This window comes from Canis aureus, chromosome 1 (assembly GCF_053574225.1).
Source record: "Canis aureus isolate CA01 chromosome 1, VMU_Caureus_v.1.0, whole genome shotgun sequence".
Taxonomy (NCBI): Eukaryota; Metazoa; Chordata; class Mammalia; order Carnivora; family Canidae; genus Canis; species Canis aureus.
This window is the reverse complement of record NC_135611.1, coordinates 5711179-5962744: the sequence shown is the minus strand read 5'-3', so window position 1 is coordinate 5962744 and position 251566 is coordinate 5711179. Positions and strand designations below refer to the sequence as shown.

Sequence of the window (251566 nt, the reverse complement as noted above, 5' to 3'; positions counted from 1 at the left end):
GAAGATGTACATATCGTGTCTGGAAAGGGAAAATACTCATTTTTTATTTCAAATAAAGAATATTTTGACTCTTTTGGGTTGTTTCAGATTGAAGGCTTCCTTACGATTACTGCATCCTAAATTCTATGTTCGTGGTGGATTAAAAATGGCAACAAATTCTTTTCATCTCCTCCTGTGAAGAAGGGAAGTCTGTTCCTCTATCCACTGAACGTGGGCTGGCTCTGTGACATGTTTTGACAAAAAGGATGTGGCACAGCTGACGTTGTGTGACTTCAAGCGTTGGCCTCAGCTTATGTTCTCACCGTCTTATAACACTGCTTGTATCTTTGTAGCAAGTCTGGGCTCGTCTCAGTGAGGATGAGACACAAAGTGGAGAGAAAGATCTCTCAGGGGAGAGGCCCAGCAGCCCCAGCTACCCTGCACATCATTAGGTGCCAGTGACATCCTCTGAGACCAGCGCTCCTTCATCTACATCCTAACTCACGGAAATGCATCAGTGAGCCTGGCCAATGCCACATGGAGCAGGAAAAGCCCCCAGCTGGACCCACTGGCTGCTCAGAATCAGGGGCAAAAAAATGATAGTGCTTTAAAGTCAGGTTTTGGAGTAGTTTGTCCCACTGATACAGGTAACTAATTACTATGATATTGTTGCAGGATTGCAAGGCTCTTGTCTCATGGAGTTGAAGAATGAATTGCATGGACAAAAGGGTGAGGTTAAGTGAAAGTTTATTAAATGAAGGCGAGAACAGAAGGAAAGCTCTCTAGAGTGAGAGGAGCCTGCCTACAAGGGGTTCCACTGAGAGCTCTTAGGATGGGTCTTTTATAGAAAACTGACTGGTGAACTTGGCAAATATCTTGTCTATAACATTTAAGACAAACAAGGTGGATTTGTTATGTTCCCTTCTCTCAGGTTAATATCTTGTCTATAACATTTTTCCACATTTGGGATTTCTGTGAGGCTGGTTACCTGTATGAGCCAACTCACTGAGCCCCCTGCCTGTTTCTCCCTACCTGGCCTCACCTGGCCTGTACTCAATATGTTTCACAATATCAATGTAAATATGCTTGTAAAATGCTTTAGACAACCAGAAAAATGTTTGTGACCTTAAATGAAACTTGACCCAAACAGGAATTACACACACACACCACCAGCACCACCAACATCACCAGCAACAGCAAAAACCTTGAATTTACCAGTGATGCATCCTTATAATGTGTAGTCAGTATCTTTTAGTTCAGATTCAAAACTCAGGAACTCAGGTATCAGAAGTGTATAGCTACAAGTAACAAGCTTATATAAAAAAAGACAGGATGCAGTAAAATTATCTTTAAAATGAACTAAATAGGGTGCCTGGGTGGTTCGGTCGTTGAGCATCAGTCTTTGGCTCAGGTCATGATCCTGGAGTCCTGGGATCAAGTCCCATATCAGGCTTCCTGCAGGGAACCTGCTTCTCCCTCTGCCTATGTCTCTGCCTCTCTCTGTGTGTCTCTCATGAATCAATAAATAAAATCTTTTAAAAAAATAAAGCTAAATAAAATGAACCAAATACTTTCTAAGGAGATATGTTAAGGGGAATGAGCTTGTATCATGAAAAGTCTCAGCACTGAAGTTAATCTACCTTAAACTCCAGCATTACCACTTGCTAGCTTTGAAAGCTTGCTTCTACTAGGTTTGCTACTTAGTATCTCTGCCCCCCTCATTTGCAAAAATGAAGATAAATGTACCTACTTTAGAGTTAGAGTGAGCTCTGAAGACACAGTATACAGAATGTGTTAACACCGTATCACCCACACCACAAACAGTGGTTGCCTTCCCTGGTCCTCCAATTTATCAGTAGTGCTGATAAATATTGGAAGCCTCCTCTATGTAGTCATTATAAGTATGCCCTTCAAAGATTAAGAAAGAAGCTGAAAAAATATATGAAATTCATAAAATGAATTACTAACATAACATAAAAATATATAAAAATAAGGAGTGAAAGTCCCACTTTGGGTGTAGATATATATATAGTACATAAATTAAAAAATAAAATTTATAAACATAAAAATTCACTGCATAATAGATTGGAAGTTTTTAGCAGTGCTGTAAGAGTAATGCATATATTATAATAATAAAAGTTTTTTTTCCTGAGTTACTTTTTTAAATTTAAATTTTAGTTAACATACAGTGTAATATTGGTTTCAGTAGAATTCAGTGATTCATCACTTATGCACAACAAAAATCCAGTGCTCATCACATTAATAATACAAGTTTTTAAGGTCGGCAGTAGCTCAGGGCACCTAGGTGGCTCATTCAGTTAAGTGCCTGACTCTTGGTTTCAGCTTGGGTCGTGGTCTCAGGGTTGTGAGATTGAGCCCCGTGTAGGGCTTTGTGTTCAGTGGAGAGTATGCTTGAGATTCTCTCTCCCTCTACCTTCGCTGTTCCCCCTGCTGCCACTCTCTTTAAAAAATTTTAAATTAAATAAAAAGGTTGACAGTAGCTCAGGAACATCAGCTGGGATAGCTACACTTTGGATCGTATTCCAGAACATCTCAAGCCACTGTGGTTATCGGGCAAATTGGTCACATCTTTCCTTAAGACACACAAGACAAAAGAGAGAGAGTACCAAAGTCCCGCAGAACTTCTAGACCAGCTGATAGATCTATCTATGCTTCTAATCTATGTTCTTACAGTTATCCTCTGCCAAATCTCAATGATTCCTTAGTTATCTCCTTACAAAAAGTACAGTAATCCTTATGATGTAGATGGGCTCTTCAGAGTAAACATGGAACACGCAGGAAGCATGTACCACTCAAGTCTGAAGAATGCAAAGATGCCTTCTTGACAGCGCACGCTGTTTGCTGAAACAGTGTCAACCAGGGTCTCAAATGTCTTTCACTCATTTTAAAACCTACACATGTCTTTTTTATAAAATTAAGCAAACGTGAAGGACTAGATTTGTTATAGTGTTTTATATGGGACTAGAATTATCGAGGAATGCACAGCCTATTATTTTACAGAAGGGCCAAAATTGTGGAGATTTTTCCAGTTTTGTATTGTAATGAGTTTCTCAGCATTGTTAATAAACACCATTAATAACTTGCAAATAACTGCAGTCCAAAGTTTATTGAACAGACATTAGTCACATAACAAAATTTTATTACAGAAATGATATATTTACAAATATTAAACAATCCTTCTTACCTCACACTAAACTCTGTAAGTTATTCTTAGCTTTTAAAACGTTTTCATATCCAGCCTAGACATATAGCTGGATATTCATGCTAATTTATGCCTATTGTGGGAATGCAAAAACACTAATTAGCATGAAAATTGCCATGAATGGGAGATGGGAAATATATTTTATAATAGAAATTTAGATGTATCACAAGTCGATAAATGTGTTACCTATTTAAACATCCCATTTGAGTACAGAAAGGCACACATCTATATTGCACAATTTTAAAACAGTTTATCTATCCAAAAGATTGGTTTGTACGTTATAAATTATCCTTTACAAAGGCACCATATCTCTTTTGTGTTATCAACATATGCACACTAAATACTATAAGGCCATCAGATGGTTATTTATTCCATCTTAACCATTAAGACACTCCTTCTTACTATTTTTTATTGTCTCTGACATCAGAGAGAAAATTAAATAGAATTCTCTCTGATAAATTCTACACTATTCGTGTGGGGATATTACACTTTAGGATCTGTTCATTGGTTAAGAAACTAGATGATAGCAATTAGAGCAGGAATCAAACAGTTTATATACAGTCGTGGGGCTTTCTGCAGCTCTAATAAAACATCTATCTTGTTCTTTTTAAGGTAGTAACTCCCTACTTAATACAAAGTACTTACAACATTTGAGACACACCTAAATTAAAACAATAACAACAATGCAACATGACCCTCATTGAAGATGCTTGGTGCTTCGTGCTTGATGAGCACATTGTGGATTCTTAATTTAAATGCATGTCGTTTTATTGCTCCAGGCTATCCAAAGAAATGATGTGACTTTCTTATGGATGAAAATTGCAAGAAAGAAATCTTCCACCATTCCTTTGCCCTCCTTGGATGTGGTTTCAATGATTGTCTAACTTTCAAAGATACTTCCATGAAACCCTTATTTTCTTTCTATGCTTCCAACACCCCTCTTTCCTTGGTTTCAAAAAAGTGAAATAGATTTGGGTGATCCAGGTGTTCTATCTCCAAAGTATGGTGGTCTCCACAGTGTGGAGGTTATTTATACAGTTCAAGGAGAACCCAGAGTGATCCATGGAGGGACAGAAAGAAAATATGAAGCCCTTACTGATGTTGTATCATCTGAAATAGGAGACACATATTGGGCTTTGCTATTGCATGATGCACAGGTTGGCTGGGCTCACACTCTCAGGGTGCAGGATATCCCGAGGGAAGAACGTGAACCTGGAGCAGGGGGCTGACCATTGGCTCCCTTACCACATTTGCCTCTTTTCTTAAAGTTTACAGTTTTAGGGACCATCACTTAAGAAGGCTGAAGATATTGTGTGACTTAATTTTAACTAAATTGGTCCCTATGGAGCAAGTTTTAGTTATAGATGATTCTTGAAAAGAAGTCACAGAAGAGAAGGGTAAAAGTAGAAACCAAGGCAAAGCTGATCCTTTATAGAATCTCACACAAACTTTGGGTAAGTCTGGCATCCACTCCAACAGGTTGGGCATCATGTGGCTGGTTATTGAAAATGATGCCGCTCCAAAAAGGCAAACTCTGACACACTATGCTTAATGGGATCCTTCATCGTGCTCTGTGGCACAATGAAAACTAAATGACAATCTTTGGAATGTAATACAGAACCATCAAAAAATTACTACCATTACTAGAGACATGGGTTGACATCCAAGACGATTAGCAATGATAGGGCCCCGTGTGCAGATTATGCCCTGAGATATCTTTACTTCATGATTGTGGGAGCCATGCAATCAGCACACAGATCATGAAGACAAACCTCCACAATTTTTTCAGCAATGTTAACAAAATTGTGTGAATCTTCATGTTAAATATTCACAAGGGCCTTTTTTTGTCTTTTAGATGTATTTTTATGGTCCTATATGCAAATTATTTGTAAATACCAAAAAGATGGTATCACGAGTAGGGGAGGAGGGCGGGGGGTGGGAGTGAATGGGTGACGGGCACTGGGTATTATTCTGTATGTTAGTAAATTGAACACCAATAAAAAAAATAAAAAAAATAAAAAAAATAAAAAATAAAGTAAAGTGAAGAAGGGTATCTTGACCAGGTGTAACCAGAGTGAAATGGGAGAAACAACCCAAACAAGGTTCTTCATTAACAGAAGCAGCTTCTTAAACAAACAGAAGCAGCTTGATCTTTCCCAAGACTACAACTGATCTGTAGTCTGTTTACAAATATTGGTTAAAGATATCCCATGGGGACATAAGGGACCATTTCCAAATGATAAAGAGCCATCATACACATGAGCATATAAAATAATCCAAGGTCATGTTTGGCTTTCTCTGGTTTCCATTAGAAGAGGTTCTGAAAATGATTGCTTCCTTTCTGTTTTAAAGACAATACTTATTTTTTTTAAAGTTCATTGAGAGCCATTACTGGGATATATAAGAGTTCTAGTCCATTTGCCTCCTGCTTCTGCCAAAGCAGAAACAGCTTCAGGCAGTTATGTGAAATCATAGGGTTTCAAGTTGATATTGGAACGTAACTTACAGATTTGAAAAACATATTTATGGCCATCAGTCTAATTAGAAAAACTAAATTTACGATCAGTTGCACAGCCAATAAAAACAATACAGAATTACAAAAACATGGCTGTTACGATAGGTTAATGGCTGTACTTCTCATAAAGGTTAATGTCTGTGCCTCTCATTTGTAATGTATAATTATTTTTCTGAACCTGGGCCTCTAAAAGGTTGCATGAGTTTGGCAAGTCACTAGTTTGCTTATTTTTATGGTGAGAATAGCAGTGCCCCCCAAGTCACAAAATTATTGTGAAGATAAAATGAGGTTTTGTCTATAAGAATATTCTCAAATACACATATATACAAAGCCCTACAGAAATAGCACATGCACATTAAATTTTACATATAGGTAAAATGAGAAAAGTGGGATAAATTATTTGTAAAATTTTGAAATGATTTTGGATACTGTAGATCGATTATGGATCTATCATAGAACTTATTTGACTTGAAGTCAAAAGCTTGAATATTAATGCCCAGCATACCTTTTGCTAATTATGGAACACTACATGATGGATATCCCTTTACTTTTCATGTGTAACTATACCTTTCTAAGTTATAAATGTATAATAGATAGTAAGCCCCATATATTCTCAACATTTCTTGAGATTCTCTAATACTTCCCTACTTTTAAAATTATTCTTTGTATATTACTATGTGGCTTTCATTATTGTATTAAGAAGCTTTGCCCTGAAAATTTGCATAGATTAATGGATGATGAAAATATATGGTCTCACCAGAAATATTACTGTTCCAGTGATAACTATTTTCTTAGAAGGAAAATTTCTGCCATGTTTCAATGCCCAGAAAAATGAAGTTTTAAGAACATTGTCAGCACTGGGTGTTATACTATATGTTGGCAAACTGAATTTAAATAAATAAAAAAGAAAGAATATTGTGCCGTGGCCAAAACGGTAAATTTTTTGATGGAGTGAGTTTGGCATCTGCCAATATTCTAGTATAAATTTTCTATCTAAGTGACATCTAGGTCTAAATCACCACAAGTCTTGTGTACAGGCTTCTGGGTTCACCTGTTCTCTGGCAGGAAGTACATATGCACTGTCCCCAGGTGACTGTGACATACTCAGGGCAAAGTCTAGTGCTGATTTTCCCACAATAACTGTAGCACACAATAGGCAGGCACCAGCACGAATGGGGAGAGAGTAACTATGTATTCTTTATCAACCCTGTTGCCAAAATGTTTTGTCACTATTTATTAAAAAAGAAAAAAGAATCTCTGATATCAAGTTTTTTGTCTTGAGTCTAAACAGGAGGCCACTCCAGGGAGTGTTAAGAGTTTAAACATCCTACTTGTCACATTGCTCTCTCTTCATTTAAAAAGAAATCACGTTCGAATTTGTGCATTTTTAGACAGTTTAGTTTATTTAATATATAGCTAAATGATGCATACATGCCAGATCTGTGTTTTTAGTAATAGAATTTGTCTGGCTTTTAGTAATAGAATTTGTCTGGTAAACTAGTCTCTTGTTTAGCATATTTTATTTATGTTTAAGAGAAGACTTTTGATGAGTTGTAGCAGCATCCAATTCATAAATTGCATTAACATTAGTTCAAAAAGATAACTGCTATTTCAGAGGCCGATAGTTGGTGATGATGTTAAAATTAGTTTGTATCATTCTGGGTAAAAAAAAAGAAATGTTGTGAACATATCATAAATAATGCACATTACAATCAGCTCACTACACACAAGCCAGTGGAGATGAAAGTGGTGCCAAAAGGGGCCCCACAGGAATTAGGAGTAAAGAAATCTTTAATTCTTTAATTAAAGAAGCATTAGGGTTAGTAACTTCTCTGTGGACCAATAACTAGAGAATGAAGACAATCACACACACAAAAAAATTGAGCAGGACCTACTGGGCCATTGAGCCAGCAGCCGAGGTGGCCTCCCTACCAGACCTTTGTCTCCCATGAACCTCTGCTGCTAGAGGTTGCTTACCTGCGGACCAAAGTGCGTGGATTGCCAAGTGATTAGCAACAACTCCCATTAATTAACTAAAAATACATGTAAAGCTCAGTGAAATCACTGCACTAAAGGAAATCATCGTTCTGGGCCTGACAGTATTTAGAATTCTTTTATTTACTCAAATTACTGTGCGTTTGTTTTCTCTAAACACATTTCTTAAAATACACTGCTCTGTGTGTTTTAGACCTTGCTAAATCAGTGGCCCAGCTCTTCCTCTGTCAGGAACACTGAAATGTGACGCCTGTTGGTGTCTCCTTCGGTGTCCCCACTGCGCTAAACCAGATGTGTGTGTGTGGGGGGGGGGGGAGCTGCAGGAAGCTGGGGGATCTGGAGCACTCTTCCCTATAAATCTCCCCGATGATGCTCTTTCTCCTTGCACTTTGGTATCCCGACGATCCACACCTAAACCTATCAGCTGGAAAGCAGGCCATAAAGCACCCCCAAGGCCTCTGCGGGGTCCCATTTGTAGCAGGTGCACAACATTAACCTCTCCCGGCTGCTAACGTGAAAGCCTCTGCTCCCAGACGCCCCCCCCGTCACGCCGGCATCCCACACCTCTGTTCACCCACAGGTGCCCACGCTAGCGGCGCTGCTCCGGCGGTAACACGTTGCAAAGGAACAGGTGCTCGCGGTTCCGCCCCCCGTTTCCCTCCCGGTTTGGCAGGGCTTCGCGGGCGGGCCCCTGGCCTGCACACCTCCGACTGCCCCTGGTCTCTTCCTCCATGAGGCGTATTCCGAAGTCCATGTAAAGTCCTCCAGCTCTTCCTGAATAATCCGACCCCTCGGATTGTTTTCTGGCGCTCTGCCTGTCTCACCTCCCGGGGTTCAGACCCAGGGGGAAGCAAGCGGGCGCCCGACGCGAGGATCACGCTGACCTACCGCAGGGGGAGGCGGGCAGGGCGCGACCCCAGGCTTCCGGACCCCCCCCCCCCCCGCCCCCTTGCAGGATGTGCCCTGTGAGCGTCCACAAAGCGCTCACGGCTACTTCATAAATAACATATATGTAAAAGTTGTGGTTCTTTGCTAAGAACAGCCTCGCCTGGGGGCTCTGTTCGGGTCATTTCTGAGCCTCAGCACACGCTTTGGTGCAATAAGCAAGTCAGCCCGGAGGGTCGCAAGAGTCCTTCCCGCAAACAGTTTACCGATGTGTCGGTGGTTTTGACAAGACGTGGGCCTCGGCAGCTGGAGGGTCAGGGGCGGCCACGGCCAAGGCCCGCGGGGCAAGGGGAGCGCAGGGGTCGGGGGAAGCGAAGCCGGTGGCCCGCAGCTCGCAGCTCGCACCAAGCCCAGAGCAGCCCCTGGAAAACCCAAAGCGAGGTGCGCTCCGCCGCGCTTGCCCTACATAACCTCAGCTTTGCTTTTCTTTTTTCTTTTTTTCTTTTTTCTTTTTTCTTTTCTTTTCTTTTCTTTTCTTTTCTTTTCTTTTTTCTTTTCTTTTCTTTTCTTTTCTTCTTTTCTTTTCTTTTCTTTTCTTCTTTTTTCTTTTCTTTTCTTTTTCTTTCTTTCTTCCTTTCTTTCTATCTTTCTTTCTTTCTTCTTTCTTTCTTTTTTCCTTTCTTTCTTTTGAAAGATTTTATTTATGTGTTCATGAGAGACACACAGAGAGAGGCAGAGACACAAGCAGAGGGAGAAGCAGGCTCCATGCAGGGAGCCAGATTCAGGACTTGATCCCGGGACTCCAGGATCACCCTCTGGGCGGAAAGCAGGCGCTCAAACCCTGAGCCACCCAGGCGTTCCCAACTTTTCTTTTTTTAAACTGTTATCTTATTGTGGAAAGGACATAACAGGAGATCTGCCCTCTTACTGAATGTGTGAGTGTGCAACACAGTATGGTGGACTCTGGGCACAGTGCGGCCCAGCGTCTCTCCAGAGCTTCCTCACCTTTAGGCCCCTTGCTTAGCATCTCTTGACTAAAGGAAGATGACTTAGATGGTATTATTTAGCTGATGTCCTTATTGTAAAGAAAATGAGACTCCAAAAGAAGAAGTAATTTGCCAAAAACCTTTTAGGGGCAGAAATGCTAGGAATACACAAATAGGAATCCTGGGCCCAGCCCAGTACTCTCCTCATGAGGCAGAATGAGGTGACCTTAGCCCACACCCATCAGGAGCCCTTTTCAATGAGTGGGGAGAGTTATGTTTTACTAGGTTCCAAATAATGTATTAAGCTCTGGTGGGTGTGCCTTCTAAGTTCTCTTAGAAGATGAGGGGGGCCTGGGTGGTTCAGTGGTTAAGCATCTGCCCAGGATCCAGGGATCAAACCCCATACCCGGCTCTCTGCTTAGTGGGGAGCCTTCTTCTCCCTCTCCCTCTCTTTCTCAAATATATAAATAAAATATTTTTTAAAATTGTTCTTATTTTTAGGAAAAAAATAAATATGATGTTTTAACTCTAAGGACAAACCCAGTGTAACTCATATGGTACTTTTAAAAGTCTCTGTTTTGATGTAGGAGAAAGAAATACAATTTGAGTACATTTTGTTCACATATGTATACAAGATATGTATGTGTTCAAATATGTGTTTGGTATTTTCTTTAGATATATCTATGGAATAAATCAATATAACTTCTGATAATCAAGTAATATAAAATATTTTTCTTTTCATTTCACTTTCTGTAACTTCCATTTTGAGACTGGATCCCTGTTTTTTTAAAATCTGATTTTAAACCAGTGAAAATGGTTTTGGGTGCATAACATATCAATCTGTTTCCACCTCAAGGAGTTACAAAATAGCTGACTCTATTACAAACATAAACCCAGTAACGTCTTTCCAGTAGAAATGCAGCAACCAGATTGATTACTCTTATTTCTATTGTGCTCTGCTAAATCTCATACTTAGCACTCAGCCCAGGGGCACCAGGGAAGAGCACATTTATGGCCAGGTTGTTGTCCCTCCACAAAAGTCTTCCTTTTAAATAATCCACAGGATGTAACCTGTGACTCTAAATGGTCTTCCTTTCCTGCAGAATTCTGTTGCTCTTCTGAACAAGCAAGCAAGCAGGGGACAACACTGAGTGTGCCTAAATCTTTAGATTTAAGATGAAAGGGGAGCCATCAGAAATACGGTGTGCAAGACAGATGTGACATGAGATTTGAAAAATAAACACCCGATGGGCATTCATGCATGAAGAATTATGTAAATACAAGAACTTCGAATATTCTCAGCCTCATTTAAACAGTCATTGTGACCGCTCGTTTTTAAAACATCTCAGTGGATGAGACAGGCGACTCCTCTCCCTGCTGGGCAAAAACTGAGTTTGCAACAGTTCTTTACTGACAAAGGCTAGAATGTTAACAGTGTATGTATTGGTAGGTCAGCTCTCACTGTGGGGACAGCAAAAGATTTCTGGTATTTTGAATACATTGGCTTAATGTGGAAGCAAGGGTATGTATGCATTTTTGGTGAGGCATTTTGCAGGTGTAGCACGTAGAGTCTACAATCAATTATGTCCACCAGTGGAAAAGGGGTTATAGTGGATGAGTATAATCTTCAGGATTTATTTTTATTCATGAGAGACAGAGAGAGAGAGAGAGAGAGAGAGAGAGAGAGGCAGAGGGAGAAGCAGGTTCCCTGTGGGAAGCCGGATGTGGGACTTGATCCCAACCTGAGCCAAAGGCAGACGCTCAACCACTGAGCCACCCAGATGTCCCATTCAGGATGTTAATAAAGTCAATATTTTGTATCAAGAATAATGTTTTCCAAGTTCTAATAATGTCCCAAAGCATCATTTATTCATTAATCACATAGTTATTGGGCAACTTCCTGTGTCATGTGTGGTCTGGTGAATGGCATGCAGAGATTAATAAGACGTGGCCATTTGCCCTCAAGAAACACAGCATTTAGTGGCAAAAACAGACATGGAATGAATAATACCCCTGCTATCGTGGAGTTCAAGGGTTACAGAACTCAGAGAAAAGAGCTGTTTATATGGAAAATTTAAGGATTGAGTAATATATCTTGTATATTCCCTTCGAATTTCATCAGTCTGTGGAAGGAAGGCGAAGGTGGCATCCTGAGAAGAGGAAGATTCAAGAAGAAATATTTGGGTGATGGAGTGGCTCAGCAGAGTTCCAGGCAGAGAAGTATATAAAAGATGGGAAACTTCATGCATAAAAGAAAGGGCAGTGATTGTGGAAGTGGTGTCCTGGAGAAGAAGGGGCAAGGTGAGAGCAAGGGAGCACACGAGGAATGCATTCATCGTGCAGATATCCAGAAGCTTGCAGATAGAGACAAGGGGAGGGAGGCACGTTATGCTGTTCCTTTCTATGTCTTCTGAGAAGAGAGCATGGAGAACTCTGTCATGGAGGGAGTGAAATGGCTGAAGCAAAAGACTGGTAGAAGGGATGAAAGTACAGTGACTCTGGGAGTAGCTGACAAAAGCAGCTCCATTTGATGTAACGTAGCTGTGAAGCCCTGGGTGGTCACCTCATTGTAGCCAATAAAATAGAAAGCAAACTGCTCATGGTTAAGGTCTCAGCCATGTCCATTTTGCTCTACCCAATGGACATATCTCAATCCCCTTCCTACCAGTAGCATTCAACCTTGTTGATTGCTCCTTCTTTTTTGAAATACTTCTTTCTTCCACAAAACTGAGCTCTCTTACTTTATTGTCCACTCTTTCTCAACCTGCTGCTACTTCATGCACAATATCTAAAATGTTCAAGTTCCTTAGAGTTTGGTACTGGAAATGTTTAGTAGCTATTCTTGTCCCATAAGATTCCATGCACCGCAACAGCTTCATCATGTTCACTACCCATCCATTTCGTCCGTTTTCACAGCTACCACCCCACTCCACCTGCAATTCTCTGGAAGCTACAATTTTTCACAGTAGCTTTTGGAATGGCCTTCCTGACTCATTTCACTCTAATCAAAACATGTCACTCTTCTGCTAGGTGGGAAAATGAACCTCCTTTCTTTCCAAAAAATATAAAATCCCAAATCCTTTACTTGCCTGGCATCATCCTGCACCTCTCCCAAGACCACCTTCCCAGGCTCATCTTACAGAAATACCAGTGACCCCCTTATTGTTTGCTCACATGATTCTTTGGGTTCTTCAAAGATACCCTTATATTTGCTGCCACCAGAGCCTTTATACACCTGCTCTTTCTTCCAGGGAGTCTCTTCTTTCTCCTTGCATGGTTCACTCCTATGTGAGCTGTACCTCTCACCTCAAGTTTTCCTCCTTAACCATTGTCCTTTCTTTTTTTTAACCATTGTCCTTTCTAATATGAATTAGTTCAATGAAATCCTTCCTTTATTCTTTCTTTTATTTTCTCTCATTTGTGTGATTATGTGTTTTTCTCTCCCATCGGACTGTCAGGAACACATGTGTTTCTGCAGCCCCCTCCCAGTACACAATTCCTGGCACACCGTGCCCAGGAATATTTTAAAGATAGAAGAAAAGAAGGAAAATAGGGAGAGAAAGAGAGGACGGAGAAGGAGAGACAAGGAGCAAGAATCAAACAAGTATTTTAGGTCAGGTACTGAGTTTGGCTCCAATCAAATAAGATGAGAGAAGGTAACCCTAATGAATCAAATCTGGAAGGAGGCTAGTGTATGTAGAAACAAGGATGAGAGGGTTTACAGGAGCAAGAACTAATGTCCCTCACAGATTAGAGGTCTTTCACTATTCATTGGACTGGATTATTCCATGATCTTCCAGAATACCAGGGGAACCAGCACTAAGAATTGACCACGAGTGAGGATGTTGGAGTAAAATAAAATAACATGCATACTTTATTTCTTCTTGCTTTTAGGAAGCTAGATTATTTTTTTTTTATGTTCCGCTGGGAAGATATCACTACGCCAACATCAGTTGACATGGTGTGAGTGCAGAAACGGCATGGATGCTCATGACCGGTGAGGTATATAACCCAGAAAAGGGTAGGACAGTTTGACTAGGATTCTTCTGATGTCCTAAGTTGTAGAGGCAAGTTGGTAGTTACATCCTACAATCCATGATGAACACAGGCAGCATCACCTCTTGGAATGATGCTCTAAGCTTATCTTCCTTCTGATCTGACAGGTTATTAATGGTGGAATTCGAAAGACTTCAACTGGTCTGAAGACAGGAGGAAGGAGGAAGAAACAAGAGGGAGAGAGAAGGGACAATTAAAAGCTTTAACTATGTCTAATTTCTGCTTCACCACAAAACCAGCTAAAAAACAAGAGTTGACACACTGTGAATATGGACAATTGGTAGTAGTTTGCCTCAAGTTTTTGATGTAAGATAAAATACACAATTTCTCACTTTGCCTTTCTTTTCCTTCCATCATGGACTGGGTTCTCTGACATATTTTTTCCCCTTCCTGACACACCTATAGGAGAGCTGTCGTTCAGAGCGATGGCAGTATGTCATGTGCTGTTGCACCCCAATCGCAGTGACGTATTAATTATCACTGAGTATTGTTAATACAGTCACTTCTATTGTCTCCCTCCCACTTAAAGGAAGTCTGAGAATCAGGTAAAGGCTGATGTGTTGCCCAAAATAGAGCCTAATTCTCTGACAGTCAAATTATGAGATCAGGCTTGTTAGCCCATTCTGTTACCATGAGTGGGGAGGTTATGAAGGGAAATCTGGAAACATTTCATGGAATTTCTTCTCAGATTGGATATTTTGGAGCAGGAGGCTCTTGTCATTGTAAAAAGGAAATACCTTCATGTTAAAAAAAATACAAATAAAAAAGAGAAAATAAAAACTGAACTTTGGAATTAAACTTATCTTCACATTTCTCATAAGCCTTTAAACTCTCTGGCACACCACAGTTTACACCCACTGACATGTCACTGCCCACATTTCTCTGCATTTTTATCCTTAAAAACATATTTAAAAACCCACATCTTACAAAAGTAGCAATAAAGGATCTTTTATTTCTTTAATTCCATACCAAATATAAATAAAATAACATTTTATTTTAAGACAAATAAGTAATTTAAATAAACTATTTTAAAAATAGAAACTTAGAATCAGCACGTATAAGTATGAAATCATTTCATCATGGTTTTACCTGAGTTTGTCTGTGTGTATATGGGGTGTGTGTCTGTGTGTGTGTGTGTGTGTGTGTGTGTGTGTGTGTGAGAGAGAGAGAGAGAGAGAGAGAGAGAGATTACATGAACTTTCAAAACTGATCCCAAAACCATGCTTAGAGATTAGTTCTTGAAGCAGGTAGTGCTGACACAGTAAGATTTTCCAGAATATTATTTTCTTATGTTAAAAAATTTATTTTGTGTTTTCTGAAAGAAGAGATTATTCTTTAGTAATCTAGGAAATGCTCTTTTCTTGAAGAGGTTTTCCTTGTTTGTGTATTTATTTATTTATTCATTGAGTCCAATATTTGAGTTCTTATCAATTATATATGCTTCACTAAGTTCTGGGGATGAAGAGATACACAAACTTATTCTGATCCTTCAGTTCCAATTGGGGAACAGAGAGATGAGCCCCATTGAGGACAACTGGGGGTCATGGAACTGCCCAAGGAGCAGCAGTGCAGGACATCAGAAGAACTGAAGGGTTCACAGAAAAAGGACTTTGAGTTGGTTCTTGGACAATGAATAGTTTTCAAGGAGGCAAGAAGAGAGGCACGTTCTATTCAGGAACTCGACATCTGGAAAAGCCAGGAGTGGAGAAAAGCATGGCACACTCTGAGAAGCAGGATTCCAGCCCAAGAAGCAATGGAGAGAATGGCCAACCAGGAGTCTGATGAACCTTAATCCCATGCTAAAGATCTCTGTGAGACAGGGAATGGCTTGGTTGAATTTCTTATTAAGAAAACAAGTTCAAAACAAGCAAATGAAAAGCAGAGTCAGACTTATAAATACAGAGAACAAACCAATGATAGCCATAGGGAAAGGGGGTAGGTAAATGAGCAAATGGGAGATGGGGAGTGGGGGGTACAGGATTCCAGCTTTGGAATGGACAAATCATGGGAATAAAGGGTATGGCCTAGGGGTTCAGTCAATAATATTTTAATAGCATCATATGGTGACACAGGGTAGTTGCCTTCGTGGTGAGCACAGCATAAGGTATAACGATGCTGAATCACTATGCTATGCACTTGAAACTAATGTAACACTATATGTCAACTACACTTAAATTTTAAAAAATGAATAAATAAATAGAACTGAGTTTATCTGAAATTCAAAAAAGAAAGAAAATAAATTCAAGAGCAATTAAAAATGAAACCAGAGTGGAAAAAAGATGGAAGGTAAGAAATTTTAAAAAGGCACAGCATAGGATTTAATTTCTGAAGATACACAGTGTGATGTATATGGCTACATACATACCTCAGATCCACTGCACCATTTTTCTCTAACAATATATCCCTGATATATTTTATAAATATAATAAATATTATATTTATTTGTGAATCTATAGGACTACCCTTCGGCAGAATACTTGGGGTTTCCATTCTCTCACGGCTGCTGATGGTAGGCATAGATTTGTAAGCAAATGTATCTTTCAAGGTACTTCTGAAAAAATGTGAATGCATCACCCATGCAGTTGGTCCTTTCTTCCTGCCTGGAAAGAGAACATGGTGGTGAACATGCAGCAGTCACCTCCTTGTAAGCATAAGGAGAGGCCAAGACCATCCTAGAGATGTTCAATCTGACATCATTGAGCTATTCTTTACTACCGGAAGACACAAACTTTAGAAAAAAAATTAACTCATGTTTGATTAAAACCCTCAAGTTAGGTTTTCTGTTACTTGAAGATAAAAGTACCCCTAACTTATATATAGAGTGAATGGGAACAGAGTGAAGGCTACACAAATATGAAAAATGTCATCCCATAAATAAACTAGAGAGTATTTCCATAATGAGCTAATTACAATCGCCATGAGAAACAAAAAAACTTCATGCCCACAATTTTAGCTAACAGCCAAACTGTTGCTCGAGCATGTAGGTGTCTAATTAAGCTTTATGTTAAAGCTAAGGGGAGGGAAGCTACTGGTTGGTAACCAGGAAACAAAAGAAGAAACCCAACATGAGGGAAGTTTTAATAAAGTTAGAAGGGGGTGGAGAGAAAGGAGAAAGAAATATATAGCAATAGAACATATAAAACACAGTGTAAAAATAAAATCCTATGTTACTTATAATAATTATATTGATTATGCCTAACGTTTGAATAATATTTGGATAACATGATTAATTTAAACAAAATAAGAAAAGTATCGAATTGGTAAATACACGCATGTCCACCCACCCACCGACAAAAACATATTGTGGCAGACACTGCTAATATTCATTTTTCTCCTTCCTCAGACATACCGATTTGATTCTGTTTGGAGTGGCAATGTCCTCACCCCAAAAGGTAGATTTTTACTGGGCTTCTTATGTATAATAAATAATGATGTTTTTAGTGAAGGGCGTTGTATTTGGATCTAATCAGGAAACTGTAACACAAAATGTTAGAAATAATTATATTCATTCTTATGATGAAAAATTATAACAAACGCTTCTCAAAAATCAACATTGCAACTAGAAAAAAATAGGGAAAAACATAAAGTCCTGAATAACCTACTTAACTTTGCTTTAATGAAAACATTCACAAAACTATCCACACCAAACTGAAGATACCGGCAGTTTTCAAATATTCATGAGATTTCAAATATTCATGACATGAAAATATTAAGTTCCAAACAGTGGAAATTAAGTCATAGTTCATAGTTCATATTTTGTGATTGCTGTGTGGAATACAGAGGAAGTTTTAAAATACCTTTGAAACAATTCTTGGATGAAAATCAAGATGGAAATCTCTGTCTATTTAGAGTTAAATGAAAATGATGACAGAATTTATGTTCTGCATTCAGAGCAGAATTCGGAACATTTATAACCTTGAGTGCACTTTTCTCTGAAAACTAGAAATATTGAAAGTAAAATCATCAGGCATTTATTCCTGAATTTCTTTCATTAAAAGAACCAAACATAATACTATAAAGAAGGGTGCATTTGGGAAAGATTATGATAGAAAGTAACAGTAATTTTGAAAACATTACTTTATCGAAAACTGGTTTTTGAAACCAACAATAAAATAAACACTCTTTAATTCTAATTAGAGGAAGTGAGAGAAGGTTAGAATAAACATGAAAGTGGTAAAAAGAAGCCAGAACTAAACATTCAGAGTTCTTCTTAAAGGAAAAAAAAAAAAGAAAAAAAAAAGAAAACTTTTATTAAAAAAAAAAACAAAAAAAAAACGATGTTTTCTAGAAGAGTATACATTCAAAAATTGCCTCAGGGTAAAAACTTGATTAGACCAATTCTCATAAAATAAATTGAAAACATAATTTTAAGTTTTTACAAATTTTCCTTGAAAACTTGACAAATTTCTTTTGTTTTCCCTAGCAAGTCTACCAAAACATTAAGGAAAAAAAGATTTCCTGTATGAACTGAAATATTCAATACCATATGATTTCACTCTGCTCAGGTTGCCGTAACAAATACCATGGACTGGTTGGTTGGAACTACAGAAGTTTATTTTCTCAGAATCATGGAGTCTGGGAAGTCGGAGATCTAGGTGCCAGCTGGTTTGGTTTCAGGTAAAGACTCTCTTCCTGGCTTCTGTCTCACCGACCTTTCCCAAGAGCTGGAACACATAGAGATAGAAGGAGAGAAGGGGAAAGAGAGAAACAGAGATAGGTATTGGGCATCTCTTCTTTTAGGACCCTAATCCTATTGGATCAAGGCACCACCCTTATGGCCTCTGTTAACCTCCATTAATTCTTTCAGGGGCCCATCTCCTGATGCAAATGGGGGAGTAACATGTTTCAAGACAGAGCAAATTTTCCCAATTCATTCAAGAGATATCTAACTTAGAAATTCAGAAGCAAAGAAACGCTCAACTATTGGCCAATTAACTACAGAATTACAATGAAAGATTGATGCAAGTAGGATTCATTTCACAATTGTTCGCCACTAAGACATATATTATACCTTCTATTTCCCCAAAATAGAAAACTTCTCAATCTTCAGGCAATCACAGAGCTAACAGTTTGTAGATAAAAGAGGGAAGTAAAGGCTTCCCATCACTTGAGTAGCACACAGCACATTTTTCCTTTGAGTTTGCGGAGCTGTTTAAGGCAAGTGTCTCAAGTAATTCTTGCTTCACTGAAGACGTTTGTCCCCTCAGTCAAGACATTTCATTTCTGCTGACATTACTTATGGGTAGATGCTTTAATCTGTTATCAGCAGTTGGCAGATATCGCTGCCCTTAAGTGCTTAAATTGCACTTATTCTGTATAAGTGATGAATTTAGAATGTTGGCATATTAGCAAGTAAGCAAGAATCTGTAATTTCTAACACGAGGAGGTAAAGGCCAGTTAATTGCAGACTACATAACCTAGCAACAACTTCCTAAAAGTGAGGTTGAGATTTCAGAGTTAAAATGGCAAATTCCATTATAATGCTAAATTGCATTATAAGGAAGTGTCATTCTCAAGGTGATTGGAATTTCCTCTATACATACTATTATAGAAGATCCCAATAGATCCGTTATCCCTGAGGGCAGATCCCTGGCCCAGACATTAGTTATCCTAACTAACCCCGGATCATGTCAGCACCTTCTGTCCTGCAAAACCACCACTCACTTCCATGGTTTTTTATCACTGCTAAATCTTGCCTGTTTCGTTTTGCCGTTGAACATGTCACTCAGCTTTGAAACCAATGACCATTTCCGTGACTATTCTTACCTAAAGCGACTTTAGGTTTTGTTCACACCAATGCTATTTTTGTTTAAAAAGAAAAAAGATTGATAACTTTAATAATCCACTAATAAAAAATAATTTTTATTCTTTTACATCCTTTTCACCCCAAATAGAATAACCTTGAAAAAAAAGGAGAGAGAAATAGAATGGAAGAAAAAAATCAATTAGCTTTTTTTTTTCCAAAAATAACAAAAGAATTTTGTATTTTATTTTACAAAATTGAAAAATAAAATCAAACTTGTAGGAAGTTAAACTGACCTGTGAACAAAGAGGAGGATAAAGCCTGGAAATGTGAATGTGCCAGTCATCATGTACAAGGTTTTCAAAGCACCTGTAACATGTACCTTGTGCAGCTCAAAGAGGCAGCTCAAATGTTCAGCATTCCTGGTGCTTATAGAACATGGAACTTTTTTGCTGTGAAACATGTACCAGGTTGAGCTGTTTAGAAAATATGCTTTTCAAAGTACTGAACCCTACCAAGCTGTGTCTAAAAGAGATGATAGGTTTTGATGGTTTGAGGAAGAAAACAAAACAAAACAAAACACGATGGGAGCCTATAATGAAGAGTGAAGTTTTCATTATGTGAGATGACAGACATTTGCTAGGGATGATTTAAAAAGAAATGTTGTAGGATATGTCTAGGGTAGCATTTTAAATATGACAACTTATGTAGAAAGTCTAATGATCAGAGCAGAGAATGGGGGGCATTGTACTACAACGGTGTATCAGCTACATGTGGTTCGCTTGTTAGAACAAAGATAGAGCATGTGTTCACTGACAACCACACAGACTTGGGTTGGGGTTCAACAGACTCATTCATCTGTCAATTTGCTCACTCAATCCATCTTTATCAAGAGCCCACAATGCTTTTGGCATTGTGCTCTAGGAAATGAGGGTGGAACATTGAACAAGGCAGACACTAACTTGTTCTCATGATACGCGCAGTCTACCGGGGAAGAACAACACTTCACAAATCATTGCAGGTGTAGAGAGTGTGTAATTGAAACTGTTACGGGTGCTATGGGAGAGTATGACTGTCAGACTTAACCTCATTAAGGACTCAAGGAATCTCAGCTTTGTGATCTAACTTGTATGATTTGGGGTCAATTATTTACATTTTTCTGATGTTTTATTTTCTCATCAGTAAGTGAGCTTAACATCTTACAGTTTCCTTATGAGACATGAATCAAGTATCATGTGAAATCACCTAACACTACCTGACAGATGATAATATTAATAACTGACATTTATGGAAGGAGCACTATACACCTGGCATAAGTTTACCTACATTGAGTCATTTAATCCTCAAAACAACCTATGAGTTTGGGTTAGATGTTATCCTTTTTCCTCTCTCTGAATCTATTAATTCATAGATGAGTAAGCTGAGGCATGGGGAACTAAGAGGTTTGTCCAAGTTCTCGGATTTAGAAAGTGAAGGATCTGGGCATCACCACAGACTCCTAATCTAAGCCCATGACCTACTCTACATCACCACCAGCCATTCAACCCTGGGGCAAAGCTGAGGAGTGTCACCCGAGGAGCTGGAGAAACTCAGTGTCGGTCAAGGTCAACATGAAATCCTCAGGGGGTCCAGGTGTCTGCTAGCAAACAGTGCAGTGATTTGGTTGCCTGTCTTTGCAAAAGATACTCTGATAGTGAACTTTGAGTCTTGATCCCTGAATTACTGGAAGCTGAGAAAATAAGTTTATGAGTTTATCTGTCTTACTGTTTGTTATTTGTTGTCACTGCGGCTCTAACTGTGGAAATAAGAATCTGCTCGTGTTGTACACATCTTTTTAGTTTGGGGAGTGATACTCAAGACGGTGTTGAAATAATACAAAGGCAAATATTGCAGCCTGAGGTGTTGTTTGTACCATATGGAGAGGGGGTTCATTGCCAGTCTTCCATTTGTGAGCAGGGGGAGGGAACCTGGCAACTTCCATGCTTAGGGATGCATGTCTTGGCTAGTGGGTGTGAAAATTGAATAGGAAGAGTAGGAGCTTATATGATATCTTCTTCCGGTGGAATGATTGGACCCACAGGACTTACCAGTTTGTGGGCACAGACAAAAGGGTCTGAGGAGTGAGTCTGACCTGTCTCTACAATGGGACTACCCAAGGGGATGAAAGAGGTCTCTATCTATGCCAACTAATGGTGTAGCCACTCATCAGATGTGGCTCCTGAGCACTCTAAGTATGGCCAGTGTGATTAAAGAATGGATTATTTAAATTTTATTTAAGCTTACACATTTAACTTGAAATAGATGTGGTGGTGAGTGGCTACTGTATTTGCACCACAGATCTGGACCAGCAGTTCTCACAGTTTCCAACTTTTACCACTGAGAGCTGAGTAAAGAGAAAGGGATGAGAAGAACATCCCAGCCCCAAGAGCTGGAACCCAGTATCAAGTAATAGCAAACCAGAAGTTCCCAGACTTACTCAGTTCTTACTGTCCTTACTATCCCAGTTGGTTTTTTTCCATAGTACCCCAAAGCCCAGAGAAGTACCTAACCGTTGCATGCATTACATTGTTAGGTCCAAACAATATGGTAGTGCATATGGGATACTCAGTTGATGTCATTGTGCTTTCCTCAAAAGCTTAAACTACGCCAGAGTGCCCTTGAAAGTGTGCCATGGTACTTCAGGGCACCTCTGCACACTGTCTGGGAACCATGAAGCTAAGTCATGGGGCTCCCCACCGAACTCTAACAGTTTCACGGAATGCCAACATCAGATGCCACCACTCCATGACCATGTTGGAACAAAACTAAAATGAGGACATTATGCTTCCACAAAAGTGACTGAATGTCTTTTATCCTGGCCAGTAGCAGTAGTGCTCACACCTCAAGCCCCACTAAGCAGTGCTCGGCTTCCATAGTAACAGGTGTTAAGATATTCAGTCATCAAATCACCTCTGCTTCCTGGCAGCATCCAATCTAAAATTAAATTTATTTCTTTATATTCTCTCCCCAAGTCAAAAGCCCAAACTGTATGACAAGCCCACTAAACACTCTTACTGAGAACCCTCTTGACTGCCCACGGAGTGCATCTTCCCGGCTATAGCAAGGTAACGCACCTCATTTTCTTTGGTTTTCTTTTTATTTCTTTGGTTTGTGTTCCTGGTGCTCTGGGGATGCTGAGATTCATCAGCATGGATTCTAAAACTTCACGTGGCAGTTTATAAAGAAGAACCTTATGTTATACTCAGGGGAGACATCTCCCTTTGTTACTTCCCTTTAGAGAGATATGTATCTTTGTGTGAATCAAAAACCATTGCTTCAGCCTTTTGCCACAGTCTAGAATAATGCTCAGTTGGAAACAATAATTCTCACTGGCCATTCCATGAACTAACAAATACTTTTCTTTAATAATGTTGTAGTTTGATTACCTCCTTCTTCCTACAAGAGCCCAAATCTACAGACAATGGCCCGACCATGTGCAAAGATAGAATCTGCCCCACAGTTGGCAGCAGCCATGCCAGGGGAGCAGCCCATCGTCCACAACAACTAGCCCAGGAAGCCCGCCTACAGGCCAGAAAGGAGTAAGACCACTTTGGCAATTGGTCTAGGAAGCCAGACAATCATCACCGTAACAGTCTGCCTGAACAGCCAGGAATTTATTAATAACTGACAGCTTCTCTAATTTTTGTACTTGCTTCCAACTGAGGGGCAACCAGAGAAAGCTCTAGGCAGTCAGTTAGGATGCCCCACGTCTAGCAGGGCCACCAGGTGCTTCTCACACCCACAGCCTCAACTCAGGGCACACACCCTTTCCTCCACTACAGCTTCCTTTCTCTTCCGAGTCTGTGTGACTACACAAATGATGGTGCCTGACACCTCTGCAATGCTAAGTAGTTTTGTCTGCCCTCATTTCATTGGTCTTCCCTTATTTCCACACTGATATTTGAAATCCTACTGTATTTTCAGAACTGCCCTCCAGCAAGTTTGCACCAGATTACACAGTCATTGATGTGCTTGAGATTTCTGTTTCCCTTCAACCTCACTAAATACGAGGATTTATCAATCTTTTTAATCTTGCCAATCTATTAACAGGCACTGGCTTATTATGCTTTCTTGTGAATTTATTTGATTTCATAGAAGTTGAGCATCTTTTCCATATTTATGGGCCATTTGTATTCCCTTCTTTTAAATCACCTATTCTTGTTTTGGTCAATTTTATGGGAAGACAAAAACTTTCTAACTAAGTTCCAAATCAATAATCACTACCTAAAACATCTACTAGATTCTTATAATTTTCTACCAATAGTCCTGTAGAAATCCAGCTGAGTGTTATTTTTGAAGAGCTATGTTTAGAGCAGAGAATTCTCATCAAGAGATTCAGGAATACTAGATCTAGGAAGTGAAAACCATGTCCATAAGAGAGACCTGAACTCCATTTCCAGGGAGAATGTGAATGTTGGGTCCCAACAGGCCCAGTGAATATGTTGGAGCTATAAGCAAAGAATTGGGCCAAAATGTTTTGCATTTATAGAAATAGAAAAGTTGCAACTTTAAAAGGAAAAAACAAAACCACCATGAAAACCTGTTTCCAAACCTTGACACGAACCTATTTTGAGCTTACAAAGAGGAGGCAACGAGTCCCATCAACCAAAGGTCACTGATCTACTTAGACCAAACAGACACCAAGGCAGAGTGGACAGAGGGGCCAAGGGCTATAGGCAGAGCCTGTTCTTTCCTTTCTGTGTGATCTGTTGAGATTACCTTTCTGTTCCTTGTAGTTCCCCTCACGTTCTGTGCTTGGTAGAGCACTGGTGTCTCCAATGAACTTGTTTCCTGGTTTTGCATCTTGTGAAACGCTTTTTTTGTATTTTTGTTGAAGGTTAAACTTTTGTATAAATTGTAAATATATTTGGTTTGTTACAGTAAAAGCTTTAGTACCAATTAAAAAAAAAAAAAAAGGCAAAGAAGTGTGCACCTCTGTGCATGGCACTAGGTAGATACCAGAGCCAGGTGTAGCTCTTCTGAGTGTCAGGCTCAAATCAATGGAGCTCAGAATTGTCTCCTTGCCTTGCAGCAATGTCCTGCAGTCCCTAAAGATAAGAAGAAAGCCTCGGACATTGTTTGAGGGACTGTTACCCATCTGCCCTACCCTGATTAGTCATCCAAGAAGACAGGGTGGAGCAAATACAAGGAATTAATCCGAAGGTGATTTAACTAAGGAAATGTGTGGAAAATATAAAGGGATTTGACTTGAAGTCAAACCTTATAGATTGAGATGCATTTCGGTGCTTTGTAAAATTATGGCATCGTGAAGCAGATTGATTACAATTTCACTTTATGGTTTCAAACAATTAAACAAAAGTTCTCTTATTCCAGATTCTGCTGGTCTTCTGTGATCTGCATCATTTTTACCTATGTGCATTAGGTGTGTTTCAGGACCACTGATGGGATTCTAGATACCAGTAAAAAGTGTAAACCATAAACACAAAATGCCAGATCTTATGTGTGTTTTTTATAAAAATCTTATTTAAAGGGATAACTCCCTTTCCCTCTGCTTTGCTTCTCTTTCTTCCCCTTCAAGAAGACTCTCAGGCCTCTTCAAAGCCACATTTTTATCTATGTGATGAAGATATTCTGGGTCTTCTTTTAGAAGGTCAGACCCCTTTTCACTAAGTCACAGTGAAACTGTTGCCTGAAGCAAACAAATGGAACAGTAAACCTGGCTTATTAAAATGTATAAAACCCCTCCTAAAGGGGCCTCAGGGAAGGAAATTCATGCCTTATGTACAGATAAACCATGATTATAAAGAAAAGGAAAGTGATGTTTGTGTGCCACAAATTCAAACTAATTGGCCATATCCTGTCATGGAAGTGAATTGAGCAAATCCATAAATTATGAGAAGAACTGATGTAATTGGTGTTATAATTATGGCACAATATCTTACAGAAGCCTATAAGCACTTGGGATTCACAACAGATCTGTCAGCAGGTTCCTGGTTCATGTCTTTGCTCATTGTTCTTTCTGGATGCAAGAGTCTTGCTGAATCACATCAAAAAGGCAGACAATCCAGCTAAGGCTATGGAGAAGTTTACTGCTGTTTCCATTAAGACATAACTAGATTAAATAGCAAATAAATCATTTTCCATACTATAATAACAATGAAACAAAAGAAAATATGTGCTTAGTTAAAAATACACATATGTCTTCATTCAGTGTTTAATGACTGAATCCTCCAGAGATTCATCCACTGTCCTTGAGGCATAAAGTTTACATTTAGGACTCTCCTTTAGCTGAAAGATGATGAGAAACTCAAACAGTTCCTTGGGGACCTGGTGGCCACATTTCTGAACAGATTTGGAGGAGGGTAAGTTTTTCTAGTTAAGGTCAATAGGGATTCATGGGCAGCTAGAGAACTCTGAATCTACAGATTTAAAGCTGCACTGTGCGGAAGAAAGCTTGATTTAGGGGGAGGGGGACCACAAGCTGATTTCCTCCAGGGGCACATCCACGGACTGCTTTTCCCTCCACTCAGAGCTGCATTTGATGTGACTCTAATGAAGAGCAAATGAAATCTCATTGAAAGTGATCTTTGCAGCAGTACTTTGACATTTTGAAATGCAATGCGCTGAAGAAGACATACTTATTTTACTATCTTTTGCAACAACAATAGCTACACTTTCTATTTTTAATTTACTTGCGCAAATGTTTCCTAAATTTAGAAAATTCAACTTTGTTGAAATGTTCTGAAAAGGCTTAAAGAATCTCACGGCCATCATTGGAAACTAATTCAAAGGACATAATGGATAATTAAGAATCCCGTTCTCTCAACATTCTGGAAATGCCCCATGGATCCAAGCAGGGCAATAGGCTTTGTCTGGCCTCAGAAGAAAAAATGGGTCAAAATAAATGTTATTTGTACTAAAGTTATTTATTTAGGAGGAAAGAACCTAAAGTACAAAGTAAACTATTTAAAAGAATTCTTCTAACAATGTCACTAAAGCAAGCTGGTAGAAGAAAAATCCCACACACTGCCCAAAATAAGCCAAAAAATGATTCAGCAACTTTGATGCCAAGACTGTAAATGACTTCACATAATTTAATGAAATTTAAATACAATGAAAGGGTAAGGCTTTGTTACTCAAATGCCTATTTCAACATTTTGAGCTACCAGAGTAAGAAAAAAAATCCACAATGACCTTGTTTAGTTAAGAAGAATTCGCTATTAAATTAATTGGTGACTTACTTATTTGTATTGTTAACACAAATTTAACTTCAGAAAGTATCTGGCATTTGAATACTTTCCTCAATGAATGTAAAGAACAACTTTACATATTCAACAAATTACTGATTCTCTCTATTCGGAATATCATCTTCTATTTTCATCTCCCCTTTCCCTTTCTCATAAGTTAAGAGTGAGGTAATCAATGAGTTGTGTTCATTTAACATAGTAGTGATAGACGAACCACAGCGACATGAATTTCTTCCATTAATCGCCACTGCGGGTGGCTGTCATGATGAGAGGAATTGAAAGGGAAGAGATGGATGAGGTTCTCCATGTAAAGGTGTTATTTGAAAACATTTATTTAACTAACAGTTTACTTAAAAACTACCATGTGTTTATTGTTTACAAAATAAAATACATATATGCAAAGGGAATAAAAGCAGAAGGAAGAGAAAGTCACCCATCACCCACTCACCCACCCACAGAAAACCACTTCTATATGTGAAAGTGATAATCTTAAAAAATCTCTGCATTCTCTTTAATGACTTACCTTTCTATTGAAAAGCATGTTGTGAATACCTTTCCAAGTCAGAAAATTTATTTCTATTGCTACTTTTTAATAGGCACGTTGTCCAGCTGTGCCATGATCTCTTTGACTATCCATCTACTACTGAGCATTTAGATCATTCCCATTTTTGCCTATTCTAAGAAGACTGTAATGCTTTCTTTGTAGTTGCTTCCTTGTACGAACATGTTCAGTTACTTTCTTGGGATTCTTTCCTAAAAGTAGAACTGCTGAGCCAAAGGGTAGAGGCTTTAGGTAAATATTAACAAATTGTTTTCAGAAAACTTGTTCAGATTTAAATGCCTATCAGGAGTATGGAAGTTCCCTTGTAGACATTATTAATTTATTAATTAAAATACTGTAGACAGTATTTTTATTAATCTTCCCCATTTTGTGGGTAAAATATACCCCTTACATTTAATTTTTATTTTTCCAAGGTAATCTAGAACAAGTATTCATGCTTATCAGCCATGGTGTATAAAAGAACCTATAGCATATATTTGGGTGACTGTCCTCTGTACTAGCCAAAAATCTGTAACATACTGAGGATCTATTTCCCACCAAAGACTGAGAGAATGAAGAGGCTGCACTTATATTAGGCAACAAAATGATACAAATAAATATTTCATTTTGGTAACAAAATCACAGATGTTCCTACCCATGCTGAGCAGTTTAAAGAATATATGAGCAGATAAGCAAAATATGATTATTTTTCCTATTAAATGGATTGACAAATTGAAAGCTAGTGAAATACTGAGCAATGAACAGAAACCCACCAATGAGTACTCCTGAAAGATTGGATCATTAAAGCCTAGTAGTATTTCGAGGGGTATCTCCTGGGCATTTGGGGAAGCTTAATTATTCTCAGCACCTGCTTTCAGAGTTTTTAACCAATTTCTTAACCAACTGATGGAGAGTAGCAGATTGAGATCAAAGTCTCTCATCAAGGGTGCCTGGTGGCTCAGTCAGTTAAACATCTGACTTGAGCTCAGGTTATGATCTCAGGGTCCTGGGATTGAACCTGGAGTCAGGCTTCCTGCTCAGTGGGGAGTCTGCTTCTTCCTCTCCCTTGGCTCCTCCTTGCCATTGGTGCACACACTCTCTGTCTCAAATAAACAAGTAAAATCTTAAAAAAAAAAAAAAAAAAGTCTCCTATCAGCTATGCTATGGAAAGTGCAGTAAGGGTGCAGCACACAGGACCTAATACCTGGCATTCCTCACCACAGGGAAATCACCTGGAGAGCAGAGGGCTAGCTAAGGAAGGTCTCACACCATGGGCTACTGAGAAGTGACCCCTCATGAGAGAGGGGACCAGGGCTTCCCCAACTGGGATGAAATCAGATAAATACAAAGAATAGAACAGACTACATACATTGTCTTGATGAAAACAGGGATGAGATAAAGTTGTAGTCGTTTCTTTAAAGTTGATTTAATTAGCAATAACTTTGTCCTGTAGAATTTTTTATGCAACTAGAAAATATTCAACTGGGGAAAAATAAACGCATTCTCTTCTAAGCACATCACAGCAGATGTTTGTATTTGGTATCCTTGTATTAAACTAAATTTTAAGAACCAAAATGTGAAAGTAAGATGACAAATGAAAATAAATATGTGCCTTGGAATAAAATTCTGGTATATAGTCCCACAGGACGATTATAAAAGGCCCAGGTCTGCTTTGTTTTCAAGTTGGTTGGTTTGCCTTGGTTGACACTGTCAGCAGCGCAGGAATTCAGGAGGGCTTTTGATCATTCTCTGGATTCCCCGGGGATATCCAGATGGAAAGTTTCTCATATCAAGAAGCTTTAAAAATGTTAAGCTTGAGTGAAGCTCAATCTGATTATTTGATGGCCTAGTAATCTATGGACTTTTAAAAAGAAGAATAACTTATAATTTTATAGCTCTGTAATTACAGACTGCATCTACAGACATTAACTGTCCGTGGGTGTTTGTTTGATCATTTCGGAGTTGGAGAAACTGAGGTAGGGCATTGCTATGTGATTCAGCAGAGCTTTGGTTTTCTGACAGACGTGGGATTCAAATTTAGATATTTTGATTCCCTCAGTGCAATTTTATTTTCATTACATCTTAGCCAATTCACACTCGAGTTGAAATGAGTTGTGTAATAAATTCCCATTTTTTTTCTTACCCTTTCCTTCTACCCTCAGCATTTTAGAAACCTATCAGTGTAAGTGTTTGCTGAATATCCCAATTTTCCGACTGCTTAAAAGGCAAGAGTTTGCCTTTATCTCACCCCAGTTTTTGGAGACAAAGGAATGAATTTGACCTTCAGGAATGTTCTAAGATGCCAAGCAGAAAAACCTCAAACTGCTACCTTTCCCTCTCCACTTTTTTGGCATCCTCCTCAGAGGTAGAGGTGAAATTAATGTAACTGTTGGCTATATTAGGTGGCTAATGGAAGAAATCAATTCCAAAAATAAGGTTTACCTTATTGATTAATTCCAAAGATAAGAACATGGTCTTTTATGATTGATGTTAGCTAGGTGCAACGTGTCACTTTGTGAACAACACAAATCACATTTGATAGGACTAAAATGAAATTCCCATCTTCTAGCACTCTGGTAAAACATAAAGATAGACTGATTTGAAGAAGGAGAGATTTTTGTTCTGTTTTAATAGAAAAAGAATTCCATTTCCACTTTAATAGCTATCTCCTGGGACTTTCACAAGAAAGCAATAATTACTCTATGTGAATGAATCTGAGGCAAACTATTTTTTAACTAATTAAGACAATCTGATGGATGACAAATAGAGGGAAATCTTTGGAGTGTCTTAAGCATGTGGGGAAAGATCATGAGTTCAATTTTAGGGTTACGCAGGTGGGGATGCTTCTAAAACATTCGTGGAGAATACCAAACATGTATTGAAGATACAGACCTGGCACTTAGAATAAGAATGTCAGCAGGAGACTAAAGTAGGGAACATTCTGGGTATCGGTAATTACGGCTACAAGTATATATGAGATTGCCTGGGAAGAGAGTAAAATAAGAAGAAAAGGTAGCCTAGAACTGAACCTGGAGAAAGCACAGCACTTAAATTACAGGCAGAAGACTACTGGGTAGTGGAGGGTCAGAAGACTGGTTATAAGAAGAGAGAATGGGTCAGAAAAGCCCAGGAGGAGAGCGCCCAAGGAGGCAGATGTGTCAGCTGTGTTGAGTGTTACTAGAAAGTTGAGTCAGCAGTGACCGAAAGTCGCCCCTGGCCTAACCGAGCCTGGTATTCTGGGTCCCGTGAGAGTGTCAGACTCACTGTGTAGCGGAGCAGAGCCAGAAGGGATGGCATTGAGGAGTGAGGGGAGTGAGGGGGGTGGCCAACACACACATCTCTCTCCTTCAGGGTCTGGCCACAACCAGATGGGGATAATGGGACCTCCCAATGTCAATCAGAGTTATTTTCACTTCATTTTCTTTTTTTTTTTTTTTACATTTTTTTAATTTATTTTTTATTGGTGTTCAATTTACTAACATACAGAATAACCCCCAGTGCCCGTCACCCATTCACTCCCACCCCCCGCCCTCCTCCCCTTCTACCACCCCTAGTTCGTTTCCCAGAGTTAGGAGTCTTTACGTTCTGTCTCCCTTTCTGATATTTCCCACACATTTCTTCTCCCTTCCCTTATATTCCCTTTCACTATTATTTATATTCCCCAAATGAATGAGAACATATAATGTTTGTCCATCTCCAACTGACTTACTTCACTCAGCATAATACCCTCCAGTTCCATCCACGTTGAAGCAAATGGTGGGTATTTGTCATTTCTAATAGCTGAGTAATATTCCATTGTATACATAAACCACATCTTCTTTATCCATTCATCTTTCGATGGACACCGAGGCTCCTTCCACAGTTTGGCTATCGTGGCCATTGCTGCTATAAACATCGGGGTGCAGGTGTCCCGGCGTTTCATTGCATTTGTATCTTTGGGGTAAATCCCCAACAGTGCAATTGCTGGGTCATAGGGCAGGTCTATTTTTAACTCTTTGAGGAACCTCCACACAGTTTTCCAGAGTGGCTGCACCAGTTCACATTCCCACCAACAGTGTAAGAGGGTTCCCTTTTCTCCGCATCCTCTCCAACATTTGTGGTTTCCTGCCTTGTTAATTTGCCCCATTCTTACTGGTGTGAGGTGGTATCTCATTGTGGTTTTGATTTGTATTTCCCTGATGGCAAGTGATGCACAGCATTTTCTCATGTGCTTGTTGGCCATGTCTATGTCTTCCTCTGTGAGATTTCTCTTCATGTCTTTTGCCCATTTCATGATTGGATTGTTTGTTTCTTTGGTGTTGAGTTTAATAAGTTCTTTATAGATCTTGGAAACTAGCCCTTTATCTGATATGTCATTTGCAAAGATCTTCTCCCATTCTGTAGGTTGTCTTTGAGTTTTGTTGACTGTATCCTTTGCTGTGCAAAAGCTTCTTATCTTGATGAAGTCCCAATAGTTCACTTTTGCTTTTGTTTCTTTTGCCTTCGTGGATGTATCTTGCAAGAAGTTACTGTGGCTCAGTTCAAAAAGGGTGTTGCCTGTGTTCTTCTAAAGGATTTTGATGGAATCTTGTCTCACATTTAGATCTTTCATCCATTTTGAGTTTATCTTTGTGTATGGTGCAAGAGAGTGGTCTAGTTTCATTCTTCTGCATGTGGATGTCCAATTTTCCCGGCACCATTTATTGAAGAGACTGTCTTTCTTCCAATGGATAGTCTTTCCTCCTTTATCGAATATTAAAACCAGGAGAAACTGAATCATATTTCAGGACTCATGGGCAGACCCATGAGGTAAAGAGAGAAAAGCTAAACATGTTGGAAAGATAATCAATGAATTTATTTAAAAGCATGAACGGAGTAGTTCCCAGAGGAGGTACTGGCTTCTGTTATTTACCAACAGAAAGGGAAGAGATGGGGTGGAAAGTGGATACCAAATATTTATATTTATTTATGGATTCAGGAATGTGGAGGGAGCTCCTCTCTAATCACCTCTACTTTCAGGTAAATTCACATGAGCAATCCACTGCCAAGATTCAGGGAGGAGAGGGGGTTGGAATAGGACTCCTTGTATTTAAAATAACTATTTCAGAGAGCTAGAGAGGAAGCCAACCAGAGGGTGAAAAGCCAGGCAGTTTTGAGGGAATTAGTTGAGTTTAGTGACTGTGAATTGTAGGGGTGTCAGTTTGCCAGCCCATGAGAATGTAAACACAATGTTCCCTATGTGAAGGATTTTGATTACTAAGGAATATAGAAGTTAACAAAAGTTCATGACCTGGTATCTAAGAAGGAATTACGGAATCTGACAAAGTTGGCCGATAAAAGCCCAGAACATCTGACAAATTAAAATAGGTTCAAAGTGGAAAAAAAAAAAAAAAAAAAAAGAAAGAAAGGTTCAAAGTGAAATCATTTTTACATTACTGACAAAATAACATGAATAAATGACAGTACTCAGGTTGCAAGAAAGTACAGGAACAAAAGAAAGTTCCTAATACCACATGGGACCAAACCCAAATTATAGCATGAAAGAAGGACTCTTATTAATAGATAGGAATAGAAAGGAAGATTTGTATATCCAAATGAAAGTGTGGACAGAGTTTTCCTCCCACTCACATTAACCTGGTCCCCTCCAAACACATGGTTACTCTAAGTGTGACCTTTAGAAGCTTTGGTGAGTCAGAGTGGGTAAATAAAGAATTCTTCTAACAAAATATAAGCTCCACCTACTTGACCTGTCCCCCCAGATTTCTTTGAATGTAATTTCAGACATCATATCATTTCATCCTTAAATATTAGTTTTGTCTCCAAAAGGTAAGAATGTAAAAATAGCTGCAATAGTATTATCCTCCTAAAATTAACCAACTCCATATTATGCCTACAAATTTACGCAGTGTTTGAATTTTCCCAAGTGCAAAGAATTACTTTTATATAATTTGCTTGAGTTAAGGTCCATTGTTTGAAATACCTACTTGTGATCTGTAGTGTCTCCTTTTTATGTTGCTTATTTTGTTTTGCTTGGCTTGTGCTCACAATTTATTTGTTGAAGGGGCCAATTTATTTGTTCTACAGAATTACCCCTCCATATTCAGCTGCTTATTGTATCATCATAATTTTATTTAACCAGAAAACTGGTAGATTAAAATAGGTTTGAGGAGACAGATTAGATCAGGTTGGAGTCTTGGGCAATAATACTCTCACTGGTAGCACGATGTATATTCACCAGGGAAACAAAGTGTCTGGCTTTTTTCTTTTTCCTGAGGCTTGCAGCCATTGACAATCTCTATGTGGACTCATTATTTCATAAAGGATTGGAAAAAAAAAAAAAAACAACCCTGTGATATTCCACTTCTCTCATGCCTTCTTCATTTGCTATGTGGAATCATTCCATCAAGAGAAACTCTTGCTCACCCACCAACTAGTTACTTGCCCTGATATGCAATTCATAGAAAAAAAAACCCCAAAACCATATTTGATGTTCTTCAATCCACTGCAGTCATACTTCTTACTGATGGTCAAGTCCAAATGACCCCACCTTGGTAGTCTTGACCCCAAGAGCCATTCCTAACTACTTTGATTTCTGGTAGAACAAGCTATTCTGGGCTCATTTTGTACACCAGTCCTGGAATAAGTCATTTCTCTGAGAACTTCTTCTGTTTGTAAATGGAAAATGCTACAGACTATAATCTGAGTTAGGAGTTAGTAAATCTTTGGCCAACCTGCCAGTTTAGTTGATACCATTATAAACATTTGAGCCAATGTGATTCCTTTCCCTTGATAGTGACAGTATGAGAGCACTTCTAAAAATACACAGACATTTTCTTGCCATTGAGAACTGGGAACACAGTCAGCCAGAGCCCACTGAGAAGGTTCAGGGAAAATATTACATGGCACCAGAGCAGTAGGATCGCTTCTAGAATAAACTTTCCTGGCTGGGCTCTCAGGTGGGGCTACCCCTTTCTGCCCTCCTGTGCCTCTGGGATAAAGTGTAGCAGGTATGTCATGCTATCTAGTTACTATTATTCTACATGCCTCTCATTCACCTGTTCATAAAGAATAGGCCACTGTACAAGCTATCTAATAAATACCAGAAAGTCTTCCGAGAAGCCCCACTCTGGGAATCTGCTTCCATAGCTCCTGCAGGTGCCTTTGGCCTAGTCACTTCATGGAATGGTAAAGATTCAGATCAATCACGAATTGTAAAACCACCTAAAGTTTGACTTGCTGCTGTTCCTTTAGCTAGATTTTGTCAGTACTATTGAAACCCTTGGGATTAGAGTGAGATCCTGGCCCTTCCAGGGAAATTAGTCTTTATGGTCCCCAGGACAGGAAATGCCTTCTAAAGCTTTACACATATGCAGAAGAAAGACAATATATAGGTTCAAAATAATAATTACAATTTGAGAAAAGAGCAATGATTATGTTTCCCCTTCAGACAAATAAGAACAAGGCTTCCTTATTTGAGTTATTTCTTTGAGAGTCTCTCATGCTTCTGAGGCATATTTGATATACTTGCTGAAAACAGGTTAATACAAGAAGTGCATTCAAGAGATATTTGTATGAAAGAGTGACTGAATCATATTGGTTATTTATCTTAATATAAAGTTAAAAGTTTAAATTAAAAGTCATAGCTTACATTTATCTGCCTTTACCAGAGCTTGTTTCTCAACCACTAAGCCTCACAGAGATCCTATATCTCCAGTGAACTCCAGTGAGCTCTGTGCCTAGTTACCTCTGACACAAATTCCCAATCCACTGGATATTCCTTAGTCTTAATTCTACTTGGCTATGACTTTTGACTTTTATAACTTCACCCTTTGCTGAAACTCTCCTGGAGGTAGTGACACCACGGTTTCTGAATTTCCTTCTACATCATCTATGTAACAATCTCTCTCATTTTTGGTTTTCTGCATCTGCCCTTCCAATATCAGTCTTCACCCATGTGTTCATCTTGGTCTTTCTTCTCTTCTTTACCTCAAAGATAATGGGTCACCTTTGTCTCATGCCTGCCCTCCTCCCTCTGTCCCTGAATGATGCTGCAGTGGACCTGGCTGCTCACCCAGAAAGAAGTGGTCATCTAGATCTCTTCCTGTCCCTTAAAAATCTCATTACCACACCCTCTTATATTCATTTCCACTGCCATTGACTAAAACCATGTCTTCATTGTCTGTGGCTGGTTCACTACATTAGCTCCTTTGGTAGTTTCTTAGCGTCTTGGCCTGACAACCTTCAACCCAATACTGTTCCATATGGTGGCCATAGTCACACATGGCTCTCTAAATTCTAATTACATGAAATTAAAAATGCAGATTTGGGGAAGCATGGTCATCCAATTGACTATAATCTTCAGGAAAGGAAAGTCTATTTAAACTCTTTTGTTTAAAAACTTATCCTACACCAGCAAAGTGCCAAAAATATACATTTCTCAAAAAACATATGTTGAGTTAATGTTAAATGGATGCAGGCATTGGCTAATTTCCTGAGTTCTTTAATCATAAATCAAAAATATGTCTCCTAACACAAACTAAATATCTTAAAAGCTCTGCTTTTGAAATTAAAATCATTTTTAAAATATGTAATAAACACAACAAACTTTTGGAAAAAGTTAAAAGTTGTAACATAATGAGGTAAAAATAAAATGCACCTTTGTTAAATATCTTAGAAACACTACATTGGAAAATGTGCCAATTATATTATCCATTTCATTAACTTGGTAGTTTTCACCATAAGATTCTTCTTTTCTATGTCTCCCTAGAGAGGAAAACAAACTATAATAGTATAGATACTTCAACAGTGACGGCGAAGATGCATAAAGCAGGTGGAGTTGTATAATGCTTCCCCTTTAGAATAATTTGAGCAACATACATAGAGCATCATCAGTTGAAAAGATTTCCAAGGATGAAAATCTGATAGAAGATTATGGATCAAGTGTCTCATATCATTGCTTTAAGCAGTAATTCTCATAAAACAGCCGAAAGCATATGCTTTACACTGAAAAGCTTCATTGACCACAACCGACAATATAAAACTGAATATATCATTTGAATGATGGGTCTAGTTCACTGAGACATTCAAAACTCAGTCTTTCCTATGGAACTTACAAACTTCAAAATCTTGTTTAACTAATTTAAAATAATCTGAAAATGAATATTTTTCCATTTAATAGAAAAAGCAAATCAGTCTTCTACATATCCCATGGCATGCTCTTCATTAACAATCGGCAAAGACAGCAGTTGTCAGCTGGTCGCTGATAGGACGAGCTTTAATTGTTAGTGAAATATGATAGACTCAAGTTATTTAAAGTCTTTTACGGTATCTATAAAGGCCTCAACTCTTCTTATTTTCCTATACTTGATTAGTTTCAAATTATCTAACTCTTATTTACTTTCTATTACGTGTTCAATATTTAGACCAAACATGATTTCCTTGGCAACTTTCACAATGTTTTGAAACCCGCAAACGAGGTGAGTCAACAGGAATGTGAGAAATGTATTGCTAGTTGGCCTTTATCCAAACCCCTGTTCTCCATTTCATTAAAGTATGGCAGACTCTGTTAGCAAATAATGAACTCGGAAAAAAACTTCACAGACCATATGGCTTCAATTGATTTGGCTCCAAAACAGTGCCTTAAGATTTTTATTAAAATATAAAAGATATTACAGAATAAAACCACGGTAAATTTTTCTTTTTTAATTAAGGAAAATTGAGCCAAAACAATAGAATCTGTTAAAATATTTGGTTCTACATATGGTTGCCAAAATCCCAAATCAAGTTTCCAGTCAAATATACACACAGATGTGGATATAAACACAGATAAATGTGAGTGCACACATGCACACACACATTCTAATTGATGTGTAAGGGATTAGGAACATCAAAATATATCTGTCTCTGCTTCTCATACTCGGCCTCCTGTAATCTTGGGATATAAAGTGCCTCATCCTTCCACGTTATATAAATTAGTGCACGATTTATATTAATACCAAGATGTTACGGAGTAGCATGCAAAATTTGCTCACACTTCCTAGCACTCAGAAATTATCCAATAAATATTGGGGAGTTGACACCTCAGTGAATTAGATTTTAAGGTAAAGCATGTCAAGTTTGCCATAAGCCAGGTAATACTTTAGACACACAGCCATTAACTCTCAACTACCTTTAAAAATGTTTCGAGAGATATCACGGGATTTGGCCCATTCTGCGTGGCCATTTTACCACTGTTCCCTGACATTCATTCCCAAAAATTACTCTTCACAAATCACATCTTCTCGTCTCAGTTTCGAAGGTTTATTACACCATCGATGATAGGCGAACAACTAAAATCACACATATCGAAATAAGGAGTTCATGGACGTCATTAAAATTACAAATGGATTTATTAGTAGTCACAGAGAGAGGGACACCTCCTTATTATTCACAGACTACTCTTAAAATCCCCCCTCCCCAAATGACTAAAAGTTTAATTTAAGTAAATTTATTATGTAAAAGAAAAATATGACAAGGCAAAGTAAAGTGAAGTCTCAGTGTTTGGTAAAAGTGAGTAAGTTATTCATGGAAATCCAAGGTAGGTCTATTGATACTAAAATGTCTCCCAGAATTTAGTAAGAACTAACTTTCATATTGGGATTACCATGTGTCAACCCTCTTCTAATTACCTTACATCTCTCAACTCATTTCATCTGCAAGATAAGCCTCCTCATTTATGCACCATCATTACCCCATTTTACAGAGAAGGGGAATTAGGAATTAGGCCTGAAAATGCAGAGTAACTTTTGTAAAGGTTCACAGCTGAGCTGAGATTTAAATCCAGTTAAGTATGAGTCCAGAATCTGTTCATCTTTTTTATACACTGGCCAGAAAGTTCTACTGTTATAAGAAAATATATTGTTAACCCGGTTGTACGTCACAGATATTTGTTCAAATTATGTTATGATTACAAATTGAATCAGATTTTTGAAATGTGCAAGTTGTGTTATATGTATTCGTATGCTAACTCTTTATTAAATAGAATGTCACACAAGATCAATAGTGATTTACGACTGAACTTCTATGCATGAGGAAGCAAAGACACAAACACAATTTTTTGGCCTAAGGTCATCATGAAATGGCATTAGAAACAGGACTCAAATCTCCTTGTGGCCAATTCATATCCCCACATGATTTTTCTCCATGAGCAGCTAACAAAGAGGCCTTTCTTTAGGTTTCCTTCTGATAACTCACTGGCTTAGAATCCTCTTATCTGTCTCACGAGGCTTGACATAAATAAGAAAGTATATGTGTAAGTATAGGGTCACAAAGCAAATGTGAGGCAGCATCATTACTTTCATCATTGTTGCTTGTTGCTAAATTCCTTACAACAAGGAGAGTCACTTCCTTGTCTTGTTAACCTGCACTGATGTGGTTAAGCAAAGAACAGGGAGTTTTCCTGAACATTTATAAATCAATATGTTAAATATTTGAACATAACATTGCTGGTATACAAAGGTGCTTTGGCTTTGCACCTGACATGAGCACGTCTCCCCAACACAACAGCATTTCACGTCCAGATCACCAGTACACTCTGATGTCCTTCTCTCCACAGACTTCATTGTCTTAAAAATAATTGCTTTGTGTCTTTGTGAATATCCTTTATTAATATTAACCTGTCTGATCTGAGTGAAACTTAGTGAAGTAGCAACTATGTCAGTTCATGTTGACGTGACCAATCATATTGGCTAGAAGACAACCACAAAACCACACATGATGAGATGTCTCTTCTTCATCCAGTGGCATCTTCCTATAAAATAGATAAAGAAATCTGAATACTTTCCCCATCACTGGGCCCTTCCACAGATAGCTCATACATCATCTCTCAGCAGCAACATTTTATCATTCATGCCTGTTAGGATCACTGCTGACTAAATTTTGAATAATTCTACATCTGGTCTCAATGAGGCATTTACTAGGGAAACATTCAATAAAATTATATACATATTTGCTGAAGTCTTGCACCATTAATCAAATCCAAAAGTGAAGAAATACAACTAAAACTTCATATTTCCATTAGATAATTACCTCTGATTTGTAATAGCCTTGTTCATTTTTCTTATGACTTATTTTCCATCTTTCTCCCCCATGGGCCAGATGTCAAGTTACTGAGTTCCCAAATAAGCCAGATTTCCTTGGCTGATTTGTGCTTGATGGAGATTTTCTTTGCTCACATCATGCTCGTTTTACACGAGGAAGGATGTGAGCACACAGAAGCGAGGAACTTCCAGGGCCTCTAAAGCACGGACGGAGCTGGTGCAGTGGACCCCAGAAGGTCTGCATAAATCTGATAAATTAATAGTGTGATACCCTCTTGGGATCCTGAAACATGGTGGAAACAAATCACATCACAGTAATACAGAAAGTAGCAAAGCTTTAACTCATTTATCATAAATCACTAATTGTCATTATGATTCAATGAATAAAAATGTTCAGCATTCATGAAAAGTGCCAGTGTCATTCACACTTTGGTCAGCTTCGCTTCTCATACATCCAGTGTCTAGAAATTAACAGACCTTCTGCCATCAAACAGGGGCTCAGCGTCAACTTCACACCATAAGCTGACTGGTACAGTAAGTGTTGCTCTCTCTCTTTTCCAAATGGATTCTTGTCTTACCTGAAGGACCCTGTTTAATTGCTGGTTGGGGGGTAGATTAAAAAGTTAAGTTATTGGGACACCTGGGTGGCTCAGCCATTGAGCGTCGGTCTTTGGCTCAGGGCATGATCCTGGGGTCTTGGGATCAAGTCATGCATCGGGCTCCCTGCAGGGAGCCTGCTTCTCCCTCTGCCTATGTCTCTGCCTCTCTCTGTGTCTCTCATGAATAAATAAATAAAATATTTAAAATAAAATAAAATTTTAAGGTATTCTAGTATCTTCCAGTTTCAATGTCTTTCATACATTATAGTCATTTCTGAAGTGATAGCCAAGGTCAAGCCTCAAAATTCATCACCAAGGCTGTTTCTCTTCTCCATATATGCTCCCATTCCTCTCAGCCTCCCAGCCCCCAACATGGCACCTCAATGTGGAGAAGGGGGGTAGAGGACCTAGTCTGCTGGAGGGTCTCCTATTGCACTCTGAGTCTTCCTCACCTGCACACCTTTGTCCCTTACTCTGGTTATCTGTTTGTGTAACACACTCTACCTGAAACTTAGTATTATAAAACAATGGTTGTATTATGCCCACGGTTTCTGTGGGCCAGAAACTTACAGAAGTTTGTCTCCACTCTATGGTGTTTGAGGCCTCATGGGGCTCTGATTTGAGGATTACTCAGGAACAAGGAATGACTGCTGGCTGTACTCACCAAGGAAATTTCTCTCTTCTGTCTGCTTCCCGGCTGGACGAGGAGAAGGCAGGGCTCAGCTGGACTCTTCACCAGGTTGTGGCAAGTAGTGTCTCATGGCAGCCACGCCCTGAATGGGGGATGGTGGGGGAAGGGGGGAGGGGGAGGGCCTTCTGGGTCAGGTGTCCCAGAACAACCAGGTGGAGGCTGCAGACCCAGCTGGGGAAGTCGCAGAGTGTCACTTCTGCTGTGTTCCACCAGTAGGAGCATCCCTTTGGCAGGCTGAGGTTCAAGGGCAGAGGAATCAGACCCCACCTGGAGACGTGGAGCAGTAAGGTCCCACGCGTGAGAACAGGAGGAGTGGAAGGATTACTGTAGCTGTGCTTGTACACCAGCCCCTTGTGTCCCTCGTGGACGTGTTATCCATCTCTGGAGTCCTTGGCTGGCCACAGTCTTGATCTGGTTTCTTGGCTGAGCCAAAGCCAGAGGTCGGCCTGACTGTAGCCACATGATCTTTATTTATTAGATTAGAAATTGGAAGTCAATATTTGTATTTTTAATGTTGATTTTAGATATTTAGCTTTCTTAGGTGATTTTCTGTGTGTGTAGATCTGATTCATCATCTCTACTGTTTATGCTAGGTATGCCTCCCCTTGGGGTGATCTTGCTCTGGGAGGCACACACCTCAAATGTGAGAACAAGAAAACACGGCAGGAGGATTATGAAGGAGATGTGTCTACTAGAGCAAATGATGGGGCCAGACATGGCCTCTCTGGTTGTTTGCAGAGATGTCATGGCAGCCTCTGCTGCAAGGCTAGCCCAACCCTCACTGTGAGCCCTGCAGCCTCAATCCAGCTCATGTTCCCAGGCCCTCCTGGGAGTATGTGGAAAGCTTCAGATCACTGCTTGCCCCTGGTAGCACCCCAGGGCTGAGACTTCTGACTCCACCCTCCCTCAATTCACTCTTCCCAGACCTTTCCAAACTACTAGCTAAAAGTTAAATATTTTCAAGCACATTTGAAGTGTTGTTCTAAATGTTGCATGTACATATAGAACATAAATCACTGAGTCATAGCCAGCATATAGATCATTTTTGTATGATGTATTCCAGAAGCTTCCCTTTACAAATCCTTTGGCACACAGCAGGTAAGATGCTTGGCATGTGCTCCTCAGACTCTATGTGGCTCCACTGCCCCCTAAATGCATCCTTGTTTCTAGGTGCAGCCCCCATCTTCTCAGGACATATCACAAATTGACTTGGTTTTCACCAATCTCCCCATCTCCTGATCGAGTCCATGGGAGAAGAAGGACACTTGTATCTGTTAAAGGAACTCAAAACAGATTTCACTAAATCTATCATGAATATGCAGGAACATCTGGAAAATCGAATGTTTCCCTCTACATCTTAATGACTTATCATTACACACAAGCACAGTGCTTTCTGAAAGATTTAATATCAAACCCTCTCATTTTAATTCAAGAGTGATGGTACCCAGGCTAGAAAAATCTAAGCTATCCTTCCCCTTCTTGTAACTATAGTTAATAGACTTGTAGAAGAAGAGGATTAGTTTTGCAGTATTTAATTAGGGCTCACACTAATTGCTTGTACGGAGCATTTTGAGTTTTGTGAGCTAAGACTCTAGAGTAGTTTTTAGAGATTCCCTCCATCTACTTGCAGTAAAATGGAGTTTCTCAAGGGTATTTATTTAACAATAACAAATTGCACATAGGTAAGAATGAGGTTGCAAGTAAATTTATGGAATCAATGACATGACGAAATTAGTAGGATGTATTATATTCCACAGAAACATTTTGAACATATTAATGATTCATCTGTAGTCAGATTGATTTTTAGCATGTGGCTTACAAACTATGTGACACGAAAGAGCGTGCAGAAATGGTGCTGACTCTTTTTTTTAATTTATTTTTTATTGGTGTTCAATTTACCAACATACAGAATAACCCCCAGTGCCCGTCACCCATTCACTCCCACCCCCCGCCCTCCTCCCCTTCTACCACCCCTAGTTCGTTTCCCAGAGTTAGCAGTCTTTACGTTCTGTCTCCCTTTCTGATATTTCCCACACATTTCTTCTCCCTTCCCTTATATTCCCTTTCACTATTATTTATATTCCCCAAATGAATGAGAACATACAATGTTTGTCCTTCTCCGACTGACTTACTTCACTCAGCATAATACCCTCCAGTTCCATCCACGTTGAAGCAAATGGTGGGTATTTGTCATTTCTAATAGCTGAGTAATATTCCATTGTATACATAGACCACATATTCTTTATCCATTCATCTTTCGATGGACACCGAGGCTCCTTCCACAGCTTGGCTATTGTGGCCATTGCTGCTATAAACATTGGGGTGCAGGTGTCCCGGCGTTTCATTGCATCTGAATCATTGGGGTAAATCCCCAACAGTGCAATTGCTGGGGCATAGGGCAGGTCTATTTTTAACTCTTTGAGGAACCTCCACACAGTTTTCCAGAGTGGCTGCACCAGTTCACATTCCCATCAAAAGTGTAAGAGGATTCCCTTTTCTCCGCATCCTCTCCAACATTTGTGGTTTCCTGCCTTGTTAATTTTCCCCATTCTCACTGGGGTGAGGTGGTATCTCATTGTGGTTTTGATTTGTATTTCCCTGATGGCAAGTGATGCAGAGCATTTTCTCATATGCATGTTGGCCATGTCTATGTCTTCCTCTGTGAGATTTCTGTTCATGTCTTTTGCCCATTTCATGATTGGATTGTTTGTTTCTTTAGTGTTGAGTTTAATAAGTTCTTTATAGATCTTGGAAACTAGCCCTTTATCTGATACGTCATTTGCAAATATCTTCTCCCATTCTGTAGGTTGTCTTTGAGTTTTGTTGACTGTATCCTTTGCTGTGCAAAAGCTTCTTATCTTGATGAAGAAGTCCCAATATCATTTTCACTTTTGTTTCTTTTGCCTTCGTGGATGTATCTTGCAAGAAGTTACTGTGGCTCAGTTCAAAAAGGGTGTTGCCTGTGTTCTTCTCTAGGATTTTGATGGAATCTTGTCTCACATTTAGATCTTTCATCCATTTTGAGTTTATCTTTGTGTATGGTGCAAGAGAGTGGTCTAGTTTCATTCTTCTGCATGTGGATGTCCAATTTTCCCAGCACCATTTATTGAAGAGACTGTCTTTTTTCCAATGGATAGTCTTTCCTCCTTTATCGAATATTAGTTGACCATAAAGTTCAGGGTCCACCTCTGGGGTCTCTATTCTGTTCCATTGATCTATGTGTCTGTTTTTGTGCCAGTACCACACAGTCTTGATGACCACAGCTTTGTAGTACAACCTGAAATCTGGCATTGTGATGCCCCCAGATATGGTTTTCTTTTGTAAAATTCCCCTGGCTATTCGGGGTCTTTTCTGATTCCACACAAATCTTAAAATAATTTGTTCTAACTCTCTGAAGAAAGTCCATGGTATTTTGATAGGGATTGCATTAAACGTGTATATTGCCCTGGGTAACATTGACATTTTCACAATATTAATTCTGCCAATCCATGAGCATGGAATATTTTTCCATCTCTTTGTGTCTTCCTCAATTTCTTTCAGAAGTGTTCTATAGTTTTGAGGGTATAGATCCTTTACATCTTTGGTTAGGTTATTCCTAGGTATCTTATGCTTTTGGGTGTAATTGTAAATGGGATTGACTCCTTAATTTCTCTTTCTTCAGTCTCATTGTTAGTGTATAGAAATTCCACTGATTTCTGGGCATTGATTTTGTATCCTGCCACGCTACCAAATTGCTGTATGAGTTCTAGCAATCTTGGGGTGGAGGCTTTTGGGTTTTCTATGTAGAGTATCATGTCATCGGCGAAGAGGGAGAGTTTGACTTCTTCTTTGCCAATTTGAATGCCTTTAATGTCTTTTTGTTGTCTGATTGCTGAGGCTAGGACTTCCAGTACTATGTTGAATAGCAGTGGTGAGAGTGGACATCCCTGTCTTGTTCCTGATCTTAGGGGAAAGGCTCCCAGTGTTTCCCCATTGAGAATGATATTTGCTGTGGGCTTTTCGTAGATGGCTTTTAAGATGTCTAGGAATGTTCCCTCTATGCCTACACTCTGAAGAGTTTTGATCAGGAATGGGTGCTGACTCTTTCATGAGTTGACTATGCAGGTGAATAAGTGTGTGGCTCACCTTGGAAATCTTGTAAAAGATTTCCATTGTTCTCTCTTAAATATCTTAGTTGACTTGCAGTTCATTTTTAAAAAGCATGTAAAAACTCCTGAATTATCTACTTCCTACCAGGTACCGTTGGAAACACAAGCCAGTTCACTGCAAATGCCCAGCGAAATTTGAAATTGCTGGTTAGGAGGAAAAGGAGATTGGAGAATGATTCTTGGAATTGGGACATTTTTACAAAAATGATCTCTCCCTTCTTCCCTAAAGAGAGAAGGACGTTGCTTTTTGTGAATACTTATTATGCTATATCGTTCTTAAGAGTTAGTGTTTATACCTGGGCACCCAGGTGTCTCATCGGTGTAGTATCTACCTTTCGCTCAGGTCATGATCCCAGCATCCCAGGATTGATCCCCAGGTTGGGCTCCCTATTCAGCGGGGAGTCTACTTGTCTCCCTACCCTTTCCCCCATCCTCGTGCTCTTTCTGTCTCTCAAGTAAGTAAATAAAACCTTTAAAAAGAAGTATTTATGGGACACCTGCGTGTTCAGTGGTTGAGCGTCTGCCTTCAATTCCCCGCATTCTGGGATGGAGGGGAGCCCCTTCTCCCGCTGCCTGTGTCTCTGCCTCTCTCTGTGTGTCTCTCATGAATAAACAAATAAAATATTTTAAAAATAAGTAAATAAAAAAACTTAAAAAGTATTCATATGAAAAGAAAAGGCAAATAAACAGCCAATTAGTGCCTGCAATGCACTCCCTCTCTGTTACAAGGCTTGCCGTCCCTTTCCCGCAGCACCCTGCAGTCAGTCGGTGTGAACGCTCTGTTGTGAGCGGCGCTGCCTCGTTATTGACATCATCATTACTTCTTTTTATTAGACAGCAAATCGATATTACGACATAGAATGTAAAACCCTGAAACTCTGAAAATGTGCCTCGTTGGGTTCCTCGTATTGAATTCGTTCCCCAAAGGAGATAGATGGAGCGCATTCTTTTTTTTTTTTTTTTAAGATTTTATCTATTTATTCATGACACAGAGAGAGAGAGAGAGAGAGAGAGAGAGAGAGAGAGAGGCAGGACACAGGCAGAGGGAGAAGCGGCTCCACGCAGGGAGCCCGACGCGGGACTCGATTCCGGGTCTCCAGGATCGCGCCCTGGGCGGGAGGCAGGCGGGCAATCGCTGGGCCACCCGGGGGCCCCTCATGGGGCACATCCTTGCAGCAGCGATCGTGAAGGGCCGCACCCACCCGCGCCGGAGGACGAGCGTGCGGCGCCCCGCGGTCACAGCCCGGGGAGGGCACCCAGCAGAGGCCGGCCCGCGGGGGCACCGAGTGGGCGGGAAGGAGCACCCACCCGCGCGTGACGACAGGCGAGAGCGCTGCACGAGGCACCCGAGCATCCGTGGTCAGGAGGGAGCCGAGCATTAGGCGCCGCGGAACGACGCCGGGCGGGGAGGGCGGGCTCGGAGGCCGCCAGGAGGCGAGGTGGCGGAGCCTGCCGGCCGCTAGAGAGTGGCTGCTTTAGGAGGCTGCTGAACAATTGAAACAGTCCGAGATCCTCGTCCACGGGGCGGGCACCGATCCCTGCGCTGGAAGGAGCACGAAACGCTGGCGAGTCCGGTGTCTGCGTTTCAGCTGAGCGAACCGACAGCGCCGACTGTTTACCCGACGCGAGGCACCCGCGAGGGCTCCGCACCCGGACCCCTGGGCCTTCTCGGCTCCTCTCGTCCACACCGCGTGCGTGTGCCTCGTGCCCGTTTCCCACGAGCAGTGACCTTCTGGAAGCGAGGCCGCACCCGTAGAGCCCCCCCCCCCCCCCCCCCGTGCCCGCCAGGACAGGTGTTCGCGAAGGTTTATTGTGTAGAGGCCTGGAAAGGCGGCTGCGCCCAAGTCCCCTCCCTCGTGGTTAGGCGCCGCGCGGGCATTTGGGGCTCGGGAGAGGGGGCAGCCGCGAGCCGCCCCCCGATGCCGCTGCCGGGGTCGCAGCCCGCTGACACGTGAGGGGACAAGGGGTTGGGAGAGCAGGTCCAGACCCTGCCCTCAGGGGCCCCACGTGGACTCTGGGTGCTCCTGACCCCCTCCAGCCGGAGGGCCCGAGCCCCAGTTCATCGTGGCCGGGGCCCGTGATGCGTGGATGCTTTCCCCAGTGAAACCTCTTATCCCTCTTTGTTCACTTGGCCAAGAACAAGCTCTCCTTGGGTTCACACTTAGAGGTTACCTTCCTGGGAAAGCCACCTGCGCATGGTGTGTGCCCAGAACTGGGCCAGGTGCACTTCTGGAATGTTTTCGTAGCTCCCCTGGTCTCTACTCTTGGTGTCGTTTATCATCCTGAGCGCAGTTTCCTGTTGGCTGATGTGCCGCTTCCCCTTAGCCCATATGCTCTTCGGCTGCATAGTACATTTCGTTCTTAAGTATACTTCCAGAAAGAAACCCAGGGCCTGGCAATCATGGGACACACTTTCTTTGCTGCTTCTGCCCCTCCTTCCTCCAGCAGTGCCTCTCTCTGACCCCAGAGACCAAGTATGCCAGCTACTCCTCTGTCTAGCCCCTCTTCCAGCAGTGGAGGGTATGTAGCCCGGTCCTCCTGGAAAAGGCTTTTAGGTGGCTAGAAGGGAAATTCTTCCTTATTCATTTTATCAAATTGAAAAAAAAAAAAAGGCACTGTTCTTCATGGGGGTCTTCCTGTCTGCACATGACACCTGGAATTCTGCATCCCTCCTGTAACCAGCAGAGACAGACATGTTAATGTAGCAGAGACATAAGCCTCACCCTAACCACCCCCCCCAAAATTTGAGGCCTTAATAGCACTGCTCAACTGCTGCCCCAATTCTGAGATCACTTTATTTCAGTGACAACATGAGATAATAGAGTTGTTATCGGTTCGTGGTCCCTAACTGACCCTCTACAGCCCCTTTGACACTGACCACAGAATCCAGAGCACAGCCTGGTGCATGCCCAGAGTTGTGAGAACAGAGTTGATGTAAGCTACACCATTCCCAAGCCAATAGGTTGAGGCCAATATTTCTGTGCTTGACCCTGCTGTGAAGTCCTTCCACCATGAAAGGTTCCATAAGACATAAGAGCTTCTCCAGAAGCCCCAGACACCTGTCAAACACCCATGTGTCATTAAAGCCTGCTGAAAACTCCAATGATTTACTACACCCAGAATGTGGTGGCCTTTCTGTGAGCTGTGGTGAATGTAAGGCCTAAGGAAAGGTTGAAAATGAAATTCAGGAATATATAACTTAATGTATACACTACACTTTGTTTCTAAAATCCCACAGTGTAAGTTATGGTGATTGATATTTTGGGGCTTTTTAAGTTTGATGTCAATATACTAAATCCTATGGGGCTCTAGAGAGGAGCATGATGAACAGTAATAGGTGACACTTATTTCTATATGCAGACAATGTTCTCAGCTCATCATGCTTATTAATACCTCTGGGGCATATATTATTATTGTGATTTTATCCCCATTTACAGATGCAAAAACTGAGTTACAGAGAGGTTAAGTAACTTGCCCAAGGTCATGCTGCTAGTCATAGGCCAACCAGTGGTTCAAATACAGGTTATCTCGGATCTAGACTACATATGATCAACTACTACATCATTTCTCCCCAAGATCCTAAAGATATAAGATACAAGGCAGATATAAGGATATATAATTGAATAGTATAAAGAATATTCTTGAAAATGAATGACATAAACTATCTATTTCTGGGCATCTTCATGCAGAGACTAGAAAATCAAACTGACAGAAACCAGAGATGGTTTCCACCTTGTAAGAAAAGCTAAGTGAAGGAGATCTAACATACCCTTCAAACACAATGTTCTTTAGGTTCATAACAAACCCAGAGGAGGATGTCACCTGAAAATGGAATATTGCAGATGATGACAGTACAGCAGGACTGGGCTTCCACGGGCTTCTGTCTAAGGATTTAAGTGCAACCTGGTTGATATGCCCATCATGCTGTAAGCGCCCGAGTAGATTTGACTGATCCACCCATATATGTGGATCAGTCCTACCAGCCCATGTGTTTCCTCCTCTAAATAAATGTGCAGTTCCAAAAGACAACCTTCCCAGGTTAAAGGAGGTCAATTTGTGATCAGGAGTCAAGAGTCTTAAAAGAGGCCCTCAAGGTATATGTTAGAGAAAAACCCAAAACCAAAACCAGGGTTTGCACTGACCATGTGTATTAGCATGTACAAGCAGCTGTAATGGAGCGATAATAAACATGTTAGCAACACATCAGTGTTTAACACAGGGTTTTTGTTGGGACAAGCAGAGCCAGGGTTCCAAGGCACTTTGATGAGCTGAGTAGTAGACAACAGTGAGATGGATCGTGCTCCTTGATGTGGCTGAAAAGAGCATCTAAACAGATCAGGCCTTTTTGTGCTGCTTGTATCACCCTGTGGCCTGGTACCTCTGGGAAGCAGTTACTTTTTTTCATTTATTTACTTTATGTTTTTACTTGACCATTGCTGCAAGAACCAAAAGAGGCAATATATTTGAGCCATCTGTGAATGGCCAAGTGCCATATGCTTGTGTGGTGATACGATGCTCATGGTATAAGTCAGAAATCTGCTGGAATGTAATTATGACTTGAGATACAATGGGCAGTCCTAAAGGGAATTCTTAACATCCATGGAAAGCATCTTGTAACTATAATGTATTATCAAACCATCTCCTACTGATATTATTACACACAGAAGAGGTTTACCTCCCACCCCCACCCCCACCCCCTGCCCCAGGAAATAGTCCTTGGCCATTGCTGGGCCCATGGCCTGACGGGGTTGGGATCTCATGCACTTGCACAGACATGGCCTCAGTATCAATCCGTAAAATGCACTTTTGAATTTGGAATTCCAACAGAACACTGAGGCCACTGATGGGTAAGCTGTCCTGATTTATGAAAATGTGCTGAAAATGGCAGCTGGAAACCCTCAGGTGTCAAAGCTGAGGGCTGGCCCCGGGCAGTGCGGTGAGCAGCCGCCCAGGTTGTGGCCGGAGCTTGGAACATCACACCCTGAATCTGAATGACAATGTAATCTGACTTTTCTGATCATGTTAGGTGAGGTAAAAAAAAAAAAAAAAAACACTACAAAAAATATGATCAAAATGCTATGCATTTTGAATAATACTTTAGTTCTAAATCTACATTCCAGCCACTGCTAGTTCATTATTAGAGATACATGTATTAGACGCCTTCCAGCTGCTGTGGACTCTTGGGAACTCAGCTGCAGTGGCCAAAAGGGAGGAATCTTTGCCTGCAAGGGGCTTACATCCTGGAGGGTCAGCCAGGAGACAGCTACCTGAGGAATAAATATGTGACCTGTGGCCAAAAGGCTGAGTCAGGGCCCCCTACTGCCCCCCAGGGAGGGGAGACCCCTTCAGAGCAGTGTCTGCTCTGAGTCCTGAAGGATGAAAAGCTGGGAGCAAAGCACGCAGGCAGAAGGAAGAGCAGGTGCAAAGCCTGATCCCAGTGACAGGTCTCTGTAAGGGTGAATGGGTGGAGGAGGGGAGGTGTCCAGGAATGACAGGGGAGCGGCAGGAAGGGTGCCAGGCTATGCAGGACGCTAGTAAAGGCGCCAGATTTTATTCCAGGTAAAATGACAAGATGTTGAAGAATGAAGCATTCAAAACTCGAAAGCATCATTTTGGCATCATGCTTTCATGATCCGTGGTTCAAGTCATGACCGCAGAGGGGAGTCATCATTGCCTCTATTCAATATGCAAGGACACTGAGGCTCAGAGAGGTCGTGTGTTGCTCTTGGAAGTTCAGCAGGTTCGAGAGAGAGCCTGTGAGCTGCGATCTTCCCAGCCAGAGCTCCTGGCCCATTTCTGTCCACCGTGCTGGCTTCCTTCATGTCTGCCAGTAACTGAGTGATGTGCAGCAAAATCAAATGTCAACAGGAACATTTTCTTTAAATATCCACATATCTAAAGTTGTTTCGGATTCTACTTACAGCATCAGGTTGAGCTGATGAGAAATGAGAGCGTGGCTGAAAAGGCACTTAAAGATTGACTCTAAAATAAGAATAATGAAACAGTTTGAAATAAAAAGATTTAATCTGATTGACTAGATTGCATGTGACCAGGCTAATAAGGCTATATTTAAACATCCCACGTTAAATCAGTCCTTTCTGTAGGCAGGAAATAACCTGCCTGGAGCATCCCCACCCCAGCTGGCAGCACCCTCAGTGGGCTCACTTGTGTTCAAGGTCCCCACCCCTCCTTCCAAGGTCACTTCTGGCTTTCTGCCCCTCTTGTTCGTTATCACCCCCAGCATCTACCACAACACCTGCCACAAAGAAAAATAACGCAATAAATATTTTTAGAATTAATGACCTTGCTCTAAATGCCTCAAGAACACAAGGATATAATAAGCACTCAACATGTTGAGACACAGTTAGAAATTGTTAAGGTATTATCTAGAAAAAAAGAAATGATTGAGGAAATAAAAATTAGAAAAATATGTCCTAAAGCATCTTAAGTATTTAATAAATCTTAAAGAAACAAGCCTTTATTTCTGGTGGAATGGATGTCTAGATACTTTGTCCATCCCCTGGCTAAAGACAATTAAAACTGTTGGGATCAAATAGAAAAATCAATTAGGGGCAGCTGCGTGGCTCACTCAGTTAAGTGTCTGACTCTTGATTTCAGCTTGGGTCACGATCTCAAGGTCATGAGATGAAGCCCCGCATTGGGTTACTCACTCAATGCAGAGTCTGCTTGAGATTCTCTCCCTCTGCCTCTATACCTGCTTGTGCTTTCTCTCTCTCTAAAATAAATAAATTCTTAAAAAAAAAAAAGAAAAATCAATTAAAAACTCTTACCTTTCTGTCAAGGAAAAAAAGGAATAGTAGGAACCCCAAAATAAAGGGAATTTATGACTTCATTGAGGTAGGCACAGCACGGAAGCCATGTGTGGCTTTAGGGTAATTCTCAATGAGAGCCACCTTGTCCACCCTATGGACAATTCAGCATAACCCTAGCTCCCCGATGCTGGTGTCCTTGACACCCCTTACCTCTCACTGTGGTTTTTCTATTTTTTCCCAGTGCCACTTTCATCTTCTAACATATAATTGTGAGCAAAAAACTCAAGTGATAGGACACATGAAATATAATTCCATTTATGTAAAATTTGGTATAAAATAGAACTAAAAACATAAAGTCTGACTGCACATATAGTGACATGTCAACAAAAGTGAGGTCTTGATAAAAACTATGTTCAGGAAAATAGTTCACTCTCAGGAAAAGGGAAGGAGATGGACTCCATATACTAAGATTAAGGGCAAAGGTAGTCATTTTTCTTACTCAGGGAGTAGATATATGGATGCTAGTTATATAATTATTTCTTATTGTTTTATACATAATCTTATTTTTTTAATTGTAAGTGGATGCTAGAAGAAGCCACAGCTTTAAGTGGTTTCTATAAAGCAAATTCTGGGCTACAAGCACTTATAGCTCCTATTTTATTTAAGCCAGGTGACAAAGTCCTGTGGACCACTGTGACTGTTCCCATTTTCACAGATTCCCCTGCTCACTGGTCCCCAGTGACCACGGCCGGGACAGGGAGCCTCATTTCCATACTCCAGCGTCCAGGCTGGTGCTCAGGGGGAGCCCTGTCTGAGGCACACCTTAGCGTGCAAATGGACCGAGCACACAGTCCACCTTGCATCCCAAACACAGCAGTGAAAACACACAGGGCTGTGCTTCTCCAGATGCCTCATGATGTTCTCTCTAAGACCCTGGTAACCAGGGAGCATCAGTAGCCTAATTTTTTAAAAACGTGCCGAGATGGCTGATTTTGTTCACCACAGAGGGAATACAACTGGCTTTCCTTCTTTAGAATGATGTCATCAACACAGTGGCGTCACCAACCCGGGAAAGAACATAAACGTTCCCTGCAACAAAGACATAACACATTGATAGATAAAACAATTGAGGAAAACTCAGCATTTGAACTCAGTGTTCAAAGCCATTAGCATAATTTATTTTTCTCAATTTTCCCTTCCAGTGACTTGGCTTTCAAACTACTCCCTGCCATGTTCTCCATCACAGACAGACAGCCCCCATGTGCTCATTCACGTGTTCATCGCTTCAGCGGAGATGGATTTGGTCATCCTTTGGTTGGCTTTGCAAGGCATTCTTGTCTCACCACAGAGCAAGCATTTTCAGAGCTAATTAACCAATTTGTCCATAGCTCCAGAAGTATGACCTTAAGATATTATTTTTAGTATACATTTTTGAAAATCCATATGCCAAAAATGGAAGTAAAGCTCAAGGAAAGCTTGTGCTTTGTCGGCATGGTATTTTACCTGTCCTGTAGTGTGCTATTTTTAATGAAGATCTTGAGTAGGATGGAACGGAGGCCACTGTGGGAGGCTCGAAGCACTGGCTTCCACCTGCTGGAAAAGGTGACACGCGTCAGCGGGCCAGGTAGTGTTTGTTACACTCTGTCAATCGCGGTTGTCACGGAAAGGACACTCGATTTTGAACCAGAACACCCGGGATTCAAGTCATATCTCTTGTCTACTAGCTCATACAATGACCCGGAATTTGTTTCTATACCTAGAAGTGAGGAATCTAAGTATCTACCTGACAGGGCTTACTAGGGACTCAAGTGATGCATTTTACCCTAGTGCCTCCTGAAATTTAAAAAGATGTGCAGGGAATATAATACAACGTATTACCAAAGCAAGGTGGCAACCAAAGTAGGTGGAAGAGAAAAATTGGAAACCATTACCTCTGACTTATACAATGGTCAAGAAACTGTAAACACAATGAAAACAAGAGCTGGAGTTTAAAACATAGGCATAACAAGACATTGTAGCCGTGCTAAATTACAGGCACGTAGGATTTGCAAGGGCATTACGAAAGGTAATAAAATCCAGGTGCCAATTGCCAACTTCACACAAGAGAGATAGCAGGCATACTCAGCATTATCCTGAGAAAAATAACGGTTTGCCAAGCCAAATTCAGCTGTTTTGCACAATGACTGCTGTAGTGATTTAAGTTGGAGATTATTTTAAACACAATCTCCGGGGAGAATAGTAATACTGTGTTGGTTTGGGTCCAGAAACAAAACATGCACTTTTTACAATTGTAAATACTTTTTAAATCTCTGGATTTCATAACAGCAGAGAGAATCAGCCCAACGCGTAGCTACTTATTTATAAGCGGAAGGACCCTTTTCTGTGCTTGGAGGGACCCAAAGAAGGCAGGGAGTTGCACTGTGAGCACTGTGGTTTGAGGGAAAACCAACAAGCTGACCTCTTTATATGTCCCGGTGATTAGAAGGAAATTACTTTTTTTTAATAGAAAATTTTATGGAGATAATTGTAGATTTCCATGCAATTCTAAACACCACCCAAAAGAGATTCTTTGTACATTTTATCCAGTTTTCCCCAATGTAAACATCTGTAAAGAAAAGTATATTATCATAACAAAAATACTTACATTGAGAAAAATTCTTGTTTCCTTTCTTCAGCTTTCTCGTTTTTCTCGTACTCATATGTGTGTATCTATGTGCGCGTTTAATTCTATTCAATTTTGGCAACGATGTAGGTTTCAAGATATTTTCTCCAGAAACATTTAGAAATACCAATTTCTAACAGATAAAACTATTTTTTCTTCAAAAATGATCTCTTTCTATGTCCTTTTTCTGAAACTAATAACTTCTGGTCTCTATAATCATGTCATGATTCCTTTATGCAAGATCACTATTATTTAGAAGCTTTTTTGACCTATACAAGTGGAGATTGAACGTTAAGAGAGTTAACTGTAAATAATTGCTTTAGAAAATGTTTTTTTGACAGAGGTGTGAAAACCGAGGGCCTACAGTAAGCAAAATTCTAAGAACCCCACCCCAAGATTCTGGCTCCCAGTATATGCATGCCTCTGAGTATTGAATCAATTACCCACAGGGGTGCTCCTATGAAGAGATTTTCCAGCTGTAATTAAGGTCCCAAATCAATTTATCTTAAGGTGTAGGGAGAAAATCCAAGTGGTCCTGAAAGAATTACCAATCATTTGTTTTATGAACAGAAGTTCTTCACTTTATTGGCTATTTGGAAGTATATAGAATAAGAAAAAATAAAAAGTTTTATACAGTTGAGGAAAGCCAAATGAGATAAGAATAAAATCAACAGTTCTGAGGATAGCCATTTTGTGAAGTTCTAGAAACTTGATCTGCCCAAAATAAACCACAGAGAGAGAAAGAAAAGAGAATTGAAGATGTTTATGACCTTTGATATAGTATATATCTAAATGATGTAGAGAAAACCCAGAGTCTAATTCTTGCTATACATTGTTATTGATGGTAACAATTCTAATAATTTCCAGTTATTTAGCACCAAGTATATGCTGAGACCATAAACACAACTGAAGCAATTTTCATGAAAGATCAGACCACATTAGTTGTCTCTGATCTTCCCTTTTCCCTTATTGGAATCTAGCTTTTACCCTTGACACACCACTGTGATAAGACGGGCAGCAGATGGTACTCATATCCACACCACACAATTCAAGGCATATTGTTATCTTGCAATGCCCCTCTGCTGTATTTTATTTGATGTCTGAAATGTTATCCACTTCCTTGGGTCCTGCTCTCCTCCTACCGAGTGTTTTCTTGGCCTCCTTTGTAGGTTCTTTGAAGCTTCTTGCTCCTATGTTGGCAGTGCTTCCGAGCGCCCTGCCCTTTGCCCCACTGCCCCTGTCTACCCACCAGACTCCAAGGATGCCCTGATGTTAATCTCAGGATTTTAGCCTGTTTGCTGATGTAAGCCTGTGATGTGACCAGTTCAGTCTCCCCCAGCTACTGTTAGTTCAACATGCAATCCCTCCCTGCTTCTCATCATTCACTCACTTCTATGCTTAACCCTGAAAGTCATTTAATATCAGCACAGGATTAGTTGTAGAGGCTCTGTGACGATCACTTATCAGAAATCCTTTATTTTTCTTACCTCTAAGCTCTTGACCATGTTCTCACTGTGTCTGGGCCTGCCAAGAAGCCTGACTTCATGGAGAATGGGATTGCAGGAATGAAAAATGAGCTGTTGAGAATCAGAAATACCTTGAATAGAAAATTACTTTGTTTCCCTATGTGGACAAAATAAGCTTAATGGTCTCTGAAAACACCAAATAAAGAGGGAAATAATTGCTTCATCTTGTTGAGGGTACTGATCTCTGAAATTGGATAAAATAAAACAGAGGAATCAGCTTGTTTCACCATCATCATCATGTTGAAAATTAGCGGAAGAATACTGACAAAGGAATGGAACACTCATAATCTACAGAAGTCAACCTATTTATTTCAGACACAAATATTCTTCTACTTATGTTAATATCAATAATAATTCTTTGAGTGAAATTAACTCCAATATATCTGTGAACTACCTATCATAGCCCATCAAACTATTGATTATAGCATGACTAGGAGAACATAAAGATTTGTAATCATATGAAAAGTGAAAATGAGAAAAAAAATTTTTGGTAAATATTGCTTTAATGACTGCAATTATATCCTACTGAAATGAATAGATTTAATTACAATGAACTTGAGATAAATCATTTGCAATATTACAATTGAATTGCCGGTCTGCTTGAAAGTAAATCAACTTAGCATTGGCACTGAAAAAGAAAAAATGTTTTATTTATACCACTTGAGATAATACCTTTGAAACTTTAATATTGGTAGTTAATATATTTAGAAAGTATTGATAATAAAAACTGGAAGAAATGACCTGCACTTTTAAAAAAAGAAAAATAATTTCAAAACCTCTATAGGTTAATAAGAAAATGTGGTTAAATCATTATTTGGCTTTAATATTTCATTGACTAAACATAATATTCTTTTACTAAGCAATGCAAGGTCAGATTGCATTATCTGCATTCGCTTTATATCCTAGTCTTCCTAACAAGCTTAAAAGCACTTTCTGGGAGGGAAGTATGTCTTCTCTTTATTATTATAGCCTAACCATATTCACTACAATAATATTTAGTACAATGCTTCAGGCATTGATAGTTCACTCACTACTAAAAACCAAAATTAGACTTTGCTTTGTATTTTCTGAGTTTTATACCCAGAAAGGCCTCCTGAGTTTAGCTCAAATAAACCCTTAAAAATTTTAATGAGAACAAATTAGTTTTACAAATGCACATACAGATTGAACATAAAATCAACTGTCTTTGGGGACATCATTTCGACAGACACATAATTAATTATACCCATGAAATACAATATAAATAATGCACATTCACATTTTTCACATTTTGACATGAACGTGCAGACACATTTGATTCATTCTACCTGACAACCCAGAACCGTCCAATCAAATATAAGCTTTTTATTACAGAGAAATCAAGTCTCTAATTAGGACTGGCATTCCACCCATCATCTTCCTATCATCACCATTGCAGCTTGTGGGTCTGACAGCCTAAAAAAAAAAAGAAAAGAAAAAGAAAAAGAAAAAAGAAAGAGAGCAACTGGATAGGAAAAATAACAAGGATAAAAATGACTATTTTTTGAAAAAGAAGAATGTGGTAAAAGTGAGATTAAAATAATAAATTCTATAAATTTCAATAAACATATATGATTAGCCATGAACAACTTGAATGGTTTAAATAGGAAAATTTGTAGGATGCCTGGGTGGCTCAGTGGTTGAGTGTCTGCCTTTGGCTCAGGTTGTGATCCCAGGGTCCCAGGATTGAGTCAGGCATTAGGCTCCCCACAGGGAGCTTGGTTCTCCCTCTACCTGTGTCTTTGCTTATCTCTGTGTGTCTCTCATGAATAAATCAATAAAATATTTTCAAAAAATAAAAAGGAAAACTTGCACTTTTCTGAACCAAACACAACAGGTGTAGCCAGTAATCTGCTTTAATTATCATTTTATGAAACAACTTCCTAGCCTCTGTTTTCCCCAGTTAAACCTCCTTTTGAAACTTCTAGTTGCTGCCAGTGCTCTTCCAAACACCGCCAATTCTCTTAATTCATTTAGTTTTGACACCTAAAATTAATCATGCCAAAACTGAAATCATCGTGGACTCTCCTCAATCAAGAAATGGCACCACATTTTTCCCACACAACTACTCTTAAGACTTTAAAGTCCTCTGTAATCCACTCTGCTGCCAACCTGAGGATATTCCACTTCTGCCATATTGGTTTTTTGTTTGTCCTCCTCTACCTGTGTCCACTGAAAAACACTGCTCCATTCTGTGTCCTTATTATCTATTTTCTGGACTAGCCATGCATGGCTTCTTAACTGCTGAAGACGAGCCCTGCCCGGCTCCTCTATAATCTCAGTGAAAACACCGATGAAGTTATACCTTCACTTATGATTCTTCCCTGTGCCCTGAAAAAGTACTTCCAAAACTGTCTTGTGTGTGCAAAAACATGCTAAGAGATATTTAATGAAAATTGAGGGAGAGATGGGCCCGTTTTAGAAGACCATCACCAAACTAGTCCACTTTGTTACAGACCTTCAGAGCTTTAATGTGACGATAAGCACTGGCAGTCTCCTAGAAGGAAGAGACAAGGCTCGGTGGTTCCTAAACTTTATTTTACCATCAAATCCATTTTTTTTTCCCAAATAGACTTACTAGTGTTTAATGGAACACATTTTGGAATCGGTTGGCTCGCAAGATTTACTCTAAGCTCTTTAATGTAAAAATTTTCTCTTAAGTCATAGATCAGTAGGATTCTAGATCCCCTCCAGATGAGTATAGAAGAAAGACGGGAAGATTGCAACAGATAAATTCAGGGAAGAAAAATTACAGAGAGAAAAGTAAGGATTTAGATGTAGAGAAGTATGTCTGTCTTAAGGAAATAGTAATCATCAGGAAGAGGGTTCATTACCTTTGTGCCTGATTTTTAGATTGTGGATTTCTTTTGTTTTAAATTACAGAACATGCTCATGGAACTTTGGAGGAAAAGAAGGACCTGGGTCAATTCTTCTAAACTGAATGGAGTATCTGCCCCTTTGAGGTTGTTTTCCATCACTCATTCAAAGTACAAACTTTGATATAATAGGAATAGGAATATATTGACATGGTGCTTTGGCACATCAAAATGTAGAATAAAATTGTAATACCAAGCAACATGCACAACTGGCATCCCTCATCCTCCACTGGTGATCTTTATCCATTTTGTCCTATCCCAATCCCAACCCTAGGAGTATGCTTGGTATTTAGAGTCAGGCATGACTCAGCATGTTCCCACATTCCTTGGTACATGAGGTAACTAAGATAGTCAAAGTCATAGAAACATAAAGTGGAATGGTGACTACCAGGGTCTTAGGGAGGAGGAAACAGTTGTTGCTCCGTTCTGCAAGGTAAGTTCTAGACATCTGCTCTACAACATAGTGCCTATAGTTAATGCCATATTGTGTACTTAAAATTTTGTGAAGAGGGTAGATCTCATATTCTGTGTTCTTGCCAGAATAAACTTACAGAAAATTAAAAAGTTGAAATAATTTTTTTGCATTTAAATTCAAAATGGCTCTTTATCTAAATGACAAAGTCACTTGCATCAAATAAACTATAATAGTAGTAGCTCCATAATGTCAGCTACTCTTTGTTCTTCAATCTCCCATTTCGTCCTACAGACAATCGTGACAGTAATTCCAATGGAAAGCCTACCTTGTGTTGGTCACTATGGGTAACTCGGTACACAGCTTATCTCATTAAATCCTCCCACTGACATTATTTTACAAAGGAGGACTGATGCACTGAGTGTTGCATGGTTTGCTTGGGGTCTTGTACATGGTGAGTGGTATAGTTAAGACTGAACCAAGCTGACTCTGGTGCTCATGCCCTCCACCTCGAGGAGATAATATTTTCTTTCTGTAGCTTAGTGATCATTCCACATATCTGAGCCCAATCTTTCAATGATAAAATAGGGCTTATTTTGTCTGCACAGGACATCATTTACAAATGCTGTCAGGGTGATACAAAGGCAGAGACTGGTAATAATGAAAGATACGACCAGTCATAGTAGCCCTGGTGACATGGCTTCACTTCAGATCGCCTAGCCCGATTCATGCCCATGTACATTTGCAACAAGCTGAGGACAAGGTCTGCGGTGAATGTCTGCACACTAATCCCACTTACTAATTTTTCTGCAATTTCGTAAGAGGTAGAAATGTCAAACCTGATTCCCATAGCAGTTGATTAGTTTTCCTTCTAGAAAAACAGAAATAGAGTCAATATTTTTTCTCTAAGTTTGAGATTCATTTAATGTAACCATTCTGAGTGTGCTTTATCTCTGTTTCAGGCTGAAGAGCTGCTGCAAGTCATGGTCTCAAACTTGTTAACTTTGATTTAATCTGAGAGGTAGAAAAGATGGAAGCAAAAAGGAATCAGGGAGGACTTCAGGGGGAAATTCCCCACGATGTAGGACATTTAAATTCTACGCAATTTTTTTTTTAAAGATTTTATTTATGTATGAGAGAGAGAGAGAGAGAGGCAAAGACACAGGCAGAGGGAGAAGCAGGTTCTGTGCAGGGAGCCTGGGGACTTGATCCCGGGACTCCAGGATCACGCCCTGGGCAGAAGGCAGGTGCTAAACCGCTGAGCCACCCAGGGATCCCCAAATTCTATGCAATTCTTAAGGTCAAGTGCAGCCTTCAAGTGGCAGCAGACCTCTAATTTCAATGAGGTGACATGCAATAGTGTTTTGACTGTGCTGGGGGCAAGTTCCATGAGCTTTCAGCTCACCTAACTGTCTGGCTTTGGGATATTCCAGAAGACTACTCTCGGGGTACACTTAGTAAAGTTTTTATTCTGGTTTTTATTTGTTTTCCTTCCAATCCAAGATAGGTGAAACTGAAACTCTGAGAGAGGCAAATAACGGGTTTGCATACATAGCAGATAAGTATCTGCACATTTAGAATGTTCTTAATAAACATAAATGTTTGGAACAATAAAGAACAAACATTTAGGAAAAGTAGCTTGAAACCAGATAAACATTCGAGCAAGGTCACCATGTTAGTGTCTCCATAAAGCCATTTGTTTAATAGACGAGAGATGGTTGATACAGTTTTGTGGTCATTCTGGAACCCTCCACTTCTCTTTCTTATCTGCCAGTGGGGACAGGTCTGCTTCAGTACATTGCTGCCACTTCCAGATGCCTGGTGGTGTCTGCATAATGGCTACGAGTCTTCTGTGAGGAAAACATTGTGATGCCAAGGAGAGGGATATGAGAGCACCCTGAGGTGCACCGAGGGGCTATTATTCAGTCAGGGCCCCCATAAAGACGTGGCAATTCAAGCAAGGCCGGCACTTCTGGTTGTGGAGTATAATAATGCCTGAGTTTTTAACCTTGCTTATCCAAATGCCCAGATTTCTTTTTGATGAGGTGGTAAGGGAGTATCCTTGATTTCATTTAGCCGTGATTAAGGCCTTTGGCAAAATGCTAGATGTTAACACATCGAGCACTTATGAGGAAGACGGAATTACGATTTCCTCATGGCTGGCTGTGGCTTCAAATTCCCAATGGCGTCTATTTTTCTCCATAAGCCTTTATAGGCTTCATTACTTTAGACCTTTTATTATTGCCTGAAATATAAGGCTAAATCTAGTTCCTCAGGCCACATTAAGACTTATTTTAAACGCCTGCTGTTAGAAGACATGCATCACTATTATACTGGCCCATTCACACCACTCTGGTTAAGGTGGAGCTGCAGTTTCTATTTAAAAACAAAAACAAAGCGCCACAGCAAACTACCACAGACTGGGTGGCTTGCACACCACAGACATTCATTTCCTGCAGTTCTGGAGTTCCGAGATCAAGGTGCTGCGTGGTTCTGTTCTGCCAAGAACTCTTCCAGGTTGCAGACCGCCATGTTCTCCTTGAGTCCACCTGGCCTGGAAGGTGGGAGTGCGGCGGGAAGGAGGAAGCAAGCTCTCTGGTGACCAATCCGAATTCCCTATACCTTTCTGCTTGTTATTATCACCATGAACTGACAATTCTGAACGTCAGTGATGACATGTACCTCCCTGGGGGGGGGGGGGGGAGGAGAATACTCTGTTGGTCTAGTTCTGAGCGGTTGCTGTGGTTACTAGAGAACTTTAATAATATATGTAAGCTACAAATAACCCATTTTTGTTACTCGTCTTTAACAAACATCATGGTCTACATGGAAACCATGTTTGGGGAATTCCCAATAATACGGTAGTTCCATGACACAGGGGGAACCGGAGTAGCAACTCTGAACCATATAACTTATTTTGGACTCAGCTTGTATATTCTCTGTTCTGCATATGCTGCATTTAAACAATACATATGAAAGAACAAATAACACAGTGATGGTAAAGACTAAGAAAATGAATTGAGTCACTTCCAGTTTTGTCATTCTATGTGACCATTTGGAGGTTTTTTAATTTGTGTGTAAATTTTAATACTGTGAAATAGTTTCCAGTGTGAGGTGTAATATTTTTGTTTTACTAGTAAGGGCAAATTTTAGTACAAGCAGAAAACATTCGGAGAAGATGTTACTGGATTTAAATATTGTCTTTAAAATCGAAAGTGAATCTTCCTTTATAATTGTTGATCATTGTTTTAAAACTAAAAAATGAACCAAGAAAATGAAATGTTTCATCAGTGGTATGATTTGGTAGTCATCTAAACTGTTGAGTAGAGAAGCACCTGTTAGAAACTGATCTGCTCAGGGTGTCAGATCCAAATGCACTAGGGATGCCACTGTCTTCAGTGTTTTTCAAATTACTGAGTTTGACAAGGTGAATTTCTTTCACTGCAGGGAAAACCTTAAGCTCCATTCTAGCTAATACTGATTGTGATAAATTACCCTAAAAGTATGGGGAGAGTTTGTGCTAATGAAATTTGACACTGCGTTTCCAAAATGATTTCGGCAAATATGACATGTCTCCCTGGCAGGAAGACCTCTTGGCAATGAAGCCATTTTGTGATCTGGGGAGTGGTATGTTGTCTCTTATCTTCGATCTAAAACACTGTCGGGATCTGACACAAGCTAGAATCAATTAAGCACCATAGCAGCTCAAAAGGGGTGACTTCCTAGGCAATGTGCAAATTCTTTCATTCCCCAGGCATCCAGGTCTCCATCTGTAAAACGGGGACGGTGATACTTGTCATTGCCAGGTCTCAACTGCAGTAAGGGGCTTGTGAACAAATCTCTCTCAACTGACTTGGGGTCCTTAAAACTAGACACTTGTTTGCATAGGTATCAAGCTGCACAGCTTATGAAAAATAGTTTCTTAGAAAAGTGTGAATGTGAAAGAATTATGATTCCTCACTCCTTTCATTATTCAAATGATTGTGATGACTCAAAATTAGTAGAGTAAGATTTTATTTCTGGAGAGTTCAAGAGTTGGAAATGAACCTTTATTTTTATTTTTTTGAAGATTTTATTTATTTATTTATTTATTTGACAGAGAAAGGGTGTAAGCAGGGGAGTAGGGTAGAGGGAGAAGGAGAAGCTGACTCCACACTGAGTAGGGAGCCCAACATGGGGCTCGATCCCAGGACCCTGAGATCATGACCTGAGCTGAAGGCAGACACTTAACTGACTGAGCCACCCAGGCACCCCTGAAATGAATTTTTAATCCTACACAGATTAAAACACATTTCACCCTTGTTCTTCTTCTGTTCATCTGATACCACACACTCTTTCTGGGAAATACTCTCTTAGTTTCAGTCATCAACTATATGCTGGTGACTCTTAAACCTTTATTTTCAATCTTGACCTGTCCACTGAATTTTAGACACACGCACACATACACACACACACACACACACACACACACACACACACACACCTGCAGGGCATCTCCTCCTGGCTATCTACAGGTACTTAAAGTCAGCCAGAACTGTTTTCATTATCTTTCTTCTGTATTTATTCTTTGGGCGTTTTCTCAGTTTCCAAGACCAGCCGACCCATCTCTCAGGAGAGAATTCAGTCTCGAGCTGGAGAACTCCCTCCCCATCCACTTAGCCTGTGGCAGCTTTTTACAACTTTACCTCACCAAGATCAAGTGTCTACAGATCCCTTTCTACTTCCCATCCTGCTATCTCGATCCTCTTTCTATGTCCACATAATACCTCGCTTGGAACATTGTGGTCACCCAGTTACAGGCTCTCTTGTCTGCCATCTTGTACTCCTCAAACTCAAGTCAAAAACACTCTAGAGGTATCTGTCTACACCTAGATATAATCATGATATTCTCCTAACACTCTTACTTCTCATTGTCCAAAGCAACATTTCTCAATAGAAGTAGCACCCGCTTGTCTGGAAATGTGCCTGTGAATTTCTGGCTGTCACAATGATGGAGATGAAAGGATATCATAGTTAGTCTTGGGGCCCAAGGTTCCAGATGTTTTGCAATGTGTGAGATATTTTGCCCATAAACACAAAGTACATGTACAGTTTTAGTATATGCTGATATTTCCGAGTAATGCATCTACTTTGCACTTTGCTTTATTCTGAAAGATAGCAAATGTTATTTAACATTTTAGGAAATTATGTCACCACGATGTTCTCGTGGCATCTGAGTCATCAGTATGATACACCTGCACCAGTCTGCATATGGAGCTGTCACATGTCCCACTAGCCTATGTTTCATTTACACAGCCCAGTGTCATTATGTTTCTTAAAGATGTTAAATCAAACATTTAAATCCTTTAATATATGTTAATTTTTCTTGTATATTTTCTTCATATTATGGTAAAAGTATATTGATTTTGTATTTTTATTTATTTTTATTTTTTTTATTGATTTTTTAAATTAAGGTTATAGATAGATTATAGGATCTGCATATTTCAACACAGTAAATGGAATATTAGTAAACATCTCTTGTAAGTAGCCTGGTAGGGACAAGAACTGTTGTCTTACTGGATGTAGTCCAAGCCACTAATGAAGGCAAAGAGTGCCCTTCATGGCCAGCCACCTATTTCTCCAGATCCATCTCTCATTAACAGCCAGCCCATCTTCCTATTTCGTAATTAAGCTCCAATAATACTAACCTCTAATAATTCTCTAATATGTAATATTATCTCTCACTATGTGCCTTTACTTATGCTTTTTGTTGCCTAGAAAACCTTTTCTCATTTTACTTGGCTAACTTCCATACCACCATTGAGACACGATCTCATTAGGGTGCCAGTGTATGCTGGACTGATCGCTCATCATCCCATATAGCAGGCAGGATGCTTCTCTCTTAGTATACTGCGAGCCCATTGCGAGTGCTCTCTATTCCTCATCTTGGGATCACTGGTGCCCATGCAGTGCCTCACGGGTGAAAGATGTGCAAGTGCTGAACACATATACAGATGTGCATGAGGATGAATGAGTAAATATGTGAACAAATGTGAACTTCCATTAGGGAAAACAAAATAACGATAAGGAACCTCTTATGTAATAGAGCAATCAACGTAGCTATGTCCTCAGTATATTTAAATTGACAAATCCCATCCTACCAGATCCAGCCATGTCCTTCAGAAGCTTGGCAAAAATACGCAATATCAATGTGGCAAAGATTCAGAGCAAGCTGAAGACACATACAGTGTTCCTTATATCAAACTTTTTTTATTCTGCAGCCTGAACATTCTAAAATAAAACCATTATGTTTGCAAATGATGCCATCACCACTGTCTAATCCATACTTGACATTAATTGTCCAGACAAAGTCAGGTTGGGTTTGTGAAATGCCTGAATTGCATTAACATGGAAGTGGTTCTACTCAACCTTTATGTCATCATGACTCCAAACTGCTGTGTGCAAAACAAAGAGCTAGTGAAAGAACCAAGAAGGAGACAGAACCAAGACATTGAAAGTGAGAAGAAAAACTTCACATTATGTTCCCATAGAGAAACCGTGGAAGCAGCCACCCAAAGGACAGTGATAAAGAACCTCTCTCACACAGACAAGGCCTTGTGTAAATTAGGACCAAAAGCTGTGCACACATTACACTCAATCAGTTCAAACATTTAATAAAAATCAACCTGTATATCTTGTTTCCAGCTTTTAATATTACTTAACTTATTTAGAACACCATTGCTATAAAGACAAAATTTAACTTTACTATGGTCAGTTACCCAAGAACTCATCCACAGATAAACAAACAAACAAACAAAAAATCAACTCCCAACTCAAGAAGCCATGTGTAAATCTTAAGATGGATTACAAAAAATAGAAGGAAGATACCTCAGAATAGATTTCCCCTCCAACAGCAGATAAATAATACTGGTTTCACAATGAGAAAATTTAGTTGAGCGGTTTTTTTTTAAGATTTTATTTATTTATTCATGATAGACACAGAGAGAGAGAGAGAGAGAGGCAGAGAAACAGGCAGAGGGAGAAGCAGTCTCCATGCAGGGAGCCCGATGTGGGACTCGATCCTGGGTCTCTAGGATCAGGCCCTGGGCTGAAGGTGGTGCTAAACCACTGAGCCACCAGGGCTGCCCTAATTGAGCGTTTTATTTGACCATACCACTTATCAGCAAAATTCTCTTATTTCAACCATTTTGACGTTATACAGAGACTGAAGAACAGGAACTGTGCATAATTACTGCTAATCAGTTTCCTTGCTACTTGTAAGGATTATACATCATGCATTGAATCTCCTTTCACATAGTGTAAATACACACAGAGTCAGAGAAATAAATACATTTTGTGTATAAGGTCAAGTCTATAATATTGACCTTAATTTCCTATAATGCACAAGAGCAAAACAGAGGACAAGGGATTTGACCCAGGACATAAAGAAGACCATGACAACTGCAGGGATGAGACATCAAATATTATTAACTCTTCACTCTTTTAATCAACTATATTGATTTGAGAACACAAGCAACATTTAAGAATATTATTTAAATTAGTAAAAAGTCACTTGGTCTAAACTTAATTTGAGTACATGGTCACAGAAAAACATCTTCCTTACCTGAAGCAAGTTAGAGAATTAAAAGCAGAGTCTAAATGGTTTGTGAGATACTCAGTCTTAAAATTAATGCAAAAAAATCAAACAAAACCAAATATCTTTTCAGTCTTATGAGATTAAATGCAGAAAGTGTCATACATTTTAAAACATTGCAAATAAAAGAGATTTATGATTAATTTAGAGAATTTCTTCACTGAACTGTAGTCAGATTGGTAGGGAAAATGTGTCTGTAAGGTAGGCATTAATCAAAGAGAGAGGGGTCTGGGGAAAGAGCCAGAACAAATCCCTCAGAATTCTCAAGGTGGTCAATAGAATGGGATAGGTGACTCACGTCAATGATTTCAAAGCCAACTGGCTAATGAAAGGGAATGGGTAATGACAGCTGGATACTCTCTCTTAGACTATGCATGAGCTAAACTGCATGCCCCCAAATTCATATGTTGAAGTCCTAATCCCTAATTCTTCTAACTATGACTATATTTAGAGACAGGGCCATTATTTTTTTGTTTTTAATTTTTTTAAAGATTTTATTTATTCATTCATGAGACAGACAGACATAGGCAGATGGAGAAGCAGGCTCCCCGCAGGGAGCCTGATACGGCACTCGATCTGAGGACCCCGGGATCACGACTTGAGCCAAAGGTAGATCTTCAACTATTGAGCTACCCAGGTGCCCCTGGAGACAAGACCTTTAAAGGAGTAAAGAAGTTTAAACAAGATCATTAGAGCGGCTAATGATTGGTGTCCTTGTAAGAAGAGGAAATTTAGATGTAGATATACATGTGCACAGAAGGGACAGCACATAAGGACACAGCAGGAGGTCAGAAATATGTAATTTGGGGGGCGAGGCCTCCAAAGAAACCAACCTTGCTTGGGTCTTCAACCCCCAGAGCTTCAAGAAAATAAATTTCTTCTGTTTGAGCCACCACATCTGTGTGATTTGTCATAGCGGCACTAACCTAATACCTCTGGTTTGACACCAGCTCAGTCAGATCAGATATTAATGAAACTCATGATACAATGCTTTAGACTCCTCACACTCAGAAATGGCAATTGGCCAAGGTAAAAGTATTACTTGAATCAGTATAATAGAGTGTCTACAAATGATCATTTTTTATTTAATATTGTCAAAATTGTATTGTTTTATTTTAAACCAATGTGTCTAAATTGGCTAATGTGCAATATTATCTGTAATCCAAAATATTAATAGTATGACTTTTATTTTAAAATGTTTAGAAATTTCAGAGCCTCAAGAAGGCATGGATATTTTAGATACACATCTTTCTATTCATACATACTCAATCCCAGATTCTTTCCACTCACTTTCTACTCTATAATGGCAAAATTCTGGCAGGCCATTCCCAGCTTAGGGATAAAATGTTCAAGGATAAGAGGCCTGGAACCTTTCTCAAAGGAAATATAGACAATAGTTTTCATCACTTATCAGTAGTAAAGTCACTTAATATATTGTTAATATTAACTGTTGAATATTTATAACCACCCTCAAAAGAAAGTATAAACCCCAACAAACAATTGTTGAAATGATTTTATTTTTTATAAATTTAGTTAAGTAAAGTATTTTTCTAAAATTTATTATCCTTGTTTCTTTTAAATTTATTTACTGTGTTCATCAGAATATTTTCAATTATATATATATGTGGTTTGTGCTGTATTTCTATAGGATAGTGCTGATCTAGAAAATTGGGTTTCAGGTTCAGGTTTATGAGAGATGAGAGTTGACAGGAAGGGAGATGAAAGAAATAACTTTGGAAGAGTGAAGTTTTTCCTTGAACCTAAATAAGAAACTGAAGTTTAAAATGAAAGAAGGAGAGAACTTATTAGAAGAGTATGGAAATCGAATCTGGGAAGGTTGCCCAGGAACAGAGAGGGCCAGCTGTCCTGGACTTGAGTGAGTGGACCTGCAAAGCCCTACAAAGGGCACTGTTTGTGAACCCAAGGACTGTGAGGGTGCTCAGAGGTCACCCAACACTCAATTGATCAAAGACCTTCTGTAACTGCCCTCTGATACAATGCCACCCATATTTTCCATTGGCATTTAGTGGGGACTTCATTGTCAGCATCAAGCATATCAGCTATGTACTTTCCTGCAGTAGGGACACTTACTTGTGTTGTAAAATTTGGCTCAGTCTTTGTGCACACCAGATTTCGTGATCTTATGAGTAAGGTGATGGCACCTAGATGACTGGTTGATGGCAGGAAGTTATCTTCACATGTACCAGGAGCAGATAAGAACTAAGAAGATCAACAGTCCTTGATTGGTGAAAGACCTAATGACACCCCATCTATATAATCTCTCAGAGCTACCCTCATTCACACCATACATATGTCAACATGACTTCCAGCTTACTGAACGTGAGAGAGGTTCCTATGTCTCTAACCAGTACCCTCCAAAGCCCAGAGATTTGTCTCTACTATTGTCACTTCTCCATTGGACAATTGCTGAAATGGGAATGAACATAACTTCCCAAAGTCAGGGTTGCTTGGAAGGTGAATATATCTCCCCTATGCGCTTCTCCTAGTCTCCTATAGGGCCGGCCATTGCCCTTTTAGATGGTAAGGATAATACCTGATATTTATATTCCTTGAAATGATTAACGCCCATTGCCTATGTGATACCCATAAATGTTTGCAGAATTTAATTGTCATGTAGACAAACCCAATTTCAAACTACTGGTCCTGCTCAACAAATTCCCAACCTCTACTTCAACAAGCAATGCCAGAATATTAACACAAACTAGGACCCAGAGAAAGCATCACTCTTTAGATCAAACTAGCCAAGGTTTGCCTTGCAGAAAACAACTCTGGTGCCTATAACTGTATTTTACAGGGAACACTCCTTACCTTAAAAGAGTAACTGTCAGTCTGATATTTGCCTTGTCAGCAATTATACAGCTGTGCTACATGCCAGCATTCCCATTTTCACCTTATTTAGGACAGCAGAAAGTTAATCTGGCAGGTAGATTCGAGGCTACAGAACAGGGATTCTCAACATGGGCACTATTAAAATTGAGGGCCAGAGAGTTCTTTGTTAGGGAAGCTTTCCAGTGCACTGGAAGATGCTGAGCAGCAAGTTTGGCCTCTATCCACTAAAACCAGTAGCATCCCCAATTCCTGACAATCAGAAATGCCTCCAGACATTGCCAAATACTCTCTGGGTAATGAAATCACCCTCTAATTTAAAACCACTGCAGTAGAGAAAGGCAAAGCACCATGATCTGCAAAATGACATGAATCACATAAAAGGCAGACAGTCACATAAGCAATGGGAGGTTATCACATAGATACTCTGCTTTTTAAAATAACTATGTCAGAGCAAATTATAAGATTAGAAAAAATAATGACACCATATGGGAGGATCAGTCAAAAATGGGTTTCATTGACCCACGTTGGAGCTAAGTAAAAAAAAGTAAAAAAAATAAAAAAAGTTAAATGCACGGTAACTTGATGATGCCTTTGCCTTACCAAGTGTCCATGGGCTTCAAGAAAAAAGAACTAAAACTCATGCACTTTGGATTCATAATAAAATTGGATCAGCTCAGTTCAGACAGCCCTGCCCATACTTCATGATTTAAATGCACGTAAAGTTGCAAAGACCTAAATGCACAGCCAATTTATTTATAGTACTTTATAGTACAGAAACCCAAACATTGCAAATTCTGGTTCATGATTTTAAATGAATTCCAAAGTTTCAAACTTTGGGCAAAAATCACAGGGTACTACTGCCAGAGCTTAGAAAGCCTTCACATACATTACAGCAACTTTTTATGGTATACATCATCTCCTTCTTTTTAAGGAACTATTTGAACAAATTCACCCACCTTCTTACAAGTCCCTGGAGCCACTGCTTTCAGGGCTTGACCTCCCAACTAGAAAATGTTAACTCATTTTTTTTCTCCCATTCTACTAGATTCTTAATAATATTTAGCTGTAAGGCATAATTTGTAATTCTAGGTTATGAGGTCCAAATGACAAGTGTAAAATACTCAACACTTATAATCAGGACCAGCTACTAAATTTGTGTGGCGTAGTGCAAAGTGAAAGCATGTGGCCCTTTGTTCAAAAACTATTAAACACTTCAAGAAGGTAGCAGTAGAACATTAGGCCCAGCCTGGGCCCCCAGCACAGGAGGACACTGTACCTGCATAGGTCTCAGATCCTGTGGATGACATTGAGGCCACTCACCACCGATTTTCTGTGCAGCCTCAGGGAGGTCCCTGAACACACATTATCCCCTATCAAAATGAAAACAGGGAAAATGGCATCTTCATAATCCAAGTATGATGACTATTAGTAAAATCTGTTTCTTTCATTCTCTCATATTTGGCATGCCATACTCCAAGGGCTGAGCTAGAATATTCATGAACCTATATTCAAACCATTATCATTTCTGCCCGAATTCACTTCTACTTGGTTTACATTAACTGAATAAAGGAAGACTTACATGGGGTGTCTACACTATCAAGGTGTTAGACCTATAAAGTAATGAGAGTGGACTGCATAGGCCACTGAGAAAAATCCAGTCTCATTGTTGTGCAGCAAGGCATAGGCAGATATCATTATTTTTTGGAGTCAAGGAGGTCTTTTCTAGTGAGGTTTTTTATCAGACAGAAAACTATGAGAATTGAGAGGGGCCCCTATCAAGTGGTTTTCCTGTAAAAAGCTTACTTTGAAAAAGTATAGTTGCAGCCATTGGTTAAAGAGAATAATATTATGGGAGCCTGTGGAGCTGATAAGGAAGGTATCAGAATTTAGAATGCGTGCATTCCTGAAAAGAAGAAGGAAATGCTACTCAAGGCTCTCTTTGGTGTTTTATATATACTCCTTTATGGGGACCTAAGAACTAGAATTTAGGTCTTCTGTAAAGTCTCTGCCATCCCCAAGCATGGATATGGTTTAACCAGCTTGGGCTGCTCTAACAAAACACTGTACACTAGGTGTTTACACAACAGACATTTATTTCTTATGGCTCTGGAGGCTCTAAGTCTGACATCAGGCTTCTGGCAGTGGTGGGTTGGTGAGTGCCCACTCCTGGCATAGAGAGGATTGTTCTGCTCTCTTTCCTTCTCCTAAGGACACTAACCCCATCATGGGGACTCCACCTTCATGACCTCATCTAACCAGAATCACCTCCCAAAGGCCCTATCTTCTAAATCACACCAGAGGAGAAGATTTCAAAATGTGAATTTTAGAACACAAACATTCAGTCCATCACAGGGATTATCCAAAGGGAATTAGGCTTCTCCCTATAATACTTTGGGAGGCGTCTCTCAGGAAGAGCAGGGATGTCGGTGCCATTTTTAAATGGAAGTCTTTTGATTTGTATTTCCTTGATGGCCAGTGATGTGGAGCATTTTCTCATGTGCTTGTTGGCCATGTCTATGTCTTCCTCTGTGAAACCACAATGAGATGCCACCTCACACCAGTGAGAATGGGGAGCATTAACAAGGCAGGAAACCACAAATGTTGGAGAGGATGCGGAGAAAGGGGAACCCTCTTGCACTGTTGGTGGGAGTGTGAACTGGTGCAGCCACTCTGGAAAACTGTGTGGAGGTTCCTCAAAGAGTTAAAAATAGACCTGCCCTACGACCCAGCAATTGCACTGCTGGGGATTTACCCCAAAGATACAGATGCAATGAAACACCAGGACACCTGCACCCCGATGTTTCTAGCAGCAATGTCCACAATAGCCAAACTGGAAGGAGCCTCGGTGTCCCTCGAAAGATGAATGGATAAAGAAGATGTGGTCTATGTATACAATGGAATACTATTCAGCCATTAGAAACGACAAATACCCACCATTTGCTTCAATGTGGATGGAACTCGAGGGTATTATGCTGAGTGAAATAAGTCAATCAGAGAAGGACAAACATTATATTGTCTCATTCATTTGGGGAGTATAAAAAATAGTGAAAGGGAATAAAGGGAAAAGGAGAGAAAATGAGTGGGAAATATCAGAGAGGGAGATAGAACATGAGAGATTCCTAACTCTGGGAAACGAAGGGGTGGTGGAAGGGGAGGTGGGTGGGGGGTGAGGGTGATTGGGTGACGGGCACTGATGGGGGTACTTGATGGGATCAGCATTGCGTGTTATGCTATATGTTGGCAAGTTGAACCTAAATAAATAAATAAATAAATAAATAAATAAATAAATGGAAGTCTTAGCAAGTGGATATAATCTGACAAAGGGAAGAGGCATAAGTGTGTGCTGAACTTTGGTGGGAAGGATGGCAGGAAGCTGCTATGATTGTGTCCGTCAGTGCATGATACCCAGTGCAACTCAGACAGTTGTTGGAAGCCACTCTTTGGCAAGCCAGCTTTGAACAGAACACTCAACATCATCTGTCCCTTTCATTTGGTTGTGAGGAGTATGTGTGGCTAGCTGTCCTCCAAGAGATGCAGCTACTATTCAAAGTGGAGTATTTCAGGCAAAGTCCCTGGGAGGCACACACAGGAGCCATCATTAAACACCAGCCCAGGGCAACTTGTAATCAAGAATCACTCTTGAGAAGGAATTTAGGTCTATCTATTCACCATATTGAAGAGGATAAAATTGTTTTTTGCTATCCCCCTGTAACTATGTCCTACCTGGAAACTTGTGGGGCTGCAGACATAGCTAACCAGAAGAATAAATTGGAAATCTGAGGATAATTGGAATTCATGAAGGCAGGGAAATGGATATTTTTGCATTTATTATTCCAACCATTTCATTTTGTGCTCATTTTTCTATACTATTTGGCCAGAAAAAGATCTCCTCCACTTACTGTCAAATGATGAAAGAGCATCGTGATATTAAAAGTGTGATTTGACTAGACATGTGTCATAGAGGCTGGTCCCACTTCTCAAAGTATCAATCTATCCCACATAGAGGTTGAATAGAGGTCAATGGAGAGGCCCATCCCTCAGTTCACATGGAGGCTGCTGATGACTGCATGGACTGCTGCTTTGTGTTAATGCTCTGGATTCTATTCATTCCCGAGACACTTCCTAGACTAAACTCCCTCAGCAAACAGTGCATTTGTCCCTTATTCTGCAAATAAAACACATATGAGGTTAAAAACATGAACACAAAGTTGGAAAATATTAAAACTGACAAGTGCTCTCAAAAAAAAAAGGATGGAGACCCGATGGCCAATAGGTTTTAAAGGATCACACAAACATTAAGTGGCAGATCAGAGACCAGAACCCAAATATTCCTTCAGCCCAATATACTTCCCAGATCCTAGAACTTAGAGCCCTAAATACTGTAAGTAATCTTGATGCAGAAGTATTGTTTTATGTTTCAAAATAAGTACTTTCCTGAATTTCTTCATTTCAATATTCCGTTAAAAATCTCTGATAGTGGGGCAGCCCCGGTAGCTTAGCGGTTTAGTGCCGCCTTCAGCCCAGGGCATGATACTGGAGACCTGGGATCGAGTCCCACGACCGCTCCCTGCACGGAGCCTGCTTCTCCCTCTGCCTGTATCTCTGCCTCTCTCTCTCTCTCTCTCTCTCTGTGTGTCTCTAATAAATAAATAAAATCTTAAAAAAAATCTCTGATAGATAAATAGGTAGGAAACAATGGTTTTGAGGCCCATTCCCTCGGTCATAGGATCATGCCAATTGACCTTTTCTGCATTTTCCTAATCTTGCTCTCATTCCAAACACCACCATCTTTGTACAGCTACTTCTCATCATCTTACCACTTTGCCCCTCTCCATGGCCTACAGAGCAAACAATATCCTCTGTGTAAGACACATCGTTTCCAAGTTACATGGTGTCTGAAGTATGATTGTCAAATAAAATAGTATATATTCAAGTTATACAACATGATGTTTGTGTTTTGCTTTCTTAAAGCACACACACACACATATATATATATACATATATATACATTGGGAAATGATTTTTGCAATCAAGCTAGTTAATATATCCATCACTTCACATAATTACCATTTTTGTGGTGAGACAATTTATGATTTACTCTTTGGCAAATTTAAAGCGTACAATACAGTATTGTTAACTATAGTTACTATCTTGTACATAAGATCCCCAGATCTTATTCATCTTATAACTGAAAGTTGGTACCCTTTGACCAATATCTCCCCATTTCCCCCACCACCCAGTCCTCAGCAAACACCACTCTACTCTCTGGTTCTATGAGTTCAGTTTTTACAGATTCCACACATAAGTGAGATCATGCAGTATTTGCCTTTCTGTGTCTGGCTAATTTCACTCAATATAATGTCCTCCAGGTTCATTCATGTTGTCACAAACAGCAGGATTTCCTTCACTTTTTATTGTTGAATTATATTCCATTATATAAATGTGTATATATCTATATCTATATATCACATTTTATTTACATTCATCCATCAACAGATCCTTAGACTGTTTCCCTATCTTGGCTGTTGTGAATACTGAGCGTAAACATGGGAGTGCAGATTATCTCTTGAGACCCTGATTTCATTTCCTTTGGCTATATATACCATGCATCACATGATAGTTCTATTTTAATTTTTTAAGGAACTTCCATACTGTTTTCCACAGTAGCGGTGCCAATTTACATTCTCACAAATAGCATACAGGGTTCCCTTTTCTCCACATCCCCAAGACACCTGTTACTGCTTGTCTTTTTCATAATATCCATTCTAGCAGCTGTGAAGTGATAACTAACTACAGTTAGGAAATAGTATTTTTAATTGAAATTAAAGTTTTCTATACATATTAATAAGCACATTCTGGATTCCTTATTTGTTTCAATTCAATTTTGTTTCAATGGAAAAAAATAAGATTATGTTTGGACAGTCACAAATACAGTACTAAACTTTCTACCAGACACTCTCAAAAAACTGCAAAAGGAATTACACTAGGAGAGCAATTTTATGGAATCAAAGAGTTCACAGTCCATGATATCTGCTCATTCTTCCAATTCAAGTGAGCAGGAAAGCTACTTTACCAAAGGATAATTATAAAATGAATTTCCTATCATTGTCCTGTACTCCACCACTTTTGATAATCACACACAAAAACATCTTCTGGTAATAAGAGAAAGATAAAAGTAACAAAAGGTTTCTTGTAAAGGACATTTACTTTTCTAAGTTTTTCCTGGAAAAAAAATGCAGTCCTTCGATTTCTTCATCTTTTCTATTCAGGTGTTAGAATAAAAAGCGGTACAATGATCAAATAACTTCCCACTGCCTTACTGACTCCTTTTACATTTCTTCTGGTGCTCTTCATATAATGGCCGGATACACTCTGGAGATTATGGGTGATGACAAAGCAAGGAAAGTAGTTTAGAATAAAAGTAAAGCTGGTACTACCCTCTGAAGCAGTAACATGAAAGCAAATGCAATTTAGATGGCAAAATTGTTCAGAATCTAAAAATACTATTCTGAAAATTAAAGAAATTGTAAGGACTATGCACTCATAAATGTTGGTTGAACAAATCCACATTTGAAAACCATTCTCAAAACCTTTATAAGTTCTACTTAAAAGGATTGTGTTATATTCTGGGTACAGAGAACCATTTATAAGTTCAGCTTCAAGGACCAACTTCTAGAAAATTAAAAATGGGTTTAAGGAATAAATTTAAGCATCTGTTAGAAATTTAGAGACTCAAGCTTCAGAACACGTGAAAACCAATACAATTGACATAAATTTCCATAGGGAAAACTCTAAGAAATAAAGGTCTTAAGAGCCAGCCATGTCCTATACTTTTAGTTTCTGTAGGAGGTCCAAAGCAGGTGTGTAGCAAATTTGACCTAAAGCTTATCTGAGAAATAGCAGAAAACAATTCTAAGAAAACAGTATTTTAGTGGCTAAAGTTTTAACATTATAAAGAAGGAACAGATTATGGAAGGAAGACATCGGCAAAAAACAACAAACAAACAAACCAGTTAAATCTTCTCTAACCCTATACAAAAATAAGCTTTAGTTTGGGAATATATGAATTAAAAACATCAAGGTAGGTTAGTACTAAACCTATTTATTTGTCTTATTCTTCCAAAGCTCATTCCAAATATCACTGTATTTTTACAGATGACAACACCAAGCAATTGTATGTTTTGGTATCTACAAGATTTTATTTTTGTCCCTTTCTTTGGTTAAAGATTTTTGTTATTGTTAATTATTATGCTATATAGTAGGAATTGCCTTGTTTATTTGACACGGATTTCTTCTTTTGCTACTGAAGGAAATCCTCATGAAGGGAAGGTTTATCCCTCAAACTTACAGCAGATAGACATCTAGGGTAAGATGGAGAGTCAGTGACCCGTGCCTAGGGTGGTGTGTGTGTGTGTGTGTGTGTGTGTGTGTCTGTATGTGTGTGTGAACACTTTGTTTACACACAGAGCCTTTACTTTCCCATTCTAGGGTGAGCTCATCTTTTCTGGTTATTTTCTTACTCACAAGCAGCTCAGGCTCCTCTGGTTTGCAACTAGCTGGCAACAGTAAACAAGCCTGCAATGAGACACGTCTATTTAAGATGACTCCACATGTTTCCTGGGGCAAGCAAGTGATTAACAGGATAGAGCCACATGGAAGGGAGGGATCATGGCAAAGTCTTCAGTAGGGTTCAGCCAGCTGGAGGTCCACAGAGGGCAGGTCGCTTGGGGGCAAGTGTGTCTCCAGCTGGGAGGATCCAGCCTGGCCCATAAAACCAAAGATCTGGTTGGAACAGGGATGGCCATTAAACTCAGCTAAAAGTTAGGCTTATTGTGCTGATACTGTCAATTAAGACTTCTCTCCCAAAATAATTTGGCAAACAGAATGAATGCAAATCAGTCTTCTAGCAGCTAACTATTAGACAGTTTTACCACCCACTCCCGTGTGCTGCTATTTCAGATCTCAGAGGCAGAGGGAGGCCGTTGGAGGATTACATAACGCTAATTGTGTAGACAGGCTATAATTCCGGAGGTTTCTACCTTCATCCTTAGAGAACCATTTCTATAGTCAGCCCATGAGAAAGCAATAAAGTGGCCCACAAATAGTGGGATAATAAGATTATTTCATAAGAAAGAAATAGAGGGAAGCTTTCATTTACTTTTATGCATTTTACTTTCTTCATATTTACATCTATAGTTTTAAAAAAATCCATATTGAATCTGCCATTAGATGACCCTAGTATCAATCAGATTGTGGCCTGCATGTTCTGTGTAGGTCCACCCACACCCAACCTCTGATTTCCGTCCCATACTTATTGTTGTAAGCCATCACCTTCATGGCTGAAGAACATGCTTATCCTTCCATAGACCCAAAAGCAGGTTGCTGGAATCCCTAGCTACCTTCCAATGCATATATATGACCCCAAGTTCCTTGCTGGAGGGACCGTATCTTTGTATCTCACTTTGAGGATTTAATATACCAGATTATAATAGTGAACAACAACTGCTATGAAACAGTGATAGGACAAATTCAATTAGGAGTAAAAACCAGCTTGTCCACAAGACATTCAAGATGTTGATGAACATATTGACACCAACCAGGTAATCAAATTTATACAAGATAAAGCTTATTTCCTTCCAAAATGGCCAAAAATTTAACATCTACTTCAAAGTCAAAAGTTGGGTTGGAAATCCAGCCATATAGTTTTGAATCCATGTATTTGCCTTTTTAAAGTATGGGACTCTTTAGTGAACAATATAGATAAGACCTTTTTCATGTATTATATGTTCAAATGTTGCTAGCAGGAGCAGAAAGAACAGAAAAATAATTTGTTATGGAATAGAATGACAGTGATAGCTATGATGAAGGCAACAAGAACCAGAGTGAGAAACAGATGGACCAGGAATCAGGTGGATGCCTGGCAAAGGCCATTTGGAGAAGTTTGCCTCTAAGCTGAGATCTGAATGTGGGGAGGCAGCAAGACATATGAGCATCTGCAGGGAGCACCAACAGCGGAGGAGCCACAGAACAAAGATCCTGACAAAGAACACAGGCCAGGCAATGTGCTCCAGGAGAGCACCTGGAGGGCCAGTGGGGCAGATGAAGCAGGTGATGGCTACAGTGGTACAAGATGGAATCAGAGGGCTGGGCCTGCATGCCCTTATAGGGCCTTGCAGCTCTAGTAAGGAAATGAAATTTTTTTTTTTCCTAGTGTAATGGAAAGACAATGGAGGCTGCTGAGCAAAAGAATCAGATCCAACATGGGTTTCAAACAGATCAGTCCTTACTGAGTGTCTGTGCCCCAATCTACTCTTCTTATAAGACAACCAATTACAATGACTTAGAGCTCACCCTAATAACCTCATTTTACATTAATTACTCTCTTAAAGGCTTTTTCTTCCAATACAATCACATTCTGAGGTTCTGGGGGTTAGGATTTCCACATAGACATTCCAAGGGGACCCAAGTCAGCCCATAATAGGGGATCAGCAGAGTACTAATGAGAGATGATCATGCCTGGAACTAAGGTGTTGCCATGGAGGTGGTAAGAGGAAGCCTCATTTAGAATATGTTTAGAGGTCATTCCAACAGGCTTTGCTGGCACTTGGATACATCGTGTGAACAGAGGACTTCAATATTGGGGCTGTGGAAACTGTTAATGGCAATACAACTTTCTGAGGCAGAGAAATGTGGAGAAGGATCAGGTTGTAAAGCAGGGATTGATGGAGAATAAATCCCACATTCTGATCTGGACATGCCTACTTCACATGCTAAGGCAGCTGTGTAAAGTCTGGAGGTGGGTGAAGGGGTGGAAGTGGATGGGCCAGAGATACACGTTTGTGATTAATGGGGTGATAGATCACGACTCAAACCATGGGACCACATGAGGCCCACTCAGGCACCTGATGTCACTGGAGAAGAGGGCTGAGCACTGAGGATTCAGCTATTTGGAGAGTGGGAAGAGGAGGCAATATCATTAAAGAAAACTGAGAGGTGAGGAATACCCAGCAAGGAGGAAAAAAAGAAATCAAGGGAGTTGTGATGCCCTGGAAGCTGTGTGGAGAAAATGTCCCAAGAATGAAAGTAAGGTGAGCTGTGTCCAAGGTTGCTGAGATTGAGTAAATAAATGAAAGTGTGGTTTGTCAACATGGGCTCTGTGGTTTGAGTAGGGAAAGATGAAAGCTATCTAAGTATGTTTACAGGTTGTGTGCATTGAAAAACTTTCAGACCCATGGGGCCTTTATACATCTCTATCACCTCACCTCTTTTTTTTTTTTAAAGCTTTTATTTATTTTTTCATGAGAGACACAGAGAGAGGCAGAGACACAGGCAGAGGGAGAAGCAGGCTCCCTCTGCAGAACCCAATTTAGGACTCAATCCCGGGACCCCAGGATCTCGACCTGAGCCAAAGGCAGATGCTTAACCACTGAGCCACCCAGGCATCCTTATCACTTCACCTCTTAGATCAACCCTGAGAAGAGAATTCTGGGAGAGAATGCCCACCAACAGTCCAAGTACTAGGTGGGATCACCATGTGCAGGAGTCTCTACTCTACATAAGCAGGAGTCAACAGAGTCCCATATAGAACCCCAGAGCTCAACCGTGGTAGTGGTTACACAGAGTGATCCTAGAGGACACTGGGGCTCTGAAAATGGAGGAGGTAAATGAAGAAAGAGGAGTTATTATCTACCTGTACATTTCAAAGATTCAGACTAAAGGGAAGTAGAGCTGAGCTTGATTATCAGACAGTCACGCACTGGAGTGTGCAAGAGGCCCCCAGGTTTTGTCTGCTGACAACACCCACTGTACTTAATAAAGATCCGTGATGATCAAGTCCTGATGATAAAGCAGTTGAAGATGCTGAAAGCTTTTCTGTACTCATGTAAAAAGTACTGCATCTTTCTTCCAGACCTCCCTTAAAGCGAACAATGGCAACATCAGAAACCATGTTTTTAGCTTCTAATTCAGATTTGTTTTTTATGGATATGCAAGGGATTGCAAAAAAGAAAAAGATGTACATGGAGGTCCTGAGCACCCCTTCCCAGCCTCTCCAAATGAGAACATCTTCTATAACTACCGTGCAATACTCAGTCAGGAAATTGGCATTGGTACAATCCATAGGGTGTATTCGGATTTCACCATTTATGTATGCACTCCTCTGTGTGTGTGTGTAAGTCCACGCAGTTTTATCACATGTGTAGTCCTGTGTAAGCACTACCACTACCCTGTGTAAACACAATCAAGGTACTTTCTCTTGTCACCCACAAGATCATTACCTATCGTTACCCCTTTAGAGCCACACCCTTCCCCTTCTCCTACCATCCCTAACTCGGCAACCACTAATTTGTTCTCTACTTTTTTGTTGTTGTTGTTCTCTACCTTTAATGTTATGTTATTTCATGAGTGTTACATCAGTGAAATCATGCTGAGACTGACTTTCTCCATTCAGCAAAATTTCCTTGCATTTTATCAGAGCAGCAATCAATGGCTAATTCCTTCTTACTACTGAGTAGTATTTCAGTTTGTATAACCATTTACCCATTGGGCATTTGAGTTGTTGGTCATTATGAAAAAAGCTGATACAAACATTTGTGTATTTTCTGCATGAAAATAGTCTCCATTTCCCCATGATAAATGTCCCCAGAGTGCCACTGCTAGGTCACATGCTAGCTCATTGATTCATTTTACAGGGAACTACTGATGCAGAATCCACTATCAATATCTCACTAAATAGAAGCTGATTTTGTGGTGCTACCATTTTCTTTTTTCTGCCTCCTGTATATTTCTTTCTAGCCTCTGCAATTCTAAATTAGTTACCCTGCCTCAACTTGTGCCTTGACTATTGCAAGAGCTTACTAATTATCTCCCTGCCTCTAGTCTTTCTTTGCTTCAACAATGTTGAAAAATATCTGGAAATGGACTTCAAGAGAAAGGAGTGATATAAATCTGCCAGTCCCTAATATGGTATTAAGAGCCACAGCTCATCTCTCCAACTTTGACCTCACCACCTTACCCCAATATCCTGCCCTTGCTCTCTAAATTGGATCATTCAGACTCTCTTTTGATTCTTTACAGGGGATGTTTTCCCTCACCACTGTGTAATTGTGTACTATGCCTTCTTCCCAGGACATCTTTCATCTCCCACTTACTGCACTACCTACCAACTCATTTGATATCTTATTGATCTCCCAATTGACAGCTTCCTCTGGGAAGCCTTCTCTGACCCCTGAACCTAGGTCAAATGACTCTTCCATGTCCCACAGAATCTAAGACTATAGTCCTTATTAGAATTTATTTGTTAGTATCTTCTATATCTGCATTCCCTGGAGTGGCAGCCACTACTCACTGTAACCACTGGATACTTGATACATGGTTAATCCAAATCAAGATGCACTGGCAGTGTAAAATATATACCAGGTGACATCAGCAAGATGGCTGAATAAGATGCCCCTCATCATATTCCCCTCTCAACAACAGCAATCTGGCATCCACCCACAGACAAAAATGCCTTTGTGAAAACTATGGGAGCCATCACCATAGGGCAAGAGACCCAGTAAGAGTCTTGCAAACCATGTGTCTGGTCCCAGCTGTGGATTTTGCAGAGGCCTGTGAACTGGCCCCAGACCCTTTGGAGAGCAAAGCCCCTGGAGATTTAGACAATCACCCACAGATAAGAGAACTTTTGTGGAAATCCAGTCCAGTGAAAATGTTCCAGCATAAAGTTATAGCAAAGAATTCTGAGTCTGGATGCACTGGGGAGAGGAAAATGAACAGTCTAACTTTACTCATGCCACCCCTCCCCCAAGAAGGTGGAGTTCAGTACCAAGAGAGCCCTTCTTAGTCCATGATTTCTTCCCTGTGGGAAAATGAGAGCATGTGAGTGAGTGACTAGCCTCCTGAGCTGTGCAGAATACTGCCAACAAGGCGCATTTCTCTTTCTGCCCCATCTAGAGTACTGAGTCATATGCTGTACAACTAGAGGAGGGTGGAAGTGAGTAGCTGGGAGAATAGCCAAAAAACAATTAATAAGATGTTATTAGTATATCTGTATCTATCAATAATTACTCTAAACATAATAGATTATATTCTTCAATAAAATAGAGCGGCTGAACGGACAAAAAAATAAGGCCCAACTGTATTTTTGCCTACAAGAAATTCACTTCAGCTTTAAAGATACATATACACTCAAAATGAAGAGACAGAAAAAGATGTACCATGCAAATAGAAGCCAAAAAGGTAGCTGTATTTATATCAGACAAAATAGACTAATTCAAAAATAACCAGGGACCAAAATGGTCATTATATGATGATAAAAGGGTCAATTCATTAAGAGCATATAAAAATCATAAATGCATATGTAACCAATATCAGTATACCTAAATATATTAAGCAAATACTAGCAGATCTAGTATTTGATCTAGTATCTAGATCTGAAGGGAAAATAGGTAACAATACAATAATCATTGGGGACTTCAATACTCGCTTTCAATGACAAATAGATCATCCAAACAGAAAATCAATGAGGAAGTGTTGGACTTGAACTATACATTAGACCAAATGGACCTAACAGATATCTACAGAACACTCCATCCAACAGCAGCAGAATACACATTCTTCTCAAGTGCACAAGGCATATTCTCCAGGATAGATCATCTATAGTAGGTCATAAAACAAGCCTTAGCAAATTAAAGAAGATTGAAATCATACCAAGTATTTTTTTCAAACCACAATAGTATGAAAATAAAATAAGTAACAGGAGGAAAACTGGAAAAGTAACAAATATGTGGAAATTAAACAATATAATAATGATCAAGTAATAATTAATGGACCAAAGAAGAAATCAAAATAAAAATTAAAAAAATATTTTGAAACAAATGAAAATGAAAACATACCAAAACTAATGGAATGCAGCAAATGCAGTTCTAAGAAGGATGTTTATAGCAGTAAGCACTCTACATTAAGAAATAGATAAAGATCTCAAACAAACAACCTAACATTACCAGTCAAGGAATTAGTAAAGGAAAAACAAACTCAGACTAAAGTTACCAAAAGGAAGTAAATAACAATGATGAGAACAAAAATAAATAAAACAGAGATCGCAAAAACAATAGAAAAATCAACAAAACTAAGAGCTTCTCTTTTAAAAGATAAAACTTACAAACCTTTAGCTAGACTAAGAAGAGTTAAGACTTAAATAAAATCGGAAATGAAAGAAGAGACATTATACCTGAAACCACAGAAATATGAAGGATCATAAGGGACTACTCTTGATAATTATAAGATAACGAATGGACAATGTGGAAAAAATGAATAAAAGCCAAGAAACATACAATCTACAAAACTAAATCATGAAAAAATAGAAAATCTGAACAAACTAATAAGAAGTAAGGAGATTTAAAGAGTAATCAAAAATCTCCTAAAAAAGGAGCCCAGGACAAGACAGATTCATGGGTAACTTCTATAAAACATTTAAAGAAGAATTAACACCAATTATTCTCAGAAAAAAAAAAAAAAAGTTGAACAGGAGGGAGAACTCTCAAAATCATTTTATGAGGTAAACATTACCCTGTTAGCAAAGCCTGATAAGGACACTACATAAAAAGAAAAGAACAGGCTAATATTCCTGATGACTATAGATATATAAATTTTCAATAATATTACTAGCAAACTAAATTAAACAATACATTAAAGGGATCATACACCTGGATCAGCTGGGATTATCTCTGGGATACAAGGATGTTGCAACATATGCAAATCAATAAATGTGATATACCACATTAATAGAAAGATAAAATCATATAATCATCTAAATAGATGAATAAAAAGTACTTGATAAATTCAATATTCTTTCATGATAAACACTCTCAATAAAATAGATATAGAACATACCTCAACATAATAAAGACCATATATGAAAATCCCACAGCTAACTTCATACTCAATAGTGAAGGTTTGAAAATTTTTCTTCTAAAATCAGGAACAAAACATGGATGCTCATCTTTCCATTTTTTATTCAACACAGAACTGGAAGTCCTAGCCAGAATAATTAGGCAAGAGGAAGAAATATAAGGCATCCAAATTAGAAAGAAAGAAGTAAAAATGTCTCTGTATATGATAGGATTTTACATTTAGAATATACTAAGGACTCCACAAAAAAGACTGTTAGAACCTATCAATGAATTCAGTAAAACTACATGATAGAAAATCAACATACGGAAATTAGTTATGTTTCTATAGACTAACAATGAAATATCTGAAAAAGAAATAAAGAAAACCATCCCACTTATAATAGCATCAAAAACAATATAATATTTAGGAATGTATTTAACCAAGGATGTGAAAGATCTGTGCACTGAAAACTATAAGGCTCTGATAGAAGAAATTGAACAAGTGCAAATAAATGGAAAGGTATCCCATGTTCATGGACCAGAAGAATTAATATCTTTGAAACTTCAATACTACTTAAAGCCATCTATAGACTCAAAACACTCTCTACCAAAATTCCAATAGCATTTTTCACAGAAATAGAAAAAAATCTTAAAATTGGTGTAGAATTACAAAGACCCCAAATAGCCAAAGCAATTGAGAAAGAACAGAGTTGGAGACATCTTACTCCTGGTTTCAAATTATATTAGGAAGTTATAGTAATCAAAATGGTATGGTACAGGCATAGACCATTGAAATAGAATAGAAAGCCCAGAAGTAAATTCTTATATACAAGCAATGAATATTTGATGAGGGAGCCAATAACAATAGAGAAAGAAACAAGTCTCCTCATTAACTGGAGAAAACTGCCAAATAAATGGGAAAACTGAAATCACACACAGAACAATAAACCCCTATCTTAAACACAAAAATCAACTCAAAATGGGTTAGAGACAAACATAAGACCTAAAACCACATAACTACTAGAAGAAAACCTATGGGAAATGCTCCTTGATTTTTTTTTTTTTTGATATGATGCAAAAGCACAACCAACAAGAGAAAAATAAATGCTATGCTAAGTGGAACTACAGCAAACTAAAAAGCTTATGCACAGCACAAGAAACAATCAAAAATGGAAAAGTGATCTATGGGATGGACCAAAATATTGGCAGACCGTCTACATGATAAAAGGTCAATACCCAGAATATATAAGGAACTCATTCCACTCAGTAGCAGAATAAAACAAATGATCTGACTTAAAAATGGCAGAGGACCTGAACAGACATTTTTCCAAAGAAGATATGCAAATGGCTAACAGGTATGAAAACATCCTCAGCATCACTAATCATCAGGGAAATGAAAACCAAATCCACGGTGAAACATCACTTCATACCTGTTAGGATAGCTATTATCAAAAAGAACAAGTTTTGGCGAGGATATGAAAGGAAAGAAACCTTTGTGTACTATCGGTAGGGATGTGCATTGGAATAGCCATTATGGAAAACAATATGGAGTTTCCTCAAAAAATTAAAAATAGGACTACCATATGATCCAGCAATCCTACTTCTGGTTGTAGAAGTGAAATAAGCTCAAAAAGATATTTGATATCTACACTCTCATTTTGTCACAGCATTATTCATGATAGTGAAGATATGGAAACAACCTAAGTATCTGTCTATGGATGAATGGATAAAGAAAATGTATACATATAAGATGGAATTTATTATATATTATTCAGTCATGAGAAAGAAGAAAATCCTGTCATTTTTGAGAAATGGGTGGCATTATTCTAAGTGGAATAAGTCAGACAAAGACAAATACCATATGATCTCACTTACAATGTGAAATCTGAAAAAGTCAAGCTCATAGAAACAGAGAGTAGAGTGATGGTTGCCAGGGGTTGGAAGGTGGCAGAAGTGGGGCCATGGCAGCAAACTTTCAGTTAGAAGATGAAAAATCTCAGTGGATCGGATGTACAGCATGGTGACTGTAGTTAAAAATACGGTATTATATACTTGAAATATGCTGAGAGAGTTTATCTTAAATTGTCACACAAACACACACACACAATTATGTGAGGTGATAGAAGATAGCCAACCCTATTATGGTAATCATTTTGCAATATAGAAGTGTATTGAATCACTATGTTGTACACCTTAAACTTTCACAATATGATCTGTCCCTTATAGCTCAATTAAGCTGGGATGGGGTGCAAAATTCTCCACCCAAAGTGGTCTGCAGGGGATCCCTGGGTGGCTCAGTGGCTTAGCGCCTGCCTTTGGCCCAGGGTGCGATCCTGGAGTCCTGGGATTGAGTCCCATGTCGGGCTCCCGGCATGGAGCCTGCTTCTCCCTCTGCCTGTGTCTCTGCCTCTCTCACTCTCTCTCTTTCTCTCTCTCTCTCTGTCTATCATGAATAAATAAATTTTAAAAATCTTAAAAAAAAAACCCAAAGTGGTCTGCAATAGGGATAAAGATTGAAAGAAAAACTTAAGATGGAAATAAATTGGTAGGATTTGGAAAAAATAAATACATACCATACTTTGAAGATATAGTACAAAGGGGGGGGGCGGATTTCAGTGATAAAATTTTGAGATATATAGGGTTTAATGAAACATATTATTGAATTAATTTTACTTGTTTCTTTTTAGTCTTTTTTAATGCGGGTACTGTGGGTACTGGAGAATTTAAATGTACTTATGTGGCTCATAATATACTTCTATTGCAAACTCCACACTAGACTATTACCTCTTTAGGAATATATATGTTTTTCTTCACCAATTTATGCTCTGCACTCAGAATAGTCCCTGAATATTTAATAAATGGAAGGAAGGAAGGAAGAAAGGAAGGAAGGAAGGAAGGAAGGAAGGAAGGAAGGAAGGAAGGAAGGAAGGAAGGAGGGAGGGAGAAGAGAAAGAAAGGAACGATAAGGAGACGGGAGGAAGATAAAGAATCAATTCCACATTGATGAAATTTATGACTAGGAATGATCCCACATATATAAATTAATTTGCCAAGTATGGAATAAAGGATTCTTCCTCTTCCTTTACCCTTCTGCCAGAAATAAATTAACAAGTAGATGATTTATTCAGGAAATTGGACATAAAGATGCTGATAATTTTGCCTTGTATCTCCAGGAAAATTAAAAGACTATTCCTTACTGGAAAGGATTCGGCAAAGGGCATCATGGAGCTGGATTGTGAAAATCTACCAGAAGGCTTTGGTCAACGTGGGCAGAAGCTTCCCTCACATGCAGCTGGATCTCTATTTGGAGGTGGCACACCTGCTCCTGGAGTGCCAGGGTCCACGCCTCACCCTGTGGGAGCCGGACGCCAATGGATTTCTTAAATGCCAGAGGTGGCTTTATTCCAATTGCTCCACCTCTCTTGGGTTATTTTTAAATAATAACGAACCAAAATGACTCATCCACAGCCCTGCAGGAAAGGAACAATCCTAAGTGGCATTAATGTATGGTTTTCAGAACCAACTTTTGAGAGAAAGCAGCCCTCCCTGCTTCTCTGTCCCTTTAGCAGACCTCCTCCTACCTCTGTTTTCAAGGCTAGTGAGGGACTCAGCCCTGTCTAGCCATCAATAGGAAGAGTAAAGATGAAAGAGGGACACAAAACTTTTTCTTCTTTTTTTGTGTTTAAGAAAATCTTTGAGCAAGTTCCCAGTGACTGCCATTCCTGTTTCTTTATCCCCTACCTGTGAGTACCACTTTTCATTCCTAGCTTAGTTTATAAATATTCTTTTAACTGGCTAAGCTGAGCATATATTGCCATTCATCCACTTCCTTGTTACCTATGGCCAGGATTGCTCTGTGTTCACAAAAATCTGATTTCTCTGCATCTTAGCATACAGCTAGATAAGACTTCTCTCAAACTTCCTCATAGTTAGATGGAGCCAGTGGTCTTTACTGAAGACCTCACATCATCTTTCCACCTCCATACTTCCAAGAATCAGAGGCTCCAGCAGGGAACTCTGAGGCCTCTAGGGATGGTGAGCCACAAGCTAAAGGAGTCTCATTTTCTGAAATACTGCAACAAAGGCCACTGAACAGTTAGGTGGAGCTAGCCCTACAATAAGTAGAGAAAAAGCTCTTCCTGAATCTCTACTATGGAGGAAGTGGATGGAGGAGTGTTGATTTGTTGATTATTATTAGCCAATATCATTAGGGATCAAGAAAGATCAAGCTCCCACAAGGGTTCCCTAGCTTTCCTGCAGAGATCAAAGGAAAGAAAGACCCTACCTACAGTGGGAGCTGGGCATAGTTGGAAAGGCCACCTGGTAAGAGGAGCTAAGGTGTGTACTGGTCTTAGCCACAAATGGCCAATGAAACTTTCCTGTGAAATAAAAAATCTCAGCTTTGTAGCAAAGGTCAGGTCAAGGACATCAACAAAGTCTATTATTTCAAATAAACCCAAACTGTTATTACTCTGTGGGTCAAGGGGTGAAAGATGCCATGAAATCAATCAGACCTGATGATTATGAAACAAACCCTAGGTGTGGTTAGTAAGGCATATGGAACTAACTAGAAGTAAATCCACGAGAAACCTTCTGAATTTTGAGGGAATGTTACTGACAAAGAAACTAAGCTCAGTTTTTTACTCTTTGATGCATAAAACAAGCTCTGGCCCCCAAACTCACTTGAGCAGAGAAACAGACATCAAATCCTGTGCAATGTAAAGGGAGAACATAGTCACCCTCACTTCATGAGCAGCCATGGGGAAGAAGGGGCAAAGGGCATGAGCTAATAGATAAGGACATTCTTCCCAGAGAGCATCATAAGGGTTTTATCAAGGAATGGTGTGCATACGCCAGACAGGGCTGTGCAGTGCCTGTTTAAAGGGTCTCAAAACAGTTATGCACTAGGGACTACTCTATGTATCTCATTTGCCCTTTGCTAAATTAGAGTCTTATCATGATTACAACATTTTTTATGGGCCACAGGATGCTGGGTGTCGGAGAGGCCTGCATACCATCAGAAGATGCTGGATTTAGCTGTGGATGCTATGACTGCTTGTAGGTGGGCTGAGTATGTTGGGAAGGTGCGTGTTCCTTGCTGGTCAGAAGACTAAGTGGAACATGGCAAATACTCGGTTGTGTTCATAGAGTGTTCACAGATGTGTTCACAGAGTGGAACATGGAAGATACTTGGGTGTGTTCATGAAACCATTTTCCTTCTGCTGAGCACATAACTGGTCAGCATGTACAAATCTGTCTTGCAGATAGGGGTAGCCATGTGACAGCTCTGGTCAGGGAATGTGGGCAGAAGTTATGGTTCCTCCTTTTAAGACTGACCCATGAGATCCTCCCATAACAGTCCTCCACTCACTTTCTCACCTGTCAGCCAATGCAGAGATTCAGCAGAAGTCACCAGGGCTCTAAAAGTCACAAAGTGGAAGTGACTGGGTCCCTGATTTACTACTATGTGGAAGGTAGCTTGCTGAATGGCCACCTTGTCCTGTTATGTGAATGAGAAATAAACTATTTTAATCCACTGAGATGTGAGGATAGTTTATTATAATGGTAAGACCACCCTATCTGATAAAAACCTCTTTACCAAATTTAACAAAGGTAGTAGGAAAAGATATGTCGTTAGATCCTACCATCCTTCCTAGTGTTCTCAGGCATCTGGAAACCAACAGAAGTATAATTTGGTCCTTTGGAACTTTTCCAAAGAATTATAATTTGTGAAAAATTGACTAAACACCCATTCCATAAAAGAGGTTTTCTGCTGGTTACAAAATACAAGGGCAAGAGATGGTCCCTGGCCCCAAAACGCTGATAACCAATAAGAACCACCTTACGTCCACTAATAGAAGTACATTTATTACCTGGGTGTGCTCATTTCCAAATTATTACCTGGGTGTGTTCATTTCCAAAGTCCCCATCATATGACAGACAAGAACAAACAGAGATGCAAAGTGCTTTCCAAAAGCATGAGCAGGTTACAAACCAAATTCACTTAGACTTCCAGCCTATTTCCTGCCCTCTTAATGCCATCTTGCAAGTGAACAATGAATGAGAAAGAACAGACACCAGGAAGAAGAGAGGAAGAGCCAACATGAGAAAATCCTCAGTTTAGTAAGTGGTTTTGATGCCTCTTCCAGCTAACCCTTCCCAGAACATTATTAATTGCATGCTTACGTGATGCTGGAACTCTAGAACTTGATTGGATTTTTAAGAATGATACAAATGGGTTAAATGACTAGCTCATGGATGCCCAGTCCAAAATGACAGAGATTAATCCAAGCTAATTTCAAAGTTTGCATTCCACTCCAAAGAGGCTGTGATGTCTCCTTACACTCAACTTCAGCCCCTATCATCTAGGAAACCTACCATTCTTGCTACTCTCCCATAAGGGAAGTGTGGGTCCAGCCCCCTCCTCATGCATTCAGAAGAGCCCAGTTTTCATTGCTGTTCCTCACACTGGAGTAAATAAAGCCTCTTAGGTGATGCTGTTTAACCCTACATTTTAGTCAACCCAAAGGCTTTCCCATTCCCTGATTACAAATACTATGCTTGAGCTCACTACATATTTGAACTTCCTATTACATTTTATATCCTATTATAGGTTTTGTGCCATGACTTTAAAATCTTTTTCTGGGATCCCTGGGTGGCGCTGCGGTTTAGCGCCTGCCTTTGGCCCAGGGCGTGATCCTGGAGACCTGGGATCGAATCCCACGTCGGGCTCCCGGTGCATGGAGCCTGCTTCTCCCTCTGCCTATGTCTCTGCCTCTCTCTCTCTCTCTCTCTGTGACTATCATAAATAAATAAAAATAAAAAAAAGATAAAAAGCTTTTAAAAAAATAAAATAAAATCTTTTTCTAAGTATCTTCAAATAGCAAATGACAAAGAAATATTTTGGGCAGCAGGGATAATTCATGAGCACTAATAACTACTAGCAAAACTGCAGGAATGTGGGCATATTATTTCATTCTCACAGAGGAAAACAAATAGTTAGAGACAGAGGAGGGGCAAGCCAAGCAGGGATTGGAGAGAAGTAGTTTGCATGTAGGTTTTTCACTTGAAGGTGAAATGCTTCCACTTGTTATCCATCAAAAGAACCAGAATTACTTTATACTGGGAAGGAAGTGTGGGACAAAGGCAGAGGTTGCTATGTATCTAAAACCACGTTAAGCATGGCTATCTGAATTTATGGGGTATAAATGCACAGAGAAATACATAGAATTAATTGTTGGTGTCTTTGATTCACTTGAAAAGTTATTATTATAAATGAGTAAGACAAGACCAGCCCACAGACTGTTTTATCCTTTTCAAGCCACAAGAAGGGCCTGAGCAGGGTCCAGGGCTGGCAGGACTTCCAGGCTGAGCATGCTGTTAGGGCAAACACACAACGAGGGCAGTTACACCTGCATTTAACCCTGGGTCGTCATTACAACGCGAGAGACCTACAGCTGATGTTGTTGTTAGGGTTCAGTTCATTTCCAACATCCGTGACTCACTACTAATTCATTTATTTCCAAATCTAGTAAGACTCTTGCTGATGCTCATGAATTAAACGTTTTAGTTACCTCTTATGGGTTTTCTGGAACACGCCTTCAATGGCTATGCTAAATTATTTTCCTTTTCCTTGGTTTAACAGCACATTTCTTTTCCCTAGGATCTAAACCTGTGTTGCTTGCTAATTAATTAAGCTTCTAGTTAATTATAAAGGAGAAACCTGCTTTGATTGAGTCCTTAGAATGTGGGGTCTACCTACGTCTGCAGAGTCAGCACTTTTGCATGTCTTGTCTCTACTCTGAACCCTGCCTCTCACCACTCACATGTGTCTAAAGTTGTCTCTCTATTGTGTCCTTCATCCTTGCCTTGGCTAATTCTCACCCTGTGCTCAAACTCTCCAACTTCCAGTGTCACATTCCAGCCCCGCACTCATGTTCATCCAGGCTCAGCCTCTCCCTCTGTCCACCACTAGTGTATTGTTAGCATACACATAAAAACAGAAACAACAACGGTACCTTTGCAAACCTTATAACCTGAACTAATATCTTTTCCATGCAGCAACATCATGCTTACATCCCTTTCTTTCTTCCTTTTTTTAAAAAGATTTATGTATTTGAGAGAGAGCAAACAAGGGGAGGGGCAGAGGGAGAAGTAGAGGGAGTGAGAGAGAGAAAATCTAAAGCAGATTCCATGCTGAGTGCAAAGCTAATTATGGGGCTTGATCTCACAACCCATGAGATCATAGCCTGAGCCAAAATCAAGAGTCAGACGCTTAACCAACTGAGCCACCTTGGCTCCCCATCACATCCCTTTCTAATTAAGTTGGTCTCCAGTGTCCCAAACTCATCACCTAAGAAAGGGACCCAAAGCATTCTTACTTTTCACGGCATTGTTCCAGGTCATGGTTCTACCACTGTCACTCAAAAGACTGCTCTATCGGAAGTCAGCACCATGGGTCCAACAACCCAACATGCACCCCCACTTTATTAGCCTCCTGTCACTCAGAGCCCACTGCTGCCCATGTCCATACTCTACTTACCAGAGATTCACATGGAACATTTGGCGAATGTACTCAATGAGGCTCTCCAATGAAAGGGCTTGATCATCAGTATTTTTAACTAGTACTAGTATGATTTTTATGACCAGGTAAGAAATGTTGTTATTGACTTAATAGTGTAAGGACATACAGGTTAGCTGCTCCACAGTAGCTAGTCAACCAGCCTAACAGCAGACATATTTAAAATGAGGATAATAGCAGTCTCCTTCTCATCATTCTCCTGTGAGAACTAATTATAGAACTTGCTTACCACAGTTTCCAGTGTCTAAATACACATTCATCACCCCTCCCCTCCTGCGCAGGAAGTTCCAACAAGGACCACAGGCCCCAATTTGGTGACTCCCACACCCTGGCCTCACAGTCTTTGGTCCTTGTGACTCTGAAGACCTCCAGTCTCTTTCAGGTTTTAGAGGCAAGTCTCCACCTCCACCTTTGAGAGGTAGACACTGAAGGCTCAAGAAAGAGAATTGCAGAAATAGAATATAATGGAGTCAAGTACGCTGTTTGTGGTCAAGAGACACGGATTTCAAACTGTGGTTTGAATTAAAGCTAACTAGCCTTAGGCAAGCTACTTAATGTTTTAATGTTTGAGTTTCTTCAAGTGTAAAGTGGTGGTTTATGAAAGCTTGCTTCAAGAAGTTGTAAGAATAAAGTCAGGCATTTATATATGTAGTATTTACCAGGCATGAAGTAGATGCTTGCTGTAATCTTGCTGATGGGCTCAATGTCATACGTGTTGGGGAAATATAATCAAAAATAAAATATTTTGGGGTATCTGGGTGGCTCAATTGGTTGAGTATCTGCCTTTGGCTCAGGTCATGATCTCAGGGTCCTGGGTTGGAGCCCCACATCAGGCTTCCTGCTCATCAAGGAGTCTGCTCCTTCCTCTCCTCTGATCTTCCCCCTGTCATTCATGTTCTCTCTCTCTCTCTCTCTCTCTCTCTCTCTCATGCTCTCTGTGTCTCTCTCTCAAATAAATAAATAAAATCTTTAAAGGAATTTATTTTAAAAAAGAAGAAAGAAATCTCACCTTTATAGAACAACTTGGAACAAGAAGCCCATGGAAATTAGGCTCCTACCCTTCCACAGAAATGGGGAGATGAGGGTTCTATCTTCCTGGATGACCGCATTTCAGAAAGATGGTTTCCAGCTCTCTAAGAAAGACAGTCCTGAGTAATGAAGCTGGCCAGGGTCTTCCTTAGTTTTTATAAAGATCTACATACATTGCGAAGACTCAGGGAAAGAACAAGTTTTCTACAGTTTTTTTTTTTTTTTTTTTAAGGGAAGCAGTTAATCTCTTCTCTTATTTTCAACAGAAAGGAATAGCCTCTTAGTTAAAGTTTTGTATTTGCCCTGCCAGCAGGTTACCTATAAAGAGGAGGGAAGACCCCTAAGAGGAAGGAAGAGAAAGAAACTGAGGTCAAAAGAAGCAGAACCATGTATCACCAGTGTGATGGCCTAACAGATGGTATAATGGGTGGTGAGATAGTCTGTGGGAAATCAAGAGAAGAATTCAGGGAAGTGAGCATTGTGGGAATAAAGACAGCAGAGAAAGTGGCATGGATAGTGTTCAGTAACAGGTCTAACTCGCTCCTTGGGCCAAGTGTTAGAGTCTGTGCTGTGGATACTATGGTGCATATGTGCATGTTTCCCTACAGACCCTTTGGGCCAAGTTGTCTTGTCTGTGTCACACCAGGGTGCAGACCATTGTGGTGGGTCACAGGAGACCTGACGTTGGTTCAGACCTTGAAAATCTGCAGGGGGATAGAGAAGCAACTAAGATTCTTGCATTTTCAGAGGTTTACTTTTTCCTCTGTCAGAGGTGATCCAACAAAAAGCTACTCTAACTGTAGACAGAGCTCAATTTACTTTCCTGTTATCGGCTGAAGCACAGTTTTTATGTATGTCCACCTATGAATGATTTAGTAAGACACTGCTTAATTAGCATAAATTAGGCAGAAGCTTCCATGGATATTTCCAATAAAAATGTGTAAATTTGTAATTGTTACTCTTAGACATGTTTGGCTGTATCCTCAGTGTTTGTTTTTGTGTTTTTTTTAAAAAAATCAATGTCAATATACTAAGTTAGGCTAAGTATTCAACATAATCAAAATGAGCTGCAGTACTGTAGGCCTATAAGCACTTGTACCCTGCAATAACTGGGTATTTGACTTTGTTCTTCTAATCAGTTCTTCTTGCAAGAGTTTCCAAAATGCTGTCAAGTTGTACTACTTTCTAGATCCCTTATTATGCCCTCAATCATGGCAACACTGAATCATTGACTTGCTTTAGTTTCTGTTCCTCGCTAGGATCTGGTGAGACATCACAGAGCAGTAAATAAAACAAGCTTACAAAGCATAAGACACTTTCCTAAGATACCAGACTCTAAGCGCTGACCCCAGCATCCAAGTCCAGAATTTGAGTTCCAACCATCAGATGAAGGACAAGATACGCAGAGGGGTTGCTGTGGCCCTGAACTACACACTCGTCCCCTGGTTAGCACTGCAGGAATGCTGTTCTTCATTAAAGCTCTCTGGTGAGTGCCCAGACTCCTTCTTTCTGACCAGAGGCAAAGGCAGCTCTTCACTCTTAAATCTTTGTTTTTGCCTTTGCTCATGAAAGTTCATTGACAAAAGGTTGTGGGGTTTTTGTTTGTTTGTTTTTTACTTTTTCCCCTAAAATAACTAAGTGGTATTGAAAATATAGTTATTTTCTCTTTATTTGTCAAAAGTATACTTTGCAAAATATGTGTTTTATATTAAAAAGACATAGTTTTGAAATTAGACTATGTCAGTGAGAATAGTCAAATAAGATTCGATGTTTTAGCCTAAGTTATAGTGATCACTCCGTGCTTGAGCCTGAGAGGTTTTATTTCATTTCTCTGTTACAACTTGATGATTTTTAAGATTTCTGTCTTTTCTATGGTGGGGTTGTAAATTTTGACAATGAACCTGCAGGTTCTGTAGAGGTTAGGACTACTTCTTCATATTTATCCCATCAAGTAACTCACCTTCCCCATGGAAAATGCACAGCCTATGTTTGCTGAACGAGTATTAAAATAAGTATGCTCACTGCAAAGACCAACTGAGTGAATGGATCTGAGTACCTACATGCTGAACATCATAAATTGACATATGCATATTAGATATTATTTTGAAAAGCATTATTGTGGCATACCAGGAGAGGATAATAGAACAAGATATTTGGACCAGAACACCAAAAGGTCTAAAACACACATCTTTATAAAAAAAAAAAGGAGAGGGGGAGTCCAGTTTTTCACCTTGAAAAACATATATATTTTTTTTCAAAGACAATTAGAATGAAAGACGTGTAAACTGATTAACAGATTTTCTCTGGTTCCAATTATTCCAACTTTCCATTCTCAAAGATGAACTGAATCAAGATAGTTTAGCAGCTCTTTCTCATTAGCATGCACTTGAGTCTAAGAACTATTAGTGGCATTTGGGCACAGATTGCTCACTGATTACTCTTTCAACAAGCCACATGTTAAGAGCATGAGGTTCTCTGTTTTGTTACATTCCCTTTTATCTGTGGGGGAGCTGCATGTCATCCCAGCATCTTATGAATAATTCTTTATGTGCTTTCCCCCCAAATTAGATTCCAATAATCCTATTTTTCTTTCCATACCGTATTGATATTTGTCTACATTTAAAAAATCACATATCTAAGATAATTGCCAAAAGAGCCCAAATTCCTGATATTATAAAACCAACACAGAATTATTTGTTAATGCAAAGTGAGAAATATAACCTGATTTCAAGTTGGAGTGCAGTGTTAGTCCTCTGCCCTTATAACAGATCTCACAATTGTGCCTCAGTTCTACAGACTAACACATAATTCTGCTAAGACTTATCATCAATATATCCATCACAGAAGGTAGGAAAGCATCACTTTCACTTGGTTTACCACCATTGGAGTACTCTGGTATAATTTGATGTGCAAAGTGGATGCTCAAGAAGCAAATGAGTAGAGGAGCATCTGGGTGGCTCAGTTGTTAAGCAACAGAATCTTGATTTCAGCTCAGGTTATAAACTCGGGGTCATGAGATGGAGTCCCACATGGGCTCCATGCTAGGCCTGGAGCCTGCTTAAGATTCTCTCTCTCCCTCTTCCCCTCCTCCCAGTTCTCTCTCTTTCTCTAAAATATATAAATAAATCTTAAAAATAAAAAAAAAAAAGCAGATGAGTCAAGGAGGATGTTTGCTGCCTCTACTATAGGTGCATTGCAGGACATGCCACAAAATCATCATGTGACTTTCAAAAGCTGTAGCCAGGCGTGTATTTTAGACACATTCTTACAGAATATGAAATGTGTAATGATCTCTACACAGAAAGAAAAATGGGAATGTGATATATAAGGATAAAAACCTTTTTAAAAATTAGGTCAGGGATCCCTGGGTGGCTCAGCAGTTTAGTGCCTGCCTTTGGCCTGGGACATGATCCTGGAGTCCCAGGATCGAATCCCACATGGAGCCTGCTTCTCCCTCTACCTGTGTCTCTGCCTCTCTCTCTCTCTCTGTGTCTCTCATGGATAAATAAATAAATAAAATCTTTAAAAATAAAAAAATAAAAATTAGCTCACATCCTTAGTGAGGAATAAAAAAAAAAATGGAGGATGACACATCACAATACATCTCTTAATTTCATATTCAAAAGTATACATTAGGGACACCTGGGTGACTCAGTGGTTGAGCGTCTGCCTTCAGCTCAGGGTGTGATCCTAGAGTTCTAGGATCAAGTACCGCATTGGGTTCCCTGCATGGAGCCTGCTTCTTGCTCTGCCTATGTCTCTGCCTCTCACTCTGTGTCTCTCATAAATTAACAAATAAAATCTTTTCAAAAAGTATACAGTTAATCATAAATTTTTTATACTACACTGCACTGAATTTTTTATATAAGAAAATAACAAATAGGGGATCCCTGGGTGGCTCAGCAGTTTAGCGCCTGCCTTTGGTCCAGGGCGCAGTCCTGGAGTCCCGGGATTGAGTCCTGTGTCAGGCTCCTGGCATGGAGCCTGCTTCTCCCTCCTTCTGTGTCTCTGCCTCTCTCTTTTTCTCTATGTCTATCATAAATAAATAAATAAATAAATCTTAAAAAAAAAAGAAAAGAAGAAATATATATGAAAACAGAAAACAAAGAGTAAATACACTAACCCATACAGAGCTGACAGGTGTTATAGGAGTTAAAAACTGATCTTTTTGACTTTTAAGGACAAAGACTTTTAAAATGATGCTGTGTTTTGATGTTTTGATAACCCAGCCAAGGGATGCACATCAATCTCATATTTCAGGAATAAAGATTTTAATATCCAAATTATTCTACAGTATCCCAAATGAGTATATTGATAAAAGTGGATAAAGGGTATTACTAGACTTGGACCTGCTACTTCACAAGCTTTCACCTTTTTATAAATGTTTGCCGGGATCCAGTGGAAATGCCTATTTTAAAATGACCTTATTATCCATGGATCTGCCCCCCCGGGGGATGACTAGAATTTTAATAAGACAAATTTCAGGGGTTCATGGTTTATAAATTTTTTCTTACAGCTTCTCTACCTTACAAGCATTTCTTTCTATGTGACAATATAAAGGATTTCTTAAGTGTACTAGTCAGCTTTTGCTGCAATAACAAATATCTCCCAAATCTCCATGGTTTACAACAAACACTTATTTCTCATTTGTGACTTTTTGGTTCGACTGAAGGCCATGTTTCAGGGTACAGGTAGAGTTCAGGTCTGTCTGGTGTAGGTCCCATTTCACAATGCAGGGTGAAGGAGTACAGGATTGTTGGACATGCACTTCACATGTAGAAGACAGGAAGGGAAAAGATCATCCATCCACAATAGATGCTCCATCCATCACTTATCATATTTATTCACATTCCAGAGCAAGTCCCATGGCCAAGCCAACATCACTGGGGCAGAGAAGCACATTCCTCCTCTATGAGGGAAGAGAACTGAACATCTGCAGAAAATAATATAATCAAGAACACTTTGGTTCTAAAGGGTATATTTAGTTATTCTTTATATCCTCTTGTTTGTTAATCAATCAGAAATACCCTACACTTCCTTTCAGACTGCTGTCTCCTTGTTTCTGGGCTGGTATAACCATAGAGTGACCATTGATGAAGGTTTCCATGCAGTCAAGGCAAAGAGACAAGCTCATTTCTTCTACAATTTCATTTAATGCTTACAGTATCTTAACAAGGTGTCTGCTTTACAAGGTGATCTCTGAACCGTGCTGGCTGTTAGGTGTGCCCATTGGTAAGTGGCTGGGTCAGAACCCACAGCCATGTCTGACCCAGGCCCATGTGCTGTGTCTCTCCAATCTCTGCATCATGCTGGCTCACTGCATCACACTCATCATGCTGGCTCACTGAATCACACGTATCACACTGGTTTGCTGCATCACACACATCATGCTGGCTCACTGCATCACACCGTCCTTGTGCTTTACCCCAGGCCAGAGCCAATGTCCCTAGACCATCATGTCTTAGATTTGTTACCATGAAGTAAAAGGCATTCTCCTGTACTCACCACAGACTTGCCACATCTGCTCAGAGACATACAAGGCTGATTTAAACATTTAGTGATAAACAGGGTGGTTAAACCAACACTAGATGCCAGAAAACTAAATATGCCTGTCTCTAAACTCCAAAATACATTTTTACTACTTCTGTCTTGATCTGCACCACAGTTTTTCTTCCTGAAATGTAAGACTCACAAAGAGTCTGGAGACCAAATTTAGCTTGATTGCACTTTCTGAGACTGTGACAGTTGCAGAGAATTGAAACTGCTGTGTTCTAAACCCTGACTTATAGAATTTTTAGTCCATGTGTCAGGACGGAGTCTTAGTTAGTCTTCCCCTCTCTCTTCAATATTGGAAGAAATGATAACCAGATCACAGAGAAAGTCCTTTTTATTCACTTTGTCCAAGTGTGGAAAGCACTGAGTTCCCCTTAATCAGAGGTTTTATTAGCAGTGGATTCCCTTCTTCAAATGGTATTTTACAGTGTGAGCCTTTTCCAGAATCTTTTTATGTGAACCAGAAAACCCTATTCACTGACAGGTGTTGCTCTGGTTGATAAAGGAGCAGAGGGTCCAGGTCTGCTTGACCAGCGTCCCCCCGCCCACCCTGATGCCTTCTCTGCAGGAGCCCAGCACTCCAGGGAGCCGAGTTTGAAGCCAGTGACCTAGATAAGGTCGTCTCTGAAATGGGCACTTAGATTTGCTTGCAAAGGGCCCATTGGCTGCGCCTCACTCCTCCAGCTGCCACGCCCTGAATGTCCTCAAGCTCTTCCCTTTGCCTGCAGTGACTTTTATGCCCTGAACACCTCTAACATGAACTTAGAAACTCAGGTCCAAGGTTTTGGCCTCAGAAACAGAAAATAGCCCCCTTCTTCATATTTTCTTGCACACATCAAGTTTGGGACATTTCATGATATGTGATGCTTAATTCCATCTTGTTCATTTCTGCTATCGAATGTTGTCTTTCTTCAATGTAAGACTAGTTTCTCATTCACCAACTAAGCTCAACATAGGGTCCAGAGTAGAGTAAGCTAAATATTTATCAAAGTCATTTGAATGGGGCAGCTGGGGTGGCTCAGAGGTTTAGCGACAGACTTCGGCCCAGGGAGTGATCCAGGAGTCCCGGGATCGAGTCCCACATCGGGCTTCTTGCATGGAGCCTGCTTCTCCCTCTGCCTGTGCCTCTGTCTCTCTCTCTGTGTCTCTCATGAATAAATAAATGAAATCCAAAAAAAAAAAAAAAAAAGTCATTTGAATGGAGTGTTTCTTAAAAGCAAGCATATATACTGAAATGTGTCTGACAGTTTGAGCTGGCCCATATCCCCTTCGGTTTATTACTGGAAGAATAGCATGTGACCCCATTTCTCCACCAAGGAAATGTTGATCGTTGCCCTGTTGTCCTTTAATTTGCAGCAAAAATTGATAGAATCCTCCTAATATTAAGGATTAGAGAAACACCAGGAAAATGTCTTTAGCACTTGGAGCATTTGGTATTATAATATGTCTCTGTCTACTTGGCAGTTAATTTGTCATTCTGTCTGTCTCCGTGTTAAAATGGAGCAGGCATTTGCATAACTCATACAGGATTTACCAGGACTTTTCTTCTGTGTGTTTCTTGGCCATTCAATGGTCTAGAGTCTTATTTTAGGGGCAAGCTCTTTATAGTCAACAGCCTGTGCAAACCATCAGCAGGAAAACAGAAAGAATCATGAGGGGCAAGTTATTTCAATTTTCTAGTACAGGAGCCACGTCAAACTGAATTGGTGGTGACAAGTTCACTTTCTCCAGAAAAACACCTGCGCAAACAGCGCACCCTTCCTGAGGTGGCCAGGGGTCAAGAAGACTCTGAAGCGGACCTGCCAGACTTCAGGAGCAAAGCATGGCAAGACCACCCTGCCCTCATTCAAGGAGTGTACCCATGCACAGTGAGAATGAGCTTGGAGAAGATAACTCGAAACTTAGAAGCTACTTGAAGTGCCATAAATTTTGGAGCCCATAGAAACAATGCCTGCAGTTTCCAGGGTTAGCAATCCCACACTGGTGCAAGTGTTGGAACATTGCTATTCAAAGAAGATAATTGTATCTAATACAATGTCATTAATTAATCTAATTAAAACCATGTTTTATGTTTCCAAATAACTACATTTTCCTCTGGGCTGTGCAAAGTCCAGCTCAGTAGAAGGTTGGCTCCTGCACAGGCATTTATTACAACCAAGAAGGACCCAAGCGCTTATCTCTGACCTCCCAGAGTGAGTCCATGTGGATACAGCCGGAGGTCTAAAGGAAGAACTAGTTCACCAGCATCATCTGGAATCTCAGGCCCACTGCAGCCATAACAGGAGCTGACTGAGCAGGGCAGGGCCTTCAAGGAAAACCCAGAGTTAACCCTCTGGTGTATGAATTAATCTAGTGGGTTGAGTCGGGGATAGTGGGTGAAATCTCCACTTTCATGTGCTTTCCATGATGTCATGCCACTCCGCTGCTTTAAACCCTCAGGACATGCCTATTAATTTCTTGTAGGAGGAAACAGAAAATTGAGCTGTAATTGCTTGAAAGCCAAACTAGGAATACTAGGTTTTAATTTTTCCAAGACATTTTAATAGCAAGTATTAAGGAAGACTTTGATCTCAGAATAAAGGACATTCTTTTAACATTCTTTTAAATTACTTTTATTAAATCTTAATGCATTATGTTCATTTTTTTTGTATTTTCAGCTGACCAGTGAAAGAAAACTGAACCTAACTGGACCTTCCTCACGATGAGCGCTTCAAGTGTGGATGCTGGTGACTCACATGTGTACCCACAGCTTCAGCCAGGCTTTGTCCTGGAGCCTCCAGGTGCACGCCCAGAAAGAACAGTACTTTTCCACCCGGATGTCTCACAGAGCCTTTAAATCAAATGTCAAAACTCAAATATTCCCCAAATTTTCTCCCCCAGTGTTTCCTGTCTTAGCAGATGGTCCTGCCATCCACTCATGTTGCCTAGGAAGCAACTCAAAGGAACCATAGGAGGGAGGGCTCACGGCCTCTCCTTTGGGAGTGAGCCACGCTGGTTTTGCTTCCAACCACCCAACAGCCTCTTGTCCCCTTCCCCACGGCTACCACCCACGTTTGGGCCACCGTCGTCTCTCACCTGGATTACAACAGCATCCTCTTCACCAGGTCACTGCCTACAGTGCTGCTCCCCTAAAATTGATTTTTGATGTCACCCTGGATCTTGTAAACATTAGCTCTCACTATAGATTTTTATATTATGTTGGGAATTAATAGGCTCACTGAAGAAAACAAGAACATCCCTCAATGATCTTAGCTACTCCTACCCTGCGAGCTTCACACACAAGCAATGCTCTGGAACAATGGCCTCTGAGGAAATGTTAATCTTTGAATAGGGTTCCACTAGGAATACTGCGCGTGTGATTATTCCCTTCAGAGCCAGGGAGACTAAAAATTCAGTTGAATAGTAATTCCATGCTTGCTTACTAAGCAAGCACTGTTTTAAAGCAAACAAACAAATAAAAAATAAGACACAGTCCCCAACTTCTGTAAGTTCAGCATTTAGAAGCAGACACACACAGAGACACGGACACACAGACACACACACACAGAGAAGGCATGTTGTGGTTAGTGCCAAAATAGAAATGAATGCCTCACAGGGGAGTTAATTTTGATGGGGTGAGGTTGTGGGCAGTAACTCCTCAAGCAGGAGGGAGGATCCCAGCTGGTTTAGAAGAATGCAGAGAGGGAGGGCATGATGCTAAGCCAAGTAAGTCAGAGAGAGACAAATGCCATGTGATCTCATTCATATGTGGAATTTAAGAAACCAAACTGATGAACATAGGGGAAGGGAAGGAAAAATAAAATAAGATGAAAATCGAGAGGGAGACAAACCATAAGAGACGCTGAGCTCTAGGAGACAAACTGAGGGCCCCTGGAGGAGAGGGGGTGGGGGGATGTGGCCCCTGGGGGATGGGCATGAAGGAGGGCACGTGATGGGGTGAGCCCTGGTGTGATATGTAACTGGTGAACCTCCAAATACTACCCCTGAAACTAATGATACACTCTACGTGAACTAAATTGAATTTAAATAAAATAAAACATTTTTAAATATTAAAAAAGAAGAACGGCCGAAATCATCTTGCACAAGACAACAGGAAACTTTCTCCTGGAAGCATCGACAAGGGCCCTCTTCTGGGGTGACTGTTCGGAGAGGGACGCTGGGGCATGGGGGGTCCTCAAGGCCGCCAGGAAGGAGGGGCCCCAGGAAGTGCGTGTGCAACACCCAGGAGGCAGCCCCGGGGCACCCCACGGTGAGGTGAGGTGAGGGCCAGGTCCTCGCCCCGGGGCGCCCCCCCCCCCCCCCGCCGTGAGGAGCAGGGGGACAGGCTGCTCCTGGGTCCCCGCCGACTGGGCCTCCCGCCCCGGGATTCCCGACAGACGGCAGCAGAGCCTCGTCTGTCCTTGGGGGGCTGCCTACCCCAGCCGGAGAACGGCTCCCCGCGAGCAGGGCCTCCCCCGTCCCCGGGACCCCTGTCCCCAGCTCCCGCAGCCGCCGGTGGCACACGGGGGCGGGATAAGGCCTCGCCGCAGGCGCAGGCGCAGGCTCGGAGGGCTTCCCGCAGGAGGCGGCGGCGCGTGCGCTCCCGGGCCCGGCCGCAGGGACAGTGGCCTCGGGAGGGAGACTCGGGTCCGCAGGCCTCCTCCCCGACGGCTGCACGGCCCGGCCGGTACGAGCCGCTTGTCAGGGGTCGTCACAGGTAAGGTCCGTTTCTTCCAGGGAAGATGCTCTGGAAGAGCAGGTAAGCGGCAGCTCGTCCTGAATCCGGGGACTTCCCGTCGAGCCAGCGGCAGGTCCCCTTCCCAGCGCCCCCGCGGCCGGGGCCCCCTGGGCCTGGGGAAGAGCCCGGCCAGGACCTCTGGGTCCTCTGGGGGCGGGGGGAGCCCGGCCAGGCTGCGAGGCCGCAGCGGGCCGCCGGCGTGGGGGCCTGACCCCGAACCCCGAGGGCGCAAGGGGAGCGCAGCAGGAGGCTCCCGGAGCGGCCCCCAGCTCCTCGGCGCCGTCCTGCGAACCGGCAAGCCCCGTCGCCGTCGCGGTTCACGTGGAAAACACACACACGCTCCTGAAGAGGGACATTTCCACCCTCTTCTGTGACAGTCTCCTGTTGACCCCATGCTCCCCTCACCTGGACGACCTTGGGGCGCGCTCCTCCCCAGCCCTAGGCCCTGCCCTGCCCTCCTGTCTCTTGAGTGTGTACTTTCAAAAAACAAAACAAAGCAAAAAAAACCTTATCATTGCAACTGCTCCTTCGAGACATAAACGTTTTTTCTTTTTTTTTTTTTAAGATTTTAAAAATTTATTTATTCATGAGAGACACAGAGAGAGGCAGAGACACAGGCAGAGGGAGAAGCAGCCTCCATGCAGGGAGCCGGAAGCAGGATTCGATCCCGGGTCTCCAGGATCAGCCCTGAGCCAAAGGCAGACGCTCAATCACTGAGTCATCCGGGCGCCCCTAAATCTTTTTAAAAGCCTTTTGTCTGTCCGTGATAGAACCAGAACCGAGGGCCGTCCTTCTCAGGGAGCCGGGTCCCTTTGAAATGTCCCCATCAAGGAACACAGCTCAGGTTTGTTTTTCCTTGGGGAGAGGCCAGTTGGCAAACACCCCGGCCTGGGGCACCCCCACCCCCAGCTCTGAAGTCGGTCCACCTCCGTTCCAGGGACTGCGCTACGCCCAGTGCGACGTTTGCTTTGACACTACACAAGATTTTAGAAGCTGAGCTATCATATCCTCTATAATTTCTTGGAAGGACAAAAAGAAACATTTACATTACTAAATGAATTGTGTTTAGTTTATATGAAATAAGAAAAAAACAGGGAAGCTCTTTAAATTAAAGCAGTATTTGATTTTTGTTTTTCTAAGTAAGAGAAACCTATTTTAAAACGTGCACGTACTTTCAGAATAGGTCCAAGTTTGGGAAGTGAATACACAGAATTATGAGCTGATTTCTTTGGCTTAACTTGGATTCCAGAGGGTACAGATTTGCCAGGTTCTGCAAGGAATCAGATGCGATTTTTGGACAACCTGGGGTCTTCCCTGAGAGCCCCGGGCAGTCCCTGAGGCAGCATCTCCAGCAGGGTGACAAAGCAGCTATGGAAGTGCATAAAAGGCTGAAAACTAAAAGAGCATTCGCAAAACAACAGACAGAACCAGCAGTTAATCTGATTTAATCTGTTGTCAGAATCTGAGGAATTTCTACTCACTCCAAAGAGAATCAGAAGAGATGAAGAAAAGAATAAAAAGCCAGTGGCAAACAGTGGCTCTTCCACGGGATGGAGGTCCTGCCTCTGAGTCCTGGCCGAGCTCAAAAAGACGATATCCCAGGATGTTTGAACCTCAAGAAGCTTCATTTGTGCTTTCTTGCCTGGTGCTAACTGTGTGGGGCTTTGCAGCTCAGATCTCAATCATGCAATAACTACCTTCTCCACATTTCTAATTTCAACCGTTTTCTGAAAGATGGCTGCATTGGTCACTGACCAGATGGGGGATGAACTGTGGGGTCCCCAATCTTGGCAGCACCAGGAGACAGAGCTGGGATTAGATCTCCCTTGTCATGCCCATGATGAGGTTGGGGAGAGACTCCAGACCAGGCGTGGCGCACAGCCCCAACGGCGTTGATGACAGAAGGAAATTAAAAGATACTCTCAAGGACACGCAGATTGAGAACACCTACCCCTAACCTATGCTTGGGACACTTGGGGGGAACCGACCATCACAAGAGCGGGGACGCAGAAGTTCGGTAAGGCCCATCAGGAAGAGGTCTCTAAAGAAACAACGTGTAGGCTGACACCTTGGTAATGGGAAGAATGTAAGGGAAAAGCATTTCAGGGTGGCATATCCGAGGACCTAAAATGTGGCATTTAGGGCAGCAGCTTGAGGGCCATGGGAAGGGGTTTAAGGAAACTTGTTTTGCCCTGTGAGGATGAGACTTTAAGGGCTGAGCACACACAGGGGGACCCCTTAGAGGGTTGTTGTCACCCTGATGAGAGTTCATGGTCAACCAAGCCAAGGGTGTGACTGTGGGGGCTGGGGGGCAGATAGAAATGAAAAGAAATACAAAATATAAACTACTTGAGATAGAATTCAAAGCACTTGCTAACATTTTGGATGTGGAGGGTGAGGAAGAGAGAAATCAGACACCAGAGTTCATTCATCCTAGGATGTAAACTTTTTCTGATGTTAACAGCTCTGGAGCAGGGCTGCAGAGGGTGCTCACACATGAGCTTCGGCACCTGGCAGGAACTTCCAGAGGTAACAGTGGAGCATCATTAATCTTCCCTCCAGGGATCTGATGATGACATCCTGTGGGCTATAACCACACAGCGTGTGAAAGATCCAGAACACAGCCCCGAATGTGATAAAAATTAGGAAATCCTTGCATTGAGTTTGTATTTATTTTTATTTTTATAAACACAAAACAAGTATCTGATTTTTTTTTAACTGTGCTTCTATGAGATCTAAACAGATCTTTAATAAGTAGGAAGGAATCATTCTAAGTGACAAGATGCCTTTTGGGCACAAGTTCAACAGGCAGCATTTTTCTCCTTGCTCACTGGTACTGAGAGAATGATGTAGTGGAAGAGCCATGGCAGCTTAGATTTGGCGGCCTGAGGTCACTTCTACATTGCCCGAGTAACTGGGCATGTGACAGTGTCACCGACTGCAATGCAGGAGACAGATCTCAGGGCTCCAGAGGCGACCGTGAAGTCTCTCCATTCATCTTACAAAGCTAACGTCACCGTCACACAAGAACCCAACATGGATAAGAAAAAAGAATGAGGCCCTTTTACTTCTGTGATAGAAGCCAATACTCTAAATAAAATATTTACAAACTCAAATCAATATAACATTTAAAAATACATTACCCTGTGACCAAGTAGAAATGTAAGGACAATAGAATACTCCCAAATACATTGAATCATTTCACAAGATCCAGGAAGACACTTTGAAAAATATGATAGAATTAAAAATATGCTCCCAAACAAAATTCTCTTGGGAAACCAGGAATTGTAAGATGCTTCTTTAAACTATTATTAATCATCACTGCTATTTAAAAATATTTGCAAAGTCTGAGCTAATTAGCAACACGTGAAACAAAATAAGAACCATAACTACCACAGGCAGGGAAGAAAATGTCCTGCACAGACATAGAGGCAGATATGTGTCAGGATGAGGATGAAGAGAGGGAGGGCCGGGAGAGGAAGAAAAATGAATACTTGTTGAGGACTTACAATCTGTAAAACACTGTGCTAACCATCTTCTATATACTGAGGCCCTCAACCTTCCCACAATCCTACAGAGTATACAAAAAATAATCCCTTAGTGGGGCACCTGCATGACTCAGTCAGTGAAGCATCTCCCTGGGGCTCAGGTCAGGGTCCCAGGGCCCTGGAATCAAGTCCCATGTCAGGTTCTCTGCTCAGTGGGGAGTCAGCTTCTCCCTCTGCCCCTTCCCCAGCTCATTCTCTCTCTCTCTCTCTCTCTCTCTCAAATAAATAAAATCTTAAAAAAAAATAATTCCTTAGAATCTATTACAATATTCAACTATGCAGCTGAAACAAAGGAGACAGACCAAAATCTCTTTCTATATATTGGCAGTCAACAATTACAAAATACAATAGTAAACAGAAAATTCAGTTTATAATAGTGACATATAAAATAAAATACCTCTGAATAAGTCTAACTGAAGGGGTGCCTGGGTGGCTCAGTTGGTTAAAGGGTGAAGCATCTGCTTTTGACTCATGTCATGATCTCAGGGTCCTGGGATCAAGTCTCGCATCAAGCTCCCTGCCCAGCGGGGAGCCTGCTTCTCCCTCTCCCTCTGCTCCTCTTCTACCCCCATGCTTGTGCTGTCTGTCTTTCTCTTTCTCTCTCAGATAACTATAATCTTTAAAAAGAAATGAGCCTAACCAAAAATTTAGGATTAAAAACCTTTACTTAAAACTATAAAACTTTACTGAGAGATTAAAAGAATACTTGAATAAAAAGAGAATCCTACTGTGACATGTAATGAGAAGGCAGAACCATGGAAGAATAAGGCTTTCTCTCCAAATTAATTCACTTGTTGACTTTAATACCAATCAAAATCTCCACGTGACTTTTAGAGAATATAATAGAATGATTGCTAAGCTGATACAAAAAAAGCATACATGTTAAGAATAGCAAAGAGGGGCGCCTGGGTGGCTTAGTCAGTTAAGTGTCTGCCTTCTGCTCAGGTCACGGTCTCAGGGTCCTGGGATCGAGCCCCATCGGGCTTCACATTCAGTGAGGAGCCTGCTTGAGATTCTCTCTCTCTCTCTATCCCTCAAATAAATAAATAGATAAATCTTAAAAAAAAAAAAAAAGAATGGCAAAAAAATTTAGAAATTACATGAGGGGAAGTTTTCTACCTTATATTAAGTATTTTTAACATTATAAGAGGTAAGCACAAAGTCACACATAGGTAAACATCGTATAATCAGTAGCTCAGAAGGAAAATTAATGTACAGTTAATTTAAATTAATTTTAAGGACTTTTTTTTTAATTAACAAAGAATTGTGCACAGCTATGGACCAATGCCATGTCGGCTTTGGGTGCACATTAGAAAACAAGAGTTATGGTTCCCAGCTTCATGAATACGAGAATAGATAGCACATGGGAGAATAATAATATGGAGCTCAGAATGTTTAATGCACTCTGTGAAGGAAAGAACAAGAGAGGGGAAGCAAAAGCAACAGCGGGAGAAAGAACCTGTTATTGATTAGGGGGCTGGGAAGCCTCCCATGCTGGTGACCTTGAAGCAAAGGCGGGAGGGGCACAGAAGGGGCAGAGATGTGTGGAGGGAGGAAGAGCTTTCCAGGCAGAGGAGCCAGAGAGGACAAGCGCTTTGGAATGGGGCCAGCATGGGGCACCTGAGGGAGAACACGCAAAAGGAGTGTGTTGGGACAGTCCCCAAGTGGTTTAAGGCAGCTCGCAGGGATTCCCCTCGGTTCTGCTAAAACTGCGCTAACTCTGGGCTCCCTGGGCTAGTAGGGCTATGTTCCTTTCTGGGTGCAAAAGGAAAGCAACGGGTTCCCTGCCTTTTCCAGCCTCTGGAGGCCCCCTGCACCCTTTGGCTTACGGCTCCTTCCATATTTGCAACCAGCGAAGGGGGTTGTCTTTCTTGGGTCATGTCACCCACTCTCTGTCCCTCTTTCACGTAGAAGAGTGCCTGTGATTACATTGGGGCCACCTGGGTCATCCAGGAGAATCTCCCTAGTTTAAGATCAGCTGATAAGCACCTGTCACTCCCCATGACTATGTTACATGACATGGCGCAGGGGAGTGACAGGTGCTCATCAGCTGATCTTAAACTAGGGAGGCCATATAACATAGTCATGGGTTCTAGGGAGTGGGATTGGGCATCTGTTGGGGGCATTATTTTGCCAAACAAAGCACTCAACATCATTATAGCAACTCCAGGGGAAATCCTCTCTCTCTCTCTCTCTCTCTCTCTCTCACTGTTTTCCTCCTTCATCCAGAGGATAAAGTTATTATCTTATTTTCTTTCCTTTTTCCTTTTAAATATTAATTATTATACATATCTTACATTGTAGAGGAAGGTGAATTACCAGCTAAAAGTAATTCTGTTGACAACGAAGAAAGGAGAATGAATTTTGGATAAGCAAACAGATGTAAACTGCATGCTCTGCTTACAGAATCGGTTAGAATACTCTTTTGGTTATCAGTGGCTTTCTTTTTGGAGACTTGATGCTCAGCTTCACTATATCAGGAATCCTTCTAGATGCTGAATGAAAGTTTAAGAGCTAATTTTTTGTTTCTGTTTGTTCTTTAAATAAAAAAAAAAGACAAAACACACACACACACACACACACACACACGCACTGGTTTCTTACTGACCTAACTCCTCTTTCTCAAGTGGCTCCAATCCCAGACTGTTGACTTCTGAACAAAAACTAATAAATCTCTGGCAGGAAGAATTCTGTATTCCATCGGTGTGTGACATACCTGGCAACATCTGGGATCTGGAAAGCAGTCAAGAAATGAAAGGTAAATGTGAAAGCTACTTGGATGCTACTAAGGGACCCCTCCAGACAGCTGCACAGACAGCCATCAAGCCACCTCAAAACAACTTCCACTTGTTCCCACCCAGATAGAGTATGGCCAGCAAGCAAGCCCAGACTGGAATGGCATATGCTCCACCTGCTGGGAGTTGTCCTGCTTTATGGAGCCATGTGAGAACTCAAGAAAGCTCATCCAAGAAAAGTCAGCATCTGGCAATAGATGCCCACGGATGACGCTGGGACAGGATACCCAGGCAGAAGTTTGGATAGCAAGGCTAACTTCACATTCATCAAATTCCCAGAAAGACTCTCTGATTTGACAGTTCCCACTCTTTGACTCGATTCCTGGATGGAAGAGAAAGGAGTCAATATGGGTTCTTCCTAGTTTTCTCATTTCCTATTACAACAACCCTAGCACCTGATCTATTAGGATGTCTGTTTTCTCTCTTTTATGCTTTTTTGGTTGCTAGTCTGTCTAGCTATCCCTCTCTTTCAGGCTGTACTATTCAGAGGGAGGACTTAGTGGCAGTAAGCAATAATATCTCTCAGATATTAGCCATGACTGTGTGCCTGCGTTTTATATGCAATATATTTAATTCCTCCCAATAATACCTCAAATTAAGTTAAGCCAGAAGCAGGACAACAGTGTTAGAGATGGAGGAAAGGAGGTGTTTTGAGAACTGTCTAGGCTTCATGCCCCACCGCAGCATGATGCATCTGCATTTATTACAGCGTGAACAGCCGGAGTCCCTTGCTGGTTAAACACAGCCTCACTCTAGAACCAAACTTCACACCTACCCTTTTGTGCCTTCTGATCATCTCCTTTATATGGAGGTTTCCTCTCTATCAGAATGATGCGAAAAACTATTACATGGACAGAAACTACAATAGCAGAAACTACAAAAGAGAAAATGGCACAGTGTAATTTTAACTTAATAAAATGTATTTTAATAAGGCATATTTATTATTTATGATATATGTGGTTTAAAATAAACCTTCTGTCTATTAAGTGGATATACTTTTTGAGAGTGTAACAATTGGGTAATTCAACTGCAATAAATGAATTAAAGTGGAAAATAAATTTTGTCCAGTCTTTCCAAACAAAATCAATGTTTTCCATCTCATAACTAACTTGAAACTGACAAACCATTAGGATGTCTTATTTGGTTGGTGAATGACCAGGATTGATTTTACTAAGAAAAGGAAGTTAAACCTAACTGTGGTATTTTCTTTGTATGGGAGGGATGCCTAGAATATGTCCCCCAAAACTATACTGTGTTGAAGCATGGACAAGTTCACTAGTTTAAGGTCAGTTACGGGGAGAAGGTAGGTGTGGAGAGAAGTTAATATCCATTACAATCCAGTGTGAGAAGTGCCATCAGGAGACCATAGCACTTGGTATTCTCAAGAAATTATGGAGGACAAAAGAGCTGCCAGGGACTGGAGATGGCAGATGGATCATTCCAGAGAGGGAGAAATAACCCAATCCAAAAAGTACAGGCAGGAAGATTGATGTGGATGCCTGGAAAAGTTTTAGGAGTACTTTTAACAGAGTGTTATAAAGGTAAAAAGATGCTTACTAGGAACCAGAATGTGTTCCGGAGTAAAACCATTTCCAAATGCTTTACTTCACTAGAAGATGCAGAGAATATCAAAGAAATCATGTGAATTGATTTCACCCAGACATTTGGCCAAGTTCTTTATAATATTTTGAATCTTATAAGGAGATGTGCTTTGGAAAATACTTGATTGGATTTCTATCTGGCTGAATAAATCAAGGTAGAAAATACGATTCTTATCAACCTGGAGAGGAAGCTCTAGAGAGCAGCTGCTAGTTGGATGAAGATGTAGAAATCATGCTTATTAAATTTGCAGCTGACACAGGCTGAGACGGATGGCCAGTGCCCTAAACGACACAACCAAGATTCAAAACAATCCTGATAGACATGAATGATGGACTGACACCATTAACATGACATTTAATGGGGATATGTGGAATCAGACTCATACAAGACAGGAGAGATGACTAAACATCAATTTCACTTAGAAAAAAATGTTGACTTTGTTTTAGTTCACTCTAAGCTCAAAATGAATAAACAATATGTATAGCAATTTTAAGCACTTTTAATAAAAGAATAATACCCAAGCAAAAGAGGTAGCAAAATCCTACTATGCCATACACAGTTTATTCTGCTTTGGATTCCCTATTGTAAGAGGAACAGAGACAAATAAATTTGCTCAGAAAAAGGTGATCATGTGGATGAAAGTTCTGGAAAACCATCCCACATAAAGAATGAAATGAGGATGGAACAGGTTAGTTGTCTTAAAATATTAGAAGGATTGCAGACAGGGGGCAAAAGAAGGAGCTGTTGAAATCCATTTCTAATTGTGTCTCCCTTGCTTCAAATCTTGCAAAGTTACTGACTCTCAACCAGAGTGCATTTTTTTACTGGTCTTATAAAAGCCCTTCACAGGTCTCCACATTCTGTTTTCCTACCACACCCTCTATCCCTCTGCCACCATCCCCAAACTGCTCAGTCACCAACCCCGATATATTCCAGGCTCCAGACATTCTGAAATTCATTCAGCTCCTCAAAAACATATTATGCACTGTCATCAGACTTCTGGGCTTGCAGCTCCTTCCGCATGGGGCACTCTTCCTCACCATCTTTGCTAGGCCAGAGCTTGTATCCAAGGTCTCAGGTTGATAACCTGCCTGAGAAGCTGAACTCAGCCCTTGGCCTCCTACACAAACACATGCTAGCTGGAGACCTCTGCTTAGAACTAAACCCTGCATCCCCAGGGGACTCTTTACACTGCATCCTATTGTCTGAAACACCCTCACATGCACACACACGGGGCCCTGTAGGTACATAAAAACAGAGGCCCAAGTCTCTCTCAGTGTCGTATCCCCATCACCTAGGGCAGTCAAAGATTAAACAGATAGATATTCGATTTTTCAAGAGAAGGCAAATTTAAGAGAACTGTGGGAAAATCGCAGAAAGAAAAATTTTGCTCAACTGCAGAAAGCACTCCCTTTATTCTCTGCCTTGACTTCTGGGATTGAGACACCTGCCTCCCCTGACCTTCCTTCAGCTCAGCTTTTTCTTGCTTCTTATACCCACTCATGCTAAGAAAGAAAAATTGTTTGACTCTCTACACCCAGCACCAGACAGGTTTCTGTTCTCCTACTGTTTTTTGTACCATGGACAATTTATAATTTAATAAAATAATTTTTATTTTATTCTTGAGGCAATTCCTTACAGAAATATGCACTCTTTCTGAATGATTGGCACCCCACATTCTGAACCTAAATTCTTCTCCAGGTATTGAAGTTTCAAAAGACTAGCAAACTCATTTATAATATGCTATATTTAGTATGGCAAAAATAAAAGAATTTTATTTGTTGAGAACTAATAGTTTCTCCAAAAATATGCACTTCTACTTTGAAAAAACCTTGAGGAATACAAAGTATACTAATTAAGTGTGTGGGTCTGAAAACCTTTTATTCAGATCTTTATTTTTGCCCTGTGAAGTAAGAAACCAACAGAAATTATTTACATGAATCAGTAGTTTACTAGCAATCTCTAAGTCTATACTAACATAATAATGAGCAGGAACTCTATTTATACCTTATGCTTCCTAAACATATGTGATGTAGGACATGACAAAGCCCCTTGTGGGCGTTCTCTTCCGTAAGGAGGAGATTAACTCGTAAGGAATGTGTTCGTGTACCGGTATAGTTTATTTACATCAGTGTCCTTTAAAAATTCATCATTTCAAAAATATTTTTTAAAATTAGAATTATTCTTTGTCTTTGGTCTTTCCATCTGCATGAAGCACAGAGTATTAATCTTGAATGGGACCCCAAAGGCAACTGGGAGAAGCACATTGAAGAGATTCTGTTTTGGATGAGTCTGTAGGATGCACATTCCTCAGTGCTATCATTCTGTGTTCTGACTAATGCCCACTCAGTGGCAGACAGCCAACTTCCCTACAGAGGTCACTCTGAGGCAGGGATTGGGAAGTATTAAAGGGCTTAAGAGGAGAAGAAGATAATTACCAAATATCCAGTCCATTTTATAAAAGCCTACTAAAGCCTAATAATAAAATGTCCAGATTATAAATTGTGGGATTATCTTTTACAGCAAACTGTATTCCAAACAACACAGGGAAAATGAATTGCTTTATCTGCATTTAATCACTAAACAATATAAACTTTTCAATTCTCCTGAAAGTGTACAAGACTGAGTTTTTTTTTTTTTTCTGAAAAGAGCATTTTTGGAATGGATTCTGTTCATAAATTTCTGTGCTATATGCAGTCTTAAAAAAAAATTAGGGGATCCCTGGGTGGCGCAGCGGTTTGGCGCCTGCCTTTGGCCCAGGGCGTGATCCTGGAGACCCGGGATCGAATCCCACATCAGGCTCCCAGTGCATGGAGCCTGCTTCTCCCTCTGCCTGTGTCTCTGCCTCTCTCTCTCTCTCTGTGACTATCATAAATAAATAAAAAAATTAAAAAAAAATTAGGACAAAACTTGCTGAGTCTTCACCTGTTAATGCCAGAGATCCTGCAGTACCCCTATACCCTAGCACTATAATATAGAAAATGTGGCATTTTAATGAACTATAATGTCCTCAGAGCCAGAGTTCACCTGATGACGATCTACATTTAATTTGAGTTCAAATTGTGTGGGCGTCCCTGCAGTGCTCCCATTTATTTTGGTAAAGACAATCACATATCTAAAGGACTTTGGGGAGTTATTTTTAATGTCTCTTCTCATCGTGAGAGCTTTCATTTCTTGCACATCCAAAAGGCACTCGAAAGGTTAGAAAAGACAGTGCCTACCAAAGTGGTGCGCTCATGCTGCTGTCCAAGGTACTTACAAAAGGACTATGCAGCGCTCAGCTGAAACTGCACCCAACATGAAAATAACCGAAGACAGAAGTGCATTTCAAATGACTCACACAAAGCCCTTCTCAGTCCTGCAGGTCTTGTTTCCATCTCCCAGCATATAGTGTGATGCCACGTGGGATATTTTTTTCTAAGCGAAGTATTTGTCTTAAAAAGTATTATCCTTTAGAATGCTCATGTGAAAGCTATACCGCTATTCAAATGAGGCTACTATTCTCCCAAGTAGAAGTAAAAATTCACTTAGAAGAATTTATCTGTAGAACAGTACAAAACAACACAATAAAAAAATGAGTTTTATTACTTTTGCTTGCCCAGTTTTAGTAATCAAAAACAATGCTGTTTGGCTTGATTGTTCTCATTATTTAGTACAATTGGTTTTATTGATATATCAGTTTTATTTCATTGAATCTGTCCAGGTCTCAGGTTCACTCTCTGACTATAACCCTTACTGTCTGTCTCTACAAATATGGGAAGGGGTGTGCTGATGTTCCTAGGGTCATCCCGGAAGATCTACATCTCATGTTCTGAACTAAAACAGCTCCAAAAGAAAGTATAGCCTCTTCAGGTGATTGCTTTTGAAGGGGAATTACTTAATTTGCTGTGTAATTATGGGAGATAATCAAGGAGCTCATTTGCTCAAATATATAAAGGTAAATAAGTTGCAATACTGAGTGAGATTGGATGGAATTTCTGGAATTGTTCTTAAATTAGTCAACATAGCTTATACTGTATCCCTTCATGGGTTTGTCTCACTATACTATGGATAGTAGATTCCCAACCACATGGTGATATTAATTATTCTGGAGACCAATGTATAAGATATTATAATACTAGACAGAAAAATTTTTTAAAGATTTTATTTTATTTATTGAAGAGAGAGAGAGAGAGAGAGGCAGAGACACAAGTAGAAGGAGAAGCAGGCTCCCTGCAGGGAGCCTGATGTGGAACTCGATCCCAGAACCCCAGGATTATGCACTGAGCTGAAGACAGATGCTCAACCACTTAGCCACCCACATGTCCCTACCAGACAGAAAATTACAGTTTAAAAATTTTATCTAACATAATGTTAAATTGTAGTTCAAATAAAAGTGGTGAGTTAATGCAAATCAACAAAGAATAGATTCCAAAGAGTACAATAGGACCCCATCAAAGCCTTCTTTTTTCATAGACTAATCAGTCAGATAGTACAGATTTGTGAAATGCCCTTTTCACTTAAGTCACCTTATCTAGGAAATTGTGCATTGTTCTTAAATTACCAATATCTTTCTTCTGATCTGAGGTAAAAAATATATATATAGGATGGAAGTAAAGGAGGAACTCAAAAAAGGATGTTGGAAGACTAAAGTAGAGAGAAACATTGTTTTTCCATACTGGAAGGAGGAAAGAAGCAACTGCTGTTACTGACATGATTGAGAGGTATATGGTTGCTGAGGGTGGTAACGCACATCTCACCTCTCAGCTCCTTGCTATCTGGTTCTGCATCCTGTGCCATTTGATTCAGAGTCTTCAGGTTGCTCTGCTTGCTCCTGGCAACCAAGCCAACCCTGCAGTGCTAAGTTAGGAAATGTTCCTACACAGCAATTCATTCTGCTTCCGGTCCCAGCTGCTGCTGTGTTACTGGGTTGGCTCTTATTACTAGCCTTGGCAGTCATATCCCAAAACTATTTTTATATACCATACCATTTTTTGTGAATTTGTTTTTGAGGAAAAGTGCATGCCTAGTGCTCAAGTTTGATCTGGACAATAAATCATACCAAATATATATGGGAACTGGTCAGTGGGCCTTTGGAAGGGTACTAACAATATGGGAAGCTAACTGATGAAGTGTTTGAAATTCAAGTAACTTTCTAGGCACAAAATTAATTTCATAATCTGGAGAAAAATGAGCTGAGAATGATATGAAAAAGAAAGAGAGGATGAAGAACAGGAGGAGGAAGAGGGGGAAATTTTGGTGGAGGAAGAGTGAAAGCAAATGTGATCCTTCATCAAAGTTCTCAACAGTCTTACAGTCTTACATGCTGTGTAAAGGTGCTGGGTATAAAAATCATCTGTCCATGGTGAGCTCAAGGTCACAGTCCAAGTTTCATTTAAGAAAGTCATTTTTTTTTTTAGCAAACTCTTTCCCAAAAACCTGAGATCATACTTCAGTACATCACTATTCAAATATGTGTGTGTGTGTGTGTGTGTGTGTATGTGCATGTGTGTATGTGTGAGTGATATTAGGAAATATATAACCTACCATTCTATGGCTAAAGAAATTATAAAGGAAGAATACAGGAAAGGTAAACTTATATTTAAGTAAATAAAAACAGAAATTTCAGCCCAGCAGATGAAGGTAGACAAGCTGAAAATCAATGAGATAATGAGAAGGCATTCAGGGAAGTTATATACAGGACAGAATAGTATGCTCAAAGAAAGTAGAGGGAAAAGAATAATAGAATAAGAAATACAAATTACAAGCAAATATACAACACAGAGGAACAACAAAATCAAACTTGGCCTCTTTGAAAAAACTCTAGTAAAACTGATGAACTTCTCATGGTAAAGATCAATAGGGAAGACAGTAGAAGGTCCAAATAATCTATATTGTAAATGAAAAGAGGAACATCTTAATAGAAACTGAACATAGTGAAAAGATTTTAAAAGCATATTTTGAACAAATTTATGCCAATGGGTATTCAAATTCAGGTGAAATTGGCCAATTTCTAGTAAAATACAATTTACCAAAGCTAATTAGAAAACCAAGATAGTTATAAAATGTGCAACATCCCTATTAAAGTATAACACATTATGGAAAAAAAAATAAAGAATATATAAATGAATTAATGGACAAAATTACACACACAGTATTCTAAATATAGCAATTTCCCTAAATTGATCTATGTATTTAATACTATCCCAATAAAAATCCAAGTATTTGACATGCATGTGTGCATGCATGTGTATGTGTGTGTGCATGTCTGTATGTGTGCAAACTGATAAACTAGTTCTGAAATTTATCCAGATTATGCAAAATATTATATTTAAAAATAAGTACAAGCCTAAAATGCATATTTCTAAGTGAAAGAAGCCAATCTGAAAAGGCTACATACTGTATGATTCCAACTCTGGGACATACTGGAAAGGGCAAAATTATGGAAAAATTATGGAAAGGGCATAATTATGCCTGGGATTATGGATGGGGTGAAATGAAAAGGCAGAGGATTTTTAGGGCTGTGAAAATACTCTGTATTAGATACATGTCATTACACATTTATCCAAACCCATAGAATATACGATACGAAGAGTGAACTTGTTTTTTTTTTTTTTTTTAAGACTTTATTTATTCATTCATGAGAGAGGCAGAGACACAGGCAGAGGAAGAAGCAGGCTCCATGCAGGGAGCCCGATCCGGGACTCAATCCCCGGACTCCAGGATCACACCCTGGGCCGAAGGCAGGCGCCAAACCACTGAGCCACCCACAGATCCCCTCGAAGAGTGAACTTGTAAACTGTGGATTTGATTATAATGCATGAGTACAGGTCCATCAATTGTACCAAATGTACTATTCTGGTGAATGATGCTGATAATGGGAGAAGTTATGCGTGTTGGGGACAGAGCATATACGGGAAACCTCTGTACCTTCTAGTCGTTTTTGCTATGAAGCTAAAACTGCTCTAAAAAATAAAGTCCATTTTTTTTAAAGCACAAAATTAGTTTATCTTACTGGCTACTCAGTGATTATAATGATATAGTAATTAAGACAGTCTAGTATTAATGAAAGAATAGGCTTCAGACAATTGGAATGCAACAGTTTGTAAAAAACAACAGGGAAGAAAAAACAGAGAAAGTTACTACATGGAATTAGGATTGAGATTGCCTATGGGAAAAGAAATGGGTCGTGATCAGGAAGTAAATCTCACCATTTACCCAGAAATTAACTTCAGACTAAGCATAGATCCTAAAAGCAAAATATTAAAGTTATGGAAGGTAAAACATGCAGATTCTCTTGTCATGACCTCTACCTTGGGAAAGATTGGGGGTGAGGAGGGGTAAAGGGAGAGGGGAGGAGAGAATCTCAAAGCAGACTCTACCTCCAGCGCGGAACCCCACTCCACTCTGGGCTCAATCTCACAGCCCTAAGATCATGACATGAGCCAAAATCAAGAGTTGGACGCCCCATTGACTGAGCCAACCAGGTACCCCTGGGGAAAATTTCTTAAATAATACCTAAAACAACACTAAGCATAAAGGAGAAACATGCTGTGCTCATAAAAATTAAGACCTTCCATCCCTCAAAAAGAATCACAAATAAGCAAAAGGTGAGCTGTTCACAGGTGGCAAAATTGAATTCCAGTAAGTTAAAGAAGTTGCCTAGGATCACACACTAGTGAGAGCTGAGGTGCAGACTCAGAGCTGGCCCTTGGGCCTCTGTGCTCTTTCCCCGCACCTCCGCACCTGGACGGAGCTCCCTTTGGAAGCAGGGTCGTGACACAAGGTTCATTATATTTTACCGTGTTTCTCCAGCATCCACTGACTGCTGGGAGCCAAAGAGATGGCCTCATATTAAACTGTGCATCGTGTTCAGATATCTATTTCCCCAATTCCCCAGGAATCAGCCCAACACAATTTCCTTAAAATCCCAGGATAGGCTTGAGCCACGGGTTCACAATGACAAACACAACATGTTTCTAAACTCTCAGGGAAATAATTTTCTTCATTTTTCAGCCAGGAAGCACAAAAATTGAAATTCATTTAAATTCTATAAAGCAAAGCAGTTTTTTTCCCCCACTCTGGAATGTTTCTTACAAATTCAAGATATGGAATACTATTTCCTGTGTTAACCTTCAGTAAATGTGATCCTCAGATCCTGGGGGATGTTAATGTCCAGAGCAAGAAATTATATTCATTACAAATGCATTTACATGCTAAGGTTGATCCTTAAAAGCCAGTAATTCTACATACATATTTATTTTTTTTTTTTTTTTTTTTTTTTTTTTTTTTATATATATAGCTTTATTAATACCATAAGATCAAATGCTAAATTCTCCTCACCTTCAGAGTTTTCATATTATTTCTTTCCCTTTTAACGTATTATTTTCTTTTTTTTTTTTTTTTTTTTATTGGTGTTCAATTTACTAACATACAGAATAACACCCAGTGCCCGTCACCCATTCACTCCCACCCCCCGCCCTCCTCCCCTTCTACCACCCCTAGTTCGTTTCCCAGAGTTAGCAGTCTTTATGTTCTGTCTCCCTTTCTGATATTTCCCACACATTTCTTCTCCCTTCCCTTATTTTCCCTCTACATACATATTTAAATGGGAGTGAGGAAGAAACACAAGTTATGGGTTAGCTTTTTAATGAAGTAGGACTTTTATTCCTTGGGCATATTTTTAAAACATATAACAACACTGAACATGTTTAAACTGAGATAATCAGTTTTTATTCACAGAAATAACCCATTAATCAGTCGCAGTATTTTTAGAGGAGCCAGTTAGAGAGTGCCTCAGGCATCAATGCCTATCTGAATTTAGTAATAATATTGGAAGACTGTGTATGTGCAGGAAATGAATATCTTGATTATTAATCAATGCTTGCCTACCCAGAGAATGTTCCACATTAGACTTAACAAAGCAAGAATACCAAAATAAGATGGAATTCCTGTTGAGGAACAGAGTAGTTGAGTAAAAGGAATTTTTTTTGTAACGCAACAAAAGTGACCCCGTTAGACTTTTGGAGAAATTTTAGAAGTCTGAATTTTGGAAGAAATGGTTGTTTTCTCTACAGCTTTGTAAACTATAAACTGTTATGCCAATGTTGATATTTCAAAGTGATAATTTTATTATGTTAACAGTTGCCACTGGAATTTCTTTTGAAACACCTGCTTTCTGATGAGATGGGACCAGAATTACCTTCCTCCTTTACCCAGGAAGGAGTTAAACACCATACCTTTCTCTGCAAGCCATGTGCTGTGGGATTCAGACATTTCTGCTGCAGCGGGGTTGAGTCATGATCCTCGGCACACAGATCTCTCTGATTTCCATCTGAACACTCAGGTTAGTGAGAGCCTATTACTTGGTCTTGGGGTTAGAGGTGTGACTGTCAGAAAGGAGAATGTGGCACCTCAAGAAACCAGATTTACAGGGCCACATTTGGGCGCCTCAGCAAAGGATTTCCTGCATGTTGAGAAGACTCTAGCACAAAGGGAAGAGTTCATTCTGGATACAGTGGAATCAATGCTGCCCCAACCCGTTCATTCCAGCAAGTACAAGTGGGCTCACAGGGGTGAGGTGACCATGGGGAACTAAGAAATGTCACTGTGGGACATGCCTTGCTTAAATGTGGAACAGAACGAAGAATTCTCACGTCAGGGAAGTACTGCAGCTTATGAGAGTCAGTGGAAACATGGCATCAAGGGAGACATGGCAGAGGTAGAGGCAGGGGTAGGGAGGGCAGCTAAAATAGTTGGCTGGATCAAAGCAGCAGCATCCACCTGACCTGTTGGGTGACCTGGACCCCCTGCACCCTGTGTTTCTGGGAAGCCACAGTTCTCATGGCATCAATGGCCACAGAAGCACCTCCACCAACCCAAATCATTGGTACTGGGTAGCCTAATCAGAATATGACTGTGGGATGTTACAGACTTGGGCTTAGCTAGCCAAAGATAGAGTGATGTGAAGTCATGAATGCTCAACTGGGACTCAAGCCAACCCCCCTCCCCCTGCCCCACCACAAATGATCATAATGCACACAGAATTTTTCACTTCATGAGAGTAATGAGCCTGCAAGTGACAGGGGGTGGGCAGCTGTTTGGTGGGATGGAGTCTAAAGTTGAGGACAGCTTTCTTTTAGACACAGATAAGCACCTCCGGGGTTGTTCAGAGCCGTAACATGGCAGGACTTTTCACCCTCAGGCATGGGAGAGGTTGGGTCTCAGAACATCAAGTTTTGAATACTGGAGTTCCCAGCTGGTGAAGCCAAGAACTTTAAGCTAAACTGAATAGGGAAAGGGTACCATTTAAATTTGACTTTTGAAAGAACTGCCAGCAGAACTAAGAAAACACGACAGCTTGAACCTTTTCCACAGAAACACGAGCCTGGGTGTCCTAGATGCCACCCTGACCCTGGGCTCTCTGTCTCTGGCCTTCCAGAGGCATCCACAGTCACTGGCATATAAGGTACCCCCTCCTTGCAAACCTAAACACCTGGACAGACTCTGACAGCCTTCCAGCAGCAGTAGTGTATGCAACAGAGACTTTTTATTTCAATTATAAAACAAGTGTTTTTAAGAACTTTGACACGATCCAAAAATGAGGAGTGCTTTTCCAGTATTAAACAGAGACAGAGGCAGAAACAAACTCCCTTGTTCTCAGTAAATCTCAAAATAGAACCACCACCTTACCCAAGTTTACCATCTGTTGGCTGGTGACCTGCACATAAACAGATGGCATGATTGTTCTTGTGTCTGGTATCCAGTAGACACTCACATCACAAGAAGTATTGGCACTCCAGGTAGAAGGGATAAATATAGGCTGTCTATTGATCCCCTCCTGTTTAGAGCCTTCGCCTTCCAGTGAACATGGAACACTTGATGGAAGAGAAGAGATACTTACCCATATATATTCTGCACATGTTTTATACGGCAAATTAGAGACTCTAATTTGAAGTAATAAAGATCCAGCCCTTTCTGAAAGACCTAAATTCAACAAGGGCTAAGAGAGAAGTATATTCTTGCTGAGGGAAAAAAATTAATTAAAGAGCAGTAAAAGCTGTGCCACAGAATATGTATGTAGATTTTATCTAGATTATTCTTTAATTAAAAAGTAAGAATTGTTTGAAACGATGGATTGTTTCATGCAATTCGTGATCATCTGAAATCTGAATCCAGGAGTCTTTCCCACATTTTTCACAGGCCATTTCATCCTCATCTCTGCCTTTTACTGAGGCCCCTGGAGGTGCTTCTTACTGGTCATAGTGGGGCCTCGTGGACAGGCAGAGAGACTGATCATCCTGGTGAACATTACCTCGAGCTGCACACCCTCCTAGTCCTCTCACAACAAAACTGATATCTCCTTTGGGCCCACCTGGTGGCTGAGACTCACCTGGTAAACAAGTCATAATAAAGAATCCCTGATGTGAGATAATCTTTTAGGATTTGTTTGCATTTTTATTGAACATTGCCATTCAGTGTGGTCCAATGCAACCAAGTCCCTCGCTGATTTCCACAGCGAGTTGGGATTTCCACCTTGCGACCATGTAATTTTTCACAGGGCCAGCTCTGTTAAGGGATCTTGAGGTCTGAGAAATGCTGGGTTGATTTTTTTTTTAACTTTACTTTTTATTAATGTTTATTTTATTTAAAGTTGTTGTATTTGCAAATAGTATTGAACATTAAGTAGTTCCAAGAAGCGATAAAACGAAAACAAGGCAACATTCCTTATCTCCAGGTCCCCTACTTCCTTCTTTTCCCAAGAGGAAACCACCTTTCCCTTTCAGCTCTCTTCCCCTTCCCTGATATTTCCAAATGACATAGATAGCCACGCAGCAAGGCTTTTCTTATGAGTCAGGGTCATGCTATATCAATGCAAAATTTCAGAGCTGAGAATGTTAGCACATTTGTATGCTCTTCTCTTTAACCTTTCAATATAATTTTATTTTTAATCAATTTCAAATGAGTATTTATATAGTTGTACCCATACCACTGTTTATTTCTCATCTATCTACCTATCTACCTATTGTGATTATATTTTCATCTTTATGCCACTTTTTAGTTAAATTACAGTTGATACGTGTGTCCTTTTGTCATTTTCTTTAATTTTTTTAATGTTTTATTCAGTCTTTTCACACCCTTTGACAGCTGTGCAAAACTATTTCCACATTACTTCTCCACACATGCAGATGCATCAAAAATTACAGTTGGGTCTACTTCTCCCTCTGTCTCTGTTGGTCTCTGTTGGGATGCTGCCCCTGGGCTGGCTGCCTGGCCGCCACCTGAGCCCGGCTCTGCTATCGCTGACCAGCCCATCACCAACCCTGTGTTCTATTTTCTGTCCCCTTCCCACTCAGCCCAAGTCTTCCTCAATCACCTCCCTCCCATTTTGTGGAAATACATCTCTCCTGGGAAAAGGTGTGGAAGTGAACTCTTGTCACATCTCCACAGTTCTGCATTCTGCCCTCATTCTAGAGGAACCATCTATTTAAATATAAGTGTTTAGGTTAAAAGTGGGAATTGCCAAAATGCTCTTCCTTCATCTTCCTGATTCCAGTATCACCGTTGAGAAGTCCAATGTCTTCTTTTTCTAGATTCTTTGACCTCTCTCTCTTCTCTGGGGAGTTTATCAGAACTTTTCCTTGTTATTGTTCTGAAATTTATGAGACGGAATCTGGGAGGGGAGTCCCTTCATTAGGCTTCTTCATTTCAGAGACAGTCCTCCTCAGCTCCAGGAACACTGCCTGTCCTGCTCTACAGGTGCTCTGTCCTTTCTTTCCCACTTACTCCTCTGGGGGCTCCTCCTTCCAGATACTGGACCATAGGCACCAACCCTCTGACTTCTCTTCCTTCCTCTCCAGTGTCCATTTCTGTGTCTTTTTGGCCTAAGACCGGAAGGCTTTCCTAAATATTGTATTTAGGCTTTCTATATTTCTTATTTAGAAGAGCTCTTCTTTGTTCTTTGATTATTTAAACAACCTCTTCTTGGTTCATGAATAGATCATTTTTCATCTTCCTGAGGAGTTAACTATGGCCTCTCTGAAATAGTTTTCCACTTCCATTTTCTTAGCATCCCCTTTTCTACCTATTTGCTCTTGATTTAGCCTTTTCTTTCTAGCACTTCTTATCTCCTGATGATCCCTGTGTGCCTCTCTGTATCGGAGGGTGAAGCACCCAAATGCTGATTGGAAGTTCCCAAAGTAGGCAGAGCTGCAGATGGTGGAGAAATAAGGGGCAAGGGAGATTTATTTTTGTCAGGGAGCCCCATTTGTCAATGTCTGTAGGTCTTTTCTCAGGTGTGTTTCAGTTCCTCCAGAGGAAGATCCTCTGGGCCCTCGTCTGGAGAGGCACCATCCTGCCTATAATCTGGCACTGGGTGGAGGAAGGAAGTGGGGGGGGAGGGGTTCTATCCAAAATGCTAACCATACTTATCACCCATTCCGCTCCTCTCACCTGCCCTCCTCTGTGCCTGAGAACCATGTCTGGAATGGTGCCATCACTTCCCACTTTTGAGTCTCTCCAAAGCTTTTTCTAACCATTGCCCCACACATCACCATCTCACCTGCTTCATTCTTTTCTAGTGTCACTGATGGTGGACTCTGTGTTTTCTAGGGGGAATTTTCTTCCTGTACTTTGGGTTGATGTTAAGAGAAAAAGAGGAGAGAGACATCTTTACCATGCCATATTGGAACCTAAGGCAATGGAATTTTTATTTAGTTTTGCCTTTTAAAGCCAGCATAAAACAAACTCATTATTACTCATATTCTACTACTTTTTTCTTCTCTAAAGCAGCAAATACATGGCATTCTTGATGTAAATATTGATTACATCTAAGCAGTCCAGGTTTGGGCTATGAATCATTTTACTAATTGGAGCTACAGGAAAAATTCTTGACACTTGGTCTCTTAGGCAGGCTTATTACCGTCAGAATAAAAAGAGAATATGATATTTTTCTAGTGGATTTTTCCATAATGAGCATACAGGAAATATCATTTCCTACTGACCACTAAACCTGTGTGAATAATTTGGGACCTGAATTTACTAGAATGTCTACCTGAAATAACCCATTTCTGTAACAATTCTATACTTTGACTTGTGTCACATCAGATTCACTGCTCTTTATATCTTACAATGTCTGAGAAGCATGACTTCTGCTGAAACCAGGCAAGCGCTCCCATAACATGGCATGAGGTAACATTACCCAAATCACTAACGATGTCCAGAGTTGACAATCAGACATGTGTTCTTTCTGTTGAGATTTTTAGACTAAAAACAAAGAGTTTCTAATCATGTGTTTTATTAGAAAATCTGGGATATAATCAGAATTTATATTTCAGATTACAATGTACATTTCTTAGGGAGAATATATTTTTAAATTATTAAATCAGTCACGTATCTTTAATTCATAAAACAGTAATGCTGTGCTATCTAGTCAAATAAAAAATCAAACATAATTGATGTTGAGAGAGAGAGAGGAAAATTCACTGCGCCAAATTAAGTGGAGCTTTTTGAGCCTTGTTGTGAGAAACTTGACAAAATAATTCATATTTCAGCATTTCATAGGAACACAGAGTTTTCTAACTTCTCCTTAGAAGTTAGAAAGCTCGGCCAGAAATCTGCACAACTCCAAACATAGGAAAGATTTTAACTGAGAATCATTTGCCACTTTTTACTTGTTCTCATATAAATTAAAATACTGTGATAAATGCAACTATTCTTGAGGCTTTCTTTGTTATTGGGGAAAATAGGCTTTAATTGGAATGATGCAAAGATAATACACAGTACCTTGCAGGTATGGTTTCATTATTACTGTAACTTTATAAAGATGTGAAAATCTGTCATGAGATAAAGGAATAATAGCTACGGTAAGGAGGCATAAAATAGTCAAATTGATTTCAAAATGGTAAGTTCAATGTGTAATTTAACTATAACCTAAAAGTTTCCACCAAGCTTATCATTTCAATATATACAGTTGATACTTGAACAACAGGGGAGGTTGGGGACTGACCTCCCCATGCAGACGAAAATCCACATATGATTTTTGACTTCCCAAAACTTTACTGATAGTCTCTTGCCAACCAGAAGACTTACTGGTAACATAAATAGTTGGTTAACACATATTTTGTATGTTACATGTATCATATATTGTATTCTTACAATAAAGTAAGCTAGAGAAAAAAATCTCATTAAGAAAATTGTAAAGAAGAGAGAATACATTACAGTACTGTATTTAATGAAAAATATTCACATATAAGTGGGCCCATGCAGTCCAAACTCATGCAGTTTAAGGGTCACTTGTGGCTTTTATTTCTTTCCCTTCTACTTCTACTACTGGAGATCTTGAACAAGAAATCAGGAAAACTGCGATTCCCTCTAGATGGGGACATGTTGACTTTATCTCACACATGGACAGGGTCAGCTTCCCCCAGGGAGAGTAGGAGGTTCCTAATACTCGCCACATCCCACCTCCCCAAAACGTAACACCCTAGTTACTTCTCTGGGTTACATATCTGCAAAAACAATGCAGTGAGTGAGCCATTGTCACGTGCAAACAAAATACATCCATAAACAAATGGGACACACACAGGTAAATGTGAGCTGGTGATACCAGGATGTTCAGAGACAAACATCTACATTTTTAAGAAGCTAAAGATTTTAGCGTGGATGGCCCAAAGAGCGCTTCTGAGAAACAGAGGTCAGAGCGCAGGAAATGAGGGTGTGAAGGATGACATGACCAGACACACAGGTAAGGGAGAGGAATAAAACAGAGGAGCAAGGAAGGGTGGAAGTTGGACACACTTGATCTTAGCCAAAAGACCAAAAATCGATCCGAAGTTGGACACAGAAGCAAAATACAACAGATGGAAACATGTCATGATAAAGATAAACAAAATTAAATAATTCACAATGTTTTCTGGCTCAGCCTATCTGCAGTTGCTCCTATATTATGCAACTTTTTGACCTTAGAATTACATCACTGACTTCAACGATATTAAATTGTATCTACTAACCAATCACACCAATGCGCGACCCATAAACTACTCCTGAGCCAGTTTTTTCTTGGGTAATAATCTTCTCTCCTGAAAATACTTTTTTTTTTTTAATCTTGAGGATAGTGGCAAGTGAATGAATGAAATGAGTATCAAATTACAAAAATTTGGGATACCTGGGTGGCGCAGCGGTTTGGCACCTGCCTTTGGCCCAGGGCGTTATCCTGAAGACCCGGGATCGAATCCCACGTCAGGCTCCCAGTGCATGGAGCCTGCTTCTCCCTCCGCCTGTGTCTCTGCCTCTCTCTCTGATGTTCACCAAGGTGGAAAAGGCGTCCTGGTGCCAGGGCGTAAAGGGGAGCCCTTGCCGAGTTGGGTGCACCTTGACAAGTTTTCATCACCCCCTCCTCCACCACTGCCTGATGGGCGACCAGACCCCATGTAAGCCGCTAGGATTAGTAAAGCCAATAGCTAAAACATTCATCTAATTAATCTCATACCTTTGTCTAGTTAACCAGGGCATCGAAGAGCATTAAAGCTTCATACCACATAATGGAACAGGGCCAATGTAAGAAAGGAAATACAGGACATGAGTCAGTAGGGAAGAGTCCAGAGGGAGCTGTGCCCAAGGAGACAGGATGCATAAGTGTACCAAACAGATTGCCAGATGTCTCTGCAGGAATATTTATCATCAAGAATAAATAAATTGGCATCTTTCATTTTACCCATTACTCTGTATACATATGGTGAATGTGTGAGTCAGCCTCTGAGAAATGGCCATCCCCTTTGTGAGTGACACTGAACTCAGCACCCAGCTTTCCTGGAAATACGACACAGTTGGGGGCTATGCAGCAATCTCTCTCTCTCTCTCTCTCTCTCTTTCTCTCTCTCTCTTTTTTATAAGGACTAATCAGATAGTTCCACAACTAGTCAGATAGTTGGGATTTGAACTATGATAGCCTTTTCTGAAGTTCAGGAGTAATTAAACTGATACAGGAGTTGGGGAACAAAATGGCAGCCTTATTTGTGGCATTGTGGATTGAACAATGAAGTTTAGTTCCGAGGCCAAAGCAGGTGTGGGCCATAGTCCTGGAGGCAAGCACCCCGTCTCAGACACAGGAGATGACAGAGTCTGTGCTGTGTGATGGGTCCGCCCTGGTAGGAGGTACCAAGAGGAGAGGACAACACCTGACCCAGGTAGATGGGCTGCCAGCAAACAGAAGCACAGTGGGCCAGGCCAGGCAGTCAAATCAGTCCTTGTCCCGTGCAGAGAAGTCAGGGAGGAGCCAGTGACAAGAAGCCCCAAAGAATCCTCCTCAGTGCTTCCCAGAGAAGCATAAAAGCTCCTTTTTAGGGTCCAAGGCAGAATAGGGGAGAGAGAAAAAGAAATTGTTCCCAGTACATGATAATTATCATTCTAGCAAATTTCCCACACATACCAATCTAAAATGAAAAAAAAAAAAAAACCACAAAAAACACAGTATTATTTTTGGATTAGTGAATTATTTTTTTAATGATTCAGAAGGTAATTTGTATCTGTAATGTCTCTTTTAAAGGCTTCATAATCATTCATAGCAATGTCTAAATTCTATAGTTCTAGATCTTTACCTCAGTTTTATAGCTTTTACAGTTTTTTGCAACTTCTAGTTCTAAATATTTATCTAAATCCTTATACATTCTGTAAATTCTAACTATGTATCATTAATTGACACTTCTGTGGATATAACTTAATGGAAGGAGGGTGAAAGCCCTAACTTTGAAAATTAAAAAAATTAGCTAAAAATTCCTAGTATGGCATGCTTCTGGTTATTTATAATTAGATAAATAGAAGTCGAAAGCCTCTCCTTTGTATTTCTAGTTGAGGAAAATTGGGCAACCATTTAGCTCAAGTCACAAATGATAGTCTAGAAATGAAGCTAGATGTTCTGTTCTGGGTACAGCATATCTGCCTTGCGTGGCTCACACATCCAATGTTGTACAGAAGGAAATTAGGAGACTTGTAATGACCACAAGTAAGCAAGAGAAGCTGACAAGAGAGCAGTTTAAGTTAAGGAGTACAGCCTGCTCTTTCCAATCAGTTACTGCCATAGGTAACGGCCATAGGTGAAAATAAAACCAGACTGTAAAAAAAGAGAGGGAGAGAGAACGTTCAACCTAACCTTGAGCTTTGGGAATGTTTCCCATAAGGTCCCGTCTATGTCTTTCTTGACTTGTTACGACTTGTTGAGAAAGGGGCTCATTATAAGAAAAGCTCTCTTTCATCCCAAGGAAAAAAAATGTTATTAGGGTAAACTTTCAATCTTTAGTTGGTATCTGTGAAGACATTTCATTCATTCATTCATTCATTCATTCATTCAGAATATCCCATATATTAAGTTTTGAAAGAAAGGATAAACTGCAGAACTACAGAGGAAAGCAAAACAAGACTAATTCCAAGAAAAATAATCAAATATATGACATTTTTCTTCAGCCTTACTTCCTCTGCTTAGTCTTTCAAGATAGAGATCCCTCTGCCCCACTGCCCTGTGCTTTTCCATCATTCCCATATAAAACATGGTTTAAGAGATGATGTGATAACTTGAATTGCCTTAATTCAGGCATACTCAGACTAGGTAACTGTAAAGCTACTGGAATTAACATAGTCATGAGTATTCACACCCAAACAGGGAAAAAGCCTCAAGCAAAGAAAGAGGTAATAGTGACATTTCAAGAAGCCGGTAGAGCAGCAAAGATTTTGCAAGAGAGACTCCCAGAAAAACTTCAAAACACAACTTATAGACACGCACTCAGTCTTGAGAATGTAGGTAATATCTATTAATGAAGCCATTGTCTATTTCAACCATAGAGCATAATACAAGTTTCTCTAATTAAAGCTAAAAGTAAAAAAAAAATGCCTAAGGGTCCATAAGGGGCTGCTATTCCCCATGAAGAACCTTTCTTCTGGAAAAAGCACAGAAGACAACTTTTCCCCAAGTAGCCATTGTAATTTATTCCTGGCGTGAGAAGAACATCTGCTATAGATTATGTGCAGACAGTTTTGTGATGTTAATGTGGTCAGAAATAACCAAAAGGCATTTAAGCAGATGAAGACATGTTATTTCCATTTCAAATAGGAATTTAATTCTAGGAGTACCACTGAACAACAACAACAAAGGCTTGTATTTATGTTGACCAATTATAGATTCATTTGTAGAAACTGGAAAATGAAAAAGAGGATCCAGCAGATTAATTAGGTGCCATAATTATGATACCTTTTGGGAAGGTGAGAGAAGGTTAAATGGCATCTGGTACCTACCTTAAAATAACTATAACCTCTCCCTTTAAAAGCTTTAAACTCAATGACCTAACAGCCAACTGAAATTCTGCCTCTCCAGGCCAGGTTTTGAGTACTGTCCCTTTTAACCTTCGTGAGATTGATGGATCAACGCAATGATCTATGGGGATAAATGTTGGGAAGTGGTGAGAAATCACTTTGCCTTACACACAGTGGCAATCCCGAGAGACCCACCTGGGTGCTGTGCAGTTAATCACAGCATCCCCCCAACTAGCTGGATTTATAACAGCAGTTATCATCTAGCTGAGTATCCCTTCTATCCCTTACCATTTTTATTATTTGGAAGAATTGTATCAGAAGGACATCAAGATTCACATTTTCCATTGATTTAAGAGTTTATGGAATAAGTCACTAGAAAGAAAAAGATGATTGAGGATTAATGCAATATTTTTGATAAATTGCTGCTGTAAAACCTCACCCTGACCAAAACAACACTAGGGCAATGGAATAGGGAAATGTGAAGGATTTAAATTTCAATCCATTTCGGAGTCTTCGAGACATCAGATTTCCCAGACTCTATTCCCATCTTTTAACAACAAGAATTAACAAATGTAAAAATTGCCCTATTATGACAGAATATTTAAGTTAACCCATTAAATTATTTAAATGATTAAACTATTCAGGATTGGCTGAGAAAAAAATCATATCTCTGCTGGTATCCTGATCCTTCCCAATTCAATAAATAAGTGTCTCAGTGTCTTAAACAAAAACATAAACCTCATGTTTATATGGGATCAAGGTCATTTATTAATAAAGGTCATTCCAAGATTCTCTCCCTCCAAGCAAAAGGCACAGACACCCATGCACAACATTCTGTACATAATGATTCACTTTCAACAATTTTTTAACATCTATATTAATCATTAAATTCTCTTCTTCTTTTTCTCTACCTTTAGTTCTACATCTGTGATCCATCTCTCCCTAAATGGTCCTTTGTCTCTTTGTGGACTCCACCTCAGACATCCATCCTTGATTGCCTTTAGGTTTGTTCTAATGCACATGATTCAGCTGACATACATACACCTCATTATATGCATATTAGTTTCTAGTGAGGCTGTAACAAATTACCACAAACTTAACAACCTAAAATAATATGACTTTATTATCTCACAATTTCTATAGGTTAGAAGTTTGGATAGATGTGGCTGGGTCCTGTGCCTCAAGGTCTCTAAAGGCTGAGACTTTGGAAGAGAATCAGAGTTCATTCAGGCTGCTGGTTAAAATGTAGGACTGGGGTCCTAATTTCCTCACTGGCTATCAGCCAGGAGCTGATACTCCTATTCATGCTTTCCAAGCAGCCCCCTCTAGCAAAGGTGAAGTGAATCCCTCTCACACTTCAAGTCTCTCTGACTTCCCCTTCTACAGCATCTCTCAGACTCCAGGGTTTATGTGATTAGAGTATGCCACTTGGATAATCCAGGATAATCTTCTTATTTTCATGACTAAAATTATATCTGCAAAGTCCCTTTTGCCATGTAGCAAAATGTATTCACAGGTCTCTAGAATTAGAGGCTGGACATTTTTGGAGGGTCATTCAGAGTACCATAATTCACCACCTGGACCACAAAGATTCATTTCATGAGCATGTAGAAAACAAAAAATAAAATGGTGTACATAAGCCCAACTAAATTAATAATAACATTAAATGTGAATGAATTTTTAAAAATGTGAATGAATTAAACATTCCAATCACACTGTGTAAATAAAACAAGATCCAACTATACGCTGTTTATAGGAGACACACAGTAGGTTCAAAGATACAAAGAGGCTGAAAGTAGAAGGATGGAAAAGAGATATCACATGAACAACAGCTTTAAGAAATCTGGAATGGCTATCCTTATATCCAAATAGACTTTAAATAAAAAATGTTACTAGAGATAGAGAAATTATATGATGATAAAGGGGCCAATACATCAAAACATTGCAAGATTATAAACTACATGCACCTAAAAATAGTGCCCCAAATTCATGAAGCAAAAGTTAATAGACTTGAAGGTAGCAATAAACAATTTAACAATAATAATTGGAGACTTCAGTACTCTACTTCCAATAATGTATAGAATGACCAGGCAGATAATCAGCAAGGGCACAAAAAACTTGAACATCACTATATACAAACTGACCCCAAAAGACATCTGTAAATATTCAACCTAACAAGAGAATAACACACATTCTTTTAAAGAGCACTTGGAATATTCTCCAGGATAAGTCTTAATCTAGGCCATAAAATAAGCCTCAATAAATTTATTTATTTTTATTTTTATTTATTTACGATAGTCACAGAGAGAGAGAGAGAGAGAGAGGCAGAGACATAGGCAGAGGGCGAAGCAGGCTCCATGCACCGGGAGCCCGACGTGGGATTCGATCCCGGGTCTCCAGGATCGCGCCCTGGGCCAAAGGCAGGCGCTAAACCGCTGCACCACCCAGGGATCCCAAGCCTCAATAAATTTAAAAGAACTGAAACTGGACCAAGCACATTCTCCAATTGCAGTGATGTGAAATTGGAAATTAACAACAGAAAAAAACTAGGAAAATTTACATATATGTGAAAATTAAATGACACACTACAAGCAACCAATGGTCAAGAAGAAATCACATGGGAAATTAAGAAAATACTTTGACATTAATGAAAGTTAAGACACAACATACTAAAATGTGGAGGATGTAGCTAAAGCATTGCTTACAGGGAAATTTATAGCAGTAAAAATATGCTAAATGTGAAGAAAGATTTCAAGTTGAGAACCTAACATTCCACCTCCAGACACTGAAAACAAAAGAGCAAACTAAATCCAAAAATAGAAAAAGGAAGGAGTAAAACACAGTATTAGAGTGAAATCAAGGAAGGGAATAGAAAAACAAGAGATGATTGACAAAACCAAAAGTTGGTTCTCCAAAAATATCATCAAAATTGATATACCTTTCACCAGACTAACCAGAGAAAACTTAATTTACTAAAATTAAATGAAAGAAGAACTATTATTGCCAACCATCTAAAAAAAATTATAAGGAAATTCAATGAACTGTGTGATGTCCAATTATATAATTTAGATAAAATGGATGAATTCCTAGAAAAACACAAATTACTGAATCTGACTCAAGAAGAAATAAAAAATCTGATACCTATAAAACCATAAAGGAAAATCTAGATGAGCATGGATTTGATGATGTCTTATTCTATTCTGGCTGCTATGACAAAATACCACAGATTGAGTAGATTGTAAACAACAAAAGTTTATTTATCATAGTTCTGGATGCTGGAAGTTTTGTATCAGGGTGCCTGTGTGCCCAGGCGAAGATCCTTTTCCAAGCTATAAATTGCCAACCTTTCATTGTGTCCTCACATGGTGAAAGAGGCTAGAGATTTCTGGAATTTCTCTAATAAGGAGACTGATCTCGTCATAAGGGCTCTACCCTCATCACTTACTAAGTATCTCCCAAAGGCCCCACCTCCTAATGCCATCATTCTGGGGGTTATAGGTTCTTAATATATGAATTGGGGAACAGGGCAGACACATTCAAACCATAGCAGGTGATGAGTTTAGACATGACATCAAAATCCCAATCAAAGAAAGAAAATATTGATAATTTGGAATTTACTAATATTTAAAAGTGCTCTGTGAAAGAGAATGAAAAAAATAAGCCATCGATTGGGAGAAAACGTTTTCAAAATGCATACATGATAAAGGACTTTGATCCAAAAGATACAAAAACTCTTAAAATTCAACAATAAGAAAACAACAAGCCAAATTTTAAAAAAATTGGCAAGTTTATAGAACATCAGGGACTTTTATTCACTCATGGTGGAAGTTCAAAATGGTACAGTCACTTTGGAAGGCAGTTTGGCAATTTCTTATAAAACTAAACATAGTCTTACCATATAATCAACAATCTCACTCCTAGGTATTTACCCAATTGATTTGAAAACTTATGTGCACACAAAACCTGTGTGGGAATATTTATAGCAGTTTTATTTATAAATAGCCACAAACTGGAAACAACCCAAACGCCCATCGATAGGTTAAAGGATAAACAAAATGTGTTTATCCATACAATGAAATGCTATCCAACAACAAAAAGGCACTAAGTATTGATACATACTAAGCATTTGTCTTGAGCTAAAGAAACTGGATACAAAAAAGTACATGATTTTATTCATATGAAGATCTAGAAGAAGTATAACTACTCTCAAGTGTTATACATTATATCACCAATGGCCTGGAGAGGGGATTAGAGAGTTTTTGCAAAGGATTCCAAGGATGTCTTTGGAGAATGCCAGAAATGTTCTATGGCCTAACTGTGGTATTGTTACATGAGTGAACATATTCTCAAAATTCACCCAATTGTAGGCTTAAATGAAAATATTTTATATAACTGTGAATAAAAAAAGTTGAAGAGAAAAACTCTGTAACAAATAAGAGCTAAATGTTAATGGAGAATCAATCATTCTCATTTTCGATTCTCTTTCAGGATGCTGAAAACCTTTGATCTTGGTTATCAATTTGACCACTATCTGGTGATTCATGTTGGGTGATATGATCACCCCATATCTCCTTAGAATTGTAAAAATATATGGAAAATGTCAATCTTTTTTTTTTTAAGATTTTATTTATTTATTCATGAGAGACACAGAGAGAGGGAATGGCAGAGATACAGGCAGAGGGAAAAGCAGGCTCCATGCAGGAAGCCTGATGGGGACTCGATCCCGGGACTCCAGGATCATGCCCTGAGCCGGAAGACAGATGCTTAACCGCTGAGCCACCCAGGTGTCCCGGAAAATGTCAATCTTAACTAAAAATCCCAATAGGCCAGACAGATAACTCCTATTTTCCTTGTCACAATTTAATCTTGGTCAGTACTAGCAAGATACTTTATGTATCGCCTCTTTGAAGCAACTTACACTTCTTACTTTTCTGATTGCAGCCTTTGTTTTGCAAAACTTTCCATTCCATAGAACTCACTATTCCTTTGATATTGGTAGTGGCTATGATTCTCCCAGTATGAGCTTGTTCAACTGTCTACACAATAAAAACTGAAAATAATTCACTAAAGACCTGTATGTTTTGTCAGATAAAAAAAATCCTCCCTTATTGGCTTTTGTAGCTCTAGATGTTTGGAAGAACCTATATCTTTATGATTATTTCTTTACCATCCAAATTAAATCATCAGGTAAATTCAGCCATTATGTACTACCTAGAATGTGACAGATGGTCTCTAGCTTTTTCTGTCTGAGCCCCTGTGAACTCCCAGGCAACTTTCTCCCTGGCATGTGAACTCACTGTTCCCCAATCAAAAACAGATAGTCGATACTGATTCCCTCTGCAAGTCATTTTTTCAGGGTGTTGTGTTTTTGTTTTTGTTTTATAGTTCTTGCTGCTATAAGATAATCATTTAGAAACATTTTGTGACTTCCCTAAAGACGTTTAATATATAGTCTATAGCAGTACTGTCCACTACACAAGCCATATATGTAATACTAACTTTACTAGAAGCCACAGTATAAAAGTATAAACAAGTAAAATTAATTTCAATAATACTTTCAATATTAATTAATTTCAATAATTAATTAATTAATTAATTTCAATAATACTTACTTATTATATATATATAATATATTTCAATAATACTTACTTATAATATTTACTCTAATATATCCGAAGTATTACCACTCAATATCCAAGAAATCAAAAATTATTAGTAAGATGTTTTACATTCTTTTTTCAAATATGTCTTGGAAATCTAATGTCTATTTTATCCCTGCACATCTCAGTGCTGGCTAGCTGTATTTCAGATGCCCCCTAGCACCATGGGGCTAGTGGCTCCCATAAGGACAGTGCAGCTCTGTAGTGATAGGTTTCTTTGAATAGACAGGAATGTGGTGTCAGAAGCAGCTGACTTTGTCATGGCCAGAGGCAGGTCAGGTAGGGTCTACACAGTGGCAATTTCCCTTTGCTTAGATCTAATTCCTTTAGTTAAGGGAAATTGGGGAGCCTTTTTTAGACACTCTCCTAGAAGTAGGCAAAAGATCTAGGATTTTTTAAAAGGCAAATTTTAGATACACACATCTGCTTATGTTTTTAGGGCAGAGGTCTGGAAAATGGAGGAAAACATTCTGATACAAGTCAGGGAAAGAAGACAGGATTGTGAAAGCAGGAGGTGGAGCCTGGGGGCTTCCATATATCCTGACAACCGCTGATTTTTTTCACCTTCTGACCTAATGTATACCTTTGAGTTACATTAACTCTAGTGCTCTGGGCTGTGCAAGGGGTGAATGATAATCTTAGGAAGATATGACCTGCATGATGTACATCTTATAAAAATGCAAATAGCCAGGGTGACCTCGAGGCTTTAGATGAACTGCCATTCTTGATCTCTATGTATGGACATTTATTTTAGACTGAAGGATTCTGAAATTCTTCTGCTGATCAAAGACCTGCTTCCTACTGCTTTTAGGACAGCTGTTAGGGGCCCTAGTATTCACTGCTGAGGAAGAAACCGAAAGGTCACTCCTAGGACTCCCAGCTGATACAAAAGCCACCTGGCACAAAGAGTGGATGTCAGGACTCTGTTCACAAGATAGCTTAGGGTGAAAAGTAGAGAGAAGAAGGCCAGCATACCTGGCTCAACAGCCTGAACTCAGACAAAGCCCAGCTTAATAGAAAATTCTGGAAATTCTGTTATCTTAAGGTCCATATTACCATTAACATTCCTTTTTCCCTTACTTTTTTTTTTGGTACTTTATCAGTTTCTGCAGCATGATTTACTAGGACTATTATATAATCAGACTTCTGGGTTAAATACTTTTGACAAATATCTTCTCTGTAGTAGTCTATAATGCTGATAAATCTATACCAATATTACAACTATAATTTTGTAAGCATATCATTTATACTTTCTAAAAACATGAGTTTATTTATTTATTTATTTATTTATTTATTTATTTATTTTTTAAACATGAGTTTATACTAGAGCCACAGAAATGGTCAAACCATGGGATCTCATTCAGGCAAATAGAGTTCTCAGATATCCCCCAGACTTGGTCAATAGGATTAAGCTACCTTTTCCAGCTGCTGTGACATTGGTGGGCTTGCTTTAGCCTCACCTGGACCTACCTCTCAACCCCATTACTGAGTCTCCTGTATGAGCAATAAGGTAATGTCATCTGCATTTATCCTACACACACTTTCAATTGACACTGTTAGCTGCCGATTCTATGCAACTGACCATCGAAAATAATATGTTCCAAAATTATATGTATGCCTTCCACATCCAATGAAGTTCAACTCATTATATAATTAGACTTTCTGTATTCCCTAACTAATTAAATGGAGAGATGGTGGTGAAGGAGGAAGGCATCAGAAAAGAATATCTTCCCCTTGCTGACAGCCGTAGGGACTTGCCAGCTGCAAATGCAGATCTAAGAATTTGGGAAGTCACTTAAAATAAATTATCTCAAGGTCTTGGATCCTAGATGATGTAGAAAAAACAAAAAAGACCACTTTGCCAATTACCTCTTCTCTGTCTACCTGAAATGCTGATGGAATAAGAGCGGATACTGAGTCCTTAATTAAACCAGGAAAATGTACCTATTGTGAACACCCTGCAAAGCATTTCTCTTTCCCACACACACAACTCAGGATGGGCATCAGGTAAAAAAAAAAAAAAAGGAGCCTTAATTCTTCAGGAAATGCTACAAAATACAGCAGCTTCTTATCCTCAGCCCCAACCACTACCATACTAGGTCTCAACACTCTTCCTCTGGTATCATGACTACACTGTACAGCTATGGTTTGCCATTCTAGTGAAGCTTTCCTTTGAGGTCATCGAAGGGATGACATGCTGAGGCCAATCCTCCCTTCTTGGAACTGAGCCAGCCTGCTCACATCCCAGCAAGTTCTCCAGAGCACTATTAAGCAAGCACAGCACAATCCTTCCACTCAGGTTATCTTTACCATGTGTTAAAAGTCATCTCATCATTTCTATTGAAAGAGAAAAATGGCTCAGAACCTTGTCTCCTGGTATTGCCTTTGATTCCAAGAAGAAATTAGATGTGCAGATAAAATCCAATGGCCACAGTAAAGAGTGAAAGGAACCCCAGAGAAACTCACAAGAGAAGAGGACGTGAGAACTGCTCATTGACTTCTATCAAGCTGGTCCCATGCAACCCAAGACCAGAGGGATTTGTGGATTCTAAGCCAAATAAACACATTCTACAGCTGTAAACATAAAGTAGCTCAGTTCTTGAACTGGCCAAAGGATTGGAAGATGTAGGCTTATGCCTTGCTTGTCTCATGACTGCAGTGTTGTTTGAATCTCTAGTTTTGTGGTCACTGTCTGCTAGTGAGCAGTGCTTCCAGTTGACGAAGACAAGTGAGTACCTATCCCCAAAGTACAGTGATATGGCTAATATTTCATGAGTGACTACTCTCCAAGCTTCCTTTAGTTCACACATTGAATCCTCAAATCACTCACAACCAAGTTCTTATTTTTCCCATCTTGCAGACTAGGGACCCAGGGGTCTGGCTCCAGAGTTTAAATATATATGAAATGATTTGCTGACCTTACTATCAATCTTGCCCTGGGACTTAGCCACAGACAGGAGGGAACAAAGAGAGCGCTGCCACCTTGGAAGCAGCTGGGGCCTGGGCCCCTTAGCGGGTTGAGCTGCTCCAACTGATGGCAACTGTACGATGGTGTCCCTACCCTCCAAAAGCCAAGAAGAGAGACCTCCTCTTCCATGTCTTCTCTCCATAAAGCAGCACGAACTCTGCTGTGGATTTTGAAACATGTGTTTGTACCAACACATGCTTCTAATGTCTCTCTCCCATCTGCATGTATAAGCAGTCCTAAAATTCACATAATTATTCCATATTACCCTTTAATAATTTGAGTGTTGCTCTGCTATTCAGCCAACTTTTCTTGTAACTAACTCTGGAAGATGGAGGCAATAAATGGATGCCTATTTATTTTTTAACAGGAAAAGGTGTATTTATAATGAATTATTTGCCCAATACTTAAAGAGCTATTATGCTTTGAGAGACACTGGAGAAAATTCTGATCACATGAAACCTGGTGTTAGTAGTAAATTATTTATTTACACACCAAGTATTTTATAAGATTGTTTTAGATCATTTTTGCTTCCCACCAAATTTTCTCTGAAATTTAATATTTCTATCCTAGGCAAATAGTAACATTAAGTTCAAATCAACCTTTCTCCCTCTCTTTCTCTTTATGTGTGTGTACACACACACACATTTTCAAGTTACTCTTCAGCTCTACAAAACTAACATTTCTGTTTGCTAAGCAAATAAAAGTAAATATCCTCACTATTCCTACAAATATTGATAATCTGCTAATATGCATAAAATCAGAGTTAAATGCTTTCCCCAGAATCCTACTCCTTAGGAAGGGCCGGGGGAAGAAGATGCAGGGAAGATCAGAGAGTGTCTTTCCCTGAGAATATGCACACTCCCTTGATGTAGTGCGAGGCTTACAGAGTGAGGACTCCCCTCACCCAGCTCGTGGGTCAGGACCTGTTCACACACTGAGGATGCCTGTACTGAGCCTTGCTTCAGGAATAGGGCACCTGACATAGTCTGCAGAATTAGACTGGGTTTCATGATCGTGCACATGATCAGATGTCTACTCTTAGCTACTTATCAAGGGAACAATGATATGCAGTGATCATCTGATTATCATGTCAACTTCAATATTTAAGATATTGCTTTAGATAGAATTTGTCTTACATATTTACCTTTTAAATGTGTACTAGTTGCAATTCAAGAATCTGATCACATTTTTGAAGTTTTTACAGTTTCTGCAATCTGGTGACCTGCTTGTCTGCTCCCTCTTTCATATATTTGTTTAGCCAGAACCACAGGTGTTTGTTTTGTAATTTACTTAATTTGGAAGCTCTTAGGCAAATTATTCATTTTGCAGTCTCCTGTAGTCCTTACCAGTCCCCAGGGCCCAATATTGAACACTGGTGGCCTAGAATTTAGGTACCAGTTTATGTCCTTGCCAGACCCCTACAAGACATGTAAATCTGTGGCTCCATCTAGTTTTAAGAATGTCTCTTCAACAAATCATAGATTCTTTTTTTAAAGATTTTATTTATTTATTTGACAGAGAGAGAGAGAGAGCACAAGCAAGGGGAGTGGTAGGCAGAGGGAGAGAGAGAAATAGGCTCTCTGCTTAGCAGGGAGCCCAACATAGAACTCGATCCCAGGACCCTGAAATCATGATCTGAGCCAAGGCAGATGCTTTACCAACTGAGTCACCCCGGCACCCCAACAAATCATAGATTGTGAAGAATGTTTTGTTTATCCCATTTTAAGCCATTTTTAACCATTTAGACCTTCAGAATTTTAATGCAATTTCCAAGCATGTAAATCTTATTTAGCAAATTTATAGTTCTAGGATTCTGGGATTTAAATTTAAAAATTGGTAGAAGTAGATTATTATTTAGAAACTTATAATGAAGCTTAATGTCCATGTTAAAATTTTCTTTAATAGAAATTAGTCATTACGTATTAGGCACTTTCTTTTAATTATAATAAAAATGTATTAATTTATAATATTCTTCAGTGTTCAGCCCATTTTGGATTTTTAGACTTACAACCCTCCTCTCTTGTCTATATTTAAAGTCATGATCTCCACCAATGTTCATCTGCAGAGAATGAGTGAGTTATAAAAGAATATTAAACATTTATTAGTAAAGTCTTAATGCTTCTGAAATTATTACCATTTTACATTCTAATTATTTAAAGTAGGTGGACTTCTTTTTCATTTTTACCTGATAGTGAAAAGTGTCTAGCTACCATATGTATTTTAATCTCAAAAAGGAGAATTGGGTTCACATCAGTAAGCCTGAACTTCCTACTAGCATCTGGTTTAGCACTCTAGATTAGATCAAATAAATTAATCAAATTACACGAAATCTAATTTTATTGTGAGCACCCGGAAGAAGGTGGCAGCAGATTGTAGCTGCTGAAGTCAGAGCCAAGAGAAGACAGTACAGGAGTAAGACAAGGATCAGTATGGGAGTCCTGGCTAGAGATTAGTAAAAATGCAAAGCCTAGAGCAGAGAATAAGCCAAGCCTTGTGAAGTAGAAGTGAGGGAGACAAAATCAATCTAATGGACAGCAAGCACTTACCGAACAATACCATGTGCCTTTTAGGTGCCGGAGATTCAGCAATAGTTGCAATTCTTTTCCAGTTAAAGCCAATCAAATCAGACATAAATGAGGATCATCTGAGCAGTGATAGGCCAGCCCTATCACAGGATCTAAAGGTAAAGCACAGTGATTGACCAAACCTCCACCTAACAGTCCAAATGCAAATTATATTCAAGACCCAGTGAGACCTAGTTTAATTGGAATATATGCCCATTGAAATCAGGTGTCACTTATCAAGGAAAGAGGCAATTATGGCAATGAGGCAATGGGGGTTGAGAAGGGGTATGCTCTGGGGTCCAGAGGTTTCACAGGGCCACAGGTGTTGCTAGATGGATGAGATGTTTCCACTCAAGGGGTCTAGTTGACCATAGACCAAAGCTAGCCTGTGGGGCAAGAAGATCTTGGTAGCAGCTCTCACAAAGTAGGGGTAAAAAAAATATCCAAACTATATAAACAGGAGAATTGCCAACAGGGAAAGAGGGAAGGTGTCCCTTTTGCCTGAAAGTTCAAGACAAATGATCCACAGTGCCAAAGGTTTCCTGTGAGGATGGCAGTCTTGGAAGGCATTCCAAACAACAGAGCTTGCACTGTGGTCCAGGGAGAGGCTGCGGGTTAATAGAGATGAGTCTAGTTATCCCACAGGCAAGGACTCCAGGAAGCCTCATGAGACGTGAAGCAGAACTTAGAAGAACAAAGGAGGTCTCACCTACATCAGAAGATATTAGTGTTCACTCTGGCTCTTCCTCATGTCTTCACTCCTAGGCACAGAATGTTCTGGCAAGATGCTTGGAGCCCAGACACGGAGCCAGGCTTCCCCACAAGGCAGGCCACATGGTGCATCAATACACCCATGGTGGGCGCCCAAAGCACCACAAACCCTGGGAACTCAGGACATGAGTTTTCATGTGGAGAAACCCTGGGCTTCCCTGAACCTGTACATATCATAAGGCCACTTACAGTTGTGCCAGCCAGGGATGTGAGGCCTGCAAAAGCCAACTCCAGGCTGATTTAAGGAGCAGATCCATGAAAGGAATTGTCTCACAAAGACCTAAACAATGTTCCCATGGCTTTGAGGGGCTAAAACTCTGAAGGATCATCGTGTTCGATGTAGACACCACAGCCCTCTACTATGTTGTTGGATTTGTTGATAACATAGATTTGGGGGCACAGACATTTCTAGTACATTTAAAAATTGAAATTAACACCTAAAACACGTTTGTGGAGATAACCAGTGGCACTTATCTGACAACGGTACAATTTTTTTCTTCACAAAGATCTATATCCAAAAAATTTTTTCTGAGGAATTGTTTTTTTCCCCCTTTCCTTTCTCATATGATCTGATGTCTAACCTGTCTTTTCATATTTTCATCCGAAAAGAAAATAACCCAATGTACTAAAGACATGTGCTTGCACACTCTCTGCTTTTGACAATGCAACACAACCAGCAAATTAGGGCTTGCTCCAGCTCAGCATTTCACACTGTGGGGCTCCAGGTGCCAAGCCTGCGAGATGACACACAAGTAGCCATGTCGTAACCCATCAATGTCATTCCCAAAGACGGCCGCTGCCTTCCCTGACTTCAACCTCACCATACATTTTGACAATATGCTACTGCAATGAGTTGTGAACTCATCAATGTTTTCCAATAAATGAGCAATAATAATAGTCCTCTAGGTTGGGCCTTAGAAGGGACTTGAGTTCTTACTTTTTCAAGTTTCACCCCAAGCTTTCAAAGGCACAGTATATTCGTTCAGGTAATGCATATTTGCTGATCCCCTGCTCTGCATCAGACTTTTCCAATCAGTGATGATACAGCCCTGAAGAAACACAGAGGTCTGGGGGTTCATGCCCCTACATCCTGGGGGAGGAAGCATTTCTTATACCAGTAAACAAGAAGACAAGTGCTTTGAAGCATTTCAGAGTGATGGGGGGTGGGTGAATTTAGCCAGGGTGTCAGGAATGCTTCTCTCTGCAGGTGGCATTGGAGCTAAGACCTGAAGAACAAAAGCAAGCAACCTTGGGAAAAGGGTGCAGAGCATTACTGTGGGCAGAGGAGCCCTGAGGAAGGGGGAGGTGTGAAAAAGTTTGGAAAAATCAGGGAATAGGGTGAAGACAGTGTGACTTGAACACAGTGAGCACAGGGAATCATAAAGTGAGATAAAGCTAGAGGCCAAATTTTATAAAACCATAAGGACTTTGCGGGAGGCCTGGGTGGCTCAGTGGTTGAGTGTCTGCCTTCCACTCAAGGGCATGATCCCGGAGTTCTGGGAGCGAGACCCACATCTCCCTCTGCCTGTGTCTCTGCCTCTCTCTGTATCTCTCATGAATAAAAAAATAAAATCTAAAAAAAAAAAATAAAGACTTTGGATTAGTTTTGCTCTGCATTATTGGAGAATTTAAGAAAGAGAGATTTCTACATTATAAGGTCAAATGCTTACATAAACACTGTTCTAAGAAATTCAATACAGTTTTATTTTTCTTCAGAATAATTATTACTCTTTCGCATTATTGTGTGTATTTATCCATCTCTGTGATCATTTCCTGCATTAATAAGCAAACTCCAGTAAGGCCAATGTTTTTGTCTGTCTAGACCACAGCTATATCCACAGCATCCACATCAGTGTGTGGCTCATAGTAGGCGCTCAGTAAATATTTCAGGAAGAAAATGAATGAAGGGATGAAGACCTGAGAAGGGACAGTTAAGAGATGAAAATCCAGAGTCTGTTGTGGTTCTATCAAGTGTGAGACATTTTTTCAAACATGTGCATGAGATGTCAAGTGAACAGTTTGCTATACAAGTTTGGAGCTTGGAGAAATCAGGACCAAAGAAATAAATTTGGAATTATTCACATACAGACAGCCATGGGACCTACTGAGATAGTTAAAACAACTGAAAACAATAATCCCAGTAATAATAATAATAGTATTATTTATGAAATGCTTGTGACATATCAGATACTTGGCTAGAAAGGCAAAGCTCTTTTCTTGGGTTGGATTGCAACTCACTTCTCATTTTGCTTTTTATTCCTTAAGCCACACCTTGCAAGCCCTATAGGATCAACCTTTTTTATAAAATAATTGGAATGGAAAATTTCCAAAATAATTAGCTCCATCCTAACGGAAATGAAAGCTTTGACTCCTTGAGAGCATAGAAAGAACTGTACCTTTTAATGTCATAATAAATAAAATAATGAGCCCGAGTCTGCCTTCAAGAGCAGCAAAATGGACACCAGCAAAATGCATTCAATACTTGCCCATTCTGGATCCGAGACCACTATGATGCATGAAATGAAAATTCAACTGCATGAAGATTCTTAACACCCTTTGCCCCCCTCAATCCTCTCCCATTCATTATATGAAGATCTGGCTAAGGGCAGCCCTGGTGGCTCAGTGGTTTAGCGCAGCCTTTGGCCTGGGGAGTGATCCTGGGGACCCCGAATCGAGTCCTGCATCGGGCTCCCTTGCATGGAGCCTGCTTCTCCCTCTGCCTGTGTCTCTGTCTCTGTCTCTCTCTCTCTGTGTGTGTGTGTGTGTGTGTGTCATGAATAAATAAATAAAATCTTTAAAAAAAAAGATCTGGCTGAAAAAATCTTCTCTGAGTTGTATATTTTTGTCTTTCCCTTCTAAGTACAAAACACTTTTACTGCTATTTCCCACAATTTTGAGAAGGAAGAACACAGGGACAATTCTGAGAAAGTTGGGGAAGTACTTGATCAATGCCCAAGGCTGTTCAATAAACGAAGATAATTAAGGAATTAAAACTCACTCTATATGCTCTCTACAATCATACCGCTGGTTTTTACAATAATCCAGTAAGCTATATAAACTTAATACTCTCCTATTACTACTCAATACTGTTTCACAGACTCCCACACTCAAATGAGTCATCTGCAGAAAGAGAAATCACCAGAGACGAAACCAGAAACTGCATCCTGTTTATGTAGTTGCTTCTCCTCCAACTAGTTACTTAGTAGAACAAAGAGTACCCCTATGCCCACCCCTGGTTCTGGAAGATTCTGGCACCTGGAATTCATCAGGACTGAGTCCAGGTATTTAATAGTTAAGTGGCATTTTGCCCAGCATTTGCCACACTAGACTTCTCTGTTAACATACAGATTCCCTCTGCTTTGTCTGCAGTGTCCCAGTTTATAGCACTGGTCCTGGAACAGCCATTATTAGTGCCCCTTTATGCTCAAAAATGACCCCCAGTAAACAGTAAGTTATATGACCATATAATAGTGTGGGGTTCATCCATGGTCATTCTGGATGAGCACATTTTACCCCCATGCTCACTAAGCAAACCTCCTCAGTCCCTGCAAGGGAATTCCCTTCCCTCACAGTCATGGGGTTTTCTTTAGGGGATGAAAAAGATTTTATTTCTCTAATAATGTGAGAAGTACATGTTTCCCTTGGTTCAATAGAGCCTTTCACTTAACTGTATCTTTTGAAAGGTCACATTCCCTGCATATCACCTAGAACAATCCGTGTTAGGGGCAATTGGTTTATGTAATCTTAGCAGATTTAGAGTTCACAGATGTGAGTTCTGGGGCCCATCATTGCTTCTCCCTTCGATAAATATTATACGTACTCAGTTCTTTATGAGGTGGGTTTTGTTTTCCAAACCAGTCCTTAGAATTGATAGCCTAAGGATTGAATTGAAATAGATCCGGATGCTTATTAGGTCTCAACCAGAGGGTCAAGACAATGTCAACCTAACATTATTATGTCCTTCCTTGGAGGATGCTGTTGACAATCAGTATGACTGTTTTCATACTGAGGTTCTCTGTCTGCAAGACAACAGAGAGAACAGAACCTCCTGTCTCCCACACTGTACTCCTGTCTCTGCCGGCACTGGTTAGAACGAAAACTGAGTTTTTATTTGCAATGCATTTAATTCTCCCTTTAAGGTATTCATTATAGCTCCTTTAGATACAGAAATAAAAACAATAGCAGTAACTAGTACTTACAGAATGTTCACTAGGTGCCAGGCACCGCTCTAGGCACTGTAAACATATAAGCACTCACTAATTTCCTGGGTGGTTGGTACCATTCTTATCACCAATTTAGAAGCTGAGGCTGTCACGTAACTTGGCTGTGCCCATGCAGCGATTGGGGGCAGAAGGGGTAAACAAACCCAGGTCTCCTGGCTGCAGAGTGCAATCCGGCCTCTCGGCCTCTACTCTACTCCTTGCTTACTTTACCCTGACCCCTCTCCCTAAATTAACTTTCATTTAACAGAATGACATAATAATGACAACAAGAATAAAGAAAAATGAAAAGGAGTGTCTTATGTATGCCACTGTGCCACATCACAGTGCCCAGAGTCCAGGCTGTGACCATCCAGTGGACTACATAAGCCTCTTATCTATGTTCATCAATGGCAGTTCCATTCTTTTAACTCTAAAATTATGTGTCCACAAAACTCACAAACAACCTAGGAGCAGTATTTGAGAACTTGCTTTCGGAAAAAGATGTGAATGCTCTGAAATGGGCATCAAGGCATCTTCTAAAAAATACCATTATATTAGCTGTAAAAGCTGAAAAGATTGCATCCTTCTGATACCATTATGCACTTATTTGATTTTAGAGAGAGAATCAATGAAATGAAAGACAGAAAATAGAGAAGGTAAAAATTCTCTTATGACATTTTCCGGAGGACCTGAAGAGCAAATATTATAAAGAGAGAGGAGAAATGATATTACTGGATACATTAAATTTTGGAAATGCTTTGGGTTAGGTCTTCAAGATCTATGGAGGAAAATGGTTTAAATGACGTTTCTATGAGAACAGCTTGCTATATAAAATCCTAGACTAAAATTAATTAATATCAAAATCCATCCATTTAATTATCCTATATAAGTGGTATTATATACAGTGTAAGTATATAGATATATGAGTATACATTACATATATAGTATATTATTTACTTCTGTATATGAGTATGTGGTATAGTATTATATATAGTACATACAAATATTATATATATATATATATATATACACATATATACACATTCTTGTACTATATACTTATTAAAAGGTGTTCTGATCATCAGTTTCCAATGTAGGAGAGAGGGTTCCTGCACACCAACAATTGTCTGTGACACCAGCTGGATGTCCTACAAATTAACTCAATTCTGACACCATCTACCCCAAGATAGCATCCAATCCCACAGATTAGGGCTCAGACCTACAAGACTGCCCTCCCAACCCTGTTCAGATGTCAGTTGCAAGTCCAGACTGTGACCTGTACTTCTGACTGACTGGCTATAAAATCAGAGGTTTGGCCCCCTCCTCCACTTTGATGAATTGGCTAGAGTAGCTCACAGAACTCAGAGGAATATTTTACTTACTGAATTGCCAGTACATAAATTTGTATCTTTATTATAAAAAGATACAACTCAGGAACACGGATGGAAACATGCATAGGGCAAGATACAGAGAAAGAACCTGCAGTTTCATCCACCCTCTCCAGGTGCACCTCTCTTCTAGCACCAACACGTGCTCACCAACCCAGGAGCTCTCTGAACCCTGTTTTCTTGGAATTTTACAGAGGCTTCATTAAATGGGCATGACGGGTTAAGTCATTGGCCCTTGGTGACCAATTCAATCTTCAGCGCCTCCCCACTTCTTGGAGGTCAGGGCGTGGAACTGAAATTTCCACCCCTCCCTTCATGGTTGTTCCCTTAGCAACCAGTCCCCAAACTTCTGTGCTTTCCAAAAGTTAACATAACATTAACAAAAACCCAGGTGTGGAGGAAAGGAGCTTGTTATGAATAACAAGACACTCATTTTACCTTTATGACTCTGGAGGAATTTCAGGAACTGAGGAAAAAAGAGCAAATACTATATCATAAGATGTTCCCATTGCTCTTGTGGCTCAGACTGTTGCAAGAGCTTTGGAAGCTATGAACTAGTAACTATGAAGGAAAAACAAATACATATAAGAAATATATTTTGATCACCTGAAGACCAAATATGTATATATTTCTTATAAATCACAATATTACACATATTAATAAAACATGTATATATCTACATATCATATATCTACATTTGTGTGTACACTTATATAAATAGTAATGTAAGTATACAGTATATAAGTAGTATATAAGACTTTTCTCAAACTTAAAAGATACCTGTTTATAGAAATGTATAAACCTTTGAAGAGGAGACAAACATCTTGCCCCAAAATATATTTCTGGCATATTGATTATTTCAGGCTGATTATTTTTGAAAGGCTGTGACACTGCCCGTTTGTGAGGAAAAGGTACATTTACATGGGAAATTTCTGTAAGGGTGTCTCCCTCTCTGTACCAGGAAGAAGAGGACTAAATCAGAAAGGAATGCAAAAGCCTCAGGAGTTAAGGATTTTGAGGGAACAAAGGGAATGCCAAAACTCACAGTCTCTACCAGGCCTGGACAATGGCCTAACCATATCTGGGACTGTAGATCAGTGGCAACACTCCCAGTGCTGCTTCAGAAGTAAAAGTTGACCTAAGGCACATTCTTGAGTCATTCTGGGGAGACATAAACCCCTTTGAGCACTTGAACAGTGGACTAATTGGAGCCAGAGAATTCATGATGCTGCCCCTTCTGGCCCTCCTGACTTCAATCATCCAGGACCTGAACTCTGTCAAGTTAGGATGAATTTTGCCTCAATTCTATAATGAACTCTCCATTGCAAGTCTCTTTGTGAATACACAAGCACCCTTAGCTTAAAACTTTCCCAATCTAAGGAGCACCTGTGGAGCTCAGTAGGTTAAGTATCCAGTTCTTGATTTCAACTCAGGTCATGATCTCAGAGCCCTAGGATGGAGCCCTGCATCAGTCTGGTTTTGTGTTCATTGGGGAGTCTGCTGGAGATTCTCTCTTGCTCCTTCTCCCTCTGCCCCTCCCCCTCCCTCTGCTCTTTCTCATTAAATAAATAAATCTTTAAAACAACGACAAAAACTTCCCCAATTTTGTTGTTCTGGGAGATGCTGCTTTGGGAAATATCCCCAGCATTCCTCTTACGTGTTGTAAGTGAAATTCTTCCTTTCCTACTCTTGGATTGTGTCTTTTGGCTTGATGCCCACCAAGAGTGGAACCCAATTTTATATTACACTTTGTATACATTTATCTTATTTCATTCCCATTATAACCCACAGGCCATGGAGAACACAGACACTATCATTATCAGATTTGGCTTTTGAGATGCAAGCAAGTTTTCAAAGTTCCCTGAGAAGACTCATTAAGAAATGGGGCCAAAACTTATCTTTCATCTGCCCCACATTGCCCAAATTTGACAATATAGCAAAAAAAAAAAAAAAAAAAAAAAAAATTACAGTTCATTGGTTCAGTGTCTAGGAAAGAAATCCTTTCTTAGCCAAATTTGGAAGTGTCTGAACACAGTAGCAGAGAGTATCATCTATCCTGATCATCTGTGATGCCCAGCTGTAAAAGGGGCAAGTGTGGAACTGCCTGGCATGCAGTAAACTGGCCTGACACCACTTGGTGACAGCTTTGCCCTCTTGCACCATGCTTCTTCTGAGGTTGTCTGAGTTGTCTCCACTCAGAACAGAGGATTCTCAGTAAATGTTTGTTGAATAAATCTAGCATTTTGAGGATAGGGGTAATTTCAAGCAGTTTTTTTCTATGATTTTGTTATACTTGAGAAGAAAGATAAATCACTTAAAGGAAAATTGATGTATGAGGCTCATTTGTGCCTTTGAGACTAATTTTTTCATCAACAAAGTAGGGATGATAACACCTGCCAGCAGGAGGCTTTGCATGCAAGGTGAAGGAGGAACCAAGCATTATCTCTATTGTTTTCTTCTGTCTTTTGCCTTTATTATTTCAGAGTCATTAGGTGGATTTTTCCTTAGGAAAAATGAGGAAGAAGTCTAAAACTTGCCAAGACAGAATCCATTCCTTTAAGCCTTGTTATTACAGAGTGTAATTTTGATTCACATTATTGGGAACGAACAGCACAAACTGAAAAGGTTTTCTTTAATCATTCAATTCATCACAATGTTCCCTCAAAGGGGAAAAAAAAAAACCCAGTCAATAATAGTGTTCAAATGTAGCAATTGCACAGAAGTAAAATACAAAAGTTCTTTTTGCTCTGTGTTCATTTAAGTATTCAGTTTTTCTTCTGCAAAACAACCTTTCTTTCAAAGCTTTACTTTGACAAGCATCCTCAAGATTGATGGAAAGAAGTAATCAACTAGAACCCTGTTTTCAAATCTCTGAACACCTTTACTTTAAGCCTGCAGCCTGGACAGGGAAATAGAAGACACACCATGTAAACTCATTCAAAGCTTTAAGAAGGTGGAAATTTTATGAGAGACCTACGGAAAAGAGAGAGGGGTGATTTTTAACAGAAAAAAAGAAAAGAGAAAATTTGCCAAAAGCCCCCAGGTGAGAGTAGTCAGATATACATGAATAACATGAAAATATATGGGACTCCATCCTTAAAAGTGAATGCATAGTCTTATTAGAGAGGTGAAGCAAAAGGACCTTTTTTTGCAGCTTTATTTAGTACAAATGACAAATGGGAATTCTATATATTTAAGGTATACAACTCGATGCTTTGATGTATCTCCACCTTGTGCAATAATTCCTGCAATCAGCTAATGAACATATCCATTGTCTCACACAGCTCCCATTCTCCTTCCTGTTTGTTTTTGGTTTAATGGTGAAAATGCTGAAGATGACTCTCAACAAATTTCAAGTATGTAATACAGTGTTATTAACTATAGTCATCATGTCATATATGCAATCTACAGAACTTACTCGTCCTGAAATACTGAGACTTGGTACCCTTGGACTGGCATCTGCATCGTCCCCACTCCCCACCCCCCCCACCAGCCCCTGTCTACCTCCATTCTGCTTCTGTGAGTTCGGCTTTTTCAGATCCCGCATATAAGTGATGCTGTGTAGCATTTCTCTTTCTATGCCCGGCTTATGTCACTTAGCACAATGTCCTTCAGGTTCATCCACACTGTCACAAATGGCAGGATTTCCTTTCTTTTTTAAAGCTGTATAATATTGCCTTATGTTATCCATTTATCCATCCAAGTAGATTTACCTTTATTGGCCTCTCTTGCAGCTACAACTACATCTCTGCCTATGCTAGAAAGACATTAAACTTCTCAAAGGCAAAAAAAAAAAAAAAAAAAAAATGTCTGTTCACGATATAAAACCTGGATTTCCATTTTACTTTTATCAGTTGCTGTGTGAACTTGGTCATAAGTGACTCCACCATTAAAATGGAGTTGGGGTTGGAACCTGCCTAAGAAATTATTACAATAATTATAGAAAAATTGCAAATAAAGTTCTTAGTGAAAGACCTTGCATATAGTAAGTACTCAGCAGGGTGGGAATTAGATTGAGGAAAGTGAATATCTTTATCTTGATTGCTGAAATTTGGAGACCCTCTCAAGCTTGTGCCTGAGCCCTCTACCTGCTATCCTCCCTCTACTGCCAGCCAGTGGTACTCATAACTGTTGGATTATTATCATTACAATTAGAAAGTTTATCTTGCACCATTCTGTGCTCCTGCATGTAAGATAGGCCTCATATCATGTGCTCAAGACAGTCTTAGTAGTTTGAGAGGATGATGAGGATGGTAGCATCCAATATTTCTACTTTAAAAGACTACTAGGAACATACAATATTTAAGGACTGCTTTAGCTATTCCTAATTCTATCTAATAAGTGACCTTGAGAGGATAAGATTCTATGCCATTCATTCATTCACTTCTATATTTTATAAGCTTTAAGATAAAGGTGAGTTTTAAATTCCAAATTATATAAAAATTAAATAATATTCATGTTTGGAATTTCTATGGCTTTGTGATATATGAAATAATAGATCATTCTCAGAATATTATGTAAACTCTATTTGATTTGTTAATATATGCTTAAAATAGCAGATAGTAAAAAGAAAATACATTATACAAAAAAATATTTCATAAATACTATAATTTGTGTATGTTAATAACAAAAGCTCACATTTCTTATTTCTCAAATGCATTATGATCAGAATAGCAGTTTTTAAAAAGAGTAAGTTTTTGATATTTGTAACTTTTAGAAATGTAAATTTCTCCAAAAAAAAATCCAGTATTTACTTTTTTAGCATTTAACTTTTTGCAAAGAAAGCAATTTAGACATAGAAAGAGCACAGAAAAGAATCTGCCTAGCAGGTTGCAAGTTACTGTAGACATAAAAAGTTTAAGAGAAGAAATGTGGGGTTTTTTGTTCCTATTTTTTGATCCCTTTGCCATCTGAACTTTCTTCAGCAAAGATTCCTGATGCCTATTTAAATAAAATGAAGTTTCTTTTTGCTATTCATTTTGCTTCTCCTGTGCCAGTGTACACCCCAAGTAATAATCAAAACTATATCCTAATTGGAAGGATTTAATTTGTAATAAGATCCATGGGAAAGGCTATATATACAAAGGCAATGCAAAAAAAAATGAGCTTTCTTATAGAGATAATAAATTTAAACAAACTTCATAGAAAATGGGCCACAAAAATGCCATTAAACTGCACTATGACTGGTAAACTGGCATATATGTCTAGTGAAAATGAGGACAGCAATTCTCATTGCAAATACCAACAAGACAAATATAGGCCAGCACTTTCTGTTCTAACATTGGGTAGCTTTTATTGTTCATTATTTATTCACAGTAAGCAGGAGATGGAGAGTAAACTGACCTCACTCTTGGACCTCAGATGGCTTGAGATGTCAGGGAACTGTTAACAGTTCTCATTACACAGAATAAAGAATTACAGATTATTTCCACTCCTGATACAGAGAAAGCTCAAGATCAGTAGCATAGCGTAAAAGGATGAAAGTAAAAGCAGTTAAAACTCCATAGTTTATTTTGATGTTGTTGAGGGCCAAGCCATGTAAATTAAAAAACAAAAAACAAACAAAAAAATCACCCCTTCTTGATTCTTTCCAACCTATTTTACAGAAACTATTTCTTGCCATGTCCCCTCTGAGTGCTTGAGCTTACTTGGAAGAAATGGCTTTGGGCCAAGGACAGAGGAACTTCTCAAAATAAATACACCCATATACCTGTACCCAGGCACCAATCATTCTAGTTCTTTCCCAGTCTCGTCATCTTTATAGAGCTTTATAGAACATCTGATATCAGACAGGGGAAAATTTTAACCATCCATTTCTTAAACAACACCATTTTTTTCAGCAGACCTTTATATTTAATAGAACCGTTTAAAGATTTTACATTTTACAAAATTACCGACAATCAAATCACTTTCTTAATTTTTAAAACTGTATTTAGACAAGCCTGAAGGCTCATCAGAAACATGTTCAAATTTTGCGACCATTGTCTCTAAAGAGCCATGCACTATGGAGGATACTGAGTATCTTGCTTACCTGTAGCATTTATGACCCAGGACCAGTGACACACTTTAATGGAAAACACTGAGGTCAATAAAAGGTACAGAGATTTTTCCCATACACCCTCTGCCCCCATATTATCAACACCTCCCATCGGAGTGGTACACTTCTTAAAGCTGATGAAACTACATCGACACAACACAATCACCCAAGTGTATGACAGGGTCTGTAGTTTACTTTAGGGCTGACTCATGGTGGTGTCTATCCCATGGATTTGGACAAATCCCATGTATAATGATGTGCCCCCATAATTATGGCATCACACAGAGGAGTTTCACGGCCCTAAACATCATCTGTACTCCTCATGTTCATCCCATCATGGCCCTAAACATCATCTGTACTCCTCATGTTCATCCCAGCAACCCTTCATCTTTTTTTGTCTCAGTGGTTTGGCTTTTTCCAGAATGTTACAAGTTGGAACCAGACAGGATGCAGCCTTCTCAGGTTTACTTCTTTCACTACCTAACACAGACTTAAGGTTTCTCCATGACCTTACATGGCTTGAGAGCTCATTTCTTTTTAGTGCTAAATAACATTGCAATATCAGTAAGTGCAATTTATTTATCCATTCTCACTTACTGAAGGGTATCTTGGCTGCTTCCAAGTTTTGGCAATTATAAATAAAGCTGCTATAAACATCCACATGCAGGCTTTTATATGGACATAACTCTTTTCAACTCCTTTGGATAAATACCAAGGAGTGTCATTGCTGGACTGTGTGGTAAGAGTATGTTCACTTTTCTGAAAAAAAAAAAAAATATCTTCCAAAGTGGCTGTACCATTTTGCATTCCCACCAGCAATAAATGAGAGTTCCTGCTGCTCCACTTCCTTACCAGAATTTAACATTGTTAGTGCTCTGGATTTGGGGCATTCTATTTTTTTTTTTGTATCTTTTTTTATTGGAGTTCGATTTGCCAACATAGAGCATAACACCCAGTGCTCATCCCATCAAGTGCCCCCCTCAGTGCCCGTCACCCAGTCACCCCAAACCCCTCCCACCTCCCCTTCCACTACAGCTTGTTTGTTTCCCAGAGTTAGGTGTCTCTCATGTGCTGTCACCCTCTTTGATATTTCCCACTCATTTTTCTCTCCTTTCCCCTTTATTCCCTTTCACTATTTTTTATATTCCCCGAATGAATGAGACCATATAATGTTTGTCCTTCTCCAATTGACTTATTTCACTCAGTATAATACCCTCCAGGTCCATCTACATCAAAGCAAATGGTGGGTATTTGTCATTTCTAATGGCTAGGTAATATTCCATTGTACACAGAGACCACAGCTTCTTTATCCATTCATCTTTCGATGGACACCGAGGCTCACAGTTTGGCTATTGTGGACATTGCTGCTATGAACGTTGGGGTGCAGGTGTCCTGGCGTTTCATGGCATCTATATCTTTGGAGTAAATACCCACTAGTGCAATTGCTGGGTCGTAGGGCAGGTCTATTTTTAACTCTTTGAGGAACCTCCACACAGTTTTCCAGAGTGGCTGCACCAGTTCACATTCCCACCAACAGTGCAAGAGGGTTCCCCTTTCTCCACATCTTCTCCAACATTTTTTGTTTCCTGTCTTGTTAATTTTTACCATTCTCACTAGTGTGAGGTGGTATTTCATTGTGGTTTTTTTTTTAATTTTTTTAAACTTTTATTTATTTATGATAGTCACACACAGAGAGAGAGAGAGAGGCAGAGACACAGGCAGAGGGAGAAGCAGGCTCCATGCACCGGGAGCCCGATGTGGGGATTCGATCCGGGGTCTCCAGGATCGCGCCCTGGGTCAAAGGCAGGCGCCAAACCGCTGCGCCACCCAGGGATCCCTCATTGTGGTTTTGATTTGTATTTCCCTGATGGCAAGGGATGCGGAGCATTTTCTCATGTGCTTGTTGGCCATGTGTATGTCTTCTTTGTTTAGATTTCTGTTTATGTCTTTTGCCCATTTCATGATTGGGATTTGGGGCATTCTAATAGGTGTGTTGTGATATCTCATTGTTGTTTTGTGTTCATTTGTATTTCCCTAGTGACATTTGATGTGGAGCATCATTTCATATGTTTATTCACCATCTCTATATCTTCTTTGGTGAGGTGTTAAGATCTCTGGGCAGTTTTTTAATCAGGTTGTTTGTTTTCTTATTGTTGAGTTTTAAGAGTCCTTTGTATATAATGGGTAACCATCATTCATCAGATATGCTTACTCTGATAAATTACATTCACTGCTGACCCAGTAAGTTTGGGGATGAAACTTGGCAAGCTAATGTTATGGCTTGCAAAAACGGTAAGACTTAAGACCTCACGGTTCCTGGCCACAACCACTTTGAAAAACTTGCAGTATCTGTAGCCTGTCAAATCTTTTATATGTGTGTATGTATATGGGTTTATACTCAATAAAGTAAACACTACTGTGTACCAAAGGACATACACACAAAAATGTCCATGGCAGTTTAAAATATTCCAAACTGTAAACAATCAAAATATCCACCCACATAGAATAGTTTTAAAAAATGTGGTCTAATAAATAAACTTCTGACACCTGTAAGAATATGGGTGTATCTCAGAGATATAATGTTAGTAAAAGAAATCTGACACAAAAGAGAATATACTCTACCATTCCGATTACATAATATTTAAAATAAGGTAAAACTAACGTGATGGTAGCGATCTGAATAGTGGTTGATCTTGGTGGAGTGTATGGATTAGGACAGACAGGATAAAAGAGCCTTCTAGGAGAGTGAGAAAGCTCCATATTTTACCTGAGTGGAGGTTGCATGGGCGTATATATATGTGAAATGCCATGTAACAGTGGAGCTTAGGTTTGTATGCTTAATATTCATTATAACTCAAGTTTTAAAAAATCTAAAGTGGAAAACAAAGAAATGAAAATGCAAAGAATGTCCTTGAGGCCCTTTCTTGTCTATCAAAAGTTTACAAGTTTGACGGCCTGCTATTGACAGGCTATGAGGAAGAGACACTCTCACATATGCCTGACAGTGTATAGAACAATCCAGTGGCTGTGAAGCTAATTGACAATGTTTATCACAGTCACAGATGCACATGCATGTGCCTCTTCACCCAGGCACCCCACTTCTGGGAATTTATCATGTATGAAAGGATGTGTATATAAAGTCATTTACTGTTGTATGTCAGCAATAACTAGAAAAGGCCTCGAGACCTCCCAAATGTCCATGCCAGGTAACTGGAAAGACCTACCCTGAGAGCTCCACAAAACAGAATAGTACTCAGATGTTTAATAGGTGGAAAGCTCCCTGCACACTCACATGGAAGAGGATCTAGGAAAAATGGTTAGCTCAAAGCCCTACGTTTAAGCCGCCATTCACATTTAAGAAAGGGAAAATAAGAGTATCTTTCCCTATTTGCTTTGTTTGCACAGAGAAACTCAGAACAACATGGAAGGGTGGAGAGGAAAGGGTACTTGAGGTAAAGAGAAGAACAAGATCACTCAATATGCGTTTTGTAACATTATTCTGATCTTCAAACCATAAGAATGTGTTACCTACTCAGAAAACTAAGCTAAAATTTTTAGATGGTGCTAGCTCAGATGGCTATATGTATTAAAAATAAAATGAAATTAGATCTCTCTTACTGTACTAAAAAAAAGATAAGAGGAAGAAGAAAGAAAAAAGCAACCTTGCAGAAAGAAAACTTTAGGGTTTAAAAGGAAATATAGGAGAACATTTTTATAACATAAGAACTAGGAAGGATTTCTTTAAAATATAATAGATAAGTCAAACATGAAGTACAATACTGCATTAAATTTGAAATACATGCAGAAAAAAAGGCACCATAAATAAATTGAAAAGCACAGATTGTGAGATGGTATTTGCAATGCGAATAAACCACAAAGTATTTTTGTAGAATATTCATAAGCAGCCCCTTCAAACCAATAAGAGACGGACAAACAACCCAAGGGAAAAACAGGCACAAATATGAGCAAGGCAAGAGGGAAAGGAAGGGAAGAGACTTGAATGACCAATAAGCATATGGGGGGAGAAAGATACTAGTGTAATCATCTGGGAAACGCAAGATAAAAGTGAGATACTTAAGACACCTGTCAGCTATGTAAAAATTTTAAATATGATAACTAGAAATATTCATTAGGATGTGGGAAATGGAATTATACTTTGTAAAATAATACCAACAGTTTTGGGCAACTTGACAGTACTAGCAAAGTTAAAGTTGACTTGTAATCCAGCAGTTCCACTTCTATGGGTCTCCCCTAGAGGAATTCTCACACATGTGCATGAAGAGACTCCTCCTCCAAAAAGTGAACACAACTTAATCTAACTCAGGAGGGGGATGGATAAAAAAACCCAAGATTTATTCAGTGAACCACTGCATAGTGGTTAAATTAAGGTACTAAACCTACAAGTATCAACATGGATTAATCTTAAAGACATTTTGGGATCAGAACAGAAAAGCCAAGTTGCAAAAGGATATGTAAAATATAGTATCATTTGTGTGAAAATTTCATACTCGGGTTTACATGAAATCTATATGGGGGGGGATCCCTGGGTGGCGCAGCGGTTTGGTGCCTGCCTTTGACCCAGGGCGCGATCCTGGAGACCCGGGATCGAATCCCACGTCGGGCTCCCGGTGCATGGAGCCTGCTTCTCCCTCTGCCTATGTCTCTGCCTCTCTCTCTCTCTCTCTCTCTGTGTGACTATCATAAATAAAAATTTAAAAAAAATAAATCTATATGGGTACATAAACATGTGATAAATATAGTAATTTGGAGGTAGGCTTAATACAAATCAATTTAAAAACAGTAATCGATTTTGGAGGAGAGAAAGCTAATGAGATCTGGTCACCCATTCAACAAGTGTGTATTAAGGACTTACGAAGTGCCACATGCATAGGTATGAGGGATGCTGTGGAGAACAAGTCAAATTCAGGAAGTTTATATTCCAGGTCCAGGGATGTGAGAGAGACAAACAATAAATTTGCAATGATCTCAGTTGTTTATATACACAATAAAAAAAAGAGGAGCTGAAGGAGAGAATTTCAGCAGCAGTGCAGGGGATCCATGTGGGAATGTCTCCCAGAGGACGTGCCATCAAGCAGGGATCTGAGGGAAGGAAGGGTGAGGGTTAGTGAAGATCTGGGGAATAAGCTAGCCAGACAGAAGAGCCCAAAGCAGGAATGAACTTGATGTGCTCAGGAAGCAGCAGCTAGGCCGGAGCTGGAGGGGGACAGGAGGCCAGACAGGCCACTGGTCTAGATCATGTTGGACCTTGGTAGCCACTGTGATGAATGTGGATCACTTCTGAATGTGATATGAGGAGTGTCTCAGTCTGTTCAGGCTGCTCTAATAAAATACCACAGACTATATGGCTTATAACCACAGACATTTATTTCTCACAGTTCCGGAGGCTGAGAGCCCAAGATCAAGTTGTGGGTAGATTCAGGGTCTGAAGAGAACCCCCTCCTAGATGGCCATCTTCTCCATATGTCCTCAAGTGGTGGAGGGATCTAGGGAGCTCTGTGGGTTCTCTCTTTAGGGCCCTAGTCTCATTCGTGAAGGCTTTGGCTTCATCCCCAAAGGCCCTACCTTGGGGATTAGGATTAGGCTTCAACATGAATTTTAAGGCACAAATGTTCAGTCCACAAGCTGGCAGTGAGATGATGTAATTTGCTCTTTAGGCAGCACTGGGTTTCTGTGTGACAGACTGACTGTAGAAGGTGAGTAGAAGCAGAGGGGCAGCTGGGAGGCCACCAGTGAAATCTGGGGAGGGAGATGATGAAGCAGGGAGGTTATGGATTGGGAGAAATCTTGGATCAACTGGTGCAGTGGGCAGGGGAAGGGGATACGAAGCAAAGACAGGAGTAAGGGAGAGATCATGCTAAGCAAGTGGGGGAATGTGGACACCTTTTATAGAGATGGAGGAGTCTGAGGGATGAACATAACTTCATCAGAAATCAGTTTTGTTTTATAAAGTTGATTGATCTGGGGTGAACGGTAGAGTCTCAGCCTAACCTGAAACACCTAATTTCTTAATTTAAAAGTTATTGGGGAAATACCACAGGATAGTAAAACACGTTAAAAATCTCAGCAGTGGGGTCACGAGTATCAATAACCCTCAGTGTTCAAACTATTTCATTTGGAACAAAAGGAATGGTTGAGCTAACAATGGAGTGATGCTTTCCTGGTATGGGCAGCTGATTTACCCATGCCACGGAAAGGTGCATGAACCATAATGCCTTTTCTATCCAGGAATTAGGAAGAAGAGAAGGAGGCGGGAAGAGCAGAGAGGAGGGCAAGTAGCCGAATGTGGCTACTCCACCAGGTGCAGTGGGCAGTGGCAAGGAAAGCACGTCAAAGCTGGCGGGCAGAGCTCCTCCACGTGTGCTCTTCAGGGCTACTGGGCAAGGCTTCAGCATGAAGCCTCTCTTGTCCCAGTGTCAGAAATCACACCATCCAGCCCCATGCTCATGACCCCTATAGACCCATCTGTAAAACCACAGGCCTGTTTCCGGTTCAGTCCTGGAGCAAGAAGCCTGACTTCTGCATGGCTCGGCCTTGTCATCTGGAGACAGACCTCGCTCCGAAGGGCTGCCACTGGGATGTGTGTGCCGTGAGGCCTCAGTAGGACGCCCCCACCCCCACCCCCACCCCCCGCCCAGAGGAAGCACTCAGAGAATGTCAGATGCAGGAACCATTGCCATGAATGATGCTGCACTTGCTGTGTCGCTCCCGTAGCCAACACCAGATCAATAAAATGGGAGAATTATGAGGCCATCTGACCTAAATGTGCCACCAAGCCGCCTCAGGAAAGCAGTCTTGTGGGATCACATCACAACATATTTACAGAGAAGGGGCCTTGAACTCAATTCTTGCTCTGTCTCTGCCGACTCTGTGATCCTGAACAGTCACTAACACGTTCTCAGCACCAGCTGCTTAATCCGGAAATGAAGATACAATCTGCCCCATCTCTTCTCCGGGCTTTGGGTATCAGGAGATAGGGGATATTAAAGCGTTTAAAGAACAAGTGGGAAAGCATGACTGCCTCCTCTGTCAGAGTTTGAGTTTTTGCAACGGAACACAGACAGGTGTACCCAGAAGTGCCTCAAGCGCATCAACAGCCAGGTGCACACAGCACTGACTTGAGAATCAGTAGCTACAGGTCCAATTCCCGCCTTTCCACAGAAATCCCAACATGGCTTAGAAATGCCCTAAACTTCTATCTCCCCACACCATACCCAGCGTTGTGTTCTCTCTCTGCAAAAGAAAAATGTAATTCTCAACATCATGCCAATGCGAGGAGAAACCTGCAGCCATCGGCCCAATATGGCAGGAGCCAAACCTCCATAAATAAGAGGTTTGAGATAAGTTATCAATTGTTTCCAAATTCCATAAATGGGGAAAAGTGAAACTTCACATATAGGAGAGTTGGAGGCACTAAATATAATAGTTTGGGTGGATCGTTTTGGGTCATGTTTAACACGTAGTAAGTTCACAATAAATTTGTGATCCCTTCTCCTGAAAGCCGATTGTGATACTGTCTCTCATCGTATTCCATAACCAGGGATTTCTCTTTTCTTTAGGTCAGGTAACATAGCTCTGGGAATGCCTTCTTTAGAGATAGATAGATAGATAGATAGATAGATAGATAGATAGATAGATAGATATAGAGATAGATAGAGAGAGATAGAGATATATGTGTTCGATTTGTCAACATATAGTATAACACCCAGTGCTCATCCCGTCAAGTGCTCCCTTCAGTGCCTGTCACCCAGTCACCCCATCCCCCTGCCTGCCTCCCCTTCTACTTCCCTTTGTTCGTTTCCAAGAGTTAGGAGTCTCTCGTATTTTGTCAGCCTCTCTAATTTTTCCCACTCATTTTCCCTCCTTTCCCCTATAATCCCTTTCACTATTTCTTATATTCCCCGTATGAGTGAAACTATATAATGATTGTCCGTCTCTGACTGACTTACTTCACTCAGCATGATACCCAGTTCTAGCCACATTGAAGCAAATAGTGGGCATTCATCCTTTCTAATAGCTGAATAATATTCCAGTGTATATATACCACATCTTCTTAAAATCAAAGTGAAATTAAATGAAGCCAACACACACCTACTGGAACAGCTAAAACTGAAGAGCATGGTAACATCACTACCAACATAAAACAACTGGAACGTCAGTAAGAGTACTATTGATAAAACTGTTGAGAGATGACTCTCAGGAGAAGTATGAGGTCATCAGTACGCCAGCAGTAAGCCATCTTAGCTTTCAACTTGTTTATCACATTCTTTTCTAGCATTTGCCGTGGCTGAGAGCAAAAGCTGAAAGGAATGACGTTTGATGCTTTTGTAGTGAGGGTAAAAGTTCTTCTAGATGGAGCAAGAAAGGCTCAGATCACAGAGAAACAGATGGGTGAAGGGAAGAAATCCTTCATGGGTACCAAAGACAGGAGACAGCAGGTGGGGAGAAACATGAAAATGGGCATAGGCATCAAAAGGGAGGAGGTGAAAGCTGAGAAGGAAAGTACCCAACACCAACTTGACAACCCAGATGATCTATGACGCACCCCCCAATTACAATGATAAGAAAATCAGTATGATACACATTCCTAGGTTGAAAATATTTTTTGTGCACAACCCGGAAAATAAATGACAATTTGAAGAGCTTAATTTACATATGCACAGTGCTTTACAGTTTACAAAGTATGGTGTAATACTAATTTCTGAACGCTCTGAATAATGGTCATTAGTTCAGTTTCATAGATGAGGAAACTGGAGTTTCCGGGGCCCCAGTTACCCATGATCACAGAGTTAGTAAGTGGCAGATATACCCTTGAGCAACCTGCCAATCCTAAACCAGGGATTCTTTCTTCTGTGCCTGTGGTTCTCAACTGGGGGATGATATGGCACTGCAGGGGCCACTGGCAATGTCTGAAGACATTCCTGATTGCCACAACTCGGAGGGAGTGGTGAGTGATGTTACAGTCATCTAGTGGTAGAAGCCAGGGATACAGTTGTTACTCTGACAATGGGTAACAGTAGCCCCTAGAACAAAGAATTATCCATCCCAAATATCAATAAAGCCAAGTTTGAGAAACCTTGCTTTATACAACACCTCGCTTCCCAAGTTTATGTTGCAAAACTGGTATTATAAACAGCCTTTTCTCCAGCTTCCAAGCAAAAATAATAGAAGTATAACCAAAATATATGAATTTTTGCTTCTTCTTCCCTTTCTTATTGGTTTCACATCACCCAGGACCAATGCTAATCTCTATTTTCTTCTACCTTTAAGTCACAGCTAGTAGCTGCTGTGTGGTTGCACATACTCCCGTGGACTGTGAGTCAGCCCAATGGTCAAGATTAAATGGCAACAAAATAAAAAAAAAAAAAAAAAAAAAACTAAAGTAGTACAAAGATTAATTCCTGATTCACATTATATGCCCAAAAAGTGTTGATGAGATTCCCATTCCACAAATATTCAGGGACACAGGACACGAGAGGCTTCACCATCTGTAGCATATGGGTCCCTCAACTGCATGACAGGAGACAGCCTGAAGGCTGCACACTAGTCTTAAGACTTCGCAGCCCACCACCCAAAACTAAGAGAGTACAGGGAGACTGGAAATAAACACTGGGGGCTGCTCCCTTCTGATACAGTGAATACTTTGGACTCCTTCTTTAGAGATGGAGTCAGAGCCCAGAGTGACACAAGGAAAGGATGTTCTCTCTGGGCCGAGGTGGGTTGTTAACCTAGTGCGTGGGGGCACAGAATGAATCCTTGTCCCTTGTATGTCTATGGCTTGGCCCTCTGACCAACCAGCAATGGCTTGCACCTCACAGAAGTTGAATCTGTAGTTGTGCACTCAGTACAACATCGCTGAACACCCTGTGTGTACAAGGCAGTGTGTGCTTCATAGGAACATACAAGGAACACGGGGTCTCCATCAAGTACACGAAGGAACTGGAAGTTTACAACTGCACAGAAATGTGATGATGTGATTTTAGAATATGTGAATAATTGCAACAGGTAATTTAAGTAGGAGCTGGGCATTTCTCGGCGGATTTTAAGCACAGGAGTTCTAGAAGAGGATAAGAGCTGCAAAGAGTTCTCAAATGCAATTCTGACTGCTATAGTGGCTGCCTGTTAGCCTTGTGCTAACAGGACTCTGAGGCTGTGCTCCAGACCAGCAGGTACCTGGACTCAAAGTCCAGTTAAGGGCACTGCCTTCCAGGCCACGACATCTGTCCAAGACTTCTGCCACCAACCACAGGAGCTCAGCTTCCCCGCCGACAGCCTCCCTGCAGACCAGCTAGCTGCAAATTCAGGCATGCCCATGGACTCTCTCAGGTTTGATAATTTCCTAGAATGACTCACAGACTTCCGGAAAACACCGTACTCACAATCACAGGGGCTTTTTATAGCAAAGGGATAACAATCAGAGCCTGCCAGAGGAAGAGACGCTACAATAGACTGTACATCTGTGTCCCTCAAATTCATACATTGAACACGTAACCCCCAGTGAGATGGTATTAGGAGGGAAGCCTTTGGGAGATGACAAGGTCATGAGGGTTGAGTCCTCATGAATGGTTAAGTACTCTCATTAGAGAGGCCCCAGAGAGTTCCCTCACCCCTTTCACCGTGTGAGGACATGGCAAACATCTATGGTCCAGGAAGCTCTTGCCAGATACCAAATTGCCAGTACCATGATCTTCGATTTCCCAGAGTCCAGGACTGGAAGAAATAAATTTATTTATTTATTAACACATATATAACACTCTGTTGTTATAAGCCACCCAGTTTATGGTATTTTTGTCATAGCAGCCCAAATGGACTAAGACACATAGGGGTTAGGAGAGTTCTATGCCCTCAGGGATGCCTCACCCTCTTGGCATCTAACTATGGCAGTTTGCACACACAGCGTTAACACCAGGGGTCCCATGAGTTCGGTGTCCATAGTCTGTGCTGGAGTTTCATTAGACAGACATGATTGAATCATTGCCCACGTGGCTATCCAAAGTGCCTTCCCTTAAATCACATGGCTGGCCTTTCTGGTTTGGCCAGCCCCCACCCTGAGTCATCTACTTAGCATGAGCCATCAGGTGTGGGCAAGGAGCCCACCATAAATCATGAAGATCCTCCTATCACTCTGATAATCCCACAGGTTAGAAGTTACCTCCAGGCACCAGGGACGAGCGCCAGACATCCCTTTGGGTAGAGCTAATTCTTCACTAAGCAGCAGAAAGTACAAAGAATGTTAGTAAGGATTTTATTATTAATGAGTTCACATGTAAATAATTTCATAAAAATTTTATTATCAGTGATACAATTTATTAAGAGCAAATTATATGCCAGGTCCTGTGCTAAATATTTTATGCAGTGATTTCATTTACTCCTCAGAAAAACCTTCGAGATGGGATTATCTGCAAATCAGGAGACTTAGTTTTGTAGGGTAACGTGCCCACCTATTGTTAGAGGAGGAGATGTCAAAGCCACAGGCCTGACTCCAGAACATGTGATCTTAACCACTCTGCTCTGCGGCCCTGACCAATGACCACTGTCCACCTCCGGCACAGGAGTGGCACACAGGGCACACAGCTGCTGTGCCTAGGACAGGTTTCTAGAAGGCAAGGAGTGGATGTGTGAGGCTCAGTGCCCAGGCTCACACCAGCCCCTTGTTTGCTCTCAACTCTGCAGTGAGTCTTCGCCCCGCGACCCCACAGTATCTCAGGAGGCAGCACAGCCCCTGCCCCCACCAGCTAACAGTCTAGACATGCTCAGAACTGATGAGAAGGGGCTCTGAATTGTGTCATACAAGGCAGCCGCTTGGAGGCTCCTTTTTCCTCCGTGCACATGGTCTGTAAACCTCGATCTTTCAACCTCTTTTTCACATGTCCCTGGAACCCCCACCCTAGTCAGTAGCTGGGGTCTGATTTCCTGGCTCATCTCCAGCCCCTTATCTTCTAAGTTCCATTTATCCTCCTCCCTTCATTCCAGGAATTCCCAGAGTGACCCACTCTAATAGAGGGAAGATTTTCCTTCTACCCCAGAAGCAGTGCTCCACCCCCACTGCCAGGCTCAGCCACCACACTGCTCGCTGAATGTCTCCCACTGAACTGAGTCTTCCCTGATGTCACCTGGACGTGATCTCTGCATGCTGCCCCTCCCCATGGCTGCAGTCTGCACGCTAGCTGGCTGTGCACTCCTGGTTGGTTTTCTCCTACCTACCCTTCCCTTATTCTCTCTGTGCCCCGAGAAGCCTTTGCCTTCAGCTTGTACTGGATCTCCAGACATGCCAGGGTTTTGACCCCTTTGGAACAGAAGGTGGGTGAGAAAAAATTAAAAGATGAGAATGTTTTCAAATTAACTCCCAGTTTATGCCAGATGCTGGAAAATTACTATAACCATAATGGTTAAAGAATAAAAGGTCTCTTCCTCAATTTCTTTCAGAAGTGTTCTATAGTTTTGAGGGTATAGATCCTTTATGTCTTTGGTTAGGTTTATTCCTAGGTATCTTATGCTTTTGGGTGCAATTGTAAATGGGATTGACTCCTTAATTTCTCTTTCTTCAGTCTCATTGTTAGTGTATAGAAATGCCACTGATTTCTGGGCATTGATTTTGTATCCTGCCATGCTACCGAATTGCTGTATGAGTTCTAGCAATCTTGGGGTGGAGGCTTTTGGGTTTTCTACGTAGAGTATCATGTCATCGGCAAAGAGGGAGAGTTTGACTTCTTCTTTGCCAATTTGAATGCCTTTAATGTCTTTTTGTTGTCTGACTGCTGAGGCTAGGACTTCCAGTACTATGTTGAATAGCAGTGGTGAGAGTGGACATCCCTGTCTTGTTCCTGATCTTAGGGGAAAGGCTCCCAGTGCTTCCCCATTGAGAATGATATTTGCTGTGGGCTTTTTGTAGATGGCTTTTAAGATGTCGAGGAATGTTCCCTCTATCCCTACACTCTGAAGAGTTTTGATCAGGAATGGATGCTGTATTTTGTCAAATGCTTTCTCTGCATCTAATGAGAGGATCATATGGTTCTTGGTTTTTCTCTTGCTGATATGATGAATCACATTGATTGTTTTACGGGTGTTGAACCAGCCGTGTGTCCCAGGGATAAATCCTACTTGGTCATGGTGAATAATTTTCTTAATGTATTGTTGGATCCTATTGGCCAGTATCTTGTTGAGAATTTTTGCATCCATGTTCATCAGGGATGTTGGTCTGTAATTCTCCTTTTTAGTGGGGTCTTTGTCTGGTTTTGGAATTAAGGTGATGCTGGCCTCATAGAACGAATTTGGAAGTACTCCATCTCTTTCTATCTTTCCAAACAGCTTTAGGAGAATAGGTATGGTTTCTTCTTTAAACGTTTGATAAAATTCCCCTGGGAAGCCATCTGGCCCTGGACTCTTGTGTCTTGGGAGGTTTTTGATGACTGCTTCAATTTCCTCCCTGGTTATTGGCCTGTTTAGATTTTCTATTTCTTCCTGTTCCAGTTTTGGTAGTTTGTGGCTTCCCAGGAATGCGTCCATTTCTTCTAGATTGCCTAATTTATTGGCATATAGCTGTTCATAATATGTTTTTAAAATCGTTTGTATTTCCTTGGTGTTGGTAGTGATCTCTCCTTTCTCATTCATGATTTTATTAATTTGAGTCTTCTCTCTCTTCTTTTTAATAAGGCTGGCTAATGGTTTATCTATCTTATTAATTCTTTCAAAGAACCAACTCCTGGTTCTGTTGATCTGTTCCACAGTTCTTCTGGTCTCGATTTCGTTGAGTTCTGCTTGAATCTTTATTAACTCCCTTCTTCTCCTGTGTGTAGGATCTATTTGCTGTTTTTTCTCTAGCTCCTATAGGTGTAAGGAGTTCTTTTGTATTTGAGTTCTTTCCAGTTTTTGAATGGATGCTTGTATTGCGATGTATTTCCCCCTTAGGACTGCTTTTGCTGCATCCCAAAGATTTTGAACGGTTGTATCTTCATTCTCATTAGTTTCCATGAATCTTTTTAATTCTTCCTTAATTTCCTGGTTGACCCTTTCATCTTTTAGCAGGATGGTCCTTAACCTCCACGTGTTTGAGGTCCTTCCAAACTTCTTGTTGTGATTTAGTTCTAATTTCAAGGCATTATGGTCTGAGAATATGCAGGGGACGATCCCAATCTTTTGGTATCGGTTCAGACCCGATTTGTGACCCAATATGTGGTCTATTCTGGAGAAAGTTCCATGTGCACTTGAGAAGAATGTGTATTCAGTTGAGTTTGGATGTAAAGTTCTGTAGATATCTGTGAAATCCATCTGGTCCAGTGTATCACTTAAAGCTCTCATTTCTTTGGAGATGTTGTGCTTAGAAGACCTATTGAGTATAGAAAGAGCTAGATTGAAGTCACCAAGTATAAGTGTATTATTATCTAAGTATTTCTTCACTTTGGTTAATAATTGATTTATATATTTGGCAGCTCCCACATTCAGGGCATATATATTGAGGATTGTTAAGTCCTCTTGTTGGATAGATCCTTTAAGTATGATATAGTGTCCCTGTTCATCTCTCACTACAGTTGAGGAAGACACAAAGAGATGGAAAAATATTCCATGCTCATGGATTGGCAGAATTAATATTGTGAAAATGTCAATGTTACCCAGGACAATATACACGTTTAATGCAATCCCTATCAAAATAGCATGGACTTTCTTCAGGGAGTTAGAACAAATTATTTTACGATTTGTGTGGAATCAGAAAATACCCCAAATAGCCAGGGGAATTTTAAAAAAGAAAACCGTATCTGGGGGCATCACAATGCCAGATTTCAGGTTGTACTACAAAGCTGTGGTCATCAAGACAGTATGGTACTGGCACAAAAACAGACACATACATCAATGGAACAGAATAGAGACCCCAGAAGTGGACCCTGAACTTTATGGTCAACTAATATTCGATAAAGGAGGAAAGACAATCCATTGGAAGAAAGACAGTCTCTTCAATAAATGGTGCTGGGAAAATTGGACATCCACATGCAGAAGAATGAAACTAGACCACTCCCTTGCACCATACACAAAGATAAACTCAAAAAGGATGAAAGATCTAAATGTGAGACAAGATTCCGTCAAAATCCTAGGGAAGAACACAGGCAACACCCTTTTTGAACTCGGCCACAGTAACTTCTTGCAAGATACATCCACGAAGGCAAAAGAAACAAAAGCAAAAATGAACTATTGGGACTTCATCAAGATAAGAAGCTTTTGCACAGCAAAGGATACAGTCAACAAAACTCAAAGACAACCTACAGAATGGGAGAAGATATTTGCAAATGACGTATCAGATAAAGGGCTAGTTTCCAAGATCTATAAAGAACTTATTAAACTCAACAGCAAAGAAACAAACAATCCAATCATGAAATGGGCAAAAGACATGAACAGAGATCTCACAGAGGAAGACATAGACATGGCCAACATGCATATGAGAAAATGCTCTGCATCACTTGCCATCAGGGAAATACAAATCAAAACCACAAGGAGATACCACCTCACACCAGTGAGAATGGGGCAAATTAACAAGGCAGGAAACAATAAATGTTGGAGAGGATGCGGAGAAAAGGGAACCCTCTTACACTGTTGGTGGGAATGTGAACTGGTGCAGCCACTCTGGAAAACTGTGTGGAGGTTCCTCAAAGAGTTAAAAATAGAGCTGCCCTATGCCCCAGCAATTGCACTGTTGGGGATTTACCCCAAAGATACAGATGCAGTGAAACGCCAGGACACCTGCACCCCGATGTTTATAGCAGCAATGGTCACAATAGCCAAACTGTGGAAGGAGCCTCGGTGTCCATCGAAAGATGAATGGATAAAGAAGATGTGGTTTATGTATACAATGGAATATTCCTCAGCCATTAGAAATGACAAATACCCACCATTTGCTTCAACGTGGATGGAACTGGAGGGTATTATGCTGAGTGAAGTAAGTCAATCGGAGAAGGACAAACATTATATGTTCTCATTCATTTGGTTAATATAAATAATACTGAAAGGGAATATAAGGGAAGGGAGAAGAAATGTTCTGGAAATATCAGAAAGGGAGACAGAACGTAAAGACTGCTAACTCTGGGAAACGAACTAGGGGTGGTAGAAGGGGAGGAGGGCGGGGGGTGGGAGTGAATGTGTGACAGGCACTGGGGGTTATTCTGTATGTTAGTAAATTGAACACCAAAAAAAATTAATTAAAAAAAAAAGAATAAAAGGTCTCCTTGGACTTTCCAGCATGCCTATCTCCTAGTCCTGTAGGAGATTATGCACATCAGCTGGGCCCTCATTCTGCACAACTCTTTCTTCCACACTTACTTGTCTACCTTTAGACATGTGAGAGCCTACCTTGTAGGAGAGCAGGCTTTCCATGGACACACTCGGACCTCGCAATTTAATTCAGCAAAGAAACAAAAGATCATATCACAGCACATGGAAAAGAAAAAGGATGTTCATATTCTGACATTTTGCTCTAGTGAAATAATCTCCAAATGCACAGGATGGGTATGTTGGAGAAAAGAAGCCAAGAGTGGGCTCTATTGGGCCAAGGATTTCTTCTGTGCTCCCACACCTGTTCAGAGGGTTACCCATGTCATCAGGGATGAGTTTGAGAAATCAGCTCAGGCCACATTTGCCATTATTTTTGATCTTCAGAATTTTCTAGAGGTTGGCATTAGGGACCCTAAGTATTTCTGTTTAAGAGTTGAAGCACTTCTAAGAATCCCTCCTGGCTCAAGCAGCTATTTCAAATCTCCTAAAAGCAGCAAATTTGGCAACACTGTGAAGCAGCCCGAGGTTAATTGTTTACTTTGGACAGATGCATCAAAGATTAATCCAGAGTGGCATTTATCTGTTGTTCATTGGACACTAGTGGTCAAATGTGCCCAATCTGGGCAAGATACCCACAAGGGGAAGAGATCCCAGAGACCACGAACCACAGTAATCCTCAAAAGAAAGCTATTTTCAGTCAAGACTCAAAAGCCTATCTTTCCCATCCTATTTTTTTAAATCATGATATGCATTGTAAAAGTTGTGCTTTCCTCAAACCTAGGCACAGCCACTCAGAAAATTGTGCTTTTGTTGCATCCCATCCATGGGCTGCTCCCTTCCTCAGAATTTTTCTGATTATGAGAAACTGATTCAGTCATTCTTTCTCAGGATATTGTCAGAGTTTCTTGGAAATAGTCCTTTCCTGAATAACTAACATAAGATTAAAAATTGGCAAAGGTAAAAGATGGTAGGGAAGACATTGGAAATGTGTCTGCCGTCAATTCACAGCCCTGTTCCAACTTGCACAAGACCTATTGCAATGAAGGTTATCTGGGTTTTCTGTATCCAAGATAATGTATGACATGGCTTCACATTTAGTGTTCACTGGAAGAGTGGCAAAAGTCATGATAGAGGTCTGGTCTGGTCGACAATGTTCCCTTTGGATTAGAGGGAAGATTTCCATGGATGCTACTTTCAGTAGAAAGCTGTAAGAAACAGAATGGGGAGCTCTAGATTCAAAACTGGGGCTCTGAGCATCAGAATTAGAACCCAAGGAGGAGGGTGGCCTGGCAAGGACAGTAGTGAAGGGCAAGACAGAAGATGCAGCCCCACTTGGGAACAGCGACTCATTGTTAGGAAGGCCTGGGTCTGAGTGTGTCTCGCATACCTGCCCCTCACACACTAGCTCCTCACACAGTTCTGGGGAATTTGCCCCAAGCTCATAGTTGGCACTTCAACTGGAAGTGCCAGGCTCCTCTGTAGGAGCACAAAAGCTAACTCAGGGGGCAGCTGGGGTGGGCCCTGGAGGAAGGAGCTGCAGGAAGACTCCCTGGGCCATTCAGAATTGGCCCTTTATTTCAGTAAATCCTGGGGGATCATGAATGCCTGCCTGAGAGCCCCCAGAGACAGAGACAGCAGCTGGGACAGTCAAGTCACCAGATGTGCAGCTCAAGTCCTTCCAGAGAGAAGTTGGAAGGCTGGGGGGGTCTTCCCTGGAGCAAGCGGAGGATGGGGAATCATGCAGACTGTCAACATCATTGGGGATGTCTGAGGTCTTTCTGCGCAGTGGGGGAGATTTCTCTCCAATGGCTAAGGGATCAATGATGGTAAGAAGAGGACTGAGCAAATGTGCACACAGTGTGGCCATGAAGGAATGGCACAACCACGGTGGTGGGAAAGCCTCCAGGCCCAAGGCTGAGTCCACCTCCTGGGACCCATGTGAGGGAGTGGGAGGGACAGGACAGCCCCAGGAATCCCACTGAATGACTCCCACTGTCACAGCAAAGCACTTTATTTCCCCAGGAGGGCCTCAGTTTGGAGACTGGGCTCATCAGGAATAAAGAGGACAGAATAAGGGTCAGTTAGATCCCAGACAAGAGCTTTCTTTTGATGTGACTCATTGTACATCTTTTATTTCTTTTCCCATGGGACGAAAGGGACACATTTAAAAACTACCATTTTATTATTTTATTTCCAATAGATACCTTTCGTCATAAGCATCTGTAGTGGGTTGAGTTGTGCCTCCTACGAGGATGCGTCCAAGTTCAATCCCCGTGGACTCTCTGAATGTGATCTTATATGAAAATGGGATCTGGGATCCCTGGGTGGCTCAGCAGTTTAGTGCCTGCTTTCGGCCCAGGGCGTGATCCTGGAGTCCTGGGATTGAGTCCCACATCGGGCTCCCAGCATTGAGCCTGCTTCTCCCTCTGCCTGTGTCTCTGCCCCTCTCTCTTTCTGTGTCTCTCATGAATAGATAAATAAAATCTTTTTTTAAAAGAAAGAAAATGGGATCTTTGTAGATGTGATCAAGTTACAGTGAGATTGCAGGAGCTTAGGGTGGGCCCCAATCCAGTGATTTTCCTGATAAGGGGAGAAGTTCAGGTGCAGAGACACACAAAGAAAAGACCTGGTGAAGGCCGAGACAGACTGGAGTGTTGGGTCTGTAGGAAAGAGAATGCCAGGGTGGCCAGCAACCCCCAGAAGCTAAGAGAGGCATAGAAAGGATTCTCCGGAAGGAAGAAGCAACCTGCCTGACACTTTGATTTCAGATTTCAGCCTCCAGAACTGTGAGAGAATAAATTTCTGTTGTCTTAAGCCACCCAGTTTCTGATCATTTGTCATGGCAGCTCCAGCAAACTAATACAGTGTCATTTGCATTTTTCTCAAAACTCATAAATTATAGGGTTATGAAGCAGTGGTTAACTCAGTCATCACTTAGGTGAATTTAGTGCATGTACTTGTCACCCACCGTTTTGTCCATTACTTTACCTCTGTCCTCCGTAATTCCTGTCTCTGACCCAGCTGTCACCCTGGCCTGAGACATGGTACTTCCCTGTGTCTCTGTCTCTCTCTCCCTCTATCTCTCTGTTGCTGACTCTCTGTCTCTGTGTCTTTCTCCCTTCTCTGTGTCTCTGTCTCTGCCCCCTTCTGTCTCTCTCTCTCTCCCCCCCCTCTGTCTCTGTCTTTCTTTCCCATCTCTCTATTTTTGTCTGTCTCTGTGTCTCTCTCCTTGCTCTGTGTTTGTCTCTGTCTCTCTCCCCCTCCGTGTCTCTGTCTCTCTTTCCGATCTCTCTGTTGCTATCTCTCTCCCTTCTATGTGTCTGTCTCTGTCTCTTTCCCACTCTGTTTCTCTGCCTCCCGGCCCCATGCTGCATGCTGAATGCAGGGGCATGAAAACAGGGGGCTCAGCTCAGCCCTCAAGCAGCTTATCCCTGGAAGATCTTCCAAGCAATATCTCCATCTGTCAGGCCGGGGGTGGAGCATGAAAAAGTCATTCTGTCTTTATTTCCAAAACAGAAGAGAAAGCATGTACATGACAGTCCTTTTATCAACAGGAAATAGATGCCAATCGCTATCTTTCTCTTAAGATAGCTCCTTTTTAAAAGAAGGCAGGTGAAGAAAGGTTCAGATGAGTAACAAAGGAGTAACGCGGGTCTGGAAGCGGAGGCAGGGTTGGGCATGACTGCTGTGGGCCACCAGCACCTCCCAAGTGTTTACTTGGAGTAGTTTACCGGGCACTGGGCCCAGAGGGAGGAGAGATTCCAAACAGATCAGAAAGTAGCTGATACTTACAAGAAAGTCACCACTAATACAGAAGGAAGAATTCCATCAAATTAAGTTTTTCTGAACTTGAGATGTCCTTGGGGACACAATAAACAAATGAAAAAGAGAACACATGAGAATACTCACAGGAGAAAACCAAAAATAAGCACAAATCAATATGTACAAACCCTTGCTGAGTTGGGCTAACTGAAAGGCCAATATTAATTAGTGAAAGGTCTGAAAGATAGAATCTCACCTAAAAATATCTGTTCATGGCTCTCAGGTTCACCAACCTGTGCCTGCCAATAACAGGAATGAGAAACCAGTATAGTATGCCCAGTGATCTACAAGTTTAACTGGATCTGGGTTCTGAAGAGTACATGGAGAGAGTGTGGGGTGGTCCTGGCAAGAACCCAGGGTCTAGACCGGGAGCAGTGGGATTCCAACAGCCGGGCTCCGGGAACCTCACACGCCTCACAGAATGAACCAACGCCATCAGGCAGTTGAGAGTCCAGGCCAGGAGGCTGAGGTGGGGTTCCAATCCCAGCTTCTTTGTAGCCAGCTGTGTAAATGTGGGCAAGTTGCCTAACTGCTCTTTGCCTCAGTAGATAGCCATGATGGTAGCACCCTGGCCCACGGGGGTGCTGGGAGGCACACAGTAAAGTTAGCCACTTCAGCACCGCCTCTGTGACATCTTTGTAACTGTGGCTGGACAAAGAGATCCAGCCAGAGCAGTGACTGTAGTAACCCCACAGGCCTACTGTTCACAGCCCCCCTTGAGCCAACTGTGATCCCAAAGCCTCTCCATAGAACTGGACTTTCCCCCCCATCCCTGGGACCCTCTCATCCAATCTCCTGGCAGAGTAAGCAACCCACGGTTATCCCAACTAGGGCAAAGCTGGCCCACAGTGTACCATCTGCCGCCAAGTGGCTGGCCCCGAACAGAGGCCACCAGACAGCAGTGGTGGTGGTGTCTAAACCTGCCGTGGTGTGGGAGCCATGCTGACAGCTTGTGTCTGGCCATCATGCCCAATGCCCTGGACGCTCCATTCATAGCCCACTCTAAAACATTGGAACCAAGGACAGAGGCTGGCTGACACCCATGGAGCAGGCCCCCTTTAGGACAGATGTCGTGTCCTCAGTGCTGTGTTCTTGGGCACCATCAGCATTTCACAAGGTGCTTACATATGTTTCTACTGCTATGAGACCACTGACATTCTCTTCCTTCCCTGGTGTGCCACCTGTCCTCATCCTTCGGGTCCTTCACCAATAGCCAAGCCTGACATGGGCTAGAAATCTGCAAACACACTAGTACCTGGAGCATATTCACTTCATCCAAAGGGGATGACTGAGTGCCCCACACTGCCCCTGACTCAGGCCCCAGTGTGGCCCATTCTCTTCTAGCTCCCCAGTATCAAGCCCACTATCTGGGAACTGGGCCCAAGGGTTTCTTAGCCACAGCTGTGAGCTGAGGTGTCTCTGCAACAGAGACACACAAGTGCACGAATGTGTTCATGTAACTGGGCCTCTAGACCTGCTTGGGAGTGATCTTCAATGTAGGATGTGATCCTATACCTGCCTGGCCCAGTGGCTTGACAGATCTGACAATACCCAGGCCCCCACAGACGCTTCCAGCCATGCTTTCAGGCCAGCAACGTGATGCCTTTCAAAGTGGGGAGTAACTCCCTGCTGCAGATGTGCTCTTGCTCCAGATCTTGGAGGGTCTGCACTGACTCTTCCGTTTGGGGATTCCCAGACCTCTACCCAGCACCTCCATCTACCATGGATACCTCTTGAACCATCAGACTTGCTGAGTCATACACTATGATCAACAGAGCTGTTTGCACTGCAGCTGGACCTGCTGCAAACCTCAGTTTTGTTCTGGGAAAGTTTCAAAACTGCAAACATTTGAGTCACCTGATAAATGGGTTGAAACAAGACTCTGCTTCCAAATGCCAGAGAGTCTCACCCAGCAAGATGCCTCCTTCTTAATAGCAGGGAAGGTGAATGCAATCACTTGCCACTGTCATTTATCTGAAAGAGGATAAGGCGATATCCCCCCAGACAATGGGCCCCTAAAATTTCCTCGATGTGGCAGGCCACTGACTCCGCATGGGGTCCATCTCCTGCCTCATGCATTTGTGTCTTCTTGAGGTTTTCCAGGATTCTTAAAGGCATCAGTGTTTGTCCGTCTTGCTTGGGTTCCCATACTACTTTATTGAAAGGTGTGTCCTCTGAGCCCATTCAAGGAACATAATTCTGATGATAGATTTTCTGCTCTCACATAATCAACACATCCCCACATCTTTTCCACCCTGAGCCTCCCTTCTGCTCCCTTCTCAAGACTACACCAAGGCATTTGGAGATCTCTAGGTCATGTCTGTAGTGCGTGATGTGTCTCAGCTTCAAGGGCATACTTAGCAGCACCGCGGGACCTGCCCCAGTGTCTGTGGAAGGATGCTAAATCACAAAGCAAGGCAAATGCTCTCATGCCTGTCATCGTCTCTTACCTGCAATTTATCCCAATTCCTTGTCAGCGCAGCCTTAATCATTGTGATACATGTGATCCAGTTCTAGAACACCATCCCTACCACCACTTTCCCCTGGTCTTTTCCAGAAAGCATACCCAGAGACATACCTCAGTGCAGGTACTACTTGGAGACACATGATATCAGAAACAGAAGTGGGGGCTGAGAAGCACAGAACAGGGAAAGAAAACTAACACACAGCAGTGTTTTTGAGCTGTTCACCATCGTGGACATGAGCTCAATTCCGCTGGGACCCCCTGAGAAATGATGTGGAAAGTGCATCAGGACTGTTCAGAAAAAAGGAAAGCTTATCCACCAGCTCAGACTTCATTTGTCAGTTGTGACCCAATAGGTGTGAACCCCTATACTGTTGGGTTTGCACCTGAGTCCAGGTGCGAACCCCTCACACTGCCAGGTTTACATCTGTGCCCCACACCTCGCCTCAGAGAAGCCATGGAGCAGAAAGAGTATGTCATGAATCCATGTGAAATTTCATTAGGTTACATTGTGTGGAGTCATTTCCAGCAATATGAATGGAGTAGAAGATAAGCAAGCAGAGAGGATGTGAGGCACAAGCCATGTCTGAGCTAGGAGTATAGAAAATTAGATATAAGAAAATCAAAGAGGCAAAAAAGATAGTAATAGTTTTTTTGTACCATCCAAGTCTCATAGCAGAAGGAATCTATTCGTGGACCTAGATACAGCAGGTTACCCTCATGTGCCATGAAAATTTGAGTCATGTGACTGACTCCCCTTGCTCTCAATTCCATGCTCACCATGCTCACTGTCTAAATATAATTTGGCCTCCATGTGACTCAGCTTCAGGAGAATGCACTAGAGAGAATGTGATTTTCTTGTCCTTACGGCAATTACAGTCTTCATTATAAATTAATTAGGGCAATAGGATTTGATACATCAGGCTCTTGTGAACTATGAGACTGAGTCAGCACTCTCAGGGCCAAGAACCACAAACAAGATTGACTTTTGAGACCAAAATGCTTTTGCTGTGAGCAGGGAGAGAAGGGGGAAGAGAGAATTTTCCAGGGGTCCAAGTTACTAAGGTTCTAATGAGCCTGGAGGAGAGGGGCTGGTGAAATTGCATCATTTGACTTTATCTGTGTCGGTGGATTGTTAAATCTTAGAAAATCTCAAATTATAACATCCATTAGCTAAAAGCCTCCTTTGAACTCTGTAGGTAAGGCCCAAGAGAAGGTAGCATGCTGTATACAATGACTCCAGAGAAGAATTCTGTGCATGTGTGTGTGCAGAACACTTAACAGAAGATCTACTCTCTGAACAAATTCTTAAGTGTGCTCTACAGCTTTGTTAGCTACAAGCAGGTGGAGCTCCAGGGCTTATTCATCAGGCATCACTAGCACTTTCTACCTGCTGGCAGTGACTTCCAGTTCCCTCGCCCAGGCCCCATATCTACCAACCTACCCTCCTGTTTCAGTGAGTCTGACTACTTTCGATCCCTCAGATCCCTCACGTAAGAGGGATTGGGCTGTTACTTGTGCTTCTGTGTCTGGTTTATTTCTCTTAGCACAATATCCTCCAGGTTCATCTTTGTTGCTACAAACAGCAGGATTTCCGTTTTTTAATCCCCTTTGCATGGATGTACCACATTCTCTTCATTCATTCACCTGTCCATGGATATTTGAGTTGTCCCCGTATCTCAGCTATAGAGAGCAGAGCTGCAAACACGAGAGTGCTAATATCTCTTCAAGGTCCTGATTTCAATTCTTTCAAATAACCAGATATGGAACTGCTGTATGATATGGTAGCTCTATTTTAATTTTTGAGGAACCTCCACATCTGTTTTCTACAGTGGCTTCACTATTTTACATTCCCCATCAGTGCACAAGGGTTTTAACTTCTCTACATTCTAACACTTGTTATCTTTTGCTGTTTTTTTTAATGATAGCCATCCTAATTTGCATGAAATCATCTCTCATTGTGATGTTGGTTTGCATTTCCTGACAATTTTCCTGATGATACAGGACCATTGTTTCATATATGTGTTGGCCACTTATATATCTTCTTTGGAGAAATGTCTATTCAAGTCCTTTGCCCATTTTTAAATCAGGTTCTTTTTGCTGTTGAATTGTTGGATATTCACCTGTTATCAGACACATACAGTTTATAAAAAATCTCCCATTCCATAAATGGCTTTTTCACTCTGCTGTTTCCTTTGCTGTGCAGATTTTTAGTTTGATGCAGTCCCATATGCCTATTTTTGCTTTTGTTGCCTGTGTTTTTGATGATATATTCAGGAAACTTAATCATTGCCTAGACCAAAGTCATGAAGCTTTTCCCTAGTTTTACTTGAAGAGTTTTATAGATTCCTGTTTTACCTTTAAAGCTTCAATCCATACTGAGTTGATTTTTGCATATGGTGTAAAAGAAGGGGAAAAAGAATTTCATTCTTTTGCATGTGAATATCCAGTGTTCCCAACACCATTTGTTGACTACAGATGAGGATTCTTGAAGGCTAATACATTGGCCTCCCCTGGCCTTCAAGTGAGTCTTTTAATCGGTGTTTTTACAACCTGAGAATGTGCAAAAACAAGCCAGAAAGGAGTCAGAACTTATTATATGCAAAATACTACACATAAAAGAAGGAAAACACAAGAGCAGAGGGAAAGAAAAAATACACACTGTGAGGTGAAGATGTGAGTATGAACAGCATCATATTGGGGTTCCAGACATTCTGATTTATGTTCAGAATCCTAGGGCCATAGCACATCAGCCTTCAGAGTATAATTTGCAATTCATATAATAGCCATGAGAGCTTTAGATCCATCCTATCTCCCCTTGCTTTCACATTTCCTCCTGTTTCCATTACAAAAGAGTAGCCACCTTGGCCAGAAAAGAAAGAAAGAAGGGAAGGGAAGGGAAGGGAAGGGAAGGGAAGGGAAGGGAAGGGAAGGGAAGGGAAGGAAAAGAACTCATTTCCCAGATCCTGATAAGAGGATTGAAGTTCTTTTGGGAAGTATAGATGTTTTGTCGCTATTACAGAAAAGGGTCCATTTGCCAGGAAAACAACCATGCCCCTCTGCTATCTACAAGCATCCTACACTTCTGGGTATTTGGGCATAAAGGGCTATTTAAACAAGCACTTCTATTGCTTTTAGGATGTGAAGCAATAAACAACAGCTGTGATTATTTAAATGCTGAAGTGGAACTGAATCAGTTTAATTAATCACAAAAGACATTTACTGCAAGTAAGCTGCAGAGGCAAAGACATGACTGTGATTATACCAAATGGGGGAAACCAGAGAACGTTGCTCTTAAATTCCTTGGAAGGGGTTTGAAAATACAGATGTATCTGCCCTTCTCATTTGCCCTGGTAATTTATTGTACATATTTCGAGAATATATTGAATGCAGTCAACAACGTTAACTGGATAGGAATGAGTGAAAATCACAAGAATTTCACCAAGGTAGAGAGTTTCTTCCTCTATAATTCAAAATGAAGAGTAGAGATGAGCCTTCTTAGCAAAGATCTTGAGAAAAATTATGATGGTTAACCTGACAGAGTATGAAGCAGAGAGAAAAGAATCCTTATTGTCAAGATATTCTTAGACAAAGCGTCTCATAGAGTCTGTTTGGGTATTAGCTGTAGAGGTAGGATTGCTAGATAAACTTAAAATTTTAAGGGGCAAAACATGCTGTTTGTTGCTTATCTAAAATTTAAATTTAACTGGAAGTTCTGTATTTTTTCTGCGCTATACCTGGCAACCCAACTTAGAGGTCACTTAGTCTAACTGGATGACTCTCCCAATAAAAGATAACATGTACTGAAAGAGTTGGTACGCTACTTAAGTATTTCGGCCACTTCCAAGAGTAACATGTGTCACAAAACAAGAAGGGAAATATTACATGTGCAGGGTAAATTAAGTGCATCCTGTGGAGCAGTAAATGGAGCGAACCTAGTGGAGTCACCTAATGTCCCCGTGTCTCTCTTAGCTGGAGGATCTTACGATAGTCAGGGTAAGTGGGTTACCCCTGATGTAGGAAGCAGGTGAGGGAGATGTTTATCTCTTATTCCTGGTCTTCATACTCTGGCTCCATAAAACACAACCTAACTGCAAAAAAGTCAGACTCGGGCAGTCTGGCCACATGCCCCTATGGGAGGCAAGCAGGTGACAGAGCAACAGAGAACCTAAGGTCACTCAGGATAAGCTGAGAAAGAGAAAGGAAACTGGGTGCCACAAGAAAATGAGATGGTTCCAATGACATTTCATAGAATAGGCCTTGAAGCGTGTCTGAGAAGTGCCCTCTGTTGCAGCAGAGTGAACAGTTTGCTGTGGAAGGATGTGCAGAGAACATCAAGGCTCTTCTTCCTTTGACCTCCTAAGACACGGGAACTTGGGGCTTATGATTGTTCGCTTGATTCCCTCATAGCTTTGCAAGGAAAGCCTAGGGATCTCCATCTGAGAATCAAAGGCATAGGGCAGGGATAAGATGACTACTCCATGTGATGATGTGACATCTGGAAGAAGTCAGGAGATGAAAAGCAATGGGCCCATCCACAAGACCTCTTGTGACCAGGGAACATAAAGGGGCTTATTTGAAGACAGGCTCCCAAGTCCACGGTGAAAGCTAGTGAAGGCTGATGTTTATTTAACCAACTTCTGTTTCAGGAGATTGCTATACAAACATTTGAAATAATCAGCCTCCTCGCCATAAAATCCCAGAATTTGTTAAGGAATCCTGCAGTTACTGAACTCAAACTAGTCCCGCCCTGACACTCTACAAGCAATCCAGTCTCCCTCTGGCACATTCTCCACAGCTCATTTAATCTAAATATTGTCAGACATCGAGGACACCGTGGAGATTGGCCCAGCCCAGCCCCACTGCAGCCCTGTGCCCCTTCCTCACCCCTGGGAGAGCCAGGTGCCAGGCAGCGTAGGTTGGCTAAAACAGCTAGTCTTAATAGAGTCACAGCGGGGTGGGGGGAAAGGGAAAATACATTATGGAAAGACAGGTAGCTTGGCTTATTCGTTTAATGAAGGAAAAATCAAGAAATGTGCCTAAAGGAGAAAATATGCTGAATGGCTGATTCTGTGCATCTTACATGGAAAAACAGTCAAGGTTGTAGCCGACTTGCTAGCCTTGACTTAGAAGTCATTAAAAGGGCTATCCTTGATAAGGCTGGGATTCTCTGGCTTTGGCCACTCCATAAAAGGGCATCACGGTAGCTCTGGCTGTCAGGTGACATGTGGTCTCTACTCCTCGACTGGTCTGGTGAGCAGCATCCCCCCATCCCCCCCAGGGAAAGACAGGCTCCTGTTACCACACCAACTAGAATCAGGCCCTCTCCAGCCTGTGCCAGCCAAGACTGCCCATCAGCTGACACGGCCTGTCTCAGAGTCCCCAGCTCGAACCTGCTGGCTGTAAATTGCTCACATGGCCCAGAACACCTCTGACAGGCACTGCGTCTGTGCTGCAGGTTTGGGGGGAAAAAAAATAGGGCAGAAGTAATTCTAAAAACTGCTTGCAGCAATTGCCATACAGTTGGAACTCAGTGTGGATCTGCCCCCCTCCCCTCTTTCTTAATGTGGTCATTATGGAGCTAATGGTCTAATTAGAACATTCATGTTGCCCAGCACTGTGCCCTCCTGGCATTGAGAACTCTAGGTTTGCAAAGCCATAACTTTCCAGAGTCTTAACTCAGCGTTAAATGTAAAGAAGGAGTAGCACAAACTTGACTTGGAAAGTCGGAAGGCAGCTCAGAGCATCACATGCATTTCAGTGACAATCCCTGTAACCTTGGAAGAGTCAGCAAATCCCCATGTCCCTCGCACCATATTGCAGCAGGGCCTTGAGTCAATAAGCGATGAGGTTAGTGATGCATCCTCCTGGGGAGGTGGCGGACGAGGCATCCATCATGTCGCTCCCTCAGCCTGTTCCAAGGAGTGAGCCTCAGAGAGCTGGAAAGCTACTTCCCGGGGCCCATTAGGCTTCTGTCCCGTGGCGAGGTAGCAGCTGTCATCCTGCACAGAGGCCAAGGTGGGGCAGAGGGAAAGGCGGGTACACAAGCTCATACCTGGAGGCGAGGCAGGGCCTGGGCCTCAGAGCACAGAGAGGCTAAGCCTTCCTCTGCTCCTCAGGATTGGCAGGCTAGAGTCAGCCCTGATCGGGGCTCCAGTCAGGTCCGGGGAGGCAGTGGTCATGTATGCAACCCCCTAAACCATGCGGGGATGCTCCAGACACTGCTGCTGCATTTAGGGAATAACCCAGCCGAGTGCCCACTTTGTTTTACAAATAATGCACTTACAGGATACAAATTATATGATATGAATAGAAGACGAACAATATAGAGGAACAACACACGGAAAGTAAAGGTGCATGCCACTGCTTCCCTCTGGCTCCATTTCCTGAGGGGAACAGCTGTACTTTCGTGTTCATTTTTTTCCAGACTTTTCTATGCCATCGAAGCACACACAAAAACATGTATCTACACAATTAATGGAGCCTTACTTTTTATATAAATGGTAACGTCATCAATGCCATTCTGCATTTTTTTTTCACTTCTTAGTTCTTGAATGTTGTTGAGAGATATATCAGTATATGGATGGTGTTTCGGCAAATATAAGTCATTGTAATTCATCTGTCTGAGTAACAGCACTGCATTCATTCCCTTGAATGCATACACCCTCATTCATTTAATCAATCTGTTGGTGGTAGACATTTAGGTTAGGTTGCTTCTAGACTTTTGTTCTTACAAGTGATGTTGTAATAAAAAAATCTTCTCATGTGCCTTTGACTTCTGTGCAAGGATGCAGGTAGGTTAAATCCTTAGCCCTGGAATTGCTGGGTCAAAGGATAAGTGCTTTTTGAGTGCTTGCAGGTGACTAGTTGCTCTGCAAAGAGTTCATACTTCCTCACATCTACCCATGATAGTGGCCAAGCTCACTATTGAAGAGGTGCCTCTTTTGGCCAATAAAAGGGTCTGTATCAGTAAAACGTTAAATAAAAGTATCGAGAAGGTTGACAAATATGCCCTAACCAATAGCAACTGGCTAAATACCTGAATCAAAGCTTAGACTGGACAAGCTCTAAGCAGCAGTCATCTCGATCAAAATGAAACATTTTTGTAGGTTAGAGTAGGGAATGAGAGCCGGGCACATGGAGAGCGGTCCATGGTCTAATCTCAGGGCGTGTTTGCTTCACTGGGATCCAGAGATTCCCCTGCTTTGTCTTTCAGCAATTGTATGCCACTGGCTAGATGGCCCAATCATTATCCATCAATAAAAATGCTTGTTTAATGGGAGATAAGTGCTATACATTGAATATGTATTGAGCATCACAAATATACCCAGGCTGCTCATTGCCTCTATTACCAGGGAGATAATATCTTGCATGAAAAGTTTTTACTACCTTAAGCTTAAAGCCAAGTAGGATAGAGACCTCATGGGGAAGGTTGCATTCATATATACAAGTGAAGACAACAAAGAATTATTCTTTCATTTTCTTTAACTTCTCTTTTGCCTTCAGAAAAGTAGGAACTACTCTAATTAAAAAGTAAATAAAATAAAGTGAAATAAATAAAATAAAATTCATGCCTAAATTTGAATCAGAAGTCTATTTCCTCCTAATATGCTTAACTAGAAATGTAATTAATTTTGTGCTGGACAGATAAGAAGCTGTCAGGCAGACATTTTACTCCCAAGATCTCTACCAAAGTTGTCAAAGAAGGCAAACAGTCATTACTTTATCCACAGACCCATCAAGAGCCCCATTATTTATTTCTTCAGTCATTTCGAGAGCTGAATGCAAATGCTTTCTCCAGTTGCTCCATCTAGCGGACCACGCGGACAATCGCAGCTCTGATTGCTCCCTTGAGGCAAAGCCCCAATACCAGAGAGCAATCTTGATCAGTGTAAAAATGACATCATTTGTTTAATTTTGATAAGTATCCAATAACAAAAGTTACAATCTCAGGTTGAACTAATACCCACCATGAAGATGAGTTTGCATTGCCCTTGGAGAGAAGAGAAATGTTGTTGTCAAGATAGCAAGAAAAAAGACTGCCTTAAGCTTGTGTGGTAACCAGAGTTCCCTAAAGAATCAATCAAGAATGTCATCAGAAAGTGAATATAAGATAGTTGGCATGGTAACTGGGACACTGAGGCAGCTCTTTGTCATCTGCACTCACATTCATTTAGAACCCACGAATCATCATCCCAGGCAAGCAGGAGGAAATGCTAATTAATAAAATGCCGTCCAAATATTATGTATTCCATAAGCACCATGGCTCGTGCTAGCTATACAAAGAGTGATGATTGGATAATTGCCCTGCTTTCTAATCGAATGATATTATGATCCTTGCTGCGATTCCACAACCAACGTGTTCACTATTGTCTCCAAGTAGAACAAAATAACAAAATGGGGCAAGTTTGATAAACTCAAGCTACAGGGAAGAAGCAACAGGCTGCATTCCACTCGAAAGTCCTGACACAGTGGATCACAAATGAGATGCAAGCTTTAAGCACACAAGCAATCAAGCGTGCACAGCAGGAGTCTAATGATTCCCATAAATGGCAGTTTAATCAAATGCTTTATTCCTGCCTGGAGTGAACTCGTCCACAATTCACAAATCAAATTTCACCCAGTTGCGTTTTTTACCTGGTGCAGCAAGATCTTCACTCTCCTGCCCACTCGAGGCCTTGTCCCCATCAACAGGGTGCACCCCCGCAGAACTATTTTAAACAGGCAGCTGGAATGGGCCCCAAAATCGCCACAAGGAGGATGGACCAAAAAGTCATTGCAGGTAAAAACCAAACGTGAAATGTCCTCTGTACCTCAGTTTCTAACACAGAAGAACCATGGCATCAAAAATACAGACTCACAATCAGTTCTGACAGAAGAGACTTCCTGTTGCAAAAGCATACAGACAACAGCAAAAGGGCACAAGAAAATAACCTCTTTCACTGGTGGCTGATACAACCCTGAGATGCACCTGCAGGCCCTGCTACAGAACAGGACAGAGGGAGAGCTTTCCATGTCTGCTAAAACATTTGTATGCCCACCCTGATGAAACAAAAGAGAAGGCACCAGAAGATTGTTTAGATCAATATATGTCTATATTTTTTATACTATTAAAACTTGAGTTTCTGAGGCCTTGTACGACTAAGGATACTTGTATGTAGAATGATTAAGATAAGCAGAGGATGTGACTCGAAAATGCTCCTGAGCCATAGTATTAGCCTGGGAGAGGGGTCCTGCTGTTACAAAGTACCCCAGATTAGGCAGCTTGAAGGGCACACCCTTGTTCCATCACGCAGCTGGAGCCTGCAGGCCTGAGATCGAGGTGGCCACAGGGATCCTTCTAAGACCTTTTCTCCTGGCTTGCAGTCTTCACTCTGTGTCTTCATGTGGCTTTCCCTGGGTGTGTATCTGTGTCCTAATCCCCCTTGCAAGGACACCAGTCATGCTGGGTTAGGGCTGACAGTGTTCAGAAGATGCCACTTTAGTGTGTGAATTATTTTGAGTTAAAGGTGATGGGAAACCAGAATACACAGAAAAAGCTCTTTACCTCCCCCTAACTGCTTAAAATAAAGCCTGTGTCTCCCCTTTTGTAAAGGAAATTTCCATTAGTCAAGGTTTCTGTTCCAGAAGGGGGACAACTCCCAGAGATAATTTTGTTACCTGAGAGACTCTCGTCTGCAAGGCAAGGTAAACTCTGTCATAATCTCCTCTCCCCCTACAAACTCCAAGCCCCTGTTCTTCACAGTAGCTCAGGGTGGCATGTGTCTCAATCATCTGGCCACCTGCCTCCGAGTCTCATATTTTTGTGAAACTCCCATGAATATGTGTATAATTTAAACTGATTTTTTTTCTCCTGCTCATCAGTTTTATGTCAACTTAGTTCTTGGACCAGCCACGGGATCAAAAAGAGTGGAAGAAGCCTTTTGCTTCTCCTGAAGGACCCACCCTAAATTAATTACCACTCTAAAACTACTCTCTCCAAATACAGGCGTATTCTAAGGTCCTGCGGGTTAGGATTTCAACATAGGAATTGGAGGGGACATGACTGAGCCTATAGTCGTTCACTCACATGCCCTGGGAGTCTGGAAAATGGAGAGGGGAGCTAACTAAAGATGGTGTGGGGAAAGGATCCCTCCCCAGGAAATGTGGGGTGTAGGCACAGACCATCTGTCTCAGAGAGGGTCCTAGAAAGAAGACTCGGGGAATCTGAGTGGAGCGTGTTAGCACCCTGTCCCCCGGTGCCTTAGATGCAGCCAGGGAAGAGAGGCATGCACAGATGGAAACATGAGGACCTCCTAAGACTCCAAAGGAGTCTGGCTTCTCTCTGCCAATAGGACCAGTACTCCCCCAGATGCTCCCCTATCCCTGGTTGGGGAAATAGAAATAAAAGCAAAATCTCCTCCCAACCCAGAAGCCCTCTCTGCAAAGGTAGAAAGGAAAGAAAACACCTATATTATTGAGTTAACATGAAACCAGAATGTGATGCAGATCATAGCAATCCGCTAAGAGATCCCAAAAAGAGAAAGAAATCTCACCTGGAGCATGGCCAAGCAGATACAACACACTACATAAGTGTTCTCAAAGTAAACGATAACTAGTCCTCAGGTAGAGGACTTGACAGTACCATGTGTCACACAGAGTTCCTCCTAGAGTCCCTGGCCCTGGGGTGACCATCTGTGTTAGGTAGGTGGCTCTAGTTCAGAGGAAGAACAAGCTTCTCATACTTTTATGACAGGAGGTAGCTTTGCAACTTGGAGCAAGCTCCCGCGGGAGTTAGACTCCTAGCCTCCCCCAGGAACTGGGAGATGGGGGTGCTTCTTCCCTTTCCAGTGCTCAAGAAAGGCAATCCTGGGCATTAATGCTGGCCAGAGACCTTTCTAGTCTGTGAAAGGATTTATACACACTTCAAAGAGAGGAGAAAGAATTTATAATGACATGTTTTCTAAGGTAACTGATCTAAAACAAAAAGGAGGGGGTATAAGTCTTTTCCCTTATTTTCAACAGGGAGGCTTAAACCTCTTCTTTCTAATTTATATTTGTCCTTTGCCAAGTCCCCCCAGGAGGCTGTGGGGGCCATGGACGCTGGCTCCAGGTGTGGGGGGGGGCGTGAGGCATGGGCAGGATCTGGTGGGGGTCAGCTGCACCCCCTTGGAAAGCCCTCAGTGGGCACAGGTGGCAACACATCACTGCTTTCAGAAGCTTGAGTAGGAAAGAAAGATGTGACTTGATCAATGATTATTGTGATGTTCAGAGAAATGCCTAGAGTCATTAAATACCAAGTCTTATGCTGATCAACTTAGGGATGCTGAATAAAATAAAACTAGATGCGGTGTGGAGCCAGTGCTGCTGGGAGTCGGCCTCTATCCAGTCTGGTCTGGGCTCTCCCAGGTGTCTGCGGGGTCCTCCATCCATGTAAGGGGCTGCAAAGCTCCTTCTTCCCCAAGGCAGATGAGAGAGGGAGAAAGAGGTAGGGAGAGAGAGGGAGAGAGACAGAGGTGGAGAGAGAGAGAGAGAGGCAGAGATACAGAGACACAGAGAGATAGAGAGACAAAGAGAGACATAGTGAGAGAGAGAAGCCAATAGATAAAACCAGGAATCAGCTAGAGCATCCTCAAGGACATCAGGGATTGACAAAAGGGTTGTGCTAAATCAAAGACATTCAGTAAAAATTACATATTCTTTTAAGATTGAAGAGGGAGCTTCTGTGGCTCACAAATGTAGCTTTCATTATAAGCCCGTTGAATATATATACACTGGTGCCTAATGTATGTCTTATTCTCCAAACAGAAACCCAGACCCCACATACCTCTTTTAAAATGGTCTTTGCTACTTCTTGAGGATGTTTAAGATAGGAATCACAACTTCTAATTTATTTTGTGAAATGCATGAAAAATGTTTTGTTTTTAAATAAGATTATAAGTTTCTATAGAATAGAAATATAAGTTTCTATAAATAGAAGATATCTGCTTGCTCTCTCCCCAGCAAATTCCCACATATTTATCTCGGGACCCACTTAGCATGTTCAGGCAAAGCACTATCAGAAGACCCCATACCACAGCTAGGAATGAGCTGATGGGCTTAGACCCCAGCTCTCTGCTCACGACCACAAGGCCCGGGTCGTGATGTCTTACCCAGCCTCAGTCTTCACAATCTCAGCTATGAGTCAGGATGACAACACAAATCATGAGGTTCTCAGGAGGACTGATTGAAATAGTACCTATTTTATGAATGGTGGGTACTGAAATTATAAATATCCTGTTTATAAAACATCTAGTACAATTACATTAAACACATACATGAGCATCCTTTGAAAATGTGTTCGTTTACCCAAATCCTACCTCAGTGCTGTCTCCATAGATGCTGCTCAGTTTCTATAAGAACTGGAACAGACATACCTTGATGGTGGGGTTTGTTTTTGTCTTTTCTGAAAGTATGTTTTCTTTTCCGCAATTCCACATTTGTTAATCAAATCTCACAGTTTTCTCCTTGCTTTTCCTCTGACCCTCACCATGTATGTCAGTGTTCACTCACTCAAGCAACCACCGTTTATAGGCTTCTTTCTTTGAATCATCCCACGATTTCACGAATATCGAAATAACCTCATCTTCAAAGTACTGCGTGTTAAAATTGAATTCGGATAAACACAGCTACCTAAAATGTAGGTTAGAAAGAAAAGGGGATGATCAAAGGAAAAGTCCATGTATTCTGAAACCGTGACGTGGATTCTCTGAACCTCATTGGGAGTGCTTAGCCCTGGGGACAGACAAAGCCATGGAGGAGTCTAAGAGATGGGCAGTAGGGTCTCACCCTCCCCTGACTTCCCACAGACTGGGATGTGAGCAAGGACATGAGGAGGGGCCACCAGTTAAAACATTTACAGGCTGATGCAACCAGAAGGCAGGGACTCTCTCCAGGTTTCCTGCAGCGCCTCCCTCTTTGTGAGGGGAGCCAGGCTCCATGATGAATGGCCAGGGAAACAACTTCTCAATCTTCTCTGGTAGAGACACCACACAAATACTTTTTCCCCATCTCCACTAGCCAACAGCAGATAAACAAAATGTCCCCTTTCAAGTCACTTCAGTGGCTTCTGTTCACATAGACATGGTGGTTTAAGCTCCCACTGAAAAGTTACCTCTTCTAATAAAACCTTGTCCACTTGAAATAAAGGAGTGTTTGTACCCCCCCCATGTTATAGGACATTTAAATAAGATATTATCTCAAAATGAATTATATACCTTAAATTAGCAAAATATACTCACTGTTTTTCAAGCCAGCCATTGCATAGAAGGCATCAAGAGTAAAATCAACAGTGACCTTCCCTGAAAGCTTATCATCTGGAAGAGAAGAGATGAACACACAAAAACTATGTCACAAATAGTTAGAGATGACCAAGGCTTTTGAGACCGAGGGACTAGGGAAATTGATCTCCCACTAATAACTACAGACAAGTCAAAAGCAAAGCCTGTATTTTTGGACAGGAGAGGTGTAACTGGTTCTGTATTGGTGACACTGAGTTGTCCAGTCCACCAGAGATGTTTGCATGAATCCTAAGGAGAGTGCCTGGGATTCAGCAAAAGAGACCAGAGCAGAAACTCCTAGTTTTAGGACAAAGATTATGGATGGAGAAAGAGTTGACAAACAGTTCGAAGAACCAGTGAAATCTGGTGACCAAAAAGTCAGTGAAGGAGAGAGCTTTAGGAAGACAGAGTAACCAACTATATGGGGGCAGTGGGGTGGGACTCTGCAGAAAAAACTCCTGTATTTAGTGATTGGGGTCTACAGTCTACACAAGATCCAATTCATGGCTTCTATCATCTCAGCGACATCCGCAGCCAAGTTACTGGTAAGTCCTGGTAAGCAGAGATGGCTCAGCACAAAAAGAAATCCATAGAAGGAGCCGGGCACATACCCAGCCAGAATGAACCAGTTTGGCCATTCACAGACTGGGAGGAAAGCTCAGTTTATAGCCAACCAATTTCAGGGTGAAAACATGTCACTAAACAGGGAATGGGGAAGAGATGCACAGTAGTCAACCATCACACAGCACTTCCACCATCCCGACATGAGAGGCTTGAACAACCTCACAAGCACAAGTAACAGTTAAGTGTATTAAAATAAATGATGACCGTCGAGTTTGGGGTATTTATCACTTGTGAGTATTTTTAATACAAGTTTACATTATTTAACATGTGATTAACTGCTGTGATTAAAAAACCAGCTCACAAAATTCCTGGAAAGGTAACAAGCGGTCCTCAAGCGTTGGTACAAGCTGGTCCTGGCACTCCACTGAACAGGACAAAATTGACTGTCAAAAATCAATGTTTCCTTTTTCCTGAGTAAATAGCCACTGCCCCCCAGGGCTTCTCCAGCCCCTCTTAAGAATCTACTGGATGTTCCTTTGATTTACCGACTGAAGAGACAATTCTTGAGAAAGGAAGGGTGTCCCTCTCCAAGAGTGCCACTTGCGAGGGTCCCCGCTGAGTGTCCCTGGCCTCTGCACACTGATCACTACCTACCCTGAATGTCACCTTACATTGTGGGCATACACATCTGTGTTTGTGATGAGAGAAACCCTAAGTACAAGCTACACACACAAAAACGTTGTATTTTCATTTCCCAGCACTCACCTCCTGCTCTGTTTCCTTTAACGTGAAAAGTCCCCTGGCAGCTACTTTCATCATCCAGAGCATTCCTTCCCAAAGACCACTGAGTTGTCACTGGAGTCTATTTCCTTATGCTGAGACCAGCTCTTGAAAGTGACAAAGGGAGGAAATAATTTTGAATGGTTTTGCTCAGAAATTCTGAATTCCCACAAATTCTATGTAAGTTACCAGCCAAGAAAATTGTCTCAAGCTACAATATCCGTGGGCCACCGTTAGTGCTGGCTAAGAAGAGTGTAAACAGTGGAGCGTGTCTCCTCGCTCCCAGGGTTCCAGCTTTATGGCCAAGCACCCAAGAAAACCAAACAAATCAGGCCAAAGAATGGTTGAAGAACCAGTGATAAAAATAATTAAAGTTCTTGGTACAGAAGAACTCAGTTATCAAGGGACATGAGTCAGTAGGAAGCTGAAGCCAAAAAAGAAAAAAAAAAAAATGTCTGCCTTGGGGCATTACTGGAATTCTTGCTTGCTTCAGGAAAGTTCTCTTTTCAAAGAACATCTTGAATCTGTAAAAATTTGAGCAACAAGGAAATGCAGTAAAGAGATCGTTTTGCAAGGATCTCTACTCGTGATAGCCTCAGCAATACAGTGCAAGATGGAAGTCGGTAAGGGAGTAAGAAAGTGGTCAGTGGAGGGATATAATAAGATGGGGGTCTTGTTCTGGTTAAACTAGTGGCTGGCTGAGTAACCCCATGACAATCGCTTCTCAACTCTGGGCCTCATTTTTTCTCAACTATCAAGAAGGAAAGGTGAAGATCCATAACGCAGTGCAGGGTTTATCCGCAATAGAAAATAGTTTTCATTATCTTTAGGATGGGTCCCCTACTGGCTGAAATGAAAGGTCTTGCAGTTTACTTGAGATCAAACAGATGAATCAAACAGGGCAAATTAAGCAAGTGAACACGTCTATGTATACATCCTCCGATAACCAGTCCTAACTTAGCCTCGCAAGACTATATATATTTGAAGTGCTCTAATAATGAGATACTTTATAAATATGCTTATAATAGAGAATATGAACAAGCAGGTAGGGGGAGCAAAGATCCAGCTGTGCAATCAGAAGCTGCTCTTCTCATTCCCAGAGACCAGCACCCCCTTGAACCACTGCAGACCCCTGCTTGGGAAGGCCTCCACCAGAACAGATCCCAGCCTCATACAGTCCACATTTTTATCACTTGTTCCAAACTGTGTCAACCAGGTGGTGCCTCTAAACATCATGATTTGAAGGCATTAGCCCTACTTCACAAAGATTAAATACAACATAAAAGACTTAGTCCTACTTGGGATTTTTTTTTTTTTTCTGTTTCTTCATCCAGTGTTGTAATTTCATGGAGTTATCATCTTGAGGCCATAGAATGATGATCCTGCTAAGATTCTTCTATCATTTAGGGAAAGTCAGATTTCACCAAATAGACTTTTAAGAGTCCCTTTCTGTAAGCTTACTCATAAAAAATGCAATTAAATGAGAACAAATGGTCTGTTTGTTCCAAAACCCCTTCGCAATATCAGGTCCTGACAGTAAGTCCAAGGGCATAACCCGGAAGTCTAGTCACCGTACCTGGAGAGCTCTTTCCTGCGATGCCGCCCTCTACACCAGCTCAAGGTGAGCCGGGTCCTCCCTGTCTCCCCCCTGGCTCTGTGCTCTGTGCTCCTGTAAAGGCCTGCTCCCACCTCAGGTGAATCTGGGATAACTGGTTGCAGCTGCACAAGCTGCAGGCAGGTGACCTTGACAACTTTGGTCAGAAAAGCAATGTCCCTGAAATAGTGCTAGGGAAGAGCTTTGGGGAAAGCTGTCTTCAGAAAATGACCCTGAAGCTAGTCATGAAGGAAATCCCTCTTTGCAACAATTTCTTCAAAGAGGCAGGATGGAGGTAAAGGGAGAAGAAAATTAGTCTCCATGCACTAAAGCCAATGAAACAGGTTTAAAAATCTTACACTTACAGCGTATGACTTCTGACGTGAAACTCCTGCTGATAATTCATGGAGAATCATTACTGGCTGAGAAGTACTGCAAATTAGTTGTTTTCAAAGGAACTTTTTTTTTGAAGTTTGAGTGACTGCAAACTGATTAATATGATCCCTTATGTCTTTTTTTTTTTTTTTTTTTTTTTTTTTTACCATTAATTCTCCTTAGATCTTCCCTCTGAAACTACATTTCGAAAGACTAAGACTGCAGATCACAGGCATCCTCCATTCTGAACAGATGGTCAGCCAGAAATCAAGTGCTAGAACATGGGTGTTTCTCCCGCATGTTGATGAGAGGACACACACCTCAACCTTTGGAAATGCTTCAAGATTTCCAGAGCTTTAAGCAGGCAAATGACACTGATTCTCTAATAGGGTCGTGAGAACTATTAGACATTAAATTGGCTGACATTGGTAGACCAGACCAAGTGCACATATGGACCTGACACACAAGCACCCAGCGCCTCACACTCTTCAAGAGTGCACAGATCGAGGTTGTATAGTAAATTTTCGAGCATGAATTTTCCAGGTCTTTAAAAAAAAACTTTTAAGAAAAGTATATTGGGCTTTAAAAGTTTCAGAGAGGATAATATTAATCAGAAACTAAATGCCAGCATAGGTTTCCTGGGGAAATTTGGAAGCAACTCAAGCAGGTTGACATTTAATTTCATACACAAAGGCCTCATTCCAAATGTCTCAAAGCCCATCGCAATGTCAGTGCATGGTGGGAGTACGGGAGATGCCAGAAGATGCTGAAGAAGAAAGGGAAAAATTGCAAAAGGCTCATAAGGGAATGCCTATAACAATCCATGCACTTATATAGTAAGTCACTGATACAAACTTTAGTACAAAATTCTCACTTTTAGAAGAGATTAGTAGAATGTCTAACATATCTGAAGCTCATAAAGACTGAACAGCCAGCTGCCCCAAACTGTGGAACCAGAGGGGGTGCCCACCAGAGCTTAGGCTCCTTTGTCCTGAGCCATGACACCACCTGTAAGTGTCCCAGCACCCAGCCACCTGTCGTGAGTGGATAGCTGATGGCGGTGTGGTGGGTAGAACATTGGATCTGGAATTCTAGCACCAGGATCTAGACCTCAAGGCTGCTGCAAACCAGCTCTAACACTCTGTGAAGCACTTGACTTCTATGAGCTGAAGTCCCATTTAGAGAGTAGAGATGGCAAATGGTAGGCATGAGAGATGAAGAATATCCATATCCTGGCACAAGGTAGACACTCAATGTGCTTTAGGTTGATAGAATACCCATGTTCTTCTAGGAAGTCAGTTTTTGGCATTAGGGACAGGAATAGGCAAGATGTCATTGATGAAGAACTCTTTCTTCAAAGTACCTCCCAAGCAAAGTTCATCAGAGAAGTCCACAGGTGAGGACTTCTCTCTTGAGGCAGAGAGAAGATAAATAACTTGCTAAAGGTCACACAAGAAGTAAGTGCAAAATCCAGGATTCAAACCCAGGAAGGCTGACTACAGGGTCTAACCTCTTGACAATAATATAGAGCAAATATTATCAAGGAAGTTTAAGATAACCACTCATACCCTCGTACTCAATGACTAATTCTTGCCATAATGGTTTTATTTTAGGTCAACTAAATTATAAATGGGAATTTGGGAGAAACTGGGAATTATGATAGGAAACAAATGTGATAAATAAGGTATGATGCACTTTTGGAGTCTTTAGATAACTAGATATTCTTAAGAATCTTTTCCTGGAATTTAGCAGTTTGAGCAATTGCTCTGTACCTTTGACTGTGAAAAGCTGTTGATTAACAGCTATTGGGGTCAGAGAAAGTAGGGGCAGCTGTGGACAGCAGGCCAGTGAAGTTGACTCATCACCAGCAGAGCACACCTCTTCTGTGGTGTGATATTAATTTGACATCCAGTTCACTGGATCTTAGGGTGCCAGATATTTGGTTAAATATTATTTCTAGGTGTATCTGTGAGGGTGTTTCCAAATGAGATTGACATCTGAATCCAAAGATTGAGTAAAGAAGATTGCCCTCCCCAGCAAAGGAGGTATCATCCAATATGTTGAAGGCCTGCCTAGAACAAGAACAGAGGAAGGGAGAATTTGTTCTCTCTGCCTGACTTCTTGACCTGGACATTGGTTTTCTGCCATTGGTCTAGGACTTACACCAGCAGCTTTCCTGGGTCTCTGGCTTGCAGATGGCATATTATGGAACTTCTCAGTGTCTGCAAACACGTGATCCATTCCTTATAATAAATCTCTCAGAAGAGAGAGAGAGAGAGCAAGGGAGAGCTATAGCTTGGTTTTGTTTCTCTGGAGAACGCTGACATGGACCTCCATACACATATTTTCTCTTGCCCACTTATAAAAGGACTTTAGAACATTAGTGCATTTACTATAATTCCTAATTGGGGCTGGGGTGGGGTGGGGTATGATGATAAGCATGTAAAATTGCTGATAATCAATTTTTTGGCCTTCAGAAAGTCATATTCATAAGGTTCAACTTGATTGAGGCTCTTTTTGAATTGATCTCTGCCCAGTGGAGTGGAAGCATTCCCCAAGAGCTGAATTCAGCCTCCTCAGGCTCCCCTCCATCACCCAACAATCCCCCAGGAGGCTGCTATTTCTCAACACACCCCAGGCCCCCATATGACCCTCCCATCTGCCTGATTCAAAACCCCTAGTCCTGCCTGGTAACTGTTTCATAACCAGGAGGAGCAGAGCTTGCCAATGTCAATCTGAGAGGAAAAGCAATTTTCTATCCACATGTCTTAAAAAAATAATTCATTCCTTTCATTTTAGGTATAGTTACCTGTTATCTTAGAGCTCTGTTGAAAATATCTGAGTTGTTTATATAGAAGAACTTCTGAGAACTTTTCACATTTGGTAAAAATGTGTCCCTTAACTACTGTCTATTCCTCTTCCATAAATCCCAAGTTCATTTTGTGCTGCACCCAGAGCCTCTCCCTCAGAGCAGTCTTGAGTACAGCCCCACCAACACTCATTAGACAAGACACACTCATAGTCCACTCACCTATCCTTAGTTGGTTTGTTGCCTCTAGTTATTTTAGCTTCTCCCTCTTCATGTGTTAGAGTTCCAGACTGAAAATCTATGGCTAATAAAAATCTGTGAAGGAAGAATTCCTTTTCATGGGTATGACCTTAGTATTTTCTCTTGTGACAGAGGTATCAGCTCAGTACCCCTAAAGACACTGTTTAGGGAAACATTTGGTCCTCTGGCCTCTCATGTGAGACATATGCCAACAATTCTAGCAGCAGACAGAATGCCTTGCCCCATCCCACCTTGCTGGGGAATAATCCCCAGGCCTAAATATGAAATTGGTATTGATCTGATGCCATTGAATGTAAGTCTGCCATTTATGAGAGAAGAGCACTTGTTTCATGAGGCAGACAGTGATCTGTTTCACTTGAACAAGAAAGCAAAACCCAGCAGGTGAAATGAAAGATTTTATTTTCTATTTTTGAAATAAAAATAGCACAGGGCTCTCCATTCCTTCCAGAATCATCTCTACTAGAGGGGGGAAAAACAGAGGGGTAGATTTTCTAGATACAATGGGACTGGCTGGGGTGCAACCCAGGTGGTCCTGTGGACAGGGATCACTATTACAAACTGACTTGAATACCTGAAGCCCAAGAAGTAGGCCACATAGGAAGGAAGCTGTCACAGACTGTGGTGAGACCCCACCCCATACCCAACATTGGGTCTGCTCTATGTATCCTATGAATGGAGATGAGGATAGTGTTATTGGTCCTTTTATCAATCTTCTTTATTCTTTCCCCATCTTGTCAATGGTTTGTTTGTTTGTTTGTTTGTTTTGGATTTACAAATGACATTTAATGTCCACTTAAAAGACTCACAAAATTGCAGAAAATGAAATAAAAATAAGAAGAAAACATGATAGCTATTATAGATTGAATAAGGTATATTGGGTGATATATTGGTGATACCCCCAGTATCACCCAGTCTGACCTTACTTGGCTACAGGGTCTTTGCAGAGGTAGTTGAGTTAAAATGAAATCATCAGTGTCAGTCTTTTTTTCTTAAGATTTATTTATTTATTCATGAGGGACAGAGAGAGAGAGGCAGAGACACAGGCAGAGGGAGAAGCAGGGTCCTCGCAGGGAGCATGATGTGGGACTCGATCCCAGGACCCCAGGATCATGCCCTGGGCTGAAGGCAGATGCTCAACCACTGACCCACCCAGGCGTCCCAAGGGTGGATCTTAATCCACTATGACCAGTGTCCTTATAAGACAAGGAATCTGGACACAGACATACATAGAGTTAGAATGCCCCATGAAGATGAAGGCAGAGATGAGAGTGATGCTTCAAACAGAAAGAAATACCAAACGCTGCTAGCTAGCCCCAGAAGCTAGGAGAGAGAGAAACATGAAATATATTCTTTTTCACAGCCCCAGAAGGAACCAACCTTCTGGAACCTTGATCTTGGACTTCCTACCTCCAGAACGGAGACAATGATTTGCTATCCTTTGGACCAGCCAGTCTGTGGCACTTTGTTATGGCAGCCCTAGCAAATTAATAGAGTGCCTATCATAAAATAAAAGGGGTATCCCTGGGTAGGCACATTCTCAATGGAGGAGATATAGTAGAGGGCAATGTATCTTATTCACTCATTGATCAAGAATTGGTTTTGTGTGCTGGGTTGTTGAATACAGCTATGAATAGGACGTCACAGGTCTTCCTTCACGGAGCTTTCAATCAGTCATGGAAGATAAATATGAAACATGTACGTACAATCCACTGCCTATGTCCAAAGAGTTAGTTTCAAAGCTTGCAAGTCATCCCAGGAAACACTGTGAATTTATGACGAATGGTGCCAAATTCCCTGCGTCCATCTTGAATATGAAAAAACAGAGATGATTATTTCAGGATTTAGAATATGATTTTCCTCAGAAACATGTGCCAGTAACTCTACAGCCCTATAATTTCAAGCAATCAAAAGTTATAATTAAGTGTCTGCACTTCCAATTCCAAGGGAGAAAAGTACACAGAGTTCTTGATTTAGTGGTGGAAGCCAGTTAAATGAGCCTCTGGTTTGCATTAAGAAGCTGAGCAGTGTGGCAGCCAGAACCCAGGTCTAGAAGCCCATTTTGTGTCCACCTTCATGGCTTCTGGGTCATGACCAAGACAACTCACCTTCTGGAGTCTCAGTTTTCTTGTGTATAAAAAAGAATTATCTTGAAGATTAAATGCAAAACGTGCTAATAATTTTTTGTAAAAATATAAGCACTTTAATACACACTTTATTTTTATGTTGTAAAGCAACAATTGACAAAGCATTCTCCAAGACATGAACTCATCCAGTCTTACCAGCAACTGTATGAAGACAGCCCCATCAACTATATTCTATGCAAGAAATCTATGGCCCCAATAAATGTCATCATTCACCCAAAGTCAAACAATAAACGCAAGAGAAGAAATCAAACCTAAGTGCCCCTACTTCACATTTCAAGTGTTTCATTGCCCACCCCCTGCTGCTTCTCATCCAATCCGGTTTCCCTCATTCATTCATTCATTCATTCATTCATTCATTCAAGCATTCGTTATTTTTGGTGCTTATTGCTAACCTACAGGGGCTTTTCCCAACATTCTCATGGTCACCCACCCAAAGAAACAGAATCAGGGCATATCGCTAATGATGGAGCCTGAGAGCTCATTGGGAAAATGCCAATCTAACAAGAGATGGATACAAAAGAGGCACTAATCTTAGGAATGGAGCACAGGGAAGCAATAGTGACACAGGCCCTGGAGGCAGGAATTATCCAGAAAGGAGGCTGTTCTTGATAGCTGGAAGAGTTTTGCCTGGCCGCATCTGTTCTTCAGGCAGCATGTCCCACAACTGGGCCACAGAGACGCAACCCCTCTCACCAGCCTACTTGGTTGGGAGTGTTTCTTCACATTATTCTTCTCCTTGACTCTAATATTTTTTTACTCATCAAGCAATCTTCAGATCTGTAATTTGGTCTCTTGAGTGAATTCTGGAAGGAGGCCTTGCAAATGTCTGATCATTTTATCCCTGATTAAAACACTTCAATGCATCCATATCACCCCACAGAATGAAACATTCTCATCTCTCTTTCAAAGGCCATGATGATAAGACCCATCCTCTCTCTCCAGGCTGGTAGCTCCCCACACCCCACCACATGAAATCTATGCTCAGACACGCTGAACACTACCATTCCTCCCAACGCACCATGTTCTCTTCAGACCCAGGTCTCGGGACATACTCTCTTCTCCACAGGGGCTCTCCTCTGGAACTTACCTCTCAACCCCACACCTCCTCTGAAGACCCACAGCACCTGGACATAACTCCACATTGCCTTTGGTTTATCTATCCCTCTGTCCCCCTGAAATGTATGCAACTTGAGGGGAAGAAGGTCTTATTTATTCTTATATCCCCCACACACTTTGTCACCCAGTGTGTAACAGACACTATGCACAAGTGTTTGACAATGAGCAAGCCCTGAGCCAGATCCCTCTCCCACTGTGAATCAACAACCCATCCTAATCCCCCAGACTGCTACCCCCATACAGGCAGACTTCTGCCCTGGCATAACTCGAGAGCCCTGCGGTGGCCTGACAAAGACACAGACACACAAAATGTGAAGCTTGTCCCCAAGCACCCACAGCTGAGCTTCAAAATCAAACTATTGCAACAAGAAGAAATTAAAAACACAAATGGCACAACCCTCAGAAGCCCCTGTGACCACCACAACAGCCTCATATGCAATGTGGAAATGCCTGCTGAAGGTGGCACTGGTGTAGAACCATCCAACTAGAGTGAGCGCAAGGGGCCCCCCAAGTTTACAGTGGGCACTGGCCACCGTTTCATGTTTGGGAGATCTGTGGCTCCTGACAGCAATTCCCCTTGGTGGAAGACAAAGGCAGCCTCTGCTCAGATGCCAGGGCACAGTGCACGTATGTCTCCCAGAGAACTCTGGGGCCTCATGAAGCCCTTTCCTCTTCAGAATACAACTGAAGGCAACACAATCTATCAACGTAACTCAGTTTTCTGACTCATGATACACTTGGATTTGTTTGCAGGATCTTCTACAAAATGATTTTTAGGGATGTGGCCAATGGAATGATTGAGTCTTTGCAAATTATTTTTTTAGATTGCTGTGTTGGTGCAACTATAAAATCTACTACAGTCATGTTTTTGTTCAAGTGCACACACACAAAAATCTAAAACAGTTTAAGTTTCTTTTTTTTTTTTTTTTACAGTTTAAGTTTCTACAAGTTAAATACATCCTGTAGTTGGGATGTCTGGGGGGCTCAGTCAGTTAAGCATCTGACCCTGGGCCACCCTGTTGCAGCAGGCATCTGCTGAGTGCTTGACAATTTTCACAGTGCCTCTCTCACCCTTGCAGCCATACTCCAGTGTCCTTATTTTACCAGTGAGACACCTGGGAGTCAGAGGTTGGGTGACTTGTGGGATGTCCCAAGATGAGTCTGTGAAACCTTTGCCTTTGCTTTGGACTCCTGTATCTCCCACTCACCCTTCCCAAGTGTCCCCTTTGTCCCTGCCCCTTCTGCTCTCTACCCTCCTCTTCAGGCAACCTGTGCTTACACACTGCACTGATGGGTTCTCAGGACCACAGGGTTGGGTTCTAAGCAGCACAGCATGGCCCAGCAAGGTTCCTGCCTCCAATCAGTGTCTCAGTCACCTCCTTACCGAGAGAAAAATGTCCCAGTCCCCTTCTTACCGAACCCTGCTTGCTGCCAAGTATATACACACACACACACACATGCACATTACATATATGCACACATGCATGTATGTGTTGGAGTATGTATTACTTTAGTTTTGAATCTTACTATTTTTATAATTTTATATTTATATTTGATGCCTAGTGTTCAATATAAAATATGCTAAACATTGGGCATAGTTTCATATAATAAATTACAAGCTTAGTTATATTTATTATTGTGCCTTACATTTTATATTCTGCTGTTTTTATAAACCATAGGCTGGAACCATATACCAAGTCTATAGATAAGTGTAAAGTCTAGTTCCTGGAATCAAAATTAATCTGGATGGGGGAGATGTGAGTAAGAAGCAACATCTATGAAAAGATACTGAAGTTCTAGTCAACTTCGTGCTTAAGATGAGTCAACGGTGCAAATGAACCCACCTCGGAGCTCAATGGTTGTAATCCAGTATTCATGAGAAGAAGGGAGTCCACTCTGGCCTGAGTGGGTCAGTCCCACTCTGATCACTACCCAGTTCTGGAAGCCACAGTATAGGTAGTAGGCAAGGGATGCCCACAAACTGGGGCACATCCAGGGCTAATCAGCAGGAGTGTGACACGTCTGCAAAACGTTGAAGAAGTGACTGACAATACAAATAATTCAATGGAAAGGATAAGAAGTCAGTGGAGACCTCGTTAAAATACAGAACCATGAGGACATAAATGTATGGGTTCGTGGGAATCCAAAATGTGTTAATGGAAGCTTACCAAGATATAAAAAAACTCAGCTAGCTAAAATAATTTCAACTGAACTTCACATTTTGAAGGCTCTCCTTGATCTGATGTCAAGCCTTTTAAGAACAGTAACTTGACAAGACATTCTGTACCCAAAGTTCTTTGAGCCTAGGACAGCAAAACCATTGATGTAAACAGCAGACCTACAAAATTACTCACCCTAAAAAAGTGCCAATGCCACATAGAGCATCTCCACACTTGAGGAAGTGTGTGGGCATCCCAGATGGTATATGGAAGATCCATGGGGAAAAAAATGACTTTTCTCAAGGGCATGTCATTGAAATGGTAAATGAATCCAATTCCTGTTTCTTCCCAAGCAAGTGTGTGTGTGTGTGTGTGTGTGTGTGTGTGTGTGCACATGCCCATGCATACGTGAGAGAGAAGACAGGAAATTTATGCTTGTAGAATTGGGTTTTGATTCAAAGACAAAAATTTTGCTCCATCAGTGATCTTTCATATACTGCATTTATACTATTTGTTATACAAGTCCTTCTGAGATGTCACACCAGAAAGAGAGAGAGAGAGAGAGAGAGAGAATGAGGCTGGTTTGAATTCTTCATCTTGTTCCTCAACATCCACCTCCTTTACATTTTCCTTCTTCTGATGAGAAGTGTCAACCATCTTCTCAAATTCCCCAGCCAGAATTCTGACGGTCACTCTGGACCCTCTACTTCCCTTGCCATGCCTACATCCAACTGATTATAGATCTTCCACTCACTCTCCTGAGTATCACTTAAATCCACGTGGCCAGCACCTGAGCTTAGGCTGCTGACATCTCTCACCGAGGCTGCACTGATCCCCTGGCTTCCAGTATGACCCCTTTCATGCCATTCTCCTCTCTGCCACCAAAGTAATGCTTCTAAAAGGCAAACCTAAACACACCATAGCTCTCATTAAGATCCCTCAACAGTTCCTGATAGTCCTCATGACAAAATCCCAGTTCCTTACAACAGCAAGCAGGGCTGTGTATCAGTTCATCCCTACCCAACTCTCCAGCTGTGTCCCCTCCCCACCCCTGCCCCCTGCTCCAGGCAGACCTCACCACCTGCAGTGTGCCTGTCCAGAACTCCAGGTTTCCAGAAGTCTATCCCTCCCACACCTCCCTGCTTAACCCATTCATTGCTACACTCCAAATAGAGCATCTCAGTGCTGAGCTCTTTCTCTAGAGTTTTGGGCCACAAGCACATGTCAATGAGCGATGGAGGCCATGGTCAAATCTTTGCACAGAGGTCACAACAACTACTAGGGTAGCTATCTGGAAAGGTATAGAGACATGAAGTTGAAAGAAAAGGTTTCTGGAAGCCATCAGTCATCCAAGGAGAGTGAGAAGAGAGGCAGTGGTAGGAGGCTGGTGGATGCCGGCATCTAATGTGCAGCAAACCTGAATGCCTCTCAGAAGCTGGGCAGAATGTGAATCAGGAAGGGGCCTTAACATCAGCAATCAGGCGTTTGTGGGCAGCCTCTCAGAAATTAATTCCAACAGTATTGGAGGGAGTATTCTTTAATATTTTACTTCTCTTCCTTTATAAATAGCATTGTTAATGTCCCCAGTGTCTCTGACCTGTTCGTTTCCACTGTTTGCTATACGCTATTGCAACCTATTACTGAAGATATTTCCAAACAACCATACAATTTCTCGTAAACTCAGCAGAAATAGAGAATTATCTACTTGGGCTCTCTAAATCATGATTTGGCATAATTTACTCAAAGACAGTCTTTCTAATCACCCAGATTATATCTGATTCCCTTTTTATTGCAGACAGTGCTGTTTATTCTTCATCACTGAAATATTTCTTAGGTATCTATCACATTCAGATGACTTCATGAACTTTCTTCCCCACTATTGCCTCTATTAGTTGCAATCTCATCCTGTAAATAAAATTCTACTGACAGTTGCTAACCACAACTTCCCTTATCATGATTTAAATTGACATTTGTGTTCCAAAACTCACAACTTTTCAGTCACTTTTGAAGACAGTTGTTTCTTTCCATTCATCTCTGCAACCAGGGCACTGTATCTCCTAGAGTCACCACTTGCATTTTAAGGCAATGAATAGTATTTGTGTTTGTTGGTTTTTTCCAGTGAGGTGGAATCACCACTAAGTTTCTCTGGCAGGGCTGAGCCTTTCTCCAACTAGTTCTTTAGAAGCTAAAGCATAGCACAAATGTCTTATTTTTATAAATTTCAATTGCCAAAAACATGTCTTACATTTATACATTGACTTGTTCAGCGCCCATAAGTACATATGATCTTGCTGGACAGTTCATGTGTGCCACGATATTGGGAATGGTCCTTTAGTTGAGAGCCTTCTCTCTTATATCAGGACAAAATATTTTTTCCTTTTGTTTCCTTTTCTCATTCCTTGATTCCAACATTCTAGTCCTACTCTTGAGCTTTTCTGCATAGTCCCTGATGTCCACAACCCAGGAGCCCGTGTTTTTGAGCCCCAGGTCTTGCTGCACCTCCATGTCTGGTCTGCCTTCCCCTACCTTCTTCATTGTCTCTCCCTACCCATACTTGACATGATAGGCTGCCCCTCATGCACTCCCACACTTCTGCATTGCGTCTAGGGTCTTTTGACAAGACCGAGTGCCTCTGTCACTTGAGAGATTTTAGTCACACTACAGGATGACTATTATCCCATAAGATCAGCTTTCTCCTCCCTCAAGATCAGCTTTCCCCACTGGCTGAACTCAGGAACTTGAAATCCAGTATACTTTTGTGAATTTTAAATTGAGCTCTCGGGGGTTCTTCCAAGATGCTGGCAAACTTGCCTGTGGAAAGTAGTCTCTTTAAAACCTGCTTTAAATTCAGAGTTTTCTCCATATTGTTGTTTATTGCCTCAAACTATCTTTCAGCAAAGGCATTTTTCTTACATGAATAAAAATTTCAAACACTTTAATGGGAACATTAAATTCTGCTTCACTTGGTTCTCCCCAACTGCAGTAGGTCTTTCGTCAAAAGCCCTGACAGGACCACAACTCTTTTCACTTTTTTATAAGCAACTTGTTTATAGGAATCTGTGAAATGAAAGCTCCCCCCACCCCCATCACCTGGGTCTTGTGGCCGAGGGTCACCTATATTTAACCATTTGGATTCAGGTTGTGAGACTGTGAGATTTGGGAACCATTCAGGCTCTATGAACCACTACAGTCCCTGATGTCCACAACCAGCTGTGACCAGCTGCTATGAATTCCAAGGTGAACTGGTACCATGGAATGAGGGGTGAGGGGGCAAGGGGTTCATAATCCTTCTGATTGTGCTTGCAGAGAATAAACATTATTCTCACTTTATTTTGGAGTAAGTAGTTCATCATTTTACCTTTAGAGTTTACATTTATGGCCATTACAATTTCTTTTAATTCTAAAATATTAATCATGTCACCTCTAATTCCATTTAAGTGAAAAGTCACAGTTGCTGGAAGAAAAAAGAAAACCTCCTGGACTTCTCATAGAGTGGTGATGGTAGAAGGATTTCTATAAGGAATGTTTTTGAAAGCGACTAGACGTCTTTAGCTCTCCACACAGCCCTAGGAGAAGTGAGGGCCTTAAAAGGCACTTCCACATGCCACACGCAGGGAGCAGGTTCAGCCCTCTTGTGTCCCATCAGACCAGGGGTGCTGCCTTTGGCTCTCCTGGGCATATAGCAGCCACATGCAGGTCCCAGAGAATAAGTGACTAGGGAAATGCGTCATGTGTCCTTCACTTGATAGCACACATTGCAAAGTGGGTGGAGAGCCTGAATACTCAAGAAAATAAAACCTTTAGGTTTTATTAACCTAACCTTGTTAGGTTCCACTTCAGCTTCTTCAGAAATTGTTTGGACTCAATTCTTTTTCTCTTTCTTTTCTAGGCACATCTGCCTACCCCTTGTATTATGTTCCATTCCTACTCCCTTTTGTGAAAGCTGAGAATTTATCTACTCTGGAGTTAAATTCTCTGGCAGGAAAGCCCATTGTGCAGTGGCTGACAATACTGCCAGTACACAAATACCACCGGTATATATCCCTTGAGGCCAGGAGCTCCTGAATGATGGTCTCAGGCTGCCTCGGCAATGCCTGTGGGTAGATCTACAGCCATAAGATGAAAAGAGCCTTCATGAAATCACCATGACAACATTAGTATAACTTGAGGCACTGTTTTTCCCATGAACCATCAAAAAAAAAGTGGGTGCACACATTTTTTAAGCCATTAACTTCAGAGCTATAAAAGTAGTGAACATGTTTTCCTTTCTCCACCTCTCTTACTTTATCAGCTCAACATGATGGTTGAAATAAACCTGTCCACTAACTCCTGATGTGAAGCAAGAATAAATGTGACTTTTACAAGCTGTCAGAATTTAATGCTGTTCAGAAAATGTAGTCTGGTTTTTCAGGTGCAACGGTGATTACAGACAGCCTTGAAAAAATGTTCTTATTACCTTTTTAGAGTTGTGGCGTCCGTCAGATCTGATCTTTTGCGGCCGCCTATCTTCATGTCAGCTATGCAAATGCCCACAAATAAATGAAACTTCCTATGGACTCCTATCGAAGATAGCAATGCAGAAAAGCTACCCACCCAAACATTGGAGTAACACAGCCCTATTTAGAGGACACGCTGTAACTACTAATAACACTGAAGATAAATCAGAATGCATGAAAATGGCTACACTGTGGTTGTACTGCAAGCAGACAGATGGCAATCACACATTTTAAGGAAGTTCTCAGAGATTCATTAATTGCCTAGAAAAGGACACAGAAAGATCATGTCACCATTGGACTAGAATCTTGTTTGAAATAGAGTTGAGAGGATATCTAAATTAGATCCATCAATGCCATCATGTTACAGATGTGGCTGATATTGGTGAATTCTAATTAATGGACTGTTTCTATGTAATAGCCATGCTCCACAGTTCCCAGTAAATTGTTTGAATGTTCATGCTATTTACTGACAGAAACTGAACATGTTTTCACAGGGTAGAAGTAGTCTTGATGTTATTTGATATCAAAATCCACTCCCGAGTCTAAAAGCTGCCCTTTACATTAGGAAAGGCTGGACCATAAACCTTCCTCACCCCAGGGACCATGGCTTCTACTCCCTTAGTAACCTTCCACTGGATAAAGGACAGTCCCCCATTCACAAGGTCACTTGATACCCCTGACTTACTCATTGGTTGAGGGATGACAAGAGTTAGTGGTGAAACAATAGGGTAAGGAAGAGGACTCTGCACGGGGCAGGGGTGAAGGCATGACATGTCAAAAGCTCCACCCCTGACTGCTTGTAAATGTCATGTCATCGACCACAGCACCACAGTGGAATGAACTGTCCCACACTTACCCTAATTTGCTCATTTGTCTAACTTTAACAGAGCCCTCTAGTTCAACACTGAGGCACATTCGGGTGTTACTTGAGAGCTAAACATTTAACACCCACTATAACCACTTTGGAATGCCACCATTTCCCTACTAGAGGAAAGCATTTGAAGTGTTATGTGACATGGAGCGGTAGATAATTCCTGAGAAGCTCATTGGGTGCAACTGACAAGTCTTCCATGAGAGGCAACACTGGTTTTAGAGCCAGAAGACATGACATCAAGTCCCAGCTGGCCCACTTAGAAGCTATGTGGCCTTGGGAAAATCATAATCACACTTAGCACCCTTCCTTTTTTGTATGAAGGGATGGTCACTATCCCAGCCCATAGTAAAGGGCTATTAGTAGGAGGATCAATGTGTAACTATGACTGCCCTGCAGGCCACAGAGGGATATGAAACATATAAGTATGCTGTTCATCTTGCTACCCCCGACCACACACACACACACACACACACACACACACACACACACTTATTCTGCATGGCAATAACAAGACCACAGGTGTCCTCAACAGGTAAGGAAAACAGTATCTAGTGGCTGAGAAGCAAGGACACACCACCTGTCATGACCACCAGAGGGTTTCCCCATCTCCAGGATATGCCACCCACAGGACAAATCCAACCCTTGGGCAACTGCTCTGACTTTAGGAAGCCTAGAAGTGTAGAGAACACTATGGAGAACACTCCATAGTTAACACTAATGATGCTCTCTGCACCTGTCCCAGAACTTTCACCTCTCCTTTCTCAAAGGACACGCGTGTGCGAGGGTGGTGTGGTGTCATGTTTACCTAATTACATGAATTAAGTAACATTCTGTAGTCTATAATACTTCCATGAGTGTACTCCCTGCTGGGTAACAACTAGGTAGTCTTCTCACAAGGAGCACTCAAATCAAATTACACAAAAGACAAAATTAGTCAAAGGGGTCCCTCGATAATCACGGCCTTCATGTGATCCAGGAGCTCACACCCTGACTGGGTCTTCTGAGGTGAACACCAAGGGGCAAACCTCTCCAGACCCTTTCTCAACAGTATGTTTCAGTATGAGGAAGGCACAGCCTCTGAAACATGAGCTGTTACTATGTGCTGGGCACTGCAAGTGAGGCATTGAGAATGCAGACATATATTCCATCCGAAAGTGTTTACCATCTAGCACCCGCAGAGCACACAGGTGCGTGCACAATCAGAGGTGTGAACAGCTGAACAGGTGCTATGAGAGCACAGGAGGACAGGAAGAAATAAGGTTACCAGATCTGGAGGCTAGACAAGATTTCTCTGGAATAAACATTAGAGTTAATCCTTAAAGGGCCAAGGAAAGTTAGCCACGGATAAGGATTTCTCTCAGCAGAGGGAATAGCATATATAAGACAAAAAGTGAGAAAGAACATGCTGGAAATACCAAGTACAAAGTGAAAAGTGGCAAAAGATGAGATAGGAGATGTAACAGGGACATGCCAAGGAGGATCTTATAGTCTATGGGAAGAAGCTGGAGGTCAGTCCTATAGATCAGTGACCTACCTTTGAGGATTTCAGAGCACCCTGATAATATGACAAAAAGCTCTCGTCCCCATCCCAAGTCAAATGGCTCAGACACTCAAGAACACTCACTTTGTCCCCTGCGTGCCTGCGAGCTGGTGGACCCTGACTGAGTATGGAGCTCGGCCCCTGGAAGCTATTGTGGGGCCTCTAGCGGGGTGTGGAATGCTCAGAGTTGTGTGATGGTAATGCTGGCTCGGGCCGAAGCTGAGGAAGGCATGTTATACTGAAGCAAGTCCAGGACCAGATAGCACAGAGACATTATCTCATCAAAAGATGGGGAGGGGGCAGCCCCAGTGGCGCAGCGGTTTAGTGCCGCCTGCAGCCCGGGGTGTGATCCTGGAGTCCTGGGATCGAGTCCCACATCGGGCTCCCTGCATGGAGCCTGCTTCTCTCTCTGCCTCTCTCTCTCGCTCTGTGTCTCTCATGAATAAATAAAAAACAAAATCTTTAAAAAAAAAAAAAGATGGGGAGGATCTGAACAGAGTCCTGACAGGGTGTCTGGAGAGCCATAAACAGACCTGAGAACAAACATTCCAGGAGTGGCTGACAGAATACCTCCAGGAGGCGGGGAAGGAGAGGGTTCCCCTCAGGCTTTGCTCTTTGGGAGCAGGTTTTGGAAAAGAAGCAGCACAGCTCAGCCTGAGTGTGTGTGTAGCTGGCAGTGGGAGCAAGGGATCCCCAGACACGTGCTGGTGGGGAGTCGGGTTGGGAGCTCCTGAGGTAACTCTGGGCTGTAAGACAGAAGTCTAGCTGGGACTAGTCAAGCCATGTGAGCAGATGAGCGTGGCCACTGGCGAAGTGTGCAGGAGCACTAAACCTGCAGTGATAAGCAGAGGGAGTACATCCATGGAGGAGAATGATTTAATTTTAGATTTTAGATATTTCTAGTACTTGCAAAACAGAAGCTGAGAGAAGGAAGGAACAGGTGGATGCATGTGGAAGAAGCAAGACAAGAGTCTGCAGTGGGGACAAAGCAACAGCAGAGGAACAGAGGGGAGGAGGAGATGCTGGAGGAGGAGGAATAGAGTAAACATTAATCTGAAGGTCCCGAGAGCGAAGGTTTAGAGGCTGGAACATGCAGTAGATCAAAACCACGAACGCACGGGATGGTCTCAGGTGGCCAGCAAAGGGATTTCCCAAAGACTAAAAGAAGTGAGTGAAAACTCAATCTTGAAAATATTCTAAAGATACAAGACATGGAGAGGAAAGAGATGCCCCCGTGTCTGCATTGTTCTTTACGGATTTCAAAATGATGCACCATCTCTAGTGGGTAATATGAGATGCATATGCATCTATTAGATAATATTAGAATAATGTTATCGGATCATTGTGCCAATTTTATAAAATTGGAAACCCCCAGGGGCTAAGTGACTGGCCGGAGGTCACACGTGGCCGCAGGGCACAATCACACCGCGAGCCCTGCATCCCTGGGAGGTCATAGCGCATCCTGCTGCCTGCCAGTGGGGCATGGAAACCAGACCGAAACAGTAGAAAAATGATGTGAAGGAGGTAAAACTCTTTCCCTTTCCCTCCCCCCTTTGAAAGGACACACTTCAGTAAAACTTCTAACACTAAAGGAAAAATAAAATATTCTTTCTGCCACTGAATGAAACTGACCCCCGGAGATTAAATAAATACTTGAAGGAAAAGAGAGGAAAAAGAGATGTTTTTGTATTCAAAATCTTTCTGCGGTTACACTTATTTTGTAGTGATGAAGAATATCAACTGTTGGTAAAGCACATTAAATATGCTAAGTGCTCGCCTATGCATAATAGCTCCGAGCGATCTGCCAGGGCTCAAATGAGATGTTGAATAATGATGGCACATCATGCCATGTACTGTCGCTGAAAATAAATCGCCATACACAGTCCTAATCAGAGGGATGTCATACAAGGTTTTGACAAAACAGTATTAACTCTCATAATTTGGACTCCATAAATAAACTTGCAACATGTCAGCTAGGTACTTATTGACTGAGACGAGTAGGGAAATAGTTTGCCCTTTTGGGGGGTTCCTGAAATACCCCATTCTGATTTTAAACCAGCGTCGTGGTGTTTCCATAAAGGAAGAGGTCAGAGACTGTCTGACTCAAAAAAAAAAAAAAAAAAAAAAAGAGCAAGCAACTTTGGGTAGCTTCCAGAGACCAACACTCTTTTCACATTACATGAAAATCAATGGTCGAATGTGTGCGCTCTGGTTTTGTTTTTGTGTTTCATCTGAAAGCTAGTCAAGGATTTCTTGATGAGAACCACAGGTACAGGAAACTCAGTCAGCATGTTCTCCATCTGGGAACAAGGCTCAGTGAATTAATCTCCACGTGCTAAGGGCTGTAATCAAAGAAAGTGTTCTTCACTAAAGAGTTAGCTTTGGCATAGGACTGAACAGAAGTACACTCTTTGGACTTGCGAGTGTTGTTTCCAAATAAAATCAGGAACTTTTAAAAAAATTTTAAACTCAATTTATCAACATATAGTATAACACTCAGTGCTCATCACATCACATGTCCATTTAAGTGCCTGTCACCCAGTTATCCCATGCCCCCATCCACCTCCCCTCCAGCAACCTTCTGTGTGTTTCCCAGTATTAAGAGTCTCTCAGAGTTTGTCTTCCTCTCTGATTTTCTCCCACTCAGTTTCCCTCCTTTCCCTTATGGTCCTCTGAACTACTTCTTATATTCCACAAATGAGTGAGACCATATTATAATTGTCTTTCTTTGACTGACTTATTTCACTCAGCATCATACCCTCCAGTTCCATTCACGTCCATGTAAATGGTGAGGATTCGTCCTCTCCGATGGCTGAGTAATATTCCACTGTGTATATAGACCACATCTTCTTTATCCATTCGTCTGTTGAAGGGCATCATGGCTCCTTCCACAGTGTGGCTGTTGTGGACATTGCTGCTATGAACATTGGGGTGCAGGTGTCTCAGTATTTCACTACATCTCTATCTTTGGGGTAAATATCCAGCAGTGCAATTGCTGGGTCATAGGGTAGCTCTACTATTAACTTCTTAAGGAGCCTCCACACTCATTTCAAGAGTGGCTGCACCAGTTCACATTCCCACCAACAGTGCACGAGGTTTCCCCTTTCTCCACATCCTCTCCAACATTTGTGGTTTCCTGTGTTGTTAATTTTAACCACTCTTATTGGTGTGAGGTGGTATCTCATTGTGGTTTTGACTTGTATTTCCCTGATGACGAATGATGTGGAGCATTTTTTCATGTGCCTATTGGCCATGTGTAGGTCTTATTTGGAGAAATGTCTGTTCAGGAACTCTTAATTGTGCTTTTTCTATGTGCAAAGCACTATGGCACACACTATAGGTGATACAAAGAAGCAAAAGCTTCCATCTCTATCCTCAAAAAACTCATAAGCAGAAAACAGATGGATAGTTGCCAGAGGCGGGGTTGAAAATAGGGGATGGGTGAAATGGATGAAGGTGGTCAAAAAGTACACACTTTCAGTTATAAAATAAGTCCTGGGATGTAATGTACAGCATGGCAACTAGAGTTAACAATACTCTACTGCATATTTGAAAGTCACTGGAAGAGTGTTTCTTGAAAGTTCTCATCATAAGAAAAGAAATTTTGAGGGAATCCCTGGGTGGCTCAGCAGTTTAGCGCCTGCCTTTGGCCCAGGGTGTGGTCCTGGAGTCCCGAGATTGAGTCCCACGTCGGGTTCCTTGCATGGAGCCTGCTTCTCTCTCTCTGCCTCTCTCTCTCTCTGTGTGTGTCTCTCATGAATAAATAAATAAAATCTTAAAAAAAAAAAAGAAAAGAAATTTTGTGACCCTGCATGGTGACCAATGGTAACTAGAATTATTGTGATGATCATTTCACAATATATACAACTATTGAATCATTATGTCACACACTTGAAACTAATGTAATGTTATGTGTTGATAATATCTCAATAAAAGCAACCTTATGAGCATGTTGGAAAAGACATTTGGGTGATGGGAATTTAAGACATAATACCAGGTTCATGGAGAAATGAAACAGTGTGAGAAAGTTCCAGTCATGTTACTGCTGAGCGCCTCTGCTCATTTCCTTTGTGGTCCCACACATGTGTCCTGGCCTCAGTTTCTCAGCTCCTGGGAGTGGCTGCTGGGAAGTGTGGGTGCCATCACAGCTCCCACCATGGAGCCTGGCGCCCAGCAGGCCCTCCACGAATGGTAGTGTTTGTTCTTGCTGCGCTGTGATTCCAACACTAGTAAGTATCAGATTCCGCTTGATTCCATGCCTCCCTAGCAGGGCCCTAACTGTAATCACATTTCCATCTTCTTCTCATTCTAAGTTTTGGATGGAAGGATGATCGCTGAAGGAAAGAAAGGCAGCAAAGCTGATTCTATCACCCATTTCATGCTCACAAAGCAAGATGCCCTGTGCTCCGAGCCCTGAGTCAGGAACTTGCCCATCCACGTCAGACTGTCACCCTTAATCCATTCATCAAATAGATTAGGAAAACATGCAAAACATGTGTAAAATCCTCTTGTACACTGCAAAACACTCTCACCAAATGTGAGGTGCAGTTTTAGCTGCTGCCATACAGAAAGTTAGCCTGGTGTAGCCCAAAGGACCCAGGACAAATCCCCCATTCTTCTCTGCATGAGCTGTGTGAAATGGGGCAAAGCTGCTTCATCTCAAACAGTATTTCCTTATATATAAATTGGGCTGATAACGTAATCATAAGGGTTAAATAGCAGAATGTTTGCAAAGCATCTAGCATAAAGCCTGGCATAATATAAGTTCTCTGTTTTATATATATATATATATACACACACACATATATTCTCTCTTATAGACCCCAGAGGCTTTTGCTCACAGACTTTCTGATTGTCAAAATCTGGCTTTCCAGATGATAAAGTCAGGACCAGTTTTATTTCAGGACCCACCCTTGATAGCACCAACATAAACACAAAGTACTTTTTTGTTAGGCATTGAGGAGTCTAACTGATCTTTACCTAGAAACATATAGAAGGCATCAAAATTAGCAAAGCCCTACCCTGCTCCTTGTGGATCCCACCCCTTGTACCTACAGTATAGAATCTTTAGGATGTCTATCTTCTTCCCCAACTTTGGCTATTTTTAAATGAAGAGATAGGAACTTCTGTACTCTGCTTCCCATTAGTGTTTGAACACCTTTACCATGTGAGAGCTAGAATCCCTTATCCTTCCCCTGTCTGCCAGAGATGGATCTTCCTTCTTCGCCTTATCCTGCCCTATGAATGCTGGATCCTGAGAGCATATATGTGGGTTTGAGTGCTACACTTGGTGCTAAGACATCAAGAATACCATGACAATCTGGGAACTTCTACAGTGTTCAATACACACGTTTCTGAACATGCCAAGAGTACAGAGGAAGAGGACGAGAGCCTCAGTTGGGACTGGAAGAACACCACCAAAAGGACTCCCTTTGTGGAATGTGTATTGGCGTGATGCAAGGTGGGGGGTAAGTTGAAAGGGGTCCTTAAAAGATACCATGACATGCAAATGTATGCCTGCCTTTAGAAATGCCAAGAACATCTGAGCTGCTGAGCAGAATGTAAGACATGGTAGTTCTTCCTTTCGTGCATCACGAGGTCAGAAACAGTCCCTGGGACTATGAAACCCACTGCCACCCACCCCATGGTACCCCACAGTGTGGGGGAGTCCTGGCCCTGAAGGGTGCTGGGGGAGGAGAGCACTTAAAAATTGATCATCGTCATGTGAATGATCTGTGTGTCCTGGAGGAAAAGTGGCCAGTGGTTCATTCTGTCACTTTAACAGACATTGTTCATAGGTCTACCGATGCTAATTCTGAAACTTTCAGGATTTTGAAGGGTAATCAAAGATACTGGGGAAGTTCTAGCACCATCCCTAATTCCTATTTCCCAGATGCAGATGCTGGTCTCAATCTAATTTGGAAACTTCATTCCTAATTACACACTAAATCAACTCCCCCACTAGAATGTCCGAGTGGCTCAAAAAAAAAAAAAAAAAAAAAAAAAAAATATATATATATATATATATATATATATATATATATGCTGTGGAAATATTGCATATATTATAGGTACAAATTTATGGACAAATGTAAATTGTGAATATATAATTAAAGAATCCCAAAACCAAAGTCTGGCTCTGGGAATAATTCAGTGGAGGTATGAAAATTTCAGTCAGTGTTTAATTTTGTACTTTGTAATCACGTGTCACCATGTATCTCTGCATAATTACTACTTTGTTTGTCTCTTATCATCACCACTGAAAGTCCCTATTCTTTAATTGGATATTAAACACATAGTCACAGTCCATGGAATGCATAAATGCTTTTCATAATGCCGGTCATCTGGAGCTCTGGCATATTAATTTTTGGCACAGCATTTGAGTTCGATTGAAACTATAGAAGCGACATTTGTATTTGGCTAACTTAAGGGGTTTGCAGGAGCAAGGACATTCAAAGTTCGCCTACAGCAATGAGCACTAAGCTGCCTTTCTCAGATGGGAGGCTCCGGGGCAGTCGGAGCACATTTCAACAAAGTGTTAGCCATAATTTGGCTATTTGTGCAAACCAACGATAGTGGGTTAAAGGAATGAGCTAGAAACAAAACTCATTTGAGAACAACAACAAAAAATAATAATAAACTGACATATTCTATCAAATGTTTATAGTAAACTTATTTCTAAAACCTGGTTTAGGGGCACCTGAGGGGCTGTTGGTCAGGCATCCAACTCGAGATTTCGGCTCAGGTCATAATCTCAGGGTCATGGGATTGAGCCCCGCGTCAGGCTCTGCGCTCTGTGTGGAGTATGCTTGAGACTCTCTCCCTCTACCCTCCCCCCAAGTAAATACGTTAAAAATCTTAAAAAAAAACAAAAAAAACAGTTTAGATGTGGTCACAGCACTCAAATGAAGTGTGGATTTGCATCCAGTGAAGTGGTAACAGGAAATAAAGATAGAGCTGGCATCCTTAAAACAGAAAGGCCATCCTTTTACCAGGAGCTCAGAGGACAGTGGAGTCCAGTGAAGCAAAGCCAGCCCCACAGAACGAAGGAGGCAAGAGGCACCATTTCAGAACAGAGAGACCTGCTCACCACTTTGCTGTCTGTGGAGGCCCTGACCTGTCAGGCACTAACAGAAATCTGCTTCAGGACCCTACACATCATGATCTCAGGGTCATGGGATCAAGTCCCGCATCTGGCTCCCTGTTCAGCGGGGAGTCCGCTTCTCCCTCTGCTTATGTTCTCTCTCTCTCTCTCTCTCTCTCTTTCTGTGTGTCAAATAAACAAATAAAAACCTCTAAAATATAAATAAATAAAAAATAAAGATTCTACGAAAGCTTATGAGAGCAAAGACTTGCTCTGTTTTGGTCACAGCTGTATCCCTAGCTCTAGAAGAATTGATAGGCCCTCAAATAAATGTTTATTGCATCAATAAATAAAAGTATGAATGACCAAAAATGGGAAAAAATACCAGAATATGATTATATAACATTAAGCAGTTTTCTTTCTATAAGTTTTCTCAGAGCCTGCTAATCCCTAGGGTACACACCACAATCTTTAAGAGGTAATCTGCTTGGCATGTTTCCCAAATATAATTTACCACAGAAACCTTTCTCTCAGATCATTTGAGACTCATGTTAAATGGAGAACATGAGATTAGCAGTGTTTACACTCCAAGGACCGTTCTTCCTTAGGCAAGTACACACATCATTTTTAATAGTACTCTGTTTGCAGTAGTGATGATCAGTTCTAATGCTACGTGTTTCTGAAATAATATCCTCAAATTATCTCACACTGTACATAAGCAATCAATTCCAGTATGGTGTGAGCTATCAATCAATTGATTCATCAATCAACAGAGAGAGCTGTGATCTCGTGCAAGTGTGCATATCACGTATGCCTCTGGCTCTCTGGGGCCTCTCTTTCCGGTGAGTGTCCTGTTTCCTGGCAAACAGTGTTGACCTATATTGGTTCGTGGGACGTTGTACAAGTGGCAACTTTATACCTGCCACCAGAAAATAAAGGAAGGGGTCCTGCTGGCTATTCAAAAGCATGTCATCACCAGGGCTCAAGGAGCCTTCAAGATCCTGGTTGATGGGGCAGAAACAGTGGTTACCGAACGTGCTCAGATGATGTAGAAGGTATGTTAGGGCCACTCAGGCTGTGGCCTGATGGCAGCTGGCAGAAGTCCATGGTGACAGGGCTACACCACAGACTGAGCGGGATGGAGCCCTTCAGGATGGGACCTGCCCTCCTAGCTCCCACAGTATGCTGGCTCAGACCCCACCCAGGGGTCAACTATGGGGGGTAGTTCCACCAGATGAGCACCCTGGGCGGGCCTTCCATGCCCAAGGCAAACCTGCGGCAGGACAGGGGAGATTGGTGGAAGTAAACAGCTCTTCTCAGTTTCCTCCCTCAAACTGCTTTTTTTTTGTTTTGTTTTTTAAAGATTTTATTTATTTATTTTAGAGAGATAAAGAGAGAGAGAGAGAGCACAAGCAGGGGGAGCGGCAGGCAGAGGGAGAGGGAGAAGCAGGCTCCTCGATGAGCGGGGAGCCCGATGCAGGGCTCGATCCCAGGACCCTGAGATGATGACCTGAGCTGAAGGCAGATGCTTCACCGACAGAGCACCCAGGTGCCCCCTCCCTCAAACCTCTGCCCTATTTCTCCAAATATCCGAGGAGGCCACCACAGTGTGGCTGCTACCAGCAGAGGCTCACGTTCCTGGTGCTTCTCCACGTATTTTCCAGGCCATGTGACTGCATGAGCAAATGAAAGATGACATCCAATGTCAGACCAAAATGCATCTTGAGAATAAAAGTACAGGAAAGTTCGCCTGTTGTCAGGAATTTAACCGTGAGGAAAACTCTCCCGAAGGGTTTTTTGAGTAAAGACTTCACCCCGAAGGGCAAAGATGTGATTCGCTTCAAGGACAGGTTCCTGGGGTCCAGCAGCATGCTCATGGCGGGGCAGAAGCATGAGTGTGAAACAGGCCCAAGCTGGGCTGGCCGTTGGTCCTGGTGCTACAGGCAGGTTCCTGACACCACCAAGCGGAGGCTCGGACTCTCCCTTGCCACAAAGATGAAAGTAACTAGCTCTTCCTCGCTTTCCATGAAGAAGATGAGCAAGAACAGTGTGCGAAATTGTTTCATCTTGAGCAAGGTTTCCTTTCTCTTAAATCATCCCATGGTAAATACCAAATAATATGTAAGTATGGCATCTTGGCAGGTGGGTATTTAAAAGTCAGTAGTAAGACTCATGTCTATTTAAAAGGGCAGCCCTTCTGCTCAATGAAGATGTAAGGGAATTGAATTAGCAGTTGTCCATCTGCTGAAGTCAAGAGAATGGTTAGGAGGTGGGAACAGAGCCAAGAGGCAGGGCACACCCAGAGGTGGCAGGATGGGCGGTCTCAGCCCCCACATGGGCCCTGTGGCCCCAGGACGGAGCGGGAAGGCTGCACGCGAAGGCCCACTGGGAAGCTGGGGTGGCACCCGAGGCCGCCTGTCACTGTGCACTCATGATGAGCATCACACCTGCTCCTTTCATCCACTCCCTTTCCTGGAGTGACCTGGCCACGTGGCAGTGGCCTAGCCATCACCCTGCTCTGGCTCTGTGAGACCGAACTCTGATCATGGCTCCTCTTTGCCCCTTGGTGTCGCGACCTCGAGGTATGACAGCCAGCTTTATGGGGTGATGGATTAACAGGGTCTTCCCCGAGTGGGAGCCACATTTCTGCCACCCCATTTGTCCAGACATAAAGGTCTCGTGACTAGAACAATGAGACCCAGGCAGTCATTGATCACTCTAAGTTAGACAACATTCACGTGGGGATTTGGAGAAATGCACCTTCCTGGTCATGTTCACGTATCTTAAAAAACATTCCTAGAAATTATGAACCTTAATGTTTTCCCTCTGTTGCCTATTGATTCATATTTAAAATACCATTTTTTAGGGATCCCTGGGTGGCGCAGCGGTTTAGCGCCTGCCTTTGGCCCAGGGCGGGATCCTGGAGACCCGGGATCAAATCCCACGTCAGGCTCCCGGTGCATGGAGCCTGCTTCTCCCTCTGCCTGTGTCTCTGCCTCTCTCTCTCTCTCTCTGTGTGACTATCATAAATAAATTAAAAAAAAAACTGTTTAAAAGACCATTTTTAGCACTCACATTAATAATGCTTCTTGTTGTCATTTTTCTGGTGTAGCTGTACATCCAGAGGTAGAGAAATTTAATTATTTTGCTTAAGGAGAGAGTGGACCTATGCTTGTATTAAAATATTCTGCTTATGCCAAAGAGGGGATTCTTTGGATTCTTCTCCAGCCCCTCCCCAACACTCAGGACTCAAATCTTCACTTTGTACTAAGTGACCTGGGTTCAGAATGGAAACAAAGGTGCAGGCTTTGTGGTTGTTCCTTGCTGGGTGGCGCTCGCTGTCCCAAATCAGATCAGATGTCAGGACTGCTGGCATTACACACACACCCAGCCTGGATGAGAATTACCAGTCCTGTGATGAGACCTTCAGGGTGGCCAGGGGGCCCTCACAGCCTCTGAATCAGCCCCAAGGGGCTTGGCTTTCGCAGTGGTCGAGGTGTGGTCAGGGTGAGGGTCCCTCCCGTCACCGCTAGCTCTAACAGCTCACTCACAGCCCTGGGACTGTCATCTGGCAATGCACTGACATTTAACGGACTTGAAGACAAAGATAGCTTACAATTCAAAGTGGGGCAGGAAGACAGCGGGGGTGATGCTGCAAGGTGTCTGCCATCCAGCAGGCTCTGCAGTGCTCATCTAAAGAGTCACCTCAAATGCCAATTGTCACCAAAATACAACCATCAGACTCCCATCTCTCAGGCCAGATGTCTGACATGCTGCTGCACCAACTCAGTATGGATCAGACCCCTCCACTTCATGATCCCAACCTTGTCATGCACTGATCACGGGCATGTGACAGATATTCTGTTGGAACCACTTCTATCCTGGTACCACCAAGGCAATGCACATCTAGGGAATCAACCACAGGAATTCCTGCCATGGGAAGCGCCCCAGGAGGCCAGTGGCAGGTGGCGGGTGGGCAGGTGAACAGAGAGGGTGTACAGTGCAAAGAAAACCATCCCTCCCCATTTCTTCAAAAACGAGCTGCTCCACCCTCAGACTCCCAGTGAATAACACCCAGGCCTACCAACAAGGGTAGCTTCAAAGCATGTTGAAGAAGTTAGAACCAATGCCACTGCCATGCATCTACTCCCTTTTAATTTCACCTATAGCGGTTAGGCCCACAGTGCCCGGCAGTAGGCAGTACACAGGTGAAGGGATGAACCAAGATCCCCATGAGTCTACCTGAAAAGACGACCGTGCCAACAACACAGACAATGTTAGCACAGCCTGGCTTGTGCTGGGGTAGGTGAGCAGGGCGGCAGGATCCCCGAGGAGAGAGAAACAGGCAGCTGTGCTCAGAAAGGAGGGGCTCTGTCCTTGTGGAGAAGGTAATCTTGATGACAGAAAGGAGGAAGGAAGGCATGCTGCATAGAAGACACAGAGTGAACAGAGCTTTATGAAAAATGACTTTTTGAAAAACAGACAGAAAGGTGGCATTGCTTTACATTTGCAAATTTCCTTAGTGCCGGGCCTAATGAAGAGAGCTATAGTCTCAGTTTTGCTGATGCTCAAGTCTGGCACAACATCGTATGCCATGCAGCTTCTGGAAAATGCCATCATACACTCATGAGAGGATAAGTGGGAGAGGCAAATACCATCTTATTATCATGATGAAATTAGTTTTAGACCCTGGAAGGTGGACCACTGCTATTAGACATGAGATCCTGGCGGCAAGGAATAAGCCCAAGTCACCCATAGGTCCCCAGACACACACAGTCACAGAGTAGGTACCCAGTGAACCAGTGGGTAGACTGATGTCCCAGCAGTTAACAGTATTTTGCATAAAAACAAGTTATAGTTTCATCTACTCTTTTAAAAACATTGAACACAAAATACCACAGCTGTAGTGATGTGATGAATTGTTCTGTTTCATTCCATCATGCCTTATAAGCCATCAAAAAAATAAAATGATAAATAAAATAAAATAAAATAATAAAATAAAATAAAATAAAATAAAATAAAATAAAATAAAATAAAAACCAGTGTCTACTAATGAGTAGTGACCAGAGCTTTAGAAATGTCTTCTTTTAAGCTACTGACCAAATGGCAGGATATATGGAGGTCATACAAAGAAAAGCATTGGGCTTAGAAGAAACTGGATTCCAACCCAGTTCTAACTGAGCCAGCTGCGCGGCCTGAGGAAAGTCATGCACGGCGTTTTATTCTCTCGGCTATAAAAGAAAGCAGTACTGCAGCCACTTGACCTCCACTCTTCTGCTGTTCTGACCACGGGTCCCTCCTTATAAGCCACATCTGTGATCAGGTAAAGACACGACCTCTTACCCCTCTGAAACCTCTGCTCTCAGGCTCGCCAAGATTCTGATCAGAGTGATTTTTCTTCAGAAGAGTACCTGCCTGGAGAAAAGGTTTTGTCACATTTTCAAATGTATGTTTGAATCCCTTCAAAATTATCAATCTGAAGAAAATAGAGAAATATTTTTTCAATAGTTTTTAAAGTGAGTGTATCTACAGAGGATCTTCTTTAGAAACAAGGCGATAGCAATATTCTTTTCCTGCCAAATTCAAATGCCATTTTGAAGAGAACAGAGAGATTACCAGCTGAGTTCTCAAATTCATTTTTTACATATGAAAAGCCACTTATAAAAAAAAATCCGAACTATCTTCAGCTAATTCAAATTTATGGAACCTGCACATTTCATATTTAAAAATCCAAATAAGTCAACCCCAAGAGGAAGCATACACAATGTCTGTACTTGCAATAATCTTAAGGATAACACATAATCATTTCATGGATTCATAACTGTATTAAAAGAAGCGATGTGGGCTGTGTACCAGCTTAAGATTTGGGATCCAGCAAACCGGCCTCATCCCTGGGGACAGAGGGCGCACGCCTGCCCAGCACTGCTGGTTGCTACAAGGGGCTTCCAGGTCACTGGCATAAACTCCCCACCTGGGGCTCTATTTGCTCCCACCTTACTTCCCTGGCTCACCTTGCGTGTCCCTCTGTCGTGCTGGTTCTGACCTGGACATTCCACGTCTGCATCCCACCGGTCTGATGGACCCTGCTGCTGAGTCAGGGCCCTGCCAGGCTGGCCACCATTAACCACTGGAGGTTTTCTATTTCGATTGCTCTGTTACCAACCAGCCTTGTGAGGTCACTTGCCTTTGGCAAGTCATAATCTCCCCAGGCTTTAACTTTGTCGTCCATGAAGTGGGAATAATAATCCACACGCTGACACAGACTGCCTGAAAGACTAAAATGCTTCATTGACAAGGTGACTTTCCATGTGCAAAGCCATGCCACATATTGAAATTATGGGTTTTCCTTCAATCCTTACATAAGCCTTAAAGTAGCCCTCTCATTTAAGGAACTCCTAAGAACTGGGAAACGTGGTCTTTTCTCTTATTACTCAGAATGTCCTGGTTCTTTCCTCCTACAAGGCCAGGTACGGAGGGCAGTGAATGTCATGTAAAACTTTGAGCATCAGTCCCATAGCCTTCAGAAACTGAGGTAGCTTTGAGGTCACTCAAGGGCCTTGTGGACAGCCCTCTAGCAAATAGGGAGTTGGTGATGGATACGTTCCCTCTCAGGTCACACTGCTGGAAGCTGGGCACGAGGCACGGTGACAAGGTGCTGCAATGACACTTCTTCTCAGCAGAAACTCTGCCAAGTGCTGAGACCCGCCAGGTTGGGAATTGCAGGTTACAGCAGTACCATAAAAGTCTGCAGCCGTCAGAAGCATTGCCCTTGCCTGGGGCCTGTCCTCACTGATTAAGAGATTGACAATTCACTATGCATAATGTTTTTCAGACCAAGGGAGAAATCTCTGTATGTCCACTATTTTCCAACTTCTGCCACACTGAGGGCATTTAGAAGTCCCTGAGACTGTTTGTAAACACCACTGCTATTAGATGAGGTGAATAAACCTGTCTACCAAGTTTTATTGAAAGACAAACTGTGGTTAGTTAAGTGAAAGAGCTAGGGCTGCAGCCATTTAGAAATCTACGTGCTGCAGCTCTGAGTCTCCACCAGCACATGTGCCCCCTGGGACACATCTCCCGAGTGCACGGCCCAGGTTTAAGAGAACCTGTAACAGAAGTTACACAGCCTTTTAGTCTTTCAAAGATCAGAACATTGTACTAATGCCAAGAGATATGGGACCTGGAGACCTTGAAACATTACAACCTCAGTCCCTAAAGGTCAGCCCTACCTCTGATCCCAAAAACTAGGAACTAAAGTTTTGCATATTGTTTGCTGCAATTATAATATGTATATTTCTTTTGTAAGGAAATTCTGGGGTCAAACTTATAAAGTTATAACATCATTTTCCTTCAAACTTCTATGTAGTTTAAATAAAGCTAATAATCTCAGAATGCATCCTATGAAACCAGCTGATTTCACAGCATTGAATTATGTGTAGGACCACAGTATCAATATTGCTTTACATGTTCGTCATAAGTCATGACTTATAAGTTGCTTAAGGCTTCATTCTCTTCTCCTTTCAAACCTACAGTTTGAACTGCAGTGAATTTTGCATTTCAACTCAGAGTCTGTGTTTTGTTTTGTTCTGTTTTTATCCATCATTCCCTTGTGAACTTTGGGAAGATATGATAAAATAAAAAATAACTAGACATTTATGAATGAGTATGATATGATGTCTGATCCTTGAAATGGTTGGTGATGATGGTATGATGATGACTGTAGTTTGCAGGTTACAAAAATCTGTGGGGGCAAATGCTTCTATAGTAAAAATCCAGTTGGATCAAAGTATAGAGTTTCAGTAGAGAAACTAATATGTTCAGGTGAAGCATCATCTATTGCATTGATTGCAACTAATTAAAACTCTTCATTAATTATGTTGCCATTTATATAAAACATGGAAATTTTCATTTTGGGCAGCAAAAAGATGTGAGGTCATAAGTGTTTGCTGTACATGTTCACTATAAATCACTAAAAAAAAAAAATCATAAGTGATGTCATTGGTATTCCCAGTAATAAGAGCCAGGATTTACTGAACATCCCCCAGTTGTAAGGGTACCATGCTACATTCTCTAGGGAGTGCAATGATGAACAAAACAGAAGCTTTGTCTTTGAGACCATTCTAGACTGGAAGATGGAAGAAAAGGTACAATGAAAAAAGTGCTAATGAGACACATCCATTGTATTTGGGATGACAGAAGGGATAAATGAAATTTGACTCTGGTGTGGTAAGAAAATGTTTCAGATGAGGAGAGGACTTCCTGCCATGGAGGAAGAGAGGGAGGAACTGGTAGAGGGGCAGCTCACACAAATCACTCAGTGTGTGCGGGGAACACAAGAAGTCTGTTTTGCTGGAGTTTAGACCAGACTCAAGCTAAAAGGGAGAGTATAAAGTTTCAGTTATACAAGATGAATACACTCTTAAGATATGCTGCACAACACAGTGCCTATAGTTAACAATACTGCACTGTGCACTTAAAAATGTAATAGAATAAATCTCATATTAAGAGTTCTTACCATATGGGAGCATTATTTACAATACTCAAATTATAGAAGCAGTCCAGGTATTCATCAATAGATGAATAAATAGTGATATATATATATCACATCTTTATATTCCTATGTGTGATATATATATCACATGTATATTCCTATATATATATATATATATATATATATATATATATAGGAATATTATTCAGCCATTAAGAAAGAATGAAATCTTACCATTTGCAACAACATGGATGGAACTAGAGAGTATAATGCTGAGCAAACTAAGTCAGTCAGAGAAAGACAAATACCATATGATTTCACTCATAAGTGGAATTTAAGTAACAAAACAAATGAGTAAAGGGAAAAAAAAAGAGAGAGAAACAAACCAAGAAACAGACTCTTAACTATAAAGAACAAACTGGGGCTCCTGGGTGGTTCACTTCATTAAGCATCTGAGTCTTGATTTTGGCTCAGGTCATGATCTCAGGATTGTGAGATCGAGCCCCGAGTGGGGCTCTGCATCAGGTGTGGAGCCTACTTAAGGTTCTCTCTCTTCTTCTCCCTCCACTCCTCCCCGCCCCTCCCCCGCCTGTCTAAAACAAAACACAACAAAAACAAAGACAAAAAAATCTGTGGAGAACAAACAGAGGTTTATCAGAGGGGAGGTGTGGGGGGGATGGGATGGGAGAAGTAGGTGTTGGGGATTAAGAGTACACTTGTCGTGATGAGCACTGGGTGATGTATGGAATCGTTGAATCACTGTATTATACACCTGAAACTAAAATAACACTGTATGTTATGTTAACATATTGAAATTAAAAGTTTTAAAATTTTTTAAAAACTTCTCATACAAAAATGAAAAGGACACAAGGAAAGTTACCTTGATTGTGGCAATGATTTCATGGTTCATGCATATGTACAAACTCATCAAACAGCATATGTTACATATGTGCAATTTTATGTATATCGCCTATATACCTTTACTCTAAAAAAAGTAAAGAAAAACCCATGCCAGTTACATCGATCAGTTCTTCTCCAGACACAATGATTTGCTTAGTCACTGCATCTAAAGATGCTTCTAGTCTTAATATATATGAAAAACCAGCATGATCCAATTAGAAGTGCCAGGAAAAAATATGAAAGTAAGGGTAGTTTTAATTAGGTTAAAGCTTTATGTTCTGGTATACAAAGGAATCTCTTAAGAAAAATTTGCTCACAGAAAGTGGACAGTTGTCCTTTATTGAGCAAGTATTTAGGGAATGCCCACTCACAGGGGTCCATTTGGGGCACCTGCTACATGGCACAGCTCCAGGCCCAGAGCAAAGGGCACCCCAGATGCAACAGTGCCTGCTCTCCTGATCCCTCCTCACGTGGGACCCTTTCTTCTGAATTAGGGCAGTTCTATTCAGGAAAGAATTCCTCCATGTTGTGGTGACCCCAAATCAGTAAAGGGTAGATCAGAGAAAAAAAACCCTGCCCTCTTCCCTTTGGTTGCCCTGTATAGCAGAAAAAAAATGGTGGTGGGGGGAACACAGACTACGAAAGTACTCCTGTAGAGTGGGGGCAGGACCCCAGCCTGCCCTTCCAGGTGGCTTCACTGCTGGTGATGTGCCAGGATCAGCACTACAGTCAGCCGGCTCAGACCTGCCCTCTCAGAAGGGCACCTGTGCATCATGACAGCCTTGGTGTGTCTCCCAGGCCAGTCCGTCTTCCCTCGGCCAGTGGGTGCTGAGGTTTACAGCTCATGGTTAAAGCCTCTCTACTTCCAGCATCAATGTATTCTTTGCCTATTTTACTTTTCCTATGGTTCCTTCCATTTCTTCTAGGAGTGTTTGAATGGCAGCTCTTGGTGTCCATCTTTTCCAGAATACAGTTTGATCCTGGAAAATCAAGCTTGATGTCGGGTGCTGTCGTGGTCTGTCCCCGTTCTGAGGACTGATCAGATGAGAAGGTTTAAATCAGAGGGGCTCTCAGGGCTCTAGAATTAGTGCCTTCTAAGACCTGCCTCTTGCTTGTATGCTGTGTGTCAAGCACTAGGTGACACCCCAGGGAGACACACTGGGTTATTTTCATAACAGGGGAGGTGGATTTGCACCAAGCTGCCCCAACTTACAAACCCCTGGGACAAACAGCACCCATCCCGAGAGCAGAGCGGCAGCCCCTGCAGCAGCCAAGTGATCCAAGAGGAAGGTTCCAGGGGCTTCTCTCCTACCACCCACACCTTTCTTTTCACCTAAAAGTAAATGTTTAATGATAGGACAGAGAGACAGAACATATTTTAAGCACTATTAGAACAAAGAAGCAATCTAAAGGAATCCTATAATTTTAAACCAAGATACAAGAAGAAAACCTAAATGTTTTATTTTCAGACATTACAAATTACTATCATATTTAGGAGCCAGAGGTAAGAATTTACGGTGATTGTTTTATTCGAAACCAGCGGGTAAAGCAGTCAACATCTGCACACCAGAATCTCCCTCCACAACTTTCTAAGAATAACACACCTCAAGTTCTTTTTTTTTTAAATTTTTATTTATTTATGATAGGCACACAGTGAGAGAGATAGAGGCAGAGACACAGGCAGAGGGAGAAGCAGGCTCCATGCACTGGGAGCCCGACATGGGATTCGATCCCGGGTCTCCAGGATCGCGCCCTGGGCCAAAGGCAGGCGCTAAACCACTGCGCCACTCAGGGATCCCCCACACCTCAAGTTCTATGCATTGCGATGTGTCACAGCACCATGAGGGCCTCTGGGCAGCACAAAGCTTGAGTGAGGGGTGGGGGGTACGGGCAGTGTACAGAGCATAACTCAGTGAACAGAATCAGAAGCAGGATCTCTGCCTTCTCTGCTTCTTGGCACCTAAATGCTATTTGTTCCATGGCTGCAGACATCGGAGTTGGGACATAAGACCTAGGAAGACCATCGACAACTAGGTTCACCTTCAGCTCTGCAAATGCATAGGAGGGTGAGCATAAAGGGAAGTGGATGGGATGGGGACTCGGGTAGGCACAGGTTCAGTTAGAGCAGAGGTGGAGTAGGTTATATATCCAACTGCAGGTCAGGATGAAGGGGCCAATTCTAATTAACTTATCTGAAATTCATCCAAGAGACAAATTCGCTGCAGTGCAAGCCCATGGGACCATTTTGTGGGGAAGAAGAAGGACAAGTCATGGCATTCAGGGACACAACTGACATGTAGATGGGGCTTCATCACCCCCCACCGTGCACCAAGCCTATGGGTGGCCTTCCACATTTTGAGTTTAGAAAGCAGAGCTGCTGAGAAGTACTATGTTTTGATCTTGATCCTTGGTGGTAGAGATGAGTGTAATTGCGATAGGAGGACCAGCTGCCCCCGTCACCCCAGCACTGGCAGAGCCTTCCAGAATGGAAGCTGTGTCTTCTTCCTCCCCCTGGTCTCTGGCAGGTGCTGGGAGAGTGCAGCAGGGCACAGACCAGGCCCAGCAGGCCCCGGCGTCATTATTTCCTATGACTTTATAAACTCACATGACTAATTTAAAAATGGTTTTTTTGACTTTTTCTTAAATAATACTGTTAAAACCCTATTTAGCTTTTTTTGAAGTGTAAGGTAAATACATACAATGAAATGTTATTCGGCTTAAATGAAGAAGACAGTCGTGCTCCATGGGCAACGTGGGTGAATGTGAAGGACACTTTCCTAAGGGACATAAGCTGGTTCTGGAGGGACAAGCACTGCACACGTCCACTCACGCGAGGTAAAGGAAACAGACACAGAGACTAGGGAGTCCAGTGTGGTCGCCAGGGACTGTGGGATGGAAAGCAGAGGTTGCTAATCGATGGGCAGAAAGCCTCATTACACAAGATGAAGATGAATACGGTCTGGACGTCGGCTGTATGACACAGTACCTAATATTTAATGATGCTTGCTCATTCGCTTCAAAAGTTATTAAGAGAGAAAATCTCAGGGCACCTGGGTGGCTCAGTGGTTGAACGTCTGCCTTTGGCTCAGGGTGTGATCCCAGGGATCGAGTCCCTCATCAGGCTACCTGCAGGGAGCCTGCTTCTCCATCTACCTATGTCTCTGCCTCTCCTCTGTATCTCTTGTGTATAAATAAATAAAATCCTAAAAAAAGAGAGTGAGAGTAGATCTCATGTTGTGTTCTTATCACAGTAATATAAAATAAAATAGAAAGTGTAAGGTGTTAGAGAATGAATGGATACAAACTCTGTGGAAGTTATCTACCCCAGGCCTGTTAGGTGGGGGGGGCCCTCAGCCCTAGACCCCTGAGCTCTGCTAGGTTTATTTAGCACTGTGGTAAACCATGTATATGTGTTTTTGCCCCTCACACAAATGAAGGGGACACTCTTTAAAGCTGGCTTCACAAGAAGTCAGGGAAAAAAACATTTGGCAGGCGTTGTCCACAGAGTGAAAGCAGCAACTGCTCCTGCCCTGCCCATCCTAAGCCAATCCCTTCTTTTCAAGGCATGGAACACTTTGGGTCATTGCCCCTGGGACTTGCCCAAAGCCACCAGTTATGAGATTAAAAAAAAAATGTGCCAAGTTAAAAAAGTAGATGAAAGAAAATTATACTAGAAATCACAAATTGAGATAAATCACTGCAATGGAATATAAACTTTAATTCAGAATTGGCTGATTGTCAGAATCAAAAGAGAAACCTGCAAATTATTGCAAATTATTGTCTGGTAAGAGAAAGTAAGCAATTCATGGAAAGGCAAACATTTTCCATCTTACTTGTTATTTTGTTTAGCACATACTTGATGTGGCCATGTGATGATAGGCCATGTGATAGGCAGTATTCCAGAAGCTACCTGCCTAAAACCAAAGCTGGTCCCTAGGTTCACAAAACGAGTTGGTAAGTGGGGGAGGGGGAGTCTGAGGGAAAATTCCAACCAGATGAGCCAGTGAGCAAAGCTGTGTGACCCTGGACAAATTACCCAACTTCTCTGAGCCTCCACTGCCTGTTGCTAAAACAGGCATAGCAAGATCTACTCTCCACCAGATCTTAAGAAGTGAAATAAAATGAAATGAAAGGAAGATCTGAAGAAATGACCTAGGGCACCAAGTGCAATGCATAAACCACAGTAGGCATGCTTTACGTTAGTTGCCTTTTTTTTTTTTTTTTTTGTACTTTCACTATTGTCACTATTAGCAGTCATTTACCATTTTAACAGGAAAGGATATTCTAGAAGATACCTGGGTGCAGGTTTTAACAAGGGAAGAAAAGTTCAGAACAACAGACTTATCTCCTCACACTTTTGACTAAGGCCAGCTTGTTTGCTGAACAAGCACAGGCTTCTTTTGCTAGTTCTAGTAAATACTACAAAGCAAACAGGGACTCCCTGTTTCTGGGGCACCTGAGCTCATGTAGGGGCCACTCCCGACACCTGGCCTTGCAAACCCTCCAGTTGAAGCCTCACGTGCAGTGCTGACCCACCGACAAGCATGAGAGGTTCTAAGTTCCTTGGTGGGTGGGGGGAGGGAAGAGTCAGCCCCTCTTTTCTGTGACTCTGCTGGGATGATCATCAGTTACCCACACACCTGACCCCTGACAAGAGCAGCTTTCCATCCCCAGCCCCCCGTTCTCAAAACACAGGCCAGAGGGGGCTTCCCTGGCTACAGAGCATCATTGGCTCCCCATGATGCACATTGTCACTTTGCTTGGGAAGTGGAGAACACCTGCCCTAAGGAACAGTAGCTGAATGCCAGCCCTCTAAGACCGAAGATCTTTGGGAATGGAGATGGGCAACAGGATGGGACCCGGGAGTCATTTACTTCTTGCTCTGAAACCCTTCCCGATACCGCCCACCCCACCACCTCTCCCACAGCACCTGAAGTACGTGGATTCTGGTAAAGCACTCGTGACCTCACTTGGTTAATATGTTCTTACATCCTTGAATCTTCACATCCACAATTCCTCCTTGTGGGGAGAAAAATATAAGATGAATCCATTTCACGCCAAGTGCTCTACACAAAGCTCATCACAAAATCGGTCCTAACTCCTTCCTAGAATAAGCGAGTGGACATCTGTGGACAGTTCCTTAACCAGTTCTTGTACCCACTCCCTGTAGGCTTCCAAATTCAACTCATTATAGGGTTCTTTTAAACACTTATTCTTTAAAATTATATTCTATAAAATCATTTGAATAAGTGGTTTCCAAAAAATGGTTGGAATTTATAACCATGACTGGTATTAATACCTAAAGGGTAATTTACCCTCTACAGTTTGTTTTTTTTTAAAAGCGATTAACTTCAGGGGATCCCTGGGTGGCTCAGTGGTTTAGCGCCTGCCTTTGGCCCAGGGTGTGATCCTGGAGGCCCGGGATCGAGTCCCGCATCAGGCTTCCTGCATGGAGCCTACTTCTCCCACTGCCTGTGTCTCTGCCTCATTCTCTCTCTATGTCTATCATGAATAAATAAAAAATCTTAAAAAAAAAGTGATTAACTTCAACTTTTCATTTTCCCAATCATTTTCCTTTTCCTAAATTTCTGCTTATTTCATTTGCTTCCCTATGTCATTCCTAAATCGACAGTGTTCTGACAACCACTGAATGCAAGTTCATTGTACTGGACATCTTGTGTGCTCCACCTCCCACGCCCACAGCCCACCTCTGCAGCCATGGGTGTAGTAAGTGTATTCACATGGGTGTAGACTGAGGGCAGATGCAGAGCCTTCCTCCAGCTGCCCCTACACATGGCTTGCTTTCTGAAAGTGTCAGGTTTGCTGAAACCCACCCTTGACCAACAGCCCATGGGGGCCAGCAGACACATGATCCCTTTTACATATTTCAGGCTGATTCATTTTGAGGCACATCATCCAAGTCTTCTCGATGAATCTAGCTCTAGTTGTCCTCAACAGTGACCAACATGGTAAAACACCCTGGGATTGGCTTTCCCACCTTCCCCATGCCACGTCCCAGACCCTCTGTCTGCTCCCAGGAATCACTCTCTATAGCAAGCCACCTGTAAGCCCATCCTTGGCTCTGCTCTGCTTCCTGTGGAGAACCCAGGCCAAGACCCTCAGCAACTAGTGAGCTGAATCTCACCCCATCGGGACACAAGTTGCTCCTGCCTTCCTTTTATTTAACAACTTCAGGGCAATTTTTCAATCAAACTCCATTATAAATATCCTTCAGGTAACTTCTCAAGACTTCTTTCTTCCCTATCCTTCCTCACACATCTGGAGTCCCAGTGTAAATTATTTGTGATAAAGAAAAAAAAAAAAACCTATCCTGCCATAAATAAGACCAAAAGTTGAGAGCTGAGAAGAGACAGGGTATGTTTAGTAGATGATAGAGCAGCAGATCTTGCACTTGAGTGTTAGAAAAATAAAGGAAGTTGAGAATTAAAAATAAATAAATAAATAAAAAGCCATGACCCTATAGCCTGATTGCTGTCTATTAGGGGAAGGGAGGAAGGCACACTAGAGTTGTCTGCTGCATTTCTCCCAGCTCAGCATGGAAGGAACATTCTGCAGCCCTGCCTGCTGCGCCAGCACCTAGAAAAGCCTCCGGGAGCTTGCACAGACTCCTATCAGGTAGGATGACCTAAGCTGCATCGTATCACCCAGTGTATTTTCTAAGGAAAACACCAACCTTGCTCTGTGCTTCCAAGGCCATGTCTCCCAGAGAAAGGAAACTAAAGCACAGGGAAAAGAGAAAGTGGAGACAGAGTCCAACGGAGATACGAATGCTGGGTGGTAGAGCCAAGGCTGTGGACCAGGTCTGGATCCCAGAACAGAATAAAACATGAAGAGCTAGAAATACTCTCACCCTAAACACCTCTTCAGATACCTCCTGGGCTTCTCTGGAGCCAAGTGGGAATGGAATCAAGCCTCTGAAGGAGAAACAGCAGGCAGAGTCACTCCTGTGGGTCGCAGGGTCTGGGGCAGGCTGGGTACCCCATCCAGGGCGCATCTAGCCCACAGCAGACAGCGCTCTGTGGGGTCCCCATGCCCTTGTCCAATAGGATTGCTGGTTATCACTATCCAGTGCAGAAACAAGTCCCCGAAGCCATCAGGTATAGACCAGCCCCCTCCCAGAAAGGGAACTCTACATACAGTCAATTTCTGTGTTTAAAGGACTCATGTTCCAAAGAAACTTTTAAAAATAAGGCAGTTTTACAGAAACCTGAGCATTCCTTTTACTATTATTATCCCTTTCAGTACATGTGTTGTTTTCTCCATCTTTTCTCAGAACACTGTCTTGAAACAGGGGCAATAGATGTGGATTTACTGCTCACAGAAACAATTATACACTTGGAGTATGAGGGATGTCATGGCAATAAAGAAATGACAGGCTCATCTAATCAGCTCCCTACTCTTCATTCCACCATTAGGCTAAGGGGGAAAAAAAGGAAAGAAAACCAATCCAGTTATTTCCCCACAAATCTAAGGAAAATGGGTCTACTTCAAGGCTATTATGTGTTTTCTGTCCTTTCTGGTACTCAGACCCCACAAATGGTGCTGTGCTATAAAGAATTCAGAAGAATAAGTGATGATCTTCCTATTTATCACCAATTTTCATAACTGAGTTGAGAATAAGAAAGCCACAAAGCATCCTATGTCTTTGCATTTTTCCCTGCTGCCATGTTCACTGTACGGGTATGGTTTGATAATGACAAAAAGTAATCATATATAATCTAAGTTTTTTTCCAAAATGATGATATTACAAATGTAAAGACTAGTAGTTTTCGATTTTTAACATGTTTTCCATCTACTAACTTTGTTCTTCTTAAAGCCTGATCCATTTTTCAAAACTATCTGTAATCTGGGACCTGATCACCAATACAGAAATCCTAATTTTCTTAATGACAAACAGTCTTTGATTTCAACACTCAGAATCTGCTGTTTTAATTAATGAACAGGGAATATAAATAAGCCTGTTAATGTGATTTCCTTCATTTAAATAAATGATGGTAAAATCCACCAGGAGGAGACACTTGGAAACTAACATTTACTGCATTTCAACATAGACCAAGCACCACATGAAGATAGAAGAATAATGTAGGATTTTACAGTCAAGCAGAAAAAAAAAAAAAGACAATCAGGTATAATGAAAATATGATGATCATTATGTGTTGGAAATCCCATCTTTAATGCTATGAATTTCTAAACTAACTGACTTAAAATGCTTAGGGACAAATCTCAGTTGCTAACGGCCAGAGGGAGTGTTTAATCCTGGTGCCCAAAGAGTATCAAGAGCATCAGTAACTTCTGTGTAATAGGAAACCTTTCCCGATGCTGCACCACCTCCGTGGCAAAAGGCAGAGCAGACACATGAGCTCTCCCACCCCGAGGCTGAGGAAGGACCCTCGGTTCAGAGAGAGCCACCACTCTGTACAGATGGAGAGGCATTCTTGTGGAATAAACAACCATAGACCAACTGGCATTCAATGCCCTGATGCAAACAAATAATTATTCCATAATATAATTGCTGTGAACAAAGGGAAGATGAATAGAGAACCCAGAGCCGAGATGATAAAGAAAAATCAACTAGCCTTGGACTAAAATGGATGGTTTTCTCTAGTTTCAGATTTGGGAGGAACTGGAAATTAGTATCAGAGCCCCATGACAGCGCAAGCCTCTTCAGAGCACCTACTACGCAGCAGTGGTTGTGTAAGAGTTAAAGCCACTTGTCTTAGATACATACGCACACACACTCGTACATGTGCATTTAGCTAGTCATGCCTGGGTTAACCGAGTAAGTGTCTCTACGTCTCTCTAATCCTAGAGTAGGGTTTCAGTTCACCTCAAGAACATTTTGGTCATCTTTATAGTACTCCAAGTAAAGAATCTCCTTCAGTCTCTGTTTTAGCCATTTTTATGATCTTCACAAATGTAGATTAATATTAGTAATAAAGATTATTTTTTCTTTATTTTTAGAGAGAGAGCTCAAGAGAGGGCGATGGACAGAGGGAGACAGAAAGAATCTTAAGCAGGCTCCACGCCCAGCACAAAGCCTGACATGGGAATCAATCTCACAACCCTGAGATCATGACTTGAGCTGAAATAAAAAATCAGACACTTAACCAACTGGGTCACCCAGGTGCCCCAGTAATAAAAGTCCTAATAAATAGCACCTTTTTTTTTTTTTTTTTTTTTTTACAAATTTCAATGTAAAGACTTATTTCTTTCCTGAAGGTCCCACCATCCATATAGGAAGAAAGCAAAATCTAAATTAGCATGTGGTTATGAAGATTTGATTTGAAAAACTCACGCTGTGGGCACGTCTCCATTTAAAGCCAGGAAGTAGCAACTGAGGGTCCCCTGAATTCCCTTCGAGCTCCATCAGCCTTACAACTGTGGATCGTTGTCTGGATCCTTCACCAAGTTTTTATGTCACTTTCAGGAACTCCACCAGCTCCCCTTCAAAACCTGGTGAGCAAGTACGGCAGACATTTACAATACGACAATCCACTTATAGGATGATAGGAAATATCATTCTAAAAGTCATTCCCCATACTAATAATCTAAAATTGTAGAATATTATGGAATTGCTGTCATATTTTTAACTAAAGCAAAGAAAGCGCACAATATTATACCATTTTGTTCCTGAGAGGTTATTGGTTTTCTGAAGGGCAGCTGGTGCCTTTCAACACTCACAGAATAAATGACAGAGTACCTCCTATGCCATTCTGGCGATTTGTCCCTTTGTCCTGTGATGCATGTATTCACAAGATAGCAGCCCCAGGAAACCCACGAGCACCGACTGGGGAGAACATGTTGCTGCCATCAGCAAGGAGAGAATAAAAGATACAAATATGAATGTCAAAACCCTAAGAAATAGGGCATTACCCAGATTCATTATGCTTCCTGACCAAGGGCTTCTGTCTAGAAATGAATTCAATATTGATAACCGTGTTCAGACAGGAAAGCATTTTCAAAAGTGACAGGTTAATTTTTTTTTTTAACCAGAGCCAGTGGTTGAATGCCCACAATCATGCCCAGAAGGATGTAGATTCTTTCTATTTTGGGGGGCTTTTTTTTGTTTTTGTTTTTTTTTATAAATTTATTTTTTTATCAGTGTTCAATTTGCCAACATATAGAATAACACCCAGTGTTCATCCCATCAAGTGCCCCCATCAGTGCCCGTCACCCAGTCACCCCCATCCCCCGCCCACCTCCCCTTCCACCACCCCTAGTTCGTTTCCCAGAGTTAGGAGTCTCTCATGTTCTATCTCCCTTTCTGATATTTCCCACTCATTTTTTTCTCTTTTCCCCTTTATTCCCTTTCACTATTTTTTATATTCCCCAAATGAATGAGACCATATAACGTTTGTCCTTCTCCGATTGACTTATTTCACTCAGCATAATACCCCCCAGTTCCATCCACGTCGAAGCAAATGGTGGGTATTTGTCGTTTCTAATGGCTGAGTAATATTCCATTGTATACATAGACCACATCTTCTTTATCCATTCATCTTGCGATGGACACCGAGGCTCCTTCCACAGTTTGGCTATTGTGGACATTGCTGAACTATTGGGACTTCATCAAGATAAGAAGCTTTTGCACAGCAAAAGATACAGTCAACAAAACTCAAAGACAACCTACAGAATGGGAGAAGATATTTTCAAATGTCGTATCAGATAAAGGGCTAGTTTCCAAGATCTATAAAGAACTTATTAAACTCAACAGCAAAGAAACAAACAATCCAATCATGAAATGGGCAAAAGACATGAACAGAGATCTCACAGAGGAAGACATAGACATGGCCAACAAGCACATGAGAAAATGCTCCACATCACTGGCCATCAGGGAAATACAAATCCAAACCACAATGAGATACCACCTCACACCAGTGAGAATGGGGAAAGTTAATAAGACAGGAAACAATAAATGTTAGAGAGGATGTGGGGAAAGGGGAACCCTCTTGCACCGCTGGTGGGAATGTGAACTGGTGCAGCCACTCTGGAACACTGTGTGGAGGTTCCTCAAAGAGTTAAAAATAGACCTGCCCTACGACCCAGCAATTGCACTGCTGGGGATTTACCCCAAAGATACAGATGCAGTGAAATGCTGGGACACCTGCACCCCGATGTTTTTGTTTTTTTTTTTTAAGAAAAAAGCTTCTTGCTAGATATATAGATTGAACATAATCATGATAAAGTGTTTTAGCAATACATGAAAGTTTGAGTAAGTACGAGTCACCTAAAATACCATTGTCCTAAAAGAACCACCATTAACACTTGGTGAACATATCTCACACATCTTTCTGCACACACACAAATGCCCGTGCACATACATGCACACAAATGGAATTATATCATATCTGATGATGTCACATGTAATTGCTTTCCCTCCTCCAAACTCAGTTGTTTATATCTTAAGCAAAAGACAGAACCTGCTTTGCAAGTGTTTTCCTAAGCCATCATCTGTTTATGTTGTTTATGTGGTATCCTTATTGTACAGCTTCTGGATTTCTTGTTTCCTTAGAAAGGCATCCTTAATTCCCAGTCATCTAAACCATCTTTTAAGATGTGGGGTTTTTTTTCCCACTTAGTTTTTTAATTCATCTGTTGGTGTATGAGGTAAGAGTCTAATTTTCTTTCCTTCTTGATAGCAACTTTAAAAAAATATAAAACAACTGACTTGAAATACTAAATTTGCTTCATATTAAATTCCCATATATCTGAGATCTGTTTATGATTCTTTTTTCTTTTTTAGAAATAACTTTTATTCTATTTGGGACTGTGTATTACCTTTTGATACCTGGCATTTTCTTGCTTATTCTCAGGTATTTGTCTTCTATAGGGGATTTTGATCTAATTCAAAATGTGGGTTTTTTTTTAAGATTTTATTTATTTATTCATGAGAGATGCAAAAAGAGAGAGAGGCAGAGACATAGGCAGAGGGAGAAGCAGACTCCATGCAGGGAGCCCAATGTAGGACTCGATCCCAGGACTCCAGGATCATGCCCAGAGCCAAACGCAGATGCTTAACCACTGAGTCACCCAGGCGTCCCCCCAAATGTGGTTCTATTTAGGATTTAATTACATATAATATGTAAATTCTAGAGGCATTTATTAATGGCTTTCAGTAATTAAACGTTTCCATCCATGGTCAGGTATACCCCTGTGCTAGTTGAAAAAAATATTTCTTAATCCCTCAAAAAATCATATAATTTCTTTGAATGTAGATTCCTTATTAAAGTCATTGCCAAATAATTCATAGCTTTTGTTGCTATTGTGAATTAAGTTTTCCATATTTCTATGTTTAGTTGGTAATTGCCAATAGTTAAGAAACTATTGATTTTTATATGTTAATCTTATATGCATCCTTTAAAGTCAAGCCTTCTGGGTTTTCCTTTTATGAAATCATATCTCCAGGTAAACGAAGTAGTTTGCTTTTTCTTTCCATTATTCAAGAAGCAGGAGTGACCCTGATACTCATTCTAGGGTGTCCCCCTTTTGATAGGAAGCCAAGCTGCACTCAGACTCAGCTGAGACCTTCTCCCACTGGCTGAAGTCACTGCATCACCCCATGGCTCCCAAGGTCCATACTGTCACCCCGATCCGCAGGTGCAAGGCAGTTGAAGTTCCCAGAAACTATTAGAAATCTCTACCATTGCACACCCACGCTGCTTGGTTTCAGTCTTTGTGACCTGCTTCAAAGCTCCTTTCTCATGTTCATCCTCCAGAAGAGAGATTGACAGAAGAGTGGCATCCTTCTAGGACCATGGAACACAGGCCGTGTTCAGAAACACCCAGACCCAGGTCAGCTCTCCAGGATGACTTCACTGGGGGACTCCCACATCTCTATCTATAAAATCTGGTCTTTAAACTTTCCCTTTTATCAATAAAACCTATTCCTTATCCAGGACCCTGGGACACTGTGGAATTTATCCTGACTTCCTCCATGATAGGAGGCAGCCCAGAAAGGATCCTTCTGTGAAGATGCTTTATTTTCCAACCTTTATAGCAAATTGTTTCATTTTCTTCTCCTGTGAACTTTAGTATAATCTGCAAAATAATTTAAGTGATTGTTTTTACTTATTCATTCATTCATTTCCAATCATCCATTAAAAAATAAGTAATTTTGTCTCTGTTTAGAATCACTCTACGATTTTACATTTTAGTTATTGACAATAATTTTTGAAAATAAATTTCAATAGGGGATGGGGATGAATGAGTGCACTTGTGATGAATACCAGCTGATGTTTGGAATTGTCAGATCTATACTAGTTTTAAAAGAAGAAAAGAAATTTTAATATATGTAAGTAGTTTTTATTTATTTATATATTACTTTGTGTTTTTATTTTAACAATACAATGAAAATGTCCAAGCATCTTTATTGCATTAAATCAAATACTTTTGATACCTCCCAACATGACCACATTGGTTTTCCCCTCCACTTTTTCATGTATTATGTTAATATATTTCCTGATATTGAACTTTCCTTGCTTTCCTTGAATAAACCTGACTTACATTATAAACCTGACAGTGTATTATCCTATTTATTCTATTTGTTGACATTTTATTTAAAATGTTCATATCTCTTCAAAAGTGACACTGACTGATCTATATTATTTTCTTTGTACCACCTCTGCATGTTTTGGTATTTAATTTTTACAGGCTTCAAAAACTGAGTTGGGAATCCTCCCACCTTTACATATAATCTGGGTTAACTTGAGAATTATCCTTTAAGTGTTATATAGAACTTGGATATCAAACTATCAATTCTTGGGGCTTTTTTAATAATATATGTTAATCCTATTTCTAATATCTTATAATGTCTATTTGAACTTCCTATGTCTTCATTTCAACTTGGGTAATTTATGGTTCACCATAAAATCATCAACTCCCTCTAGTTTCCAAATTTGATGCCAAGGAGTACACAGAGTATTATCATAGTTATCTTCATTTCTTCTGTTCCTAAGTCTTGTACAATTTTTATCATTTTCCATCAAGGGCTTACATATTTATTAGGCTTTTCAAAAGATAAACTACTTTTCATTTATTTATCTTTAGCACATACTTTCACATATATTTCAACTTTCAGTTCGGCTAATTCTGTTTTCCTACTTTCTTTTCTCAATTTTGTTCTATTATAATTTCTCAAAAGAGCATAAATTCCTATGTTCTTGGCCTGTACTCTTATTAATCAAAGCATTGAGGACCAACTTTCACTTATCCCATATATTTTTGTGAGACATATCCTTTTAATTCTTTCTTAGGTTTCTCCACTGATCTCATATTAAGACTATTTCCAAATGAGTGGGAAATATCAGAAAGGGAGACAGAACATGAAAGACTCCTAACTCTGGGAAACGAACTAGGGGTGATGGAAGGGGAGGTGGGCGGGGGGTGGGGGTGACTGGGTGACGGGCACTGATGGGGGCACTTGACGGGATGAGCACTGGGTGTTATTCTATATGTTGGCAAATTGAACACCAATAAAAAATAAATTTATAAAAAAATACTATTTCCTATTTTTGTTATCTATTTATAATTTCATTTTTTTATCAGAGGATGTGTCCTGTTAAGTTGGTTATTGGTTATTGGTTATTTTGCTAAGGTTTTCCTCGTGGTCATGGAAAAAATTGGCATGACCAATTTTTTAATATTTCACTAAGTAAAGAAGAAAGAGAAATTATGTTCTTGATCCAAAAATATAAATTACATATTCAAATTTGTTTATTATGTTACTCAATTTCTTTCTGCCTATAGCGGCTGGTGTGAATACACTCATGAAACTTCTTTTCAATGAGTGGGTGTTTTGTGCTCTGCTATGTCAAGTGCTTACATTTCACCTCATCTAAGACTGTTGTCAGTCTCGCTCTCCTTCTGTTTCCATCATTGTCCATTTTCTCATTCTATTTTCTCATCCTTTTACTTCTAATTTTGGCTTTATTCCTTCCATCTTGCATTCATTTTACTTTCTGGTTTTCCCTTTTTCTTTTGTTTCAGTCACTGGTTTGGTCAAGTAAACACTCATGTCCCTATTGATTAGTGTTTATGTAAAAGGTTCTGTCCCCTGACACTTTCCCACGAGTCACCTGTCATAAAATTCATTATCAAACATACATTTGTCCTGCCCTGTATGGAAGCCAACCATCATGGATCTCCCTCCACCAGACATTCTATCCTCCTTTCTTCCTCTGCCTCTGCCCCTGTGGCTGTCAGAGGAAATCTTCGGGGCATTTTTGCCCTCTCCTCCTCTAAATGAGAGCCTTCACTTGTTCCTTCTCTTCCGGTACCATCACTCCCAACACTGACTCCCAAATAATGATAAAATTTAATACTTTAAATGCTTTCATTTCTAGGGTGTTAGATTAAAAAAAAACTTGAATGTAATTATTTATTTTAAAATCAATTTTATTTTATTTTAAATTCTGGTGTAGTTAACATATAGTGTTATATTAGATTTGGGCGTACAATATAGTGATCAACACTTCCATACATCACATGGTGCTCATCACAGGTGCATTCCCTCATGCCCATCACCTGTTTCTCCTCTCCCCCCACCCACCTCCCCTCTGGTGACCATCAGTTTCTTTCTCTATAGTTAAGAGTCTGTTTCTTTCTCTCTCTCTCTATTTCCTTTGCTTGTACTTTTCTAATAACTGCTACAGGATTGTTCTTGCTAACTTCTGCTTTCTCTTCCTTTTAATCCTCTCCCACGTGAATGTCTGTAGTGGTTCATTGATTGTTTAGCTAGAGTCTGTTTTTGTGTATTGTCTACAGATGGGGTTTATGGATGATACAATCTCTGAATCCTGAGTATTTGTAAACTTCACTCACCCTGGCAGGTGATTCTTGGAAGTCTATGCATGTTATCTGGCAAGCATCCAGAACTGCAGATAAGCCATTTCTAATCTTTTGTTTTTCCTTCATAAGTAACCTGCTCATTCTTTCTCAGAATATAAAGGTTTTTCTCTTTATTCCTGAGCATCAGAAAGCTAACTGGAACATGTCCATGTGTTTTCTTTATATCAGTCTTTGATGAGCCTCAGGAACACATTTAACTCTTCAAACTCAAGTCCTACTTCACTCAGGGAAGTATTCCACTATTACTTGCTTAATTATTGCACTTCCTCCAGAAGGTTCTTTCACAATAGATGTTTTTTTGTGTGTTACATTGCCAGGATCTGTCCTCTTCATCTTTCTTTACATTTTTGTTCTATGGTTTGAGATATTCCTTCCTTAGTCTTCTCAGCACTAATTCTCTCCTCACCAGAATTTTTTCTTTAATATCACATTTTTAGTTCTGAAAGTCTTGTGTGCTATAATAAATCTTCTTATATGCTCTAATTACTTACGTCATTTCACTTGTCATCAATTCTTCCTTTCCCTGCTTGTTTGTCACTTTGTTTTTGTCCATTCACTAGGGCTCAGATAAAGCTGCTGAGAAGCTTCAATTGAGAGCAACCACTTCTATAACTGAGTAGGTGCATGGATGTGTGCGTGCATGCATATGTGTGTGCAAAATCCAGGTCTTCCTCAGTCAGGAGGGAGGTAAGCTGAAGTCTCTTGTCTTTGGTACCAGGAAGAAGCATCTCGCCTCCCTGCTCTCTAAGCTTAGTCCCCTGCCTAGCAAAGGGTGAATGGAATAGAGTTGACCCATACATTCAATAATTCTGCTTTCTAAAAGTGTAACAGAGGGGCCCTGGGCAGCTTAGTCAGTTAAGCTCCTAACTCTTCATTTCAGCTTGGGTCATAATCTCAGCATCTTGAGATCAAGCCCCATGTGGGGCTCCTTGCTCAGTGGGGAGTCTGGATGAGATTCTTTCTCCCTCTCCTGCTGCCCCTCCCCCTGCTCACTCTCTCCTTCTCTCAAATAAATAAATCTTTTAAAAATAAAATAATTAAAATAAAAAGTGTAGCAGATCTTCTTAGGGATTCTTGCACATGGGAAATTTCAAACCATTTCTTGAGTAATTCACAAGTCATTAAAAGCTAAGACTTCCCCATGATCTACCAAATTCCCATTCCAGTAATCGCTGCTTTTTAATCCCCAGACCCACAAATGGAACTGTTTAGGCCCTGGCAGAGCCTGAGACTCACTCATATCTTTTGGGCCACTCCTTCTGATAAACCCATCTCTGTTTGGCTTGAGACAGGTGGTCTATGGTGAATAGTTAGGAAAAGAAGACATTCAAACTTCCTTCCCAGAATCTTCACAGTGTGTGCTTCTACAAGCACTGTTGTATAGTTAGAGACAGATAAAACAATTAGAGACAGATAGACAAAAGCAAAAATAGAGACAGATTTAGCAAAAGCAAAAATAGATTTAGCAAAAGCAAAAATAGAGACAGTCTCTGTTAGAGACAGATAAGACTAAAGCAAAAATATAAAAGGTCCCAGAAAGATAGTACATATATGTTGAACTATAGAGAGAATATTATAAAAGGGAGGGCAAACATAAAGATAAAAAACCTTTATGAATTACCCAGAACAATTAGGGAAGAAATGCTTAAAAACATATAACTAAATTTTAAAAACCTCTGTAGACTTTGCATTGTCCCATTTGTTTAGGCTCCAGTAAGCCATTGTGAGTATCTGAAATATTGCAAAGCTATGACATATATATCAAGCCTCAAATTTGTAGTGTATTTTATTCAGTGCTTTTAATATTATAGGTGGTTTTTAATTTAGGTCTAAAATGTCAATTTCTTGAAAGGCTAAAATTTGGCTAATAATTGCTAGCAGAACACTTCTCAGTTATCTAACTTGCAAGAAGACAGGAAAGTCAGGAATGTTGTCAGAATGTTTGTTTTTGCTAAGAGACCTCATTTCACTCCTTAATTCTATCTATCATGTCTAAGTGCTTTTTTTATGAGACAAAAGAGTCAACATTTACCTGGAGCTGAAGAACACCTTTTGATTTTCACCTGGAATTGCAAGAGAAGTCATTTGTCATGAAGAATAATTGAAAAATTAATCAATTCAAGATTTCTCACATTTTTTAAGGTTTGAGCTGACATTTTTCCTTCAAATATATGGAATAAAACCCTAGAAATACCGGTTGCAAATGATATTTTATGACTTTTAATAAAAAAAAAAATCAGCCCTAGAAGACAACAGCTGATAATAAAAGTGACCTGTCTCCATTTCCATTATTATCTTGATGAGAGCTGCCTTTCAGTCCATAGGAATCAAATAGCCGGAAAGCTTTTTTTCAGATATTCATTTACATTTTTAACAACTGAGAACATTTTCATTATTCATAATAAAACAGGGTTCTTTTTTTACTTGGAAAATAAATCCAAGGACATTCAGCAGAAACCAGAGCAGAACAACGTGGTCCCTGAACTTAACAGAGCATCAACAGATTCAGTCAGTGTAGGAGGAGGTGTGGTCAGGCCAGTAAGGAGCTGAGGAGGTCAAGATTATAATGTAACCAAAAATATCAGTGGCTTGACCAGTGTGATGGGGTCCTGATCAAGAGTGAAAGTAAAATGGATTGCAACTAGGTTAATCACCAAAGCCCAAGAAAAGTGACCAGGAAGTCAATGGAGTGAGCACCATGGACAGCTGAGCTCTCCTTTCAAGACCGCATCTTGGCCTGACCAGCAGCAAAGCCCAAGAATTCTTTCCTCTCTCAGGAGCAAGTATTGCTTCACAATGAAGGACCTATGCCTTATCCACAAAGAGTCTTCAGCTGACAAGTTGGACGGCTGGTTTCTGGCCCAAGAGTTGATGCCATGGTTCTGTCCCTGTCTAGGGCCATGTCATGGGTCTGAGTGAGGCTCCTGCTCTGTTTTCTTTTTGAACAACAAAGAAGCTCATCCAAAAAATGAATGCACAGAAAATTCTGATAAAATCAGAAAATATAGGAAATTGAAGAAATCACAATTGTGAATAATAGACAAAAGAAATTCAGAGGAAAAAGATAAATCAAAGCACTTTTCCGCCTTTAAAATATGGTCTTTACAACAAAGGGGTGCTCTCTCCTTGTTCATCATGACCCAAGACCTTTTTAACATCATGCCTTTGTGTAAAGAACCAATAGACTGCAATGTGTGGGAGTGATAAGAGCCTTATGAAACCACATGGCTGCCCTGGGAGGTGTCAGAACCTGTTATTACCCACCATACTCTATCTGCTGAAACCCAAGGCTTTGCTTGCTTCATCTCATCTATCTCAAGAGCAAGAAACAGTCATGATGAAGACTGGCAATATTTAGGATCCTGTGTCACTGGGGGTTCTGCCCCAAGCCCTTTATTTTGTATGGTGTGGTAAGCATTCATCCCTTCCCAGATAGTGCCATACTACAGTGTTTGTACATGCTGTGGCCTCTGTATGAGTAACCCCTTCAGCCTCCTCTCTACTCATTCCTGGCTGACTCTTATTGGTGTAGAAGCCACTTCCTCTCAGGAAGTCTGTCTTGGTAGGTGCCTCTCTTATGTGTTCCTCATTTGAATATAGGGTAGCATTTATTATATATACTATGTAATTGCTCTTTTAATGGTCAACCTGCCCCACTAGACTGCAAAGTCCTTGAAAGTAAGAATTATACCTTGTTCACTGCTCTCCTCTGAGTACCTTACATTATACCTGGCTAATTGGTATTTACATTTATTGAAGGAATGAACCTGTCTACCTTAAATTATCTTCCTTTCCAAATTAATCATCATTTTATATCCTGTCAATAGTCCCTAGGCAGAAAATGGCAACGAATTTGGCTTCAAATTAAGAGTTGAAGTGAGATTTAGAGGCTAGGACTTTAGTAGATAAAACACATTTGTTGCTGTGGTACTTGGATGCCATCATAATGAGGATTTCTCTACCTACAGCATATTCTATTGCTTTAGCATATTCTAAAAGTTCATATCCCAAATCTATTCCTTCATATCACCTTGACCCCTTTAAATGTTCTCACAATGGTCTTGAAAATACTTTGTACCTTAAGCAAAGCCAAGAAAAGCTCTGCAAAATCTCTAATGGGTCTTTCAGGAAGCACTGACTTTGGAAAGGTAATGTTTTGTGTACCTAAACGTTTTTTAAATTAAAAAACTTTTCATTTCAGATTTATTATGACATAAATAATTGTCCTCAATTGTAGAGTATTTGTTATCCGAAGCACACTATTAGATTAAATGGTTCAGCAAGATCCTCCATGATGTACAGTGAACGCTTGGACAATGTAGAGGTTAGGGCTGCCAACCCCTGTGCAGTCAAAAATTTGCATATAACTTTTGACTCCCTGAAAACTTAACTACTAATAGCTCACTGTTGAAAAAGCCTTATCAATAACATATACAGTGGATAACACATATTTTGCATGTTATATGGATTATATGTCGTATTCTTACAATAACGTAAGCTAGAAAAAAAATGTTAGGAAAATCACACAATATTATACCACATTTATAGAAGAAAATCCCCATATAAGAAGACCTGTGCAGTTCAAACTTGTATTGTTCTACGGTCAACTATACTGTAGTATCTCATTCCTCCAAGGACGTATTTCAATCTTTAGCCCACTTTTAAGTATAGGTAATACTTCTGAGAAACTCTGTGATACACACATAACAAATCTCTAGACCATCTGCTATTTTCCTCTTGAGCCTCAATCCATCCTCAGAGCCTAACAAGTCCCCTGGGATGTATCAACATACAAGTATTAAACAGATAAAATTGGGGTGCCTGGGTGACTCAGTCAGTTAAACATCTGCCTTCAGCTCAGGTCATGATCTCAGGGTCTTGGGATCAAGCTCCAAATCAGGCTCCATGCGCAGTGGAGAGTCTGTTTCTCCCTCTCCCTCTACTCCTCTCCTGCTCATGCTCTCTCTCATATAAATAAATAATCTTTAAAAAAAGAAACAGAGAAAACCAAGTGACATGTTGTGGATGCTAAATTCTGCTGAGGAGTCTCTTTGGATTGTAAGTGGGGACAACTAGAAAAACTGGAAATTGACATGAGAGAAAAGGATGCATATGAGGTACAGACCGTTGTAGTCATGATAAGCTTCACTGAGAATTATCCTCGCCATAAACACAAGTCCAAAATTAGATAAAACTGAATAAATAGTAAGTTTAAAATGATGCCTATATATCCTTGATGTGAAAGTTTCTACAAACATGAATCAAAGTCCTTCCTTTCCCAAAATTTCTGAGGAAAAGAGCCTCAGTATTAAAATCTGTTTGCTGACTGTAAAGAAACAATTTGTTAAGCCAATAACCAGCCTTTGTGGAGCTTCTGTAATACTTAGGGTCTCATTAAGCAATAACACCTCCACTTGTCTGACCTCCCTGGTTTTTTTGGACTTTTCATTAAAAAAGACAATGTATAATAATGTGAGAATGGAAAGCTCCAATGCATGTATAGTTGACCTCTCCTTGTGGGAAGGTCTCAGAGGAACCTCAGGCCTGTGCACAATAGCCCTCTGTGCATCACCATAAATCCAGCCCTGTTCTCCGTTCAAGTATGCCATCCCTGGAGCCAGAGTGTCCTCCAAAATACAAATCTGGCCATGTCACCTCCATGATGATCCCTGGCTTGTCAGACAAAGACATATCTTGAGTGTGGCCTGCTAGGCCCTCCATTCTTGGCTTTGCCCCCTGCCCTTCGGCTTCACCTCTTCTCGATTCTGACCTTTGTACCTCCCCACATGGACCTCTCTTGGCCTGGGCACACTCACAGACTCAGCATGAGGCTGCTGCATGTGCTGCTCTCCTGGGCTCCTTCTCACATACCTCTGTCTGTTTCTTGGCTTGGTCATTGTTTCATCAGACAACCCTGTCTGCTCTTCTCCACTAGACCAAACAGCTCTCCAGGGTCTCATAAAATCATGTGCTCTCTTGGGGTTCTTGTCACTTACGTGTTCATGTGACTATTTGACTGCCTAACCCATTAAACAATAAACCTCATGGGGATCAGAGACTATTTTTGTTGTTCATCATGAACGCTCAACAGCTAACACTGCCTGGGATGTAGTAGGTGCTCAGTGAATACTTCTTCAATTAAAAAAAGAAGGGGGAAACAGAAAAGAAGAACAAGAAAGGAGAGAAAGAGAAAAAGGGAAAGAAGATACCAGATTTATTCAATGAAACTGGAATTTAGGGTGAAATTGATGAGCACTGGAGGGAAGCCCCAATATTCCCAGCCTGTTATTGTCTATTAACTGACCACACAGGTCATCCACCCTCTTGGGAATCAGGCTGCCTCCTTGGCGGTTCTTTTACAAAGGAAGAAGACCTATATTCCTTCCTCGATGGCTGTATCAAAACCGAGCAATGGAGCTGCCAGTGAACCCTCTGAAGTTGGCCCTGATGCATTTCCGAGCCAGGAGGTGGGTGCCATTCACGGTCCAGGATCTCAGCTCTAGGGAACAGAGCACTTCCAAGTGGGTCATAGTAAGTCAACAACACGCTCTCCCCGATCCTCCCCACCCCTCCTCTACCTTCTGCGTTGATATTTAATGCTTTATTAATCAGTCTCCCAATCAGTATTATTGACCACTTTTGCAGAATATCTAGCCACCTCTGGAAACCAGAGGCAGGAAGGTACCCTGACTTAGACTGTAGAATCAGTTCTGTCACCAATAAACCATGGGAAAGCATCGTGCACACTCTGCTGCGTGATAGCTCGTTGAGTAACCCTAATGAATATTAATTATTTGCACATAAACATCTTAGAGCAGTGCCTGGTACATAGTAAGTGCTCAGTACATGCTAGCTGTTTATTTACTTACAAGGACTTCAGAAATTCCGTCTCTGAGAAAGCGATGGCCTTCTTATAAGGATTTTTCCTTCTTTTCTCAGCTCAGGGGGAACACTGCTCAAGACATACTACGTTAATTAAAGTACCCTTTCTGTGTTCTAGTTTGGCCATTCTTGCCCTAGCTCCCATGGGATGAAAGTGGCCATGCCTTACACACCCACACCTTCTTCTAATGTGCTAATCAGGGCATAAACCCCAGCAGCAAGTCAATGACTTCAGCTATTTCTGAGGTTGGAGACAGGGTGTGCTTAGTTTCCTGGGTGCTCTTGATGTGTGTGCCGGGATAGGGAGACCTCCATTCAGCTCCACATACTCACCCATTCTCTCTGTGTCTCCTCCTCAGTCCGATGGCACATGCTCACGCCCTGTGGGCAGATGTCCTGCCATCACTTCATCCCAGCACTTCCAGGTGTTCAACACAGGATCTTGAATGAATGAATCAGTGAATAAAAATATTAGGAGGGTTTCTGTTTCCCAGATGTCTTCATTAGGTGTCCACATTTTTAAAATGTCTGCTTTTCAGTATTAACTTCCTCAAGGCATGCTGTTACAATGACTTTTTCTGGTAGACTAACCCACCAAACTTCCAAGACCTAACAAACTCTGGGTCACATAAATTTGAGCTAAAAACAAAAATAAATAATAATAATATCTCATGTGTGACCCCTGGGTTCTGTGGCTCCTTCACAGATAAGGCCCTGCTCATTTAAGCATTTTGGCCCACACTCTTATTACCTCTGACCTCAAGCTGAAGACGTGTGCAGCCAATCGAACTCATAGGTGCTAGTGAAGAGTTTCTTTTATTTGCCTCTCAACATGAAAAGAGGGTTGAGATACAAAGTTATAAAAGCAAAGAAAAGAATCAAGGGGTTTTCATTCTTAGGTAACTAAAAATAAACGTATAAGTTTTAAGATACTTTCAAAATATGAAAAATAGTTAAGGAGAGAAAATGAGTGGGAAAAATCAGAGAGGGAGACAGAACACGAGAGACTCCTAACTCTGGGAAATGAATAAGGGGTAGTGGAAGGGGATATAGGAAGGAGGATGGGGGGGACTGGGTGACTGGCACTGAAGGGGCACTTGACCAGATGAGCACTGGGTGTTATGCTATGTGTTGGCAAATCAAACTCCAATAAAAATATATACAAAAAAAAAAAAAAAACTCCCTCATCCTTGTGATCAAGTCTCTACAATTATCAGGAGAAATTATGAATTTAAATAAATTTAGAGGAGTTAATAAATGAGAAACTGTATTCCTTTTTTTAAAAAAAGATTTTATTTGTTTATTCATGAGAGACACAGAGAGAGGCAGAGTCACAGGCAGAGGGAGAAGCAGGCTCCATGCAGGGAGCCCAATGTGGGACTCGATCCCAGGACTCCAGGATCATGCCCTGGGCCTAAGGCAGGCACTAAACCACCTGAGCCACCCAGGGATCCCTGAGAAACTGTATTCCAAATAATATCTCTCCACAAACAGAAATAAGATATGAAGGGTCAAATATTACATGGTGTTAAAGTATTACAGGTCACGCACATTCATTTAGTGTAAAATAAAAACTATTTGTAACAAGGGAGAAATGTTCCCTAAGAGTTGTCCTATGTAATGAGGATCTGAAGCAATCTATATTTTAAAGCCCAGTGCAAACAAAACCAAAAGAGACCAAGTTCCTACCTAAATTACACAGACAATAATGCACAGGCCCATAAGAGGATATTTACAATTACTTGCACTATGTAAAGCCAAGGGTTAATTATTCAGAGTGTAAACTGAGGTAGGTATACATTGATAGAAACCATACCTTACAGAGGCCATTCTATTGCTAACTAGTGATAGAGTCATTATACATCCACAGAAAATTTGACATAGACACACACAAAAATGGGTAGGGGATGCAGATGAGATTTATTTGGGAAGCACTCGGAAACAGTGAACAACGGCCAAAAAGTAAGACCAAAAAATGCATGACTATCATCACAGAAAGCAGTAACTAACAGAAAACCTGAGCAATAGATGGAGTCGGTACCCAGGGGAAATAAAGCTGCGTGCTCAAAACTCAGGTCAGATCAGGACTGTAAAACCAATTTTGTATTAAAAATGTTCTCCTGAACCATTTATTCTTTATACATACATCCGCATGAGTAATTAGATAATAAGGCTATGTACGCCATTTTGGTAGATGGGAAGTTAATGGTTAAAAATCACAGGATAAGTTAGAGGAAAATGCATTTGAAACAGTGTCACTACAGAAAGCAGAAACATTTATTCTAATGTCTCCCCCACAACCACCAAAAAGTTTGAATAGATAGATAGATAGATATAGATTATATATATTGATATTGATATCGATTATATATTTTACATATATATATAATCAATTATCAGAATTAACTGGGTGGAGGGTTAGGGGGTCTCTATCACAAAGAAGTTGGTAATTCCACATCTGCTCCACGAGATGGAAACTCTGCCCCTTGGGGATAGCTACCAAGACCACAGGGCTCTCTCTCCTGAGATCCTAGTCTGGGCCCTGGGGTATTTGAGAGGGAGCCTGAGATACATGAAGTGAAACAGACAGAATTGGAGGGAGAAATAGACCATTCGTGGTAGCCATTGGAGACTTCAATACCCCAATATTGGATGGAGTAATGGACAGTGGATGGAAGAACCATGTGATGACTGACAAGGAAACTGACGATTTGAGCAGCACTGTCACCAGCCAGATGTAACACATCCATACAGCACCGCACACAGCGCC

General features: G+C 41.0%; 3 long non-coding RNA genes across 10 annotated transcripts; all 3 read right to left on the bottom strand.

Moving 5' to 3' along the window:
• Positions 1-37518: 37518 nt before the first annotated feature.
• On the bottom strand, positions 37519-40606 carry LOC144303658 (uncharacterized). Of its 2 annotated transcripts, XR_013370712.1 has the most exons (3): positions 40490-40606; positions 39216-39509; positions 37519-38937 (listed from the first exon to the last, which is right to left on the bottom strand). It is a non-coding gene; the product is annotated as an uncharacterized LOC144303658 (long non-coding RNA). The 2 variants fall into 2 exon arrangements; XR_013370682.1 differs by having other exon boundaries at positions 39216-40587.
• Positions 40607-50212: 9606 nt separating this feature from the next.
• Positions 50213-222785, bottom strand: LOC144303505 (uncharacterized). 7 transcript variants are annotated; one of them, XR_013370562.1, is made up of 8 exons: positions 222665-222785; positions 221997-222068; positions 192187-192308; positions 190819-190893; positions 189898-190210; positions 55587-55676; positions 52941-53030; positions 50213-50599 (listed from the first exon to the last, which is right to left on the bottom strand). It is a non-coding gene; the product is annotated as an uncharacterized LOC144303505 (long non-coding RNA). The 7 variants fall into 7 exon arrangements; XR_013370572.1 differs by having other exon boundaries at positions 52941-53027; XR_013370595.1 differs by lacking the exon at positions 192187-192308.
• A 4913-nt stretch (positions 222786-227698) lies between these two features.
• Positions 227699-236206, bottom strand: LOC144323073 (uncharacterized). The gene is made up of 3 exons (XR_013388647.1): positions 235769-236206; positions 235364-235521; positions 227699-231066 (listed from the first exon to the last, which is right to left on the bottom strand). It is a non-coding gene; the product is annotated as an uncharacterized LOC144323073 (long non-coding RNA).
• Between the last annotated feature and the right edge of the window lie 15360 nt (positions 236207-251566).